This window comes from Nuphar pumila, chromosome 7 (assembly GCF_984573655.1).
Source record: "Nuphar pumila chromosome 7, dmNupPumi1.hap1.1, whole genome shotgun sequence".
NCBI lineage: Eukaryota > Viridiplantae > Streptophyta > Magnoliopsida > Nymphaeales > Nymphaeaceae > Nuphar > Nuphar pumila.
This window is the reverse complement of record NC_143255.1, coordinates 109,520,907-109,756,244: the sequence shown is the minus strand read 5'-3', so window position 1 is coordinate 109,756,244 and position 235,338 is coordinate 109,520,907. Positions and strand designations below refer to the sequence as shown.

The window sequence follows — 235,338 nt, the reverse complement described above, 5'->3', positions numbered from 1 at the left end:
CTCAAAAAGTGTCTGATTTTGCATGGGACACTTTACATGATATGCTCAATTTTATATAGTGTGAGGGTAAATATTGACTACTAATGAAGGTAAGAAACTAATCGGTAGAAATCACTCTTATATTCATTGGCAGCAAATATTTACCTTATATATATATATATATATATATATATATATATATATATTCAAATTCAATTCAATGTAATCTGAACTGGGAGTGTGATAAAATACATTCATAAATGAGTATTTTAGGAAAGTTTTGGATTCCAACCGGGGCTCCGCTTGTCTGGCAGGCACGTCACCTTTCGTTGGGACGTTGCAAGTTCGAATCCCATTGCTACGGTTGTATAACTGGTAGGGGCCTGCCTAACCCCAGCTCTCTGTCGAAAAAAGTATGAGTATTTTTGGAATATATAATTTTCTTGCTCTAAAATCCCTTTCGAGCGAGTGGGTTCCTTTGTTAATTATTGAAAAAGTACCAACAAGTGCTTTTTTAAGTTTTATTAAAAAAATGTGGTTTAAACAAAGTTTTGCCGACTATAAATTGGATAAATCAGGTTAGCGTAAATGTATCATTTGGATCATGTTTTCTACTCATGTGCTAATAATACTCACTAAAGATAGTTGGCTTGGTGCAAAAATAGTTTTCTGTACAAGGATGAGGTGGTTTGAGGTTAGTGGACTTAATAACTTTTAGGTACAGAATTTAATATTAAAGTGGTGGACTTGAATATTTAAATGTTGAGAATCGGCAATTTTAAAAAAGGCAGTCTTTCCGGAGGATGAGGTGGTTTAACGGCTTGAGGCTTGAGGCTTGAGAGTTATACCTTTTTTCATGTAAAATTAAATTAGTTTATTTTATTTTATTTTATTTTTACTTTTTAGAATTTTTAGAATTTATTTAATTTTTTAATGTTTTTTTCCCCGAGATTTTGCCAAAAAAACTTGAGAAATATTGAAAAAGTTGAAAATCTCCCTAGAAATTCACTGCCGAGAAATTGTCGTTTTAAACTTTTGTCACTATGGAGCATACGATAGGGCATTATTCTCTCTTACACCTCCATCTGGGATAAGGTTTTTTCTCATTTAAAAATGATGAAAATATTTAAATTTTCCTTTAGAGTTGCAGGGTTTGAAATTAGACCTGTGAAGAGTTCTTTATTCTTCGGATCATTAAATGCATATTTTGAAAAATGATTATACTGTCCTTGCAAAATGGTGTGTTTTTGAAATACCTCACAATTTGCAAAAGTTGTCTTAGTATCCAAAATGTTTGATTCATGGCCTTTTTAGAACATTTTTACCCTTATACAAATATGGTATGTTCGTCACACAATATTTTTATGAATATCACTCAAAATGTGTGAACCTTTTTAACTAAACACTCTCAACGTACATCCGCAAATATGGTATGACTATTGCAAATGATATTTGTGAATGTCACCCAAAATATGTAAACCTTCTTTAACTAAACACTCTTGATGTATGTTCATAAATATAGTATGAACTCCACACATGAAATTTGTGAATGTCACCCAAAATATGTAAACCTTCTTTAACTAAACACTCTTGATGTATGTTCATAAATATAGTATGAACTCCACACATGAAATTTGTGAATGTCACTCAAAATATGTGAACCTCCTTTAACTAAATATGTATGTCCACAAATATATATGACCTTTGCAAATAATTTATGCGAATATCCCCAAAATCTATGAACCTCTATACACTCATCAAAATGCAACACTTCATGTTTTTTAAAAAAAATGTTTCAAATTTTTAGGGATATTTCCGCATAAAATTAGGGTTTATTGTGGTCTCTAACGTGTTTCTCCATCAAATTTTTCTAGTGAGTTTTTTTTGTTGTCTATTTCGGTGAACCTTTGATGTAATTGTTTTATCTATGTTGTGGGGGCGATATATCATTAATGTTTTTTAGCGTACAACACATCATTGGCGATGAAATATTTCGATAAGCACATGTTTCACTCCCCGTAACAGTTAAATTTGTGACATGAAAAAGTTATTTTTTGAAACATTGGCATGAAACATTTTTTCTGTGAAACAATTACATGGTTCTCAAGTTATCTTTATATGTTCAATAGCATATTCTGTTTTTTTATTTAATTCATTTTTATATGAGCCTTATTTGCTTTTTTTTTTCATTCGGCATGTCTTTATCATCAAATTTGGTTATCTATTTGTTGTTTATCTTGTATTATAAGATAACTAAGGAATACTTTGCATGATTTTCAAGTTGTTTTTTGTGTTTTTAATAGCATATTCTATTTATTTTTTGTAATTCGATTTCATGTGAACTGACATATTTTGTTTCTCCTTTGCTCACCTATTTACTTAAGTTCTCGAAGAGTGAGGGTGTGGTCGGTGAGGAAGGTAGAGAAGAAATATAAAAAAAAATATGAGGTTGAAGTGGACAAGGAGAACGATTTTTAGAGGGGCTAAGGTAGGAGATTATCTCTTGGAGAAGAAAGTGCATGCTCCCATGAAGAGGTCACAATGATATAAGGTTCAGTGTTCGCAGATAGATACTTTCTTAATTTGTTAGTTTATGCAATATGTGTGCAATCAATCTCAATGTTATATTCGATTATTGATTAAATTGTCATATATGTATGTGTGTGAAGCATGTTTATAGGATAACCACTTTGTATATTGTAATTCAATTGTTAAATTATGATATGTGTGTATGTGTATGAAGCATATTTGTAAGATAACTATTTTGAATATTATAATTCGATAATTAAGTTATGATATGTGTGTTTTTGTGAAGCATATTTGTATGACAACCAGTTTGAATAATGTAATTCATGGTCATATATTCAATGCAATAGTAGATCAGTTATTATGTGTAATTATATATTGTCTACTAAAATTAACTAATTTGAGTATTATATTGAATGATTAAATTGTTATATATGTGTATGTGAAGCATGTTTGTAAGATAATTAGTTTGTAATTCGATCATTAAATTATGACATGTGTGTGTTTGAAGCATGTTTATAATATAATCAGTTTGAATATTATGAATGAATGACCGAATTAAATGCATTTTAGATAATTCTTTGATGTTACACAATGAAACATTGATCATAGTTTCATAGATTTCATGGTGCAGATTTGAAATTTGGCAACCAACATATTTTAGTTATTCAATTTTTAGATAATCATCACCTTTAAAGGCATGGCACACATCAAAGGATTGATGTGCCTTGGAGAGCCGGTGAATGCACCTTGGTTTGGAGATTTCAAGTACCAATGTCATGTTTTATTGAATGCACCATGATAATGCATTCGAAGGTGAAAGATTAAAGTTGTCATGGTTGAGAAAAACATATAACAACATCAATGTGAGGTGAATGATGTAATATTCTGTATTTTGACACTTCGTTAAATTTGATATTTTTGAAAATTTGGTTAAGTATAGAAGAAAAATCGTTTGATTCTCGATTTTAGGTTGATGCTTTGGAATTTGGGTTGGACCCAGGTCTCATTGTCAAGGCCTAAACGAGCCAAACGAAACATGAGAAAAGGATTTATTTTTTACCTTTAAATTCAAGCAAAATTCAAGTTATTTTCGAATGAATTTCAGAAATGAAATTCGAGTTATTCATCATTGGATGCGTCTTGAAATTCTGAGCATAACGATATTTTATTTTTCTTTATTCGGGCTACGGTTAGCCTGAAAATCATATTTTTTTCAAAAATTAAGCAGTTTGTCGGTTTTGATACGAATTTGAATCATACCAAATTTGATGGATTTGATGCAAATTAATATAGATTTGGACTCTATACAAGACTCATAATAATCTGAATTTGATCTACCCCAAGACCCATTTAGATTTTTGAGATGGATTTGGATCTTGGATCTAGATCAAGAACCAAATTCATGCCCAACCATTTTTTCAACTTTAAATTCGTTAAAAACCTTTAAATTAAAGTTAGTTAATGTTAAGAAGCCTCCCAAGTTAATTTGGTAATTTTTGGAAGCTTATGAGAATTTATTTATTAGTTAACATTAATTAATTAATTTAATTCCAAAATTTTATTTTGATATTTGTTTAGGACTCTTAAACACACTTAGAAGGTTTGAGAGACTTAGAGTCCATTTGAAATAAAATTTTGAAAAGTCAACTTAAGTGTCCAAAATTTTTGAAAAACCCAAGAGAGAAAGGAGTCCATAGAGGAGAGAGTTCTCTCTCTCCAACCCTTCTAGATGGGCTGGAGAAGGAGGGGATGTCCCCCCCTAGAGCCTACAAATAGTTCAAAAAACATAACGAAGAGAAAGTGAAGGGAAAAAAAGAAAAGAGAGGAAGAGAGAGAAAGAGAGAAATGAGAGAAAAAGAGAGGAAGAGGAAGGCTACCCTCTTCAATCACCCATCAAATCCATGTTTCTTTTCGATCTACATGTAAGGTGCGGGTTTCTCTCTTGCTTTGAATGAGAAAAAGAGCATAGATTTGTATTTCAATCAATGTTTTGGTAAAAATACATGGGAAATGAGTAAATCTAGATATTTACTCCAATAAGAGTTTGATTTCTCTCTTTTTCAAAGTTTATCTAGGGAAAATTTTTATATTTACATACTTAATATTGTGGATCCCTAAATTGGGACATATTAGCCATGCTTAGTGTATGTGCAAGTCTGGACCAAATTTAGTGTATGAAAGAATATTAAAAAACGAGATACAACAAGTGTTTGCATATATATTTTGTGATGTATTTTGATGATAAATGCATGCGTAACTTGAAACTTGTTATTGGCATGTTGGCGGCCATGCATAACTGAATGGGTACATGTATATTTATGCATAAATGATATATGGATCTGAACATGCATGCAAAGGCGAGTGAAATCATGCATCCATGTGCATACTTGGGTAATCGAATGTCCTATGCATGTAACCTAAGTTTTCACAAGAATATGCATGCACCATGGAACTTGAATGTGAGTACTTTCACATGTTAAAACAAATCTCTGCCTTTATTACTTATTTTTTTTCCTTGTGTTAAAAAAATTTATATTTATAGGTATCTATTTTTTTCTTACCTGGTGGGCTGACTGTCAGGCCAGCCGAATCTGGCCTAATGTGACAGGACCTGCCAGGCGTGGCTGGGGTCTGGTTGGGCTTAACCAGACCCAACATGGTGCTGGTCGGACATCTGGCAGCCCAGCCGAGTGGCTCGGCTGGGCATGCCAGGCTGGGTGAGACCCAGTTTAGCCTTCGGTCGGACTGGTGTAGGCATGGCAGCTTTCTGCCAAGCTGTGTTGGGTCTGTCCAGGTCAGACCCAACTGAGTTGGTTCAGCTGAAGCTGAGCTAAACCCCAGCCGACTGGGTCGGCTGGGTGCTGGAAAAAAAATTGTGGTGTATTTTAAACATCCAAAATTTTGTTAAGTGGGTATATTTCAATACACTTTAGGAATGAGTTTTTTTTTCACACGCTTTAAGTGGGTAACATGTGCTCAAGCAATATGTCATTTCAAGTTTTGTTTCAAGTGTATGCATAACGTGGACGTGTTCAGTTATGTAATGAAAATTCTAGATTTGTTATTTCAAATTGGGCTTGACTGTATGCATGTAAAAGCATACAAATTTTGCATGTTGTACACTTGTAAAACATGCTTAATTGAAGTGTTAATACACAATCATTCTTATGAGCACGTGCATTTTTTAAATTGATGTATTTTGCATGTAAGTAATCGCATAAATGTTCACATGCTCAAACTGGATATTCTATGATGAATTAAAGTGTTGATATAAGGTTGTTTTCTTATGTGTGAGCATACATGGAATTGATACATTGTTGCATGTAAATATCGCATGAGTGTTCACATGTTTTAATTAAAATAATTCATGACTGAAAGCATGCATTTGACATGAATATATGTATTAAATGAAATCATGCATTAGACATGAATATATGTATTGAATGGAAGCATGCATTTAACTTGGATATGTGAACTCATGCATATGAATATTATAGTTTCATGCAAATCTCTAAAATTTGCATACATGAATGTAAATTGAGAAACATTCAAAAGTAATGTATAGTTGCATGTTATTTATGATTTTTGCATAAAAATGCATCGATGATCAAAATATATCATCAAGGGTTGTGTAAGCCTTGAGCATGTGTTACTCTTTGTTTGAGTTGTTTTATGCATTATAAAAATCAAATGTGATATTATTGTTCTTGTTGCACTGTTCTATGTTGCCACGAGCTGTGATCCAGTGGAGGGCTTCGCTTGTTGATTTGCAAGTTTGTGTTATTAATTTTGCATGTTGAATTATAATTTTTTTTAAAAAGATAAATTAATAACATGATAAAAAAATTAAAGAACTGTGTATTCTACATTTTCTTGATGTCCCTTCGATAGTGTGAGAATCTTAGACATTGCGGTTTTGAGAAAACCGTGAGGATACTAAAACTTCGTATGCATTAAGGTTCTTCTCCTGGTCACGGTTTTAGAGAGAGTCTGACACTTTGTCTGACGGTAGTGTATAGACACATCTGTTGTTTTAGTATACAAGAAAGTGATATTATGATTATTGATTTTCATAGTGTCCCGACATTGGTTATTGATTTTCAACGTTCTGATAGATAGTGTTGATTCTTGATATCGGTCGAGGGCTAAGTTTGGAACTCATTAATAAAATATAACTTGTGTGCTAAGTTACTATGAAAACCCTACTTGACCTCGAGAATTCTTTCTTGTTTGGAGTATCCGCGGACAATAGTAACTAAAAAGAGGAACTTAAATTTTGTGTATTTCATAAGGATATGCATATAAAAAGAAAACTCTGATAAAATATAATAATTTATTTATGCATTGTACGGAAATCATGTATATTCCTGTTATGCATTAGATCATGTATATTTACTTATTCCTTAAATATTGATATATTGGTGAATGCATGATGTTTGTTCCCTGATGCATATAGCATGCCTTTAATGCTTAAATTGTGGTTCCTATTGATAGTAATTATTCCTTTTTGCTTTGCAATTGTTCTCTTGCACAAATAATTAATTAAGTTATGAATTTGTTATAATTGCATTCTTCTAATATATTACATGAATCTTATTTGTATTTTTTTACTTATTTGTTTCATTAGAGAGATTCATACATATAATTCTTTTGATTCTGCCACCCTTACTTTTGCATTTTTTTGCAGCCTCAGATGCTCAATGAGGTTACATGTTTTTGAGATGAGTCACGAGGGGACTACACGATTGCTTAGCAGATTCTTTTTTATAGCGTGACTCCTCTTTTTGCTTTATTTACATTTTATTTGCTTATGTCTCAGACTATATGCATTTGAATAGATAAAGATTGGTTTGGGTTGAAATATGAGTATAAGATCATTTGTGTTGGTTGTTGTATTTAACTATAAGATATATATTTTTTAAATTATCACTTTTTTATGGGTACGAGTTGAGGTCGTTACAAATGAAGTGGAAGATACCCTGTGTTGGAGAGAAAGCTAGTTATAGGGTAGATAAGGAGTTAAGGGTATTATTGCTTTACTTCTTTGACACGTGTGTATTCATTAATACATGCAAGAAGTCAATTTATGCATCATATGTCCAACTAGTGCAATACCTGGATCGTGTCGATGAATATGCATGGAGAGCAACTTTGCTTGCACACGTGTATGCAAGTTTGAGTCAAGTAAGGCGTGGAAGAAAAAACTATGTTGGCATATTGGTTTTGTTAGAGGTATACTTTTTGATTCGTTGATTTGATTTAATGCATATAAAAATATGAATTTGTTGCCTTTATGTATTAATTTATGCATTGATCCTTGCATGTTTAGACATGAGAGCACATATTTATTAGAAAACCCCTTAGATGTGACTAGGTTCCTAAGTTTTCACGTCTTGTTATATGGAGTAGGTAGTGTAACAAAGAAAACTTAGACAAAAATGATGAGAAAGAGGTGAATGAAAGAAGAGGGATGGGAAAGACCCTTTGCACTGGAAGGCTACGCATTGAAATCGAAGCACATATAAATATGCATAAAAAAGTTATATTTTTATAAATAATGCAATATAGTACTTTGACCATAAATGACACTTCATTTTGTATGTAACGTGGTGCCCCTATGAAGAAATGTAGATGATGTGGTCGTCGATGCCATAGAGCTCACAAATAATGATATTTGGTTCTATAACATGAATGAGTTAAATGTCAAATGACAAGTCGAGTGGTTCAGCAGTTTGGATATGCTCATCCACAACCCCGTGACCCTCCATGTGTTAGCAGAAGCATCTCATGTTGTTTAAAGGATCAATTGAACGATTATCCCACCACGTTCTTCATTGAACTTGAAAATTGATGTGACAACGATGATGATATCAAATTCTATTTCATGGTACATGTCCGTCAAGAGAATGTAGCTACTCATAACCAGCAATTGTCAAATAGTTTTAACACCAAGAGAGACAGTAAAATGGTAATGCACTTACAAATATATATATACTTTGATTTTCTTGTACACTTTGATATTTATAATTTAATTATACTTTGATTACAAATTATCTTTGTTTACAAATTTACCTTAATTACAAATTTTTTATCTAGCATAAATACACACATATATACATATACACACTTTGATTACAAATGCAAGAGAATTGAGCAAATTGGGGCTAGGAGTCCGAAACTTAGGTCTTCGAGTAGAGTGGATGTCATGGTAGAGTTAGATATTGCAAATGTTGAAATCCATAGACAAAATAAAGAAAACTTAAGCATGCAAGAAAACATATGAAAACTCACATTTCAACCTAAGTCACTAGAGTTGATCAAAATACATGAAAGTTAATAAAAAATATGTTGCAACCAGTGGCAGAGCCAAAAGTTTTTCGTTGGGTGGGCAGACTTCGGGTCTCAGGGACAATGCTATGGTCTTGAAGGACGATCCATTTATTCAAACCACTGGCAGAGCCAAATTTTTTTTCGCCCACCCATCGTCAGAAAAAATGTTGGTTGTGCGTGGTAGATCTGACATGCTCTTCTAGAAGCGGCCTCTCTGGTCGGAGAAAGCGATGGCCATCAAGTTGATGGTACCATCTTGTTTCATCATTCTGAGGGCCTTCATGGCATCGGCTTGCCCGTGGCTAGGCTATAACAACACACTTTCAATCCCTCTTTTCCTCCATTTATTGAATCAAGCATAGTGTTTTGCATGACACCCATAACCATATTTAGGTTTCAGTCATCCATATCGCCATTCCTGTCAATAGGACCTCACCGATGCAAGTTGTTTTCATCAAATTGGACCCTGTGTATGTGATCTACATCATCCATTTAGTGGAGATCGGCATTTGAATAGACAGAATCCGACTTATGTGGAGGACTTTTTCCTGATTCAAGAACCAATAACCATTAATAAAAACATGTTTTTTTTTTGTTAGAGAACACTGTCAAAAATAAATTGAAAACTATGTTTGTTTTTGTTAAAGAGCACTATCAAAAGATTGGTTTCTATTAAATCGATCGTGCTGAACCCATCGATAGGGCCAGATTGATCAAAACCACGTAGTACCAATGAGATCTCAGAGGGAGTTATGACCACAGAGGATGATATAGGGATGAGTGGAGCCGTGTTCCCCATAAAAGTAGGTTACACAGTTTCACAAAGAACAAATGATAAAAGAAGAAGTTGGGGAAACACACACAGATCTTCGTTGAATATTCACAAGAGAGAACTCCAACTCCTACGAACTAATAACCTGTATCTTTTGTGGTTTTTACACAATTCAATAAGGTGAAACAAATTAAGGGAAAACATTAGCACTACCATCCTCAGAAGAAAACACACATGGACACATATTCTTTTTTTAACATCGTCAGAAGAAAAAAAAATTGGTTTCTAATTTTGGGGTGGGCGACCACCCACCATGCGCACCCCTGGCTCCGCCAGTGGTTGCAACCTCGTCAGAATGTTTCAAGATGAATTTTATAGAAATCATCGCAAAGGTAAGAAGGAAAAGGGTTAGGGTTCCAATGATAAAAAACAAAAAAAATGCAATAACTTTATATATGAATAAAAAAGCAAGTGATGGTAATAACATCTCACAAAATGACATTAAAAATTATCTACGAAGTTCGTACTATATTTGAGGACGTATGTTGGGAGTTTTCAGTTGAAAGAGGTTCACACATTCTGAGTGACATTCACAATTATTATTTGCAAAGGTCGTACTATAGGAGTGTTTAGTTAAAGAAGGTCGGTACATTTTTAGTAATATTCACAAAAATGATTTGCAAATGTTGTACCATATTTGTGGATGTACGTCAAGAGTATTTAATTAAAGAAGGTTCACACATTTTGAGTGACATTTACAAATATTATTTGCGAAGGTAGTATCATATGTGCGAATGTACGTCAAAAGTATTTAGCTAAGGAAGATTCACATATTTTGGGGGTAATTTGCAAAAATGATTTGAAAAAGTTGTACCATATTTAGAAACGTGTTTGGTTAAAAGAGATTCACAATTTTTGAATAACATTCGTAAAAATTGATTTGCGATTGTCGTATGATATTTGTATAAGGGCAAAAATGTTCTAAAATGATAAAAAATAAGTAATTTTGGATACAGAGAGGATTTTGACAAATTGTGAGGCATTTCAAAGTACACACCATTTTGCAAGGGCAGTGCGGACATTTCTCATTGTTAGAATCAATTAACTAGTTCTACCTAAACATTTTGAAATTTTTGACAAAGAACCTTTTTTATTATTCTCGAATTGCACATTAACACATGTGAAGGTGTGATATTTGAACTTTGATACTTAAAAAGCAACTGCTAAGAACACTAAAATCAGACGTGTTCAATAAAGGAAAAAAGAACATTTATTATAAAGTTCTGGTGCAATATGATTATTTGATTTTGTCAAATTAAAAATACATAGGAACATGAAAAATAGTCGTCTAATCATGTTCCTTGCTAAATAATGAAAAATACACCTGCAAGTTCATATTAAGCAAATAGTTTTTTTTTTATGACGATAAACCCTTGGCCAAGTGAGGAAAACACAGGGTGGAGCCCTACGACCGCCCTGCCTTTAATACTTAAACTGTACCTTTTGGTACTAGCCTCAGAGTTTTATGCTGCCGCCATGACAACCTTAGGTATGGTAGGCTAAGCCAGCACGACCGGGTCTTAGTGGTGGGTGCGTTTTTTTTGAGTTATAAATAACAATGTTTATTTTTAAAGTTTTTGAAGCTTATATACGTGTAAATCAAGTGTATACTAGCATAAGTTATAGTGGCACAGTACCAATATAGAAGTGCACATGTGCACGCACTCGCGCACACACACATACATGTATTCATACACGAACACCAATTGGATTGAGCTTTGAATTTCAATATAAACTGAAACTGAATTAAATCAGTTTTACTGATTCTCTCTCTCTCTCTCTCTCTCTCTCTCTCTCTATATATATATATATATATATATATATATATATATATATATATATATATATATATATATATGAGAATGAAACCCTGTACGTTGACATCCATATGCCACAAGTAAACCTATAGAACCGTATTCAGGTGTAGAGACCAGACAGATGAATGGATTCAGATCAGGTGTGGGGTGTCTCAACCCGATTATAAAGTCCAGTCGAAATCCGGTAATTCTAGATCAAAGTAGTGGTGCAAATGGACGAGGTCTGGTTGGTCCTCTGATTCGAATTGGTTCGGATTTACAAATTCAGATCATTTTCGGATTCAGATATGATTCAATTCAGTGTTTTATATCGGATATATGTTCAGGTTTTGGAGATAATCCGGTTCCTTGGCATACTTTACAGGTAAAAACCTTGATTTCCATATTTTTTCATCAGATCCAGCATCATCATACATATTTATGGGATTCAATCTTGCACCATTAGATCTTATTGGGTTTGTGCTCAGATTCGGATCGGGTAAGATCTAACCTGTACAGATCCATTTGCAGCATTAGATCCAAGGTCGGACTTGGTTTGGGTATGTCCTGTACTGACAGAACCCGACCCATTCGGCGGTATGCCTTTTCTTCGGCGGTTTGCCTTCTCTTCCTGGTGTATTCAGTGCAGGCAGAGAGAGAGAGAGAGATGAATCGGGCTCTTCTGCTCCGTCGGCTCAAAGGGAGAGCCCTCCCAACATTGGGTGGCGCCCATCGAAGGGACGCCATCAATTCTCACGTCCAACCAGAGATCCACGTACGCACTCCTCTCTCTCTCTGCGTTTTTTTTAACGGATTTTCTCCTTTTTTCATTATATTGGTTATGATTCATACATAATCTTAACATGATATAAATACTTGGATTTATAGAAAAAGATTGGTTTGTCATGTCCTAGACGAACTGAAGAATTATGGAAATTGGAGGAGGAAGGCAAAAGTATCTTGTCCCAATATATGGGTTTCTTTTTTGGGCAGTTTTTTCGATTCACCCACTTATCCGGAAAGCAAGATAAAACGTGTGATATTGCATTTTGGAGCACTGGGCAGTGCACCAACTTCTTGGATAAATGGGTGCGTTCAGAAGAGAATTGAGCAATGTGGTAATATTGGGTGTTCCCCAAAACCCCTTGGTTTGTATTTGGATTGTTACATAGGGAAAGGTCTGAACGTCATTTTTGTGATATTGTATTCTAGAATGGACAGAATCCATGGTTTAAAGATCTTTGCGCCGTCTCATTCTTATCTTGATTTTACATCGACAGAGTTCACTTAGTTGGTTCTTCAAGGTTCTTTCTTTCTTTGTCACGGGAAAATGCTAATTGAGGGTTGTTTGGAAGGAAAAATCCCCTGATTAAGACTTCAGGCGTTTCACTCAACAGTCACTTCAAACGGTAACTTTCATCCGTATAAATTACCCCAAATGCTGATGACTGTGAGGAGCTAAGCTCGTAGTTTAGGTGGGTTAGTGGGTGTATAAGTTGGGAACACTAGCCAGTAAACTGGCAAGTCTGTAATGGAACTCTCGTACAACATTGAAAATCTGAAGCCGATTTACAGTTCAACATCTCCCTCTGTAAATCAATTTAAATGTTAAAATATATCTGTAAATAAACACAAAGTTGTTAGTTTAGATGCACACACAGACATACACAAACATATCTATATCTATGTCTGTCTGTGTGTGTGCTCGTGCGTTCATGCGTGTATGTGTTTCATTGTTGCCAATATCTATCACGGCAATATCTCAATGAGATTATTAAGCTATCAAAATGTGAAAAAGATAGTGAATGCAGGAGGAATCGTGCTTAAATTATACGATCAAAATGGAAAAAATGAAAAGGTGTGAAGAATATCATGATCTCATCCGAATACTATTGAGTTCTTTTATGGAAATATTATTGACATATTTTGGCTTATTATTGTTTTTTTTAATATATGGGGAGAATATTACAATATTTTTAATTTAGTCTATACCTGTATATATAGGTATGCATTTATATATGTGCATGTGTGTACATGCATTCAATCTATTTTGGTATCATGCAAGCAGGTAACTTCATCGATCTCTTCAAGCAAGAATTTTTCAACCGCATCTCGGCATAATGCATCTGCAAGCACTTCTCCACCAGAGAAACCTCCAGGGTCAAGAAATCAAACATTAATTCTTGGTAGTGCTGCTGTTGCCGCTGTCTTTCTAGCAGCCCATCAAGCAGGCTATATAAAATTGCCTGATGGTTATAAAGAACATGAATCACCTAGCTTAGCTATTTTTGACACTGCCAACAAAAAACCTAAAGATGCAAAGAATTTGGAAGAAAACCGAGTCTTTCCAGAACGTGGTGAGGACAGAAATTTGGTTTCTGTTGAAGAAGGAAACCATGTCTCAGTGCAGAATACTGATAAAAAGCCTGAAGTTACTGAGGACATCATAAATACAAATGATATACATACAAGCAGTTATCAAGGTGAAACTCAGCATGAAGAGGGAACAAGCACCCATTTTTCAGAAAGTGTGCTTCCTGCCGAAGATAAAGAGAAACTAACTTCTGCTGAGAATGGACTGACATTGAAAGACAAGGTTCCTGCACTCAAAACATCACAAGAAGACGGTTCTAACATTTTAAAGCATGAAAATGGGACCATGCTGCAAGATAAGAGTGTTGAGCAAGAAGCTAAACAGAATTCTGAGGAGCATGAAAGTATAGCTGCATCTGCTGAGCCGGTTTTGTCCAACATCCCTCAAGTATGTGTTTCTTTTCCCTTTATTCTGATGATAATTTTTAAGACATTTTCTTGTCTAAACTTACTGAGTCAGGTTATGCTTGTCATTGGGTGTATGCTTTTATTCTTGAGTTGAATGCAAACATTTAGTTTAGCCCCTTCTCTGGTGGCATATTTTTCTCTGTTTAGTCAGATACTCTACATTTTCTTGTTTCCTTTCATATTTGTAAACATTCAGCTATTCAAGAATCTCTGTTTATGTTATTCTATGATTGGCTGTGAAGCTTCAAAGACATCTACATGTTTTATGCAAGTATCTCAAGTTTTTGTAGTTATCCATAAGATTATTGTAATACCTTATTTAGCTTGTGGCAATTATAAAACTAATCTGTGATTATACTGAATTAAAAAAAGAACTTCAGTAAAGCAGAGGGAGGATTGTGAAATGGGTTTTGTCCCTAAAAAATGAATAAAAGCAAACAAAAGCAAACAAGGCATATGCCAACTAAAGGTATGTAAATGTTGACCGATGTATCCTATATGTGGAATGTCTGATGTACCAAATACTCAGCTTGCCTAGAAACTGTTTACATCCATTGTTATGCTGGAGAGAGTCTTTATATATTTTCACTTATTGCCTGGTGTTACTCTGACAATGTGGATTAAGTTGGTGTTTGTCATGCCAGCTATGTCGCATCGACACTTCACTTAGTTTGCATATCCGTGTTGACGTGACACGACACCTGGATATTTCGTGGACTCTCTAGGACGCTTCATGGATACAGTTAAACCAGTTTCACACACAGTCACCATTGTGTCATTAACTTTATTTATATCCTTTTATGATCATATTTACTTATTTTGTATTCACTTGAGCTATTTTTATTATAAAATTTGTCATTGATTACATTATATTTCAGTTTCTACTTAGTTTTATTATTTGATATTCTAAATTATAGTGATCTAGAATTGTTTTTCCACACACACACACATACACACAGACATACATTATGCGTGTCTGTAGCTGTGTCCCTATGTCCTAATTTTTGAGAATTATCGTGTCATACAAACTGTATCTGCACTATGTCCCGTTCTCTACATCCATATCCATGTGACATGGCATGCCAGACAAGATAAGTTATGACATGAAGAAATAAGTTTTATCATTCTTTGTCCACTCATTTGTCATATTTTTCTTTTCCATATTCCCGTCATTTTTTTCCATGAACTAGTGAGTTTTCATGTCCTATTCATACATTTATCTCTAATGGTAGTTTTATTTTTTTGCTTCGGAGAAAGTAAAAACTAGGATCATTTACTGGAAGCCGCCCAAGTTATCAGGATCCTTAACTTCTCGGTTATTACATTCAGCTACCTGTTTTTTTTTCTTCATTTATGTTTCAAAGGCACATTTGGTTCTGAGATCGTTCAGTTGAGACCTTTTTTTAGTAAAAGAAAATTACTAAATTGTGACAATTTTTGATTTGTTTAGTAGAAGATCACAAGATGAATTGTTTTATCAGAAATGGGACAAAAAATCATTTTACACCTCAAGCAGGTATTTGAAATGCATTCAAATAAAGCATCTGTTCAAATGTAATAATTCAGATATTGGGTAGCTTTTTGTGAATAGCTGATAAGTTAGACAATGTTTTGCAAATGACCCTAAAGCTTAATAATGCAACTGAAGTATAATGCGAGAGACTGTTAAATCTGTCTACTTAATCTATAGTATAAATAGATGACCTGGAAATAGGTGTTCTAGTAGATGAGGGAAACGACACATAAGGATTGATATCAGTAGTCTTATGTATCAGTTATGCTGGAGATCAACTGACAGTCCATCAGGATGATTCAGGCTAACTGATGTAACTTGCACCGATGAGGTAACTCTGAGGAAATAGGATTTCAATGATCTTCTGAGGTCTTTAGGCTTATCTACACATGTTTGGTCTCATAGGGTGGTTCTTTACAGATGGATTATATCCATCTGGATGGAGATGTTGAGCCATGGCTGACCACTTACAAGTTTCACCAGGTCAAGCACCATCTGCGCAAGACATGGATGACACTGGTGGGACGATGCTAGCTCCTCTTTGTGTGTTATCTTCCCTGAAAATTACATACTTATCTATCATAAACTGTTAATAATTATGATTAGAATCTACTGTTTGGATCATAGTCACCTATATCGTTAAAGGTAATTTCTCGGTGATGGTTTTCATGGAGATATTTTCAAGAAGTGATTTTTCTCGGGAAAATCTCGGAAGCTTTAAAATTTTAAAAAATATAATGAATAATAAAAAAGACAAGAATAGTAGGTTTTCTAATGTTTTTCTTACAAAAATATAAAGAAACAACTAGAAAAGCTTTTAAAATATAAAAGAAACAAAAAAAGATATGTAAAATATAAAAAATATTTTTGAATATCTCGGGAAAATCACATGATATTTTTAATTCTGGCGATATTTTGAAGATATTGGGAATATCTCGGGAAAAAATCGACTGACCTTGAAATATCGATAATATCGTGATATTTTCAAAATATTGTTGACACTGGTTTGGATCTATTCATTATCATGCATGGGTTATCTTAGCTTGACTATATTTGTGTATCTTTTCAATTGATGTTAGTGTAATCAAAAGAGCGGAAATACAATGGACAACCCAATAAGGGTAAACAATAAACAAAAGAGTGCACAAGCACTTGGTCGACAAGGGGCAATACAATCAAAAGGACACAACAAAAGCCACTATGGGCAAGCACAAGACTTAAAAAATATGTTTTTTCACTTAGAAATGCTTTAGAAAAAGCATTAACAACATACAAGGAAAGAGTGCCTTTAAATAGGCACTTGAGGACCCAAAGGGGCTGGTCCAACTAGACCAGCCCAACAACTATAACAAAAAAGAAAAAAATACAAAATAAAAATAAAATTACAAAAAGAAAAAACAGGTCAATCCCTAGAGGATTGACACCTATTACAAGATGTAATGATTGAAATACCCCTGACGAGCATTTCACTTTACATAAAACTGAAATATATGGACACACACTTATAATTTAACACTTCAAACTTACGGTGTGATCACCGAATGTTTGTCAAGAAGAGACAAAAAATGAGGTGAAGGCAAAGCCTTAGTGAAGAAATCCTTAGGGACATAGTGGCAATCCATCTCTATATGCTTGGTTCATTCGTGAAAGGTGTAGTTACTTGTAATACATTCAACACTCTTATTGTCACAACATATCTTCGTTGAACCAAAGATGACTAAGCCCATATATTTGAGAAGTCTCCTTAACTAGATAATCTCCATCGTTGTTGTTGCCATGACTCGATATGAAGCTTCAGTGGATGACAAAGAGACATTTTTTTGCTTCTTGCACCTCCAAGATATAAGTTGAAGGTTCATGAAAAGAATGGATAAACAATTAAATTTAAAGAAGCGGATGATAGAAATATCCCTTTGGTTATAGAATTCTTGATATATCGGACAATTCGCATAACAACACTCATATGCACCATAGATGGTGCATGTTGAAACTGACTAGCTGAGTGTATCACATGAGAAATGTCTCATCTTGTGATGGATAAGTAGGTCACATATCCAATCAGTTGCCGGTATGGAGTTGGATCTTCAAGAGGGGGTTTCATCCTTCAATTTTAGTTTTGCATTAACAACTTTCGGCGTATCAATATTCTTATCATCAGAAATTCCATATTTAACAACAATATCTGCAACCAACTTTATTTGAGATAAAATATATCCTCTAGGTGAATAAGCCACTTCAATACCTAAAAAATATCTTAGGAAACCAAAGTCAGACATATCAAAATGATTTTTAAGAACATTTTTAATTTCACCAACCCTCTTTTTGTCACTTCCCGTAATGATCATATTATCAACGTATAATAGAAGAACGACAATGTCAATACCTGTATCTTTGACGAAAAAGAGCAGTATCAATATAACAAGATTTGTAATCCAAGTTTAACATAACTTTGCTAAACCTATCATACCAAGTCTTGGGGCTTGCTTAAGCCCATACAAAGTTTTTCTTAACTAAATAATTTTTCCTCTATCGATCTCAAGACCGGGAGGAGGATCCTTGTACACTTCCTCATTTAGGTCACCATTAAAAAAAATCATTTTTGACATCAAGTTGATAGATAAACCACCTTTTAATGGATGCTAAGGCAATGAGTGTTATAACACTAGTCATACAAGCTACGGGAGCAAAGGTGATGTAGAGCAGGCTAGGGCCTATACAACGTGAACCAGACATGGCCATGGAACCCGGCACCAATGGGATGAACGATCGGACCCAGGTGATGGATCCGATCGCGAGTCTGGTACCACGATGCAGGGACGTGCCCCTGCGTACTTATGCCAGGCGAGCGAAGGTCTGAAGCATGCCGCACGTCGACATCATTCCAACACATGGGTGATCCAGCATGTCAACAACATTGATTTAACCTCGGATCCAGGGGCTGGACCCAAGATCGAGATCTATTATGCAGTCTATAAATACCCTGCCTTAAGGTTACATAGAGGGGGGATTGAAGATTGGTTTATTTCTTTTATTGTTTCTCTCTTTCTGCCAGCATTTGTTTTCACTGCAGTTGTTATTTTCCATTCCCAACATTTTCTTTATTCTTCATTGTAATTCGTTACCTTCAATAAACAAGTTAAGGTGCATCAGAACTCCGGTCTCCACAGCATCAAAGTGGTATCAGAGCACAACCCCTCCTCCTTGGTCGACGATATGGCGCAAGAAGCGAGGGACGATCCTACGAGCGGGAAGGAGCGTGAGGAATCAAGTACCGTCAACGAAGACCCCATGATGAGGATGATCGACATGATGATCAAGATCCAAGAAAATCTGCTATGTGTGAGCAAAGACGTAGCCGACATGTCAAAGCGTATGGATGAGATCAAAGATTGGATTGTCGTTCTTGAATCTTCCGGTGGAAGCACACACAACACAAGCGAACAAGTGGGGTATGGGAGTAGGCGAGGGTTCAGTCAATCTCGGAGATGCCGCAACGATCGACCCAACCCAAATGAGTTTTCAGCGTGCTGTGCGACGTGAGGGCGTTGAGATGGCCTTGCACAGAGATGCGGGTCGCGTCAACTCCTTGCAAATGGTACCTCCTTCGAACCCTGTCATGGTCATGGCTGCAGATGCAGGGATTGCAGTCGTCCAGCCAAAGCAAGTGGTCACTGGCGGACCCTCTGACCTTGGCTTGTGTGCGCAGGCCTGGCCTCGAGCCACAACAACAGGGCCGCAGGCCAGACAGGCTCAGCCGGGCCTGAGCGTGACGCTGGGCCAGGTTGCAGGCGCAACTGCGTCAACCCGTGCAGGGGCTGATCAAGCCCCCCTTCCTGAGCCTGCGCATGGGGGCTCTGTTGCAGCCCACCAACGAGCAGGGGGAGGTGGACCCCTGTTGAGCGGGCCGAACTCGAGAGGGTCCGGACCAAAATTTTTGATAGCGGGGCCCAGACCCGGATCTCGGGGACCATCCTTTGGATCCCAGGAAGCGGGTCCGAGCCTCGAGCCCCAATACCCGACCTACCCAGTTGGGTCTGGTTCGCGGGTCGCCCTGAACCAGATCCAACCAACTAGTTTTGAACCCCAATACAAATCCAATACCGACCCAAACCTATATCGGACCCGGACAGAGCTCCAGTTTGAATTTGAGCCTGGTCAAAACCAGACCCATCCTGTTATAGATCAAGGATCGAGTTCTAACCAGGCCTTTTCACACCACAACTCGATCCATGATCCTACCCACCCGATTCTGGGTCCGACGAATAGCTTAGGTCTTGACCTGATCCAGATCCAATCGGGTGAGTCGTTCCAGTACTACGCCAACCAGACCCAATACCCATGCCAGACCCAATCCGTTAATCCGTCCCAGACCCAGAACCCGGTACCATATCCGACACATTACCCCTATCCTACCTTGACCCATAACCCAAACCCACATCATCCATTTTCCACCAACCCAGAACCCATAAACCGAGCAACCTTTCCACCTTTAGTAGGACATCTTGCCATACCGGTGCCTCAACGCCGGCCGCAGATGGTTTCCACTCACGGGCGGGCCAGATCGAGGCAATTTCCAGCAGCCGCCATGCAGATTCAGCAGGGACCAGTGCGACCAGAGTGCCGACCACACGTCATGGGAGTTCGTCAGCACCAACCTCTAGGCGAGCAGTACCGTGAAGAGGGTGATGAAGCAGTGTTGGATGATGACGCTTTTTGGAACGAGTATCCTGCAGGAATGGTGGAGACTCTTCAGTAGAGAGCACTAGAGCACCCCTCCATCTACGGGGTGAAGCTAGACCTTCCGGAGTTCGCAGGACGATTCGACGCAGAACAGTTCTTCGATTGGGCCTATGTGTTAAAATGTATCATTCAACCTTTGTAATATTATATATAATTTATATATATAAAGGATAATACATATTCATATATTGTATATATGCATATGTATTATCCTAATTATATATATAAAATATATATTTTTCTATTTATAGGCATAGGGGTAGTTTAGACATTTTCAGTTTTACGCATATTCCATTCAGAATATGTTTGTAATTTAATTTTATTTTTTATTTTTTTATTTTTTCTATTTTTTTGGGTTTGCGCCACCTAGGGAGGCTCCCCAAAGAGTCGTTGGAGGAGCCCCCAACGGTCACAAATGTGACGGTTGGGGGCTCCCAACGACTCCTTTGGGAGCCCCCTTTATGGCTCCTCTCTTGTGTTATAAATAGGGGTCTCCCCCTTGTATTTCTTAGAGATTTGGAGGAGCTCTTGCTCCATTTGAAGGGGTTTTTCCCCTCTTCTTCCTTTCTTTCAATAATATTCAACTTATGACTTTAAGTCATATTTTTTGCCCCTTGTGTGGGTTTATGTGTTAGCACATTATGTGCTTATGTTGTTCCCTTAAATGGGTTTATTCGCACTTCATGTGCATGTATGAGTTCATTATTGAACCTAATGTATTCAAAGCCACTTTCTAACATGGTATCAGAGCCCGGTTACGATGGGATTGTCTCTTGGCGCAACGGAAAGCGTGGTGCTCAAGAAATGGTGAAGTATTCATTGTTCTTTTTTTATTAGAAATTTTTCGGTATGTATCTCTTTTCTTAACATATTATGCATTATGAAACTATCTTTCTTGCACATTTAGTGTTTTTAGTTGAATCATTTCCTTTCACTTTTTCGCTTGTTCGTATATCTACTTTTAAATTTGGTAAACTTGTTTATTGTTCAAAAATATAATTCTTGGTTATATAGTTATCGATTTCTCATCACATATAATAGTAATTTATGTTTTGCAAAATTATTTTTCAATTATGTGAGATTTATGGTTTTTCATAAGAATTTCGTGATTAACCTATAAGTTAACTTTTTAAATACGATTTCTTGCTAAATTAATGATCTTTGCTCAAAAACTCTTGTGTTTGGTTTTTTTGGTAAATCTTTTTGTAACTTATATAATTCTTGTATAAGTTAATGTTCTTTGCTATATTTTTTGATTTTCTCATCTAAATCTTTGTAGCTTACCTCTTTATGAATCCTAAGTAGTTCTTGTTAATGATAAGAACTCCTAAAGATGTTTCAATGATTTTGGTTTATTTAAAGGATTTTTTTGTGATAAATAGGTTGTTCGAACCATTGTAAAAGATTTTTTAAAAGAATTTCTCACACTATATAGAATGCATAGTATGTCTATTACATCTTTTTGGTATAAAAGATTTCGTTTATTTTATTGATACAACTTTACAAACTTGTTGGTTTGTATTTTTCACATAAGATTTCAAAACCTCTTGTTTATATCTCTAAAGATGTCTATGTTGACCATCATATGGTCCTCTTTGTCCTAAATTACATTTATCAAGCATATAATTGCATAATTAAAAGTTTGAGAAATCTCAAGGATTGCTCTTTTTATAAAGTGCATACTTGCTCCCTTTTGTGTGTTTTTGTATTTTGTATACATTTGTTTCTCAAATAGTTGCGCTTGTATGCATTTCCTCTTTTCTATGAAATACATGCCTTAGTGCATGTTTGTTTATACCTTGGTGTGTATTTGTTCAAATATTGTATGAGTGCCCTCGTGCACATCTTTTTGTGCTTGCATATGTATTGTCTCTTCGTAGACATTTCTTACATTATGAAGCTTTTATGCACATTTCTTTTTATGAAAAATATAATGAATTTAGATATTGACCCTTTTTTAAATCATTATAAAACATGATAAGTGCTTATAGCACTTTGTACGTTTCCGCATATCTCATCACAATCAAAGGATATTTAAAACTTGTTGTATGGGATTTTTATCCCAAATCTATATATTTTCAAGTACTATTGAATATTCTTTCTTTGAGTTTTGAGTTAAAACTCTCTTTGTGAACCATTACGGTTCTTGTGATTCCTTTGATTAAAAAGCTTGATTGTCTTGATTATCCCAAGATATATTCTTCATGTCATTATGTTTGTTGCCAAGGTATTCTTTTGATTTTTAATGGCACTTATTTTATCCATCACATGTTGTCATATGATGCATCAATTCTTTTATGGCCCTATTGTTATATTAGAGATTTTTGAGGTGAGTTATGGGCACCTCGTGTTATATCATTCTAGATTGTCCACTTGCCATATTATAGATGGTGATTGAGGTGAGTTATGGGCACCTTAGGACTCTAGAATGATTTGGTATATGATCTCTAATTATGAGTGTGGCACCCATTGTTATGTCATTTTAGTTTGTCCACTTACCATATTATAGATGGTGGTTGAGGTGAGTTATGGGCACCTTGGGACTCTAAAATGATTTGGTATATGAGTGTGTCACTAGTTTAATGTTGGCCATTGATCTTATGGATGCTCTTATTTATATATAAATGTGATGAATATATGTTGTTTTAAAACCTTAAATGTTTTAAGGTATATTGAAATCAAGGTTTTGGGGTTATTGCCCAACCTTTTATTGTTTATGAATCATATGAGTGCATTTGTACATTTATGTTTTGTGCTTTTGTGCACAAGTGTTCTTGGTGTGTGTATATTCACACATTTTATTTAAAAATGATATTGTTATGGGTATTCTCTTTTTTGAAGAATATTGTTTCAAGGTTTTATTTATATGTTTGTCATTACAAGTTTTATTGCCTCAGAAGTCTTCTCCTTTTATGTCCCTTATCTAAGTGTCATCATATGTAGACAAGAATTTTATTACACCTTCGTGTGTTGGTAGCCCTTTGTTGGCTTTTGCTCTCTTGGTCTAGTAGCTGAACACACTTGTCTTTGAGTGTTATTTTATGTAGACAAGGCACGTTGATTCACACCATGGTGTGTGATTTTAGTCCATGTTGGCGTTTGTGTCCTTGTTCTAGTCGCTGAGATGTATGCCCATGGTTCACTTATTTCACTCATTTCACTCATTTCAAGTGCCATCTTACGTAGACAAGAGATGTATTGTGTTTTAGCCCATGGTTGGCTTGTTACTCTTGTTCTAGTAGCTGAACACACTTAGTTTTGAGTGTATTTTTACGTAGACAAGAGATGCTTTTGGTCCATGTTGGCGTGTATTCTCTTGTTCTTGTCGTAGATGCACTCATTTCAAGTATTATTATATGTAGACAAGAGGTTCTTTTGCACACCTTTGTGTGTGTCTTTGGCCTTTAATGGCATTATATTTATATTCTTGATCTAGTAGCTTATACACTTGATTTATGTGTTTTGGAGGACTAATGAGGTAGTGGTTTGTAATGAATGAACTATTGTTGAAATTTGCAAAATTTCATTCATGACTTGTGTTTTAAGATATTCAAGTGAATCATATTTTTGATATGCATATTTTAAAAATCAAGTTGATTTTTTGACATATATTAAGTGCTTATGGTTCTTTGGCCACTTTTGTATGCAAAATGTGTTTTTGTCAATTGAGTGAGATTTTCCTAAATGGGTAAGATTCTCTACTCAAATAACACTCTTCGTTTTGCCTCGTAAATGGATTTAAAACCTTGTGAACTCTTGTGTTTATTTTGTCTAAAGTATGCTTGAAGACGTCGTTTCTCTTGTTTAGCACTTCATTACATGTTTGAAGCATGTTCATTAATGATTCCTTTAAGTATTAATTCATTTCATGATAATACATGCATAGGCTCTTTATGGCCTTTTAGGATCTCATTCAATAAAACATATGTAACTTATGCCTCTTCGTAGGTTTACTGTGGTGTCCCTTAGGGGACCATTGTGTTATTCCCCGTTATGGGGTTATGTTTGTCCAATGTTGGACCTTATGAATGAATTATGCATTCTTGCAATTCATTTCCGCATAATTTGCTTCCGCTTACCATTTAACATGATATATGATTTTGAAATCTTGTTTTTTCTAAATTTTCCTCATGCTAAAGTAATTATTTTATCATGTGATCTTGCATAAATATAATTTTGCACCTTGTTAGGAAAGTTCCATTTGAGTAAAGTGCAAAGATATTTTTTACTTGTTTTTTGTTGTTGTTTCACAGGATCTTGAAGATAAGTGGAAAAGGAAGTACCTTGGATAGATCATGGAAGGTGCTCATCGTTAAAGACGTTGGAGGAAGACATTTACATTTTCAATGGCATTCAGACTAAAGGCTCTTGAAGCTTTGAGATTCTTCCTCTTGCTTTCTTCAATCTTTTCGTTCCCCCACGCAAAGTTTGAGGGGGGGGGGTGTTAAAATGTATCATTCAACCTTTGTAATATTATATATATTTTATATATATAAAGGATAATACATATTCATATATTGTATATATGCATATGTATTATCCTAATTATATATATAAAATATATATTTTTCTATTTATAGGCATAGGGGTAGTTTAGACATTTCCAGTTTTACGCATATTCCATTCGGAATATGTTTGTAATTTAATTTTATTTATTTTATTTATTTTTTCTATTTTTTTGGGTTTGCGCCACCTAGGGAGGCTCCCCAAAGAGTCGTTGGGGAGCCCCCAACGGTCACAAATGTGACGGTTGGGGGCTCCCAACGACTCCTTTGGGAGCCCCCTTTATGGCTCCTCTCTTGTGTTATAAATAGGGGTCTCCCCCTTGTATTTCTTAGAGATTTGGAAGTGCTCTTGCTCCATTGTAAGGGGTTTTTCCCCTCTTCTTCCTTTCTTTCAATAATATTCAACTTATGACTTTAAGTCATATTTTTTGCCCCTTGTGTGGGTTTGTGTTAGCACATTATGTGCTTATGTTGTTCCCTTAAATGGGTTTATTCACACTTCATATGCATGTATGGGTTCATTATTGAACCTAATGTATTCAAAGCCACTTTCTAACACTATGCAGTACAGTTTTTCTTCGACTACCACACTGTAGCTGAGTACCGTCGTGTCTCTCTAGCGTCCACTCGGTTGAGGGGCCTAGCGCAAACATGGTGGGTTGAGCTGCAAAGCTCGAGGGAACAACAGGGGCAAGAGCTGTAATGAGATATTGCGGAAATATAAAGAGTGCATACAAGCACTTACAACAATGAATAAAAGAGACAATATCACAAGTCCACAAAGGGACAATACAAGCACAAGCCTTTAAGAAGGCAACAATATAAAAAGCCTCTTATTGAGAAGAGAGAAAGCTCTCAAGAATGAAAAATATACAAGGGGATCACCCCTATTTATACACAAGGGAGAGGAGAGAAAGAGATGCAAAAAGCCTCAAAAGGAGAGCCCAAAAGGGGGCTCCCATGGAGTCGTTGGGAGCCCCCAACGGTCACAAATGTGACCGTTGGGGGCTCCAACGACTCTATGGTTGGAGCCCCTTTTGGCCTTTAAAAATTACAAAAAAGAAATTAAAAAAATAAGAAAAGAAAAATACATTTAAACAAAAAACTGAAAATAGTTGTTTTCTAAATCAACTATGTGAAATTACAAAAATACCCCTATCGGGTATTGATGTAATAATATATATATATATATATATATATATATATATATATATATATATATATATATATATATATATATATATATATTAGATACATTTTAACACCCCCCTCAAACTTTACGGGGAGATGACGGAAAGTTTGCCAAGAAGAAACATGAAGCGAGGAGCCGAAAGAGCTTTAGTGAAGAAGTCCGCCAACTGATATTCTGAAGTGACATATGACAGAGCAATAGTTCCTCGTAAGAATTCGTCACGAACATAGTGACAATCCATTTCGATATGTTTTGTACGCTCATGAAAAGTATGATTGCTCGCAATATAGATGGCGCTCTTGTTGTCGCAACATAGCTTTGAGGCTTCGGTAATATCAACTCCCATGTCTTTAAGCAAACTGCGAAGCCATACAAGTTCCATTGTCGTAGTTGCCATAGCCCGATACTCAGCTTCAGTGGATGATAGTGAAACTTTCTGCTGCTTCTTGCATCGCCAGGCAATCAAAGAGTCCCCTAAAAAGACACAAAAACCAGTAGTTGAGACTCGATCATTGGGATTACCTCTCCAATCTGCATCAGTATAAGCAAGAAGATTCAAGGAAATAGAGGAGGATAGAAATAACCCTTTATTGATGGTATTCCGAATGTAGCGGATGATTCAGAGAACCGCACTCATATGCACAGTTGTAGGAGCATGCTGGAATTGGCTAACTGAGTGAACCGCATGAGTGATATCTGGTCTGGTGATGGTTAAATAGGTGAGAGACCCAATGAGTTGTCTGTAAGGTGTGAGATCTTCCAGAAGAACCCCATCCTCCAATCGCAATTTGGCATTAATAACCTCGGGAGTGTCTACTTTCTTATCATCAGAAATCCCAGACTTAGAACATATATCTGCAACAAGCTTCATCTGTGACAAAATATATCCTTTAGGAGAATATGCAACCTCAATTCCAAGAAAATATCTGAGAAAACCTAAGTCAGACATATCAAAATTATCTTTTAACATTAATAATACTACTTTGATCATTCCCAGTGATAATCATATCATCAACATAAAGCAACAAAATTACGATACTAGAACCTGCATTTTTAACAAAAAGAGCAGTGTCAGTATAACAAGAGTGAAATCCTAACTTTATCATGATATCACTGAAACGATCATACCAAGCCTTAGGGGCTTGTTTAAGACCATACAAAGCCTTTAAAAGCCGAAGTGTTTGACCTTGCTTAATATTTATTCCGGGTGGCGGATCCATATAAACTTCTTCACTTAAACTTCCATTTAAAAAAGCATTTTTTACGTCTAGTTGATAAATAGGCCATTTTTTGGTTGATGCAACAGCTATTAAGGTCCTGACACTAGTCATTCGAGCTACGGGAGCGAATGCTTCTTCGTAATCAATGCCATATTCTTGGGAGTATCTCTTAGCAACTAATCTAGCTTTATATCGTTCTAAGGAGCCATCGCTTTTAGTTTTAACTTTGAAGACCCAACGACAACCAATAGGTTTTTTGTGTGAGGGTAGATCAAGTATTTCCCAAGTATTGGCCTTTTTTAAAGCATTTAGTTCAACTTGCATTGCTTCAACCCAATGAGGTATAGATTTAGCTTGATTATAGTGGGCCGGTTCAAAATAAGAATGTAGGGTTATTAAACATGCCCGATAGTTGGGAGTTAAGGAATCATAGGATACAAACCTATTTGGGGGTATTGATATTCTAAAAGAATGCCTAACTTGTGGTTCCTCAGTGGATTCGGAAATTTGAGAGTATTTTTCGAGAGCACTAATAGGATTTTCTTGATTTCTTCTTGAATAAACATTTATATTGGTATCACTATCATGAACATTTATATTTGAATCACTATCATTTGAGAGTGTTATGTCAAGAGGGGATACCTCTCGAGTATCGTCTATGTTTTCAAGAAAATCTTCTTGTATGTCATCAATAAGATCATATAAGAATATATAATCAATTTCATTTGTTTCTTCTATTTTATCAAAACCGTTTTCTTCTTCTAGAAATGTTACATCTTTTGAAATATATAGTTTATCATTCTTAAAATCATAACATCTATACCCTTTTTATTTTCACCATATCCTAAAAAAACACATTCAATTGCTTTTGGAGATAACTTATCCCTTTTATGTAGTAGGACAAAACATTTGCAACCAAAAATACGAAGACGATTGAAATCGGGTGAAAATTTAAAGAGTTTTTCATATGGAGAAGCATTTTTTAACTTAGAAGAGGGCATTCTATTGATTAGATAGGTTGAGGTTAGAACGACTTCGGCCCAAAACTTCTTTGGAATATTCCTAGAAACAAGTAATGTTCTAGCGGTTTCTATAATGTGCCTATGTTTCCTTTCTGCTAGGCCATTTTGTTGAGGGGTCCTAGGACATGACTTTTGGTGGCGAATGCCATTTTGGGTTAAATAGTTTTGGAATTCGTGAGATAAGTATTCGCCACCGGAATCGGATCTTAAAATAAATATGTTACTTTGAAATTGATTTTGAACCTTTTTATAAAAATCTTTAAAGGAAGTAAATACTTCCGACTTATGACTAAGGAAATAAATCCAAACATACCGAGTAAAGTCATCAATAAACGTAACATAATATGAATAGCCCCCCTTAGACATAACCGGAGAAGGCCCCCAAACATCCGAATGCACCAATTCAAAAGGCCTTGATGAGAGAAAAGTTCTAGTTGGAAATGGAATAGACTTCATTTTTCCAAAAATGCAATCTTTGCAATTAATTTTTTTTTCCTTACAAAATTTGTTTCCAAAAGGAAAGAGGTACATTTTGGAATAACTTGGATGACCAAGTCTTTTATGCCAAGTTTCCATGTTTTTTTCTTGGACATAAGAACAAAAAAAGTTTGTGGGGAGAACAAGATGGTCCATATAATAGAGGTCTCCCTTTCTATGGCCTTGCCCAATCCGCTTCTCGGACCGGAGATCCTGCACAAAGCAACCATTAGATGAAAAAGATATTTCACATCCATGGTCGGCAATTTGAGAAACCGAAAATAGGTTTAAATTTAGTTTGGGAAAAACTCTTACTTTTGGAACACAAAATTTTTGTGAATCTTTAAAAGAGCCAATACTTGAAATTTTCAAAAAAGTTCCATCGGCCGTAGAGACACAAGAGTCCTTTGAATTGGTGCAAACATCACTAAGTGCATTTTCATGAGGGGTCATATGAAAAGAAGCTCCGGAGTCAAGGATCCAAGAATACGTACCGGGTGATGATGTAGAAGCAATAGCCGCACCCGATGTGGAGGAAGAAACTTTTAGCATTTGTTGGAGAGCCATAGATATTTGTCCAAGAGTTTCTTTAATGTCATTGTTCTTGCCTTCATCTTCTTTGGTTGTGGTTTCTTCAATAGAGGCCACTTTAGGCTTGAAGGTTCCAATAAGCTTTGGACAAGCGGGTCTAATGTGACCCGACTCATTGCAATAATGACAAACAATCATTTTTCTTCCTCCATTGTAGTTTCCTTGTTTCCCAAAATGAGGAGGCTTATAGGTTCTTACATTGTTACCCGGTTTTGATACGACAAGGACTTCATCAACATGCTTACTCATGCCAAGCCTTGTCTCCTCTTGAGTGATTTCGGCAATAGCATCCTCAATGGGAGGAAAAATAGATCTATGGAGAAGTGAAGATCTCACTTGCTCAAATTCGGGCCGTAGCCCAAAAAGAAATTGAAACAATCGCTCTTGTTCCATTTGTTTTTGCCTTAAATCAATATCTTCCATAGAAACCCATTTTGGCTCCAAGAGAGCCAATTCATGAGGCTCTACGAAATTTAGCTATATTAGCACATACCTTAAGCTCCACATTGTTCATAAACCACGCAAGGATTTTTGCGTGATTGCTTTCCCAATCTTCCACTTCCTTTTGATGACTTTCAATGACCTTGAGGCGAGCATCTCCCTCAAGAGCCTTTTCTTGACCTTCTTCCACCTTCGTGAGCATAAGCTTAGGTTCCGGAACGGTCCCCATGACAAAACCCCAAAGCTTCTTTCCTTTGAGATTATTTTCCATTGCCGATGCCCACATCATATAATTCTTTCCATTGAGCTTGAAAGATAGGTCAATCTTTGTTTCCATGATGTTGCCAAGAAGTGAGAAGATGTCCACTAAATATGAGATACACGAACCACACCTTTTCTTCAAGAATCGAGTGGCTCTGATACCATGTAATGAGATATTGCGGAAATATAAAGAGTGCATACAAGCACTTACAACAATGAATAAAAGAGACAATATCACAAGTCCACAAAGGGACAATACAAGCACAAGCCTTTAAGAAGGCAACAATATAAAAAGCCTCTTATTGAGAAGAGAGAAAGCTCTCAAGAATGAAAAATATACAAGGGGATCACCCCTATTTATACACAAGGGAGATGAGAGAAAGAGAGGCAAAAATCCTCAAAAGGAGAGCCCAAAAGGGGGCTCCAACGACTCTATGGTTGGAGCCCCTTTTGGCCTTTAAAAATTACAAAAAAGAAATTAAAAAAATAAGAAAAGAAAAATACATTTAAACAAAAAACCGAAAATAGTTGTTTTCTAAAACAACTATGTGAAATTACAAAAATACCCCTATCGGGTATTGATGTAATATATATATATATATATATATATATATATATATATATATATATTAGATACATTTTAACAAGAGCGTGTGCAGACATGTGAAGAGATGAAAAGGTTGATGCAGTCCAAGTTCGTGCCTTCAGACCATGCCGAGAGAGCCTACAAGGAGTACTTGACCCTGCATCAAGGCACTCGTACCGTGGCAGAGTACACTGTTGAATTCCATCGTCTATCCCTGCGAGTGCAGGTCGAGGAGACCGCCCGTTAGCAGGTCACGAGGTATATTTCTGGTCTCCGTCTTGCTATTTCTAATGATTTTAGTTGTGTCACAGTCGAGTTATTGGATCATGCCAATAGTTATGCCATGAATGTGAAGGAAAAGTTGAAAAGGAGACAGGAATATAGAGTCTCCCGGAGTGACCAGTCCAGTCGACCCAAGTCGAGTTTTCCAACCAGGAGAGCGAGCTCCCCTAGGAAGGAAGACTCAAAGCCCACCCCATGAGTCGACCCTAGCAAGCCTGACCAGTCCGGACCAGCACACCATACCAGATCCAAGGCCAAGCCTAGTGAGTCTACCATCCGTTGTTTTAGGAGTTAGGACACGTAGCGTCTAAGTGCCCCACCGTGAACAAGAATGCCCATTTCATCGAGGGTATTGTTGAGTCAGCATCCGATAGTGAGACTAAGGGTGAGTCGTCAGTTGAGGGAGAGAATGAGAGGGAAGTCGTAGAGTTTGACGGTAACGTCGAAAATTTGTTGTCCATCCGTTATGTTTTGACCGCACCCCGAGAGTCAGCCCCTGCAAAATGGTTGCAGAACAACATTTTTAGAACCTGGTGCAACTGTGAGGGGGCATGCGTGCGATGTTATCATTGACACTGGGGCTTGTGAGAACATGGTTTCCGAGAGTATCGTGTCCACCCTGAATCTAAAAACAGAAAAATTGTCCCAACCATACAAGATGGCGTGGTTCAAAAGAGGGAATGAGGTTCCCATTACCCAGCGTTGTCTAGTTCGGTTCTCTATGGGGAGCATTATCACAATGAGGTGTGGTGTGATGTAGCCCCTATGAGTGCGTGTCATATCCTTTTGAGACGTCCCTGACAGTTTGATTGCAAGATCATCCACGATGGCCGTAGGAACACGTACTCATTTATTTTTAAGGGGCATAAAATAATCCTCCTCCCTATCAAGGAGATCGGTTTTCCCACTGTGGATAAGCCCGAGCGAGTTCCCTGGCTCGCGAGCCTATCATACCGAACTTTCTTGAGCCATTGCACAGAGGACAATTATTGTTATGCCTTGGTGGCCAAACCGTCTATGAGTACGTCGTTGCTCGTTAAAAAAAGGCCTATTAAAAAAGGCCTCATTAGAAATAGATCACGATAAAAGATTATGTATGATCACATCATAATATATTAAAAATTTCAAAGATAGTCCATACATATGTTAAGAAATATAAACTTTAGTATTTTGCAAAACACATAATATTATAAGAAGCCACATATTCAACTTGAGTGGATACAGAATCACAATCCCACAAGAGGATACACAATAAGGCACGATATATATAAAAAAATATTTTTGTTAAAATGAAATGAGTGTATAAAAGCATATGCAAAATATAGTTTTTCACTACACATATCCATAATCTAAGACATATCAAAACACCACAATTTTCACATACTTCATAAAAATATTTATTTTTAACATAACTCCTTTTTTTAAAACTTTTCTTACATATAAAAAAACAAGAAGTTAACGATATATATCAGAATGCGAAATCTTTGAATGCATTTCATTTATTAATACGAATCCTTTTCAAGACCCCGATGTGTTGCTTTAATACCATGTCACGAAATGATGTGGATTCCAATGCATTCCATGATGATCTTCAAGACTCAAAACATTATACATTTAAACGACAAACTTAAGAATTAAAAGACACATATAAAAAATATAAATAAATAATTTTATTCATAATGGACATTAAAAGAAATACAAAATAAAATTACATTCAAGCCCTACTACAATGCAAACAAAGAAAAATAATACACAACCCTAATACTACCCATCACTCTCTCACATTTACAAAGGCACACACCAACCCATATTTATAGAGAAAGATAGAGAAGAGAAAGAAAGAAGTGAAAAAGAGGGGAAGACATCACATGTCGGAGAGAGCTCCCAATGGCTAGAATTCTAGCCGTTGGGAGTTAGTCAAACTAGTTTGACTAGCTCCCAACGTTTAGAACTCTAGCCGTTGGGAGCAAGTCAAGGCTAGTTTGACTTGACTCCTATATTATATATATTTATAATATATGTTATTATATTACATATTATTATAATATATATACTTATATTACATTAATCTTAATAGATGCGTGTCAACATGGGGATACGCATGTCAACACGGGTACAAAGGGCAAAATGGAGTGTTCAGGTACCATAAGAGGTGGCATTGGTCCTATGCAAAATGTTGGACCTAACTTGCTGAAACTATGGTCTTAATCTGAAAAGAAAGGTAAACAAATGTTCTTTATCAAGTTGCTTTTGCCTCGTTTTAATAAAGGATCCTTCCCACTTAGGCTCAAGCAATGATAACTCATCCCAAAGAGGTGAGAGAATACCATAGTAATCTCTCACACTCTTATCTCCTTAGTAATTCAAATATTCTCTTGAAGAAAATATTGTTGTGCCCAATCTTTTTGCACAAACATATTATTGAAAAAAACCCAATTCTCACGCCTTTTTGAATTTAACTATATTTGTGACAATTTTGAGTTCCATGCTATTTAGAAACCAAGAGAGAATTTAAGCATTTTTGGCTTCCCAATCTTCCACCTTAGTGTTGAAGTCTTTGAGTGCTTTCTCTCTTTCTTCATTACTAAAAGCTTTAATTTGATCACCATCCTTTTTGGTGAGTATGAGTTATGGTTCACATATGGTACCACTTACATGACCCCATAGCTTTTTGCTTTTGATATGATGCTCCATGGCGGCGGCCCACATTAAATAGTTGGAGTCGTTTAGCTTGAACACGATCACGGTTATGGATTCTTCTTTGCCCATCTTGATTGAGAGAAACAAGGCTTGTGAAGGATTCTTCAATTGCAACCACGATCTTTGGAGAAGCTTTACACAATCCCAAGAGCCTTAGGCTCTTATACCATGTAATCAAAAGAGCAGAAATACGATGGACAACCCAATAAGGGTAAACAATAAACAAAAGAGTGCACAGGCACTTAGTCCACCAAGGGACAATACAATCAAGTGAAACACAATCAAAAGCTACTATTGGCAAGCACAAGACTTAAAAAATATGTTCTTTCACTTAGAAATGCTTTAGAAAAACATTAACAAAATAAAAGAAAGAGTGCCTTTAAATAGGCACTTGAGGACCCAAAGGGGCTGGTCCAACTAGTCATTGGACCAGCCCAACAACTATAACAAAAAATAAAAAATACAAAATAAAAATAAAATTACAAAAAGAAAAGACAGGTCAGTCCCTAGAGAACTGACACCTATTACAAGTGGACACACTTATAATTAATTCTGCTCATATTTGCATATCTTTTCATTTTCTGTTTAGTTCTGTTCATGTACTTATCCAGGGTAAAGAAGATGAAGGGGAGTACAAAAACCTGGAATATTCTCTTTCTGATGCCTATCTTCTTCAGGACGAGGTTAAAAGCTCTAAACTTCCCTTGAGCAGTGACCACATAGAGAAGCAGTTAAATAATTCTGAAGAGCAAGAGGTTATTTTATGGCAAGAACATACACCATGATGATTTTTTTTCTTGCTTATTCTTTAGATGGGCTGACTGAATGGTTATTTCCAATGAAGGTTCCAGTACGCATTACTGATTCTGACACTTCTAGAAATGGAAAGTTAGTATTAGACTTCATAGAAGCCATTCATGCTGCTGAAAGAAAGCAAGCTGAATCAGATATTCAGAAATTTGCTGAAGAAAAGCGGTTGTTGGAGGTAAGTTTGGCTCTGAGACTTACCACATTTGACAGATTGTTTCATTATATTTCAGTCTTTTGATATTTTTTAGCGATGTTTAATGTGTGTAACATTTTATGTGGGCATCCAGGAGAAGTATAAGAAGGAACTGAAGGATGCTTGGGCAAGGGAACTTATGTTTGCTGAAGAGGCAGCAAGCTTGGATAAGGTTTAAAATGAATTTCAATTGAGAGTTCCCTTATTGTAATGCAAATTATGTGGTCTCGTTTATGCTAGTCTTGCTTTCCTGTTGGTCATTATGCTGATGTCAGATATATTAACACTTATTGTTTATCTTTCTCTAGAAGTCATTAGCTTTTCTTTCTTCTTTATTGTTAAGATTAGTCGTCTGAAGTCCTTTTTATTCTTAAGTAGTGTTTTGGTATTTTATATATAATGAGGGACCCATGTGTAATTTTATCCTTAGACTAATCTCCTCTATTTAAACTAGAGGAGATTAGCCCTAAAATGAATTATCGATTTTCCCTCTCTCTCTCTGCCTCGGTTCCTGTGTGCTCCATTCAGATTTGCACATGGTATCAGAGCAATAGGTCTTGGGGAGCGTGAGCACTTCTTCGGTCTGCACAAAAGCTCGAGTGAAAAAGAAAAAAAAAGGGTGTGCGTGAATATTCTTTTTACGAGTGTGCAGATCTGATGTCTGACATTTGTCATGACACAGATCTGTAATCAGATCTAAAGGCCTCATTTTTTTTTTCTCATCGGGATCAAGTAGCGGCAGATATGGGTGACGTGAAAAGGCCGTGATTTCTTTTTCATCGAATCTGAGTGGGTTGAATAAAATTTATTTTGTTCATTTGTGGATCTGGATTTTCATGATTCTGGATGTCAGAAGTAGTTTGTTTCTAATGATTTGGTGCTGCCGTGAAACCTGTATCATGAGGAGTATGTTGTCTGAGATGTGCTCAGAACAAAATCATCGATTAAAAGTTTTTTTTTTGTGACATAGGTGTCGTGGAGAATTAATTTTCTTTAAGTTCCTTTTGGATTCATAAAGGGTCGTTCAGATCTGATTTCAGATCAGGTGTCGTGGTTCATCACCGTCTCTGGTGCTGTTTCTGGTGGTGTCGTGGTTTCTGCAGTGTGTTTGAGCAAATTTTGTGGTCATGTAGTATCCAGATTTGGACTCTAAATAGGTTGGAGAGGAAATCTGATCGATTAATTTTTTTTGTGAACCTGTGATAAATTTTTTTTGGTCGTGTATTGCAACAGAGTAATCAACAATATCTCTTGAGTTGGCAATTCTTTTATTATGGGTGAAACTCAGAAATTCGATTCTAAGAATGAGGCTATTGGAGAATATAAAGCATTTGCAAATCCCTTCTCTTACGGCTCTTCCGTGAAATTAAATGAAGTAAATTATGCCAGGTGGTCAAGAACATTTATGATGTCGGTTTCTGGACATCGTAGAAAACATATTCTGTTGGAAACTGAACCGAATGATAAAGTGGGAAAATATATTACTTGGGATGAAGATAATGACATAGTTATGTCATGGATCATGAATAGTGTTGAACCTCACATTGACAACTAAACAGATGTGGAACAACCTTCGAGATACGTATTCTCAAGAGACTAATGTAAGTCGTATCTTACAAGTTGAACAAGAGATATATAATTTGCAGCAGGGAGATCAGACCTTGGCCCAATACTATGCATCCGTTGAAGCAACTTTTGAAAGACTTAATGCTTATAGACCTCTTTGTTGTTCAAAGCAAAATGATCATCAAGAACAAACTATGGTTGCTCGGTTCCTCACAGGCTTATCTTCAGAATTCTCTGTTGCTAAAGTCCAAATGTTGACTGGATCTGATGTGCCTACTCTTGCTGATGCATACAATCGCTTGAGTAGACTAGCCATTTCTTGTTGAGGGATCGATGAGATGCACCGAACCCTAGAGAGAGAGAGAGAGAGAGAGAGAGAGAGAGAGAGAGAGAGAGAGAGAGAGAGAGACGGCTGCACAATAAGAGAACTTGTTTATCATGATTAGGGCTAATCTCTATGTTAAATAGAGAGAGGCCAAAAAGAGAAATTACACATAAGTCCCTCATTAAAATAAAAATTCAAATAACCTCTAGTTTAGGAAAACTTAACCATAAAACCTCTTAATCTCAACACTCCCCCTCAAGCTGGAGCATAGATATCGATCATGCTAAGCTTGTCACAACAATGGGAGAAACTAGGCCTCGCAAGGGCCTTGGTAAAGACATCAGCAACTTGATCTTCGGAAGATACATGATCTGTGCAAATATAACCAGCCTGAATCAAGTCACGTATAGTGACAATCAACTTCAATATGTTTAGTCCTTTCATGAAAAACTGGGTTGTTGGCAATATATGTAGCAGCCCTATTGTCACACACTATCACCATAGGTAGGGATACTTTCACCTGAAGTTCGGTCAAAACTGATTTTACCCACATGATCTCAGCTGCGGTCTGAGCCATAGCTCTGTATTCTAATTCAGCACTCGACCTGGCTACAACAATTTGTTTCTTACTCCTCCAGGTAACAAGATTTCCTCCCACAAAAACACAAAATCCAGTTGTTGACTTTCTATCTTCGATAGACCCCGCATAATCTGCGTTAGTGTAAGCAACAACGTCCAAGGAAGGATTTTGTTTAAACAACAGTCCTTTACCAAGAGATGACTTTAAGTACCTGAGAACCATCATAGCTGCATCCCAGTGAGCTTTGGTAGGTTTATCCATGAATTGACTAATTTTACTCACGGTTAATGAAATGTCAGGTCTAGTAACGGTCACATATAACAACTTACCCACTAAGGATCTAAAACTGGTACTATCCACATATTCAGATTTCTCATCAAACATATGAGTTTTGGGATCCATAGAAATGTTAGCTGGCTTCGCTCCTAGCATTCCAGTCTCTTTTAATAGGTCCATCACATACTTTCTTTGTGACAAATCTAAGCCCTCTTTGTTTCTTGCAGCCTCAATACCCAAAAAATATCGAAGGGAACCAAGATCTTTAGTAACAAAGTATTTCTGAAAATGATCCTTTGTTGCGGAAATATCTTGGGCACTGCTTCCTGTTAATATGATGTCATCGACATATACCACCATAACCACAATTCCAGAACTAGTTTTCTTGATAAACAAGGAGTGGTCTGAGGCTGACCTGACAAATCCAAAATCCGACATTACCTCAAATAGTTTTTGAAACCATGCCCGAGGACTTTGCTTCAGGCCATAAATAGCCTTCTTCAACTTGCACACTTTCTGACACTCTCCCTGAACCTCAAAGCCTGGGGGTTGTTGCATATAGACTGTTTCATGTAAATCTCCATACAAAAAGCCATTCTTGACATCCAACTGAGACAAGGGCCATCCATAGTGCACTGCAACAGAGAGAACGAGACGAATAATGCCAAGATGAGCGACTGAGGAAAAAGTTTCAAAAAAGTCAACACCATAAGTTTGAGTATAGCCTTTGGCAACCAACCGAGCTTTGTACCGTTCAATTGACCCATCCGAGTTATATTTAATGGTATATACCCATTTGCAGCCAACAATATCTGCATCAGTTGGAGGATCAACCAAGTCCCAAGTGCCCCTAGAGCATAGGGCATCCATCTCATCCTGCATAGCCTGCATCTATTTGGGGTCGAATAGAGCCTGACTGCGATGAAGCGGAACAGAGGAGGCAGACAAAGCCGAGATAAAATTCTTCATAGATGCCCCAAGATTAACTTCAGAAACAAAATGAGAAATGGGATGAAGGGTGCACTGTCTTTTCCCTTTTTGCAGAGCAATAGCAAGATCCTCATCAAGAGCAGAAACTTCAGTATGCTCAGAGATACTTGCCTCAGGAGAAGGAGATAATGGGGGCATGGAGGTAGGTGGTAACCTGTGAGTATACACTATAGGAGGGTTTCTGTATCGAGACTCCCCAGAGGATGGAGCCACAGCCTGTGGAGTGAACGGCTCTAAAGGAAAAGGAGGAATTGGCAGAGGAAAGACATCACCCTGACTCTCCTGTAATCGTGGAGTAGTACTCGTGAAATATGGAGTAGACTCAAAGAAGGTAACATCCGCACTGACATACTCTTTATGGGATATAGGATCATAGCAACAATATCCTTTTTGATTCTTGGGATACCCAAGGAAAACACATTTAATAGACTGTGAAGCAAGTTTATCTCTTTCAGGACCCAGCTTATGCACAAAGCACACACATCCAAAAACTTTAGGGGGATAGGAAAAAAAGGAACCTCAGGATGTAGAATTTGGATTGGGATCTGTTCTTCTACAGAACTTGAAGGCATGCGGTTTATAAGAAAACCAACAGTCAAAACTGCATCTCCCCAGTATGACGCAAGCATATTGGATTGAATCATTAGGCACCGAGCGACATTGAGAATTTGTCTATGTTTCCTCTCAGCCACACCATTTTGTTGGGATGTATGAGGACATGTAAATTGAGGTTGAATCCCTTTATCAGAATAGAATTGAAGCAAGTTTTTGGATTTGAACTCAAGGGCATTATCAGTGCGAACAATTCTAACACACATGTCAAATTGAGTTTTTATTTCAACAATCAAAGATTTAAGAATGACAGGGCCTTGAGACCGATCTTTTAACAAGAATACCCACGATAACCTTGAGAAGTCATCAACAATGACCAAATAATAACGACACTGAGACCTACTAGGAATCCTACTCGGACCCCATACATCGACATGAAGAAGGTCAAACAATCTTTGACTCGATGGACTTTGACTAAAGGGAAAAGAGCTTCGACAATGTTTTCCCAATTGACATGTTTCACATTGAAAAGAAGCTGAGGGAGGTATATGAGGAATGACTCGACGAAGTTTCAGCACTGAAAGATGACCCAGACGATGATGCCATAACAAAGGACTCGAGGGAGACGTAACAGCAGAATAGACAGAACCCACTGGTTGATGTACATAATACACACCACCTTCCTCATAGCCGCCACCGGTCCTCTTCCCCGTAAGCAAGTCCTGAAAAGTGCAACCCATAGGATCAAAAATTACCCTACAATTCAGCTCTTTTGTCATTCTACTGACAGATAATAGATTCTGTGGAAAAGGAGCATGAAGAACATTTGACAGTTGAAGGGTTGGGGAAATAGACATGTTTCCCTGCCCTACAATTGGGGAAGAGCTACCATCAGCAAGGACTACCCCTTTTTGATCGGTTACAGGATTTAAACTTAAAAAGTTACTCGAATTTCCGCACAAGTGTCTGGATGCTTCAGAATCAATGATCCACTTACCACCTTGGCCAGATAGGCCATCACCTGCCAAGCACGCAACCTTAGCAACAGAAGACTTCGAAGAGGATGAGCATAGAGCAAGGCGCTTGTTATATTCAGCCCGACTAAGAGTTATATAATCATTGGAGCAATCCGCATCTGATTTAACCACTTGAGCCATAAGGAAAAGAATGGGTTAAAAACGAATAGGTACTCAGATTGATGACACTAATTTGACTCCACTACGACAAAAAAAAACTCCATACTATGCAGGTCCACACAAAAAAAACTGTTACTCTGCTTCACGACGTCTGCGCATCCATACCACTCACCAGATCAGGAACCCATGGATTCATCACGATTTGAAGATCCAATCTTCTACAGACGATCTGTCCAAAAAGAAATCCAGAAATCATCTTCACGCGATCAACCTTCATGAGTTCTGCCTTCACACGTTCCCAAGAATGTACAACAACAATAGCATTGTTCAAGTCTACTCCCACGATCCACTAAATAATCGGATCTGAACTCAGTCAGATCTGATTCTTCCTCTTTTTTTTCCGGCACCCACAAACGACACAGGAAATTACAATCAGACCTGATTTCCTGTTTGGGACTGCACCACAATATGTAGATCAACAACTGTGTTTGATCTTCACCACGACACACAGATCAACAACTGCCTTCCTTTTTTTTTCGGCACCCACAAACGACACATGCACTTAAGATCAGACCTGATTTCCTATTTGGGTCTGCACCACAATATGCAGATCAACAACCATTTTTTGGCACCCTTGAACAACGACTTAGCACCCTCGTTCTTCAAGATAATCGAGAAGCACTCCAAGGAGCTCTTGTATTTCATCAGTATCTGTGAAATGGGTCATACCAAGAACACCCATTAGCCACCACCACCAGATCCGTACCTCTTACCAAGGACGATCAGCTGCAGCTTGCCGTAACCAGCAAGCACACCAGCACCAGCTACTGCACGCAGGATGTTAGCACCAGCACCCTTGAACAACGTCTGGCGCAACACACCGAAATCAGGTTCCCAAGTTCGGTAGCTCTGATACCATGTTGAGGGATCGATGAGATGCACCGAACCCTAGGTAGAGAGAGAGAGAAAGAGAGAGAGAGAGAGACGACTGCACAATAAGAGAACTTGTTTATCATGATTAGGGCTAATCTCTATGTTAAATAGAGAGAGGCCAAAAAGAGAAATTACACATAAGTCCCTCATTAAAATAAAAATTCAAATAACCTCTAGTTTAGGAAAACTTAACCATAAAACCTCTTAATCTCAACATTTCTCTTTCACAATCTCATCCTATATCCCAAACATCTGCTCTAGCTGTTCCATCTGGTTATGGACGTGGAAATACTCTGAATATTAGAGGACGAGGTCGTAGAAGAGGCATGAGAGGTAGAGGTAAACTTCAATGTACTTTTTGCGGAAAATCCGGACATTTAGAAGATCGTTGCTGGGATAAACATGGACGGCCTGCTTTTCCGGCATCGAAGCCCAATGTTCCAAAAGCTAATGTCACAAAACTAGAAGCAGCAAATGCAAATGAGACTTCTTCTCCTAGTGATTGTATTACCCTGAGTCGTGCAGAATATGATGAACTGATAGCTCATCGCCCTTCAAGTTCCTCTTCTCCTGTAGCTGGTGTGGCCTACTCAATAAGGGATCATCTTCATCTCAATGATAGTAAGTGGATTGTTGATTCTAGTGCATCCAAACATCTATGTGGCATCTCTCATTTTTTTTTTCTGATCTAAAGGATATTACTGCACATCGGTGAGTCTCATTAGCAGATGGGAGTTCCTCTCCGGTTGTTGGTCAGGGGAATGTTTCTATATCTTCTTCGTTGCAATTGAAAAATGTCCTTCATGCTCCTTCATTTCCTCAAAGTTTACTCTCCGTGAGTTGTCTTATAAAAGAGCTAAATTGTAGAGTGATATTTGATCCTGTGGGTTGTCATTTTCAGGATTTGCTGACGGGGAAAAAGATTGGTGGAGGCTATGAAGAAAATGGAGTCTACTACCTACATCATCCAGTGGAAAACATTCATGCTGCAGTCGATTGTTCCTCGAGTGTTGTTCAGTGGCATCGTCGTCTTGGTCATCCTTCATTGTCAAAGCTCCGTCGTGTCATTCCTCAAATTCCGTCTACTACATCATTTCAGTGTGAAGCATGTCAGTTGAGAAAGCATCATCGGAGTTCGTTTCCTTCTAGTCAGAGTCAGTCCAGTCATAAGGTCTTTGAACTTCTTCATGCTGATGTATGGGGTCCTAGTAAAATTTCTACCAGGACTCAGTGTCGATATTATCTTGTTATTGTTGATAATTTTTATAAGTTGTCTTGGGTATTCTTAATAAAAGAAAGGTCTGAAGTTCCTAGTATTATTAAATCTCTAGTTATTGAAATAAAAACTCAGTTTGAATCTGCTGTCAAGATTATTCGCACTGATAATGCTCTTGAGTTTAAAACCAAAGCCTTTGTGCAATTTTATCAAGACCATGACATTCAGCCTCAAACCTCTTGTGCATATACTTCTCAGCAAAATGGGATAGCTGAGCGAAAACACAAGCACCTCCTTGATGTTGTTCGTACCCTTATGATTCAATCCAATGTTCCTGCGTCATGTTGGAGTGATGCAGTTATCACAACTTGTTATCTGATCAATCGCATGCCATCGTCATCCGTGGAAGATAAAATTCCTTTGCACATCTTATATCCTAATGCTCCGCTTTTTTCTCTCTCACCCAAGGTTTTTGGATGTGTTTGCTTTGTGCATAAACTTGGTCCTGACCGTGATAAATTAGCAGCTCAAGCAACTAAATGTATGTTTATCAGGTATCCCAAAAATAAAAAGAGGTATCGATGTTATGAACCGAATTCCCGTCGGGAGTATGTCAGTGCAGATGTATCTTTCTTGGAGTCCATTCCATATTATTCTAGTACTGGTGCTCAGATGCAAGTGGATCAAGATGACTCCTTTCCTCTTCCTGTCCCTCCTTTTCCTTTGGAATCTTTACCACAATTATCGAGCCCAACTCCACTTTCCTCATAGTTTCATAATCCTCCATCGGTATATGTGCGTAGAGCTCCACCTCCTCCCGTGCCTTCACCTTCTTTTTCTCCTGAGGTAAGTACTCCTGATAACTGTGACCTTCATGTTGATGATAATAGGCCAATCGCCTTACGGAAAGGGATACGACAATGTACCTTATATCCTATGTCTCAGTTTGTGTCCGATGCCAGAATTGGAAACCAGATGAAAGCTTTTATTTCAGCCTTATCTGCTGAAACTATTCCTCTAAGCTATCAACAGGCAGTGCTCGACAGCAGGTGGAAGCAAGCAATGCAAGATGAAATGGATGCCCTATTGTCTCAACAGACATGGGACCCGGTCGATCCTCCATTGGATGCAGACATTGTTGGATGTAAATGGGTATATACCATCAAGTACAACTCAAATGGTTCGATTGAGAGATACAAGGCTAGATTAGTATCAAAAGGTTATACTCAGACATATGGTGTTGATTTCTTTGAAACATTTTCTTCCGTTGCACGGATGGGTACCATCCGTCTTATTCTCTCCGTCGTTGTTCACCATGGATGGAGCTGTGTCAATTAGATGTGAAAAATGCTTTCCTATATGGGGATTTGTCTGAGATAGTTTACATGCAACAACCTGTTGGGTTCGAGGTTGAGGGAGAGTGTCAAAAGGTGTGCAGATTAAAAAAGGCGATATATGGTCTTAAGCAAAGTCCTCGTGCATGGTTTCAAAAGTTGTTTGAAGTAATGTCAAAATTTGGCTTTAAAAGGTCAGCATCAGACCACACATTATTTATTAAGAAAACTAGCTCAGGTCTAGTTGTTATGGTGGTATATGTGGATGACATCATTCTTACAGGAGATGATATGAAAGATATTGCAGCTACAAAGGCTCATCTTCAAAAACATTTTGTTATAAAAGATCTTGGTCCACTTAGATACTTTCTGAGCATAGAAGTTGCCAGGAACAATGAAGGTATGGTTTTGTCTCAACGAAAGTACGTTCTTGATTTATTAAAAGAGACAGGAATGTTGGGAGCTAAACCAGCAAATATTCCCATGGATCACAAAGTTCAGTTATCGGAAGAGAGGTCAAAACATGTTGATAGCAGAAGCTATCGCTCACTGGTAGGAAAACTACTATATGTGACAGTGACTAGACCTGATATTGCTTTAGCAGTAAGTAAGGTTAGCCAATTCATGGACAAACCGACTGAGGTACATTGAAATGCTGCAATAATGATACTCAGGTATTTAAAATCCTCTCTCGGAAAAGGACTATTTTTCAAGAAAGGGGGGACCCTGGAGATAGTTGCTTACTCTGATGCTGATTGTGCTGGATCGATAGAGGATAAAAAATCTACCACAGGATTCTGTGTGTTTGTGGGAGGTAACTTAGTTTCATGGAGAAGTAAGAAGCAAACAGTGGTTGCTAGGTCAAGTGTCGAATCAGAATATAGGGCTATGGCCCAAACAACAGCTGAATTGATGTGGGTTCGAACTGTACTAAATGATCTTCAAGTGAAGGTTTCATCGCCTATGGTAATGATGTGTGACAATAAGGCGGCTACATATATAGCGAATAATCCTGTATTTCATGAGAGAACAAAACACATTGAAGTTGATTGTCATTACATAAGAGATATGGTTCAAGCTGATCATATCTCTACCAAGCGTCTAAACTCGGAGGACCAAGTTGCAGATATCTTTACAAAGTCTCTGGTTAGGCCGAGTTTCTCAAAATGTTGCAGCAAGCTGAGCATGATTGATATCTATGCTCCAGCTTAAGGGGGAGTGTTAAGATTAGTCGTCTGAAGTCCTTTTTATTCTTAAGTAGTGTTTTGGTATTTTATATATAATGAGGGACCCATGTGTAATTTTATCCTTAGACTAATCTCCTCTATTTAAACTAGAGGAGATTAGCCCTAAAATGAATTATCGACTTTCCCTCTCTCTCTCTCTTTCTCTCTCTGCCTCGGTTCCTGTGTGCTCCATTCAGATTTGCACATTTATTTTTTATTAATATTTTTATGGCAATCTGGTTGCACATTGTTAATAAAACTCCAGCACCTGCAGGGTTTACATGTATATTTTCTCCATCACCGGAAACTATCTGCTCTGATCAGTATTTGCATATATGACCTGTGTTTAGTTGTATGTTTGAAGTATGATTTTTACTAGAAAGTTTAACTTTCAAATGCGATGCTGAAGAGTTGTGCCAGCTGGAATGTCAGTCCATATACGAAATACATTTGGATGTCTACATGGATGTTTTGCAATTTGAGGGTGTTGGACCACCTTTTGTCTCTGTATCTTCTGGTTCTGCTGATAATTCTTTGTGGCTACATTCATGGAAGCAACTGTTAAAATGTATCATTCAACATTTGTAATATTATATATTATATATATATATATAAAGTATAATACATATTCATATATGGTATATATGCATATGTATTATCCTAATTATATATATATAATATATATTTCTCTATTTATAGGCATAGGGGTAGTTTAGACATTTCCAGTTTTACGCATATTCCATTTGGAATATGTTTGTAATTTTATCTTTTATTTTATTTTTATTTTTTCCTTTTTTAGTGGTTTGCGCAACCTAGGGTGGCTCCCCAAAGAGTCGTTGGGGAGCCCCCAACGGTCACAAATGTGACCGTTGGGGGCTCCCAACGACTCCTTTGGGAGCCCCCTAAGTGGCTCCTTTCTTGTGTTATAAATAGGGGTCTCCCCCTTTGTATTTTCTCATTCTTTAGGGAGCTTATGCTCCATTGTAATGGGGTTTTCACCCCTTCTCCATTATTCTTCAATGATATGTAACTTATGACTTTAAGTCATATTTTTCCCTTTTTATGGGTTTTATGTATTGGCACATTATGTGCAGTGTGTTGTTTCCCTTTAATGGGTATATTTGCACTTTACGTGCACAAGTATGGGTTCAATATTGAACCCAAGGTATTCCAAGTCACTTTCTAACAGCAACTACTTCCTATAATATACTGTTGACTTTTTCCTATACGTTTTGGTTTGTTCTTCATGATTCCCGGAGACCTGAGCCACTCCTTTGTAGAGTTAGTCCATTCTATGATGCATTCTTGATTGTGCTGATTCTTGATGCAGCTCTGGGTAGGTTTTGCAATACCGCTTTTCTCTTGGCTTATGGCTTATGTTGGTGAGATTTTATGTCATGATCAGGATAAATTGTCTAGATTGTGGGGCAGGAGTCGTTGACTTTCTCTTCTTGTAATAGTGGCTATTAAAGCATCTATAGAATGATGGTTACGTTCATAGCTGCATTGAGGATTTTTGATAAAGGTCATTTCTAGATGTTCATTAGTCGAACAATGTATGGATGTTTCATGTAGCTGCTGTTTCTTTTTTTGAGAGTTTGTTACCCACTGCATTGAGTTTTTCTTGCTCAATTTTTAATTTACTTGCTCTTTTTTCTTCATATAATTGATGAGATTGGCTATTCTATTCTAAGATATGTGTTTATTGGTTCTGGTGGAAACAGAAGGCTATAGTTGTTGATAACAGTGACAATTTCTGTGGTTTCTTGCTTCCATGTTTTTTTTTATTCAAGTGACAGTTTCTGTAATGTCCCTTGCTTCCAGGTTTTCAATGTATATATAAGTTTTTCCTAGTCAGTCCATTTTAAAAATTTATGATTGACAGTATATAGTGAGGGTTTTGCCTTTGCATTTGGACAGTGTATCTTTACCCATTTTGAAAGTTAACACAACTAGATTCTTTTGTTCTGAACGGACCATTTTCTCAGGAGCTCAACAAAGAAAGAGCAAGGTCAGCCGCTTCCATCAAGTCGCTTCAAGAGAAAGCAGAGGAGAAGCTAAAGATTGAATTGCAGAATAAGGTATTAGATTTCTTTTATGTATGATCTGTAACGGGTTCACCTTCCAATTCTGCAACAGAAGTTCTTGTTGTAGTGGCAGAGGGTAAATGCCGGGGTTGCATGGAGAGAGACAAAGTAAAAAAATGTTTAACTGGAAGGCCTTTGCACTGCATAGGGAGCAAAAGAATTATCCTTTTCAGTCGGAACGTCTGTGTTAAGGTTTGACTGCAGTGTTCATTCCATTGCAGGAGGAAGAAGCAGAATTTCAGTTAAAAAAAACCAAAGAGCTAGCAAAAGCTGAAATAGCAGCAGCAATTGCAAGTGAGAAGTCGTCACAGTTGGAAAAACTCGCTGAGGCAAATCTTCATGTATGGCTTGTTCTTAGATTTATTCTTTATCTGACTTTTGCATTGAGGTCTTTAATTAATATATTTCGTCTTGAAGTATGTTACCAATTTCTTTCATATTGTTTATGACCTCTGATGCTTAAGGACTATCATTTAGCAGTGCAACTACATTCACTTCTTGGACAATTTTTGGCAGTTAAAAAATGCTTTTGATGTTTTACCAGTTGATTTTGGATATTCATGTCTGTCTATCATTTCAGATTAATGCTTTATGCATGGCATTTTATGCACGGTCAGAAGAGGCACGCCAAAGTCACTCTGTTCACAACCTTGTGCTGGTAAGTTTTTTGCCTTCATAAATTATAGTCAATTGTAGCCTCAAGGGGTTTGGCTCAGTGGGAGGGGGCCTTGGCTGCTAGACAGGTGGTCAGGGTTCCATTCTCATGGACGTCAGCTCCTTGCATATAAGAAGGGGCAATGACATTATGTCCCTTGCTCGTGCTGAAGCAAGGCATCTCCTTAGGGGCAAGAGGTACGCTATGGGTTTACACTGTCGGAAAAGTGACCGTAAGTACGACAGGCTTAGCCAGCGAGACTAGGTCTCTGATCCTGAGGGTGATTTCCTCGTTTCTCATGGAAAAAAATGATAGTCAATTGTGTGTGTGTTTTATATTTCATTAAAAGAAATATAGACTTGTGTAAGACCTGTAGTTTCTAGATTTGTTTCTGCCATTGGCTATGCAGGGAATTCTTGCTTTAGAAGATGCATTAGCTAAAGGGCTTCCAATTGAGAAAGAGATATCTTCTTTACAGTCTTCTGTTGATGGCATTGATAGAGACTCATTTCTAAATTTGGTGTTGTCATCTCTGCCAGATGAAACATTAAAGTCTGGTACATACACACACTTGAAACTAAATCAAAAGGTAACACAAGAATGGCTACTCTGGTCTATGTGTGGTCATGCTTTGCATGCTTTATCATTTTGTTGTCATAACTGTTATTGAACATGTTCCTTGGCATGCTGGACGTTGGATGTTCTTCCTAATTTATAGATCACCTGTTTATTGGAAGTATGCAGTTGTAACTGACTTCTCTTGTACTTAGTATAACCATGTTCCATTTATATTATTTAAATGGGAGAAAAACCTGTTTTCCTCCACAGTGATTTCTTGGTATTGAAATTACAATTGAGGACTAGTTTTTTGGTAGACATAGGCTTAAGACTTCCACAAAATATGTTATATTTATCATGCTAAGAAATGTTAATTAGGCAGCAATCTTTTATCTCTCTCCCTCTTTTTTTTTTCTTTTTCAAATGATTATTTGTTACTTGTCTCAAATAAATCACTTGTTGCTTAGTTAAATGATCAAGTATAGTGATGTTATCACTTGCTATCGTGCTTGTTAAGTGGATGTTTGGCTATGTTATTGAATCATCAGAACTGCCAAGCAGAAAATGGGAAGAATACTAAACTATGGTATTTTCTTTTTTTTATCCCTTAATCCTGCTGCCACTGGAGCTGGAATTGTTTTTTCACATGATTTTGTTTGACCTTTGAATATTCCAATTCTCAAACCTGAGTAGTAGACTGGGCCAATGGTTGGTTCCTCTTGCTATTCAAAATAGCACGACAAGGGGTGTTGCTCACATTTCTGCTGATCTGCTTATCTATCAATAGTAGTAGAGCTGTATACTTGGCTTGCTACAGCCATGGATCTGAATAATAGTTGGTTCAAAGTGAAATGATAGGTGCATCATCACTGGAAAATGGAGAAAAAAGGAAGAAATGAAAGTGATCACTTGATAAAAAGGAGGCTGCTTATTGAAAACTACAAAACTGAGGCGTACAACTTTCTAGATGCAGGTTGATAATTGGAAATGTTTATTACCTTTTTGGTGGTCTAGGTAGACAATGGTACAAAATTACAACTTATTCCTTTTTTCACATGAGAAAGCAGTGTATGAGAACTTCTCCCTCACACTAATCTTAGGGAAGTTAAGGGGAGATAAATGCAAACAGCTCATTTGATATACACTTGACATTATAAAGCTAATTTAATAAAATCATCACATAGAATGTCGTGTGGATAGCCTTGACTGAAAACTAGTAGAGGTTGAAAAGATAATAGCATGGAAAGTATGCCCATGCTTTGTGCAACAATGTGTTCTTAGGTGTGTATGGTGGATAATTGACTCGGATAACAGTAAGCTCCAACCCTTGATCTTGACATATTATCTGCAAAAGCTAAAAGCATTTATTTCTGCCAAAATTGAATCCCAGCAAGCTATATTAGTGAGAAAAACAACTCTTTCTTGTGGATCATAAGTACCCAGTACCTATGTATCAGATGATCATCAGCCAACACTACCAATATCCATTTTCATGAAGTTCTGTAAGCACAGTATCCTTGGTGGACACTAAGACTTGGATAACAGTAATGAAACTCCAAACCTGGACACTGATGTATTATCAACTGAAGCTGGAAAACATTTGTTTCAGCTGAAATTGAATCCCCAAAAATGATATCAAATGCACTCTTGTGGATCATGAAGCTGTCCAACTCACCCTTTTGGATCATGAATAAGTTCCTGTGTATATTTCAAATGATCATCAACAAGTATTAGAAATTTATGAGATCCATTTTCTTGAAGTAATGCTGCGCCCATGTATTAAATTGCATAAGATCAAACATGAAGTTCACCATGGGCTCACTTTTACTAAAGGATAATGCACGGCTGGTGCCAAATCAATAAATTTCAAAAGGTAGAACCTCATCAGATAGCTTTTAATATGCACAATTGCATTGATACACACCATACAGATTTTTTAAATGGTATGGGTGTTAAAAATGTAAATAATGTGTATATATATAGATAGATAGGTTAGTTTTAGGTTAGTCTTTTTGGTTAAAAGCCAACTAGTCAACAAAGTTGACTCGTCAACATTCAAACCAAAGAGACGTTGGGCGCTCTATTTAGAATTTTAGAGCCGTTGGGGCCTCTCCCAACGTCTCTATGGGGCTGCTGGCATTATTCTACCTTCAATAAATAGGGGATGACTCCCCTCTCTTATGTATGCTTCTTGCATTATTCTACCTTCAATAAAATATTATTTTTTATTTGTTGTGTTAACCACCTTGGGTGGATTTGGTGTGAGCCCATTTTTTGGCTTGTGTATGTTCTTTTGGTGCTTTGGTGGAATTCTTTGAGTGTCCACTTTGTTGATTTGGTGAACATCTTCGGGAAACCTTGTTTCCTTTCAATGGGAACCCGAAGAGGTAAAAAGGGAATGAAGGGCTGCATCCTTTTAAGCTAATTCTATCAATAAGATACATTTTGAATCATTGAGATTATTTTGGTGGCTCCTTAATATATGCATCAACTCATGATAATTTAGTTGGTGCCATGTTTTGAAAAATTTGTACTTTGCTAATTTTATATTTGAAATTGATTTGAAAATAATCTTGGTCTTAGATATGTTTTTTTTTTTCTGTTTTATTTTTTTTAAATATAAAAAATCTTCTTTTCTTATTTCTTTTTTTTTAACCAAATTTTATGATTTGAAATTGTAGTTTGAGGCCTTGAAAAGAACACTGCGGCATTTTACACTTATACCAGCTGGAGGTGGTGGTTTGCTGGCTCATTCCTTAGCTTTTGTGGCATCTTTTCTGAAGGTACCCCTTGATTTACCTTTGCAGATCCATGCGTACAATGTTGGTTATCAATTAGAACCAAATCTAAATTCGTGGCATGAACACAAAACTGGATAGCATAAAAGAGTTAAGCATGCTCACTTAAACAGCTACTTAGCCTGCTGATCTAGCATCTTGTATATGTTCAGGTGAAGGAAGATGCTGAATCCGGCAAAGGCATTGAGTCTGTAATTAGTCAAGTGGAGAGACTTTTAGCAGAAGGTAAACTTGCTGAAGCAGCAGATGCATTAGAGCTAGGCGTATCTGGTAGCCAGGCAGAGGGGCTTGCGTCTGAGTGGGTGAAGTTGGCAAGAAACAGGGCAATGACAGAGCAAGCACTTTCGTTGCTCCAGTCATACACTACTGCTGTCAGTTATACTTAATCTTGAAATGACCTAATGTGAGGAACACCGCCACACAGACTGACTTGTTCATCTGTAACCACACCATTCCTTGTCAATCAAAATTTTGCTATTTGGTTGAGAGAACATTGCCCTAGTATCGGTCCTGGGCGACTTTGCATATTTGGCCTTAAGCTGCTTTCATAAGATGGGAAAATGCAGCTACTTCTGTTGGTGGTTGGATCTACACTCAAATTCCATTTAGTCGCGCATGTTATATGCAACATAATGGAGCATGCAAATGATTTTTAACTTTGTTAGGAGAAACTTATAATGTATTTGCATGACAAGGTAGGCAATGGTCTCTTCAAGATACGAATTGAAGTCGCATGTTCTGTATTTTACGGTAAACTAGGAATTGTGGAGGAATAAGATTCTTGTTAAACTTCACATGCTTCTGAGCCACCGAGGTGTTTAGGTGCAGGAACAGTCGTTTATGCTTGCAGCAATGGCTTTTTAGACTCAACCTTCTTGTTACCCTTGAATTTCATCTTTTATCTCATTATGAATTGGCTTACTAGTGGAGCTAAGGGCATTTTTGCAATGCTCTGTGATTTTTGGTTCCTGTGATTGTAAATCATAATTACCATACTTTCTCGAGGTTAGTGGAACATGAAAAAGTAGTTATTGTGATTTCCAGCTGTGATTCCTTTTGCCTTGAAACCTGTGAAAGTAGATAACAAGGTTGACCTTGTGATCTACTTTCTCAGCTTCTACTTTCTCACCTGTGACCAAAATAAACATGCCCTAAACGTTGCACCATGGCTATAACCACCTTCCATGTTTATCTCTTTGAACATAACTGACAAAAATTCTCAGTCAGCATCATGAGCCACCGCTTTATTTTTGTTTTTTTTTTTAAATCCAACCTAAAAATCATTGATCGTCAGATGTATGTCAAAGGTGTTTCAGCCCTTTTTACAGAATTATTGTCGCTTTTGGAACCTTCTTGACAAAACCCCAAAAAAGAAGAAAAAATTGATGCCAACGATATCCATCTTGAAAGCTATGGAAGATCTCATAAGTGACATTAGGTTGCCCTTAGAATCTCTTACTTAGCATGTTTTTGTGTTTTACCAAGATTTGTTTCTTAACTAAAAGTTTGATGATGATAACAAACGCAAGTATGGTTACTCCTGTTCTTTTGACCAGTGTTTGGTGGATAAATACTTTCAGAAAACCTCATGATCATATCAGCCATCAACACTTGCCTCAAATTTCGTCATAAAAAAACACTTGCCTAAAACTTTTATGATAAGCTGCTTTTATTATAGCTTGAGAGAGAGAGAGAGATTAATTGATTAGCAAGGACGAGTGGGAACTGGTGGTTCTTCTGTTTTCATTCCAATAAAGTTCATAATTATTGGTCTATTTCCTTTTATACATTTTCGTAAACGACATATATGGGAAACCATCACCATTATCCATTTGTCATTTCTTTCTCCTACTGTCCATCAAATCATGTCCTTCAGTATGTGATCCTATTGGCTTATTGGAATAACCGTGTTGAATCTATTGATGCAGCAGGCACTGTGCAATTGGCTAAATTATCTCTCTATTTTGTGACCCCAAGGGCATGTTGGGAATGATGCGATACGTTTGCAAAGGTGTCAATTCCAATGGTACTACATGACCAAGTTCATGAAACGGAACAATTTCTAGAAACGACCTGAAATTTCTAAAAATAGAGATGTTGTTCATAAAGTTGGTCCCATTTTCACCACCTTAGAACCAAGACTGAGCACAAACCAAGATAACCCAGCCGATGCAGAGCTGCAAACATGGTGAACTCGAGTTTACATGGTGCTCAACAAAATGGTAACCACCATTTTAAATTTCTGAAAAAATGGAGATTCTCAAGAGAATTCTAATTGTGAACACAAGAATCAGGATTCCTGAGGAAATCAAGATTCTCATTTATGAGAATCTGAATTTTCATGCAAAAGGAATTAGGATTCTTATCTCATGAAAATCGAGATTGCTGAAAGAATCATGACTCCCATCACTATTTTTGTTATCTATGAAAAAATACGACACACCTGATCCTAGCAGCTATAATTTAAATATGCATGTTTGAGTTCTTAAGATCCCATACACATAGAAAGTGGGCAACCACTATAGCAAAACAAAAAGCACTGCCTTCCGAGATGGACGGCTCAGATGTGAGCAAGCAGGCTAGATCATGTAAAACAGGAGGTAAAGGATCACCCCAGTAGAAGGATGGTCCCACTTAAGGCCATAGATTTGGAGTCGTTTCTTGCTTGGCATGCAGTCCAGATGGACAATTCTTTATTCTTATCTGCTCATCAATATATACGACATAAAAAGCAACCCATTTTTTCCAAATTCCTACTAGATGCTGACTTGTAGATAGGGACAACCATATCCATAATCATCACCACCACATCTTTGTGCCTCGTTCTATGAATTCTTGTCTCCTTCCTCCATTTTTTTCTTTGTAAATGATCTTATTTCACCAACTTATTTCACCATCTGTAGCCCACTGCCACCGCTAGCTACGTTGCTCTAAAAAAGAAAGGGGGAAGGAAGAAAAATTCGTTCTTGGTTCATTGAGATCCTTCCTCTGTCAAAGACTCAAAAACACAAACATGGGATTCTTCTCTTTAGTGGGTCTCTTCCTTCTCTTCATTTGCTCTTCATCCATGGCTTGTGATCGTTGCGTGCATACTTCGTTTTCTGCTTACTATTCCTCCCTTTCTGCTCTATCAGGTTTTGATTCTCACTTTCATATTTCTCTTTCAATCTTTCATGGGTAGTTCTGTTTGGTTTCTTTTCTTCAACTCTAAAAAAAATGGTTTTTTGTTTTTACATTTTACCAGTTGGGGCTTGTGGGTATGGGCCTCTGGCCTTGGGTTTCAATGGAGGGTATGTTGGGGCAGCTAATACTACGTTGTTCAGGGAAGGCATCGGTTGTGGAGGATGCTTTCAGGTATTCACCACCCTTTTCTTATGGTTAAAGCAAATATATTTTGTTGCCCATAGCTAGGGAAGTACTTCCACAGAACACTGAACTAAATAAAGCTCTATAGTCTATGATGGTGCTATGGCTATGGTTCAGGGTATAAATAAAAACAAAGATTTGAAAATCTCAATTCTAACAGCTCTGAATCATAGAATCTATCCAAGACCAGAAACAGAAAACTGAGAAATTTCTGCTCCATGGTCTATGGTGGTTCCATAGCTGTGGTTAAGGGTGGTATTCTCTAAAAAAAAATAAAAAAATCTCAATTCAAACCGCTCTGAATCACAGAATCTAAGACAAAACAGAGAAGTGAGAAATTTCTTCCCATTCTTATAAAGCAAAAGAAACTCGTCAATTCAAAATATTTTCCAGTTAATTTTTTTTTTAATTGGTATGTTGTTAAATGGGCAGATAAGGTGCAAGAACCCGAGGTTATGTAGCAGTCATGGGGTAAAGGTGGTGCTGATAGACCACAATTCTAATAACAAGACAGGTTGGGTGCTAAGCGATATGGCATTCATGGCCATGAGTCGACCAGGGATGGGCTTAGTACTCAAGAAGTTGGGGATTGTTAAAATTGAGTACAAGAGGTAAGTTGATGCAGGAGTGGGTTTACATCATAAATGAACATCAAATTATAGAGTTTCTCCATTCTTTTTATTTTTCGTTTGGTTTTGTAAACAAGCTTTTCTCAAGTATCATGGCAAATTGAATTGGGGTTTTTGTCTACGTAGTTATTTTCTGTACTACTGCACTAAAATAGAGTTTAACAGTGAGAGGCATGTATGCAACACACAGGATACCCTGTGACTATGCAAACCAGAACCTGAGTGTGAGAGTGGAAGAGAGCAGTCAATATCCACATCATCTAGCCGTCAAATTCTTCTTTCAAGGGGGACAAACTGACATCGTCGCCGTTGATATTGCTCAGGCACTCTCCAATCTCTGTGTGTGTTTTGCTTGCAGATGCTTATGAATTGAGAGACATCAGTATGACTACTGTTGCTCCAGTTCTAAACACAAGTGAATGATTCCATTCAAAATGTTTTACTTACGATAGCAGATTTTGATTGCAGTTAGGATCTCCAAACTGGACTTTCATGACAAGGAGTCATGGGGCAGTATGGGAGACAAGCCGTGTTCCTCCGGGGCCTCTGCAATTCCGGTTTGCGGTGACGGCCGGATTCGACGGAAAATGGATTTGGGCAGACCAGAAAGTCCTTCCAGCTTACTGGAGACCTGGATCTGTCTATGATTCTGGCGTTCAGATTCATGACATTGCGCAGGAGGGATGTCCACACTGTGATGACAGCAACTGGAAATGAACGGAGGGTGTGCATACTCGTGACAATTACAGTTACAGAAGACAACCAAAAATTCAATATTAGTTTATTATTTTTGTATTTGTTATTGTCTTTGTTTTACTGTAGTAAGATTAAACACTTGGCAAAAATTCATTTTTTGTTTTTCTCTGGAACAGCTTTTGTGATATCATCTAACAGTTCTATCAACAATTTTCTGATCAATCCTCAACTACCAGCTCAACGGTTCAACTGTGAGGCCACAAATTCAATTTCCATCGATGGCAATACAACTAGGTCTCTCTAGGCATGTTGGTCTTCCATAAGGCTTTGCCAGGTTCTGATCCCCCAGGCCAAACCAATGCACACAAATTCACATCCACCCTCAGAGCCGCAAATATTCACCTCTGTAGGACAGTAGGAGCAATATTGTCCCCGGCCACTGGAAATTTTGGACACACCATTTGAGAAATTTATGACAGCATCAACGAAGTCCTAAACACTTGCCTGGTGGCGCCTGCACTATCGCCTGTTGTGGTTTTTGTTAAGGGTGCGAGGATCGTTTTTCAACAAAGTTAGAAACCTGGTCTGTCTCATGTATTCTGGTACGTTCCAATGCAAAATTGGTGCCTCTTACATTTTTTCTTGTTTTATTCTCTGTTTTGCTGGAAAGTCTTATTTTCAGATTTGGAAGCGAGAAAGATGCAGGCAAAGTGCTGCAAAATGGAAAATTTGTACCGGTTTTTCCATCCTTCCAAACAAGAGAAACTTTTTTGCTGAGAGTTTTTCTAAAAAGTACACTTTTTAATAAAAAAACATTCCTCAATGGGGGTGGGGGAATGTTTTATACCAAGAAAAATTTATTTTTACACTCCTCACCACCCATCTCACCACCACCCACCATCTCCACAGCCACCATCCATCTCACCACCCTCCTCCTCCTCCTCTCTCATCTTTTCACATTTTCCCACTCTGTTTTTCGCATGCTACGCAAACAAACGAAAAACGTTCTCTTGAAAAGCTTCTCATATCAAAAACTCTCATAGGCAAAACTTTTTTCTCCTATTTCCTATGAGAGTTTTTTTCTCTTCCAAACATGCCCTTTAAGTTGTGTTTGTGGGTACCTTGTTAAGAAAATCCTAACTGCATTCTAGCGCTAAGAACTCCATCTACACTGGGTATAAGCCCAATTGTGACTGTATTACCTATGGTTTTTGGTTTTTCATTTTGTTTGCCTTGCAAGTGTTTGAACAAATGCTTATGAATGTAAATTGAGTTTAAATCTGTTCTTTTTGTTCAACAGTTCTTTCCCTCATTTTTCTCTTTTATTTGTAATTTTATGGGTTTTCACAATATTATTTGTGTTCTCCCTGTATCGTTGTGCCTTCAAATTATATCTCCTCTGTCAAAATCCATATTCTCAAATACTGTGATGAAAACTTTAGTTTGGGAACCAACATCTAAGGAAGTAATTGCAAAATCCATATTTCAACCGAAACAGTTGATAGTAGATATTTTAAATCCGTGACCAGAATTTTTAGAGGTTCTCCCAAACAGGTAACAAAGAAATGTCAAATCCACAGCATTTGTAAATTTCTTAGTTGCCTTCTTAGCCACCTCCAACTGTGAGCTCCCAAACAGAGCCTATGTAAACGCAGTCACACTTCCTCCCTTCCCCAGGAAAGAGTTTTCTCATAAAAACCTTGGAGTTTCATATGTTTCATAGGGGACTCATTTCCTGCCCACTTGCATGAAACGAAGACTCACTGATGCCCTGCGATCATCAATCCCTTGCTTAAACTTTTCAACGAGTTTTGGGTAACCAATCCATTTGAATGGTGGCCCCCATGAAAGAGGACACAGTGTGCAGAACGCAGATCACTGCACCGACAACTGATATGACATTGGATCACAATTAATGATTTCATAATCAGAATATTTCTTTCAAGCTTACAACTAACAAGCAAAGTCTCATAATATGAGTATACAACCATTTCTTTAAAAGGATACGAAAGAACCTAAGAACCCCCAAAGTGGGAAAGTAATGACTCCTCCATTTACACCTAAACTACTAGCTGTGCGAGGCATCTAAGATGCTGCATCTATTGAAGGACCAGAGATACAAGGTTGCCCTACTTGGTGGCATGAGCTGAGATTTTTTTGTAGTGACATTGAAATAATAAGATCTTTGGCCATTTCAAGGGCATTACTTTCTCATTAGGAGAACTACAGTGTGAGCAGCAATGCTTCGATTCTCCCCAAGGCTGTCAACTTTCTCATGAGTTTTTGCCTTAAGGTTGACCACAGACGGATCTGCTCCAAGCAACTCACATAAGTTGGATCGTATAGCCTCCTTGTGGGGGCTCAGTTTTGGTCTCTGCAGGATCAAGGTGGCATCTAAGTTTCCAAGCTCATAACCTGTCTCATGCATGAGCCTGACCTGAAAAAACATGAATAATACAACAGATAAATATAAGGGGGAAAACGGAGGGGGGCCAGAAAAGGAAGAAGAGCCATATGAATCCTGGCAAAAGATCAGAGAAACCATCCTTTTATTCCACAATAAAAAGAGATGTTCATTAGCAATAGTGACAGAATACGATTTCAAAAATGATAATGACATTCAAATCATTCATATAAAATTATCCAGCCAGTGCCATGGCACCACAAGTTCCAATCACAAGTGATGCTGCAGTTCTCAGCTAATATGATACACTTTTAAAGCAGTTAGTATATCTTCTTAAAGCCAGGCTTATCTGGTGTATCTAGAGCAGATATATTTGAGTCGTCAAAATTCAGGGGAGGTGATGTCAAAGCTTTTCTGGAAGTGCAAAAGCAAATCTCCAGAGCTATTATAATGCCAAATTATTCATTATGGAACAGGTAAATGACGATTTAAATCACATTTTGAGAAAAAGGTTCATTCAGAGACAACACAACCAATATAAGGTCTGAGAAATCATCACAACCATTCAACATCAGAAACAGCACTAGGACTATAAGATATCAGTACAATACGCAAGAAATTATGCCAGCTGATGCAAATATCTTTCTAGAAAACTCCAAGAAAAATGAAAGAAAAATATCAATCAACTTGGATCTGAGACTACCGCTTCCTTCTGTAGAAGTGAAGAGATTAAGTTAAACTGCTAGGCAGATAGGCTAGTTTACTACAATGTGCTTTGCACACTAATACCTTAAAAATAGAACCCGTGATATAACATAAACATGAAACCAGAGAGGGTGCATTCATAGAACACAAAAAGATGAACCATCAACTGCATGACATCCTGACTTTGAATCAGCTATCTTTTATCATTTAAGATGATGATGAACCCTGAGACTCAATATGAAGGGCTAACAAAAGATTCTCTCCCAACTCATTCTCCCCACACACCCAACTAGACATGGCCTGCCTTCACAAAACTCAGGATTCACAACCAAATAACTGATAATAAGCTGAAGCAATGACAAGAATATGTATACATACCATATATGCACATACCATATATACACATAAGCAAGCAAAATTGTAGGATATACAAAGTTTACATGCATATGCATGTATCTTGATAGAGGAAACAAACTCGTGGTTAAAGGTGAATAAGAACCACACAAGCTAATTCAGCAAGCATTATTTTACAGAAATTCTCATGAATCTAGACATTTACAAGTGAAAATTAAATGTCGGAGCACATCTTCAGCTCTATCATGGGCAATTAGTTCCTCTGAAACCATAGCCTTTTACCATTCATATTAAGTAAAATAGCTCCTTCTTTGTTCAGAGAAAAATTGTAACAACAACAGCATAAGAAATACAGAGTACACAGAAGAATAGCAACTGCCATGCTTACAAATTATGGAAGAAATACTCAAATAAACATCATTGTTGAAACAACCACTGCCTAACTAGCACACCTCATGGCAAAGTATTTAACACCAAACTTGGATATTCAACAAAGTGCCTATCCTGAAGTGGAAAAGATGGTTGTAATGGCAAATCCTTTTGCATATACATGTGCAACATGGAAATCCCATCAAGCTAAACTGATGGAAGGGCCCTTTTGAAAACATCACTTTACCAAACAAGAGAAGTAAAAAAGGCCACAAAATATGAACTCCTTGTTCATAACAACTCAATAAAAAAAACAAAAGATTTGCATCGCGAAAGCTGATATGAGATGCAATGATATGGATAGAGAAGCATACAGCTTCTTTCACGAAGACAGATGACGCTGCACCCCGCCATTTAGGATCGCTATCAGGGAAGATCTGACCAATGTCTGGAAGTCCCAACGCTCCCAAAATTGCATCAACAACACAGTGTAGCAGCACATCCCCTGCAATTTGTTGTTCAATTCAATAGTCGGACGGAAATGCAAGTACACTCATTTAATGTGAAAAGAGAAGCAAGCACAATAAAAACATAGGCAGAAACATGATATTCATGGTTAATGTAATTCATTGGAAAGAATTTCATATATCAGAACCATAACTTGCTATAGACAACATACCAATTGTCTTACTCCTCCAATTAGACCCTTAGTCACCTATGCGTTTAAAGACCCTTAGTCACCTATGCGTTTAAAGACCCTTAATCAACCAAAGCGTGTAAAACCTAAGAGGTTAAGTATGTAACCGATACATAAAACAACCACAATGGGCCTTATGAATGTAAGTTTTTCTCCCACAGCACCAAAAATAAAGAAGTCAGAAATTCCAATCAAAAATAAAAAAAGAGTGGAAAGCCATAAAATGTTTTCCCACAGTCATATAGTCAATTTCATTTGCTATTCAGTGTAAAATTTTGAACTCTTTTCCAACATAACATCAAAATGCAACAAGTCACGATTATAAACTCGATCAACAATTATCTAAAAAAAAACTAGAACTTGATTTATTCGCAGTACCATTTTCTCTATGCTTCCAATTTTTTCGATGAATTCAATGCATGTTTCTCAGCAAGCTATGGGGCAAATTTTAGGACTGAACTGATCAAAAGAATTTCCTGATTCTGCAGTTCAATCCCATCGAAACTATGCACTAAACATGAAATTATACTGAATATCATTAAAAAATGAATTTATTATAAGAAAAAAGAAAAAAACAACCCAAGACAGAACCCTGGAGAAACAACGGCAAAGGATCAAAACCCTAGAAATTTACCGTCCGAATGAGCTTCGCATCCTCTGTCATGAGGGATATCGATCCCTCCGATAATCAACGGCAGCCCCGGCTCCAACCTGTGCAGATCGAACCCGTGGCCGACTCGGAACGGAAGCGAAACGCCGGGGTGATCACTCCCTCCTACCTTAGTCTCGGCCTCGTCTCTGCCCTCGGCAGAAGTCTCCGTTCGGAGGGTAGTCGCCGCTGCAACCCATCTCCTTCTCGTGGAAGATATCGATAGACCGACCGCGGAAGCATCGAAACAGCTGAAAGCACGACGATACAGACTCCCCATCAAACCAGACTCAAACAACACGAAGAAGACGAAGAAATTAACAAGAGAAATTCAAAATAGGGTGTATTTACTCTTTCTGAGAAGGGAAGAGGATGACGGAGGGATGGCCGGAGAGGGATTTTCCGGCGCTCTTCGCCGGAAAGGCAGAGAAGGAGAGGGCCGTTGCAGAAGAGACCGTCGCCATGCGAGCGAGAGAGAGATGGGAATCTTCTCTTTCCTCTATTCGGATCTCTTCTCCACCGCTCCTTACTTATGGGATTTGATGCTTTCGTAGACGGGTCGGATTCGGGTTGGATTCAATAGAGATCCTAACCACAAGACCGGTCCACAAGGAACTTTGCCTGAACTAGAATTCCAGTCTTGGAGGAGTTCATGATTTGGACCAGGCGGGATCCGGGTCTAAGATGGGCTGCATTGCTTGAAATGTGTTAGCAGTGAACTCCGTTAATATGGGTCTGGTTTAGATATGGGACCAGACCAGACTAGACCAGACCCAAGTCTGTTTTGCTGGATTTGTTTGGTGGCAATCGAACATGTTATACATGTGCCGTTGGAATATTATAATTTTTATGCACATTCAAACAATGTTTTAAATGCAAACATATGGAAAACAAAACTAATGTGAAATATATGTTGCTCTCATGGTCAGCAGGGTGTATGTGAAGTCGTTGAAATGAAGGCGCGAGATCAAACCCGCTGACGGACGGGTGTGTCTGTAGCTTTGGAAGGTGGGCCCAGCAGGGTGATTGTGGGCCCTATCCAGGGTTTGTTTAGCTGGAGTGCAGGTCCATTAGGTTGTCCCGGTTCTCGATGAGGGTTCCTAAAAGTATAAGTGGACATTGGACAAGGGCCAAGGCTTGGGATGAGTTTTTCGAGTCTGGTCGAACCTGGTCTAGACACAAGCTGAGCTCATAGCGACAGTTTAGAACCTCAAAGCAAACACCATTCTTGTGATAAACTAAAAATGTCTATTTTCTCTCATTCAGAAAAAAATTAATTAAAAATAAAAATCAACTTTTACATATAAAAAATTTAAAAGACTTACAGTTTCCTGGCAATGTTTGCTGTTATTTATGTTTTTATTTAAGATAAAAATTTCTCACATTTTTTTTTTCCAAAAACAATGCTGATATTTGTTACTATGGCTGCACCTTGTCTGCTCAACCCACTCAGCTTGCCGTTAAATTACAATGAGTAGAAATTGTCACTTTTCATTGATTTTGGCAGACCAAACACTACAAATGAGAGTGAGAGATCCAAAAATGTGATGATCTCTCAAATCACAGCGAGAAGATGATCAAACATCCCCACCGTCCATTGTGGTGATCAACGGCCATCATTATAGCTGCCAATGATGACATCATCAAAAACATGTTTGGTGGGACCCACAACTTGCGCAGGGGATGTGTAATTGAATCAATGGACGGTCGGGATGTTAGATCATTTCCCACAGTGATTTGTCAGATCACTTAATCTCTCTCTCTCTCTCTCTCTCTCTCTCTCTCTCTCTCTCTCTCTTCCCCACCCACCCCCTAGTTACGGGATATTATTGCTTGGGGGAGCTGATCCGGACTGGGTTGGATCCGATAAAGAACCTGGCCACAAGTCCGGTCCACTGGGAGCTAAAGCTAAACCGGAGTTTGGGTCTTGGAGGAGTTCATGATTTGGTCCAGGTAAGATCCGGGTCTAAGACGGTCTGCACTCATATGGGTCTGGTTTATGTATGGGACCAGACCAAACCCGAGTACGTTCGGATTTCGAACATACCCTTGACTCTTGTTAGTTGTTTATATTAATTTTCTTATGCACATTCAAACCATATTTTAAATGCAGAAGGACTGAAAAACAAAGCTAATGTGAAGACATATTGATAACAGTTTTGTTTCCTCGAAACTGCGCATCAAAGAAAAGTAAAAGCCAAAATATTGATGGACAGTGGACACCGGGCAAAGTTTGGGCAGACCGAACCAGGCCCAGACCCGAACCAGATTTTGACGGGTCAGACATCATGCCAAACGCTTTAAAACGCAAAAACACGCGCCATCGTTTTTCTAGTGATAAACTTATTTTTTATTTTTTTCGGAAGATAAAAAGTTCTTTTGGTTGCCAACGGGTCGGGTTTGGTTAGGACCCAGGCAGAACCAGACCTGGCCCCAATTTTCGGTTATGGTGTCCAGTCTGCACCGGGTTCTAATCGGACCCAGCATAAGAGAAATCATATCCGGACCCGATAAGAACTACATGAACCACACCCGGGCAATATCCGGTAAAATAATATATTTTTATCATTTTTACACTGAAAAATTATGGGTCTTAATCGGAACTTGGGTTGGGCCCGGGTCTGGTATAAAATTTTACAAACTATACTTAGATCTATGTATTAATCGGACCTTCGGGTCTGGGCCCATGTCTTAATCAGGTCTTCTTATTTATCACCATACCCAGACCCTATAGGGTTTGGTACGGGTCAGATCTAAATAAACCCGACCCATCAACACCCTAATTGTTGGTATCGAAAGAGGAAGTTGTCAAAATCTCATCCTAGAGGTTTCCTTTCATTTGTTCCATTGTTCATGCCCTTTGCCAAAGTCCCTATGAAAAAAAAGGTCCCACTCAAACAGGAGGGATTAGGAGTCCATGCAGATGGGCGAGTTAGGTGCGAACTGCATAAAGATAAAGTATTTTTGGTGTGTGTTTTCAACAATCTAACATTGCCGATATGTTCAGTGTGGTCCATTTTCTAGGAATATAAACCTGAATTGCATTTTCTGAACAAAAGAAAAACTAAGTTAGAAAATTTTGAGCTGTTGATTTTCAAGCCTATAAAAATCTACTCACATATCACAACAAGATAATTCAAGAGCTGATTCTTATAAAATCATATGTGCAGTCAGACTAAAATAAAAAGAAAATAATTAACCTCAGAGAATCTGGTCACTCGTAGTTTATACATATACCCTACTAAAAAATTGGTAATTCCTTTCCAATATTATATTTTGATGCGCAGGAAAGCTTTAAGAAGCCTCAATCTTATCCACGTTTTATATGTGGTGCATGGCCTCATGCAATTTTGTTAATGATCAAATTTAACTTTGTTTACTGAAATACTATATTGCATGTCTAGACTTATTTTACAGCTTAAACTATCATAGTTATAATTAAAACATTATTATAGTTGATTGCTATTAGAGGAAAAGATATGAAAAGAATCAATTTGTACACTTACATGAAAATAAAAAAGAATGTGGGAAATGAAACTCATTTGGGTATGACGATGTGATTATTTTTTGTTATTTTTCATGAAACTGACCTTACAAATGTGATTTACATGTTTTGCTTAGTGAGAATTGGCTCTTTGGGTTGTCCAATTATATATGACATGTAGGCATGGTCTTATAAGGCTTCAAAAATCCACAGCCTATAATATGAGATAATTTCTTGGGTCATAACACTGTTTTACTGGGGCACCTTGACGGTAGCACCATTGTAAAACGCATTTTACTGGCACAAAAAAAGATTGCGCCAGTAAAACTTGTTTATCTGGCGCATCCATTATACGATCACTAGACAATCGAGTTTTCTCTGGCACAGCTTTGAGTTGCGCCAAAGAATATAAGGTTTCACGCAAGAGAGTTTTACTGGCGTAATTTCGAGTTGCGCCAAATAATGTATTTCACTGGCGCAATATTGATTTGCGCCAGTGAAAAGTTAAAACTAAGTAAACACCCAAAACTTTGCATTTTGAAGCCATTTTGGACAGTTTAAGAAATAAGACTCATTAATACATGCATATATTTGTTACAGTATATATATATATACATACATACAAATGACTTAGCAAAACTTTTTTTTTAATCTGACCAGATTTGTGATTTACATGCTATGCTTAGTAGGAACTGACCATCTAAAGTTCTAAATATGCATGAAAATGAGATAACCATTACTCAAATGCTTATTGTTCCCAATGAGCACATCTTTGGAAGCACACAAATATCTAGACAAACGAGAATGACTAATCTCTTTCATCAGTACAGATTTGGATGCAAAAGGTTAAGGATTCCCTATATACAAGGATCACATTGTTGAATATTTTTCTTGTTTGCAGCTGATATTTGGTCTAACTGCTAAGAAGCTGATAAGTTATGACCCATCAGAGGTTTCAAAGGACCTCAGGAAGAACTTTACTGCTTTTATTGATGGCTTGATTTCTTTCCCACTTGATATTCCTGGCAATGCTTACTATAAATGCTTACAGGTATCTCGCTATTTTTTTAGTTTTGATTTGAATGTTCTTGTTTGGTATTTATATTGTGAAATATGGGCAATGACAGATTTATATATATATATATATATATTTCTGGGTATTATTTTTCTTGTTTTTTTTTTGTCTTTTAGGGAAGGAAGAGTGAATAAATCAACCATGTTTCTTTGATGAGCAGGTTATGAACTTTGAACATGTTTCTCTCTCTCTGTCTACTTTTGTTCTTTACTTTTGCTATATTAGTTTGAACTTTGAACATGTTTATACTCTTGTTTTTCTATGAAATCTATATTGTTATTTGTATCAGCTGTTTCTCTGCATTGTAGCAGATAGTATTAAATAAGTCTCATTCTATTTGTTTAAGCATTGGTCTTGTTCTTTGTCTGCTATTTACAACCGAATTCTGGACAAGCCTTTTTTGTTATATTTGTCAAACACTTAAAGGATGTGTGTACCTGGGATGAAATAACACGATGATTAGCATTCAATCACAAGTGCCCACAGCAAATGCTGGTCGCGCAAGCACTTTGGTCACTGATAGAATACTGTCCCTTGGACCTTTGTTTCAACGATTTCTTATCAGTTAACTGACTTAGCCTAAACTTACCTGCCTTTCATGCAAGTTGATCTGGTGGCAAGACATGCAGCCAACACCAACCTTCAAGGCTTTTGTGTTCTCATGCTTGCTTTTTTCACATTCTGAGAATCTCAACCAAGTCTTTTCCTGTTTTTATCTACCCGGGAATGTAAAAGCTGGTAACTGAACATGGCCTTTTTTCCCAGTGATAACTTTAAGTTGTTTCAAAGTGGGAATTTCTCGAGTGTAAAATCATGTTTTTAGTAAAAAAGAACATGATTCAAGAGCCAATTCATGGCATTTAGAATATGTTGAACACATCTATGCGGTTCTGCTAGATCAAAACAAGCTGCATCTATAACTTTTTAAGATGACATGATGTCAAGGCGGGATCACCAAATGTAATCCCAGAATGTGATATTGAAAAAGTTGAGTACTAAATTGAAGCATAACATAATCAATGCTAAGAAGTGTGTTTCAAATATCAGTGAACAGGTGAGATGATTGTACTTTGAAATTGCAGTGAACACATCATGATTAGTATCCTTGTCCCAGTCCTTGCTTTTCCTCATCATATCACCCTGCAATTCAACTTCACATGAGGCCTGCAGTGCATCATTGACTACTCCAACATCTTCAATCATGGCCTTCACACGCCGAAAGCCCGCAATTAATTACACCGATCGGAATCCATCCTGTCATCCATTATTCGGTGCATATACCAAACTTTACTCAAATTTGTTGCACTGAAATAGTATTATATCTGCTTAACGATTCGACCTTTCAGATCTTGCGTATGACTTGATTGGTTATTGCCTCTAACAAGATGCAACATTGGCAAATACTGAGGAGGTTGTGAGCCAGTGGCAGCTTGAGCAGTGAAAGGTCGTCTAGAAGGTGCTGCTGCAAAACCTTGAGAAGGCCCACAGGGTGGAGGAAATTGAGCAGTGAAAGGTCGCTCAGTACCATTACGATTCATGCCAAGATCACCATTAGGAGCAAAGGGCCTTTGCTGCCTGTATGGGCCAAAATATCCCTTTAATGTTCTTCGATTACTTCCAACGATTCCCATATATGAGTTGTGGATTCCCGTGTTTGGCACATGTTGGTTTCTGTATGTACGCTGATTCAAAGGCCTCATGGTGATGTTGCTAAAGCCATAGCATTGAAGTGGTGCATGTTGGGCTTGCATGGGAATGTTCTGTTGATGACCAACAAATTGCTGGCAAGGCAGAAGAGGTGGATAATGGAGGGAAGGGGTGAAGGTGTTCATGGAAAACCAATGTTGTGTTGGGAATAAAACGGACATACCGGGTCTCCCCACAAGTGTGAATCGATGGAAACAATGAAGCAATGACAATGGAAGAAATAAAACAAAAAACAAACAAACCAACAACGAAAACGAAAACAAAAACAAAAACACAAAAAGATTTATGTGGTTCCCTCAAGATGAAGTACATCCACGGTGACCGATAGGTCAGCAACTTCCACTATCTTCTTTAAAAGATTACAAAGTGGCCAAAAGGCATAAGCCTTACAAACACACAAGGTGTAACAAGATGAACAAGGTGATATACCTCACCGAAGAACAAAGAACGAATGATCTAAAGACTGTCCTGAAAGAAGTGTAACAACACTTCTTGCTTTTGTTCTCTCCGCACCCTTTCGGTGCTCTAAAAGTGTTTATCACACAATCTCTCTCTAATGTTCTGCCTTTTTCGTTCTTTGGTATGCTCTTCCGATCTCTCTCTCTTATTCATCCTTTAAATAAAGGACGAGACCCACATTTAATACGGAAGACTAAACGTCTTGCACAACATACAATGCGCCTGAAGCGCATTAGCACAAATCGCTATCGACTGACTACTACAAATCGCTATGCAGCGATACCACAAATTACTATGCAGCGATACCAAAAATCGCTATCCAGCGACTAGTACAAATCGCTATGCAGCGATACCACAAATCACTATACAGTGATACCACAAATCGCTATCCAATGATACTGCAAATCGCTATTCAGGTTAAAGCACTCTTCTCCAAATCGTTATCGACAAATCATTGATCCTCAAACTCTGAACAACTGAATCATCATTCAGCTGAGAGGACTTACACAAATTGCTATCCAGCGAATACGAAAATCGTCCTCAAGAAGATCAGGCGTCGTGCTTGGAATTCTGTAGCGATATTGAATGTGCATCGAACCAATGAATCCCATAAAGGAGGGAAACCCAACATGTTGCAAGCCTGATTTGTACTGTAAAGCATGTGAATGCCTTTGAGGATGGTTCCTACCATTGAAGCCGTTTCACCTTGGTGGCTGCCTAGCTGGTTCCTGCATAACTCTATGTGGTAGAGGAGGTGGTGAAGGATGTGGAAGAAACTCACTTCCGTGGCAGTCTATGAACAAAGTGGAAGTGTTTGGGATTTGGTTTCACCTTTAACTGAGGCTAAGATCTCCTTTTGGTTCTCTTCTGTGCAATGACAACTGTCTAAGGGCAAGAAGCAACAATATAGGAAGAACTGATCACCAAGTATTTGTAAACATCGGAAAGAGGAGTCTTGAAAAACAAATTACAAAAAGTCCAGTTCAACGAAAATTCTAATTTCATAGCATCTGTTTTATTCCCTCCCTTCATTTAGGTCTGCAAGTGGGTCAGTTACACCGGATCTTTATCCAGATTTGACAGTAACACAAACCTAAACCTACACGAATCATTCCCCCATATAGTTTTTAAATTGGATATTATATCCATTTCCAACTGATTCAGCTGGATCTGGAACTCTAGCATAGAATTCCAAGTTTGGTCTAGATCAAGATCCAGGCATCCGTTTTAAAATTTGGATTGTAGTGTTGGGTCAAGTGTGACCCAACCGATTTGCATCCATTAGGCATCAATCATCTTATTGTAGTCCATATAATTTCTATAATATAGATGTGGTGCAATACTTCTTTGGATCCATCTCTACCTTATGCTCAAGTTGACTAATCTTTAAAAAATGGCATTTGGCACATGGATATATAACAAATTGGGTTTGGATTTGCCACAAAATTTGCAGATCCTAACACTTCTGCATCCTCTCCTCCCATCTGCCTCAATACAAAGCAAATGATACTAGATCACGTTAGTGCAAATTTTTTTGTGATCAAGGACTGAAACCAATGAATACATGGATCTTGATCCTTCCTAAATCTTATCCAAGTTCAACCTCTTTGCAGCTGCCTTTGATGCCTTTCTACATGGAATGAAACTAGTGCCGCTGCCCAGTCTTAAGCCCGGCTAAGAGAGAGAACCTATAGAATTTTTATCAAGAAATTAAAAATGCCAAATACATCAATATCAAAAAATTTTGAAAAAAAATGTGGTGGCATGTTAAGGCACACAATCTAGATTTAAAGGCTAGCTAAGCTCTATCCAATGTATCAGAAGCTCTATTATATGTTTTAGGAAACACAAAAGGTTAAGTACCTGTCCACAATTTCATGGTTGCTTTTAAATTAATAATTTTACATTGGCATTCTCCATTTGCCTATATTAGGTTTTGGACATTAAATTAATTCCAACATGGAAATATGCACTCTTGCCAAATTTGTTTTTCGAACAGGCTCTAAAGATATGCTCATATCCGACCTTACTGATTGGTTGGGTTTGGACTGGGATATAACATTTAACTGATATCCGCATTGATCATCGGTGCATATAAGTTTAGGTTGGCATTGGTTCTTGCGTGTTAGTTGGATGCTGTAATGTTAAAATGAAATTTGGTACCCGTGGTCTTGGGTTAGAAACCCATTGGTTGGAACTCATAGTGGGAGGTTGTTTTGACCAAATCTAAACCCCTGAATTTAATTATTCATCACGAAGAAAATAATAAGAATCAACTCTTAGATCATATTCCTTCGATATAAAACTACTATTTTATTAGGGTTAAAAGATCAGTACATTGTAGGCCATTGATTTTTCGACCCTTGCAAAATCTTACACGTTGAAAAAACATGATCCAAGTACTGATTTCTACTAACCAAAACATATAGTTCACACCTGAAGGGTCAAATATGCATAAAACTTCAAACGACTAAAAACATTACAGTTTTCTAATATGGGGTTCTTTAAGCACGAAGGTGGCAAATATTTATAGGGTTAATCTAAGCTAATCTAGCCTTTTACTAAACTGGCCCTTCTAGGCTCAGTTTGGGCCAGGCTGTGGTAAAAAAATCCCAGCCCAAGCCCATGGGCAGCCAGACCCCTTGCCCACTTCTAATATTGACTAGGTGAATTCACAAATATACAAAAAAAAAAAAACCCATGTTGGATAATCATATGCAGAAGGTCTGGTCTAGGTAACTAAAAGTAAGTCTATGTATATGGCATTTTTAAAGGGGTTTGAAGTACAAAGAAGTTGCAAAATTTTCATTTAGGGTCCAACCTTTTACCCTTAATTCCAAATATAGGTCACACGCTTTTGAAATTCTAAATATTGGCCAAACTTTTCCTCATTTTTATTATTGTCTTTTAACTTTAGTTAAATCATATGCAAAATTACAACAGTGCCCTTCATCAAAAGTTCACACTGCTTACTTCTTATTTTCTTTTTTATGAGTAATTACTTTTCAGTTTTAAAGGGATAATACAAGAAACCCAAAAGGACTCACCTTTTCCAATATGATGGTTGTTGACCGCTTATTCGACAGTTTGTAGGTAAAGTTTGGCCCATATTTGGAATTTCAGAAAAGTGTGGCCCATGTTTGAAATTAGGGAAAAAAAGGCTGGCTCCTAAATGAAATTTTTCCAAAGAGGTTTTGGGTATGAAAACCTGTTAGTATCTGGCCAGCTCATGGACAAATTATAGTAAACCGATCAAGTATATATAAATGCATATCATGTAGGCATAAACCACCAAATATTCTTCATATTAATCATAAGTAGATGCGTGATTTACACTTTAGGTATTTTTTTGAAGTTCAAACAGGGTTAATCTTTGTACCTTTTTAACATTTTTTTTAAAGATAAGAAAACATTTTATTAATTATATTGAAGTTTAATTCGAAGAGACTTCAGCCTAAAGAAGGGAGAACATATCACTAGGATGCATAATGCATGTTCGACTCTGAAGGGGTGTTTGATTGCATGAACAGCAGCTTCCACAGGTCACTGCTGTCCGCACGTCGAGGTACCTGGCAGACGTGCAGGACACCTGAAATATGGCAATCCGGGCATCCAGCGTTACACCTTTTAGGTGTCTTGCAGTATGTCACAAAGACACAGAGGATGCATGATCCGTTTTTGACTTGTAATTTTTTATTAATTAAAAAAATGTGTCCACGTGTTTCATTCTTTTAGAAAATTGGTTTTTTGAACTTGGAGGCGTCTAGTTGTAGAAACAAGATTGTGCAGAATACTCCTATCTGGATACTGCTAGCCGGGTGTAAGTGTCCTATACTAGTGGAGTTTTTGTCTGAGGTGTTGTGCTCTTTTTTTTTTTGTCCCAGGTGTCCCAGACACCACTGATCTAAGGGGAGGGTGGAAGCTTTGTCACATATACCCGTCATTTTGGTGGTGTCCTTGTGACACAAGCGCTGACATTACAAACAATAATTTAATATTATTTTAATATTTTTTAATGTTTTAAGGGTTTATTTCAATCAAAATGCTTTTTGACATTAAAATATCAAAAATAGTTTCTTATTGATTACAAATTTTAAAAATTCGTGTCATACTTTTATATTAAAAGTGGTTTTATCAAACTATTATTAAAAAAGTAACAAAGTTCATTAAAAATATTAAAATGATAGTTGTATGAATCAGTGCCCGAATCAGATATCCGCTTGAGTCACCAGGGACATGCAGCCAAAATGGTAGGGCAAATGACATAAAAGTTGTTTTTTTCAATTGAATGTGGAGCCCTGTACCAAATGTTTATGCACACCGATGAAGGCACTCAGGTTCGAATCACAGAGGGGTTATTCCTTAACTTATCAGAAAACAAAAGTTACCACAGAACATATATCCAGAATTCAGATACAACTAAAAAGTAAAATCAATCCTCAAAGACAAGGATTCAGGAGTTTGCAAATTCAAGCAGTCCAAAATGTGCAAACTCACATGACCTCTCATATTGTTTTTTTTAAAAGCAAGCTGAGGTTAGGCAGCCCCCCTGGATCTGCAACGTCCCACCACAGGGAGAAGTGCACTGACAGCTCCTACCACATGACCTCTTGTATTGTTATGGACAAAGAAGTGGGCACTTGGATAATCTGATCAAACTATTATTAAAAAGTAACAAAGTTTATTAGATATATTAAAATAATAGCTGTAAGAATCAGTGCCCGAATCAGTGTATCCGCTCGTGTCACCAGGGACATGCAGCCAAAATGGTGGGGTAATTAAATGACAAAAAAGTGGTTCATGTCAATTGAACGTGGAGCCCTGTACCAAATGTTTATGCACACAGGATCGTATGAGACAGCCGCACCGGAACAGACGGCTCTCAGGTTCAAATCACAGAGGGGTTATTCCCTATCTTATAAGAAAAAATAAAAAGTTTCCACAGAACATATATCCAGAATTCAGATACAGCTAAAAAGGACAATCAATCCTGAAAGACAACGGATGCAGTAGTTTGCAAATTCAAGCTGCCCATAATGTGCAAACTCACATGACCTCCCATACTGTTTTTTTGTTTTAAAGGCAAGTCGGGATTAGGCAGACCCCCACCAGGTATTATTCAACGTATCACTGGGGTTTTGAACCTGCAACGTCCCACACTAACAGCTCGTACCACATGACCTCCGATATTGTTATGGACAAAGAAGTGGACACTGGGATAATCAGAGCATCGACAAAGTAAAAAAGAACTACCTTGAGGAAGCCACACAGTGGGGGTTTAAAGGCCAGATGTTGTTAAGTTGTACATTTAAGTACATATGTTTAGCTATATATATAATAATTGTAATAGGTAATACCTATTAAGGGTATTTTTGTTTTTTTTATATTTATGTAATAGGTTATGACTAGGAGCACACCAATCTTTTTGTATTTTTTATATTTTTTTGTTCTTTTGTAATTCTCTTTTTATGTAAGGGCCTTATAGTCAAATGACCATAAAGTCGTTGGGATGTATATAAAAAGGGACATCTTTTTCCTATTTTGGATAATGCTTTCTTAAGCATTCTATCGCAATAAAAAATATTATTTTTTATGTTTTTTGTGTTCTTTGGTGTATGATCTTTTGGTGCCTCTTATGATCTCATGTATTTGTTAGCGATTGGCTTGTCTTTTGTCCTTTCTTGGACTTGCACTTGTATAAGTTTAGGAACTTTGTAGCCGTTGTATGCACTTTGCTTTTGTATTGCCTTTGGCATTTGTATTGTTCTTGTAGGACTTATTCATGTGCTTTATGGACATTATGATTTTGCTTTCCGCCTGATTTCATTACAAATGCATCCTCGAGAATTACATCCCACACCAACATGATCCTTGAACAGAAAAGATGAAACTTCATGATCATGTGTGCCTGTGTGCAACTCAAGGGGGTTATCTTTCAACTATGAAACTTTCAAGGCAATGAAGTGGGATAACCAAATGCAATGCAATCCAACTATCCATGATGCAAATTGTGCAGCCCAATTTGATTAACACATGATGGCAATCTATCAAGTGTCCTTACCCGAAAAACGTATGAATTGACAGTTCTAAAGCATATAGATATGGTAACTACCGATACCAGATCAGCACTCTACCTTCTATGTTCTGAAAATACAGATGAATTGCCAAGCCAGAAGAGGGGTGTGTTGAAAATTTTTTGTTGGCATCCTGAATCCAGCAAACAAAAGAAGTGCACTACATGGTTATGTTAAGCATCACCTGGAATATTCAGTTGTCATCAAGATGAACCGGTCTACACATACAGTGTACCATCTCATGTAGGTAAATGATTAATTGGACAACAATCTTTATACAGATAGGAAAAGCAAAAAATTCAAACTTGTTTCAGAGGTTCATACTATTTCACACTTCATACGACTAAGAATTACTCTGTCAGAACAGTTGGCAAAGAAACTCAGGAATTCTTGTTGGTACGATGTCAAAGCAGGTCAGAAATTCTTGTTAAAGTGAAACTATAAGATTAAATAATATGGATAATGAAGAAGAAATGACATATCAACCTTTTTTTGGATGCAGATCCAAATAAAACTATTGAATTGAGGCCATTTAAGATCTACCCAGCCACCTGGAGATTTTGCTACTTTCACTTCAGTTAAAATATATATATATATATATATATATATATATATATGTCTTTTGTAATGCCCACTAGGGGCAATTTAGTCTTTTTGTGTTCATGTAAATAGACATATCCACTAGGGATATTTTTGTATTTCTTTATTTTTATTTTTCCTTTTTCTTTTTTCCATTTGTTTAAGGGGTACTCTTTTGGGAGCCCCCCTTGGTCCCCAAAGTGTATAAATAGGGGTCTTTGCCCCCTTCTCTCTTTAATGCTTCCTTAAGCATTTCAATACATTGTTGGTTATAATTTTAGTTCTCTCTCACACATTGTATGTTTGGCACCTAGCCCTTTGTGGCTCATTGTATTTTGCCCATTAGTAGCTTCTTGGTTAGGTATTTGTGCATTCTTTGTAGTCACTTTGTGGCATTGTTCTTTGCACTAGTGTTTCATTACATGGTATCATAGCACTCTTGGGACTCAATCTTGTATTGTTTTTTGTGTGCTTGTGTGTTGCACACTTGTTCTTGTCTTCTCTTCTTCATTTCTTCCATAATGGCCAATAAAGATGCAAAGATTGATCTCTCATTCAAATTGAATGAGACCAATTATAGAATCTGGGTGGCCGCACTATGGAAAACAACCTCAAAGGTAAGAAACTTTTGAGATATGTGTACGGCATGGCTCTAAAACCTCAACTAAAACTCACCAAGAATGAAGGAAATAAAGAAAAACCTTTGAACGATGAAGAAAAAGCAAGGGCCATTCAAGAATACCAATCTAAAGTTAAAGATTTGGAAAGTGAGCATGCCAAAATATTAGCATGACTCATGAATAATGTGGATCTCAAAATTTGTGCTAATCTAGAAAAAATTAAGAAGGCAAATGAAACATGACTTTTTATGAAAGACATGTATACTCAAAGAGACCTTGCTATGCATTTCTTTTTGCAAGAAAAGTGAGAGAAACCAAGAAAGAAAATATGAGTATTAGATATTATCATAGTAGTTTATCCCCTCTATGGGATGAACTTGCTCTCCTTGAACCTCAAGAAGAAGGAAGTGTTATTGCCACGAGGCAAGAGCAAATAGAGAAAAAGAGATAGGCTTTGACCAGAATTTGAGCAACTAAGAGAAACCTTACTTTATAAGGCCTCAACACTTCTTAGAGAAGTTTTTGCCAATCTATGCCAAGAAGAAACTCGCTTGGATCTAAGAAAAAATGTTGATGAAGTTCATGCGGTATCCAAACCGGAGAATAATATGGGAACATACAAACCTCTTTACGTTTGAAAAAATAACTATAATCGTGGAGGAAGAAAATTTGTCTTTTTTTGTAATGAACGGGATCACCTTTGACCTATGTCACATGGGTGCGGGTGCGGCGCAATTTCAAAAATTTTAGACACAGGGACACAACTATATATATGTATATATATTTTAAAAAAAATATGCTAAAGACACACTGTGCAGCTGCACAGTCTGCTAAAGACTGTGTTGTTGCACACTAATGAGACTGCTACTAAAGACTGTGTTGTTGCACAGTTTGCTAAAGATCGTGCATCTGCTAAAGACTGCGTAGTTGCACAATATATATATATTTTAAAAATATATATATAAAAAAATTAATTTTTTTAAATTTTTATACATTTTTTGCCCTAAAAATGGACAAAAATAGACTCAATCAAAGTTGACCGAGTCCAAAATGTAGACAGACTCGGCCCCGATGCGTTGACTGAGTCTGACACTTGGTTGACCGTGTCTGAAGCCGCACCCGTGTCCGCAGCCGTGTCGGCGCATGTCGATGCGGGTGCATCGACCTTATAGCCGAGTCCGTGTGACTTAGCCTTAGACCCGATTTCCTCAAACTTTAAAAAAAAAGTGGCTTCCATTGGAGATAACTCAAGCAATTCAAATGAAGAACCAAAAAGTGATGGAGACATCAAAGACTCTATTGCTCAACTTATAGAAACACTTCAACAATTCATGAGAAACAACTCTTTGCACATATTCTACTTTCGGTGTCGCGATTTCATCAACAACCAATATTTATTGGATTCTTGACTCGGGTGCATCCTTTCATATGATACCAAATAGATCTCTTTTATCTGAATCAAGCACTAACTCTTTTAAATCTTTTATTTCTACAGTCGATGGTACATCCGTAGATATTAAAGGAATAAAAAATCTTGAAAAGACTTTGAGCAATGACAAAGATTTTTATGCTCCAAAAATTAGAATTATTTCAAGACTTCAACTTTTTTTGGTTTCTTAAATATCGGATTTTAGTTGTGGTGTCTCTTTTTCATCTTCAAATTGCTATGTGTAGAATCTCCAGCTCGAAAAGCGGATTGGGCAAGGGGATATAGAAGATGAGATTTATATTATATGGATTTTTTGCCAATACCATATAAATCTTTTTGTAATTATGTTCAAACTAAGGATATTGGATATTGCCACTTGACATAAAAGGCATGGTCATTCTAGTCGCTCTAAGTTATATTTCTTTTCTTTTAGAGAAATTTTGTAATGAAAAGGAATTTACATGCAATGATTGTATTCTTAGAAAAATGCATTCTCTTCCTTTTCAACATAGCAACTCCATTTCAAAAATATCTTTTGAGTTAGTGCATTCGGATGTACGGGGACCGCCCGTCATGTCTAAAGAAGAATATTCATATTATGTTGTTTTTATTGATGATCTCACCAGATACACTTGGTTTACTTTTTTAAATACAATTCCGATGTTTTTTCTATTTTTAAAGAATTTCATATCCTTAATCAAAATTAATTTCAAAATAATATAGCTATCTTTAGATCTGATTCTGGAGAAGAATACATGTCAAACGAATTCTAAAATTACCTTAAACAAAATAACATTATTCATCAAAGATCTTGTCTTAGAACTCTCCAACAAAATGGCCTTGCCGGAAGCATAGGCAACTTATTGAAACCACAAGAACTCTTCCTATTTCTAAAAATGTTCCAAAGAATTTTTAAGCTAAAGCCGCTCTTTCCGCAATATATCTTATAAATAGAATGTCATCCTCATCTTTAAAAAATGTTTCTCCTTTTAAAAAATTATTTAAAATATCACCGGATTTCAAAAGATTAAGTCTTTTTAGTTGCAAATGCTTTGTTCTTTTTCAAGGACAAGACAAACTTTCACCAAAAGCTCTTGAATGTGTTTTTATTGGCTACGGTAAAAATCAAAAGAGTCATAGGTGTTATGATATTAAAAAAAACAAACTTTATATTTCAAGAAATATAACTTTTCATGAAGATCAAAATCGATTTGAATATCAAAAACCCAAGATGTTGATTATTCTTTTCTATTTGACTTATTACATAGAAATCAGTCTAAAAATTATAATGATACTATTTGTGATAACAATTCTCATCAAAATGATGTTCTCCTAATGAGAATCCTAATGATATCTATGTGTATAATCTGCGTGAGGGAAATGAGCATCAAAATGCTTTTGACATATATTCACAAAAGCTTTCTTTAGACGACCAAGTAGAGGAATCACTACCTAGACGTTCCTCTAGAAGTAGTAGACCTCCTTAAAAAATTTTGTCATATGATGTCTTTTCCCCAAATTATAGAACTTGTCTAGTGATGATCCATTATCATATGAGCCTTCCAACTTTAAAAAAGCTAAGTAACATCTGCATTGGGTAGATGTCATGAAAGTAGAATTAGAAGCACTCAACAAAGCTAACACTTGAAAAATTGTAAGTCGCCCTTTGTGAAAAAAGGCTATTAGGTGTACATCGGTTTATAAAGTAAAAACTAAAAGTAATGGGTCATTAGAAAGACATAAAACTACGTTAGTTGCTAAGGGGGCATGCGCAAGAATATGGAATTGATTATGAAGAAACTTTTGTTCTGGTTGCAAAGATGACTAGTGCAAGAACTTTAATAGCCTTAGCATCTATTAAACAATGACCAATCTACTACTTAGAAGTCAAAAATGCTATTTTAAATGGGGATCTTTGTGAAGAAGTCTATATGAATCCTCCGCCAGCTCTTGAGATAGAGAAAGGAAAAACCCTTAAGCTTAATAAAGCTCTTTATGGCCTTAAACAAGCTTGGTATGACCGCTTTAGCAAAGTTGTTCTTGATAGTGGATTTACTTCTTGTTATACTAATATTGCACTTTTTGTTAAGCATGTAAGGAAACACATAACAATCTTGTTGTTGCATGTTGATGATATGATCATCATTGAGAATGATAAAAGGAGCGAGCATTCAACAACAACAACAACAACAACAACAACGCCTTCATCCCAAACAATTGGGGTCGGTGAAAAGGAGCAAACATTGAATCTATTAAAAATGTTCTTAAAAATAATTTTGATATATTTGACCTTCGATTTCTAAGGTATTTTTTAGGAATTAAAGTTGCATATTCTCCTAGAGGATATGTTCTTTATCAAATGAAGCTTGCATATGATATCATTAACAAGTTTGGATTAACTGACAAAAAGAAGGTAGAGACTCCAGAAGTTATAAAAGATAAGATGAGAGCCAATGATGAAACTTCTTTAGAAGATCCCACTCCTTATCATCAATTAATTGGATCACTAACACATTTATCTATTACCAGGTCAGACATTTCTTATGTCGTTCACAGTGCAAGTCAGGTTCAAAATGCTCTTAGTCCTACTATTATTTGCATGGTTGTTGTCATGAGAATTATCAGATATCTAAAGGAAATAATAACAAAATGACTATTTTTATCTTCTTCATCTCAAAATTTAATTGCTTATATTGACTCTGATTGGGATGGTAACACCAATAATCGTATTTCTACCATAAGTTATTGTGTTTTTTTTTAGAACCATTAATTTCTTGGAGATGTAAGAAACAACAAAAGGTGTCGCTTTCACGAAAGCCGAGTATAGGGCGATGGCCTACAACTGAACTTGTCTCGTTAAGAAGTCTGCTCAAAGATATGAGAGTCATAATCTCTATTCCTTCGAAGCTATGTTGCGACAACAAAAGTGCAATCTACATTGACAGCAATCATACCTTTCATGAATGAACAAAGCACATCAAGATTGATTGTCATTATGTTCAAGATAAATTTTTGGGGGGCACTATTCAATTACCATATTTCACTTCAGAGTATCAACTTGCAATTTTTTTACCAAAGTTTTGTCATCCCCTCGGTTCTCCCTTCTTCTAAACAAACTTTTGTTGCTGTCAGTTTGAGGGAGGGTGTTAAAAACTTTATATATATATATATTGTCTTTTGTAATGCCCACTAAGGGCAATTTAGTCTTTTTTTCTCATGTAAATAGACATGTCCACTAGGGACATTTTTGTATTTATTTATTTTTCTTTTTTCCTTTTTTTTCAAATTGTTTAAGGGGTAAAAGGGTCCTCTCTTAAGAGTTGTTGAGACCCTCCCCAATGGTCATATTTATGACTGTTGGGGAGCTACCAATAACTCTTTTGGGAGCCCCCCCTTGGTCCCCATAAAGTATATAAATAAGGGTCTTTGCCCCCTTCTCTCTTTAATGCTTCCTTAAGCATTTCAATACATTGTTGGTTATATTTTTAGTTCTCTCTCACATTGTGTGTTTGGTGCTTAGCCCTTTGTGACTTATTGTATTTTGCCCATTAGTGGCTTCTTGTTTATGTGCTTGTGCATTCTTTGTTGCACTAGTGTTTCATTACAACTTCAAGCAACCAGTGACATTCTTCAGTTTCATACATAGTTTGTAAAGAAAAATACACTTTCTACTTTGCAGATATTTTCTCTCCATTTGAAAGTAAAAAATATCATCAGCTTTTTGCATGGATGCATTCTAATGCTAAATTTGACAGCATGTGTATGAACATTATCCAATTTACGACATTTGAATTATTCAATGTAACTCCAGAAAGAGTAATCTTTATACTTTAGATCTTTATCAGGTTAACAACTTAAGATTTAATCACTAAAATATGATCTCATTGCAACTTTAATAATAACAAAACAAATCAGCAGCAGATACAATGGATTTCAAATAATAGTCCTGAAAATAAAAACAAACCAGAGAAAACAAGAAATGTTACAATCCATGAAAAATGAAAAACTCAACAATGCATCTGTTAATATAAGTGCATAATTGTCATCACCAGAGAATTAGCACAAAAACAAAAGCATAAAAAAAAAATTTAAATCTGCTCTTGGATCTCTGGGATAATCAACCACTATCTCGCATAAGGTTCATCAAACAAGCATAATTTCCGAGAAGGTTGGTGTTAAGGGACTTTTCTGAACTAAATTCCTCTCATGATGTTTCGCTATGTTGGCATTATTAGTAGTAGCTGTGAGTTGAGTCATTAGATTCTAGACTTCCATCATTAAACAAGGTTCCTGGAGTGAACGGAAACTTCTACATGCTAGTTTGCAAAGAAAATCCTATAAAAAAAAATAAGAAACTTAAGGCTCTTTTGTTTCATTCCCATGTAAAGGAAAGTCTTTACATGGGAATGGGCACAGTTCTTTAAAAAATCCTGTCAGCTTAGCCTTCCCATGTGAAAGCTTTCATGGGGGGAGGTATGAAAGGATTTACATATAAAAAGTGGTAAGTGGTGGGAAAAATTGGGACCCACTTGTGCCAGCATGACACTTTTCCGCCATGATAATTTGATGTTTGTTTCATTCATGGTGGGAAAAGATTACATCAGGATTGCCAGCTCAGCACTTTCCCATATAAGTTGCATGAAACAAACGAGGCCTTAATTTTCTCAGGAGAAAAAGGACAAAAACCTGTAAAATCTGAACACTGAAACACCCTTGTATATGTACAAACAGTACGAATTAGAGCTTGACATTCTTAACATTTAACATTTGTGAGTTCTGTTATTGTTGAGGCATTCTTGACTTTGTTTAGTTTTCCTAGTCCAAGACAATGTGAGGTATGCAAAGAGAAAAAAAGGTCCAAAGACAGAACTATATAATAAAACATACAAAATAGGCAAAAAGTTCAGTAGATACACAAATTACATATATACAAACTCTATGTGTGTGTTTGCATGCACACGTATATGCCACACACTCTTCAAAAAGGGGAATTGTGGTGTAATCAATCATGACTCCAAGAACTTTGATTGGAGAAACCATGAACATACATAGTGGAGCAACCCATCATTGCCCATCCTTCAAACATTAATTTCATGTCTAATTCCTTCATTTTCTATTTTTTTTAAGGCAATAAATCTTGTTTCAGTCTCTGGTTAGAATTGCTTAGTCCATTTACAGTTTAGCATATATTTATTATGGTAGTTCCGTCTCACAAAAAGACTGAACTTGATAACACTTGGGCTTAATAACCATGATAACAACTAAACCATCCAAAGAGTTGCATTATAAACCACAAAGGTTTTCTACAATACTAATGGATAGCTTTCCAACAAATTGGTTTGAAAGAAAAAACCTCCATGGTTAGAGCAGCCATTAACAAAAACAAATGTCTCTGTATTAGCTAAAGTTACCACTTCGCCAGTAATAAACATGAAACATTATCACCACCCCATCCCTACTTGGTACACCATAAGACAAAAGATGATTAAACTTAAAAATTTCCATATCATGTACACATGAGCACAATAAATCCAAATTGTTCGTTCAAGTTTAGACAAAGAGCTCCATGGTATGTAAAAGCTCAGAATTTCGAATTAACCAAACCTTATGCAAACACACAGAAACAACATCATCTTGAATGTGAAAGCCGCATGCTACTTCCCCACATCTAATCTTAGCCATACAATTCTTAAAGTGGTCGTTTAGCTACATAAAAATCAAGCAATTCCACTCAATGGAGGACAACAAGAACAAGAAGGTAACACTATTACCTGAATACACGACGAAGAACACGGAAAACCCAAGTAATGCTTTCAACACCATATCTTCACCATCAAAGGAAATAAAAAAACCCATAATTGTCCATACGACCAACAACAGTTCCATCGAAATTCAAGGTCTCACACACTCTCTCTCTCCAGCCATCAACCAAAACATTGGACAGATATTCTCGATTTCCCCTCCCACCCACAACCCTACTCTCTATTATGTCGCATGGACGATTACTTCTTCCCACGTTTCCCCTTCATTTTCCCCTTACCTCTGTCGTCATCGCTTTTATCGTCGTCGTCATCGTCGTCGTCGTCGTCACCACCACCACCTTCTTCTTCTTCTTCATCACTACGAGAGGGATCGAGACGAGCGGCATCCTTCGCCCACTCCATCAACTTCTGCACCTCGCTCTCGAAGTCCCCATCTTCACCAGAATCGCCACCACCACCAACGTGATCGATGCGTCTCTTCAACGCGTTCTCTTCTTCCCCTCGGATCGAACCCTTGAGAGCCAAGAATCTGGCAGAGAGCTCCGCACCCAAGACGTCCTCCGACTCTCCGCCCCCAACCTCATCACCCGATTTCTCCGATGGTGCAGAGGGATTCGGTTGCTGCTTCGACGGCATTCGAAGCGCGGCCAACCTTTGATCTAATTCGGCATCGAGACCACAAGAAGATGAAGAACGGAGACGATGGGAGTTGACGTTTAGGTTGAGGAAGACGTCGTCCTGAGCAACGCGGAGGAGCTCTTCGACCTCGTCGCCGTGGCTGCTACTTGTCTGGTCTACCCACTCGCACTCGGGAATCGGCGCAGAATCAATGGGGGTGGTGGTGATGCTGCTCTTCACCTTTCCCCTTCTCCTCATTCCTCCGCCCCTGTAGTGTCACCCCCTATCAAGCAAGAGTCCTCGTCCTTCCTGGACTAACGCTATGAAGCATGAGGGGTGTCGAAGGGTCGGTCCGGGTATCAAACCCATAGTTACCAGGAATAGGGGTGTAACCGGGTCGGAGTCTTATCAGACCCCATTTTGAATCGAGTCTAAAAGTAAGATCCAAACCCGACCCAATCTAATTCGGGTTCGGTTTCGGTTTCTAGTTAGGGTACAGCTGAAAATTATAGACCCATATAGGTTAATGGGTTCAAGCATGTACCGTCGGGTATAAATGGGTTGGGTTTTTAATCGATCCGTTTAGATTGAGGTCAAGTTTGAGTTTGGGTATGACTGGAAAAAAGTACTCATACGGGTTAATGGGTTCAGGTATGATTTGTTCAGGTATTAATGGGTTTGGGTTTCAGCTCAGTCTTTACATGTATGGCATTCTAGACCTAATTACCCACTAATAAAAAAATTAAGTAAATTAATGGAATCAACTATCTATCAAAAACATTGTATACTAACAAATGAGAAGTTTATTAACTATTCTAAATAAGAGTACGTGATAATTGGCTACCATTTTTCTTGCTTACGGAGGTGTGTTTTCATGTTTTCCTTAAACCTGACTGTACAGATGTGTTCTACATGTTTGATTATATAAGAATCGAAGATTTAAAAAACAATGGTATAAACTTTTTATAAATATTCAAGGCTTAAAAATCATATTTTTTTTATCGAAAAAGTATAATCCAAGTGTCATTTCCTAACAAATTGACCATGCTTAATACATCTGCAGACTTAGATCTGCAAAAAACATCTCTAAAGTTTTCATTCACTTGTGGTAGGCCAAAAAAGTGGTAGACAACTACTACTTTTTCTTCTATATAATGCCAAATTCTAAATACAAAAAAAAATCGTACCAACCAATCATTTCAAGTTGAAATAAAGAGATATTAATGATATGTCATATTGAAAATGTATCAAATTCAATGAGTTATTGAGTATTATTCTTTAGAATTGGACTTTACTCAAACCCTACAATTTCCATAACTAAAAGACAATAGCAAGTATATAAAAATAAATAAATTAAAGTTTTGATTATTAGAAGAAAATGCATATTAATTCTAAGTTTATCAACATCTTTAAATATTTAATTGATTATATAACATAATATTTACCAATTATTCTAGTTATTTCCTTGTACTACCAAATATAAAATGGAAAGCGAGATATAGTTGTGAAGAGATTATAGTACATGAGAAACGAAGAAAAAACACATAAAAAGCAATATGGACTAAGAGAAAAAGCAAATAAAAAATTTACATGAAAACAAGTGGAAAGCAAAATAGAAATGACATGTAAGCATGTTATAGAAAAAATTAGTTTTAATATGAAAAACATTAGAAGTGAGGGAAAGAAAAGAGTGAGAAGAGGGACAACAAAACACTGGAGAAGCGAGCGAGAATAGATTTAGAAAGCGGACTTCCTATTAAAGAAAAGTGAGTTTCCTATATTTCAAAAGCGGGTATTTCAAAGATTCTCCTTATTTTGAGACAGGAGTTTCCCACTTCTGAAGAAGTGAGCTTCCCAATCTAGTAAGAAACTTCTGGTAATTATGCTTCAAACCCATCAAAGCATAACCAAACTCTCCCAAATAACTAATTATCAGATTTGGGTTTAGGTTCGGGTTTTGCCATAGTCAAAATCTCAATTTTAGATCCACAAAATTTAAGAAGTTTATTTTTACTAAAAATGATAAAATACATATAAACCATGGTAACAATATGGCCTATTTATAGATGATTTATTGTGAAAAATAGGCAATTAGTGTTGAGTTTGTATATTTCCCAAAATATTGCCTTAAAATAGGTATCGCGTTTTGAGCTAATACCATGATATTTTGTGTTTTTATTCCGTTTTTTTTAAGATTTCAATGTTCAAATGATGCAGATTAAGTAAGAGACCTATTTTTGAGGGATTCAGTTGGGGAAGTCCACCAATCCTCAAACTGCTTGATATTTTTTACCTCATATATAGAATATTTTTTTCAAAGTTTCCTTTGTTTTATTGTTTTTTTTTTCAAGTTTTACCTTTCAATTAGGCTGGTCGTGGTTGACTACTTGGAGAAGCTCATGTGTTAAAGATCCCAATCTCCCTAGCACCTGCCAAGCAATTTGACAATCCAGATTCGTGGAAGGATTTGGAGCAACACATGCAATTTTTTTTTCTTTAGTAGTTTTTTTCTTAAAAAAAGAATTCCTCAATAGGTTTGATGTAGTAACTGGTAGGGGTGATATTCATCTGTGTATCTTGTTTGTATGTAGATTATCTAAATTTTTTATATTGATTTTTTCAAGATTTAATTGGTATTTTTATGCCAATAGAAATGATTTAATTACTCAAATTTATTGATTTATGGTTATACTTTTTTTTATAGTCAAGCTGGGGTTAGGCTGATCCCTACCAGTGTATTAATCAATAAATCTGTAAGTAACTACAAAATCACCCGCTAGAAAACGGGTGCTAATCTGGTGGTTTGCCTTTCCAAAACTGAGACCCCCCCCCCCCTGCAAAATTGGCTAACTGCCTACTCAACAACTTGGAGTCAGTAGCAGTAACTGATCTGAATTCTGTCCATCCTGTACAGTGTATCTAAAAGAATAGTAGGAATATTGGATACCTCCCTTATAGAGCGAGGTTTAGACGATATATAGTTCTATTTTAATAAGAGTAGGTTTCCAATAAATTAAACGATATAAAGGCTATAAATAGCCAATACACAATATTAACTTGTGACCATGATATAAACTAGGTCAAGCTAGCTCACCTCGAATATATCCAACAAATCATAACCCAAACCTGGTCCACACATTATTGGGGTAAGTTCAGCTGAACTTGCATATTATTCACGTCGGCATCTTGTATGCCCATGCCTGAAAATTGGGGTTTAGAACTCGGGACAGGTCGAATACATTGATACAAACCAGACTCATTGGCAGCCCTAAAATTCCAGAAGTCAAGCACAACCCAACTTGTCTATTTCCCTTTTGAGTGACGAGTCTTACTTCAGCAGGAATACATTGAACCTCGCAAAGATTTACCTGTCTATATATCATCCAATTCAATCCTTTAGATCCCTACCGCAACCATTATGGCATGCTCTTCCTTAAAACATACATTCCGAGGATAGACCCTTGTAACCATGCCATCGTAGGTTAGGAACTTCAAGCAGTTGGGAAGGTCTAAGCAAACTCAACTGTCCTTAAACACGTTTCTTCCTAGATGTACCCATTAACGAATACCTGTTTAGGACTCGCACCCAGCTCCAGATGAGGAATGGAACATGAGCAATTGCTTGGGAACTAATAATCTAAAGAGCAAAAACATAGATAATTGAGTTGAATCATGTATTCCTTCACAAAACAGAGACTAGAAGTTGTTACAATTTGGTTATACAACTGCGCTCTTTTCATTGTATTTGCATATGTACCATTGGCAGGGACGGACCCAAAAACTTTTATTAGGGGGGGGCGCTGATCATTGGTACTTCGTGTGGGAGAAAGTGATAGGGTTGCACGACACCAAGAGCATGTGCCTGAGGGAAGATGGCCTCACTTGAAACTGGTAGTCTGAGGCAGTTTATGCACTTGAAAAGGTAGCAGCTGCCAAATCCATTCATTAGTACAAATACAAAGGGAAGATGGCCTCACTTCCTAACTCAAATACATAAAGTCCCGTCCCAGCTACTAGTTACCAAACATCCACCACTAAGGTAGTTTGACCAAGTTTTTACCAAATGGATTATCTCCCATCCCAGCTACCAGTTTCCAAGCACAGCCTTAGGCTTTATTTGGGAGCCTGGATTTCAGATTGTGTTGCGAAAATAGTTTTGTCAAGATGTCATGCTGCTAAAAACGGTCTGGTCGAAATACAGCATTGGGGAGGGAGTTGCCAAAAACATCCTCACATGAACGGTGTTAAAATGTGGCATCAAAGATAACTGACGCCTTCTTCAACACAGTATTTTGGCAACATTGCCGTCAAACAACAGGTGTTGGAGAAACTGCAATACGCTGCACCCAAACAACAAAGGGTGTTGGAAAAACTGCAACCCGTAGGGGTGTCAACGGGTTAGGTTTTTACCAGGTATGACCTGAGTTCCGATTACGACCTGAAATTTTTAAATGTAAAAATGATAAAAAAAAAATAGTTTAAGCGGGTATGACCCGGGTCTGGTTCATGTAGTTATTATCGAGTCCGGGTATGGTTTCTCTTATAGTGGGTCCAATTAGACTAGGGCCTAGATCCGATACATACCCAAAAATCGGGGCCAGGTCTGCTTCCACCTGGGTCCAAACCAAACCTGACCCGTTGACAGCCCTAGCAACCGGCTGCTATCTCAAGGCTCCCAAACAGAACCTCAGTTAAAACACAAGCATCCCTGTCATGACAAGCAACAAAGGTGGAACCTATTTCTTATAACTGCTGGGATTATTTATGGTTACATGCACATGCTTTACACATGATTATCCAAGTAATCGACAAACAGAAGCTGCCTACTTTGGTCACACCATTGCAGATTGTCATTGCAACCTACGTGTTTCCAATCCTGGTTGATTGATGAACTTCGTGCCACCGATCCTACTTTGAAACTCTAAACAAAGGATGAAATCCCTGCCCCTTTAGTTGCTTTTATAAATATACAGCAACATAACATTTTCCGGAAAATAGGTAATAAATTCCTTGCTTTACTACGACTCAGTGTCTTAATATGGAGCCTTCTTAACTGTTTGGTGCCAAAGATCAAAAAAACATATTTTAGGTAATGATAATCGAAATTTGTTCCAAACTTGCTATAGTGATACTGACCTGCCCGCCTTTATAAGCTTTTCTTCCAGATGTGAAGGTGCTGCTTTCAGCATCAAACTCCACTAGCCATTTTCACCAAATTCCACAAAGTCCTGCGCTTGACATCGAAACTAATCATCCATCAGTGGACCACATGCAATTGGCAAAAGTTGGAGGCTGCCAAGAGCCTATAGGAAGCTAACCCGAGCTCTGGGCAACGAGTCCAAGAAAACAGTCAAATAAGCTTCAATAATATCATCAATCCAAGAGTTGTCTTGCATTATGGCCAAAACAAACTACTGAAAGCCAATCAATTAAAAAGACATACTGACCAGTTCACTAAAATCAAGAATTTTCTTCGAACTTTCAACGTCATCCAGCTTTCTTATGACTTCTTGCCACCACATACCATCCCTCTTGCTGCTGTCAGTGTTTGGAACAGATGAAAGAGGCTTTTCATCTGTTTCATCGAGTCGCAAATTGAAATCAACATTCGCAGTTTCCTTCTCTACATCACTTTGAATTGTGTCAAAGCTTCTGAGGCTACAGATCACATCACGAGGCAATAGACGCATAGGAGACCTATAACCTGATGATAATTCACTTTCAGGTCAAACAATAATAAGAGAGGGCAACACAACTGTGAAAATCTCTATAAAAAGAGATTCTGTGTAACACCACAATACAAGAAATACAAAGAGTGCACAAAGGCACAAAGGCACAAAGGAGAACACTCACAAGTGCACGAAGGCACGGATACACATGCACAAAAGCATGAAACAAAATGAACTTCAATTCATAAGTTCCCAAGAGGGGCTTTACAAAAGCATTGTTATTGCATATGCACTCACAAAAAAGGATGTGTTTACAAGGGCCACTAAGGCCTATTTATAATGCAAAAAGAAGCCACAGGGTGCAGCTCAATATGACTCTTGGAGCTGCACCCAACGGTCACATTTGTGACTGTTGGGGCAGCTCCAACAGCTATATGGAGCTGTCCCTTTCACAACAGTCAAAAAGAAAAAAAGTGTAAAAAGAAAAAGGTGTAAAAGGCAAAAGTAAATAAAAAAAGAAAAAGTAAAAATGTTAGCCCATTAGGGTGGCTGACGCCTATTGAGTAAAAGGACTGAAATACCCCTGATGGGTATTTCAGTTTACAGTTAAAAGAGACATAATATTTTAACAACAACTACATGATCTAACAAAGATAGAAGGCAAACATGCCTCAAGTTCTCACCTCGACACTCAGGATCATAGCACTTCTGATAATAGCTTGACGTTTTGAAATCCACAACATACATCACTGAGAGAGAACATGCAAGCCAGCAGTCAGAAGACAAAAAATTTGCCAAACACATTTCTCAGCTCAAGTGCTCAATGAAGAACTTCAAAACAATCAAATAACTCCTGATAAAAAAAATTCATTCTTGGAGAATTGGCTCACAATGTGAATAGATTTTTCAAACAATTGGTAAATCAGACAATCAGAATCGGCTCAAACTGATACATTTTTTTAATGCTTTTATAAATCAAATAAGTAGAGAATGGTAAAAACTTTAAAAAAACAAGAAAAAATGTATACATTATTAAGATTAGGAGAAAACACCTCACAAGTGAAGACCAGGAAGATCTGCCAAGGAAAACATAATTTTTCCCTTATAAGTTCATCACAAACATAGAAAAAATAAGAAAGAAATGGTTAAAAATGGTCCCCACTAAGGAAGACCAGGTTGAATTGTGAAAGAAAACATGTTTTTTCATGAGTTCTTATCAAAATACAAAAACAATGGAGAAAGGAATCCTTTTGAAGGTTTTGGGGCTTTAAGGAGTTTCTGGCAATTTTGGTGTGGAAAATAATCAATATGAAATTTTCTTTTATTTGGATTGTATTGATCAAATCAAAAATTTCATCTAAAAAGAAAGAAAACACCCTAAAACCAAGATGTTAAAAGCATAGTTAACAGAAGCTTCTTAAAAGCTTGAAAACTTGGTTACTACGATGCTCACTTTGGAAGCACAAAACAACACTCTTCTTTCATGCTTCTGAATCTTCATGAGAAACTCGCTTCCCAGAACGAACAAGTTGCTTCTTCCAATATAAAAATGAACTTCTTTGACATTGTGTCTTTTTCATGTTGAAAAAATTCTAAATTCTTTTTAGAAATTCACGTTACCATAATAAAATTTATATATAACAAAATTTTGATAAAAATCTTAAATATATTATAAAGTAAAAGAACTCAAATTTTATCTATATTTCATTATTTTCTAGTCGTCCTTATTGTTGTTTCTTTCCCATATGCTTCCTAAACACTTCACACATCCAACCATTTCTTAACCACTAGCTTCTTGCTTCATGCTGCATGGCACTTCACGCCCACTTCTTACTCAAGTAACTATGGCTTAAATCGTATGAAATTGACTGACAATTTTTCCCGTGAACGATGGTTTCCTAGTCACCATTCTTGGCATAAAAACAAGGAAACAACGTTTTTAAAATATGGTAAGCAGATTGTCTTTTCAACAAAAAAGGAAGATAAGACCCGTAAAAAATGGGTTTAAACCAACAAGCGATTTTGATTGATGTAAGGAGAAAACATCCATATTCAAGCTGTTTCTACTGCATTGACTTCAAGCCTCCTAAAAGTTGTCACATGGATGTGGATGCAGGTACGGGACACGATGTGGATACGCTTGGTATGACACAACAATTTTCAAAAATTAGGATTCTGGGGCACAGTCGTACATATATTATATATTTATATAATTACATATTTTATATATTTATAGGCATATTTTCACCATGTCGAACGTGTCAAACACGGTGTCGGGCATGTTGGCCGTGTCCCATGCAAACTGTAATGTGTCTGAATCCGTCTCATGTTGTATCAACACATGATTCGCCCCTAAGTGTTGTGCTCCTGTGACATAGCCTAGAAATAGGAGTGGGAACAAACCACACTGGTCAAACCGATGATGGGACAAACCCAAGGGCCAGGCAGGGGCTCACAAGTTCGGGCCAACATAGGACTAAACAGGCCAGGCGATGGACAACCTGCCCTATTGTAAGGGCTAAACCATTGGTCATGCATGACTGACTGAAACAAGTCTATTTTTAGCTATGCCGTCCGGGCCATTGACCGGCTATAAGCTGGGCAGAACACAAAATTTGGCCCAGGTAGAGCCCAAATGAGCCAACCCACAAGCAACCTGGCCAGGTGCCAACGCTACCCAAAAGTGATACCATGATGAATGAATAGTGGATGTGACATTAGGTTAATTGGAATACAAGAAGTCTACAGAAAGTAGAGTAGAGAAATGGTGACAATTCCAACAATTTCTAGGATGTGCCTAGCCAAAAGCTTGACAGGAGCATATTGGACGCCCCTATAAACTCATGCATGATCATGCCTTACCTTTTTTATAAATGTACCAAGAACAGCTTTAAAATGGAAACTATTGTAAAATTTCATTAAAATAAAAAAGGTCACTGAAAAGGGAAGTAGACTCTGAAAACGGAATAGGAAGTAAAGCATTTTATATGCCCATGTGAAGTGAGAAGTGGGGAGCAAAAGAAAAGCGTAGTAGAAACTTTTAAGAAGTGAAGATGGATCTTTTGATGTTCTAGATGTTAAAAAATCCAAATTTATGATAATGCATGACCCTAGAATGATTTTTCTTAAGTTATCCTATTCCTACTATACTAGAATTATGCATTTTCTCATATATAAAATCAATACTTATATCAATTTTAAGACAATTTTATTTTATTACAAACAAGTAACAGATTCTTATTTTGTTACAAATATGTAACATGCACACTCTAGTATGCAAGCATTTTTTTTGAGAAGTCTAGTATGCAAGCACATTTATTTGGGAAAATTTTACAACCACTAAGAAAATCCTTACACTAGTCACCACCCATATATCACAAGTAACAGATTCTTTTGTTCGGTTTGATATCCATAGACAGAACAAGCTCATCAAGAGCACAATATGTTGAATGAGAACCATCCCACTTGGTTAAGGGAAAATGTGAACATAACACTTGTTAAAATGGTATATATATTATATATATTATAAATGATGTCTGTAATTTACTTTTTGAGTTAGGGGTATTTTGGTTGTTTTCTCTTGTAACAAAATATCCACTAGGGACTGCATGTAGCCTCTTTTATTTTTATTTTCTTCTTTTTGTCCTTGAACAAATGACCAAGGGCGCTTTGGTCATTGACCAAAGAGCTGTTGGGAGGCTGGACAACGGTCATATTTGTGACCATTGGGAGCTCCCAACAGCTTTTTGGAGCTCCCAATGGTCTCCCCTTTAAAGGGGGTTTTGTGTACAAATAGGGGAGAACCCTTTTTGTTTCTTTAATGCTTGCGTTAAGTATTTGATCAATAAAAGGATTGTATTTTTTTATATTTTGTTCTTATTGTTGTTGCCTTGTTAGGCTTTTGTATTGTGCATGTGCACTTGTATGCTTGAGATCTTGTAATCTTTTAGTGGCTTGTGTTTTGTGCTTCTGCATATTTCATTACATGGTATCATAGAAATGGTGCTCTTGGACTTGTAGAATGTTGCCATCAAGTAATCGTGTTTGTGACAAAGTCTCATAAGGGATCATGCTCTCCTCTTCTAATTTTCAATCTCTTCATCTTTCTTTTTTGCTCACATATTGAAGACCAACATTGACCTCTCCTTTAAGCTCAATGGAAAAAACTACATGATGTGGGCTTCCGCCATGAAAAACAATCTCAAAGAAAAAAAGTTGAGGGGGTATTGATAGGCACTATATCCCCAATCCCCAACTCAAGCTCACAAAACTAAAAGGGGGTCAAGAGAAGGCCTTAGAGAGAAATGCACGTGTCAAGGCTATTGAGGATCATCAAACAAGTGAAAGATTGGTATAGCAACCCTGCGAAAATTCTTGCATGGTTTATGAACAATGTTGAGCTTAAGGTATGTGTAAACATTGCTAAATTTTGAAAAGCCAATGAAGCTTGGTTTTTCATAAAGGGTATGTATACCCAAAAACACTTTGCAAAAGCATATTTTTCGCAAAAAAAAAGTTAGAACCACCAAGCAAGGGGACTTAAGTGTCCAAGATTTTTTATAGTACTTTGAATCCCCCTATAGGATGAACTAGCACTTTTGGAGCATAAGTGGGTTATCATTGAAAATGTAGAACTTAGGCAAAAACAAATGGAACAAGAGAGATTTTTTCAATTCTTGTATGGGCTTCATCCCGAATTTGAGCAAGTTAAATCTTCTCTCTTACATAGTTCTACTCCTCTTCCTCTTGAAGATGCTATTGCCGAAATTGTTCAAGAAGAAACTCGTTTTTGTATGAGTAAAAGTTGTAATGAAGTATTGGTGATATCTAAACCCGACAACCATATTAAGACCTATAAGTCTCCACACTTTGGGAAGCAAAATAGCTATAGTAATAATAATAACTATAGTGGTAGAAGAAAAGTGATTATTTGTCGTCATTGTAATGAGTCGGGTCACACTAAACCCGCTTGCCCTAAGTTGAATGAAACCTTCAAGTATAAGGTTGTTTCTGTTGAAGAATCTACTCATAAGCAGGAAGAAGAAGGCAAAACTAGAGAGGATCTTAAAGACACACTTAGCCAAATATCCATGACACTTCAACAAATTCTTAAAGTAACTTTATCTACATCGGGTGCCGTCATCGCCTCCTCATCTTCACCCGGTATGTATTCTTGGATTCTAGATTCAAGAGCATCTTTCCATATGACCCCTCATGAGAATGCTTTATCTAATATATGCACAAACTCAAACTTGTCTTGTGTTTCAACAGCCAATGGGACCATTTTGAAAATTAAGAGTATAGGAACATTAGATTCTAAAGATTTAAAAAAAAAAATTGTCCCAAAAGTTAGAGTTGTTCTTAAACTAAATTTAAATCTTTTTTCGGTTTCTCAAATTGCTGACTATGGATGTGAAATATCTTTTTCATCTAAGGGTTGCTTTGTGCACGATTTTTAATCCAGAAAGCGGATAGGGCAAGGCAATAGGAAGGGAGATCTTTACTTTATGGACTCATTGTCTCTTCTTTTAAAATCCCTATGTAACTATGTCCAAGATAAGAGTATTGAAACTTGGCATAGAAGATTTGGACATCCAAGCTATTCTAAAATGTATCTTTTAACTTTGGGAGAAAAAATTTGTATTAAAAAAGATATGACTTGCAAAAATTGTATTCTTAGAAAAATGAAATCTATCCCATTTTCAAAGAGAACCTTTGTTTCAACAAGACCTTTTGAATTAGTGTGCTCGGATGTGTGGGGTTCTTTTCCGGACATATCTAAAGGTGGTTACTCATATTATGTGACTTTTATTGATGACTTTAATAGATATGTGTGGGTTTATTTTTTAAATTTTTAATCAAAACAAATTTCCTATTTTAAAAATTTTACATCAAAGTTAAAAATCAATTTCAAAGCAATATATCTATTATTAGATCAAATTCGGGTAGGAAATATCTATCCAATGAATTTCAAAATTATGTAAAACAAAATGGGATTTGCTATCAAAGATCTTGCCCTAAGACGCCTCAACAAAATGGACTAACGAAAAGAAAACATGGGCATATAATAGAAACCGATAGAACTCTACCTATTTCGAAAAATATTACCAAAAGTTTTTGGGCCAAAGCAACTTTAACTTCCACTTATTTGATAAATAGAATGTCATTTGAGCAACAGAGAGGAGATTTAGATTAAGTTGAGGTACCACTCTCACGTTTCGCACAAAGAAATCTTTAGAAAAATTTAAGGTTCCAAAACTTTTTACTTGTAAAGATGTACCATCGGCGGTTGAAACATAGGAGTTTTTAGAGTTATTACACAAATCGGAAAGCTCCTTTTCAAGAGGAGTCATATGAAAGGAAGCTCCAGAATCAAGGATCCAAGAAGACATACCTGGAGGAGAGGAAGAAGCTATGGTGGCACCCGAGGTTGATGGAATCTTGAGTAGAGTTTGTAGTGCTTCCGATAGTTGGGCAAGAGAAAAAGACTCCTTCCCTTTGATAGTTTCCTCCTTCTTTTGAGTAGCTTCTTCAACGGAGGCAACCTTGTTTTTAGGTGCTTCATTCAACTTAGGGCAATTAGGTCTTATGTGACCCGGTTCTTGGCAATGATGGCAAATGACTTTTCTATAGTTGCCATTATAATTATTTTGCCTTCCAAAGTGTAGAGGCTTATAGGTTTTTACATGATTGTCGGGTTTAGATACGGCCAAAACATCATCTCCTCCTTTAATCATGCCAAGACGAGTTTCTTCTTGACATATTTCGGCTATGGCATCTTCCTAGGGAAGAGGCTTAGATCTATGAAGAAGGGAAGATCTAACTTGTTCATATTTGGGCCTAAGCCCGTGTAGAAATTGGAAAAAAGTGTTCTTTCTCCATTTGTTCTCTTCTTAGTTCCACATCCACACTAGAAACCCACTTTGGTTCTAGTAAGGATAACTCATCTCATAAGGGTCCAAGAGTGCTATAGTAGTCTCTTACACTCATTTCTCCTTGCTTGATAGTCCAAATTTTTTCTTGAAGAAAGAATTGACGAGCAAGGTCTTTTTGAGAAAACATACCTTTCATAAAGAACCATGCTTCATTAGCCATCCGAAACTTAGCAATGTTGGCGCAAATCATGAGCTCCACATTGTTCACGAACCAAGCAAGAATCTTCGCATGCTTACTTTCCCAATCTTCCACTTTAGATTGGTGATCTTCAATGGCCTTCATGCGAGCATTTCCTTCAAGAGCTTTCTCTTGATCACCATCCATCTTAGTGAGTTGGAGTTGTGGTTCCGGAATGGTGCCCATAACATATCCCCAAAGTTTTTTACCTTTGAGGTTGTTCTCCATGGCGGCGGCCCACATCATGTAGTTGGAGCCATTGAGCTTGAAGGAGAGATCAATCTTTTGTTCCCCTTCCATTTAATCACTCACAAGAGAACAAACGAAGAGAGATACAAAAAACAATAATATAACTATTCAACTAGCTATATTAAGAGGAAGAGCATACACAAGGCTCTGATACCATGTAATGAAATATGCGGAAAAACAAAGAGTGCATTAAGCACTTACAACATTCACTAATGAACAAACAAAAGGGCTAACACCCAAACCCACAAGAGACAACGCAACATAAAAATATAAAAGTCTCTTATTGAAAAAGAGAGAGAGCTCTCAAGAGTGAAGAATACAAGAGGGGTTCACCCCTATATATACACAAATGAAGGAGAGGGGGGATGGCCATAAGGCCTTAAAAGGAGAGCCACCTAGGGGCTCCCCATGTAGTCGTTGGGAGCCCCCAACGGTCACAAATGTGACCGTTGGGGGCCCCATCGACTTCATGGTGGGGCCCCTTTTGTGTGAGCAAAAAACATAAAAATAAAAAATATAAATTACAAAAATTAAAGGGGAAAATAAATGAAGAATAACAAGTACCCATATCGGGTACTTGTGAAATGACTAAAATACCCCTATCGGGTATTTTAGACAATTACATATATATATATATAAACATATATATATATATATATATATATATATATATATATATATATATATATATATATATATATATATATATATATATATATATATGAATTGCATGTATTTTAACATTGGCCCCCTGTCGCTTTTGTTTGCCGGCAGGGGGCGGAGCCCCCTGTAGATTGTTCGGCTTGTCGGCAGGGGGCTTCGCCCCCTGTCACTGTTTTGTTTGCCGACAGGGGGCGAAGCCCCTTGTCGTTGTTTGGCGTGTCGGCAAGGGGCATCGCCCCCTATCACTGCTCTGTTTGCCGGCAGGGGGCGGGGCCCCCTGTCGTCTTTTCTGTTTGCCGGCAGGGGGCCCCGCCCCTCTGTCATCCTTTGTTGCTTTTGTGTGCCAGCAGGGGGCTCCGCCCCCTGTCGCCCCTGTTTTTCGGCAGGGGGCTCCGCCCCTTGTCGCCGTTGGTGGCCGCCTGCCGCTTGGGTTGTTCGTCATGGGGCCCTGCCTGCCTATCTCTGCTTGGCGGCCATGCCCTTGTTTCGCTTTTGACTTGTGCTAACCTCTTTAGCATGTGCAAGTTGCACGACGGAGCGCCCGCGTGTGTCGTGGCCTGAGACCCTTCGAACTTACGTCTGCAGGCGTGCAGGAACCCGCGACTCCCCAAGGTAGGGGAAAGTTGCGTGAAAGGACTTTGAATGAACTAAACCGAACTAAAGAAAAGATAATTAAACAATATGCTTATATACGTATATGTACGTTCTTTAACTCAAGGACGCGGTTTCGCGATCCTTGTCCTGTTTACTTTCCTGTACTTTATTTTTTGTTGCCGCCGCGCTAAATGTGCCCAAGCTTTCTTTTCTGTCTTTTAAACTCAAGGACGCGGTTTAGCGATCCTTGTCCTGTTTACTTTTCAGCACTTTATTTTCTGTTGCCGCCGCGCTATATGTGCCCAGGCTTTCTTTTCAGTCTTTTAAACTCAAGGACGCGGTTTCGCGATTCTTGTCCTATTTACTTTCCAGTACCTTACTTTGTGTCTTTTAAACTCAAGGAAGCGGTTTCGCGATCATTGTCCTGTTTACTTTACAACACTTTACTTTCTGTTGCCCTGCGCTTTATGCGCCTTGGCTATTTATGTTTCAGCGCTTTACTTTCTGTTGCCCCGCGCTTTATGCGCCTTGGCTATTTATGTTTCAGCACCTTACTTATTGCCCAGCTTGCTTATGCTGACTCATTTGTTGCTTGTGCCATATAGACTTCGATTACAGTATTGTTCTGCCTTGCAGGTACCCCTAGAAATTGCTGTCAGCACTTGAACTCCTTTGAGTATTTCTGGTGGTTTATGGCTATAAACTTAGCCGCATCTCTTGGCAGTGCTACGCGATGCTATGATGCATAGCACAAAGTGAATGGGCCTTATATTCTGCATTTGGATATCTCATTAAATGTAATCATGCGCCTTCACAGGCAAGATGCTCGAGTGGGTCGAATAGACCAGGGCATATAGAGCAAGGCGATGATGACGAACAACCCATCATCGTGGTTGTTCGGGCTGGTTCATCAAGAGAGAGGATGGATGGTATAAAACCTTTGATGGACAGGCCATTCATGGCCACTTCGGGCAAAGATCCGGCTTCCCCAGTCATCGGAGGTAGGGGAATGGCGTTACCATAAGTATCCTAGGTGGTAGTCGCTTGGCACTTCTGCAGAAGTTGGATGCATCCGTGGGCCCTTTTTAGCCTTTGGGGACTTACACTCTCGACCACTGGTCGTTCCCTTAGGAGCGGACTCAGTCAGTCCTTCGGGGTATAATAAAATACATAGCATAATGAACCCCCGAACGGATCTCGGCTGTTTCTACGTTTACACATTGTGCGTACCCACAATGTTCAGATAATAATCAGATCACAGTATGGCATGCTCACAGTTGTTATTTGTTCTTCGCTCAGACTGAATGCTTTTACCTTACTATCAGTTTGTTGTTTGCGATAGTTGGAAGGTATGCATGATAAGCTTGGTTGTGATTGCTTACAGTTAGATTATTATCATTGTAACACTAGTTTGCTTGAGTTCATAATATATTGATTAGCCTTGTTGTTCACTTGCATAGGTTGTATCAGTTTCTACTTGCTACTATTTAAGCATGCTTTAGATTAGTTCGTCTTATTCCTTTTGCGTACCTACCAGTTTTCAGGACTGACCCCATTCTTTATGGGTGTAGGTGACAGGTAGCTCTTCTTACAGGCGGCGGTGCAGATGCTAATGGTCAAAGCCTCGCCTCTCTCGTCGACACGCTGGCTATTCGGTTTTGTACCTTTTTGTTGTTTTGCGGTGGATACCCTTTTGCCTTGTATAAACTAAACCCTTTATATGAATGTACTTTTTTCTATCTTCTGCTCACTATTTTGGCTTAGAAAATGAGTTTGTGTTTGGGCTGAGTCTTTTTGCTAACGTGCTCAGAAGAATTGACTTGTGCTTTTAAATCCTTTGGTGTCTCAAAGAAAAATCTTTGCTGCAAACTCTGATTTTCGAAGGTATTTCTATGCAAACCTTTTTCTCTCAAGTCGAACTTCTGGGGCGTTAAAGTTATGTCATGGATCATGAATAGTGTTGAACCCCATATTGCAGATGGATTAATTTACTATAATACAACCAAGCTGATGTGGGACAATCTTCGAGATACGTACTCACAAGAGACTAATGTGAGTCGTATTCTGCAAGTCGAACAGGAGATATATAATTTGCAGCAGGGAGATCAGACCCAGGCCCAGTACTATTCCTCTGTCAAAGCTGTGTTTGAAACACTTAATGCTCACAGGCCTCTTTGTTGCTCGAAGCAAAAGGATCATCAAGAACAAACTATGGTTGCTCGCTTTCTTACAGGTCTCTCTTCAGAATTTTCTGTTGCAAAAGTCCAAATGTTGACTGGATCAGATGTACCTACTCTTGCTTATGCATACAATCTTCTGAGTAGACTTGCGATCTCTCTTCCACAATCTCAGCTTGTGACTCAGTCATCTGCTCTTGTTGTCTCATCTGGTTATGGGCGTGGAAATATTCAGAATATCAGAGGACGAGGTCGTGGACGAGGTAAGGAAGGCAAAAAAAAGTTTCAATGTACATTCTGTGAAAAATCTGGACATTTAGAAGATCGTTGCTGGGATAAGCATGGTCGGCCAACCTCTTCTTCATCAAAGTCATATGCTCCCAAAGCAAATGTTACTACTTTCGAGGCAACAAATGTACAAGATAATATCTCTGCAAGTGACCGTAGTATCACCCTCAGTCGTGCTGAATATGAGGAGTTGATAGCTCTTCGTCCTTTGAGTTCCACTCCTCCTGTAGCTGGTGTTGCCTACTCAACAGGAAATCATCTTCATCCGACTGACAGTAAGTGGATTATTGACTCTGGTGCATCCAGACACTTGTGTGAAAATTCACTTGTTTTTTCAGATCTAAAGGATATTACTGTTCATCGAGGAGTCTCATTAGCCGATGGGAGTTCCTCCCCGGTTGTTGGTCAGGGAAATATTTCTATATCCTCCTCCTTACAGTTGAAAAATGCTCTTCATGGTCCAAACTTTCCTCAAAGCTTACTCTCTGTCAGTTGCCTTACAAAAGAACAAAATTATAGAGTAATATTTGATCCGATGAGTTGTCATTTTCAGGATTTGCTGACGGGGAAGAAGATTGGTGGAGGCTATGAAGAAAATGGAGTCTACTACCTACATCATCCAGTGGGTAATGTTCATGCTGCAGTGGAACACTCATTTAGTCTTGTTCAGTGGCATCGTCGTCTTGGTCATCCTTCATTGTCAAAGCTTCGTTCGGTCTTTCCTCAAATTCCTTCCACTACATCATTTCAGTGTGAAGCATGTCAGTTGGGCAAGCATCATCGAAGTTCGTTCCCTTCGAGTCAGAGTCAGACTAGTAATAAAGTTTTTGAACTTCTTCATGCAGATGTATGGGGTCCTAATAAGATTCCTACTAGGACTCAGTGTCGATATTATCTTGTTATTGTTGATTATTTCTCTAAGTTGTCATGGGTGTTTTTAATAAAAGAACGATATGAAGTTCCAAGTATTATCAAATCCTTAATTCTTGAAATAAAAACTCAGTTTGAATCTATTGTCAAGATTGTTCGCACTGACAATGTTCTTGAGTTTAAATCAAAATTTCTGTTAATTTTACCAAGATCATGGCATTCAACCCCAAACTTCCTGTGCCTATTCATCTCAACAAAATGGGGGTGGCTGAGCGAAAACATCGGCACTTGCTTGATGTTGCCCGGACCATTATGATTCAATCTAATGTTCCTGCGTTATACTGGGGGGATGCGATTACCACTGCTTGTTATCTGATCAACCGCATGCCTTCATCTTCTATGGGTGATCAAATTCCATTACATATCCTAAAACCTAATGCCCCACTCTTCTCTTTCTCGCCAAAAATATTTGGATGTGTTTGTTTTGTACACAAACTTGGCCCTGACCGTGATAAATTAGTTGTTCAAGCTACAAAATGCATATTTATAGGTTATCCCAAAAATCAAAAGGGATATCGATGTTATTGTTAAAATATGTGTACTCGTACATATGTATGTTGAAATATAATCCTTAAATGTACGAGTATATATTTATATATATATATATATATAAAGATACGTATACATATATATATGTATACGTATCTCTATTTATATATATATAAATATATATATTTTCTCTTCCTAAAATACCCTCAAGGGTATTCTTGTAATTTGTCATTTTACGCATATTCCAATTGGAATATGCATGTAATTTTTCTTTTATTTTTTTAGTTTCTTTTTATTTATTTATTGTGGTTTGCGCCACCTAGGGAGGCTCCCCAAAGAGTCGTTGGGGAGCCCCCAACGGTCACAAATGTGACCGTTGGGGGCTCCCAACGACTCCTTTGGGAGCCCCCTATGTGGCTCCTCTCTTGTGTTATATATAGGGGTCTCCCCCTTTGTATTCGACACTCCTTGGAGGAGCTTATGCTCCATTGTATAGGGTTTTTACCCTCTTCTTCATATTTCTTCAATAATATTCAACTTATGACTTTAAGTCATATTTATCCCTTTTATAGGTTTATGTATTAGCACTTGATGTGCTTGTGTTGTTCCCTTAAGTGGGTATATTCGCACTTAATGTGCATGTGTATGGGTTCATTATCGAACCTAAAATATTCAAAGTCACTTTCTAACATGGTATCAGAGCCAGGTTACGATGGGGTTGTCTCTTGGCGCAACGGAAAGCGTGGTGCTCAAGAAATGGTGAAGTATTCATTGTTCCTTCTCTTTTTTTGAAGTTTTCGGTATGTATCTCTTTTCTTAACATATTATGCATTATGAAACTATTTTTCTTGCACATTTAGTGTTTTTTGATAGTTGAATCATTTCCTTTCACATTTCGTGTGTTCGTATATTTTAAAATATCTATTTTTAAATTTGGTGAACTTGTTTATTGTTCAAATATATAATTCTTGGCTATCGATTCCTCATCCCATATAATAGTAATTTATGTTGTTAAAATTGTCTTCAATTATGTGGGATTTATGATGTTTACATAAGTATTTCATGATTGACCTATAAATTAGTTTTTAAAATTATATATGATGTCTTGATTAATGATCGTTGTTTAAAACTCTTTTCTCTCATATAAAATCTATTTTGTTTTGAGTTCCTCTCTTGTTTATGGATTTTAGTGCGTGTTTTTTTGAAAAATCTTGATATAATTCTTATATAAGAATCTCTCACATCTTTATCTTTGTTATGAATCATAAGTAGTTCTTGTTAATGATAACTATTTATGAGAACTCCTAAAGATGTTTCAATGTTTTTGGTTTATTTAAAGGATTTTTGAAAAATTGTTTGTGATAAATAGGTTGTTCGAACCATTGTAAAAGATCTTTTAAAAGGAATTTCCCACACTATATAGAATGCATAGTGTATAAATAGGTTGTTCGAACCATTTTTATTTTCTTCTAATGATCCAAACGTATTTGTTTGTATTTTTCACATAAGGTTTCAAAAACCTCTTGATTGTATCTCTAAGGATGCCTACATTGGCCATAATACGGTCTTCTTTGTCTTAAATTGCATTAAAGCTTGAGAGTCTCAAGCATTTGCATCTTTTATGAAATGCATGCATTATTGCATGTTTGATATTATTACGTTTTTCGTATTTTGTTCAAGTATTGTGAGAGTGTCTTCGTACACTTCTTTTATAAAATATTTATGCTTGTATGTGTATTGTCTATTCATAGACATTTTCACATAGTACTCTCTTTTCAATAAAGAGATGTTCTTATAACCTTCTTTAGGGCTTGTGTTTGTTTTTATCCCTTAATGGACTTGTAAGATTGTTTCTTTTAAAATGCTTCTGTAATAATCTTAGTACATGTTGTCCTAAATTTGCACGTTTAAGATTATTGTCATTTTGCATCTTGGTATACATATAATTGCAAATTATAAAGGCTTGATTTGTTCTTGGATTATTCCAAATCCTTTCTCACACATGACATAGCTTAAATATTTCATGTTGTGTTTATTAAAGTTTTTTTGTATAATGATCATGATTGAACATAATTTCGTATATATGCATCATTATTGTTATATGGCATATTGTTGTGATTAATTATGTTGGACCTTTAAATCGGCCCTCTTTGTAAAAATCACATATTTGGAAAATGTTTTCCCTAAGAATTCATTGCCTTTTTATGGCATTTTATCTTCTATCCATCACATGTTATATGATGCATCAATTTCTTTTTTTTAAGGCCTTATTTTTATATTAGAGATGGTTGTTAAGGTGAGTTATGGGCACCTTGTGTTATGACATTCTAGATTGTTCACTTGCCATATTATAGATGGTGGTTGAGGTGAGTTATGGGCACCTTGGGACTCTAGAATGATTTGGTATATGATCTCTAATTATGAGTGTGTCACTCTTTGTTATGTCATTTTAGATTGTCCACTTGCCATATTATAGATGGTGGTTGAGGTGAGTTATGGGCACCTTGGGACTCTAGAATGATTTGGTATATCAGTGTGTCACTAGTTTGTTTTTTGCCATTGTTTTTATGGATGCTCTTATTTATATATAAATGTGATGGATATATGATGTTTAAAACCTTAAATGTTTTAAGGTATATATTAAAATCAAGGTTTTGGGGATTATTGCCCAACCTTTTATTGTCTATGAATCATGTGAGTGCATTTGCACATTTATGTTTTGTGCACACGTGTTCTTTGTGTGTGTATTTATTCCAAAATGATATTGTTATGGGTATTCTTTTTGAAGAATATTATTTCAAGGTTTTATTTATATGTTTTTCATTACAAGTTTTATTGCATCAAAAGTCTTCTCCTTTTATACCCCTTATCTAAGTGTCATCATATGTAGACAAGAATTTTATTACACCTTCGTGTGTTGGTAGCCCTTTGTTGGCTTTTGCTTTCTTGGTCTAGTAGCTGAACACACTTGTCTTGAGTGTTATTATATGTAGACAATGCACGTTGATTCACACCATGTGTGTGATTTTAGCCTATGTTGGCATTTGTGTCCTTGTTCTAGTCGCTGAGATGTATGCCCATGGTTGGCTTATTTCACTCATTTCAAGTGTCATCTTATGTAGACAAGAGATATATTGTGTTTTAGCCCATGGTTGGCTTGTTACTCTTGTTCTAGTAGCTGAACATACTTGGTTTTGAGTGTATTTTTACGTAGACAATAGATGCTTTTGGTCCATGTTGGCGTGTATTCTCTTGTTCTTGTCGTAGATGCACTAATTTCAAGTATTATTATATGTAGGCAAGAGGTTCTTTGGCACACCTTTGTGTGTGTTTTTGGCCTTTAATGACAATATATTTATTCTTGATCTAGTAGCTTATACACTTGATTTATGGGCTTTTGGAGGACTAATGAGGTAATTGCTTGTAATGAATGAACTATTGTTGAAATTTATGAAATTTCATTCATATGTCACTTTCTTTTAGATACAAGTGAATCATATATTTGATATGCATATTTTAAAATCAAATTGATATTTTTTGCCACTTTTGTATTTGATATGAAAAATGAGTTTTTTGTCATTTGAGTGAGATTTTTCTAAATGTATAAGGTTCTTTACTCAAATAACACTAATTATTTTACCTCCTAAATGGATTTAAAAGACTTAGTTTCTCTTGTTTGGCACTTCATTACATGTTTAGAGCATGTTCATTAATGATTCATTTAAGTATTAATTCATTTCATGACAGTATACGCATATGCTCTTTATGGCCTTTTAGACTCTCATTCAATAAAGCATATGTAACTTATGCATCTTGGTAGGCTTATTGTGGTGTCCCTTAGGGGACCATTGTGTTTTTCCCCATTATGGGGTTATGTTTGTCCAATGTTGGACCTTATGAATGCATTATGCATTCTTGCAATTCATTTACGCATAATTTGCTTCCGCTCACTCTTTAACATGATGTATGATTTTAAAACTTTGGTTTTCTAAATTTACTTTTCATGCTAAAATAATTATCCTATCATGTGCTTCAAATTTCTATGCATAAGTTATATTTTTGAACCATTGTTTTGCGGATGTGGCATCCGATATGGTTTTAATTAATCTTGTTAGAAATGTTTCATTTGAGTAAAGTGCAAAGATATGTTTTACTTGTTTCTTTGTTGTTATTCTACAGGATCTTGGAGATAGGATAAAAGGAAGTACCCCGGATGGATCGGGACATATGTTCACCATTAGAAGGCATTGGAAGAAGGCATTTACAAGTTTAAATAGCATACTTACGGAAGCATCTTGGAGTCTTGCGCCTTTTTTCAATCTTTTCGTTTCCCCGCAAAGATTGAGGGGGGTGTTAAAATATGTGTACTCGTACATATATATGTTGAAATATAATCCTTAAATGTACGAGTATATATTTATATATATATATATAAAGATACGTATACATATATATATGTATACGTATCTCTATTTATATATATATATATTTTCTCTTCCTAAAATACCCTCAAGGGTATTCTTGTAATTTGTCATTTTACGCATATTCCAATTGGAATATGCATGTAATTTTTCTTTTATTTTTTTAGTTTCTTTTTATTTATTTTTTGTGGTTTGCGCCACCTAGGGAGGCTCCCCAAAGAGTCGTTGGGGAGCCCCCAACGGTCACAAATGTGACCGTTGGGGGCTCCCAACGACTCCTTTGGGAGCCCCCTATGTGGCTCCTCTCTTGTGTTATAAATAGGGGTCTCCCCCTTTGTATTCGACACTCCTTGGAGGAGCTAATGCTCCATTGTATAGGGTTTTTACCCTCTTCTTCCTATTTCTTCAATAATATTCAACTTATGACTTTAAGTCATATTTATCCCTTTTATAGGTTTATGTATTAACACTTGATGTGCTTGTGTTGTTCCCTTAAGTGGGTATATTCGCACTTAATGTGCATGTGTATGGGTTCATTATCGAACCTAAAATATTCAAAGTCACTTTCTAACAGTTATGATCCTAATTCTCGCCGAGAGTATATTAGTGCGGATGTATCTTTCTTGGAATCCACTCCATATTACTCTAGTACCGGTTCCCCGCTGCAGGTTGATCCAGCTGAGTCTTTTCCATTACCTATACCTCCTTTTCCTTTGGAATTTGTGCCCTCATTACCGAACCAAACTTCATCCTCTTCAAGATTTAATAATCCTCCATTGGTATATGTGCGTAGAGCTCCACCTCCGCAAGTGCCTTCATCTTCTTCTTCCCTTGAGGAAAGTTCTACTAACAATAGTGATCTTCATGATGATGATAACAGGCCTATTGCTCTACGCAAGGGGACACGACAATGTACCTTATATCCCATATCTCATTTTGTCTCTGATGCCAGAATTGGAAATCAGATGAAAACTTTTATTTCAGCCTTATCTGCTAAAACTATTCCTCTAAACTATCAACAGGCAGAGTTTGATAACCGTTGGAAGCTGGCCATGCACGAAAAATGGATGCTTTAGTATCTCAGCATACATGGGATCTAGTTGATTCCCTATTTGTTGGATGTAAATGGGTATATACATAAAAGTACAAATCTGATGGTTCTATTGAAAGGTACAAAGTCAGATTAGTAGCAAAAAGGTATACTCAGACATATGGTATTGATTTCTTTGAAACCTTTTCTCCTGTTGCACGGATGGGTACCATTCATCTTGTTCTCTCAATAGTTGTTCAGCATGGTTGGAGCTTGTGCCAATTAGATGTGAAAAATGCATTTTTATATGGGGATCTATCTGAGACCGTTTACATGCAACAACCTCCAGGATTCGAGGTTGAGGGGGAGTGTCAGAAGGTGTGTAGATTGAGAAAGGCGATTTATGGCTTGAAACAAAGTCCTCGTGTATGGTTTCAAAAGTTGTTTGAAGTGATGTCACGCTTTGGCTTTAATAGGTCAGCAGCCGATCATACATTATTTATCAAGAAAACTAGCTCTGGCATAGTTGTTATGGTGGTATATGTGGATGACATCATTCTTACAGGAGATGATGTGAAAGCTATTGAAGCCACAAAGGCTCATCTTCAAAAACACTTTGTTACAAAAGACCTTGGTTCACTCAGGTATTTTCTGGGTATAGAAGTTGCTAGGAGCCGTGAAGGGATGGTTTTGTATCAACGGAAGTATGTTCTTGACTTATTAAAGGAAACGAGAATGTTGGGAGCTAAACCAACAAATATTCCCATGGACCATAAAGTTCAGTTGTTTGAGGAAGGGTCAAAACCGGTTGATAGCAAAAGCTATCGCTCCCTAGTAGGAAAGCTATTGTATGTAACTGTGATCAGGCCGGATATTGCTTTAGCAGTAAGCAAAGTTAGTCAGTTTATGGACAAACCAACTGAGGTACACTGGAATGCAACTATAATGATTCTCAGATATTTAAAATCTTCTCCTGGAAAGGGGTTATTGTTCAGAAAAGGTGGAACTCTGGAGATAGTGGCCTATTCTGATGCTGACTATGCAGGATCTGTAGTGGATAGAAAATCTACCACAAGATTCTGTGTGTTTCTGGGAGACAACTTGATTTCTTGGAGAAGTAAGAAACAAAATGTGGTTTCTAGGTCGAGTGCAGAATCAGAATATCGAGCTATGGCCCAAACAGTTGTTGAATTGATGTGGGTTCGTACTGTTCTTCATGATCTTCAGGTGAAGGTTTCCTCTCCTATGACCATGATGTGTGATAACAAGTATGCAACATATATAGCGAACAATCCTGTCTTTTATGAGAGAACAAAGCACATTGAGGTTGATTGCCACTATGTAAGAGATATGGTTCAAGCTGGTCATATCACTACCAAATATCTAAAGTCGAAAGACCAAGTTGCATATATGCTTACAAAGCCTCTTGCTAGACCAAATTTCTCAAAATGTTGTGACAAGCTGAGCATGATTGATATCTATGCTCCAGCTTGAGGGGGAGTGTTGAGATTAGGTGGTTTTAAGTTTAAGTCTTCTTAGATTAGAGGTTATTTGAAATTTTAATTTAATGATGGACTTAGATGTAATTTATTCTTTTTGGCCTCTCTCTATTTAACATAGAGAGTAGCCCTAATAACACAATTAACGAGTTTCTTATTGTGCAGCCGACTCTCTCTCTCTCTCTCTCTCTCTCTCTCTACCCAGGTGTTTGCACATCACATCTACCTTCTACATTAAGCATTTGATCAATAAAAGGATTATATTTTGTTCTTATTGTTGTTGTCATGTTGGGCTTTTGTATTGTCCCATAGTGGACTTGTGCATGTGCACTTGTATGATTGTGATCTTGCAAGTTCTTAGTGGCTTGTGTTTTGTGCTTCCACATATTTCGTTACAACCCTTGCCCCCAAACATTATAGAATTATCTTTCTAGGTTCCTAAGAAACAGTATGAAACATAAATCCATTTGAAACTCGTAACATATCTAGGTCATTGATGTGGGCGTATTAGAGCAACATCCAAAAGCAATATCTTAGGTAACATAAGTGATGCATCAGAAAAAAAACATGCATCAGCCCACCAGAATCTTCAGGTGTGTGTGTGTGTGTGTGTGTGAGAGAGAGAGAGAGAGAGAGAGAGAGCAGGCATAATGTCAATTATAAGAGTTTTACAACAGCAAACATTACAGCAATGAGAAAAGATAATATAAACTCAAAAAGTATGGAAGTAGAAGCTGTGTCTGAGGACCAAGAAGTACCATGGTTACTTTTATGCTGTCTACCAATTCTTTCACAATATCTATTTCCTGCTATGTTGTAGACCATCAAATCGTAATCTGAAAACCAATACCAGCTCCGTACCCATCCTGCTAGAGGAATATTAGACTGAAAACAGGAAATTCTTTAATTTGTCATAGAAATCAATATCTGAAAGCAATAAATTATTAGTTATGCCAAGACACCATAGCACACCCTGTACATTTCAAAAGGACTCAATACCATGCTGAAAGTGGCAGGGTCAAATAGAAAATTTAATTCAAAAAATTCAATAATATAAAAGAACCAAAAAGTTTCAAATGTAATAACAGTTCCATATGGGACTCAAGGAAATACTGCATACAGTATTAACTGAGTTATTAATCATCTTGATAGAAGGAAAAAAAAACCCGTCTTTTTGCAGGTTCTACATAAAAAGATGGAGAAAAGATAGCATTGTATACAGGGTTTAGAAAAAGAGGGTCCACCGTGTTCCCGACCGCCAAGTTTTTCACCTTTTTGCTCTGATGTATATATCTCTCTTTGGCACTCTCGAGTGCCCTAAAAGGCCTTATAGCTTAAGAACTCCGTGTATTCGGACCCTCTCTCCCCCTCTTGATGTACTTTTCTTTCAAGTATTTATAAAGAAGCTTTTCACATCCTTGCCTCTTTGCTCTCTTTGTGATCGTGCATGCGCATACTCTTGCTTTCGCTCGTGCGCGTGTGTTGTGTGTTGCTTGTGCGCTTAAAAGGCCTGCCTTCAGTGTTTGCGATTACCCGAAGTTACGTCGCGGGGGCCTTCGCTTCTAAGTGGTACCAAAGCCTTGTCGACATTGGGAGTGACAATGGCACTAAAGAAGAATGTCATGACTCCTTCAGGCAGTATGGTTCCTGCTGAAGAAGATTTCATGGCCGATGATCGAGTGTCAGCCATCTTGCGCAATGTTGTCGAGCTGACTGGGACAGTGACCACCATGGAGAAGTTGGTTAATGGGACTTGTATTGCTTTTAAGGATCTCAATGCTGAGATCAAAACAACAGTAGAGAGAGTAGAAGATTCAGTAGAAAGTTTTGTCACTAAACTTAACTATTCGGTGGAGGACTTTTCCACCAGATTTGATGATTTTTTGGGTCGGTTCAATATCATGGTTGCTGAATTGGATGTTGTTCGATGAAAGAATGAACAGTTAGAGCGACAATTGAGGATAACCCCAGCTGACGGTGTTGCGACATACGTGGATAGACCACATTACAGGCTACCTAAGCTCGCAAAGTATAAACGCACGCGAGATTCAAAGGATCTCGAGAATTTTATCTACGAGATTGAACAATTTTTGGAAGTTGCAGGAATAAAGGGCGACACAGATAGGTTGCGGACCGCAACAATGTACTTTGCGGATGAAGCGACTTTCTGGTGGAGGCGTCGCTTGGGTGATGTTCGACGGGGGTTGGTTGCTATAGTCTCGTGGGAGGACCTCCAAAAGGAATTGCGAGACTACTTTCTACCTAAAAATCAAGAGAAAATGGCCCGCAAACGGTTGCTGGTATTGAAGAATCAGTATGGCCAATATAAACAAGCTATATAGAGAGATAGCTCAATTTAAATTATAAGTCTATTATGATACAACAATGGTATACAACATAAAAAGGGGGCCAAAACTTACAAAGATTCTTAACAAACCATACTCAAGACCAAGAGCATACCCAAGCACAATCAATCATGGGTACTCGCAAAAAGATTAAAAGTTCATGCATATCGAATAATCTAATAACTTTAAGGCCACATAAAATCCACTATAATATATAATATTTTATAAATGACAAGAACCATTAATCAAGAAAATTAGTGTCTATTAGGAGCACACCAACAAAGCCCACAAAAGGGCATCCATAAAAGGCTCCAGATAAAATTTTCATTTGTTCAAAAAGGAAGAGGCATAGAAAAGATATCATCATAGTAATTAGAGTCCTTAAGAAACCACATACTTAGAACCAGAGTTGCCAGTCGAGGAAGCGGGAGCGGGAAGTGAGGCACTTTCAAAAATTTAGGAAGCGGGGAAGCGTGGGACCACTTAGAAGAAAATTCCGAACCGTCTCGAAAACGACCTAGGAAGCGAACCGGAAGCGAGGGGGAAGCGAAAAAAATGAAAAATGGGGAAAGCGTGGGGGAAGCGTGCGGGAAATGTGGGGGAAGCGTGGGGGAAGCGCTTCCCATAAAAGGAAAGCGCGCTTCCCCAAAAAGGGGGACGCTTCCCCTCACGCTTCGGAAGCGCGACGTTTCGCGCTTCGGGGAAGCGCGCTTCCCCTTTTGCCTAGGCGCTTCCGGTAACTCTGCTTAGAACATAATTTTTAATATATTATAGGAATATGCACAAATAATCATAAAGACATTAACATACCCAAAATATTCTTTGAATTAATATGCAAGGGAATGAAAGTCCCCAAAGATGTTCACCAATGAAAGGAAACAAGGTCTTCTAAATGATAGTTACCAAAACAACAAAGTGGACACTCAAAAAATTCCACCAAAGTACCAAAAGAACAGTCACAAGCCACAAAATGGGCTCACATATGTTTACCCACTAAAGGGGCAAACACGAAATAAAAATAATATTTTATTTTATCAAGACTATGCAAGAAGTGTAATACACAAGCACAAGTGTCAACAAGGACACAATCACAAATGCTACAAAGAGCACAATCACAAGTGCTAGGAAGAGCACAACCACAAGTGTCACTAAGGGCATACACAATAAAATCTTTTATTGAAGAAACAAGTATGCAAGAAGCATTTAACTCATTTTAAAAAAAAAAACTCTACATAGAAGGATTTATCATAAAAGTGTTCAAAATTTTTCAAATAAATATCTATACTTTGAATGAACATGTATACAAAATTACTAATAGATATACACGAGAGCATAGAAAATATATATTTTCATAAAAGTAAAAAATGGAGGATTTATCATAAAGAGCTTGACAATATGCTACTTATGAGTTAATATCAAAACACAAACTCTAGTTCCAATTTAATATATATATATATATATATATATATATATATATATATATATATATATATATATATATTAAAGAAAACACATTTTACATGATTAGGAATAAGCATAATATTTCAAACAAATTATAAATACCTTTTTAAAGATAGAGAACTAAAAAAGTCATATATATATATAAGGATTTTTAGAATACATACAAAAGCCCACATCATGTAGCTCTATTTAACTTGAAAGATTATAAGAGAGAGAGAAAGATATAGACAACACAACCTCTTGGGCACCACAATCACCATGATCACATGAGTACCACTATCATGAGATGATCACACTTCAAAGGTCCAAAAACGCCATCGCTCTAATACCATGTAATGAAATAAGGAGTCTTCACACACCTCACTCAAGAGGCACAAATCATACCCACAAATGGTCAAAAGCACAAAAACCACTAAGGGATTATGAAGAACATAATCACAAAGTGCACATGCACAAGTCCATGTAAACACACCAAATTTTTACCTTCATCCAGTGTTTGTCCATTTCATAAATCATCACAGATCAATGCATGTCATTGCACGCATTCTGCATAGCATTGTATGACATTGCATCTCATTTTCGAGATCCAGCACTCCTATTTCAAAACATTCAATCCAGATTTGAATTTTAAAGCTTTATTTCAAAATCAATTTCAAAACCTGGGTTTTTATTCAATACTCTGTCATTTTCCAACCCCAGGACTTTGTATTTCGAAATATTTTCTCAGAAAACAATCTGGATTCCTTTCAAATTCAAACTTTAATCGATTTCAATTCACAGATGAGACCCATTTAGATGGTGTCGCTTCTGAATGCCTCTATTCATCAAATTTCTCAAATTTTTGAAAGTTTCAGTCCGATCAGGACTCTGTCTCAGAGTCCTAATCCGGTCAGAAGTTTGGTTTTTAAGTTTGTTTTACTTCCATTCTCAATCTTTTTCGTTTGTTTTCGAAATTTAGGTCATTTCACAGAGTCCAGTTAGTTCAGGACTCTATTTTAGAGTTCGGTCGAGTTGGGAGTCTAATCCTGACTGTGTTTTCTGACTTATTTCATCATTTCTTGATAAAATCTTTTGAAAATTCTTTCATTTGGCTTTTAAAATCTAAAATCTCAGAGTCCTAAGAGTTCAGGACTCTAACCCGGAGTTCCAGTTCGCTTGAGACCCTATTTTCAAAGATCTTGAATTTCAAATACTGATTTTAACCCCTTTTCAAAGCCATTTTCAGTGTTTATTTCAAAAATGTTCAAGATTCGATGTGGGCCCACTCAGTTGGCACCATATCCAGAGGAATTCTAACTCAGTTAGGACCTTATGCCATTTCAAAAATCCTAATTTTAAGTTTACTTTTGAAAATCTTTTGAAAACTCCTTCAATTTCAAGTTTTAAAATCGCTTTTTGAAAAACTCAAGTAGGGCCCACTCGGGGTGGCGCCATATTCGAGTAAGTCAGGGCTAGACTAGGGTTAGTTGATGTCTGGGTTAGTGTTAGAGGTTTAGAAGAGTCAAAACCATTTTGAAAAACTCATTTTTGAAAGTTAGTTTTTAAAACTAGTGTTTTTAAAGGTTTTTAAAAGTGTTTTAAAAACCCAATGTGAGAGAATGCCAAGTGGCACCACATTTGGGGGATTTTTAGGATTAGCTAGGGATTAATTAGGCACTATTTAGGATAATTTAGACTAGGGGTAGTTAGGTAACTCCACCCCAAAATCGCCCCCCCCTTTAGAGTCCAAAATTTTCAAAATTGTCAATTTTTAAACCTAATTTTTTTATTATAAATAGAGGCATAAGGGGGGTCGATTTTCCCATCTCTCTCTTATTGGATTCTTGGAGCTTCTCTCTCCTCTCCAGCCCTTTCTCCATTGCTGCAACTCCAAGGTATGAACTTCTTCACTTTTCTTATTTTATTTAATGCTTTTTTTAATGCTTTAAACCTAGATTTAGGCTTGGACATCCCTCCTTATGGAAGATCAACCATGGTTTCACCTCAAGAACCATCAAGAACCAGCAAGAACAATCCAAGAAGGTGATCTAACCTTGTTTTGGATAATTTACAGAGATTTTAATCCATTAGAATTGATTTTAACATGATTCTTTGCATTATTAACCAATAAAATATATGATTTACCCTTTTTAATGGGTTAAATCTATGTTTTAAAGGTGATATCAAATTCCAGCCATTGATTCCCTGTTTTTAATTTATTTTCATGGTTTATTCATGTTTGTTTTACGTTCTATAGCATAGAAATCAGTTTTATTTACTGTTTTATGGTTTATTTTATTTATTTACATTAGTTAATGCATGGTTTTTCAAGTTTCTTAAATTTCTGTGTGTTCTAGGTTTAGAACAGTAAAGATGATGTTATTTCGGATTGAAGCACTCATTGTTTATTTCTGATTTTTTTATATGTGATGCATGCATGAGTTATTGAGTTACTGTAGAAAAATCAGAGGTTTTGGATCTCGGGAACCCTGTCAAAAAAATCAGACATCAAATCGGGTTTTTAAAGCTTTAAAATCGTGGTTAAAATCAAGAAGGTAACTTGCTGTTATGATATTTCTCTCATCTTATATCCGATTTTAGATCTGTAAAGTGCTATGGATTCACATTGAGTAGATCTGTCTGCTGTGAAATTTTCGGATTTTTTGATCACTGTTTAGTATTTTTCCCTTTTCAGAGAATCTGTTTTTAAATTTAAAACTCGTTAGGGTTTACCAAAACCCTAATCAGACTTGTGTTAGTCATAAATCCCAAACCACAGATCCGATTTTAGATCTGTAAAAAGTGAGTATTGTTATTTTTCTGTCTACTGTTCACCACTAAAATTTCAGAGATTTTTGTTTAGGTTTGCTATTTATGTTTGTATTTTCAATCTGGAATAGCTGTTTTAATCCCTGTTAAGAGTGATATATTTTAGCTCAGATTGCCGGAAGGGTTTCTCCCTAACCGGAGATGATTTTTCCGATCTGTAAATTGGGAAATCTCTGTTTTTCTTCTTAGTTAGTCTCTTTAAAATTTCATAAATTTCTATGGAGATTTGACCCCTGGTTCAGGTCTTGGACTGAGACTGGTTGGTGAATTAAGTCAAAAATAGCATATTTTTAGGGTTTAATGCAATTTTCGGATTAATTTAATGTCAAAAAATTATTTTTATAATTCCAATTCGATATTAGGGTTATAACAAGTGCAGGTACCAATTTTTATAGATTTTGGAATCCATTTGATGGTTGAATTGAGCAAATTGCAAAACCGGGTTCCTGAAAGATCCAAAAACACTGCTAAAATCACAGTTTTTGTGATATTGTTGGATTTTCGTGCATAGGCATATATTTTTAGGGTTTAATCATGTTCATAATCATATTAGGATGCTTTAGGTTTAATTTTGTGCTCATTTGATTTCATTTAGTGCCTAAGTTTTTACCAAAATCTATTTCAGAAAACCCTGATTTCAAGGCCATAGTCTTGCTATCGGGGGCAATTTGGTCATTTGACCTAAATTTCGAAATCCCTAACCCTAATTTCATATTTTTAATCATGTCATAGCATATTTGGTTTTAGTTTATTCCATTCAAATTTCAAAACTTGCATTTTATCAAAATATCTTTTTAAAAACCCTAATTTCAAGGCCATAGTCTTGTTTTTAGGGGTATTTTGGTCATTTGGACCCCAATTTCGAAATTTCATATTTTACCTTTATTATTTCTTCATGTTTTATCATTTTGATTTAAGGGAATCATGGCAAAAAGGCTTATATCTAGCAAAATCCAATAATTTCCTGATATTGTTGGATAAATCTAGAAAAGCCAACATATTTTCATTAACAAGTTTTCTAGTTTTGCAGGTACATTGAAGACTTTATTTTTCATGTATTTAAATTTCAATAGTGATGTAATTTGTAATTAAACTTTGGAATAAGAATTTACATTTCCTGCTTAGCTTAGGTTGCATTGCATATAGTTTATTTTTTTTAATAATGTCAATGTGTGATGAATGATGATTCATGCATATTCTTACAAATTCACCATGGTCTACACGAATGGCACATGCACTAGCTTTTATGAAGTTTGTAAACTTGGTGGAATTCATATTTATGGCCATAGTCAGAATATGAATGATACTTAGATTTATGATCTTCACATTAGCCACATTCAGCCTACACTCTTAGGCTAACTTCAAAATGCACTGCATTTCTCAAAAATACAAAAAGTATTTCTCAATTCCTCAAAATCCATATTCATTCATTTCATGCATTTGCCAATTCCAATTCAAATTCTAAGTCAAGGAAATGGAATTCCTCAAAATCTCCTAAGTCTTATAGCAAAATCGATTTTCCCAAAAGCATTGAATTTCAAAGAATATTTCAAGTATTTCCCAAGTTCCAAATTCAAATTTTCTAAGTTAGAATTTCAATTTCAAAGTTTGAATTCAAAGAAACCAAGTCTCTTAGAATCGATTTTTACTTCTCTCAGAAGTACATTTCAAATCCCATTTCACGATTTCTCATGTGATATCATTTTCAAGATTTACATTTTCTGAATATTTCAATCATTCAAAGCAAACATCATGTTTTCAAATGTGCATTTTCTGAAAATTCATAGCACATGCCTGATTCTATGTGCATTTAGAAATTAGAATATGATTTAGACAATTTGAATAGAGTAGAGCATAAGATTGATCCTTGGTTCAATTACCCCTGTTAAAGGTGGCAGGAACGGTTGAACCTCGTACCGACAGGCGAGTCCCATTCTACGGAATTTTCCCGCATGTTAAAACGGAGGCGAGTTATTTTCAAAAACTTTTCAAAGGTCAGTTTGATTTGCAAAAGTTAAAAATTTTGCGATGATAACAGTCCACTATGGGACAATCCAAAAAGCACTAAGGCTTACACAAGTACAAGAGTGCATACAATATCAAAAGAGAGAACACTTAAAAATAATGAATTTATTCATCAACGAGCTTCAAAGAAGCTTACTAATACAAGGGGCCTTAAGCCCTCAATTATAGACAAGAAGAAGCCAAGAGGGAGCCTCCAAACAGACGTTGTGAGGCTCCCAACGGTCATATTTGTGACCAATGGGAGTACTCCCAACGACTATATTGAGGCATTTTACAAGAATGCCCTTACATAAAGAGATAAAATACAAAAAAATAAAAAGAAGAAAATAAAGAAAAACCTATTTTCTAACATGTACAAAATGACCAACATGCCCTTGGTGGGCAACCTAAATTACATTATTAATTATAATTATGTATACATATATCTTGAATATATATATAACTATATATGGAATTATACATATAACTTAACACTAACAAGTACTTGCATTGCCCAACTACTCACCATATTCAAACTGTTTCAAGGGTTCTAAGCTATGTCACACGGACTCGACTCCAAGGTCGCCGCACCCGCGTCGACACGCACCGACACGGGTGCGGACACGGGTGCGGCTCGGACTCGGTCAACCCGACCCTAGGTGTGGTCAATGCACCCAGGGTCATTTTGGTCCATTTTTTGGAATTTTTTTTTTTTGAAATTTTTTTTTTTAATTTTCTGGGCTACAGCTGTAAGGAAAAAAACCCATCACAACTAAAAAACCTGTACACTTTCAAGTTTTAAGTACAGAATGGGCACAACTCAAGTTTTTGTGGTTTTTTCCTGTATGAAGAAAGTGAATTATTACAGTGTATGAAGAAAGTGCCCAAAAGTGAATTATTCCTGTATGAAGAAAGTGTACAGAATGCCTTCACAACTCATCACCAGTCCCCTAATGGGCACAACTTTGACCGAGTCTTATTTATATATATATATATATATATATATATATATAGCCGAGTCCCCGTGTCCAAAATTTTTGAAATTGCGCCGCACCCGTGTCGCACCCGCACCCGCACCCGCACCCATGTGACATAGGTTCTAAGGCATCATAAGAAGAATCTACACAATCGCTTATGAAATGCCAGTCATGGTCATTTTGATGTACAAATCTAGAAAGATGCAGATTGGACAAGTTTTCTTGATGATAAAAAGTCAACACTAGTTTTTGTATTTTTGTAAGGGAAAATCTTATTTTATGAAGTAAAAGGCAAGATGTGGTATGCAGATCAAGTGCTGAGACTAATTATAGAGTGATTCCACTTAAAGCCTGTGAAACTCTTTGGCTTATGGACATTCTTCATGAATTAGGACCTGAAATAACACTTCCAATGACCCTCTTATAAAGCAGTAAGTTGGCAATCTATATTGCACGTGATCCTGTTCTTCATGAACACGCTAAGCTTATTGATATTGATTGTCATTTGAGAAAAGGTTGACGAGAATTTTTAAGGTGGTCTATATGCATACTCAACAATCAACATCAACTAGCAAATGTACTTACCAATGGCTTAAACAAAGCAAATCATGCTAACCTTGCAAGCAAGTTGTGAATGACAGATGTCTTTCATCCCAACTTGAGGGTCAGTGTTGTAAAATAGAGGTTTCCTTTTTCTGCATATCTTTTGGGTTTACTGATCATACTTGTATATAGATCCTAAAATAAATAAGCATTAATGTGATAAGGGTAGTTTGAAGACTAGTCCTTTTCTCTTATTTCTTTCCCTCTCATCAATTTTTTCACCTTCAACTAACTCTTTGCCTAATACTCCATCTCTCCCACCCTCCACATTTTCTATTTCATTGTTTGATATTGCAGGATATTGAAGCATGATGTTGACACCAATGTGCAAACATGAACTAAGAGATAAAATATTAAAAAACAGTAGACAGCATTATCAGTGATTAACCAACCATGAATACTTCCAGCAGATATCATAGACTCCACAAACTTGTCCAATGATGGAAAAGGTGACTTCCCTGATAAGTATCGATTTGGCATGTCAATTGTGCAATTACGAACCCCTACTTCTCGCGAAATATAACAAACTGGTTCGCGATTTCTCTTTGCCTAGGAGCATATTCAAAAAATTAAAAAACATGAAGAAGAAAGAAACCAAGCAAAGCATCAAAGCTAAGAATTACATGAGAAAAACAGACATATTGTTAACACAACAATCCAAAAATATAAAAACAAAACAAAATTCATTCCTGATTTGTGAAACAAATAAGATAGAGAAACTTCATAGGAATCATGTGTCCCCCCTTTCAATTAGTTTTCAGGAGGTTATGGACATAAAAAAAGAACAACTTTTAACAAGGCATATAACCAAATGTTGCCAACTTTGAAAAGAATTTGATGGATGGTTATGTCACATCGATATTCCGTTTTGACTCCCATTCCGTATCCCCTTATATGCTAGTCATATTGAAAATTTCATAAAAACGATTGTATCCCTGTATCTGCAGTCACATCCGTGTGACATAGATGAAAGGGAACACAATATTTTTTGTAAATTTTTCATAACCATAATTTCAAATAGTAGCTTTGTCTGTTCAGATAGTAGCCTATAACATTTTTCATATCTTTTGCAAAAATATGCTATGAATAATTTCAAAGGCAAATGACTTTTGTGGCTGGCAAACATTGGCCAATCCACAAGATGGCCGCCAACATTTTGTAATCTCTTCGATGGACACAAAAAAAAGGGACTTTTTCCTGACCATTTTGCCCTTTTAGCATGGGAAAGACGTGAAAGGATATCGAAATCACGCCGCACTTGTCTTTATATTTGGCCAATGTTGTTTAATCATGGCTGATGGTGTAATGAAACAAGAAATAGATGTGCACACACACAAGTCCAATAAGGGACATACACAAAAGCCACTAAGGGCAAGAGAGCAACACTCGAGAGCACACAGAAGCCACTAAAGGGCTAAACTCACAATGTAAAAAATAATATTTTATTAGTTTACTAAATGCTCAAGAGAAGCATAACAAAGGGGGAAATGGGTAGGACCTGTTACACATACAAAATTACAAAATACCCCAAAAGGGTTTACTTATTACAAGAGAAAACACACACACACACACACACACAAATATATGTGTGTATGTGTGTGTGTGAACATATACACATATTTAACAACCCTCCTCAAACAAACAGTGAGATTACTGAAAGTTTGTAAATGAGGCACCGGCAAGGCCTTGGTAAAGAAGTTCGTTATTTGATATTCGGATTTGACATAAAGGAGTTCGATAGTGCCCCGTAGAAACTCCTCCCGAATACAGTGACAATTCATCTCTATGTGCTTTGTTCGCTCGTAGAAGGTGTGGTTGCTAGCAATATAGATATTGCTTTTGTTGTCGTAACCAGAGTTACCAGTCGAGGAAGCGGGAGCGGGAAGCGAGGCACTTTCAAAATTTTAGGAAGCAGGAAGCGTGGGATGACTTAGAAGAAAATTATGAACCGTCTCGGAAGCGACCTAGGAAGCGAACCGGAAGCGAGGGGGAAGCGAAAAAAAAATTTAAAATTACAAAAAAAAAATGAAAAAATGGGGAAGCGAGGGGGAAGCATGTTTCCCATTTATGGGAAGCGCGCTTCCCTGCACATTTCGAAAGTGCAACGTTTCGCGGTTCTGAAACGCGCTTCGGGGAAGCCTGTTTCCCCATGCGCCTAGGCGCTTCCGGTAACTCTGGTCATAACACATCTTTGACTGAGTAGAGATGATAACACCTATATCTTTTAATAGACTTTTTAGCTAAACACTGGCAATTCCAAAAAATGTGGGTATGGAAACACGCCTAAATATATACTGAAAACTATATATTATATATCTAAAATATACTATAAATATATATTATATATCAAAAATATATACTATATATTGAAAATATAATACATATAATATAATATAGGACACGACAAATGTTGTGTCCAGGTAGCAGTACCCGTGTCGACACGGGTACAACACCTAAGGTGCCGTGTCGCGGTAACATAGATTTCAGTAGTGGTAGTTGTTATTGCTTGATACTAGGCTTCAATGGAGGAGAGTGCGACACCTTTTGTTGATTCTTACACTTCTAGGATATAAGTGAATCGCCAAGAAACATGCAATAACCTGTAGTGAAAATACAATAATTAGGATTGCCTCTATTAAAATATATACATATATTTATTGTTTATGTATATACATACATTTATATGTATATATATTATGTTCTTATGATTGTAAATTAGTAATGCCCATTAGGGGCAGCATTGTCATCTTTTTTTTGTTTGGTGTCCCTTTTAGTAATGTGAAAGGGCATTTTTGTAAACAACCAATAGAGTTGTTAGGGCTCCCCAACGGCTATAATTATAAATGTTGGGAGATCCCCAACAACTCTATTAAGCAACCTTGTGGCCTATTTAAAGAGGGTTTCAGCCCCTCTCTTGTTAATGTTTTTCTTAAGCATTTTGAATACAAATTCTATTTATTTTTAATGTGCTCTCTTGCTCCTTTTGTGAGTGTGATGTATTAGCCCTTTGTGGCTTATTGTATTTTGCCCATTAGAGGCTTTTGTGTGTGTGTGCACATTGTAGCCCTTAGTGGCATTCTTCTTGTGCACTTGTGTTTTTATTAGAGGGTATCTGAGCCCCTATGTGTCCTCGCCCTTGGGCTCTATTGTTTGTTTGTGAAGGGTGTGATCTTCAAAACACATTTTTTTCTTCTTTAGTAATGGAACAAAGATGCTAAGATAGATCTCTCCTTTAAGTTACATGGAATCAACTACATAATATGGGCAGCCGCTATGGAGAATAACCTCAAGGGAAAGAAACTTTGGGGATACATTAGTGGTTTGATTCCCGAACCACAATTAAAGCTCACTAAGAAGGAAGGAGGACTAGAAATGGCTCTAAATGAAAAGGAGAAAGTAAAAGTTATACAAGATTATCAATCCAAAATGAAGGATTGATTTTAGGATAAAAGGACTGATAAGATACAAATCTACTAGGGACTTTGGATATATGATCGAACCTCCTAAGGTGAGTCTTTTTTAAAGATTGATTTTGCATATACTTATGAAGTGCACATGGGTTGTAACGCTCCAAAATCCCGAACTTGTAAACCTTTTAGGAAAAATTAGAAGCTTTGCAATTAATTCTTTTTCAGAGTTTAAAATGATAGTTTAACGAAAAACGGTGTTTGAAAGAACAAGTCAACGGACGTTAGGCGCATTGCAGGCGAACTTTCCATTACACAATGGATTTGTATCTCCATACAATCATTGAAATCACATAGATTCAAAACACGATTTTTGATAATTAAAGTTTACACAAAAAGAGGAATTTCAAAAGAAACCCTTATACAAAATTACAAAACGTGCTCAGGAGCGAAACAACAAAGAAATAGTGGGATCTTGATATCATCACGTCATTGCCTGCCGCATTAACCTAATCATCACCTGTATCCCATAAAACGGTCCAGACTTATGAAAGACAGGTAGATGTATAGATATCAAAAATCAGAACATGACTAACATATGCATTGTTCCTTTCGCGATGTGCAATTTCAGAATAAGTAAAATGAGCATGGTAATCTTGTTTCAATAATTAGCTGACCTGAGGGTACACACAGGATAAACATAGAAATAACTGAGACTGTCAGGGGGTTTGTTATTCTATGTATTTTGATACCCCAGACAACTAGCTAAGTCCGCTCCTAAGGGGAGCGCCTATGACCGAGAGAGAATTTTACAGAGGCATAATTGGCAAGGGATGCATCCGAACTTCGGCAGAAGCCAATAGGATCTACCACCTAGGATAATATTTGGTAGCCCAATCCCCTAACTCCGATGACCAGAGACACTGAGTCATTGTTACTCGAGAAGCGTAGTTGTTAACAACTTGTCCATCAGAGTTTTTATACCATCTCATCCTCTCTCTTGATGGAACCAAAGAAACGAATGGGCATGTCAGGTTTTATTTTAGCTGGCGACACATTCTACATGCTCTGATCTTTTAAACCAAATCGAGCGTCTTGCCTGTGAAGGCGATCATTTTTATTTATGTGATTTTATTTTAATCATGGTGCATTGTTGCACTATGAGGTTACCATAAACCTCCAGTCCAATCATTGTAGTATTAACATGTCGTGCATATCTGATAGTACCACTACTATAAGAAAGATATTGGTTTCTCAAAAAGAAACCCAATCATCATTTGAAAATTTCAATATCTCGTGCCTTAGGCTGGAAAATATCCGAGTCATTTCGGATATAGAAAAGAATGACCTGACGTACATACCACCGAAGGCTACGTAGTCAAGGCATTTTTATTATATTGGTTTGAAGAGAAAATTTAGTTATGAATATATACACGCAAAACACTTTTTTTGCTTTCGAGACATTGGAGAATGCGTGTAAAAACCAGTTAAAAAAATTTTAAGAGATCGGACCCGGGTCGGGTCCAGACCCGACCCGGATCCAACCCGTGCCAGCCCCTCGAAAACCCTTTTCGAGGGGACTGGCAGCCCACGGCAGGGGGCTTCTCCGGCGACACAGGGGGCGGCCCTGTGTGCGCCCCCTCCCTATTAAAAGACGAGAGGGGAGAGGGGAGGGCCTACGAGCCTCCCCTGACCCCCGACTCTCTCTCTCATCTCTCGTCTCTCTCTCTTTGCCGACACCGGCCAACCCCCCTTCACGGTGCCACCCTCCCCGGCGAACTCCCCCCCCCCCCCTTCACGGCAGCCCCGGTAACCCCCTCCTCCCTCTCTGTGTCAATCTCTCGATAGCGGCAGGCAGGGTCCAAAGGCCCCTGCGACTCCCCCTCCCCCCCTCTGCTTACCTTTTCGGCAAGGGGGCTTCGGCCCCTGCCCCCCTTCCTTCTGTTCACCTTCCGGCAGGGGCCATCGGCCCCTGACCCTCTTTTTAGTCCCGTAGGGGCCAATGGAGCTCGTTCGCGCCCCGCGAACTAAACCGACAATCACCTACGTTCGTAGACGACTCCATTCTCGCAATACCCCAAGGACTTAAATAATTAAATCAAGCTTAAATAATTGATGATCGAAAGGACTTAATGATATATTTATATACATATACGTATATAAGTAGACTTTTAAATCAAGGACGTGGTTTCGCGATCCTTGTCCTTTGTTTTCGCATTGCCTATTCCAGTTTGCCGTCGCGCTTTGCGCCCAGGCTTTTATTTTCGTATTTACTGCTTACTGTCTTCTAATTCAAGGACGTGGTTTCGCGGCCCTTGTCCTTTGCTTACGCATTTCCTGTTTCTGTTGCCGTCGCGCTTTGCGCCGAGGCTTTTGCTTTCGTATTTACTACTTACTGTCTTTTAATTCAAGGACGCGGTTTCGCGATCCTTGTCCCTTGCTTTCGCAGTTCCTGTTTGCCGTCGCGCTTAGCGCCCAGGCACTTCTTTTTTTTGCAGTATTGTCTTTCGTTTTTTTCCTTGCCTTTGACACGGCGTATTCGGAAGGAATACCTTTTCCTCTTTTTTTCCCAATATGTTTTGGGAGAACTCTTGATCTGGGGCAAGATCAAGTTGTTAGGTGATGGGTTCATTTGTGAAGCCCATTTACCAAAACCAGTGTCGTGACTTACATAGCGCCCAGACACTGCGTCATCGGATGTCAGATTCGAGAAAATCACATGCCATATGTTGGCAAGTTGTGTGTCATTTCGAAAGATTTGAAATGTTAAAATAGCTTTTTAAAAACATTATATCTTTGCGAAACACACTCCCGAGGCTCCTATTAAGGACCTGTATCTCTTTCCTCGTAAGTGTACTTCTTAAACATGCGAGACATGTTAGTACTACGACGATTGGATGAGAGAGTCTTATGACCTCGATTAATGCTTAGTGCAGGTTGTTGAAAACACATATAAGAGTGGGATCGCCTTCATAGGCAAGATGCTTGTTTCGGTCTAATGGACCAGAGCATGAAGAATGAGGCAACGGCTAAGAAACCCCGTCGCACTCAATTCAACCTTGCTTCGTCAAGAGAGAGGACGAAGGGTACCAACTCCGATAGACAATCCATTTATGGCTTTCAAAAAGGGCAAAAGACCCGTTTTTCCCCAGTCATCGGAGGTTAGGGGGAGGGATAGGGGCTACATAAGTTAGCCTAACACTTCTGCAGAAGTTGGATGCATCCCTATCAGGCCTTGGGGACTTACTCTCTCGACCATCGGTCGTCTCCATAGGAATAGGATTCAGTCAGACAACCGAGGTATATTTAAATACTTAACATAATGAACACTCGGCTTGGACTCGACTGTTTCGACTCACGTGCCATGTATGTACCCGCATGGCCGGTTATCAAGTAATAACTAAATTGAGGATGCACACCCTTTTCAGTTTATTGTACTTAGCTTATTCCTCCAGTCTATCTGCTTAGTTTGCTCGTTACTAACTGCTGCATAAATTATCTATGCCTAATTTAGTTCTTTCTGTCTTTGTACTCTCCTGCTAGTTTTTCGCAAAACTAACCCATTTCATGGGTACAGGTGACGATTAGGTGCATCAGGCGATGACGCGACTGCGAGATGATTTAAGGATCCACTGTTTCTGCTCGTAGTTCTTCTCCTGGACATTTTGGTTTTTGATACGGTTTTCCCTTGAGGAAACCCAAATTTTGTACAAACTTGATACTCTCTTTAAATAGAAGAAATGGTTTCCTAAGTATTATTGCAGATCGTCCATGGTAAATCTTTGTTTTCTCGCTAACGTGCCCAAGGTTGTCAAACCTGTCATCTTTCTTTTAAAAGAAATCATTTCCGCTGATTTTAGAAATAAACTCTGTAAAGAAAAGGAATTTTCCAACTACTTCAAGGAAATTATAAGGTTCGAAATTTTGGGGCGTTACAATGCGAGCTTGAAATCGCGTAGGTGAAATCTATCAAAAATCGAGTTTTGGCAAGGATGTGCAAATCTGCATCTTTAAATACATACTAGTGTAATCTTAAAATAGGTAGGAATACGCCAAACTGCATACGTTATAATATTATATATGTATATAGAATACATATATATTAAAGCATAAGCCTTTGCACATTACAGCGTGACAGCAAAATAAATGACATAAACCAAGGTCTGATGTGTGAAACCACACATCGAGCTAAATAAATTACGTAAGTGAAGCCCGGTGTATGAAACTATACATCGAGCTAAGTAAATTGCGCAAGTAGGAACCTGTGCATATTATAGTGCGGCTGCAAAGTAAATAACATAAAGCAGGACTCGATGTGTGAAACCACACATCGAGCTAAATAAATTACAGAAAGTTGATGCTTGTGCATATTACACCATGACGACAAAGTAAATGGCGTAATTTAAAATGGACAAGAATACGCAAAATTTTATTCTTGAGTTAAAAGTATATATATAACATAAATATATTACGTATAAGTTAGAAGTATTCTGACATTGTTCTTATATGCAACTTTCACCTACCTTAGAGATTGTCCGAATCTCTGACGATTCCGAGCTTAGGTTCTTAAAAGCTTGTGCCTCGATAAGCATGTCTCATTCGTTGTGCGATTGTGGTACGCTGCAAATGGTTTTTATTGCACGGTGTTAAATTCTTAGATCCTGACGAAAGTGACGACGATTTCATCGCAGCGGTCGAACTTGAACCCAGTTCGAACTGACCAGATCCAGTCGGGCTTGGTAGAGGTCGAGCCGATCTCAACGGCTAGCCAAGTTAAGCCAAGGAGAACTGAAGGAGCAGGACAAGACCCGACTGAGCTGGCTGGGTGGGACCGAATCAAACTCGACGCACCCAAGCCAGCTAGGGGGACCTAGACCGAATCAGGTTGAGCTTGGCTCAATAATAGGGGAGAAAAGGGTGAGAGGGCCGACTGCCAGGCCACTGTCGAAGGCAGTGGCTGTCGCGGCCCTTCTGACAAGGCAGGGGAAAGCGGGAGGCCGACGGCCAGGATACTACTGGAGGCAGTGGCCGCCCCGGCCAGCCTAGTGTCTTAAGGTGGTTGGGCCACTGCTGAAGGCAATAGCCAACCCTTGACCAAGCCTGGCTCGGTTGGACTCGATCCCAAAAAAAAGGAAAAAATTGAGCTAGGCTCAATTTTGATGGAGCTTAGCTCGGTTGGGCCTACCCTGCGTGGCTGGGCCATTGCCTAGCCCATAGTCGAGCCAAGCTCGGTTCCTGCGCAAGAGAGGAAGAAGGGTAGAAGGGAAAAAAATGGGAAGAGGGTTGTCGTAGGGCCGAAGGCCCCTGCCCGCCACTGGTGGTGGGGCAGAGAGGCGAAAAAAGGGGGATAGGTGACGGTAAGAGGGGAGGGAGTGGCGTGAGCCACTCCTTCCAGTCGCCCCACCAGAAAAAGGGCAGCAATAGCTTCTGGTTATTGTTAATTTTATAAGAAGAGCACAGGAGAGGGTGCTAGGCACCCTCTCACCTGGCGTGGTGGCTATGGGTTGCCAGCGAGAAAAGAAAATAGGAAGAAGGAGGCCAGCACCGGAGGGGTTTTGCAGCTCCTCATCCTCATGGTGGAGCAAGAGAGAGATTACGAGAGAACTTATAGGGGAGGGAGCTTCCGGCGAGATGGTCCCGGCAAGAAAGGCTCCGATGAGAGGGGAGTAAGCAGCGAGAGGGACACAGATTCGGGGAGAGAGATTCGTAGAGGGAGAGAGTGAGATGGGAGGGAAGAGGGCATCGATGTGGAGATTTCGGTGAGGGAGTCGGGGAAAAGAGAGAGAGAGGTGGGGGTGAATCGGAGGGAGAGAGTTGAGGTCGGGGGCTCGGGCTTTGTTAAAAAAATAAACCCCCTTGTTGGGGGTTTATATAGACTAACGGGGGGGGGGGGGGGGGGTGACATTCCACCCGAATTCGGATTGGATCCGATCGAATCCAACCTGGATCCAAATCTTTTTTTTTAACCCCTTAAAAAGTTATGGAGTTTACATGGGTGTCCCTCATTGTTTTATCAGGAATAGACTTTAATCTCACGAACATCATTGGTTTCATTAATATCTTTATCACTACCAACAATGTTCGGAGAAACAAAAACATCATTATGATCAATGTCATTAGAACTAGGTTCATTAGTGATGCAATCAATCACTCTCAAATACTTCATCAAATGTCATTTACTTGGGAAATGAATCAAATAAGAAAGAGAAATCATTATCTTTCTTAATTATTTCTTTTTCAAAACAATTCTCATTTTCAAGGAAAGTCACATTTCTCGAAATATATAGTTTATCATTTTTTAAATCAGTTTCCCATAACCAAGAAATACATATTCAATGGCCTTCGAAGATAACTTGTCTATTCTTTCACAAAGCAAAAGACATTTACAACCAAACACCCTTAGTCTTTTAAAATCTGGTTCAATTTCAAGATGTTTTTCAAAGCGGAAGACAACATTCTATTTATAAAATAGATCGCTGTGAGAGCGGCTTCAGCCCAAAAGTTTTAGGAACATTTTTTGAAATGAGCAAGGTTCTCTATGATGTGCCTATGTTTTCTTTCGGCAAGCTCATTTTGTTGAGGAGTTCTTGGACAAGATTTTTTATGTGAAATTCTATTTTCTTTCAAATAATATTTGAACTCATTTGATAAAAATTCACCTCCTGAATCTGAATGTTTGTTTGAAATTGATTTTTAACTAAGTTATGAAATTCCTTGAAGAAAGAGAAGGTTTTAGATTTTTGCCTAAGAAAGTAAATCCAAGTATACCTAATAAAATCATTAACAAAAATAACATAATAGGAGAATCCTTCTCTAGACATGTCTAGAGTGGGTCCCTATAAATCCGAGTGCATTAATTCAAAAGGTCTTTTGGTCTCATGAGATCTAGAAGAAAAATGAAGAGCATTCATTTTTCCAAGTATGCAATCCATATGCACAAAATCTCTCGTTACAAAATTTTTCCAAAAAAGGAAAGAGATAAAGTTTAAATACACTTGGATGACCAAGTTTTCTATGGCAAATTTTAATATTTTTTCTTGGACATAGTTACAAAAGGAATTTCTTGGTATACATAAAAATCCATGTAATATAAATCTCTGTTTCTATGGCCTTCCCCAATAAGCTCCCCTAACTAGTGATCTTTCACCAAGCAACCTTTGGATGAAAAGGAGATTTCATGACTATGATTGGATATTTGGGAAACGGAAAACAAATTTAAATTTAGTTTGGGAATAACTCTTATTTTTTAGAACAAAAAAAAATCGAAATAGTTTTTCAATCCCCAATACTAGTTAATTCAAGAGAAGTGCCATCTGCAGTAGAAACACTAGAAAAAATTTTGTTGATGCGACAATCGGATAATAGGGATGCATTAGGTGTCGTGTGAAAAGAAGCTCCTGAGTCAACTATCAATGGTGACATACTTGGAGGAGACGTAGATGAAACCACGACACCCGATGTAGGAGTAGGAGTAGGAGTAGAAGTCTTCAAATATTGTTGCAAAGTCACAGCTAGTTGTGCAATAGAAGGATCATTAAGCTCTCCGTCTTTGTTGGCATCACTGCTTGTTTTGGAGGTGTCTTCAACGGAAGCAACTTTCTTTAACATGGGGCAAGCGGCTTTATGTGTCCCGGCTCGTTGTAAAAGTGGCAAATTATTTTTCTACCTCCTCCATAGTTGTTTTGTTTTCCAAAATGAGGGGGCCTATAGGTTTTAGTGGTTGCCCTATGTTTTGAAGCGGCAAGGACGGTGTCACTAATCTTTTCTTCCTTTTCCTCTTTTAGTCTTCCCTCTTTCATAACTCTGTAAGAGTCTCGTGAACAGAAGGTATATACAGATTTGTGAAGCAACATCATCCTTACTCCAAATTCGGGCCTTAGACCATTGAGAAACATAAAGAATTGTTCTCTTTTTAATTGTTTTAGTCTAAGACGTAAATGTAATGAAATATGCAGGAAAAACAAATACAAAGTGCACACACACTATTACAAGCCCAATAAAAAACAAAACAAAAGCACCAAGGCATTATACAAGCACAAAGTCCATATACAAGACTTCAAAGAGTCAAAACAATAACACAACATAAAAAAATATCATCTTTATTGAGTAGAATGCTTAGGAAAAGCATTAGAAACAAATGAGAGTTTTTACCCCTATTTATACACAAGAGGTAGTCTCAATAGAGCTGTTGGATCAGTCCAACAGCTAGAAATAAAGTTGTTGGACTGTTTCAACAGCTCTATTGACTAGTCAACTAGTTCAAAAAGAACCACATACTCAAGTATGTATACATATAGATACATGTATATAAATTGTATATATACATATTATATGTATATACATTTTAACAATTATGTATAAAATAACCAAAATGCCCCTACATGGGCAAAACCTATTACACTAATAAAACAGTTAACTTGTTTTTCTCAAAATTATCTCAAAAAAATCTTGGCATATTACGAAATATATAGAAATGTTTGAAAGTACTCAATATATAGGTTGAGTGGGTAAAATGTTAGTGAGAATAATTTGGTTTAAAAAAAATAAAGAAAGAATAGTCCTATATCGATTAGGAAGAGAGAGGAACTATATTCACGTTTACCTAAGGAAACCTCCCTCCCCTCCAACTTTTGCATTGAAAATGTGTAACGTTGGCTAGTCCTCTTTACTTTTGCTTTGGAAACAGCAAGGAGTGCAGGGCCACGTAGGCAACTCCTTAAACATAGCAATGTTGGATGTGGCAAAGGTACAAAACTGCCCTTTACAAAATTTTGTTTGATGTTGTTTGACATGCGAAAAATTCACAATAATATCACAATATATTAAAAATTTATCGCGATTTTGAATATCTCACGATATTCTCAGGATTAATACTTTTTGTGAATTTATCATGATTATATCGCAAGATTTTGAAAATCCTGGCAATATTTGTGACTGATATTTTCGAAGAGTGATCACTTAAAATATAAGCGACAACATGTAGGTGGAACAGCAAAGCTATCCACGCTAGCCCCTTTTGCACACCAGCTAAGGTTTTTCTCAAGCATTTTCTCAACAATCATTACCAAACTAGATACTTGTACAACATAATTGGATTCAGAAAAAAACTTTTCTGTATATGAATATTGTTCAATTCTCAGTTGCTCCAGGAAATGGGTACGACCTCTTCTATCTTCATGTTCCTCATTCACCTTGTGCACCACAACGCCAACAAACCGATAATGATGATATTCTCGTGTTCACATATCTTTTGTAGAATATAAACACATCATCCCCATTGGTCGTCTCCGATACGGCCCTCTGTCAAAAAAAAAAACCCTGCTTCCAAGATATGGCCATCATGATCATGAATCGAGTATCCAAAATGCCATTTTCTTGAAAAATCCATTCATTTTTTTATCTAAATCCACCCATCTCTCCTGGATCCCAACACCCCAATCGCCTCCACAAACCAACTAGCTCATGCTCCAAGTAATGTCGTTGTTGCCCATGCACTAACGGCAGCCATCTCCGGTTGTCGGAAATTAAAAACCAGGTGCCCGCCGCTTCACAAGTCACATTCGTGGGGAGAGGACCTAGGAACCAGCAGCTAAGATTAAGCAGCATTGGGCAAATATAAAGACAAGTGTGTTGCTCTTTTGACAACCGTTCACGTTTTTCCCATGCTAAAAGGGCAAAATGGTTAGGGAAAAGTCCCTTTTTTTGGTCCATCGAAGGGATTACAAAATGTTGGCGGCCATCTTGTGGATTGACCAACATTTTTCGGCCACAAGTCATTTATAAATGTGTGCACAATGATAAATATTAGAGACAAATTCAAAATATTGCAAAAAAAGCATGGTATCCCACTTTTAAATTGTAAAATACTGTAATATTGCAAAATATAGGAATAATAATTTAGTCATGATATTTACGCTTTAAACAAGAAATTTTCAAAATTATAGATAGTTAACTACATGAGAGTATTTAAGATGCATTATATATTATCATGTAATTTGTAAACTCTCTCTCTCTCTCTCTCTCTCTCTCTCTCTCTCTCTCTCTCTCTCTCTCTCTCTCTCTCTTTCTCTCTCTCTCTCTCTCTCTTGAGATCCAATAAAGTTTCATTTCATCCACCAAGTACCAAAACCAAGAATAGAAAACCTTTTTAAAGGAATCCATCATTGGGCTTTAGCATGTAATTTTTGCAGCATGTATAATATTTTAGCAGGTTTTTTTATCAAGGATTTTTTGCAGCAAGACTCAGCCGAGTATAGTTCAAATTTTCAAAACAAGTTTAGCACTTTTTTTACTCGGTTAGGACCTGATCCGAGACAACTCGGGTGAGTCACAAGTTGACTTGTCGAGTTTGCCAACTGTGGTAAAAATGCATATTCTCTATCTCAAATTGTAAAGTTTCCTTTTATGCAAAAGGAAAGGACCCTAAAGTACTAATTTCAGGCATGCCAAACATAATTTCTCAGCGAAAAAAATTAAAACAGAATATCAGAAATCACCTCTAAATTAAATGTGAGTAACTCCATACAGTTGATGTCCATTCGGCATATCAAGGACTCCATAAATATATGCCGCTTGCCCTTGAATTTTGAGGCCATATTTAAATCAAATATGTAAGCTGTATTGGACATAATAACAATTCCACTAACCAGGTAAACCATAAATAAATTTCATCAACATGAACAAATAAACATTACCATATGTAAAACAGTAAAAGACATGGTTTTTATCCAACAAGCATGAAAGGCAAGCACTTTATGTTAGTCAAATACATGCATCAGGATACTCCGATAAATGGATCATCATGACAACTAAGGGAGGCAAGCATTTTTTATTTTTCTTCTTCAACGAGGGTGTAGAAGGAGTCTCTCAAGGGATAGAAATACACCTAAGACAAGACATGTAAAAACATGACAAAATAAACAATAAAAACATGCATGCAGAGAACAATGTTAATATATATATATATATATATAAAAAAAATCTTTTGTAATGCTCATTAGGGGGAATTTGGTCTTTTCATCATTTTGTAAATATTCATGTCCATTAGGGACATTTTTGTATTTTTATATTTTTTTATTTTTCTTTTCTTTTTTGGTTTGTTAAAGGGGTAAAAAAAGAATCCCTTAAGAATCGTTGGGACCCTCCCCAACTGTCACAAATGTGACCATTGGGGAGCTCCCCTTGGCACCCACTTGTGGTGTATATAAAGGGGACTTCTCCTCCATTATTCTTAAGGCTTGTTGTAAAATCCAGTGCAAAAAAAAAAGTTAGTTGGACCTGGGTCAGATCCGAACCCGACCCGACCTGGATCACCCTCCCTCTCTCGCGCCTATTTAAAGCAGTGAGGAGGGGAGGGGTTTCACATTCAAAACCCCTTCCCCTCTCGCTCTCTCATTCCTCTCTCAGTCCCCCGACCCTCTCTTTTATGCTCGCCGGAGGCCACCCCGATGACCCTCGCCACCGCCTCCCTCCCGTTTCCTCCCTACATCTCTCTCGGCTCTCTCCTGCTGTTGGGATCGGCGCAGGCGACCCCCGCCAGGTACGCACCACCTCCTCTTCACCTTCCTCTTCTTCTTTTCTTCCCTTTCTTTCTCGTTGAGTCGGCAGGGGAGGGGTCGAGCCCCTCCCTGCTCCCTCAAATTTCTGGGGAGGGGTTGAGCCCCCTCCCTGCACCCTCCAGCGACAAGGAAGGGGCTGAGCCCCCTCCCTGTACCTTGTATGCAAGGGTGGGGTCGAGCCCCTTCCCTGCATACCCTTTGGAAGGGATGGGGCCAAGCCCCTCCCTGTGCCCTCGTTTGGCAGGGGAGGGGCCAAGCCCCCTCCCTGCACCTTCTTCTTCTAGTAGGCAGGGGCATCGCCCCTGCCTCCACTAATTTCGGCAGGCAGGGGGTGAAGCCCCTTGCCTCCCCCATTGTGACCAACGGGCAAGGGCCTCGCCCCTGCCTCTTTGCTCCTCCGACAGGCAGGGGCGAAGCCCCCTTGCCTCCCTCGTTGTTTTTGTTAGGCAAGGGCTTTACCCCTGGCTCTCTTCCACCTTGTTAGGCAGGGGCACAACCCCTGCCTACTCTCGCTTTCGGAAGGCAGGGGTGCAGCTCCTGCCTCTGTCCGATCTCTTGGAAGGCAGGGGCACAACCCCTGCCTCTGTATGAACCATCGTCAGGCAGGGATGCAATCCCCTGCCTCCCTGTCCTTGCCCCGGCTTCTTGCACTTACAGCATGTTCGCGGGAGAACGTTGCCCCTGCCTCTGCTTCTTTCACGACAGAACAGCGACAGTGCCACTGTCCTCTCTACTTATTTGATTGAGATAGCTTGTTGACGCCTCACTTTTGCAACTCGTACGACGGATCCAGTTCGCGCCCCGCAACCCGAGCCGTTGATCACATACACTCGTCGACGACTGCAAGCTCGCAACTCCCCAAGGTAGGAGAAGATTGCACAAAGGACTTGGACAATTGAATTAAGTTCAATTAATTAACAAGATAATTAGATATATATATATATATATATGAGTACGCATTTAGCTCAAGGACGTGGTTTCGCGATCCTTGTCCTTTACTTTCTCTCATGTCTTTCCTTTGTCGCGGCGCTTTGCGCCTAGGCTTTGCTTACGCACTCCTGCTTTCAGTCTTTCCTTTGTCGGCACACTTTGCGCTTACGCTTTGCTTACGCACTCCTACTTTCAGTTTTTCCTTTGCCATCGCGCTTTGCGCCTAGGCTTTGCTTACACATTCCTGATTTCAGTCTTTACTTTGTCGTCGCGCTTTGCGCACAGGCTTTGCGTTTGCACTCTTGCTTTCAGTCTTTACTTTGTCGTCACGCTTTGCGCACAGGCTTTGCGTTTGCACTCCTGCTTTCAGTCTTTACTTTGTCGTCACGCTTTAAGCACAGGCTTTGCGTTTGCACTCCTGCTTTCAGTCTTTCCTTTGCAGTCGCGCTTTGCGCTCAGGCTCCTGCTTTTGCAAATGTGTAGTTACCGCCTTGCCATTGCACATGACGCTCATGATTTCGCTCATCGCATGCACTATTAGATGCATCCTCGTAGAGGATGAACAAGCATTTACCACTCTCCCTCTTACGATAAGAGATGAGTTGGGGGCTTAAACGATACATCCTCGACTAAGGAGAGGGATCCCTAGCAAGGATCCTGGCTTTTCAAGAGAGCAGTCCTGCAAAGTAGACCTGAGGATTTTTGAGAGTTGCGCTAAAACATCAAAGATTACCTAAATCTACGTATTTAGAAAGGGGATGCTTGTCTATTTCAGTTCGTGCATCCGACACATCTCGGGTAACCCTAAATTGGGGCTCGAAAGAACTTCTTGGCAGGGGTTCTGTTGAGAAACCCGTATCTCGTTCATCAAGGCCAGTATCGAACCATGCAAGGCATGCAGATACTTCGATAACGGATGAGAGATTCTAGAAAATCACATGCCATATATTGGCACGAGTTGTTGATTGTTTTGAAAGATAATGTCAAAAGTAAATTTTAATAAACATTACATCTTTGCGAAACACTTCTGTTGAGGCTCCTGTTAAGGAACTATATCTCTTTCATCATAGAGTACTTGTAGACGTGCACTGCTCGTTAGTACTACGATGATCGGATGAGATGATCATGTAACCTCGAACATGCGCTAATTGCACAATACTGTAATCACATAAAATGGTGAGGGATCGCCTTCACAGGCAAGATGCTCGAGTGATTAAAAGACCAGAGCATGTAGAATGGGTCGTCAATTAAGCAACACTTAACGCACTCATTCGCCTTTTATTTCTATCAAGGGAGAGGATAGATCGGTACAAAAACTCCAATGGACAGGTTGTTAACAACCACCCCACAGGCAAAGATCCGACCTCCCCAGTCATTGGAGTTAGGGGAAAGGGGACTACCAGACATTATCCTAGGTGATAGATCTCATGGACTTCTGCAGAAGTTGGATGTATCCGTTGGCAATAACTGTCTTTGGGGAATCATCCCTCGGTCAAAAGTCGTCCCCTTAAGAGCGGACTCAACTAGCTATTCGGGTTATTGAAAATATATAAAATAACAGACGTCTGAACTAGTCTCAGTTGTTTCTACGATTCGCGTCTGCACATACCTGCATGCCAGTTAATATCGAATCATAAGTCTGTTCACACTAGTTGACGGGTCATAAGACTTGCTAGTTGCTTGGTAGATCATAGCTTACGATTGAATGAATTGTTATGTTGTTTTTTACAGTTACCTTGCTTATCTGCTTTAACTACTTATCTGCTTTAAACTGCTTAGCATGTTAAATTAGATGTACTTAATTCAGTTTCCTGTTGTCTCACTTGTGCACCTACCACTTTTTCGCGAAATTGACACATTTTATGGGCACAGGTGATGAATAGGTTGCGAGACAGGCGATGACGCGATTGCAAAATGATCTCAGGATCCCACTGTTTCTGTTAGCAGCTCACGTTCTGGACTTTTGAGTTTTTGGCAAGGGTTTCCTCAGGAAATCCTAAATTTGTACTACTTAAAGTTATTTCTAATACAAATGGCTTATTAAAATGTTTGCACGTTATATGGGTTGGAAATGTAGATTTTTACGCTAACGCACCCAAGGTTGTCAACTTGTCTTTCTTATTCAAAGAAAAAACGTTTCTGTTGATTTGTTAAAAACTCTGAAAAGAAAAGAGAACTTTTTAGTCTTTTGACCCTTTTAAAAAGGTTTATAAGTTTGAAATTTTGGGGCGTTACACTTGTTCAAGCATTTCAATAAAGGCTCCTATATTATTTCAAGTTTTCTTCTCCCTTGTGTATGTTTCTTGTTTGTCCTTTGTGGCATATTATATCTTGTCCATTAGAGACAATGTGTTTATGTGATTATAACTTCTTGTAGTCACTTTGTGACATTGTTTTTGAAACTTGGATTTCCTTACATGGTATCAGAGTCACTAGATGTTGGAAGCGCTCTCGGGACCTCTCTCTCTCTCATGTTTGAGTGTTATTAAGCTTCATACTTTTGTTCTTCTTCAACTTTTCCACAATAACCGACAAAGATGCAAAGATCGACCTTTCATTCAAATTAAATGGGACCAACTATAGAATGTGAGTGACCGCTATGGAAATCAACCTCAAAGATAAGAAACTTTGGGGATATGTATGTAGAACCGTTCCAGAACCACAATTGAAGCTCACCAAGAAGGAAGGGAATGAAGAAAAAGCTTTGGGTGATGAAGAAAAGGCCAAAGTTATTCAAGAATACCAATCTAAAGTTGAAAATTGGGAAAGTGAGCATGCCAAAATATTGGTATGGTTTATAAATAATGTATGGTTCTTCATGAAAGGTATGTACATTGAAAAGGACTTTATTAGACATTTATTTTTACAAGAAAAAATAAGACAAACCAGGCAAGGGGATTTAGAGACTATTATAGTGTTATATCCCCTCTATGAGATGAACTTACCCTCCTTGAACCACAATGAAAAGGAAGCACTATTGCCATGAGGCAAGAGCAAATGGAGAGAGAACGATTTTTTCAATTTACTCATGAGCTTCATCCCGAATTTGAACAATTAAGAGGATCCCTTCTTCATAGGGTTTCTACTCCTCTTAGTAAAATCCTTGCCAAATTATGCCAAGAAGAAACTCGTTTGGCTCTTAAAAAAGGCTTTGATGAGGTCCATGCGGTATCTAGACCGGGAAATGACATGAGGACATATAAACCTCCTCATTTTGAAAAAATAACAATGGTGGAGGAAGAAAATTTGTTTGTAACCGTTGTAATGAACTGAGCCATCTTAGATTCGATTGTCCTAAGCTTAAAAAGAAGGTGGCTTCCGTTGGAGATAGTCCAAGCAATTCAAGTGAAGAATCAAAGAGAGACGGAGACATAAAGGACTCCATTGCTCAACTTACAGAAACTCTCCAACAATTCATGAGAATCAACTCTTCTACACCTTCCACCTCCGGTGCAACGGTCTTATCAACTCCCGGTATGTCCTCTTGGATCCTTGATTCGGGTGCCTCCTTTCATATGACTCCAAATGCATCTCTTTTATCCAAACTAAATCTTAATTCTTTTAAATCATTTGTTTTCACGGTCGATGGAACATCATTAGATGTTTAAGGGTTGAGACACCTTGAAAAAAAATTTAGTCAAGGCAAAGAATTTTATGTTCCAAAAATTAGGATTATTCCAAAACTTAACTTAAATCTTTTTTTCGTTTCTCAAATAACCAATTTTGGATGTAGTGTCTCTTTTTCACCAACAACCAATTGTTATGTGCAAGATCTCCAGACCGAAAAGCGGATTGGGCAAGGCGATAGAGAGGAAACCTTTATTACGTGAATTTTTTGTTTTTGCCATCCAAATCATTTTGTAATCATGTCCAATCTAAAGATATTGTTACTTGGCACAAGAGGCTTGGTCACCCTATAATTTCTATGGAAAGATTAACCAAACCCTAGGTAGAGAGAGAGATAGGAGAGAGAGAGAGAGAGACGGCTGCACATGTAGAGAAACTCGTTAATTAACATTAGGGCTCTCTATGTTAAATAGAGAGAGGCCAAAATAATAAATTACATTTAAGTCCCTTATTTAAAAAAACTTTCAAATAACCTTCAAACTAAGAAGGTTTAAACTTAAACCACCTACTCTCAACACTCCCCCTCAAGCTGGAGCAAAGATATCAATCATGTTCAGCTTGTCACAACATTTTGAGAAATTTGGTCTAGCAAGGGGTTTTGTAAACATATCTGCAACTTGATCTTCTGACTTTAGATATTTGGTAGTGATATGACCAGCTTGAACCATATCTCTTACATAGTGGCAATCAACCTCAATGTGCTTTCTTCTCTCATGAAAGACAAGATTGTTTGCTATATATGTTACGGCCTTGTTATCACACATCATGGTCATAGGAGAGGAAACCTTCACCTGAAGATCATGAAGAACAGTACGAACCCACATAAATTCAGCAGTTGTTTGGGTCATAGCCCGATATTCTGATTCTGCACTCGACCTAGAAACCACATTTTGTTTCTTACTTCTCCAAGAAATCAAGTTGTCTCCCAGAAACACACAGAATCATGTGGTAGATTTTCTATCCACTATAGATCTTGCATAGTCAGCATCAGAATAGGCCACTATCTGACAAGTTCCCCTTTCCTGAACAATAACCCCTTTCCAGGAGAAGATTTTAGATATCTGAGAATCATAATAGTTGCATTCCAATGTACCTCAGTTGGTTTGTCCATAAACTGGCTAACTTTGGTCACAGTTACATACAGTAGCTTCCCTACTAGAGAACGATAGCTTTTGCTATCAACCGGTTTTGACCCTTCTTCAAACAACTGAACTTTATGGTCCATGGGAATATTTGTTGGTTTCGCTCCAAACATTCTCGTTTCCTTTAGTAAGTCAAGAACATACTTCCGTTGATACAAAACCATCCCTTCACAGCTCCTAACAACTTCTATACCCAGAAAATACCTGAGTAAACCAAGGTCTTTTGTAACAAAGTGTTTTTGAAGATGAGCCTTTGTGGCTTCAATAGCTTTCACATCATCTCCTGTAAGAATGATGTCATCCACATATACCACCATAACAACTATGTCAGAGCTAGTTTTCTTGATAAATAATGTATGATCGGCTGCTGACCTATTAAAGCCAAAGTGTGACATCACTTCAAACAACTTTTGAAACCATGCACGAGGACTTTGTATCAAGCCATAAATCGCCTTTCTCAATCTACATACCTTCTGACACTCCCCCTCAAACCCGAATCCTGGAGGTTATTGCATGTAAACGGTCTCAGATAGATCCCCATATAGAAACGCATTTTTCACATCTAATTGGTACAAGCTCCAACCATGTTGAACAGCTAATGAGAGAACAAGGTGAATGGTACTCATCCGTGCAACAGGAGAAAAGGTTTCAAAGAAATCAATACCATATGTCTGAGTATACCCTTTTGCTACTAATCTGGCCTTGTACCTTTCAATAGAGTCATCAGATTTGTACTTTATTGTATATACCCATTTAAATCCAACAATGTCAGCATCTGCTGGGGAATCAACTAGATCCCATGTGAGATACTAAAGCATCAATTTCTTGTTGCATAGCCAGCTTCCAGCGATTATCAAGTTCTGTCAGCTGATAGTTCAGAGGAATAGTTTCAGCAGATAAGGCTGAAATAAAAGGCTTCATCTGATTTCCAATTCTGACATCGGAGACAAAATGAGATATGGGATATAAGGTACATTGTCGTGTCCCCTTGCGTAGAGCGATAGGCCTGTTATCATGATCATGAAGATCACCAATCTTCTTCCGCGTCAGCAAATCCTGAAAATGACAACCCATCAGATCAAATATTACTTTACAATTTTGTTCTTTTGTAAGGCAACTGACAGAGAGTAAACTTTGAGGAAAGTTTGGAGCATGAAGAGCATTTTTCAACTGTAAGGAGGAGGATATAGAAATATTTCCCTGACCAACAACCGGGGAGGAACTCCCATCGGCTAATGAGACTCCTCGATGAACAGTAATATCCTTTAGATCTGAAAAAACAAGTGAATTTCCACACAAGTGTCTGGATGCACCAGAGTCAATAATCCACTTACTGTCAGTCGGATGAAGATGATTTCCTGTTGAGTAGGCAACACCAGCTATAGGAGGAGTGGAACTCAAAGGACGAAGAGCTATCAACTCCTCATATTCAGCACGACTGAGGGTGATACTACGGTCACTTGCAGAGATATTATCCTGTACATTTGTTGCCTCGAGAGTAGTAACATGTGCTTTAGGAGCATATGACTTTGATGAAGAAGAGGTTGGCCGACCATGCTTATCCCAGCAACGATCTTCTAAATGTCCAGATTTTTCACAGAATGTACATTGAAACTTTTTTTTGCCTCCCTTACCTCGCCCACGACCTCGCCCACGACCTCGTCCTCTGATATTCTGAATATTTCCACGCCCATAACCAGATGAGACAACAAGAGCAGATGACTGAGTCACAAGCTGAGATTGTGGAAGAGAGATCGCAAGTCTACTCAGAAGATTGTATGCATCAGCAATAGTAGGTACATCTGATCCAGTCAACATTTGGACTTTTGCAACAGAAAATTCTGAAGAGAGACTTCTAAGAAAGCGAGCAACCATAGTTTGTTCTTGATGATCCTTTTGCTTCGAGCAACAAAGAGGCCTGTGAGCATTAAGTCTTTCAAACGCAGCTTTTACTCATGCATAATACTGGGCCAAGGTCTGATCTCCCTGTTGTAAATTATATATCTCTTGTTCGACTTGCAGGATATGACTCACATTAGTCTCTTGTGAATACGTATCTCTAAGATTGTCCCACATTTGTTTGGTTGTATTATAATAAATTAAACCATCTGCAATATGGGTTTCGACACTATTCATGATCCATGACATAACTATGTCATTATCTTCGTCCCAAGTAACATATTTTCCCACTTTTTCAGTGGGTTCTTCTTCCAACAAGATATGTTTTCTACGATGTCCAGATACCGACATCATGAACGTTCTGGACCACCTGGCATAGTTAGTTTCATTCAACCTTACAGAAGATCCGTACGAAAAGGGATTGGCAAATGCCTTAAACTCTCCAATATTTTCCAATTTGGAATCACATTTCGAAGTTTCAGCCATACTGAAGATATACTTCTGTTTCAGCAGAGATAAAAAATCTGGACAGACTTCAATCACAGGGAATAGCGTGTGTTGCACTCACACGACAACCAGCAGCTGTTCACACACACAAAACCACGACAGTAAGAAACAGCAGCCCACAACAAGCGTAATTTCCCCAACACAGCAGGGAATCAAGCCTGCAGTTTCCACGACAATAGTAAACAGCAACCCACACACATGAATAATAGTTCCAATTTTTTTTCAGCACAACAGGGAGTCACGACCAACATAACTCTGCATATGCATAAACTGAATCATAACAGAGGCTGCTCCCAGACATATAGAGCTCGACAGTTATATCTCAGTCACAAGCACAGCACAACAAGTGTGATTGATGTTTCTCCCAAATAACAGGAAGTCACGACAGAAAAAAAAACTCGACAAGAAGATTGCTGCCAAAGCCCAAACATCAGGATATTACGGCCATAAAACTTGGCAATCAAAACCTCACGGCAGGAAATCACGGCAACAGGGATCACGACAGGGATATCATGGCAACAGGGAATGACGGCAGGGATATCACGGCAACAGGAATTACGGCAGGGATATCACGGCAACAGAAAAAAAAACAGGAAACGAGGAGCTCGCATCCTGTTCCCTTAAATATGATGACAGATCTGGGCCATGACCTTGGTCAAAACCCAGATTTGTTATCAGCTCTTACACAGAAACATAAACAGCTGACCTGGAATTTTTCGATTAAGCTCCCACGAACCTGGCTCTGATACCATGTGGAAAGATGAACCAAACCCTAGGTAGAGAGAGAGAGAGGAGAGAGAGACGGCTGCACATGTAGAGAAACTCGTTAATTAACATTAGGGCTCTCTCTATGTTAAATAGAGAGAGGCCAAAATAATAAATTACATCTAAGTCCCTTATTTAATAAAACTTTCAAATAACCTCTAAACTAAGAAGGTTTAAACTTAAACCACCTACTCTCAACAATTTCTAAGTTGTATCTTTTTTCTTTTTTGAAAAAAAAATTGTAATGAAAAAAAAATTGTATGTAATGAGTGTATCCTTAGAAAAATGCATTCTCATCCTTATCCACATAGCAACTTTATTTCCAAGAGACCATTTGAATTGGTGTATTCGAATGTATGGGGATTGACACCCGTTATGTCTAGAGGAGGATATTCATATTATATTGTCTTTATTGATGATTTTACTAGATACACTTGGGTTTATTTTATTAAAAACAAATCCAATGTTTTTTCTGTTTTTATAGAATTTCATATCCTTATTTAAAATCAATTTCAAAATAACATAGTCATTTTTAGATCTGATTCCGGAGGTGAATACATGTCAAATGAATTTCAAAACTATCTTAAACAAAATGACATTATTCATCAAAGATCTTGTCTTAAAACTCCTCAACAAAATGGTCTTGCCGAAAGAAAACATAGGCATCTTATTGAAATAACGAGAACTTTTCTTGTCTCTAAAAATGTTCCAAAGAACTTTTGAGCCAAAACCACTCTTTCCACAATTTATCTTATAAATTGGATGCCTTACTCATCATTAAAAAATGTTTTTCCTTTTGAAAAATTGTTCAAAATGTCTCAATTTTAAAAGATTAAGAATTTGTTTAAATGTGTTGTTCTTTTTCAAAGACAAAATAAGCTTTCACTAAAAGCTCTTGAATGCACTTTTATTGGCTATGGTGAAAATCAAAAGGGGTATAGGTGTTATGATATTAAAAAATAACAAACTTTATACATCAAGAAATGTGACTTTTCTTGAAGAACAAAATTGATTTGAATTTCAAAAATCTAAGGAAAAGGTTGATTATGTTTTTCTCTTTGACTGATTGACTAGAAATAAGTATAAAGATTTTAATGACACTATTTGTGATAATATTTGTGACGACAATTCTCATCAAAATGATGCTTTGTTGTATCAAAAAGATGATTCTCACAATGAGAATCCTAATGATATCCATGTGTATACTTGGCGAGAGGGAAATGAACATCAAAATGCTTTCGATATATATTCTCAAGACATTTCTTTAGAAGATCAAATTGAAGAATCTCTGCCTAGGCGATCTTCTAGGAATAGTAGACCTCTTCAAAAATTTGTGTCATATGATTCATTTTCCCCAAATTATAGAATTTGTCTAATGATGAACCATTCCTATTATGAGCCTTCCAACTTTAAAGAAGTTAAACAACATCCACATTGGATTGATGCTATGAGACTTGAGTTAGAAGCACTCAACAAAACTAACACTTGGACAATTGTAGGTCTCCTTTTAGGAAAAAAGGCTATTGGATGTAGATGAGTTTATAAAATTAAAACTAAGAGTGATGGGACATTAAAAAGATACAAAGCTAAGTTAGTAGCTAAAGGGTATGCATAAGAATATGGAATTGATTATGAGGAAACCTTTGCTCTGGTTGGTAGGATGACTAGTGTAAGAACCTTAATAGCCTTAGTGTCTATTAAACAATGCCTATCTATCAATTAGACGTCAAAAATACATTTTTAAATAAGAACCTTTGTGAAGAAGTCTATATGGATCCTCCGGCGGGTCTTGAGATTGAGAAAGGAAAAATTCTTAAACTCAATAAAGCTCTTTATGGTCTTCAACATACTCCAAAAGCTTGGTATGATCACTTTAATAAAGTTGTTCTTGATAATGGTTTTACCTCTTGTTATATTGATACTACTCTCTTTTTTTAAGTATGCAGGTGATCACATAACTATTTTATTGTTATATGTTGATGACATGATCATCACTGTGAATGATAAAAAGGGCATTGGCTCTATTAAAAATATTATTAAAAGCAATTTTGATATGTCTGACCTTCGATTTTTAAGGTATTTTTTAGGGATCGAAGTTGCGTATTCTCCTCGGAGATATGTTTTGTCTCCGATGAAGCTTGCATCTGATATTATTGTTAAGTTTGGCTTAACTGACAGAAAGAAAGTGGAGACTCCAGAAGTAATTAACACTAAGATGAGAGTTGATGATGAAACTCCTTTAGAAGATCTCACTCCTTATCGTCAATTGATTGGATCACTAACATATGTGTCTATTATCAGGCCAGATATTGCTCACGTTGTTCACAATGCAAGTCAATTTTACAATGCTCCTACTATTATTCACATGGTTGTCGTCATGAGAATTATTAGATATTTGAAGAAAACCATAACCAAAGGACTATTTTTATCTTCTGCCACAACTATCACTGAACTTGTCTAGTTGAGAAGTCTGCTCAAAGATATGGGGATCATTATCTCTACTCCTTCGAAGTTGTGTTGTGACAACAAGAGCGTCATTTATATTGCTAGCAATCACATCTTCCATAAACGAACAAAGCACATTAAGATGGACTGCCATTATGTTCAAGATAAATTTTTATGGAGCATCATTCAACTACCATATGTCACTTCAGAGTATCGGCTAGCAGATTTCTTCACCAAAGCCTTGCCATCACCCCATTTCTACTTTCTCTTAAGCAAACTCTCGGTGATTTCACCGTCAGTTTGAGGGAGGGTGTTAAAATATATGGATGTTTATATATATATATATATATATATATATATATATATATATATATATATATATATATATATATATATTGTAATGCCCATTAGGGGCAATTTGGTCTTTTCATCATTTTTTAAATATTCATGTCCATTGAGGACATTTTTGTATTTTTATATTTTTATATTTTTATATTTTTTTCTTTTTCTTTTCTTTTTTTGGTTTGTTAAAGGGGTAAAAAGGGGATCCCTTAAGAATCGTTGGGACTCCCCTTGGCCCCCTCTTGTGGTGTATATAAAGGGGACTTCTTCCCCATTATTCTTAAGGCTTGTTCAAGCATTTCAATAAAGGCTCCTTTATTATTTCAAGTTTTCTTATCCCTTGTGTATGTTTCTTGTTTGCCCTTTGTGGCATATTGTATCTTGTCCGTTAGAGACATTGTGTTTATGTGATTGTGCCTTCTTGAGTCACTTTGTGACATTGTTTTTGGCACTTGTATTTCCTTACAAACAAGACCTACATACATCCTATACACAAAAAAGATAGTTTCACACTCCCAATGCATTGGGTTATATCCTAGGAATGTCGTATAAAGCAGTGTTGTAAGTACCTTAGTGTATTGTACAATACACTACAATACGTATCGTATATATAGGGGTTTTTGATACAATACACACCCGTATCTCGATACAGGTGTGTATCTTACAATACACCTTTGTATCTTACAATACACTATGATACAGGGTGTATCTTAAGATACACTATAAATGCAGTTTAAGTGCACTCATTTTAATTTTTTTTTTCAAAAACATATAAGACCCCTAGGGCCTTGTTCATATTCATCACATAAAGAGCTGATTTAGGAAGATTTTTTGCAGAAAAAGGAAGAGAATGATGATGATGATGATACTCATGATCGATGTTATCTATTTCATTTTTGTTTAATTTTTGAATAAATTTGGCTACGTAAAAGTTTTAAGTATTGAAAAAAAATTATGATTTTTTTTGTTTATGTAAACACACATTATTATGAATGTTGTGACTTATTAGCTTGGATTCATTATTTAATATGCATATTATTTCATAGTTTGCATTTTTCTTGTGAGATATGCATGTCATTTATAGCATATTATCTTGATTATTGAATCTTCGATGTCTTATGCATGTCATTCATTGCACATAAATGCTTTGATATGTGATATTATAGTTTTATCTTATGCTATTCATCATTGTTTTTGGTGTTATGAATTTTTTTAGATTTTTCCTTATTTTTGGATTTTTTTAATTTTTATTTAAAACATACGATTTCTTACAATACATATCTTATTTTGGGCCCATCTGATATGGGTTATGCTATGCTTTTTACAACCATGGTTTTATAAAGTTCATAGAGACATAAATGCTTCATATGTAATTTTATGGTTTTATTTTGTGCAATTCATCATTGTTTCATGTGTTGTGGTTTTTTTAGATTTTTTGCTATTTTTCTGATTTACTTGATTTTTTAGAATTTTTGGGAAATTTTTATTAAAAATTTATGATTTTTTATGATACGCTACAATGCACTACGATACATATCTAACTTTGGGCCCGACCGATACTAGTAACGATACGCTACTTATAACCTTGGTATAAAGACAAGATTTTAATCAACGATGTGGTACCATCCAGGGTGCATCATAAGCCAAACTCTCCATATTACACATATTGTTGCATTTGTGGCCACATTCTTAGAAACTGCTGATTTTACCCTCCTAATAATATTTCCAACAACACCACCAACAGTTCTCAAACTGTAATAGGTTTCGGTTCAAAGGTTAATGCAACTGAAAGTGCTGGCAGCAGTGAAGTTTCTGATCACACGGCCCTAATGCACTCCTTTGCTAATCTTAACATGCAGACTGCTGGAGATGATTCTTGGCAGGTTGTTTATGGGGCTGCTAATCATGTCACTAATAGTGCACGTAAAATTTCCCACTTAATTAAAAGTAAAATTGTTACAAGAGAAGGGAATAGGTGTTTTATTTCTCATGTCGGTCTTACACGTCAATATTCCTTCTTCTGGTCATTTGAGTCTACCTAATTCCTTTTCAGTTCCTCAAATAAAAAAGAATTTAATTTCTGTATCTAAACAAGAAGACTGGTCTCACGTCTCTTATTTGCTCTCAATAACAGCCATCTCTCTCCTTCCTCATAAGCACCAGAAATTCATAGTCAACATAATAAAACGAAAGAACATAGAATGCTGATCAACAGTCTTTACCACCAAGTCAATATGAGGGCATTAGTTAGGCATTCAGAAGACCCTTTAGTTGTTAGTCTGCTACCATAGCTTTAAAACCCAATGACTCATCACTCAATCCGGCATGAATTGACTCATGACTAATTCATATGAAATATATAAACTTATGTATACATGTTAGTAATATATTATATCACATGACTCAATGGAGCCTTATCAGATTTCAAGCCTAGCCGACCCAGCAAATTTTCAAACACTGTCCGCTACAAGCCTCCTACCTTTCACCCACAGCAGACTAACAAATCCAAGGTTTAACATTTATAGTTGGCTGCATCAACACGATAAAACTTCTTTCAGAATGATAGCAAGATTTAGCACCCGTACCAAGTTCTTACATTTGAAGCGGCCAGTAGGCAACAGCACAGAGCTCTTCCCTGCCTTTGAAGAGAATGGTAAGCGAAAACATCGATTACGGGAGTAAACGAGCCTATCCAAGAAAAGGTGAGCTGAAGATTCAACCGAATTTGCGTCTTTTGAAATATACAGTTGATTAAGTCTCGGATCTTTCTGTCTTGCATTGCTAATTTGTGAGCAAACCTGAAGACATAATTATATGATCTGGGTCATAATATTCTTATGATTCACAAAATAGAATGCACATCAAAAAATTATTAGTGATAACAAAAAAATCTGAATCTAAATTATGTTCAGAACCTAGGCTATAAAATGTATTTATAGACAGGCAAATGCAAGGTTGTCAAACTAGTAAGTGGAAGCGAGAAATGGTACAGGAAGCGGAAGCGAGAAGTGAGGAACCAATTTGAAAATGAAATGTGAATAAAAAAGAAAGTGACATGGGAATCAAAATGAGAAACAAATGGGGAGCGAATAAAAATTGACGATTCTTGAGTTTAATGATTTCAGTGTAAGAATTAATTTTTTGTCAAAATCTAAGGATGATGGTTACCAATTTAGAGAAAGCGCGTGGGAAGTGAGTGGGAAGCATGAGAAAAAGCACATGAAAAACTTGAAAAGCGATAGAGAATAGACGAAGTGTGTGGGAAGCATAGAAGAAGCATGGGAGAATTGAGATTCCCTTCATGTTTTGGAAGCGAGAAGTATCACACTTTCGAATCAAGCTTCTGGGAAGCGCGCTTCTTGCTATCTAACAAGCTGCTGGTAACTCTGGGCAAATGGGTGCTATCAAGAACAAGCATCTGACTCAACAAACAGAGAGAGAGAGATTTGCAATAAAAAATATTGATGAAGTTAAAATCGAAAAGATATCTTACACATGAAAATAAACTTTTAAGTGATGACTATGCAATTGTAAATGAAAATCAGGAACAAGAAAATGGAAGTAATTACTAAACACAAGAACAAGAACAAAATGAAATAGCAATTACATAAAAACCATAAGAAAAGGCTACAAAAGCATGCCAATCATGGGGAGCGTGCTGGAGGGGTTTGAGTGTAGAGAGCGCCACTAAATCATTCCTACAAAGTTTGTTTCTATCATGCCATAAATTATTATGACAATACAATGATTAAAAATGCATTTCAACATTTAAAATTTCGTAATTGCACTGTGTAGACATGCTTTTAAATAGTTAGAGATACAAGCATAAGGTTGACCTATAACAAAAAGAAAATATCAACAAGAAGACCATCCAACTAATGAAACTTGTCGCTTTTCCTTGCATAGAAGTTTCAAAACATGTCAATCCTAGTGTACAATTATCCATTAACGAGTAGTTAGCACAGTCATTTATATGTTCTACTTGATGACAGTATTGCATCAAACACTTTTTTTCTTACAAAAGAAATATGTGCATATCTGGGAACAAGGTTATCCACTTTGAGTCATGAGTGACAGGCTGAAACCTTCACACCAGATAGTCACGGACAAACACCAATGACATGGTATCTTGTTGGCTATATGCAGATGCTAGGAAATAGAACATTTTCAAAATGCAAGAGTATTTATGAGACATTAGTTTAGTAATGCAGCCATTTCTTGCCTTTTAGTTTTATAAATATCAGACAAATTCAGCTTATTGAGCAAAGTGATTCAAACAGAACTTGATATGTGATAGATAGCCATGCAAGAACAAGGACACTTTACTGATATTACCCTAATGACAGACATTAACATGATTTATATCGAAAAATGCATGCTTAAAATTATTCATAAATCAAATGCTTATACAGTATGTTTCACCATGTTAAATTAAACCCAAACCTCGAAACTTTCAACAACTAATGACCTAACATTTTCTTGATAGGTGAAAGGCGAAAGTCCAAAACCTTCTTTTACTTATTTCACTTGTAACTTATGGCAATGCCTCTTCACCAAGGGAGTATCTACCATTGGTTGCACTTTTCGAGTTCAGCAGGGTGTTTGATTAGTTCCATAGCCTACATAGACTAGACAAGGCTAGTTTAGTGACACACGGAGATGGACCAAAGAAAAGCTGATAAGGGCAGGAAAGTCATTAGTGAAGAAAGTCAGGTTTGAGTGCCTAAGCAGAGAGAGATGCAGCGCCATAGATAAGGAAAAGCTTTGAAAGAGCCTGCCTATTTTTTTATTGACCGACATTATAGTAATGGCTCTCCCAAAAAGCTTATGAATGTTCCTTTCTGCACAACATGAAGGAACAAAACTTTATTCATCATTAGCATATCCAAAACTCACCTCAGCCACAAATGCTCCAACATGAGAGTTGTCTTTAAAGGCAACATCAGGTATACGAATAATTAAATGGCGTGAAAATTTTTCTGAAAGAAGATCAAGCAAAACAATTTTAGGACATGCAATAGATCCTCATAATAATTACACAAAAAAATAAAAAATAAACGCTCAAATCCTATAACCATTCCAAAAAACACATAAGAAACTATGTCGAAGCTACAACAAACAAATATTCGGAAAACGATTAAAAGTATCATAAGTAATAACATCTGCAGAAAAAAAAGGTTCTAGGATTTTTTGCAATGCAGTTGCAAAGCAATTAGCACACCTAAAGACTGGATAGTATGGAGTTATTCCCATGGTCTAGCTTTGTAAGGTCTTTAATACAAGAAATGTTGTAAATGTATATATACATACATACATATAGTAATTGGAACATGCAACATGAAATACGCAAAATGGGTCTAAATGGCTTTTCCAGTGTTCCTTAATTATGACCCTATAGATGCACTCGGCATGGCCAATTTGCTAGGAATTGACACGTGAATCATGTTTTTTTATGAAAAAATTAATTTTCTAGGCCTAAAAAATTTATGAAGATTTTAGCCATTGATTTTCAATTCCTATAAAAGCCTTCCCACCTGTCGGAATCATGATCCAAGAGCCAACCCCTATGAAATCAAGCACGTAGATCACATCTGATGGTCAAGAGTTAAAAACACACACAAACCCCATTTTGCATTTTTTTTGCATTTTTCATTTTTAAGTTACCATCACTATATATATATATATATATACAATGATTGGTGGTTTGTGCAGCACATAAGAAATAATTCTCAAGCGACATTACTAATAAATTTTCCTTATTCTGGATCGAGTGATGTAAGAGAAGCAAGATGATGAGAAGGATTACATGGCCTTTGAAAGATAAGCTCCAAAACTCTGATCATAGGGATGTCCTTTCATAATATTATTAAATATGTTTCAGTTTGGAAATCACTATTTTATCCTTATTACAAATGTATATAAATAAGTGTATACAACATATATGAATAATGTGAAACAATTACAGAAATACCACCATGGCATATTGGATGGCGTAGAGTTTATATATATATATATATATATATATGGAAGTGTTACAATGGACAACCGTTTGTGCATATGTGCATTTTAATAACACACACATTTGATTCTTGAACACTATATGTCCCTCAAAAGAGCTTGTTCGTAATTTCTTTGTTGGGCTTTTTGTTATTTGCTTAAAGAATTACTTTTTAACATAAACAGCTAATGACTGATCTACCCCTTCTATAACCTTTCCCTAACCTCTTCTCTCCTACATTCGATGGTTACCCACCCATGTCCAGTGTAATGAAACAAGGAGTCTTCACACACCTCACTCAAGAGGCACAAATCACACCCACAAATCGTCAAAAGCACAAAAACCACTAAGGGCTTATGAAGAACTCAATCACAAAGTGCACATGCACAAGTCCACTATGAGATAATCCAAAAAGCACTAAGGCTTACACAAGCACAAGAGTGCATACAATATCAAAACAGAGACAACACTTAAAAATAATGAATTTATTCATCAAGGAGCTTCCAAGAAGCTTACAAATACAAGGGGCCTTAAGCACTTATTTATAGAAAAGAAGAGGCCAAGAGGAAGCCTCCAAATAGACGTTGGGAGGCTCCCAATGGTCATATTTGTTACCATTGGGAGTACTCCCAACGACTATAAGAAGAGATTTTACAAGAATGCCCTAACATAATGAGATAAAATACAAAAAATTAAAAAAAGAATAAAGAAAACCTATTTTCTAAAATGTAAAAAATAACCAAAATGCCCCTAGTGGGCAACCTAAATTACATTATTAATTATAGTTATATATACATATATCTTAAATATATATATATATATGAAATTATACATATAACTTAACAGTCCAGAAACCCATCCAAAAGTCACCAGAATACTGACCAGCGTGTTATCTTTCAGTGTCCAACCTCATTCAACATCTCCAATAGTATTACTCTCTCTCTCTCTCTCTCTCTCTCTCTCTCTCTCTCTCTCTCTCTCTCTCTCTCTCTCTCTCAGGAAAGAACATGGATTTTGATGCTCCAAATCAAGGCTTTGCAATTGATTTTGGGGTTCATTTCCTAGTAATTTCTCTTTCTTTTTTCTCACAATTTGGGTTCTTGTTTTGCTTCACTTTTCTCTAGGTTCAATGGTGGAGCATTGAGATGTTATGATTAGGGTTGACATGTTGCTGATACAATGAGATGAAGCTTTAGTGACTGATTTTATCCCTCATTCAGAGTCACACATCTCACATGGAGCATGATTGTCAGTATCACTCTTTTTCATATGCATTCGGCATTTTAGGATTGCTGATTCACTTTAAATTTCAGATGATGGTTAGTAGATAGCAAGGAACAACATTGGTCAATAGCTATTCTTTTAGAAACTTTCAGCTGACAATGTAGTTTTTGAGGGATTTTTTTTCTGGTTTTACTTTGTATTATTGTGATGATTTTTGGTATGTTGGGGAACTCTGTAAACATTTTGCTATTGTCCTTGTAAACTGGTTGGGGTCTGCCTAACCCCAGCTTGCCAATCAATAAATAAAAAAACATTTTGCTATTGTTATGATTTGTTCTTGGAGGCAACTGCTATTTGTGGCTGTTGTGAATTAATGAATGCTTTATTTTTTCTTTTTCCTATCAAATAAAAAGAATAATATATAAGCACCCACCCACTATTAGCACTAAATAAAATCCCTCAATATCGGCATCTACATTTAGATCTTCTGATGCTGCAACCAACAATCTTTCAAGTCAGAACTTTAGACCTAGGTTTATTTCCAGCTATGTCACATGGGTGCGGGTGCGGGTGCGGGTGCGACACGGGTGCGGCACAATTTTAAAATTTTTGGACACGGGGACTCGGCAAAATATATATATATATATATATATATATATATATATATATATATATATATATAATTTATTTTATTTTTAAAATGCCACAGCTGACAGCACAGTCTGTGTGTCTGTGCACAGTCACAGACTGTGACTGTGACTGTGCACAGTCACAGGCACAGCACTGTGCACAGTCACAGTTACGCAGCACAGTCACAGTCTGCACTGTGCCTTTTTTAATATATATTTTTTTAAATAAAAAGTATAAAAAATTAGTTTTTTAGGGACATTTTTGGACTCGGTCAAAGTTGACCGAGTCCAAAATGTGGACGGACTCGGCCTGGACTCGTTGACCGAGTCCGACTCGGCGTTGACCAAGTCCGGGCCGAGTTCGAAGCCGCACCCGAGTCCGCACCAGTGTCGGGGCGTGTCGACTCGGGTGCGGCACCTCCTTAGCCGAGTCCGTGTGACATAGAATTCCAGTTGTTTTCAAGGAGAGAGAGTATTTGAGATGCTGAATGAAGCAACACACTGGCAGGTACCACAGCAGATAATATTCTGGCTTTCCGATAGGTTTCCAGACATGGGTGGGCAACCATCGAATGAAAGGGAAGAGAGGTTAGTGAAACAGTAGGGTTTTAAAGAAAGGACAGATCGAATGAAAGGGGAGAAGAGGTTAGGGAAAGGGTATAGAAAGGGTAGTTCAGTCATTATCTGTTTATGTTAAAAAGTAATTCTTTAAGCAAATGACAAAAAAGCCCAACAAAGAAATTACAAACAAGCCATTTTGAGGGACATATAGCATCCAAGAATCAAATGTGCATGTTATTAAAATGCACAAACGGTTGTGCATTGTAACACTTCCCATATATATATCACTTCGCATTCTTGATGTCCTTGAGTCCACCACCACAGCTTAGTGACATCAACATGGTACTGGCTCATGCTGATGGTATATCTATAACTTTACAACATCCAATATGCCATGGTCATATTTCTGTAATTGTTTCACATTAATCATATATGCTGCATACACTTGTTTATATAAATTTGTAATAAGGGAAAATAGTTAAAGGTCATGTAATCCTTTAATAATATTATGAAAGGACATTCCTGTGGTCAGAGATTTAGGGCCTAAGTCACAGGGACTCGGCAAAACAGGTGCCGCAACCGCGTCGACGCGACGCGGGTGCGCGTGCGGCACTGGGTGCGGTCAACGCACCCAAGGTCATTTTCGTCCACTTTTCGGCGTTAAAAAAAAAATCCACGATGAAAAGGAGGATTAGGGCAAATTTTTTTTTGCCCTAATCTCTCCTCTCCTCTCCCGCTCAGCTCGAGCTCTCTCCTACCGATGCCACCTCCTCTCCTTTCGCAGGTACGTACCCTCTCTCGCTCTCTTCTTGTGTCGGCAAGGAAGGGGCCGAGCCCCCCCTGCGCCCTCTCGCTCTCTTGTTGGGTCGGCAGGGGAGCAGTCGAGCCCCCCCTCTCACTCTCTTGTTGGGTCGGCAAGGGAGGGGCCGAGCCCCCCCTCTCACTCTCTTGTTGGGTCGGTAGGGGAGGGGGTGAGCCCCCCTGCTCCTTCTGTTTTCGTCAGGGGAGGGGCTGAGCCCCTCCTTGTTTTTTGGCAGGGGAGGGGTCGAGCCCCTCCCCCCTCTCGCTCTCTTATTGGGTCGGCAGGGGAGGGGTTGAGCCCCCCCTGCTCCCTCTGTTTTTGGCAGGGGAGGGGGTTGAGCCCCCGTCCCTGCTCCCTCTTATTTCAGGGGAGGGGCTGAGTCCCTCCTTGTTTTTGACAGGGGAGGGGCAGATCCCCCCTGCTTGCTCCTGATTTTATACTTCATCAGGATGTACTTTGGTATGTAATTTAGTTCTTTTCTGCTTTACTTATTTGATTGATATTTAGGTTGATTTATGTAATTGCTTTACTTATTTGATTGATATTTAGGTTGATATATTGCATGAATGATGATTGATGAATGATATTATGACAATGTTAATTGTTAAATGCTAACTGTTAAAACTTCAAAATTATATATATATATATATATATATATAATTTTTTTACATTTTTGCCCCTACCGCACCCCCGCACCCGCACCCATGTGACATAGTTTGGGGCCTATCTTCCAAATAGCATGTAATGTAATCCTTCTCTCCTCATCTCTCCCTGCTCCCCCGTCACTCTACCCAGAATAGGGAAAATCCATTTGCAATGATGCTCGAGAATTATTTCTTAGAGTGCTGCACAAAAGAACAAATAATCACTGTATTACAATAGGCTGTGACAAACAAGTAGCAAAAAAGTGGTTCATCAAAGAAAAAATTCCATAACAGTACTGATTTATCAGGCACCCAAAATTTTGAAATTTTCAATGTTTTTTTTAATATTCTGTGTGGAAAAATGCTCAAAGTTTTGATGATTGAAACTCATGCCTAGCACATTTATGTGACATGTACATGGCAACTATATTGAAAAAATGGCCTTCATGCCAAGTAAAAGCAGCTGAGATTTCCCCTTCCATGTAGACAAAATGGGAACCACCATAAAAAAATGGCCTTCATGCCAAGTAGAAGATGTTGAGAGTTCCACTTCATTATCCCATTGTTCCATGACTATATATTCTCTGCATTCTAGCAAGTTGAATAGGTAGCATCTACTAAAGGACCCAATCCTCCTTGGAGATAATAAATCATGGCGTGTAATATCCCTTATTTTCACACTTAGTTAAATTTGATTTTTTATCGAAAATTTGGCTAAGTCTGGGAGAAAAATCATTTGAGGCTCAATTTTTAGACTGATGTCTTTGAGTCCGGGCTTGGCCCAGATTCCATCGACAAGGTCGTAACGAGCCAATTGAAGCGAGATAAAGAGTTTTATTTTCGACCTTTAAATTCAAGCAAAATTTGAGTGAAATTCAGAATTCAATATTTGTGTAATATGTCATTGGATGCGTCTCAAAATTTTGAGCGCAACGATATTTTACTTTTCTAAATTCGAGTTCCGGTTGGCCCGAAAATCGCAGTTTTTCAAAAATTGAGCAGTTTGTCAAAACGGATCCGAAGTTGGATAGGGTTGGATCCAATGCGTATGATCCGAATTATTATGGATTTGGATCTTATTTAAGACCTACTTTAATCTAGATTTAATCCAGATCTTGATCCATTTTTGTTTTGGGTATGGGTTTCGATTTTGGATCTAGATCCAAATCCAAATCCAATGCCCAACGTTTTTACAAGCTTTAAATTCAGTTAGGGGATTTAAATTGGAGTTAATTAAGTATAAAAAGTCTTCCTAGTCAATTTGACTATTTTTGGAAGCTTTTAAACAATTAATAAATATAAAACATTTAATTATTTAATTTTTATTAATTCCGAGTTTGTAATTAGGGCTCATTAGGGCTTCCTAAGATGGGTCCTCATACTTACCTAAAAAGAGCTAAGAGGGTTTAAGAAGGACTTTCAAAAAAAAATTGGAAAGTTTTAGAAAAGTCAAAAAAAATTAAGTTTGGAAATTTTGAAAAAAGAAGGAAGGTGGGAGAGGGTCCCAAGGGGGAAACCCTCCCTCTCCAGCCTATCTAACGAGGGCTGGAGAATGGGTGGCGTCACCCCCTATCCCTCACTTTATAAAAAAAAATAAAGAAAAGGGGAAAGGAGAAAGAGAAAGAAAGAAAGAGGGAGAAAGAGAGAGAGAAAAGAGAGGGAGGAAGGAGAAGAAAGAAAAGAGAATGAGAAAAGAAGAAGAAGGGTTCACCTTCTTCTCCGATCGTCCGACGCATTTTCACCTCAACTTTTACAACAACAACTACACCTTCATCCGGAAACAATTGGGGTCAGCGATATCAACCAACAAAGAAAATCATTCTGGGTCTTCCACATGAAAAATTCTCCTCCAATCATTTTTATCCAATGCCATATCCTTGGTGAGGTTCAAAGCATTCATATCCTTACCTATCATTTCCATCCAAGTCTTCCTAGGCCTACCCCGACCTTTTTTAACTAATATATTTTCCCATTTCTCCATCCTTCTAACTGGAGCATCATTAGGCCTTCGCCGAATATGTCCAAACCACCGTAAACGATTCTCTCTCATCTTATTTTCAATGGGTGCAACGCCTACCTTCTTACGTATCTCCTCGTTCCGAATCTTATCTTTTAATGTATTTCCACACATCCATCTAAGCATACGCATCTCAGCTACACTCATTTTTTGAATATGATGTCTCTTGGCAGCCCAACATTCTGTACCATATAGTAAAACGGGCCTAATAGTCGTCCTATAAAACTTTTCCTTCAACCGCAATGGCATTCTACGATCGCACAACACTCCAGTTGCACTTTTCCATTTCATCCACCCAACCTTTATCCCATGATTTACATCTCCATCAATTTCTCCATACATTTGAATGATAGATCCAAAATATTTGAAACAATCATCCACCGGTATTTCTTGCTCAACAAGCTTCACTACACTCCCATCACTACTTTGTTGCTTACTAAACCGACATTCCATGTATTCTGTCTTACTCTTACTCAACTTAAAACCTCTTGCTTCCAATGTTTGTCTCCATAATTCTAACTTAGCATTAACCTCAGTTCTAGACTCATCGATCAAAACAATATCATCAGCAAACAACATACACCACGGCACATTTTCTTGAATTGATCTCGTAAGCTTATCCATCACAATAGCAAATAGGAAAGGGCTTAGAGCATATCCTTGATGTAACCCAACCGTTATAGGAAAATTGGTTGTCACCCCTCCACAAGTGCAGATATTGGTTATTACTCCTTCATACATATCCTTAATTATACTAATGTACTTGAGAGAAACACCTTTCTTCATTATTGTCCACCAGAGAACGTCCCTAGGTACTCTATCGTATGCTTTCTCCAAATCAATAAAAACCATACGCAAATCTTTGTTCCTCTCTCTATTTCTCTCAAAAAGTTGTCTAAGAAGATTGTATAGCTTCCATAGTTGATCTTCCAAGCATAAAACCAAATTGATTCTCCGATATCATGACAACCTTCCTCAACCTAGACTCAATCACCCTCTCCCAAAGTTTCATAGTATGACTCATGAGTTTTATACCACGATAGTTTGTGCAATCTTGTATATCATCCTTATTCTTATATAGAGGCACCAAAGTACTCTTCCTCCACTCATTAGGCATCTTATTTGTCCGCCAAATCTTGTTAAAAAGATTTGTCAACCATTCTAAACCTTTCTCTCTGAAGCATTTCCAAGCCTCGATAGGTATACCATATGGGCCAACTGCCCTTCTTGATTTCATTTTCTTCAAAGTCTCTGAAATTTCTTTCTTTTGAATCTTGCGCATGAAGTCACGATTCATCTCATGAAAATGAATGGACAAGTCTCCAAGATCTTGAGCATGACTTTAATTAAATAGCTTATCAAAATAATATTTTCATCTCTCTTTAATCTCCTCATCTTTGACTAAAACCCTTTGCATTTCATCTTTGATACATCTAACCATACCCATATTCATCGATTTCCTATCTCTTATCTTTGCAAGCCTATAAATATCCTTATCGCCTTCTTTGGTATCCACCTTGTCATAAACCTCCTTATATACCTTATCCCTCACGTTCCGAACTACTTTTTTAGCTTCCTTCTTTGCTATCATATACTTCTCCAAATTCTCATTATCACGACTCTTAGATTTCTATAACACTCTCTTTTAACCTTAATAGCTAATTTGACATCCTCGTTCCACCACGATGTATCCTTACCTAGCGGTGCACCGCCTTTAGACTCACCCAATACCTCCTTAGCCACCTTTCTCATGCCACCCGCTATCTTATTCCACATTGATTCTGAATCCTCCTCAATACACCAATCAGCTTCCTTAACTACCTACTCTACAAACATTCCTTGTTTAGCTCCTTTCAGTGCCCACCACTTAATTCTAGGATTTATTATATATTTATCCATTTTGCGGCATTGTCTAATTCTGAGATCTAAAATTAAGATTCTATGTTGTGTAGCTACACTTTCTCCCGGTATAACCTTACAATCGATGCAACAACCCCTATCTCTCCTTTTAAGTAGGAAAAAATCTATCTGACTCGTATTAACCCCACTTTTAAATGTTACTAGGTGAGAGTCCCTCTTCCTAAACCAAGTCTTTGCTAAGATCATATCATAGGACAAACCAAAATCTAAAATCATTTCTCCACTTTCGTTTCTTTCTCCTATACCATAGCCTCCATGGATACTATCAAATACATCCCTACTAATGCCTACATGCCCATTAAGGTCACCGCCGATGAAAAGCCTTTCTCCATAAGATATCCCTTGCACTACTTCATCTAAATCTTCCCAAAATTGACGCTTAATGGAATCATCTAAACCTATTTGAGGTGCATAAACACTAATAATATTAATAATATCTGAACCTAATACTAATTTAATGAGTAAAATCCTATCACCCTTCCTACGTACCTCAACTACATTATCTATAAACTCACGACTCATAACAATCCCTACTCCATTCCTATTCCTATTTATTCCTGTATACCAAATTTTATATCCCCAAGGTTCTATCACTTTTCTTTCTCACCTACCCATTTGGTCTCCTGTAGACATAAAATATCAATATTTCTCCTACACATAACATCTACTAACTCTACCAACTTACCAGTTAAAGATCCTATGTTCCAAGTGGCTAACCTAATTTTATGGTCTTGGACTAACTTCTTTACCCCCACCCGTCCAACAAAGTGAGGGAACCCTTGCCTATTTGACACCACACCCGGGCGACGACCTAGCAACCCTTGCCCATTTATCACTGCCTTCGGGCCTATAAAGTACAACGCGTCGCTCAGTAGGGAATGCCCCAACGAAATTCTCATATTGGTTCATATTCATAAGGTATGACTAAGTTTTTATGTTGGCTATCACATGCCTACCGCAACCCTCCTTTATCCGGGCTTGGGACCGGCAGTGTATAACTAAACAGTTATACACAGGCGGAGTTTTTCACCTCAACTTTTGCGTTTCAAAAAAAGAGAGAAACACAAGGTACGGGTTCCTCTCTTGATTTCGAATGAGAAAAAGAGTACGGATTCGCTTTCCATGGAATATTTTAATGAAATCCAGTGAGAAAAGTGTGAATGTTGATATCCATCTTAAGACCCATAGTCGACGCTAAAGTTTTTTTTTATTCTATAAGAAAAAAATTATTTAAAAACTGTATATGTGTGTATTCTGTTAAATTATGTATATATAAATATATATATACATATACTTATATATATATATATATATATATATATACATTAGTATATATATATAAGTATATATACGTATATATGTATATATACATAATTATTTTTTCTTTTTCTGTTTTGTATAAACCAAAAACCCGATAGGGGTATTTTGGTAAATCCCAAATGTACTTTTTTATTTTTCACTTTTTTCTCTTTTTCCCTTTTTTCCTTTTTCTTTTTTATTTCTTCTTTTTACTTTTTGGGATCATAAAGGGGCCCCACCCATCTAGTCATATTTATGACCGTTGGGGCTCCCAACGACTAGAAGGGAGCCCCCTTTATGGATCCTCTTTAGTGCTTCCCTCCTCTATTTAAAGAGGAGGTTCCCCCTTGTAAATGTATGGGTTTTTACACCCTTCTCTTCCTTTCTTCAATAAATCCAACTTATGACTTTAAGTCATTTCCTATATTTGTGAGTTTTGTGTGTGCACATTTGGTATTTGTGTTCTTGGCTCTTGTAGTCACTCTTAAGGAGTGACTTTTGCTCTATTGGTGCTTCCGCCTCTTTTCATTACATGGTATCAAAGCTCGGTTGGTGATTGGGCTTCTCTTTTTTTGACATCTTGGAAAGCGTGCCTCTCAAAGTTTTGAAGAAAGGAAGTATATTTAGTGCCGATGGAACGTGACTCTAAAGTGGAGCTCTCTTTCAAGCTAAATGGGTCCAACTATCTCATGTGGGCCTCCGCTATGGAAAATCATCTAAGAGGTAAGAAACTTTGGGGTTTTGTTATGGGGACTACTCCCGAACCCTCTCTTATTCTTACCAAAATTGAAAATGAAGTTGAAAAGGCTTTAGATGGCGATGAGCGCATCAAAGCCATTAATGAACATCAATCCAAAATCGAGGATTGGGAAAGCAACCATGCCAAAATCTTGGCATGGTTTATGAACAACGTAGATCTTAAAAATTGTGCCAATATTGCCAAGTTTAGAAGAGCCAATGAGGCTTGGTTTTTTCTTAAGGGTATGTATACCCAAAAGGATCTTGCTCGGCAATTCTTTTGCCAAGAAAAAATTCGTTCCACCAAACAAATGGATATGAGTGTCCGGGACTATTTTAGCTCTTTAACTCCTCTTTGGGATGAGCTTGTCCTTCTTGAGCCCAAATGGGTTGCTCCACAAGACATTGAACTTAGAAGGGAACAAATTGAAAAGGAGCATTTTTTTCAATTCCTTCATGGGCTTCGCCCGGAATTCGAACAAGTGAGGGCATCTCTTCTCCATAGAAGCAAAGCCCTACCTATTGAAGATGCTCTTGCCGAGGTATGTCAAGAAGAAACTCGACTTGGCTTGAGCATTAGGAATGATGAAGTTTTGGCCGTTAATAGGCCCGGTTCTAATGTTAAAGCATATAGGCCTCCCCACTTTAACAAAAATATCAATGGGCCTAGAAAAGGGATCATATGCCACTATTGTAATGAACCGGGACACATTAGACCGGTTTGTCCTAAGCTTAAAGGAAAGGTTGCCGCGGTTGGAGAAAATTCTCCAAAGAAGGAAGAAAGTACCAAAGAAGGAGATATCAAAGAAACTCTTAATCATATCTCCGAAGTTCTCCAACACCTTCTCAAGTCTTCTCCTTCAACATCCGGAGCCGCCATCGCCTACTCTTCATCACCTCTAGGTATGTGGATACTAGACTCTGGTGCTTCTTTCCATATGACATCTCATAAAAACTCCCTTTCCAATGTTTTTTCCGAACCTATGTCCTCCTATGTCTCAACGGCCGATGGAACATCCTTAAAAATTGAAAGTATTGGAACACTTGACTTCAAAAATTCTCAAAATTTCTTTGTTCCTAAAGTAAGAGTTGTTCCAAAAATTAATTTAAATCTTTTTTCCGTTTCCCAAATCACCGACCATGGATGTCAAGTCTCTTTCTCACCTAAAGATTGCATCGTGCAGGATCTCCAGTCAGGGAAGCTGATTGGGCAAGGCCATAGAAGGGGTGATCTCTATTTTATGGACTTTTTGACGCTTCCATCTAAGTCATCTTGCAATCTTGTTAAAGATAAAAGTATTGGAATTTGGCATGAGAGACTTGGTCATCCAAATTTTGTAAAAATGTTTCTTTTCCCTTTTTTGAACAATACTTGTAAAGACAATCACATGACTTGTAAAGATTGCATTTTTTGGGAAATCTAAAGCTATTCCGTTTCCTCAAAGAAGTTATTTTGCCACTCGGCCATTTGAACTTGTTCATTCCGATGTGTGGGGACCTTCCCCTATTTTATCTAAAGGAGGCTTTTCGTATTATGTGGTATTTATTGATGACTTCACTAGATTTACATGGATATACTTCTTAAGTCGCAAATCTGATGTCTTCTCGTTCTTTAAAGAATTTCATGCTATGGTTAAAAATCAATTTTTGGGAAATCTATCTATTCTTAGGTCCGATTCGGGAGGTGAATATATGTCTAATGATTTTCAAACTTACTTAAAAGAAAATGGAATTTGTCATCAACGTTCTTGTCCCAACACTCCGCAACAAAATGGTCTTGCGGAAAGAAAGCATAGGCACATAATAGAAACTACAAGAACATTATTGATTTCAAAAAATATCCCAAAATCCTTTTGGGCCGAAGCGGTTCTAACTTCAACATATCTCATCAATAGAATCCCTTCATCCTCTTTGAAAAATCTTTCTCCATTTGAAAAACTTTACAATATGTCTCCCGATTATAAAAGATTAAGAATTTTTGGATGTAAATGCTTTGTTTTAACTCGCAAAAATGATAAACTTTCTCCTAGAGCTATTGAATGTATTTTTTTGGGATATGGCGAAAAACAAAAAGGATATCGATGTTTTGACATCCTTAATAATAAACTTTATATCTCAAAAGATGTCACATTCCTCGAAGAAGAAAGTGGTTTTTCGCATCAACCAAATGAAAATATTGACTATTCCTTTTTATTTGACTTGTTACCTCAAGAAAACATCATAGATGATCATATTGATCTTAATGAACCTCTTGAAGATCTTGTTGAAAATCCAAATAATGATCAAAACTTAGAAGAGAATGCTTCAAGACAAATACAAGTCTACTCTAGAAGGAATGAAAGAAATCCTCCATGTGCCCTTGAAAGATTTTCTCAAAATGAGTCGATAGAAGAAACCTCTCAAAGAAGATCAAATCGCATTCCTAAGATTCCAAATAGATTTGTTTCTTATGACTCTTTTCCCCTAATTATCGAGCATGTCTTCTTGCTCTTCACTCATTTTATGAACCATCACATTACAATGATGCTAAACAATATGATCATTGGAATGAAGCTATGGAGCTTGAACTTAATGCCCTTAAAAAGGCACAAACTTGGGAAGTCATTGATCCTCCCAATGGCAAGAAACCCATTGGATGTAGATGGGTGTTTAAAGTAAAAACTAAGAGTGATGGTTCATTAGAAAGATATAAGGCTAGGTTGGTAGCCAAAGGTTATGCCCAAGAGTATGTGGTAGACTATGATGAAACTTTTGCCCCGGTTGCTCGAATGACTAGTGTTCGAGCCCTTATTGCTATAGCTTCTGTCAAAAAATGGCTCATCTTTCAACTTGATGTTAAAAATGCTTTCTTGAATGGTAATTTAAATGAAGAAGTTTATATGGAACCACCTCCAGGTATGAATTTAAATGGAAAAGTTTTAAAATTAAAAAAGTCTTTATATGGACTTAAGCAAGCTCTTAAAGCTTGGTATGACAGGTTTAGTACTGTATTAATCAATTTAGGTTTTTCCTCTTGTTATACTGACACTGCTCTTTTTGTCAAAAGAACAGGTGACTCCATTATTATGCTTCTACTGTATGATGTTAAGTCTATATTAAAAGATACTTTTGATATGTCTGACCTTGGTTATTTGAGATATTTTTTAGGAATTGAAGTGGCCTATTCAGCACGAGGGTACATCTTATCTCAAATGAAGTTAGCTGCGGAAATTTGTACCAAGTCAGGAATATCTGATGAAAAGAAAGTGGAGACCCCTGAAGTTATCAATGCGAAACTAAGACTTGAAGATGGTGTTCCTCTTGAAGATCCAACTCCTTACCGCCAATTGATTGGATCCCTCACCTATCTATCCATCACACGTCCAGATATAGCTCATGCGGTTCATGCAGCGAGCCAATTTTCGCACGCCCCTACTACGGTCCATATGGCGGCCATAATGAGAATTGTGCGATATATCAAAAATACCATCTCCAAGGGACTCTTCTTATCCTCTTCTTCATCTCTTGAATTAACTGCTTTTACTGATGCTGACTGGGGAGGAAATCCCAATGATCGGATCTCAATTACGGGTCTTTGCATTTTTTTAGGTGAATTTCTCATCTCGTGGAGATGCAAGAAGCAGCAGAAGGTCTCCTTATCATCTACTGAAGCTGAATATCGAGCTATGGCAATGACAACTATGGAGATTGTGTGGCTCAGAAGTCTTCTTCGTGACATGGGCGTCAACATTTTCACTCCCACCAAGCTCTGTTGTGATAACAAGAGTGCGATATACATTGCCAGCAATCACACTTTTCATGAGCGGACCAAGCATATCGAAATGGATTGTCATTATGTTCGAGACGAATATCTCAAAGGAACCATCACATTGCCATATGTCACTTCAGAGTATCAACTAGCTGACTTCTTCACCAAGGCGCTCCCAACTCCACGATTCATGTTTCTTCTTGGCAAACTTTCGGTCTTCTCCCCGTAAAGTTTGAGGGGGCGTGTTAAATTATGTATATATAAATATATATATACATATACTTATATATATATATATATACATTAGTATATATATATAAGTATATATACGTATATATGTATATATACATAATTATTTTTTCTTTTTCTGTTTTGTATAAACCAAAAACCCGATAGGGGTATTTTGGTAAATCCCAAATGTACTTTTTTATTTTTCACTTTTTTCTCTTTTTCCCTTTTTTTCCTTTTTCTTTTTTATTTCTTCTTTTTACTTTTTGGGATCATAAAGGGGCCCCACCCATCTAGTCGTTGGGCCCCAACAGTCATATTTATGACCGTTGGGGCTCCCAACGACTAGAAGGGAGCCCCCTTTATGGATCCTCTTTAGTGCTTCCCTCCTCTATTTAAAGAGGAGGTTCCCCCTTGTAAATGTATGGGTTTTTACACCCTTCTCTTCCTTTCTTCAATAAATCCAACTTATGACTTTAAGTCATTTCCTATATTTGTGAGTTTTGTGTGTGCACATTTGGTATTTGTGTTCTTGGCTCTTGTAGTCACTCTTAAGGAGTGACTTTTGCTCTATTGGTGCTTCCGCCTCTTTTCATTACATATTCATATATGCATTTTCACATATATGTACACATATACATGTCTAAACACCTTAGTGTGCTATTGATCCATGGAACTGGACAGATCTGCCATGTGTTTAACGTGAGCAGATCTGGTCCAGATCTTGGGTGTGTGGTCTTGAAAAGAAACGAAAAAAAAAATTCTCTAGTGACATCATAGTGTCCAGCTTCGATCAGCAGAATCTGACAATTTAGGGTCCAGATTCGATCAACAAAATCTGACATTATAGTGTCCAGATCCGATCAGCAGAATCTGACATTATAGTGTCCAGATTCAATCAGCAGAATATGCCGTCATACTGTCCAGATTCTTTATCATCTTCATGAACCATTATTTTCTTCCTGCAAGCAAACCACACTGAGCATGTGGTCAGTCCAAGTTAAAAGGTCTTTATGTTTTTTTTTATTTGGACCAATTTCATGTTTGACCCATCCCTTTACTGATCAGAGTAACAGATGTCTCTCTTGTGAGGACACGGAAGTTGAGGTGTCAACCTTTTCCTCTCATAGAATATGATCCTTTGATAGTTGAGTTGAAGGAACCAGTATTTTATTTTGATTTGAATTTTTTTAGCTTGACTCCTTCACGATATTAAAAAATCATATTAGCTTGAATACTATCCAAATTTTAGGTAAATTATTCATTTCTTAGATTTCTACTGTCACCAAACCAACAATTAACTGATTTTATCATATTTGATTGATATTAACAACTACTTACAGAATTTAAACCAATTGTGACGTAGCTTGAGGGTGAGCTCTCCAATGATCAGAAATTGGCTACAAAAGAATTAATTTGAACTAGTAGCTCACAGACTGGATAGCATTTTATGATTTAGAACTGCTATTGCAAGTTTTATGTGTATTTTGAATGTTAGTATCACATAAATATCAGGTTACCGTTTTACTTTTGACAATCACACTTAGACAAACATTTTCTACACTTGAAAGATTTTTGTTTCTACGAAATTCTCACTCTGAGGATCAATGGTTTAGAGATTCAGACAATGGTAAGCCAGAATTAGAACTATGTGGATTTTGAAGTATTCTTTTGGTGTGCATGTGCTATCACAGAAATGGAAGCCAAGAACTCATTGATGCGCTGTAAAGTGCAAGGCTCTACAAGCTGGCTGGCATCCAGCCGAGCTCTACTCGGCTGACTGCCAGGCCTTGGCAGCAGTCAACACAGGCCCCGACAGGGCCTGTGCACGGGCTGTCAGGCCTGCATTCGCCTGACAGTCCCGTAGACCGCCCGAGAGGGGTCCTGCTAGGCCTGCACAGGACCAATCTGTGTGCAGGGTGCCCTGACCACTCCCAGCCAAGTAGGCTCGGCTGGGGCTGCACTCAGTCCAATATATATATATATATATATATATATATATATATATATATATATATATATATATATATATATATATATATATATATATATATATATATATATATATTCCTCAGTTATGCATTTCCACATTTGTAATTAAATTAAATTTGGCTTTGTACATGAGAAAAAAAAGTATTTTCACATGTATTCAAAAAGAAGAAAATATGAATTGGCATGGATACGTGTATGAAATGAAAGAATGCACTTGACATAGTTGCATATGAATTAAGTAAATACATATGTGCACTTAGAACATGTGATTTATAGTTTTTGCATATGGTGCATCGATGATACAAGGGGATCATCGCAGGCCTGGAGAGCCATGACCACTAGATGCTCCATATTTACTGTTAGATGCATCGTAAAAAATCACATTTATTTGTATTGCATTGTATTACATTGTTCTATGTGTTTTCACGGGCAAGAGACCCGTGATGGCTCTCGCAAGGGTAGATGCGAGTTGTTGTCTTTGTTTGCATACTGAATTTGCAAATCAAAGAAATGGGATAATAATAATCTAATAAAAATAAAAGAACAGTGTAATGTACTTTCTAAGATGTCTCGACAAGAGTACGGGACACTTGGAGTTTCGGTTTTGGGAGACCACGAAGATAAAAAACTCTGTATGCATTATTTAATTACCCCTGAACCCGATATTGAGGTTCTTTCTCCTGACCACAGTTTTAGGGAGAGTCCGTCACTTTTCCTGGGGTGGTGTGTAAACACAGTTGTGGTTTTAGTATACCAAAAAAAGTGGCACTTTAGATGGGTAGTCTCTGGTGTCCCCGACATTAGATTTGTGGTCTAATATTCAAAAGGTTGTTTCGGTCGAGAGCTAAGTTTGAAATCTAGTAATAAAATACAAATTGTGTTAAAACTAACCTAGGAACCTAACTTGACCTCGAAAAAAATTTACCCGTTTGGTGTATCTACGGCCAACGGAAATTAAAAAGAGAAACTTAAATTGTATGCATTTAATAAGGACATGCATATGAAAAAAAAGTTTTAATAAGAGATAATAATTTACTCATGCATTGCACTGAAACCATGCATATTCCTGTTATGCATTAGTGAAAAGATAACATTAGTTCTGTATTAGTGTCTTGAATCTGGCGGATCCAGTCACTTGTATGTCTAATTTCCATACGTCACCTATAAGGTGGATATGTTGTAATTTTTATTATTGTTCAAGGGTAACTTTGTACCCTAATAAGTCTTGTAAGCTCTTTTTATATTCAATGAGAATGGACGCCCAGGGTGAAAGGGTTCCCTCTCTATTTCGTGCAGCCTCTTATCATCACTTTCTTTATTCCCTCTTCTACATATAAAAGATTGGAGATCTGCAAATCTAACATGGTATCAGAGCACGTTAGATCTGGGCGTGGACATGATTTCCAGAAGGCATGATTGAAGTCTCCCTATTTTCCAAATCGAAGATTGTACTTTCGCAGCCTGGTATGATCTACACGAACTTCCTTTCAAATCGTGTAGCCATTCTTTCTACCTCGTTCTTCTACCCCTTTCAAATCGTGTAGCCATTCTTTCTACCTCGTTCTTCTACCCCTTTCAGATCGTTACCTAAATTCACCTATTTTTCTTTCTCCCTCGTTCTTCTACCCCTTTCAGATCGTCTCCTAAATTTTTGTTTTCAGACTGTCGTAGATTTCAGGCTACCGCAGATCTGAAACTGTAAATTCAGACCTGTCTATTTTTTATCTACTTTCTACCTTTGCATCAAATCTTCAAATATGAACCTGTCATTCCCTAAACTTGTTATTTCTGTTTTTTCCCTTTTATTTTTCTCACTGAATATTGTCTTTATTCTCATGGACTTCCCAACTGCGCAATCCAATCTCTCTGCGAGCTTCCTTAACCAACTTGTGTCTGAAAAACTGCATACTTCGAATTTTTTGATTTGGAAAAGACAAATAATCCCTTTTATAAGGAGTCAGGGTCTCCTCAGTCATCTCGATAGATCCATGCCAGCCCCTCCAGAATTTGTATCTCGTGAAGATACAGATGACAAAGGGGCAACATCTACCATTCTTATCAAGAATCCAGAATATCTCAATTGGGAAAAACGAGACCAGCTGCTTGTGGCCTATATCACTTCGACTCTATCGCAGGAGGTTCTCCTTGCCATTCCTGATGATTGCACAGCCACACAGCTATGGGACAGATTGGTTCGCACATATTCTCAGATTTCAGAAGCTCGAGTTGTATTCCTCAAGCATGAGTTTCAGATGATGAGGAAGGAATCTTCGACCGTCATGGAATTTTTGAATAAAATGAAAAGCATTGCTGATCAGTTAGATGTCATTGGATGCCCCGTTAGCGATAAGGACATGGTTCAACAGATTTTGAGTGGATTGGGGGCTGATTACCATATTCTCACGACTTCATTGCTGTGTTTACCTGAATTACCAAAGTTGGAAGACTTGCGCGCTAAGTTGTTACAGTATAAGATGTCATTAAAAGGTTTGCCAGAGGTGTTAAAATGTAAAACTGTACATATATGTATATATAATAATATTATATTATTATATATATATAAATACATTTTTAATTTCTTTCTTTTCTGTATTTTTTTTCCTTTATTTTTATTTTGACTTTATGTCATCTAGTTCAGTTTGAACTAGAATGATTGTTGCTAGTCAAGTCCTGTCCAGACTTGACTAGCAATAGAGCTGTTGGACTGACACAGTCCAACAGCTCTTAATAGAGCTGTTGGACTGACATGGACTGACACATTCCAACAGCTCTATTGAGTCCTCTTTCAGCTGTGTATATAAAGGGGTGCAGCCCCTCTTGTATTTTACTCCAATGCTTCTTAAGCAATTGGTTTTTCATATCAATAAAGAATACATTTTTATTTTTATTTTGTTTCCAGTTATACCCTTTTTAAGGGTTATGCTTTAGTGTCATTCTTGACACTTGCTCTTGTTAATCAAAGCTCGTGTTTCGAAGATCCCCATTTCATTTTATGGTATCAGAGCCGCGGAAGTACTAAATCTTGAGGAAAAGCTGCCTCGGTTTCCGTGCCCGTTTGCAAAAGTGTTCGCCACTTGAAGAGAAGTGTTTTATCACTTCATTGGAGAAGATTTCACATCTTGTTGTATTGTTTTTTTTTTTTTCTTTCTCATTTTCCTTCTTGTTTCTCTTCTATCCCTATTCTTTCTCTCCTTGTAATCGATGGATGACAATGATAAAGTCACCATCATGCCTATGAAACTAAGCGATACGAACTATGTAACATGGGCTTCAATCATGAAGCACCATATATGGGGAAAAGGCTTATGGGGGATTGTGGATGGTTCCGATTCGGAACCTAAGCTATCTCTTACTAAAAAGGAGGGAGATAAAGACGTTCCTCTATCGGAAGAAGAGAAAATCAAGGCTATTGCCTCATACGAGAAGAAATGGAAAGAATGGAGAATATCTCATGCGAAGATAATGTCATGGCTTATCAATAGCGTTGACATTAAAAAATGCTCAAGTCTTGCCAAATTTGATCATGCCGATAAGGCATGGGAATACCTTAAGAATATGTATTCCCTTAAAGATATTGCACACGTGTGCAACCTCCAAGAAAAAGTTCGAATGATGACACAAGGAGACAAAACTATTCGTGAATATTACAATGGGTTGTCCGAACTTTGGGAAGAACTTTCCCTTTTAGAACCAAAGTGGCATTGTGCCGAAGACATCGAGCTTCGTCAGAAACAACTCGATGTTCAACATTTTTACCAGTTTATCACTGGATTAAGGCCGGAATTTGAAACCACTAAATCGGCCCTACTTCACCGGGGAAAAATTCCTTCTATTGTTGAAATTATTGAAGAGTTAACAATGGAAGAAAATCGTCTCCGGAAAGGTTCTTTAAAAATTGAAGATGATTCCGTTTTAGCCGTGTCTAGACCAGGGAATCATGTTCGATCATATAGGCCTCCTCACTTTAACCGACAAAATGGTGACTATGATAAGAAGAAAGTTATTTGTCATCACTGTCATGAACCGGGACACTACAGGCCACAATGTCCCAAACTTAAGGAGCTGAGAGAAAAAAGAGCTGCAATTGCTAGATCGGAGCCTAAAGATCAGGATGCACCAGTTTCCCTGGCCCAACTAATGGAGATCCTTCAGCCTCTCATCAAAGGTGCCTCTTCCTCATCTGAAGCTTCAACAGGCGCAGCAGCCTCATCTTTTTCTGATTTAGGTAAAATTTCTTGGCTTCTTGACTCTGGTGCATCTTTTCATATGACCCCAAATAATCAAAGTCTATCCAAATGTGTTAAAAATAAAACAAGTGTGTCAAAGGTCTTTACTGCTGATGGGACTTCTCTTGAAATAGAAGGAATAGGAGATTTTGAAAAAATTTATAAAACAAAAAAAATTTTTATTCCAGAAATTAGACATGTTCCCAAATTAAATTTAAATCTTTTATCTGTATCTCAAATTTCTGATTATGGGTGTAATATTTCTTTTTCTTCTCATGGTTGTTGGGTACAGGATCGCCAGTCAGGCAAGCTGATTGGGGAAGGCCATAGAGAAGGAGGACTCTATTACATGGATTTTTTGGAAATGCCGAAGAAAGCTTTTTGTTATAATATTCAAAAAATAGAGTTGGAACTGTGGCATAAGAGACTTGGTCACCCACATATAGCCAAAATCCAACATTTTCCAAATCTAGGGAAATTTTGTAACTCTGAATCATTTGATTGTAAAGATTGTATTCTCGGCAAAATGAAAAGATTACCATTTCAGAACAGAACCTTTTTCTCTTCAAGACCACTTGAATTAATACACTCGGATGTTTGGGGTCCTGCACCAGTAATTTCTAAAGGAGGATTTGTTTACTATGTTATTTTTGTCGATGATTTCTCCCGACATACGTGGATGTACTTTCTCAAACATAAGTCTGAAGTATTTTCATACTTTCAAACTTTTCATAATATGGTTAAAAACAAATTTCAAAATGATATTACTATTTTTCGCACAGATTCGGGGGAAGAGTTTTTATCCACAGATTTTCAAAATTATCTTAAATTGCATGGCATCACACATCAAAGATCTTGTCCTTATACACCTCAACAAAATGGACTGGCAGAACGAAAACATCGCCATATTATAGAAACCACTAGAACTTTATTAATAGCAAATCAAGTCCCTAAAGACTTTTGGGCAGAAGCTGCCTTAACTGTCACCTATCTCATTAATAGGATGCCATCTTCTTCGTTACAAAATATCACTCCCATTGAAAAACTTATGAACATTTCTCCAGACTACTCTAGATTAAGAATATTTGGGTGCAAATGTTTCATATTTACTGACAAAAATGATAAACTTTCCCCTCGTGCGATTCCCTGTGCCTTTTTAGGATATGCTGAAAACCAGAAAGGTTATAGATGTTTTGACTTCAAAAATAATAAACTATATGTGTCTAGAAATGTTTCCTTTCTTGAAAAGGAGAGCTTCTTTGATTTTAGAAAATTAAAAGACGTCACTGAGTACTCCCTTTTGCTAGATCTAACATCAACATCTGATGAATATGACCTTGATTGTAACTTTGATGATGATCCAAGAATTATTGATCTTAATGTTGAAAATGAAGAAGTTCATAGAGATACTAGTATTCAATATTCCAGGCGACAAGAGTTTAATACTCCATGTGCACTTGAGAAATATTCTAACATTCCAACTAGACAATCATCCCGAATCTCGAGGCCTCCAGAAAAGTTTGTATCATACGAGTCTTTCTCACCCACATATAGGGCAGTTATTGCATTAATTCACTCATATGAAGAACCATCCACATATTTTCAAGCAAAAAATGATATCAAATGGATAGAAGCCATGAAAGCTGAATTAGATGCACTTGAAAAGGCTTCTACATGGAATATTCAAGATCTTCCTCCAGGGAAGAAAACTATAGGATGTCGATGGGTTTATAAAATTAAAACCAAGAGTGATGGTACTCTTGAAAGATATAAAGCCCGTTTAGTAGCTAAAGGTTATGCCCAAGAATATGGGATTGATTATGAAGAAACCTTTGCTCCGGTGGCTCGTATGACTACTGTCCGAACCTTAATTGCCTTAGCTTCTATCAAAAAATGGTCTATTTTTCAAATGGATGTCAAAAATGCTTTTTTAAATGGAAAGCTAGTTGAAGAAGTATATATGGAACCCCCTCCTGGTCTAAGTATTCCTAAGGGTAAAGTCCTTCGCTTAGAAAAAGCTCTTTATGGACTTAAACAAGCACCAAAAGCTTGGTATGATAGGTTTAGTCGTGTTAAGATTGATATTGATTTTCAATTCTGTTTAACTGACACTGCTTTGTTTATTAAGAATTCTGATGCAGGGATCATTGTGCTTCTTCTCTATGTGGATGATATGATCATCACCGGAAGCGATAAACAGGGAGTTGAAACAATCAAAACACTTCTTAAATCTCATTTTGAAATGACTGATTTGGGCTTGTTGAGATATTTTTTAGGCATTGAAGTTGCTTATTCTCCTAGAGGATATTTATTATCTCAGACTAAATTTGCTTTTGATATTGTTTTCAGGTCTGGTATTACTGATGATAAGAAAGTTGACACTCCAGAAGTTGTTAATGTTAAAATGAAGATTGATGATGGAGAACTTCTTGCAGACCCTACTCCTTACAGACAGCTTGTCGGGGCACTTTCCTATCTATCCATTACCAGACCAGATATAGCACATGTTGTTCATACAGCAAGTCAATTTCAACATGCTCCTACTTCTGTTCATATGGGAGCAGTCATGCGTATTATCAGATACATCAAGTCCTCTCTTTCACGAGGACTTTTCTTATCTTCCTCCTCTTCTCTTGATTTAATTGCATATACTGATGCTGATTGGGGAGGTGATCCCAATAACAGACACTCAACCACTGGCTTTTGTGTCTTTTTAGGGGAATCATTAATCTCGTGGAGGTGTAAAAAGCAACAGAAGGTATCTCTCTCATCCACCGAAGCTGAATACAGAGCCATGGCAACCACGACCATGGAAGTAGTTTGGCTCCGACGACTGCTTGCTGACATGGGAGTTGAAGCAACAAAGGCTTCACAAATGTGTTGTGACAACAAAAGTGCGATCTACATTGCCAGTAACAGAACATTCCACGAACGCACCAAACACATCGAAATGGATTGTCACTACGTCAGAGAGGAATATTTACACGGGATAATTGATCTGCCATATGTCACTTCAGAATATCAGTTAGCAGACTTCTTTACAAAGCCTCTCGCTGCTCCCCGATTTCACTTTCTCTTAGACAAACTTTTGCTCATTGTACCGTAAGTTTGAGAGGGAGTGTTAAAATGTAAAACTGTACATATATGTATATATAATAATATTATATTATTATATATATATATAAATACATTTTTAATTTCTTTCTTTTCTGTATTTTTTTTCCTTTATTTTTATTGTCTTTATGTCATCTAGTTCAGTTTGAACTAGAATGACTGTTGCTAGTCAAGTCCTGTCCAGACTTGACTAGCAATAGAGTTGTTGGACTGACACATTCCAACAGCTCTAAATAGAGTTGTTGGACTGTGCCCAACAGCTCTATTGAGTCCTCTTTCAGCTGTGTATATAAAGGGGTGCAGCCCCTCTTGTATTTTACTCCAATGCTTCTTAAGCAATTGGTTTTTCATATCAATAAAGAATACATTTTTATTTTTATTTTGTTTCCAGTTATACCCTTTTTAAGGGTTATGCTTTAGTGTCATTCTTGACACTTGCTCTTGTTAATCAAAGCTCGTGTTTCGAAGATCCCCATTTCATTTTAAACCTCACAAGCAAGGACACACTCATGATGTTCTTGCTACAGGAATCGGCTATGGACGAGGGAGAGGTGGATTCAGTTTTCGAGGACGCGGAGGACAGGGCAGAAATACATCAGGAGGACGTCGGCTTTTACCCACTCCTAATGTTCTTCCGAGTTCTCAAGGACAGAGAAACATGCCTACATGCTACATATGTAACAAAAGGGGTCATGTTAGGGCTAACTGTTGGTTTAACCCACAGAATAAAGACAAAAACCAGCAAGGAGAACATAAGAAAGGAACTGAATCAAATGGAGAATTAAAAGAATTACTTATGTCAGCCCTAGCAGTATTGAATTTGAAACAGAATGAGGAGGGGACATGATATGTTGATTCTGGGGCAGCAACCCATGTTACTGGAGATGCAGGTAAGCTTCTAAATCCTATTTCTTATTTTGGCAAAAACTATATAGTCACTGGAGATGGATCCCGCCATTCTATTTCTCATGTTGGAAATTCGGTTATCCCTATGTCCAAGTCCACTCTCAAACTTTCCAATGTTCTTCATGCCCCAAATATCAAAAAGAACTAGTTGATGATAATCATGTTTCTGTTGAATTCACTCCTTCTTCTGTTCATGTGAAGGATCTACACTCGAAGAAAACATTCGATGAAGGGAAACGACAGGGCAACATGTACATCTTTCAAGAGGATCCTTCTACATGTCGTCAGTCAGTCTGTAATACCTTGAAGCCTTCGTCTGTGTCTTCCTTTGCCCCCTCTGATTTTGTCTTCAGTGTCTCAGATTGTAATAAGCCAGATCTATGGCATGGTCGGTTGGGTCACTGTGGTGATCATTTTATTAAAAAACTTGTCACTAATAATCTCATTCCTAAGGAGAGTTTGAGTCTTGAAAAGAATAAACAAAAATGTTCTAGTTGTCAGCTATGTAAGAGCCATGTGCTCCCCTTTCATAGTGTTAATAAAAGAGCTTCAAAGCCTTTTGAAATTATTTGTTCGGATGTTTGGGGACCTGCTCCAGTCAATTCTTGTTCTGGTACTAGGTATTATCTTATTTTTGTTGATAGTCATTCTCGTTATACATGGATATTTTTCATGAAACATAAATCAGAAACTTTCCTTTTGTTTCAAAGATTCTACTCTTTTGTCAAGAACCACTTCTCCGAAAATATTCAATATTTACAGTCCGATGGGGGAGGTGAATTTTCTTCTAGTGACTTTATTAGTTTTCTCCAGAATAACGGAATAGGAAGGAAAGTGTCCTGCCCACACACCCCTCAGCAAAATGGAATTGCTGAGAGAAAGCACCGACACATTGTGGAAACTGCAATGAGCATGATGCACGACAACAATCTACCCATAAATTTATGGACGGAAGCATTCCATACTGCAGTCCATATTATAAATAAATTGCCAATGAATATTTTGGAAAACAAATCTCTATATTTTACTTTACATGGAGTTCACCCCAATTATCATGATCTGCATGTGTTTGGATGTGTTTGTTATGTCCATGTTGACAACTCATTAAGGCACAAATTTCAAGATAATGCTGTAAAGTGCAGATTTGTCGGGTATGCAGATGACTACAAGGGCTACAGGTGTTATGATCCAAGAACAAAGCGCATCAAAGTCTCCAGACACGTCATTTTTTATGAGATGAACTTTGACTCTCATCCAGAATTCACAAATTCCTCGTCGAATGATGTTGAGTTCTATTATCCATGGCTGAGCTCAGAATTATTTACTGAAACCGATATCAGCTGTCCTGCAGAATTTAGACAGGTAACAGAGAGGTTTGAACAACATGACAATATGAGTCATCAAGAAGATGCAGAAACCTCATCACAACCAGGCAGGTACAAGGACATTGTATATACTCGACGAGAGCAGCACAGACAAACGGGCAATATGCCTGGTCATGCATCCTCACAAAATCCCGATCTTAGAAGGTCGAATCGAATTCGACATCCTGTCGAAAGGTGGGTTAGTTATGAGAATTTCTCCATGGATTTTCAACTGTTTTTAACCTCTTTGAACAAAGAGGATGAACCCATTACCTTTCACCAAGCAACACATTTTAGAAGGTGGGTTGAGGCCATGAACGATGAGATGGAGGCACTGCATGAATGTGGAACCTGGGAGATTGTTCCAAGACCATCAAATAGAAATGTTGTTGGATCAAAGTGGGTATATAAAATAAAATACAAGCCAGATGGCACTATTGAACGCTACAAGGCGAGGCTTGTGGCCAAAGGCTTCACCCAAGAACAGGGGCTAGATTATGATGAAACTTTTAGTCCTGTTATAAAGATGGAGACAATTCGACTTATTCTCTCCTTAGTCGTTGAACATGGATGGGTACTAAGTCAACTTGATGTTAAAAATGTCTTTTCTTCACGGTGATCTTAAGGAGGAAGTTTACATGGAGCAACCCACAGGATATGCTGAAGGAGACTCTCAAAGGTATGTATGTAAGTTAAGAAGGGCAATTTATGGATTGAAACAAGCATCACGTTCGTGGTTTGACAGTTTCTCTGTGGAAATACAGAGGCACGGTTTTTCACGGTCACTCTTAGATCATTCTCTGTTTATTTTTAGACAGGGAGATCTGGTCACTTTGTTGCTCATATATGTTGATGATATTGTTATTACTGGGAACTCTAGAAATCATATTGAAAAGGTCAAACAACTTCTAAGTCAAAGATTTAAGATGAAAGACTTAGGGAAGTTGCGGTATTTTCTTGGAATTGAGGTTGACAGAAAATCAGATGTCCTAATGCTCACTCAACAGAAATACACCATGGATATCTTAACTAAGGCAGGTATGAAGGAATGTAAACCTCTGAGCACTCCATGTGTGCTTCACCAGAAGTTGAGTTCAAAGGATGGTGATTTATATGAAGATCCTACACGATATCGAAGCCTGGTTGGCATGCTCCAGTATCTAACTTTTACTCGACCTGACATAGTTTACTCTGTCAATCAGGTCTCACAGTTCATGCACGAACCAAGGGTAGGGCATATGGAAGCTATTAAAAGGATTCTTCGATATTTAAAAGGGACGATTGGAGATGGTCTCCTGTATAAATCGAGCTTGTCACGGACAACAAAACATGAGATTATTGTCTACAGTGATGCTGATTGGGGAGGAGATCCAGATGAACGAAGGTCAGTTTCAGGTTACTGTGTTTATATTGGGTTAAACTTAATATCCTGGAGCAGTAGAAAACAAAAGGCTGTTGCAAGATCAAGTACAGAAGCAGAATATAGATCAATGGCGGCGGCCACAGCTGAGGCCACTTGGATAAGGCATATGTTGACTGAAGTGGGACAACATATCTCTCGAACACTCTTATTGTGTGACAATCAGAGTGCGATTAATATGTCTTTCAACCCCATTCATCACAGTCGAGCTAAACATATTGAGATAGACCAACATTTCATGAGGCAAAAGGTTGAAGACAAGGAGATTGAACCTCAATTTGTGAGAACTGAAGATCAAGTAGCAGACTTATTCACCAAAGGGTTAACGAAGGACAAATTTTGGATACAAAAAGGCAAGTTGTCCATGGTACAAGGCCATGTACATCTTGAGGGAGGGTGAAAAGATAACATTAGTTCTGTATTAGTGTCTTGAATCTGGATCGGATCCTTAAGATCCGGATCCATTCACTTGTATATCTAATTTCCATACGTCACCTATAAGGTGGATATGTTGTAATTTTTATTGTTGTTCAAGGGTAACTTTGTACCCTAATAAGTCTTGTAAGCTCTTTTTATATTCAATGAGAATGGACGCCCAGGGTGAAAGGGTTCCCTCTCTATTTCGTGCAGTCTCTTATCATCACTTTCTTTATTCCCACTTCTACAGATAAAAGATTGGAGATCTGCAAATCTAACAATTAGATCATGCATGTTTACATGTTCCCTTAACTGTTAAATGTTGGTTAATGCTTAATATTGTCCTCTAATACATGTTAAATGATTGCATTGCTTAAATTGTGATCTATATTACTTATTAAATGTTCCTTCAAGCTTAATAATTGTCTCTAATGCATGAATGCTTAATCGAATTACGAATTTGTCATAATTGCATACCTCTAAAATATTACATGAATTCATATTTGTATTATTTATGCTCATTTATTTCATTAGAGGGATTCGTATGCAAAATTCCTCGAATTTTTGACACCCTACTTTTGTTGTTTTTCACAGCCACAGGAGATCAGTGAAGCGACTCGCTTCTGAAAGAGCTACGAGTGCTTTATGTTTGCTAGATTGCTTCACAAATGGACAACGTGGTTCTGCATTTCTTTACTTCTCATTTACATTTAATCGTCTATGCACTCTGAATTTCCTTATGCAATTGTCTCAAGACTATCATTAATTATTCAATAAAAGTTTAGTTTAGTTTGGTATGAATGATAAATGTAAGATCGCTTGTGGTTGGTTGGGTTACCTAGTGGTGAGTGGAACTGTAAAGGCCCCGGGTCTCTGGGAATGTTTCCGCAATGTTTTTAAAAAAAAATCTGCATTTTTAAGGGCTATGAGTTGGGGTCGTTACATGGCTTGAGGCCATCTTTCCTTCAATGAAGCATTGGCTCCACGAATGATCCAAACTTTGAGTTATTTCCCAACACTCTCTCTTTCTACTAAGCTCAAGGTGTGTCACGAATAGGTAACTTGCATGGCCAAAGCGTGGTAGCAATATTTTCTGCAGACCCGATCCAAATAGTTCAAACAATGGTGCACCAATCAACATATGAGCAGTGGCGAATCAGTCAAGCTTTCCCCTATCTATTTTATTGTATGCTCTTTCTTTATGTACATACACAAATACATTATACATGTACCAAATGCATGTCATGAATATATATAGATAGATAGATACAATCACCCCTAATAGATTACTTGAAAATTGTGGCAAGCATTTTTTATGCAAACTCAAAAGTAACAGTTGTTACTATCCACATGTTTACCATGTGTTACTGAGTTGTCTCAAAATACTTATTGCCTTTCATCGTTTGGAACAGAATAGAGAGCAAGAGGCACTGAAATAAAATTCCTGATAAACTTGATGCAGCAGAAAAGAGTATCTATAAATTGTAAAGTCGGCACTCAGCCATGAGAATTACTATATGTAGAAATCGCAACTATGTTTGACAAAACAGAGACTTATAGTAATCCACAAAAACTGAAAACGTTTTGCATAACTTTTAGATGAAGACTGAATAAGGAGGCTAGCCTTTGTGGATAAGCATGCATTGGTCTTTACGCATTCTCCAAAGTGATTCAAAAATTGTCCTTAGTATTGTTTATTTCAAGCTCCACTCAAGATTTTAAATGTATCCCCATTTCTAAATTGAGAGGATCACCCAAGACAACTTTAGAATCGAACTGTATCATTAATAAATTGAGAATATCAAGCGAACTTGTGCCAATAATATTTTTCAAGTTAACAAAAAAGAATATAAATGACAGAATTTATAAAAAAAAAGCTAACCTTCAGTGGAAGAATCAAGCTCCACAATCCAATCATGTTTGCAGTGGATACTGTATGTGTCAAGGATGACTTCAAAAATAAAAGATATTAGTAGATCAACCATCTGAACACCATTATGTTCTTTATTCACCTTTGTGTTAAACTCCAAGTCAAAGTACAGGTGGCAAGGTGAACCCTGCAAAATAACATGCAGGAAAAAATTCTATAGAATATGCATTCATGTATAAGCACTAACTATACATCAACCGTATCGGTGCAGTTGTCAATCAGAAAGAATCAAATCAAAAGTTATTTACCTCTTCAATTACTTCATAATGATGACGAAATTTTGACTCAATGCTTGAGTATCTATACCAACAGAAAGCATAAAGGAGATTTTATTTAGTGAAAACAAGTGAAAAAAGCTCCAACCATCAAATTCTGACTTTTACAAGTTAACAGCATGTAGTTATCATGTGCAAATCACAACTTTAGGAAACAACACAAAGAATACTAATTACCTTTTCCAAAATTCCTCATATGTTGACACAAGAAACCTCCTTTTCCCAGTAAAATGATCTTGATAACTAAAAATAGAAACATTCTCGTGGCTTTCAGCAAATTTTATTGCATCGTCCTGCCTTGGAAAGGTAATCCAAACATTCTTCCTACAAAATAAGAAATCCTCATAAGAAGCACATGTGAAAAAGGAACCATATATAAGCTACATGAGAAACTATGCTTGATGCTCCAATAAAGTGAACAGACTGTCAAAAATAATATGAATTTGACTCACCTCGTCGTCAACTCAGCCTTTTTAGTAAGGCCATCATCAATATCATTTAGTAGATGCAATAAATGATGTGGATTTTTAGCAGGCACGCCAAGTGGGGACCCATAGAAGACGCCAGGAGAAATTTGTTCAAAACCCCTACTAAATTTCCTTGACCGACTTGTTGATCTGTAAACCTAGAATAAAGATGTAATATTCATTAAAAAAAATCCTCCAAACTACATTTGTAGAAAGGAAGAAACAATGTAACCATCATATATCAAGGTCTTTGTTAGGGATATTACATAAAGTTCAATTGCATATTCAAAATGCCTACTTTATCTACAGCCATCTTGAAGGATCATTAGGCCACTGTTCATGAAAAATAAAGACCTTAAGGGTGAGTTTGAATGCCTCGGATCTCAGATCCGAGGATCTGAGCTGGCATGAGGCTGGTTGATGTGGCATGGACCCCATGCCAGAGATCTGATCTCCTCATTTCAGAGATTTGAGATCCCTGAAATAAAGGGAGGGAGAGAGATCCGACTCCTGGTGGTCGGACTAGAGATCCGAGGTTCTCTAATCCAGTCTGACCCCAGATCTTGAGATCCGGAGGATTCAAACACATCCTAAATGACAGTTATTAAAACCAAGTACATCAACACACGTAAACAGATCATTATCGGCAAAAAGCTTAATTCACCAACCATCATATATGATAAAAAGAAAGTTTTTAAACCAGACATGAAAAGGCCGAGGCTATATGGCCCCACCATTCAGCAAAAGTTAATCTAAATTGGTGTCACATCTTAAAGAACATTCCATACTTAGCTCCAAAGAACAAGTAGTTAAATTCTTATTAAAGAATCACGCCATGGTAGCATTCTCATATCTGAGGTCACAAAGGGGAGAAAAATGGTTCCAACTACTCTCAAAACCATGACTAGTGACATGACAAGAATCAACCATCTTGACGTGACTCCCCATTTTCCACGACCAAGATTTGCATATTTGACTAGGAAAGGGAAAAAGTTCATATATTTCAAAACCTGTTAATGGTTTCTCCAAGATTATTTTCCACCCATATATGAAGCACTTATTACATGTGCAATATGTCACAAAATGGCATGGATTCCGATGCACTCCCCGTATATGAAGCACTTATTAGATGTGCAACGTCACGAAATGGCATGGATCCCGATGCACTCCGAAATGAATACCAAGAACCGAAATATAATGTATTTGAATACAAGTTCACCATAAAAAATAAAAAGGAACAATGAAATTCAAAAATACAAAGAAGAAATTCAAAATACAAAGAACCTCACTACAAAACACTTAAAACACAAAGAAAACCTAAATCTACTAATCACTCTCTCACCCACAATAAGCACACACGCCCCATATTTATAGAGAGAAAAGAGAGGAAGAAATGGAGTAAAGAGTGGAGAAAGAAGTCCTTTCTAGCCTTTGGACCTAGTCCAATGGCTAGTTTGACTAGCCTTTGGACTAGCCCCCAATGGCTAGTCAAGTCAACCTAGGTTGACTTAGATATACTTATCTATAATATATATATAATATATATACATGTATACATATATATAATATATACATGTATATGTATATATACATATATATGTATAAACATAATATATCATTATATATATAACAAGAATATTATATATATATATATACATATACACACATACGTATATATATAATATAATATATATAAGAATATGTACATGTTAAATTATGTAATCAATCATGTAATGTAATATACATATATATATAGATATTTTATATATATAAGGTAATACATATACATATATTAATATATATGTATATGTATCTACTTATTATATATATAAAATATATATTTCTAATTGTTTAGTCGTAGGGGTAGTTTAGTCTTTTTACACATATTCTTTTTGGAATATGTTTTGTAATTCTTTTTCTTTTTATTTTTTATTGTTTATTTTTGTCTCTTTTTGTAAAAAGTGGAAAGTACCTTGGAGGGGCCCACCATCTAGTCATTGGGCCCCTTCCAACGGTCACATTTGTGACCGTTGGAGGGGCTCTAACGGCTAGAGGTGGAGCCTCTCCAAGGACTCCACCTCCTCTATTTAAAGGGGCTCTCCCCTTGTGTATTCTCATGGCTTTGGGATTATAGCCCAAGCTCGTTCTAGTGAAGCTTATGACTTTTGGGTTCGCATTTGCGCATTTGTGAGTTTGTATTGTGCTCTTTGTGCACAAGTGTTCTTGTTGTGCGTGTGTGCTCACATTTATTTTCAAGAATATTGTTCTTGGTATCTTGTTGGAAATACTTTTACATGGTACCAGAGCCACGTTGGTGATAAAGGATCGTGGATTTATTTGTTGTTTGAGTGCCTCGAAAAGTGTGTCTTTGGATATTTGAAGATTGAAGTAGTGGAGCTTGCTTCTCAAATATTTTGGAAGAATCTTGTGCAAGTAAAAGCTTAAAATCTTGTGTTGGTGCGTATTTCTCCCTCTTTTTTTACTCCTTAATGGGTGAAAAAGAGTCGTTTTGCTCTCGGCTTTAAGCTAAATGGATCCAACTATCATGTTTGGGCTGGGAACATGGAGGCGCACATAAAGGGGAAGGGTCTATGCGGTTACGTGCAAGGCACAATCCCTGAACCGGAACCAAAAATTATCATTGTTAAGGGGGGTGAAATCAAAATTCTCGATGGAGAAGAAAGAACCAAAGCTCTTGAAGAGTATTCAAAAAAGCTTGAGGAATGGGAAATGAGGAATTTTAAAATCCTCTCTTGGATTTTTGTCTCCGTAGAAACAAGAATCAATGCAAATATCATCAAGTTCAAGAAGGCTTCTCAAGCTTGGGAATATCTTGAGAAGATGTACATGTCAAGGGATTTATCCCATAAATATTATCTTCAAAAGAGGGCGATAACGCTTCAACAAGGAGAAATGTCTATAAGAGAGTACTTTGCCGAGCTCTCTTCTATTTGGGACCAGCTTGCTATGTTCGAACCAAAATAGAGTGGAGAAGCAATAGAGCTTCGCCACAAACAATTGGAAGAAGATAGGTTCTTCAATTTTTTAGGCCCGAATTTAAACAAATCTGGTCTTCCCTTTTATCCGCTTTCACTTCCCCTTCTCTTGAAAATGTAATTACTAAACTTAGTGGGGAAGAGACTCGCATGAGAATTAGTAAGTACCATCCAAGTGTTCTTGCTACTCCTCACATTGAAGAACATGAAGGTGTTAATGTTGAATCAAGACCGGGGAGTAATTTAAAGACCGACAAGCCTCCTCACTTCAAGAATCAAAACTCAAGTGGTCAAGTGACGAGCATATAAGAGTCTTAAAAAATATAAGATTGAAAAATATTCAAGAAGCATAAACATAACAATTCACTAAGGAAAAAAATATAACACAAAATAGAGAAACATGTTTAATATTATTATTCGAGTACATGATGACAAGCCATGCTTATGTCATTCAATCATAAAGGCTACTTGTGGCATATACTTAAGAATTCCTTAATCCAACATTATACACTAGTCATTAACTTGAAAATAATCTTAATAAGGTATTTTTAAAATAGAGTAATATCACTCAAACATACGTGGAATAACACATTCACATGACGATAGAAGGACCTTATGAGAGCATAGAAAACATCTATGTTATAACCAATCACCATACAAAAAAATTCTAAAATCCACAATCTGAATCATGGAGTTCACACAATATATCTTTAAAATTTTTGTTTGGTTACATAATTAAAATCACCAAGAAACATCACGATTAAAAATCCCAAAGATAATTCATGTATACATATACGTCAAAAGATGCTCAAGAAAGAAATACAACATGAAATTTAGTATTTTGCAAAACATGAAACACATATATGACTTTAATAAAACCACATATTTTTGTAAAATATAAGTTTTCAATATACATATCCATAATCTAAAACATATATTTCATATCTCAAAAGACAACAATTTTTACATATTCCAAAAAACATTTATTTTTAATATAACCCTTTTTAAAAACATCTAGCATACATATGAAAATAGAAAAGCCAAAGATACAAATCAGAATGTGAAATCCTTGAATCCATATCATTCATTAATGTGAATCATTTTCAAGACCATGATGTCTCGCTCTAATACCATGTCACAAAATGGCACGGATCCTAATGCACTCCAAAATGAATACCAAGAACCGAAATATAGTGTATTTGAATACAAGCTCACCATAAGAAATAAAAAAGAACACAAGTATTATGAATGAATAATTTCATTAAGAATACAACAACAACAACAACAACTACGCCTTCATCCCAAAACAATTGGGGTCGGCGATATGAACCAACAAAGAAAATCATTTTGGGTCTTCCACATGAATCCTTCTCCTCCAATCATTTCTATCCAATGCCATGTCCTCGGTGAGGTTCAAAGCATTCATATCCTTTCCTATCATCTCCATCCAAGTCTTCCTAGGCCTACCCCGACCTCTTTTAACTAATATATTTTCCCATTAAGAATGAAATTCAAAAATACAAAGAATCACACTAAAAACACTCAAAACACTCACAAAGGAAACCTAAATCTACCCATCACTCTCTCACCCACAATAGGCACACACACCACATATTTACAGAGAGGAAGAGATAGAGTAAAGAGAGGAGAGAGAAGTCCTTTCTAGCCTAGTCCAACGGCTAGATTGACTAGCTGTTGGACTAGCCCCAACGGCTAGTCAAGTCAACCTTGGTTGACTTAGATATACTTAGATATATAATATATATAAGAATATGTAATCTTAACACAACACATATGTTGCTGCCTAGAACAATTCCATTGTGCCAAACTACACTATCAACTCTAAATTTAGATATGATATCAAAGAATCAGCAAGATACAAGCAAAAAAGATAATCAACTATATTAAAAAGCAAAACTTTAATATGAAGATTTCATGTTTTACTTGTTTCAAGCAAAGCTTCTACTTGGTTGGCTTGCTTCTCTTCTCTCGTGCATGTTTGGGCAAAAGCAAAGAATCTTTTTGTTTTCGTTGGGTCGCTTCAGTCAAAGCGAAAGATCTGATCGAACAGAAATCCTGGCTATGGTTAGGTGATCATACCATATCATGACACCCTGATGATGTTGGCCTTGCAGAGACAAAAAGGAACTTGTGCCTTCCACTTTCAAAGGCTTTTGTCTAAACATGTAAGAGTCATTCCTCAGGCAAAAGTCCAGAGTCATGATGGTGCAGGAAAGGGGAAAGAATTTCAAGATTCTCTTCATTTGAGCAAGAGAACAAAGTGGTGGGTTGTGGTGATGTCGAAATTTGCACCTATTCATATCTATTTAGTGATTTGTCTGCTAGTTTCTTTGATCCCACTCGGTTTTCCTTTTCCATTTGCTTCCTTCCTGGACCCATTAGCTGAATGTACATGTGGTCAACACATCTCATTCTCAATTGACATTTTTTTTTCATTGACATCATTTTGGATTGTTGGTAGTTCTCTGAACCGGTTCAACACAAGACAATGGTGCTACGCATTTATTCCAAACAACTAGCCCTTGCGCTGGGTCTAGCCTCAAAAGTTTACTGGACCTCACGCTAAAACCATGTCGGACTCATTGGTACCGACACAACAACATCACATCCACCCACTCCCCCACCCAGGGTGGTTGCCTACCAAGCTCGCCAACGTACTCATCGGCATACAAATCTGCTATGCTGGAGTTGTCTTCTCCAGGTTCCACACTCCACAAAACTTCTTAACTCATTCTTAAGAGACATGGCGAGTGTCATCTCTGATATCAACCCACCAGTGAATTGCCATTACAAGTATAAAAGCAGTGGCAGTTTAGAAACAAGAAAAGAATGTAGGATGATTTGGAAAAAGTGTGGTTTACTGTTTACTCCTTTCACCTGGCACATGCCGAGTGTCTTTATTTTTAAGATGCAACTATGTCTAACAAAATTATTTTCCTTACAACGACAGTATGCTAAGGATTATTAAGACAATCATTCAGGCGATTCATCTCAAACAAGTTTATTCAACCAATCAGCAGAAGGACAGAAAAGTAAACGAAAAAGATGAAAGGTCACAGCTATGACCAGCATTGTCATACAAGGAATTATGCACCAGATTCCAGTGCATAATGAGTGTTAGGCAGGCTTATTAAGCAGCAATAGCACGAAAGATTTCCACTTCTCCCAAGTTCATGTTTAGATTTTTATTTTCCAAGTAGTCATTTATTTTATATTACAACTCTAGAATAATCATTCAACATTCCTGGTAACAAGAACTTCAACATGTTGAGTGATTTAACCTGATTTCCAAGCAATGTACATTTTTCCCATAGTGCAGCATCCGCAAGTTCAGATTTTCAAATTAGATTAGCACCTTGGAAGCAAAACTACATATTTGAGTATTACGCAGAATCTTTTTCTCTTTCCACCAAATCTCACATGGTTTTTAACAAGGACAATTTTACACTCATGATCTATGAGTTTTGACCAGAAGCCCGGAAGTAATGTACACATCCCCTCTATTAACTAAAAGGAGAGGAAGATAAACTCCACTAAGAACTTTGTGGATGGTATAATATACAAAATGCACAGACCTTGTCGAAATTTTGTACTATCTTAAAAATAAAAACGTCAAATATCACTATATAGATGTAGACAAATAGGTGCATGAACCTCCATTTTTGTTGACACAATGAGAAAGCAAATACCTCTCAAAATTGGAATTGAATTCAATTAGATACCCACATGTTCCTTGGGTGGACACTTGTCAGCTATATCATCATGCCACTGTTGTGTTGGAATAGGCGAAGAAAATTGCCCACATGGAGAAGCTTCTGCACATGAAGCACTGAAACTAGCATGACTTGTCTCATGTTCAAACAAAGATCCTAACATGCAGCAAATAGTTTGAAACAAACACATTAGTAAATTTCACACAAACATGCATCCATGCATGCGTGTGCACACACATGCATACACATATCAATATATAAGGCAGAAAATATACATACAAAAGTAGCACACTTTCCATTCAAAAAGAAATTATACAACTAAAATATGCATGTGTGCATGCATGTACATTTTATATTAGAGTTTTTTAGCAGAAAGAGTAAGGAAATAACATCTTCGACTGACTAAAAGGAGAGGAAAGTACCAACAAAAAATCAAAGTAAACTTAAAAGTTATGGTAAAAAGAGAAAGCATACAGTGTTTTGCCTCTTTTGTTGGATGAGTTAGTGACTAAGAATTGCAAAAACTAATGGATCAATCAATACCTTATCAAGCTTGAATAGATGTTAAAGACTTACTACAGCCTTCAGAGATGCAGCACATAACAATCATAAATTCATAATAGATGAACGAGAACAGCAGCCATGTGAACGGCTTTAGATGGATAAATTTGATTTCATAAAGTTTCAAACATCAAGGCTGACATATCCTATAGCATGGCAACTAAGAACACAACTAAACAATTTATTATTAGGTTGTATAATCCAAAAGAACTAACTGCAGCTTATCAGAAAGTAGGTCAGGTGCACTGACAACCTTTTTTATTGTTATCTCCATGATTATTTTTATATTGATTTGAAATTATTAAAAATGCAACGGTTACTTCTGAAAGTAAACAAACACGAGTATTTTTCTTGCATATAAACAGCTAGTTGAGAAACTTTTAGTTTTATTGAGTCCATCAATAAATTCAGAATTCATTTTGAGTAACCAGGTTTTCGTTCAAGTGTATGAGAGTCTTCACAGAAGCACTGCACAACATTATTATTCACTAAAACATTTCTCCTACAAGGGGGTGATACGGATGAGCACAGTGCAGAATAAACAGGGTTATTGCTTGCAGCTTCAGAATGCAACATTCCATTTCATCCCACTTTTAGGGATAAGCACACATAAAGGTTTCGACAATCTCTCCACATACCCATACCCAATTACATCAAGCCATTGCTGAGCGAAAATCCTGTTACTTCCAAAATTTCCCAATCAAGATTTCTCTTTAAACACGATATTCAAAAGAATCGGCTTCACCTCATATTCAAGGGAAACACATTTTCCTTTTATCGAAATGCACAAAACCCACAGGATTACCTGGGCCTTGATCCATGCCCCATACTCTATCTCATCAAAAGGATCAAGTGGTTTTCAATCATGAGTTAAGGCAGTGAATCAACAGAAAGGGATACGTCTCACTTTGGATCCATTGCAGCCGAAGCACGCTCATGCAACACCCGGCGAAAGGATACAATCACAGCACTAATTAGCCAAAAAATCGAACGACAACTAATGAGAACCAAATCAAATCATGCAACTGGACGAGAGACAAAAAGTCATGACCAAATTATCGACTACACCCAACCCAAAAAATCTTAACCCTTATTTCTACGGGGATTCCCACAGCCGAAAACCCAACCTTAATTAGGTTTCAAGTTTCAAAAAAACAAAATCCGCATCAAAATTGATATCACGACGATAATGCTGCCAATTACTCTAAATTGCAGACTAAAACGAACAAGAAAGAGTGCGAATCACAAGTCAAATTACAGATTGAATCCGGATTGTCGACGATTTGTTCCATAGTTGAAAGAGGGAAACAGCAATCACGCGTAGCCATAACTACCGATCTAAGCATATGATCGAAGGCAACCAAGACCGGTAAAAGAGAAAGGATTGGGAAGAACGAGAGGTTACCCGATTCGGAAATCCCCGGCCTCGACGAGGAGTCATCGATCGGTTCATCTTGGCCGTCCATGGAGTCGGATCGGACGGCAGAGAGGGTCGAGAGAAGCGTACCTTCCTCCAGGCGACCGCGGAAAAGTTTTCTGACGCAAAATTGATGAAATGGGCGGGAAAGAGCGATGCCCCCCTCTTTAAGACGGTCTCACTCAACTGGATACGGGTCCTGGACCTGACTTGGCTCCAGATATGGGCCCGGCTCTGGCTTTCTCTTGGGCAGAGGTGGGCACTAGGCCGGCAGCCCGTGGGCCTGACCGGCCTGGGCCATTAATTTGGACCTTTCCGGCCTCTGGCCTGACCCGGCCCAAAGTGGGCCGAAACAGCAACACACTGGCCCAGGTAAGGATGGATTTGGTAGACACTCAGTCTTGATGGGTTCCAAGTAGACTTCTTCAAGAGCTTGTTTGGAAACTCGGCGCTGGGATGGGCATTTATGCATTTGGTGTTCCCGAGGCAAAATCTTGGTCAAATGCTACGGTGGTCCCGTTTGGAATCTCGGCGTTACTCCAGGCATTTATGCATTTAGGGTGGTGAGTAGGGATGGCAGTGGACCGGGGGAAAGCGGGGCCCCGCCTCGCCCCGTTTGGACTTGGGATGAAGGGTATGAAACGGGGATGGAGGCGGGGACGAAGGTTAAAACCCATCCCCGTTTGGGGATGAACGTACCCTTTTCCCTGCCCCGCCCCGCCCCGCCTCATCCCCGTTTGAACCGGGGATGGAGGACATGAAGGCAGGGGTGGAGGTTAAAATCCATCCCCGCCGGGGATGGAGGCAGGGATGGAGGTTCTAATCTTGAGGCGGGGCGGGGGACAAGCTTGTCCCCCGCCCCGCCCCACTGCCATCCCTATATGTGAGGCCCTTTCTCATTTGTATTTACACTTAAGGATGGATTTGGCAGCTACCACCTCCTAGAGAGCCGCTGCCACTTTCTCAAATGCATAAACGCCCATCCCAGCTACCGATCCCAAACAGGCCCTAAGAAATTTTGGGAGGTCGCCAAACACGACCTCTACTGCTTATCTCAAGAGTTTTTCAGGAATGACAAACTCCCATCTTCTTTTAATAAATCAATCTCCATTCTTCTACCGAAGAAACACGGAGCAATTGATGTTAATGACTTCAGACCAGTGTCCCTTATGTGTTATTTACAGCATTCTTGCCAACGTCTTAACATCTAGATTGAAATCCGTCATCCCTAAAATCATTTGATTTTATTTCTCACCAAATTTTACTTCAAAATGTTCATCACATGGGATTCGAGAGGAGGTGGATATGTAGGATTAAGAAGTTGATTTTTTTTTTTATTAATAATCCGAAGAAACCATGCCGAACATGAAGACCTGGATTAAGAAGTTGATTACAAATGGATGGGCAGTGGTGCAACTTAGATAACCAAGTCGACTCTTTCTTGATGAGTAGGGACCTGGGGTGTCCCTTATCCCCTTTCTTATTCAACATGGTAGCCGAAGGTCTTGCTATAAAAATCTTTAAAAGATAACTATTCTTGAATTAAAATTTTGAACTACGCAGGAAGTATATTTTTTCAACATCTAATTACATGCAATATATAGAGAGAAAGAAAAAGTTGGTTATGCAAATCAACATTCCTTTTCAGTGAAAACAAAAGTTACAAAGCTACTTTAACAACTAGCTCATTTTATCGACTTGTTCAATTATCAACAACTCTGAATAAGATGATTTGTGAATCAAAATAATCTAAAAGAATCCAGATAAAACAACTTGTAGTGGCCAATATCTTAACTCATTTTTCTTGATAGATTAGCACTAAACTTTGTCACTAATATTTATACAATGAAAAATACTCTTCTTAAGTTAAATATATTGTTGATAATGATTAATATTATAAGCATGCAATCACCAAAACTTATACATATATGCAACATAAGCATATCAAATGCATCCAAAATAGCTTTGGAATCAAAGTAACATATATCGTGAAATTATATAAGTTGATTAGCGCGATTTTTTGTTGAGATTTTTTGGTGATAAAGTCCCTGCTAATTATACATTTTTTTTATTCATGTTCATTTGTATTCTTCTTTCATAGCAAAAATTATGTATATATTGTTTTGTCTTTGTTTGACGTTGATATGAATTTTTTAATTTAGCAGTTGGGTGTTAATCATAACAGTCATTGTGAAGGTCTTCGAGGAGCGGTCCGGACATGTGAGAGGGATGGGTGTGTTTGACATTCCATTCAAAGGTAAAACCTGAGTTTCAAAGTTATCTTCTCAATTACAATGATGCAATCGGAGGTCCAATGACTTGAACAACAAATGGAGTGAGATAGAAGAACAAAAGGCAAACCAGTTGTGACTCGAACATCATATAGAGCGAGAAAGAGAACAAATGATGAATTAGTTGTGACTCTAACAACAATTGGAGCAAGAGAGAGAAGAACAAAGGACAAGCAAGTTGCGACTCGAACAATAATTTGAGCGAGAGAGAGAGAAAAGAAAATAGGGAGTTCAGAGAGGAAATGTTGAACATGACGGCATTGCTCAGACAGAACCCCCACACCGTAGATCTTTCCATGGTTTTGGTATGCCTCTCTCTCTCTCTCTCTCTCTCTCTCTCTATATATATATATATATATATATATATATATATATATATATATATATATATATATATATTCTTAATAGTTGTCATATGTACTACCATGTTTTATTTTATTATGGTAGGAAAACAGATAAACCAATCTACAAGTCATGATGAAGTTTTGTGTTGTTTATCTATTAAGTTAAAATTTTGTTGGTTTTATATTTAGATTACTTTTGTTTTAGAGTATATACTATTGGGAATGATGAATGCAACTTTGTGACAAATTGGATCTTGTATATTTCTTTATCCACTTTAAAGTATTTACAAAATCTCTTGGCTGAGTGGACTTAATGTGCTTAATACCCTAGCTAGGATTAGTGAGAGAATTTAGTTTCCAAAATAACCTAGGCATCTTGTGAATTTCATATACTAATCATGTATTTTTGTCACGCTTGCTTCATATGAACTCTTATTGTTTTATATGGATAATATGAATTCGAAACTTTTAATTGTTTTCTTTATTCAGTGGATCTGGTGCAGTCAATCATTGAAAGAAGCTGAAATTTTTTGGGGACTCTTGATGATCACATCGTTTTTCTTTCAAGTTGATGATACAATTTTGAAGGTTATTGAAACTTTTAATAACTAAGTTAACTGGCAAAAAATAATTTTCATGGATGTTGCCCACCAGCTGAAGGTATATATGCTGAAAGAAACCATTTAAATATGGATTTCTTGTCAACTTGTATGCCTACTTGTTTTCTTAATTTAGATATGTATGAGATTGGATTAGGCTTCAAACTTGTGTGTGTTCTTTGTCACACTAACAGTTGAACATAACCTATTCTAAGAAATGACCCCAATAGTATGATTTGATCTTCAATATTTTTGCATTATAAGCTTATAGTGAATACCAATAAGAGATGGGACTAATGCTTCATCCTTTATACAAAACATGATAGAATTTGAAAACCTTTGTTTTTTAGAAAACTTAAAAAGCAATAAAGGGGACCATAGTATAGCAAAAGAGTTGCAAAACAATGCACATTTTCAATTCAAAACTTATGCACAAGAAAATTTGTGTGCTTTGTAGAGCCCTATACTAACATGATTTTGTTATAATTATCAAGATGTGAAGGTGCACCAGTTTTTCCATTACTGTTTATTTCAGTCAACATGGCCTTCAACATATTGCTCCTTCATCTTATCAAGATCTCCTCTGCACTAACGTCATCTCTTGTTGCAACTTTCTCTGGTTATGACCACACACAAACACACAAATTCAAACAACTATAGTTAGAGCAAAAACAAGTTTCAATTTCCTTACCTTTCAATTCTCATTGTTTTTGTTATACGATGCAGTTCTCATATATATATATATATATATATATATATATATATATATATATATATATATATATATATATATATATATATATGTTTTCATCTTTCCATTATCTTACCTGGGATTGCCTTCAACTCTACCAACTAACTTCATAGCAAGGCCGGACATCCTCTTGATTGGTTTATTTTTTGTATGCATGGCAACCATCAGTTGGATCTTCATCTGAACAAATATAAAAATATCACTAACTTACCTTGTTTTTTTATGCATGACAACTGCCTTTCTCTCTCATATCCAATGTTGTGCGGCCAGTTTGCAAATTGATATGTAAGAGTAAGCTAGCCTAATGCCTAATGCCTAATGACGACATAGGTATAAGTTTGGTGCACTCTAAGTAGCTAAAAAATTGCTTTATTACCATGCATGTTTCTTTGATGGAAGCAAAAGTACCACCCTTCAAGGGTTCTCATTCCTGCATTATTTCTCTCTCTCTCTCTCTTTAGTTTTATATGTTGTGGAATATTCATATTTTATTCTAATATAACTTTTTTTTTGCGTGTTTAAGGATTGTAATAGCAACATTCCCGTGTCACCATTATAGGTCTTAAACCCGTCATAGCCTATAACAATGACTACGAGGTCACTATTATAACATATAAAGGTGACTCCATGCTTGCCGTTATAGGCTCTAACATAATTTATTTTTTGTCGTTATCTCATATAACAACAACTGTGAAGTCATTGTTAAAGTCGAGTCGTCGTTATAGGGTCATCGTTGTTATAGGCTAAGTAGCCGCTATTGGGATGCAATCATTAACAACGACCTATAATTGTCACTGTTATTTATCAGCAAATGCCCAAGAGACGAATGACATCAACACCACAATTGACCCCCATTCTTGTAGTGTTGGAGGTAGCAAGTATAACATTTATTGACAAAAGAAAAAAGGGAAAGGGTCAAATGCGCTTGAGAGAGAGAGGTTTTGTAAAAAGGGGGAGAAATAAAAAAGGGTATGCTTTTTTCTTTTTTCAAATTATCAATATATATATATATATATATATATATAGAGAGAGAGAGAGAGAGAGAGAGAGATGGGAAAGTAGGAAATCAATGATACATGTAGGGGTGTCAACAGGTCGGGTTTACCCAAACACAACCTGTACCAAACCCTATAGGGTTCGGGTATGGCTATAAATAAGAAGACCTGATCAAGATCCGAGTTCGAACCCAAATATTTGATTAATATTAATTTGTGAAAATTTATACCAGACCCGAGCCTGACCCGAGTTCCGATTAAGACCCGCAAATTTTCAATGTAAAAATGATAAAAAAAAATATTATTTTAACGGGTATGGCCCGGGTCTAGTTCATGTTGTTCTTATCGGGTCTGGGTATGATTTCTCTTATGGTGAGTCCGATTACCCATACCATACCTGAAATTCGGGGCCAAGAGTGATTCCACCTGGGCTCAAACTAAACCTGACCCATTGACACCCTTAGGCAAGGGCGGATCCAGGGGGCGAGGAGGTGCTCGAGCCCTCCCAAAGTTTTGAAAATTTCCCTAGGGGGGCGAGTTAGGAATAAAAGCCTCAAAATCGTATAATCTTTATCTGAAAAGTATGATATCAATATTTGGTTCTAAAACATTCAATGAAATTATCTAGTTTGTGAAGTCCTCAAAGACCTCAAAACTTTCTTTCAATGTTAAAATAGTCAATCTGGACCTTGTTCAAGAATTTCAAGTACCTTTTCAGTAAAAAAATCCAACAATGGGAAATAATGAAGCAAGAAATACCGATGGTGTAGATTTCCTTGCAACATAAAGTTTGTAACTTATCTTGTCTCTAGTTCCAGGACATTGATCAATTTCATCATGATGAGTTGTTTCCTAGCATTCTTTTCAGTTTCATGAACTCCAAATCACAGCAGTGAACAATCAAATGTGCCTCCATCAACAGGAATAAACTTAACATCAGCAACATACAAAAATAGGAAATCAATTAGCAAGGCTAAAACATTACTGATCTTTAAAAATAACAGTTGTAGCATCAAATAGAAATTCCCTAGCAAGTTCAGGACTGTAATAACCTCAAATTTTGTAATTTATTTATTTAAATTTATTTAAAAATAACGAGTACTTTTCTAAATTTGGGCCTCGGATCCGTTACCGGATCCAGAAAAGAATGAGTAAATAACCAACCATGGGGTATTAAAACTATACTTATAATATTTAAATAAATAATTAATAGTATAAAAAGAAAAAAAAAACAAGTATTTAAGGTTGGATCCGTGTTTGGATCCAAATGGATCCAACATGTGGATCTAAGATCCATAAAATGGTCTTTATATCCATATCTATAATAAAACTAATAATAATAAGAAGAAGAAGAATATATAAATAAAATTTAAATTTTTATTTATTTATCTGAGGATCCACAGTTGGATCCATTCGGATCCAACTTGTGGATCCATATAGTTTGGGGCTCGGGTTACGGGCCTCGGGTCCGGACCCGAGCCACGCCCCTGTGTAAATCCTTTTTAAGAAAGGGGCAACCCGATAAGGGTTGTCTGATAGGTTTGTAAGAGAACAAGAAAGGGGCGTAACCGAAACTCCCATCTCGGCGATAAAAGGGGAGGCAGAAGAGGGGGTCTCACCCTCTTCCCTCATCTCCCTCGTTTCTCTCTCTCTCGTGTGGGCGTGCGTCGGAGTGGTGGAGATCGCCGGAAAGACCACCGGGGAAATCTTCAACAAGGTACGGGTTTTCCTCTTGATTTCGAGTGAGAAAGAGGGTGCAATTTTGTTTTCCATGGAATAGTTTAGGGAAATCATTAGAGAGAGAGGCAGATTTGGGGGTTTGAGGCGCCGGAAACCCCAAATCGACAGATTTGTGAGATTGAATGTTGTAATAGCCATGTGTATGCTTGGTTTTAATGTTGACATGAAAGGCAAATCTTAAGTTGTATTTATCCATCCAAAAAAAAAAAAGATCTCTCTGGACCGCATTTCTTGCATTTTCCTACCATGTTCATTTTAGTTCTGACGATCACATCACTTGGGAGAGTCCTTTTTATTCTAACGTTGTGTGTTAATGAATCTGCCACCTGTTTGTCTTATAAAAATTCAGTATTAGTGGACATCAAAGTATAGTCATATTTGACTTTCGTGGATGGTGTCATATTTCATAAATTTGAGTTTGTCCACTGCTGTAGATATTTGGAAGTTTTTACTATTTCATTGGCAACTGATGGTTGAAAATTAAAATGCATACTCTCAGTGGTTACAAAGGTGTAAGGGCAATTGTCAATCCATGCCTGTATTTTATTTGATCAGTTGACAGTGGTTCGTGAGACATTGAATGACATAGAGGGCTCTTTATGAATAATTTAGAAAGATAAGAACCTTTGTTCATTTAATATGCATGAAATCTCCTTTCCCCCATTTATTGAATTTCATCTATTGTTACAAATTGGGGCAACATTGGAGATAAAACAACTCGTTCAAGAAAACTACACGCATGAGATCTGGCATGTTCACAAAGATTCTTTCTGAAAGCCATTTGAATTGGGTGTTGTTGGCTTCATGGTTCGGTTTTGTTTGTTGTGGAGAATACCTATTGTACAGGCTCAACCTCGGGAGTTTCTTCTCGTCTACTGAGATGGTTAATTGAACAGGAAAATAGATAGATAATCTGAGTGGTGGGTTTTAGTTATTAACATGTAAAGTCGTGGTATAAATTTTTAACTCCTGCCAATGAATATAAAACATATGTTCTGAAGCTTTGATATCCAGACCCTTGCAGGAGCTGATTAACAACCCAGATAGAAATCACATATGTTCTGAATTCTTTTACATCCTCAGATTATTACATGCTCATGGTGTGGGAATAGTACCTATCTAGTGTGGCTTATTAGAACAGGTATAAATATATAGTTGATTAATGAAATCCTAATCACTATGGCTTTGTTGTGTTCATTGTTCCAAGGTTGTTATGGTGTGTATCAATTATAAACCGCAGGTCAATACCAAAAATTTTCTATTATGTCAAACTTTGGGTTAAAACATGGTTGTCAAACAACTCGAGGGTTTTATCTGCATTATGTTTAGAAAGCCTATTATGGTCGAGATAGGTTGTTGTTTAGCATAGGCAATATATATTGGAACTGTGAAATATATATATATATATATATATATATATATATATATATATATATATATATATCAAGTGTATACTTTAACACTTAGTGTTATTTTGATTCTAGAGCTAGATCTTTAAATTTGCAAGTTAAATTTCCAGATTTAGTTATATGCATGTATGGTAATTTTAATACATGTTATGAATGAGATTGTTCATATGCATTGATTTGATCTGACATGCCTAAGTATTATGCTATCGAAAAATTTGTTTAAGTGCATATACATACATGAAAACGATGTGTGTGTAACATGTACAATACTGCTTGAATGTCCACATGTACTTATGAATCATAAATGAATGCATGTGTATGAAATGATTTCATAAAAGCACATGCACACGAATAGTGAACTCATGCACATACATAAATATATTATTGTTTCATGCACATCTTTAAAATTTGTCATACATATGCATCGAAAAGCATGTGAAAAATAATGCATGGAGGCATGCGATTGATGATTTTTGCTTATGGATGCATTGATGGTCATTTGGATCATCAGGGGCTGGGTGAGCCTCGAGAACCAGTCGTTCTCTGATTTAGTTATTTTGATGCATTGCAACAAATCAAACGTGATATTAATGTTTTACCGCACTGTTCTATGTGATCACGGGCTGTGGTCCCGTGAAAAAGCTTAGCATGCTGATGTGCAAGCTTATGTTATTATTTTTGCATGTAAATTTGCAAATGTAAAGGAAATGAATTAATAACCAGATAAAAGAAAGTAAAGAACAATGTAATTCACTTTCTCCTTGATGTCCCTGCTTTAGCGTGGGAATCTTGGATATTGCGGTTTAGGGGAAACCGTGAGGATACAAAAACTCCGTGTGCGTTTTGTTGCCCCTGAACCCGATATTGAGGTTCTTCTTCTGGTCACAGTTTTAGGGAGAGTCCGCCACTTTACCCGGGAGTGGTGTGTTAGTCACAGCTGTGAGTTTGTTTAGTATACCAAGAAAGTGGTGCCAGTGGATGTTGTTTTCCATGGTGTCCCCGACTTTGGATGCTGTTTTCCAAGGTTCCGATAGATGGTGTTGTTTCCTGATATCGATCGAGGGCTAAGTGTGGAACCCGATAATAAAATACAAATTATGTGTTAAGCTACCCCGGGAACCCTACTTGACCTCGGGGACTATACCCGTTTGGTGTATCCGCGGGCAATGATAAATTAAAAAGATGAACTTAAAGATTGTGTGCATTTAATAGGACATGCATATGGAAAGAGGGGAGTTTAAATGAAAGATAATATGGGTTCATGCATTATACATAAATCATGCATATTCTTGCTTTGCATTAGTTCATGCATGTTTACCTGTTCACTTGGTTATTATATGTTGATCATTGGAGGATGTTGATCTCTGTTGCATTTAATTTCCTTATTGATTAAGTTGTGATCAATGTTAATTACTTCGTGTTTCCTTATGTTCAATTCTGCATGAATGATTAATTGTCTTATGAATTGATTATAACCATATTCCTCAAAATATTACATGGATCTTATTTATGTTTTTTTTCTTATTTGATTCATTAGGGAAACCTGTACGCAGAATTCTTCGGATTTCTGACCCACTTCTTTTATTGGTTTTTCCCAGACGCAGGTGATCAGTGAAATGGACTCGCTTCTGAGGGGATACGAGGGTCACATTTGTTTCAGACGACTTCACTTACGGACAGAGTGGCTCTACTGTTATTTTCTTTTAGTTCTTCTTATTTCCTGCAATTTGTTATTTCACTTTTGGCATTGAATATGACTCTTATTGATTCATTAATAAAAGAGTTCAGTTGGTTGGTTATGAATGATAAATGTAAGTTGGTTTGTGGTGTGTGGTTATCCAACTGAAATTGGAACTGTAGGGACCCCAGGTCTCTGGGAAGTTTTCCGCAACTTTTATAAAAAAAAAAAATTCCACATTTTTCAAAGGTATGAGTTGGGGTCGTTACAAGGACTCTGCATGTTTTTGAGGTAGAGAACCATCACCATCCACATCATTGCCATCCTTGTCAACAAAATCATCATCCTGAAACTTAGACAGTTGAATAAATGTAAACAAAGAGTACAATCAGCAGACCAGGTGCTTCGTAATCACAACTTTGACACAATTTTTTTTAGCGTGCTCAAAAAATCCTCTAATGTTATCTCCTTTGTTAATAGTGACAAAACCATCTTCCACCATAAGTCTGCGATGAACACATGGCCTACCCTTCAATGCATGTGCTTTTCATGGCATAGAACAGTCACATACTGGTGCAAAATTCATGTGTTACATGTCCTGAATAGTAACATTCACCTAGAAATGGGGAACGCAACCAACTCAATCTAGGTTCATAAAGGTTGTACCCAAACCATGTCTTCTGGTACTCTCTCTCTCTCTCTCTATTGGGTAGTCGGAAAACCAGATACATGGGGTTCCTAGGTTCCTGAAAACCTGTTTTTTGGGTTCTCTAGTACCAGAAGAAGTAAGTTTCTCTGGTGGCATGAAGCTCTTATCCGAAAAACGGGTTGGGGGATCCTTATTAGTTTAGAAAACTCATTTTTCTGGCATGTTCTCTGTCAGCAATAACCCCAAAGTCTAGTGCTTTCTTTGAAGCCATATTCGATTGGAGTGTTTGGCTATTGCTGATCGGCGGAAAGCCTACTGAAACCTACATGAAATCTTCTACAGTACACAACTACAGTGATCAAACTCTTGGTTTTACGGCATATGGGTGTTTGTCACAACATTCGTTGAAACGTCGGATGCAAATAACACTGAATTTTCAACTTTTCGTCCATCGGAAGACCTTTGGTGGATGCTGGAAATCTTGATTGGATCGATTTTCTTTGCCTTAGATATTTCTTTTCTAGTACTTTTTCGATTGCTGAATTTGTTTTTTTTTTTACACTATATAAAACGATTCCTTTTGATAATCTATCTGACAAAAACCACAGCAGTAACATACCCCCAAGTATGCTGGTCTTTCTAGTCAAAATAATTTGTTTTTGTCAAAAGTGACAAATAAATGTGACAAAACTGTAACTTGAAAAAGGAAAATGTAGAAAAAGCAAAACAACCTTTAGTAAAACAGCAAAAGCAAAAGATATTTTCTAGGGTAAAAAGTGAAGAACTAAGGACACAGTTCTCAAGTTTTATGCCCTTATGTTTGGGTTCTCTTCCTCTCCCTCCCTCCAATCGTCTGCAAGCTGCCCTATTTTCTTTCTTGGGCTTTTCTCTTGAATCGTTGATTGTCTCGGTATCCCTTTGTGCACATCTATCTCTCTCTGACGAGCACAAATAGGATTAGAAACAAAATACTAGCTTGATTGTTTGGTTTATCAGTTTATGTATTTGAAATTTGAGTTTTTTTTAAATTATGTGCTTACCCACACCTATTCTTTTAATATTTTCTTGATTTGGTCATTTTTTATCTTTATTTCTGAATATCTTATTGTTGGGTGTTCCAATTTGATGTATTTCTATGAGATGAGGCCTATAAATAACCTCATTTTGGAGTTTATTTTATTTTATTATAAAAAATTTTTGCCCCCTTTTAAGCAAAATCCTGTGTAGTATCTGCTCTTAAAATGCTAAAAAGAATATATTTAAAAAAGAAACTACAATTGGCTTCTTGAAAATAGCTCACTGTCCGAAGCCTTTGCTATTATGACATCTTATATAAAAGAGATTTGCTTACCTAATTCTGGACCCTGATCCAACAAGAAGTGAGCACGTGTCTTCCAAATCCTGCCCTATGAGCCAGATCCATTTCAAATCCACGAGTAAACTCCAACCCATTTGCATCCCTTGCTATATGAACAAGGACTCCAACGCAAGGGTCCAAGGTCCAAACACATATAAAACCAGGTTCTAACCTTTTTTCTCTTGGTAGATACACATTCGTTATCACAAATACAAATCGAATCCGACCTCAATTAATTGAGCTCGATCAAATCACTTTAATAACCAGAGTCCAACGCAGTGCAGCATTTCATGTCCCGAATCTGAATTCAATGAATACCCAAATTGGGATTTGCCTGTAAAATTCAGTCGAGCAATGCCATGTCCGATTGGATAGATTTAGTAATACCCACATCCAAACTGAATCCAACCCGTTTACATCATGTTCTTGTGGCACAACCGAACCCTATGAAGGTGGGGAGACACACACACCAACCACTTCACATCATCGTTTCCCTAATTATAGGCTCTGCCCATCCCATCAACCTACACTCTTGGTTAAGGTTTGCAAGCATTCCCACAATAGGCTGCCAATTGAAAAACTACCATGAAACATGCCCAACCTCTCACATGACAACCCCCCCTTAAACTAGCATGCCCTTTGTGATGCAAAGGGGATCATCTTCCTTGTTTCCTTTTCCATTGTCCTCTTTGTCGCTGCCGTTGCCGTCGTCGTCATGGAAATGAATTCTATGTTGAAGGCGAGTAGGAAAATGGAAGAATGCGACAAAGTTGATAGCTTAATGATGGTCTTCAGTCAGGCAGTGATCATTCTTGTCTCGTTCCAGGCAGTTCATTTCTTCATGAGGAGAGTTGGGCAGCCCCGTGTGGTCTCAGAGATTTTGGTAAGAACAGATCTTCGCTGCCACTTTAAATCCATAATTTTCTGGCAATATCGGGGTCAGTTTTTTTTTTTTATGCTTAACATGCAGCTTCTGACCATTCATCTCAAAATTTCTCGAGATGAACACCACACCCATTTGTTGAAATGCCAAGATGGATGACTGTCAAGCAGATCGTTGCATACCCACCATTCAACGACCCTGCATGTATGTGATATATATCCCCTCCTTCCATGGGGAAGTAACTTTTCCCTTCCAAGAGTCCTTTTCCAAGGAAATTGGCTTTTCTTCATAGGGGTACAATGAACACCCTTATGAATGTATCTCAACACACGATATTGTTACCCTTAACGAAATGACTAGCAAGTAGCACGATAAGCTTCAAGCCTTGTGGCTCTAGAATTGCTGATGTTCCGAACGATTGATTGATTTTTTTTGGTTCTGTGTTGGTTGCAGACGGGTGTGCTGGTGGGTTCGGTGCTAAGCAAGGTATGGCCTCTGAAAGACGAATTCGTGGGCACTACTCAACGGCGTGCGCTCCAGTCCGTCGCAATAATGGGCCGCGTGTTCTACATGTTCCTGCTGGGCCTAGAGTTAGACCCGCTCTACCTGTGGCAGACCAGCAATAAGTCGTCGTTGATCACGGTGGGAACCCTCGGGGTGCCCATGCTGCTCGGGGCAGCCTTCGCTTCCCTGGCGGTGAAGATCATCGACAGCACCGCTACATTCAACCGATTCCTCTTCCTGTTCGTCTTCGTCGTAGGGAGCACGAGCGCACCCGCCGTGGCGAGGACCGCCGCTGAGCTGAAGCTCGCGACGCTCGACCTCGGCCGGCTGGCCATCGCCTCCGCCATAATCAACGACATGATCGTGCTCCTCGTCATGGGCTTGAAGCCGAAACATCTGAGCAACATTTTTGACATCATCGCCAACGCCGGAACCGTGGTAGTGGCCGCCTTCTTCGTCCGGCCGGCGACGAGGTGGCTGGACCGGCACAACGGCAGCGTCGAGCCCACCAACCTCCAGATCGCGGCCATCGTCCTGACGCTGTACCTGGTGTCCTTCACGGGCGCGATGCTGGCCTTCAATGACATGTTCATGGGCTTCGCCTTCGGGCTGGCGTTCCCCAAGTCGGGCAACATGGGGAGGGCCATCTTGAACAAGCTGCACGGCCCCGTGAACGAGATATTCCTGCCCTTGGTCTTCGCCTACGGAGGACTCGGGTTTGACATCAAGGAGATGCATGGCAGCAGGGACGTCGTAATTATGTTGCTCATCGTCGCCATCTCCCTCACGGGTAAGATCGTGGGCTCCGCCGTGGCGTGCAACGTGCTTGGCATACCTTGGGCGCAGGCTATGGTCTTGGGGCTCCTGCTCAACGTCAAAGGCCAGGTGGACGTCGTCATCCTAAGCCAGAACGCAGACAAGGATGTGAGTAGTGCCTTCTCCTTTCTCTCTTTGATCCCATGAGAGTACCCGTCTTCTATGAAGGCCCAGTTTCACGAGTTTGGTGGTGGGGGTTGTTTTGCAGGTGTGGAACGGCGAGATCGTCATGGTCTCGTTGGTGAGCTCCATCCTCAACACCATGATCGCGTCCCCGCTCATCATGGCCATCGTGCGGTACCAGCGGCGCCACGTGGCTGATTACAGCCCCGTGGGCCTGGAGCTGCTCTCCACCGAGACCGAGATGCGGATGCTTGTGTGCACCCACACCACCCGCACCCTCTCGGGCCTCCTCAGCCTGGTCGAGGGCTCCCGGGGCCCCATCGGCGTCCCCACCTCCGTCTACCTCATGCAGCTCATCGAGCTCACCGACAAGACCACCTCCACCCTCATGCACGCCGGCTCGTCCATCCACGGCGGCGCAGCCAGCGACGCCGTCGTTGCCGCCGCCGACGACGACAACGAGGCGCACGGCTCGGCCCTGAGCAGGGATACCAACCAGATCGGCATCACGCTGCACACCTTCCGGCAGTCCACGGGTATCCCGGTGCGGCACGTCAAGGCCATCTCTGGGTTCCACAACATGCACGACGATATCTGCAACGGCGCCGACGACCTGCGCTCATCCGTCATCATCCTGCCCTTCCACAAGCTCCAGACGGTCGACGGCGGCATGGAGACCGTCAAGAACGCCTACCGCGACGTCAACAGCAAGGTCCTCAGCCACGCCCGCTGCACCGTCGGCCTGCTGATAGACCGAGGGCTCGGAACGACCAACCAGAACGCGGCCGCGTCCGAGTTTCTGTACCAAGTCAGCGTCCTCTTCTTCGGCGGCCGCGACGATCGCGAGGCCCTGGCCTACGCCGGAAGGATGATCGAGCACCCGGGTGTAAGCCTCACGGTCTTAAGATTCCTTCCCACGAACCCGCAGGAGTACGAGCGGGCCATCGAGATACAGTCCGCGAAGGCGCACCAGGTGCTCAGCAAGATCAATCAGCACGACAGGGAGAAGGCGGCCGACGAAGCCTACCTGTCGAACTTCTACACGCGGTACGTAGCGACGGGGTCGGTGTCGTTCGTGGAGAAGTACGTGAGCAACGGCGCGGAGACGGTGAACACTCTAAGGGAGCTGCGCGGCATGTACGCGCTGGTGCTGGTGGGGAAGGGCAGCAAGGAGGCGACGCCGCTCACGGCCGGCATGTCGGACTGGGAGGAGTGCCCCGAGCTAGGCCACATAGGCGACCTGCTGGCGTCGTCTGACTTCGGGCACCCGGGCTCGGTGTTGATCATACAGCAGAGCAGGGCCAACGACGACGAAGCCGGCGACGACGACGACGAGTTCGCTTAATTAGTACTGAAGAGAAAAAAAAATGGGTCTTGTTTTGGATGGTGCCGTGCCTGATTCCTCTGGAAGCTAGCAGATGAAAAAGTGGTTTATGGGCCCGCATCTTGATAGTTGAGACTCTCGCCCTAGTTGGTGGCACTTGGAAATGGAAGGCGGCAAAGTCCATTAGAAGGAGGGGATCATATATATCACATATGTTCTGCTGCAGTGAGGCCGCCGTCGATATTGAAGGTTAGGGGTTGGGGGGGTACTCGTTGTTGCCAACAACAGCCAAGTTTACGATAGATGCACCACTCCCACGCGTGCCCCTGAATCATCGTGAGCAATTGGCCTTTTCGTTCTCCTGTTAATTATAATGTGTGGAGGAATGGGTTCTTGTGGTGGTTGGCACTAGCTTCGTTCACAGAAAATTCTTGGTGGCACTAAATTTGTAACCAACACATTGATGCATGTATGTTCTCCCTCAATAAAGAAGAAGAAAAACCACATTCATGCATGTGTGTGAGGAACCAACAGTTGAAAAGAACACATTCCTGCATTCACGCCCATTACCACTACTATCAAATTAAAGATGAGCGCGTCACTACATCTACACCAAATCGGTTTCACTCTGAACACGGATCCCATCAATTGAAATAGGATGGGTTTCTATCATACATTCAATCCTAGCCATGCAGCAGAACCATCTAACCGTTGATTGGATGGCTATGATTGAATGTATGATGGAACCCATCCTATTTCAAATGATGGGATCCGTGTTCTTTCACTCATCCCCTGTGTCATCCATGTCTTCATCCCCTCCTTGAATTGGGATTTCATTGATGCAAGTTCTGAAAAAATCGGACTCCATAGATGTGAGTGAACATCGATATTTAAAATGATTTAAAAAATCACTTTTTTTGTTGTTGAAAAATTACTATTCAAAGGTTAATTCTTATTAAATGGATCATACTGAATCCACCTATAAGCTCAGATTGGATCAAAATAACTCGCATCATAAGATTTAAGAGGGGTATGAAGATGGGGGATGAGTGGAACCCAACTCTGACACAGACACTCCATTTTGGTGTCTGTGTCCAGAATGACACAAATAAGCATGCTCGAACAGGTTGACATGGACACTCGCATGTCGAACCCGTGTCACGTGTCCGCATCAAGTATCTTTGTGACATAGCGCATAGGCATCCCTATAATACGAGGGCAAATCGTCATATAATCCCACCGAAGGTCACTTGATCCAAATGTGCATGAGGCCCACTCTTACCGGTTATCAAGTCAGATGTGCGGTGGGAATATTCGAAATGGCTTGATCCGTGCTCCTAAGTTTTGAGATACATTTCTAGAGAAAACATTAAACGTGTCAGTTTTTTTTTTTTAAGTGTTTGGTAGATCATACTCAGCAGATGTAATCTACAGGATTTGTTTACTGGAGAATGGATTTTGGACAGTGTAAATTGCAATGCATAAGCAGGTTTTTCATTGGCTTCAGAAATCAACGCTCACAATTTGTGAAAATTTCACGATTCAAAAAAGTTATATTTTTAAGTTGGGACAAAGAAATAAGGTACGATTCCTAACAAACACGAACACATCCATGAGATTGAATTCAGTAGCTAGATACAGCTTGCACCCATAATTTCCAGTCGGGAAAAAGTTAATGTATGTAAAATACTATCCCCAAAAGCCGAGCTTGTGGCTTTGTTGATGAAAAGGTAGATAATTCACATTGCTTGCATAAAACACTATCACTTGCATTTGCATAAACATAAAATCATTCTTTTGACACTAACTAAATTTAGCTTCATGAAGGTGGTGCTTTGTATGTAAAATAAATGGAATACTGTAAGATTACTGAACAAAACCTATAAACGCACATGCAGTACCTTCCCCAAAATATTCAAATAGCTGTAACAATTATTTAATAATAGCTTGTTTATGTTTACATCAGTATATATATAAACTTCATCAGCAGTATACTCCAAGAAAAGTGGTATATTATAATATCAAACACATTGTATAAAGCTTCAACATAAAACTTTCAATTCGTTATTTTCGAAACTTCTGTGCTCCAAACCACGCAGCAAGTGCATTTATCTGGCAATTTCGGACGAATGTGATCATATCGGAAGTATCAAACCCCAAGAGAAGTGATCATATAAAAAACCGTCTGTCTAAAACTTCAAAATAAAGCTTTGAGTTCATTATTTCCGAAACTTCAGTGCTTCAAAACGTGCAGTGAGTGATTCATAATCTGGTAACTTTGGATGAATGCGAGGTAATGATTTCCGTCTACCATCCTCTGGATTTTCAGATGCTGGTTGGTTTCCTTCCATTGGCTCAGTAGACAAACGAGGCAACGACGGTGCTAGTCTGTTGGGTGGCCCTGTTGAGGGGCTGATCTGATGACCAGTATACGATTGATTATCATTGAAAGATTTCAAGCGGCCAGATATGCTTTCAAATTCATTCTCTTCCTCAGTTTCTGTTTCATCAGAATCATCAAAGATTGGATCAGAGGATCTGTTACAACCTGACTGAGGCAAGTTGCAGCTGTGCCTTCTAAGCAATTTCTTATTACCCACACCAGTAGACTTCTCTTCATCGCTTGAATAATGTGTGCTGCCGATTTTTTGTGAGTCACTTGCTCGGTTGAGAAGGGTGTTTTGATCAGCTCTGTGGTTCTTGTTATTTTCAGTAGTGTTATCAAGTTCTGAAACATCTGATGTGAAAGAGTCAGGGACTTCCTTTCGCTGAATGCTTGACATGGGTTTATTGCAGCCAGACATACCATCATTACTCTTCCTGGGCTCAGACACTAATCGAGAAATTCTTTGGTTGAACTGACCTGGCTTCTCACCGGCCAGGTGAGCGGCAGCTTGTGCAGCAGCAACTGCTTTGTCAGCATACAGAGCAGCAGCATGAACAGCTGAGGCTGTGTTTTCAAAATTTTCATCATTGGCGTTCCTGCTAACACAATAGCATGACTTACAACAAAAAAAGATGGAAAATAAATATATAATGTCAATCTCACAAAAATTACCTGTTTACATGATGATGGGAAATATTAGGATCTGATGGCACAATCTTCACTGGCATACTAGTTGCACGGAGAAAGCTAGTTGGTCCTTCCTGAGATATGTATCACAATTAGAAACCAGAAAGTATTCAAAATTACAAATTGTACATGCACAAACCCACAATTAGTTGTAAAAATAATGGGCATTATATCTTGTAGGTAGCATGGATGACATGTTACAGAGTTTAAAAAAATTGTAATGGTTCCTAATGGGAATAGATAAGACAAGAAAATGATGACAGTATTCTTTTCATACCAGAACATCTTCGGGAGGCTTAAGTAAATCTCGTTCTGATTCAGATGAATCCCACTGAATCTGATACTCTTTTGCTATTTCCTTCAAAACCTTCAGCTTAATCTCTCCAGAAGGTGCTTTAACAGTCAGCTTCTCAATCAACTAGGGGAATGCATAAGATCAGTATCACTTTGACAGAATACCACCAAAATCAAGAACTAATTAGAATGTGTGGATGCAGTTGGCTTGGGAAACGCAAACTGCGTGTGAAGCTACGAATAGGGATGGCAGTGGACAGGGGGAAAGCGGGCCCCCACCCCGCCTCGCCCCGTTTGGACCGGGGATGAAGGGTATGAAACAGGGATGGAGATGGAGGCCCCAGGGGCGTAGCTAGGGGGGGGGGGGCAGGACTGGGCTGTAGCCCAGTCCTGCCTCCCCAAACAGTTAATTTTTTTTTTTTTTTTTAAAAGCCCAGTCCTAGCCCTGCCCTGATTTCATATGAAATAGATTTTTATCCATTTTTTAGCCCAGCCCTGACTGCAGCTAATAGTTTGATTTGTCCATATGAAATAGATTTTTATTAATAATTGTAGCCATTTTTATTTTATCTCAAAAAAAAAAATTTGGGGGGGCGCTGCCCCCAACCCCCCACTATCACACAAATACATTTTTCTTTCTACACCCCTGTTTGCCCCCCCCCCCCCTCACATGAATCCTAGCTATGCCCCTGGGAGGCCCCCATGGACGTACACTTTTCCCCGCCCCGTCCCCGCCTCATCCTGATCCCCGTCCCTGTCCCCACCACTTTTCCACCCAACCGGGGATGGCGGACATGAAACAGGGATGAAGGCGGGGGTGGAGGTTAAAATCCATCCCCGTGCGGGGATGGAGGTTCTAATCTTGAGGCGGGGCGGGGGGTGGAGACCTTGTCCCCCGCCCCGCCCCACCCCACCGCCATCCCTAGCTACGAAGATTGGACTGTTTCCCATATATTCCCCTACTAGTCATGAACTTTTGGTCATCGATTTTCAAATGACTGTCCTGATTTTATAAGATATCGCAGCACTGTTTCCCTACAAGAAAACTAGTGCCTAATAATAACTTGTGCATCTTACAAAAATTCTTACAGTTCGGTTCACACCACAGTCTGGACGTAACTGAGCAGCACCAACAACAAACTCTGTCCCATACTTCTTTTCGCAAAGCTTACTTATCTTCTGGAGTTCAGGAATGTCAGCGCATCGTGGTGCTGCAAATATTAAACTAGAGATTCCTTCCTTAAGATCAATAGGACATCCTCTGGCGTCATTCAAGAAAACGTTAGTACGATCCTGCTCCATTAACATTTAAGTTTAAAGTGGAGAAGTCTGTGAAACAAACCTTTGTGATTCAATTACAGGCAACCGGGCTGTAACAAGCTCACAGAAGAGTTCAATGATCTCATTTGCTGCCACAATATTTTGTTCTCTTATTACATGTTCAACCTATAACACCACAAATGCAATAAAGTAATCAATCGTGCCACCATTATTTAGCTTTATTGGATAAAGAAAAATTACACAATCACTGCTCTGATTTACCTCCACAACAGGCGTAGCCAAGGACATAAAGAAGGCCAAGGAATATCTGAGAAATTTTAGGCATCATATATGTTTCTAAATAAAATACACATCCAAATTTGTTTGCATACTTTTTTACGTGTTTCAATTACAGAATGAAAGCTCCTCCTTTTTCTACATGTCTACAATGGCAAACCCCAATTCTTTGTCCAATGCACTATGGGAGGTTCTGTTGATTTGAGGTGTGAGCTCGGCGTGGATTCACCGCTGCGGAAACGACTCTGTTTCTGCACAATGGAAATGCTCCTTAAGGAGATTCCCAAACCAGGGAACCAATTTGTACCATGATTTTTAATTACAAAATATTCCAGTCGATCTCGTTTCAATTTTCTCTCTGTTTTTCAGATGAGAAAAAAAAGATGACCGGAATATTGATCCTTATCGGCCGACTTTTTCCAGACAGATTGGAGGTCAAGGAGAGTTTACCTTAGGATCCCTTGGTTAAAAAGTAGAGGCTACCTTGTCTATAATCAATTTGCTTCATGGTTCTCTGTCAATAATCTACAGGAATCCCCAAACCCCATTCCTTTCAAACGTCTGGATTTTCATTTCAGAATGGAAATTCCCCACATGTCTTCTAACTTCCGAGAAGCTTGAGCAGATATTAGGAAATCTTCTAATTAGGAATATCATCAATGGGGGCGACTTCGTTTCACAATTTTCAATCTCTGCATCATCACTTGACCCATCTTCCCTTCCTCCCCCTTCCTCATGTTATGTTACAGACACCAGTTCTCTACTGAAACACGACCGTTTATTCGACGTCGATCGCGCATTTTGAGGGAAACAACCAACAAAAATCAGAGCTCTTCTAATCTTCAACAGAGTAAAAAGGAAGAGAGAATTTGGGGGTTGCGGAAGAGTACCCGAATCCTGGCGCTCGTTTCCTGCCCGGATTGGAGGAGCATGGCGACGTCGCGCTTCAACTGCTTGATCTGCGCGTCCCTCTTGTTCCTCAGCAGCTTTATCCTTGAGATCGCTAGCTTGATCACCGTTTTCCTGGTAGCAAAAAATCGTTGGGGAAGAAGAAGCAGAATGACGACGACCACCACCACCACCAAAGAATCTCAGAACGAAAGAGAAGAGAGGGAAAATCTCTCACCATTTGGACGCGTTGAATCGCTTGAAGAACATGGCTTCTCAAGAACCCTCCTCGTCTGCGAAAAACTCTGCAGTAGCAGATAAGGGAGATGAAGGAGAACGATGGGGTTTTTACAAGGGAGCGAGGAAGAAGAAGAAGACAAGCGGTTCCTTAACTAAGCTAGGCTCCCGTTTCTTTTCCACCTCCTTTTCTAACGGTCACTAAAAAAAACTCAAACGGGCAAAAAGCCTTTGAGTGGGACCCACGCGAGTTTGTCAAAAAAAAAAAAGGGCGCCCCAATTAAGTGGGTCCACTCCCAGGCGACAAAACGTTTTTTTTTGGAGTAGATATCGGCAGCCAAATTCTCGTGATATTTTCAGGGTTTTCTGTTTTTTCCTCGCATGTTTTCTGAAAAATAGCGGTAAAAAAATAAATTAAAGAATAAAAAACTTTTTTATAAAACAAGGAAATAAAAAAATTAATTTAAAATAATGAATTTCCAGCAATATTTATGTTTTTATCAGCTGGATTTGGAGGATGGAAAAACCCTTTAGGGTATGTTTGATGGCTTGTCCAGGATGAAATGAACAAAAAAAGACAAATAAATACACCAGTTTTGTTCGTACCATACTTGGATGTTGTGTTTCAAACATGATAATGATGTGTGGACAACTTGGACAATCATGGATAATAGGTCGGATTACTTCATTTTGGATCATATGACTTGATCCACCCACCATTTTACATAAAAAATATTTAAAATCTAAAATCTTGGACCGGATCTAAAAAATAAAAAATATTTAAAATATGTAAAAATGTTCAATAAATGTATATTCAAAATCACATTTTATGTCCAAAAACATAAAATGATTTATGATAAGATTTTTAACTTTTTTATTTTTCTTAGGTTCTTATCAGCAAAATTTTGGAAAAATAAAAAATAATAATTTATCAACAAAATCTTGAAAATTTTAAAAAACAAAAAATAAAATTGCGAGGAAATAGATATCAGATTGGATCTTTTAACATGTTTATTATAGATTTTAACTTTGAATATAAATATCCATTTAAATCTAAAACATTGGTTACGAGTATACAACTGTAAAAAACAGCCACTGTAAAAACCAAATGCTATTATACAATTTCTTGAGGGGATGCAACAAATTTCTAAAAGAAATCAAGTTGATAACAGAGAAATAATTTTCATGGCATGAACCTCCACTCAAAGAAAAATTCAATCTTTTGAAATCTTTCAACAAGAGAAAATCCATGAATGTTAAGAATTCATCAAAACTGAGCAAAAAAGATCAAGCCAAAAACCAACTCTATTTCATACATACTATGCTCAACATAAAACCAGCAAGTCCTCATATTTACCCTCAATTCCCCCTTATTAGCAAATCATTCACTTTCATTTTTGTGTTGATACATAAGCATGTCCCCACTAGATAGCAAATCACAACATACTGTGAACTCGGGCCTGCCATGGGGACTCAGCCTTAGTTGTTCCTTTCAATCGTTATGTAAAACCTGTAAATGTTTTAATATTATAAATACATAAGAAATCATCTTCATCTTTGAGTTAAAAATGTGTTTCTGACTTTTTTTTTTTTTAGTAATTTTTGTGTGCATTTACTCATTTTTGGCTAAAAAGGGTAAAATTGATATTTTTGAAATTATTTCAAACAAATTACTATTTAAAATATTTAATTTATCATTAAAACTATTTATTTTGATGAGTCATAACTCATCTAAGTGTTTTCAAAGTGTTTTGAGTCTGACTAGATGTATTTTAGTGGTTTTCATAAATTTTTTTATCAAAGGGTATTTTGGTTATAAATAATTTATTGAGAATATTTTAATCAAATAAATTATTAATTTAGAAAGTACCAAAAAACATGAACTATATAGAATTAGCATAACTATTTTGATTTTGTACGATGAAAGAATTTATTTTGGAAGAATATATGGATTTTAAAATAGACTCGAAGTCCATATGGATTTGGACCCAAATGGGCTGACCCAATTTAGAATTTTTTATGATTTTTAAGATAAGTAAAGTGGTTTTTAACTATTTCTAATTATTTTCTCTCTCTCTATATATATATATATATTGTACACTAATGTGTATTTGTTTTATATATTTTAGAATCTAATTAATGTTTTAGCCTATATGGATCCAAGTCAAATCCAAATTCCGGTTTGAACTATGCGCCTAAGAGGGGGTTAGGTGGGGCCCACTAGGGCACCCCAACCCTTAATCCTTTTGATAATTCTCTCCCAAAGAGGTTGACACCCTCCTTCTTCATTTCTTTTTATTTTGGGTTTTCAAGAAAACCCCATCTCTTCTCCCTCTTTTTCTCCATAGTCGACCACCTATGGATTCATGCCTCTAGATTTTTGGGGATTTGTGCCAGCCACACCTACTTTAGCATGAAGGTGAGTACCCTTTCCTTCATCTCATTCTTCCTCTATATTCCCTTTTCTTTTTTAGGATTTATCTAGTCGATTTTCCCTAAAATGGCAGTTTCTAGATTTTTGCTCCATTGCAGCATTGAAAACCATGTCCCAGCCATTTCGTGCCCTTCTAAATTTTCTTGGGTGATTTTAGGTGAGTTCCCTCATACCCAATTGCTTCTTCTTTGAATTTGTTTTGAATTTTGAGTGTTTTTGGCTGATTTACCTTATTTAGGGTTTTCTTGTTTTATGTGCCCAATTTTCAACCTTGAAAATTGTGCCCTACTGTGACACCACCTCTGTCAGTAGCAGCAACGTTGATTTCACCCGCCTTACCTTCTTCTTCTTTGTTTTCCCTTGTTCCAGATCAATTTTCTAAGGAAAATTGAATTTTTTTTTTAAATCAGGTTCCTCAAGATTCGGGCCGCCACTGTGAAGGCATCTTAGAGTACATGTAGAACAGAAGAGACACCCAACATGGTATTTAAGTTGTAACGCACCGCATTTCCAAAACAATACTTGGTTAAAAATTCATGGATTTTTTTTTCTTTCGATGAACATTTAGAAAAGAATTTTAGCAACTGAAATAGATGATAATGAGTTGTTGATTTTAGAAGATGTTGGGCAAGTCACTGGTATGTGGCCAAGAACTTATGGATCACAAAAATATTTTATTTAGCAAAACAAGTTATTTATTACAAACATCACTGCTTGAAAAAGCAGTATTCTATGAAACTAGTTTTATAAATGAAAGGTTTAATACTATCTGGAGAAACTCTAGAACTTGATGTCGTCCTGCTCCGCATCTCACATCGTAGGTTCAATACCTATATCCCTCATAAACAGGGTCAGAACCATCGTTGGTCTGGTTGGAAAGCATTCCAAATCAAAAGCAAGTATAAACCATGAAAATACAAGGAGCCTCTTAGGGCCGCAGTTTGAAACAACATCGCTAAAGTTTCCATGACTTAGCGTATAACACAAAAACCTCTTTAGGGCCACAGTTGGAACATCATAGCTCAAGTCTCTATGACTTGGCATATCGATATCCCATGAATTCAAGCTTAACCGTGCAGATACAACATAAGTCTTTCGCCCGATCAGTCCAACTGTGTACATGCTTCATATGGTGCTATCCCAATGCTAATGTGATGACAATTTTTGTAGGAAAATTCTGCCATTGCTAGGTGCAAATCCCAAACCCCTTTGCATTCCAATATACAGATTCATAGCATATCTTTGAGACTTTGTATGATGCGCTCAGATTGCTCATCAGTTTGAAGATGGAATGTCATACTGAACTTTAGTTTTATCCTCAGAGCTCTTTGCAATTGCTCTCAAAAGTAAGAGGTGAACTTTGGGTTGCGGTAAGAGATAATTAACACCGATGATGATCTCTTGAACGTAAAGCTTTGCCAATTTTTCTGTGAAGTACTTTGTGTTAATTGGCAGAAAGTGAGCAGACATGGTGAGTTTGTCCACGATCACCCATATTGAGTAATGTTGTCTCCTAGATCAAGGTAATCTTATGATAAAATCTATCGTAATGTCTTTCCATTTTCATTATGGAATTTTGATCAATTGTATCATACCGCCAGGTCGCTGATGTTCTATCTTGACTTGCTGGCAAGTCAAAAATTTTTAGACAAACATAGCCGCATCCTTATTCATACCCTTCCACCAGTATTTCCTCTGCAAATCTTTGTACATTTTCGTACCCTTAGGTAGATAGTGTATTTGTTACTGTGCGCTTTTTGGAGTATCTCTTCTCGTTGCTTAGGGTTATTTGGGACCCATAGTCTTTCTTCCATCTATATATCCCCATCTTCTTTTAAGTGAAAGAAAGTGTCGTGTTTCGTACCCCTCACTTTCAACTCTATATATTGGTGGTCTTTAAACTTTCGGCTACAATGCGAGTAAGCATCTCAGTCTGCATTGTCAAACTTCATAATTGAATCTTGCTTGGATCAACTAGAAATGGCTTTCAGTTGATGAAGTCTTTCATCAACTTTCATTATCCTACAAGGTTGACAAGAGTGCTGATAGTCTTGCGGATAAGGGCATTGACTACGATATTCACCTTTATAGGGTAATAAGAAAGCATGAATTCATAGTTTATAAGGAATTCCAGCTATCGCCTTTGTCGCATATTTAATTTGTTTTAAGAGAAAAGATATTTTAAGTTCTTATGGTTTGACATGACCTCGACCTTCTCTCCATATAAGTAGTGTCGCCATATTTTAAGTGCGAACACTACCACAACCAACTACAGGTCATGGGTCGGGTAAAATTTCTTATGAATTTTCAATTGTCGTAACACGTATGCGATAACCTTTCCGTGTTGCAATCATCTTAAAAAAAAGGTGACGCCGGGGTGGAAAACCATTGACAATCTTCGATTGCCGACAATGCCACCACATTTGCAATGGAAGGCAGAAGAAGGATGTGCCCTGCATCAGACACTGACAATCATGAGGTTGCTGAAGACAAATTATAGCAGAGAAGAGGGGGATATAGAGAGTTTTGACTCTCTGTCTTGACCCCGAGTGGACGGAGCAGACTTGGTCTGCACCGAGTGGCAGACTAAGTTGTACCGAGACTGAGCTGGGCCAGTAGCAACCTAGATTGACTCGGTATGGGCATGCCCAGATCGAGTCGAAATAAATAGACTAGCTGACTCGGTCTGGCAATGATTCAGACTGAGTCAGACAAAGAAAAAAATGGCATACTGACTCGATCTCGACATACTGAGCCAGTTTTTTTTACGACAGATCGAGTCAGGTCTGTTTTTTGCAGACTGACTCTGTCCAGACGAGTCGAGTCTACTGTTGTTAGACTAAGTTGGGCCAGCATTTGGACAAACCGACTCGATCTAGACCAAGTTGACCATGTTTTAGAAAACAATTTAAAAATATAAAATAAAAATAATAAAGCATTATATATATACATGTGCATAAGTGGATATGGACATATATATAGAGTGGGGCAGAAATCAAGATGGTGAAGACGTCAATTTTCCAAATACAAGTCAGATCTGAGTTTAGATCCGAATTGGATCCAAGCTCAGATTGAATCTCATGTACGTACAGAAGATTACGAATAAGGTTTGGATCGGTTTTACCAGATCCAAGATCCAGTCAGGTTTATATTTGAAAAACTTGAATTATCCGGATTAGAATAAAAGTGGATCTAGATCAGAAACTCAATCAACAGATCCAGTTAAGCTAAATCTGAACTATAGTGAATGCAAATTAGGTATGATGTAAAGACAAAATAAATTTGAAAAAATTTACATGAACTTAGGGAAGATCAAAGAGTAAAAAGACTATTTTGCCCTTGATATGCCGGATTAGTAAATGAGGTATAACTTTTCACCCCGATATCAGATTCAAGTGATTTTTAGATCCTTGGATTCTTCTTTTCAAGTAGAATCCATTAACAGAGGGATATTATGACAAACTCTAAGAAAAATAGAGTTTGTGTTTAGCATGAAAGCCTTAGAGTATTTTTATATTTTTTCATAAAAAGAGACTCTAAATGATGATACATGATTTTTGACTATTTTATATCAAAATATGCATGAAGACTAATGTTACTCCTTAGAATTTAGAATTTAAGCATTTCAAGTAAGTAAACATTTGCAAATTTCTCCCCATTTAAATAAAATACATGTTGGTTAGTTTAGGCATCTTGCATTGTGATTCCATGTGTTATAAGTATGCTAGTTTTATCTTATTTTGAATAGAACAATTGTTTAGTATGCTTAGGAATCCATATCCTTGATATTCAATATGATGATACATGTTACATGTTTCTTGATTTATGACTTGATCTAAATTATGAATGTATCTTGTGTGGAATAGCTGATTAGAGTAGAATGCAAATATCTACTTTGAGAATGATGATAGAAGAATAGTAAATGAGATAAAATCTATAGACATCTGTGCTTACTTAGCAAACTAAACTAAGATTATGAGCTTAAAGCTCACTATAGTTGTAACAATCATGTTTAATTTGTAAATGAGAACTTATTGAGTTTTAGATTCACCCCCTCTCTTGGTTACAATTGTAGGTTCAAGGACTGCTGCCAACCGAAGGAATTGACCGTGGACTTAGACTCATCTACCACCAGACTTTTTAGCAATCGAAATATTTTTTGTCCTGCATTTTCTTTTATCCTGAATATGTAATTTTGTCACTTTTATTTGGATAGTAATAGTTATTGTTGATGGATGTATGGACCTTTAATCTTTATATATAAAAAATTTGGCATAATTTTTTGAGGTTATTTTGGTACTTTCTCTTTAAGAACTAACAACCATGAACTCGAGTTTGAGAGGCCCCAATTTGGGTCGTTACACTGATTGCGTCATAAAAATGCATTTGAGTGCACGTGAATATGTGTAGTTAGCCATGTTAACATGCACATCGCAAGTGTGGTTTTCAGACGTGCACATACATAGTTTGTATTCACAAATGGAAAGTGTTTAGAAGCACTTATCCATTCAATTCTAATAGTATGAATGCTTAGAAATATATATTGCAACATGTGTATTATCATGCAAGTACATAATAAATGATACTTAAATGCTAAGTATCACTTGCGGCTAGAAAGACTATGTGCATAAAATGCAAAGTATTGTGCAAATCGGGTAAATACCTGTGGTAAGTGTTTGTGAAGCAAATACATCACGATAAAAGATATATGGTTGTATGAAACACGATATACACATATACACCACTTAGTTGTAGATATTAGGATTGTTATGATTATAGTTCAGAGATCATGCTTAGCATGATTTGAATGTATGAGAATAAAAGTGTTCTTTTATTGTAGGTCAGAAGATCATGCTTGGCATGATTTTAGATAGCAGAATATGAAGTAATTTTTGTAGGTACATGTGTGCATATGCATGATTGAATTCAATATTACGTGATTTATATGACTGTATGGCTAAAATTAAATATGTGTGCGAATGTTGCATGTGATGTATGCCATGTATGTAATGAATGTATCATGCATATGAATTTTGAATAGAATAATTTAGGCATAGTAGCATGAATGAATCATGGCATGTACCGTGCATCAAAGCATATTTGTTTGAGTCATGCATATAACATGAACTATTTAATCTTGCATGAGGGCATGAGAGGGTTATCCTGTGAGATAATGATACTGGAATGCGACCTAGGACTTAATAATAAAGATAACCTTGAGACCATGGGTCCAATTAAGGTGTCGATGAAGACAAACTCTCAGAGATGACTAGGTTTGTTCTGATCTCAACGAGATGGCTAGTCCATCCCGATCTCTTGTCTTCCTTAGAGAGGGAAAGACCGTACAAACCCCATACGATAATTTGAGAGTTGAAGGATTGTGTGTCTCATCCCCCGCCCCACGGAGGCATAGGGAATAGACCTACCCAGGGGATCGATAGGGTAGGGCCAAAAGCTCTACAAAGTAAGGAAATAGTCCCTTTTGTTTTTAACTCGGATGGCATACGTGGGCGTAGGCTGATATGAACCGTATAAGATAGACCCAATTAAGCTATAGGAGGAAGAATAAAATATATAGAATAATAAATACTCCTATAGTTGTTTTTGGATGACTATACCCTCTTTTGTACTAGATGAGTCTGAATAATCAAGAGAAACAATCCATTAGAATTTTAGAATCACTACAATCATGCACATAAACATATAAAATATAGACATATAGGGTTGATAATGTTTACATATGCCATTGCATATGAATCTATACATGTGAATGAAAAAGACATATACTGAGTCATGAGATTGACTAGTTAAGTCAAGTCGTAGACTTAATTGTGGTGCACATGAGGTGTACGCGTGCTTGGGACATACTAAAAAGGATGAGAGTAAGGATCTGTTCCTATTTGAAAAATATCAACAGGGCATATCATGGTCACGAGAGTGGACCTATAACTTACATGAATGTAAGAATGCATATCATAGATCATGAGTTGAACATGTTTATGCTCTATGTGAATTATATGTGAATGCTTTCATTGACTTAGACTGACATGTCTTAGTTATTTGAAAAACATATGCGTGTGTTTCACGTTGAAAATGATCAATGAGAATTGACATATTTACTTTATGCAATTATATTTAAATTCCTTGAATGCTTGTTCCTAAGGCGAATGAATGGATTTATGAATACCATGGTTAATGATGGATGAATGTCATTAAGGAATGTTGCAATGTGAATGCGTGTTATAGTTGTGGATTTTCTTGAACTTTATTTTATAAATGATGAGAATCACACTATGGTTGTACAATTGCAAACTTGATTTATATTCTTTAAGTTTCTTTTTTGGTTTTCTATAGGCATGTTGTTAATGTCCTACAATATTATATATACTATCTTGGAGGACTGAGCGGAGGACGGGTTGTTGCGCACTTAAAGGCAACACTCGTATCTACTACGATACCTAGGAGATCTAGATATTTTGATTTTGACAAACTTGTAGAAATTAAACTTTATGATTTTAGATCTTTGCTTTTAAGAACTTGTAAATATTTTGGAATGAGAATCCTTATGAATGTTGTCTTTTCTTTTACACAATAATTGCTCGTATGATTGAAAATCTATTTTTTTTACGTAAATCTTCAATTATCTTAAACCTTAAATAAATGTTGTCTTTCACATTTTCATATGTAATATCTCCTAGAGTAATAATCTCAATTAGGTTGTGTCTAAGGTTGGTTTCGTACTGTATTTGATACTAGAAGGCTAATATATGTTCACGCTTTTGCTGAGGTGAACCGTCCAGTATTTAGAACAGTTGAAACATAGTCGTAGATGAACTCGTTGACTCATTACTCATGGAAGGCATGTAAAAATTTATAATAAATGCAATTTTTTAAATTTTCTCAAAATTTTGGATTTGAAAAAAGTTTTAAAAATATGATTTTTTTAAAAATGTTACACGTTAGATACATTTTTATTAGAAGGTTATTCAATACTCCACATCAAGCTGAAAAAGCTCATTACCAATATTTGACATCCTAAGCATCTTTGTATACCACATGCATAGGTTTCCCTGCGACCTACTTTGTACAATTGTGTCTAGAGTCTGTTTTACTTTGGTTGAGTCTTGATGTAAAGTGTCGAGTCACTTGTAACTTTCTCCGAGATACCCATGTACTGTGGTTTAGGTTAAAAAAAATACCTTGAAGGGTTTGCCCGTAGATCTGAACTGTAACGAGCCTAAAAAATATGAATGAATATAAATACGAAGTGCTTTCTTTTGTACACCCTCATTGTGATTGCTTCTTAGTGATTGTGATTTCTCTCCCTTTTTATTCTCTCGCTTTCTCGCACTTTCAGATATCAAAGCTTTCACAACTGCATGCGATAGACCTGAAGGCTTGCGGTGGTAAGGAAGGACCGTCACGCAACACTGGCATATTGAAGAAGTAGGCACATGACGGGTGGTACCAAAGCCCATTCTCGAGCTGAAGAAGTGACTCAGAAGTCGATGTTGAGAGACGCACCAATAAGCCATAATTTATGAGCAAGACATCGTGCCACATCGTTACAACTTGCAGAGCACCAAAAGAAATGTAGTTGCTGAGGTCGAGGAGATGGGTTCACCTCGGGGCCATGAGCAGATGGACGCAACCATCAACAGACTGGTGGCTGATGTGAGTTCACATGAGAAATAGATTTCAAGTGCAGTTGAGTCATTCAGAGGATTGAACGATGAGGTGACGAGCTTGCGAGAACAGGTAAACATGCTGATGGGACATGTTACTTCACTGACTACGACAATGAGCACTCTACAAACTAAAGTTGAAGAATCATACTTTACAACTGACAGTTACCCTCAATGGAAAAAATATCTATAGGCCAGCAAAGATAGATGTGCCGAGGCCAACTAAATTCAATGGTTCCAGGGATAGCAAGGCCATAAAAAACTTTATGTTTTAGGTGGAAGACTACTTAAACATTCAGAATCTATTGGCCGAAGACCTCAGGGTGAATGCGGCACCAACTCTACTTGATGGAGATGCTATAGCCTGGTGGAGACGGAAGTGTAACGACATGGAAAGGGGTGACTGCGTGATTGATACCTTTGAAGCCTTTAAAAGTAAGCTATGAAACTACTTTATGCCATGGAATGCATAACGCCAAGCTTATCAGATGGTGGCAGAACTCAAGTACACTGGAGCCTTGCAAGACTACATCAGGATGTTTCAGAAGCTCATGCTAGACGTACCCAATATACCGAATGAAGACAAACTCAACTGGTTTATTGTGGGACTACAACCTTGGGCACAGTCCGAAGTGAAAAGGAGTAATCCTCAGACTTTGAAAGATGCGTATGTGATGACCAAGCGATTAGTGGATACACAATGCAAGTCCTTCACTCCATTGACTAAGGTTGGGAAGAAGTCGAACCACGAAGGCAAGAAGGAGGATCAACGCGATAATAAAGGTGAGTCATCAACCCAACACCATTATGACAAGAAGTAGAATTATAGAAAGTACAATAATAACAGCAACAAAGGACTGGTTGTGACTTATTGGTTTTGTGGCGAGAAACGTATTGCCAGACAATGTCCAAAGCGCCTCATAAAGGATAACAGTCTGGCCAATTCAGTGCGGGCAAAGAGTAGTGGCGCTGAGGTTGTGCAACCAAGGATGAGAGCCATATAGACGATCAACGTAGTTAGAAGTTACGTAGCCGAGAGCATGCCGGTTAGCAAAGAGCTCATGTATCTGGAAGTCATTGCGAATGAGAAGTCTACTACAACAATGGTAGACTCCAGGGCCATGCATAACTTCGTCTTGCTGGAAGAGGCAGAACGATTGAGCTTGAATCCTGGGCCAAAGTAGAGGACCATCAAGACGATGAATTCTGAGGCCAAGCCAATCCTTAGTAAATCAAGGGATGTGGCTATCCAAATTGAAAGTTGGGCATACAAAGCTAACTTCTCAGTGGTGTTCCTGGATGACTTTAGAATAATTTTGGGCATAGAGTTTCTTTGCAGCTAGAATGTGATGCTACTGCCGAAGTTTAACTCGTTGACAATCATGGGGCCAAACTTTTCACACACGGTATAGTGCCTTACTCTTGGAGGTAAATCTTTAATGTTATATGCTATGCAATTGAAGAAAGATGTCAAGCATAGAGATCAGACATTCCTAGTCGCTGTGCGCACCGAAGAAAGGAAGGTGGAAGCAACAATGTTGTCGACCCTTGCCCCACTATTGGCTAAGTTTCGGAGAGTGTTGTCCCTGAAACTGCCGCAACGTCTGCCGTCGAGATGCGAGATCGGCCACAAGTTAGAGTTAGCTCCTGGAGCAAAGCCCCTTGCCATGGTCCCTTATCGTATGGGGCCGGTTGAATTGAAAGAACTGCACAGGCAACTAGATTAGATATTGGAGGCAGACATTATTCGTCCTTCTAAAGCACCCTTTGGCACCCTAGTACTATTCTAAGAGGGTCATCCAATTGCCTATGAGAGCCGAGAGTTAAAGGATGCAGAGAGATGCTACACAGTGCACCATGTGAAATGACGACCATCGTGCACTGCCTTAGGACCTGACAACACTGTCTTTTGGCTGCCCAGTTCATCGTCAAGACGGACATCGTCATGAGCTATTTTCAGATGCAGACGAAGCTGACACCTAAGCAAGCTCGATGGAAAATGTTTCTAGCTGAGTTCGACTTTACTTTGGAGTATAAGGTAGGAAAGACCAACGTTGTTGTTGACACCCTAAGTCGCAAGGCAAAACTAGCGGTTGTACGAGCAGAACCTTTCGAAGGTCACTTGGAGGGCGTATTACTAGACTACATTCGCAAAGGAATGCAACAAGACACAACAACGCAACACCTTGTCTCTCTAGTGCAGGCGAGAAAGGCTCATCGATTTTGGCTATGGGACAACCTCCTCGTGACTAAAGGGGAACACGTCTTCATGCAGCGGTGGGAAAGCCTTCACCGTGAACTGTTTAAGGAGTACCATGATACTTTATGGGTATGTCATCTAGGTCAAGAACAAACCTTAGCACTCCTCAAGCATGATTACTATTGGTCGTAAATGAGAGACAATGTGGAGGGGTATGTGCGAACATGCCCTATTTGCCAGGAAGATAAGGGGATTAACCAGAAAACTGTTGGCCTCCTTAAGCCTCTTCCTAACCTAGAACATCTTTGGAAAAACATTTCTATGGACTTCATTGTTAACTTACCAAAGGTAGTTGGCTTCAACTCCATCCTGGTGGTGGTGAACCGTTTATCTAAATATAATACTTTTATCTCAGCTTTCAAAGAGTGTCCTGCAGAGAAGACAATGGAGTTGTTCATCAAGCATGTGGTGAATCACTGGGGTGTACCAAGAAGCATTGTGAGAGATCGTGATACTCGCTTCACAGGCAAATTTTAGCGTAAAGTATTTTGGCTACACGACTCTGATATGCTATTTTTAATAAGTTTTCACCCACAAACCGATGGACAGACAGAGCACATCAACAGACTATTGGAACAATACCTCATGCACTTTGTTAGCGTCAATCAGAAGGACTGAGTAAAGCTCCTGGACGTGGCCCAATCCTGCTAAAATCTTTAGAAGAGCGATGCTTCAGGCTATAACCCGTTCGAGATAGTCACTAGAAAGCAACCGCTGACCCCGCATACTCTAACCACACAGAAGAAGGAAAGGCCATCATTTGTCTATTAGTTTGTTCGAGATTGGCATGAGTAGACCAAGCTGGCGAAGGCGTTTTTGCACAAAGCGGCTAAGAGGATGAAGAAATGGGCGGACAAACACCGTTGTCCTGCTCGGTTCCGTGTTGGGGACCTGGTGTTGGTGAAACTCTACCCAGATCGCACATGCATCTTCCGTGGATGGCACCGCAGACTGATAAGAAAGTACGAAGGATCATTCACCATCACCAAGAAAGCGAGCAACCTAGCGTACAAGTTGAACCTGCCCCCAAACTTCAAGGTGCACCCGGTGTTCCACATGTGCAACCTGAAACCGTTCTATGCGGACGAAGAAGATCCAGAACGTAGTGTGTCACAACATACTCATATCCTGTAGAGGACCCCAACAACACAACGAGCTAAGAAACATTTTAGCAAGATCATTTGCCACAAGGTCAATTACTCAGGCGAAACGAAGAAGTATCTGGTGCAATGGGAGGAGACAACGAAGCTGACATGAGAGCCAACATTCTGGATGAAGAGCCGCTATCCAACCGAAGTCAGGTCCTACTACGAAACATATGATGTCGAGGGCAGTGCATGACTTGAAGGGGAGGGACTGTTCTCCTACGATCTACTTTGTACAATTGTGTCTAGAGTCTGTTTTGCTTTTGTTGAGTCTTATTGTAAAGTGTCGAGTTACTTATAACTTTTTATTGGCTACCCATGTACTTTGATTCAGGTTGAAAAAAATACCTTGAAGGGTTAGCTCGTAGATCTAAACTGTAACGAGCCTTAGGGCCAAAAATGTCAATGAATGTAAATACGTAGAGCTTTTTTTTGTTCACCTTCGTTGTGATTGCTTTCGAGTGATTGCGATTTCTCTCCCTCTTTATTCTCTCTTTTTCTTGCATTTTCAGTTATCAAAGCTTTCTCAACGGCAAACGAGCGACCAGAAGGCTTGCAGCGGTAAGAAAGGATCGCCGTGCCCACGCTGGCCTATTGAATAAGTAGGCCCGTGACAACATTATCTATTTGGCAAATACAACAAATTTAGTCTCTTAAAAGGATCCTTTGGAGAATGCTTCTTATTTGTTGGCAATGATGCTGAATGGCATAACCATCTTTATAAATAAAAGTACTTTCATTCAGATAATATATAAATCCTTATAGACTCTAGGTGCAACTAACACACAATTATACAAACAATAAAGCCAACCTAATATAATCATCACAGAATTCTCTCCTTTTGGCTTCATTTGGACCTTGTCAATCAGAGTTTAAAACATAAAAGATAACACATGATGCAGAAGATGGTGCGAGAACATCCAAATGTTTTAGAACAAAGAGATAACTTTGTATTATTCTAACGTTGCATCCAATTCCAAATGAGTCATCTCGAAACAAAAAATTGTGATAAAACAGATGAAATTCCTCACAGAAGCATTTGATCGAACAAATGGCGTGCATAGGTAAGTGACAAAGGTGAAAAGAATTGAAACAGTTGAAAAACAAAAACCACCGGGACTTTGCCTTCTGGGTTGGCTTCGACGAACCTGAGCACCCAATTCCAAAACATTAATCGAATCCATTCCTTTCCCCAAAAACAATAGATAAAGGACTAAAAAATGAGCAAATATCTCATTCAATTTGGAATCAGAAATGCACCAATAGGACTTATTGCTGAAATCTATCAGCGTCATGTCGTAGGGGAGCTTCTTCTATTCAAGCGTCTGCAAGACTCTCTGACTGAAAGGGCCTGAAATCAACGAACCTTTCTAAGTTCTATCAACTCTCTCTCTCTCTCTCTTTTTCTTTGATTGAGTGGTAGAGGTGGGAGAAGAAGCGTACAGTCACCACGTTTGGGGGAGGAGGAGGACTGTAGGGAAGCAGAGAAGGAGAGGGAGGCCCTGCGCGCCACCAACATTCGCTCTGCGTCCTTCGTGACGGGGAATCCACGTGGGTGCCACTTCCCACGAGAGAGAGAGAGAGAGGGGTGCCCCCGTCGAGGCAACTTAGTTCCCCTGTCCTTGTTCTTTTTGTAACAGGGGTGGGGGTTGAAACGAAAATAACATAGGCATGGCGTTCCTGCATCCAATGTTTGTTAAAAATACATTCTCAGCGTCTTTTTCATCGCGTGCGATGCACAGGACGAGCCATCAGACGTACCCTTAGAGGGTGTTTGATTGTGGGTCCTGCAAGTGCCCAAACTGAGGAGTGAGGACGCAAGGGACACTGAAACACAATGTCTCATAAGGTACCTGTTGGTGTCCCGCAACCTTCCGACACCTACTCTCCTCAGAACAGATGGGACAGGAACAGGGGCGATGAATTGATGCTGGTGGTAGGGGTGGCAATTTCTGACCCGACCCGCCAACCCGCCAACCCGCCTCTTAGGCGGGTTCGGGTTGGGCTTAAGCCAACCCGTTTAATAAACGGGTTGACCCGCGTAACCCGTTTATTAAACAGGTCGGGTTCGGGTTGGGGGTATGCCAACCCGCCAACCCGGCTGACCCATTTAATAAACGGGTTAGGCGGGTGGGTCAACCTGACCCGCTAACCAGTCTGCCCGACCCGTCAAACCGACCCGTCAACCCGACCCGCCAACCCGACCCGCCAATCTGACCCGCGAACCTAAAAACCCGTTTACCCGACCCAACCCATTTATTAAATGGGTTGGCGGGTCGTGTCGGGTTACCCGTTTATTAAACGGGTCGGGTTCGTGTTTGCCACAGCTGACCCGTTTAATAAACGGGTCGGGTTCGGGTTGAGGTATGTTGACATGCCAACCCGCCAACCCGACCCGCCAACCCGCCAACCCGACCCGATTGCCACCCCTAGTTGGTGGTCGTTTTTTTCTTTGCTTTTCCATAGCGTCATTGTGTTTCTCTTGAACTTGATTTGTGCTTTGCTGAAGCTGATCGAAACTTGAGATGCATGTATTTCTTTTAGGATTTGTCTCAATTTGGAAATGATTAGCTTGAATTTGATATTTTTTTGGTGTTTTGCTTTTGGATTTGATCGTGATTGTTTTTCTCGATTTTGGGACATAACGAAATTTTGTTTTGAATTTGATGGTGGTTTGTCTTTTGGATTTGGGACATTACAAATTGTATATTTTGGGACATATTTTGTGAATTGGATTAAATATAATACCTAAAGTCCACATTTTTTGGACATATTTTGTGAATTGGATTCAATATAATACCTACTTTATATGTGCATATCCAATGGATATGAATTTCAATTTTTTGGGGGGCAAAACATACAATTTTTTTTTAATTTTGTAGTAGAGAGGTATGAAACCATTTTGATAAGAAAACTGTTTTTTTCTTATCATGTGTCACTCCATATATTTCTCATGTACATGTTTGTTTGACCCTTAGAAAGAGGCTCTATTTTCCATGAAAATCACATCTTTTATAGGAAAGGGCATGAAACAAACATTATTTTAAAGATTTGAGATGGAACAAGCTTGAATTTCTATTTTGTAAATTTATATATCAGTCTCGGACTTGGATGCAACAATCTACATCGAATCTGAACTCCATTATTATTTTGGTTGTTGTGTATTGAACAAAAAAAAAATCAAAATAAATGGATTTTGATTTGGTCGAATATCCAACCCAAATTCGAATCTTGCCACCCCACCAATTACTTGCCCTGAAAAGCTATTTAATGGGTCCGGAACCTAACCTGACCCTCCATACTTGGTTCCGTTTGGACAATTCAACCACACTCTATAGCCACCCGGATCTGACTTGGTAGCACGTCTGCAATGGAAAAAATGTGAAAATTATGGACGAAATGAGCGATTCGAGGGAAATTTTCATGTAAAAAAGTTCATGTTTAGGTATGATTTTTAGTTTTTTCTTTTTGAAGAAATATTTAGCAGTTGTGCATACAAAAAGTTTGCCCACTTGAGGTAGTTGAGAAATCATGGTGAAAGTTTTCACATCCATATACACCCAATGCTTTTATTGCGATCTAAATATTCAAATTTTATAAGAAAGATTTTACCACTTCCAAACATGTCCTTAACATGGTAGAAGCAGGGTGCTTAAAATCGGTTACCAACGAAGGGCTCCTCTTGTTTGGTAGGAGCAGCTTGTGCACGTCACCTTGTATTGGGACGTTGCAGGTTCAAAACCCAATGGTATAGTTTAAACAAAAGGTGCTTAAAATCGGGACGATGTTTGCAAATTGCCCGTTGAAAAACTCTTTTTTTCTTTTTTGGCACATCTGAACCTCTATTCGGTTAGTTGAAACCGGCCCATCATGATGATTTTCTGACGTGTATGTTGAATTTTCAGGATTTAGACATTTGTACTGAAATTTTAATCTTTAAAAAACAATATTTTTACTTTGAAAATTACCATCCAGGGGTCAATTCTTACTGGCTTGACCATGCTGAACACAACTACGGGGTAAGATTTGGTTAAAACAACCTAGTAAAAAAATGTAAAAAAAAAAATTCCAGCTAGGTTGCATGTACAAAGAACTATAGCAAATTTATATTCATTATATAATTCCTACTTACCATCTTTAAATAGATGATATTTTAAGGATATGACAAAATCGTGGTGAGTGTCAACTATACAAATTTTACAGTACTAGCAATCACATGCTTTCTCTGCGAAATAAGTAACTTTACTGATGTAACGCCAGCGCCAATAAAGATCTTTACAGGCGTTTCCTTGTTTTTAGTGGCGCTAGTAAAGGTAGTTTTTTTTTAGTGTTTGTTGCACCTACCTTTGCCTCGCGGTGTCAATGTGTCGGATCTGGTTCAGACCGAGGTGAGTCCGAACCCGGATCTCATTTTGAAATACTGGTACTGGGTCCTATCGGATCCGCTATAAGAAAACCCATACCTGATTCATACCTGGTAAAATAAGATTTTTATCTTTTTTATATTGAAAAATCACGGGTCATAATGGAACTCGGGTTGGATCTGGGTGGTATGAAATTTTACAAACCATACGTGTCTCCATTTACTAATTGGACCCATTGAATTCGACTGGGTTACTAATTGAGCCTCTTTTTTTTTGTCACCAAACCCTGACCCTATAGAGCTTGAGACGGGTCAGTCCGGGTCAAACCCAAACACCCTCTGCCAGGTCTTTTAGCATTTAGAACAAACAAAATCAACAAATTTGTGCTAATTAATGTTTGGGTCTGGTATGCTTTAAGTGGATTGAATCTTAATCCCGAAACTGTTCCACCGGACCACATATTACTTTTATGTTTTTCTTTTTCTTTTCGAGAATCATATTTCATGAAGTTATTCCCAATGTGCTGTTAGATGGCTTTAAAAATCAAAGAAATATCTTATGGATTTACAAATTTGCTAGTGTGCTATCAGGAGCATAGTGACAAACGTTAAAAATGGTAAAATCTCATTTTTAAAAAACTCGCGAGAAATTGAAAAATGTTCATAAATCTTCTGTTTTTTCGGCAAAATCTCTGCAATAAAAAAATTAATTAAAAAATATATATAATATTTTTTTAAGAAAATATTAAGAAAAATGATTTAAAAATAAATATACACATTTTTTTCACGATAAATAGCCGTTTAAAACGTAAATATCATGTTTAAATCACGGTATTTATGTTATTTCATAAATCTCGCGATAAATTACATTTTTAAACTTTCAGGCAATTTCTCGCGATATTATCGCAAGATTTTTCATAAATCTCACCATATTTGTCACTATGATCAGGAGGTGGCAGAAAGGTTAGATTTTGAATTGTGCCACAAAAAGTATAGGGGCACGACCCCATGTGTGACACTGACTCGAGATGCAAGTTCATAAATTTTTGGAAAATAGAAGATGCATGAGGGCACAGTTTTTCATAATTTTTAAATAACAAAAAACTATTTTTTCGTATTTATGTGTCCGATTCATGTTACCAGGGACACGCTGCCAAAATGGTGTCCCGGTGACAGGTTTTCAAGCCACCCAAGATTTTGATTTTCACGGAGAGTATCACATTACATGTACTTATATGACTGAAAAGATCTTGAAATATCTGAATTTTCAGCAGCACCCAAACATACCATACGAGTATCAATTTACAAATCAGTAGGACAGTTCACCTCCAAGTCCCAAAATGGCATTCAGACTAGCAGATAGAATAGGTTGCATGTTTCAATATATATAAACAATTGAACTATACTATGCAACAGTATACCCACCCACCTGAGTGGCCCGAATGGCAGCGGGCCAGGGGAGAAGGTGCTAACTCCGGATCCTCAATTCTAAGTTCGACTCTCACCGGGTGTGTGAGTGGTTTTAACTGATGGGCTCCGTAAGTGATTGGGTGTCGGTGACCCCACCAGGGGTTTACCTCGCAGGAGGGGGGCTCATTAAGTGACCTGGTTTTCAGCGATGCTTCCTGGTTAAAAAAAAATATATAACAAACTTTGAGAGAAGAAAAAATATATACTAGCCAATTTAGAGTTGGAATGACTCCAAGCTCAGCGAAAAGAAAAAGAAAAAAAAATTAGAACTAAGCTTAAAGGAAAAATAAGGATTTTAGGGTACATTTGGAAGTGAGAAAATAGTAGGAAAAGTGAAAGTAGGAAAGAAAAAGTACATCTTTTCTCTCTCAAACACGCACATTTTTCTCTGTTATTCTCATGAAACACAAACAAGCGAAAAAAAATTCATTTGAAAAAGTTATATCAAAACTTATCATAGGCAAACTTTTCTTTTCCTATGAGAGTTTTTCTTTCTTCCAAACGTGCCCTTAGAGTTTTGCTTGCCCTGGTTGAATAGGATTGAGGGGAAGATTCCGCTATGCTAATTAAAGAACCAAACTGAATCAAGGTAATGTCTTGGTGCCATATTGAACTTGATTACTGGCAAAAATGCTGGAGTTATTGAACTTGGTCACATTCTTATGTGATACCAAACACAATAGAAATATTATACAGAGAGGTGAAGCAATTTTTTGTTCCACATAAGTAGGGAATTACTTACAAGTCAGCTTTCAATGGAATCAAGGAGAAACCAAACAAGCAAAACTAGTGGTATCAGTAACCTGTTGCACATAAGTAGGGAATTACTTACAAGTCAGCTTTCAATGGAATCAAGGAGAAACCAAACAAGCAAAACTAGTGGTATCAGTAACCTGTTGCACATAAGTAGGGAATTACTTACAAGTCAGCTTTCAATGGAATCAAGGAGAAACCAAACAAGCAAAACTAGTGGTATCAGTAACCTGTTGATCATCACACTGTGCTCGCTCACTCGCAGGGATATGAAAGAGAAAGGTTGGAGAAGAACATGTGAAGAAAAGCAGTGCTTTCTCGACTTGCTCCGAAGGGTTTTTCCGAAGCAAAGGTACAAAGTAGTCCATCAACTCCCCCTGACAAGGCAGTATAGTGGTGCATGGAATGATTATATATATATATATATATATATATATATATATATATATATATATATATATATATATATATATATATATATATATATATATATATATATATATATAGGGGTACTGCAGCAGTGCAAAATGGTTGGTTAGTAGAAATGAGAGAGTGGTAAAGAGTAGGTTTGTAGGGCTTGCTGTCAACCTATTGCCAGGAGCCCTACGATTGGCTTCAGAGGATGAGGGCTATGCAAATCGGACTACATGAACAACGTAACCAGGATTCATCCAGTTGTTCCAGGGAGCTTTCATGTGATACCCTTAAATGGACTTTCCAGTTTTGTTATGCTTTTCTTTATTCGGTTACATGAACTTGTACCAACCTTTTGAAAAGAAAGATTTTTTTTTTGTTGATTGTTGAGTGGAAGGCTAGAATCTCTCTCTCTCTCTCTCTAGATGCTAATGAAAGAATCCTATCCCCTGACATGTTATCAGAGTATCTATGTTGATCCTAACCCTCCAACTAATGAATCTGGATCGTAGTCGTCCAACTGATGCATTTGAACTGCTAAGATTAGTCCAAATCCAAGTGAAGATGTGGATAATCGTAGCCATAATTGGTTGGTCCGCTAGGATTGAATGTAGGATGGATCCCTTGCATCATATATCATATGATTGGCTCTGTTCTCGCCAATGATGTTAAAAGAGTCCGCCAAAGATTAAACTTGGAAGAAATTAGTATAAATATGTTCGACTACTAAATATATAAGTCATTGAAGCCACCATTTAAAATCAATTTATGGTGGTAAAATGTTTAATTATTTAATGCTTAATTAGGTCCTTTGTTACAAGTGAGTTGATTAAGAAGGTTGTGCCCATAAATTTGTATTCACCATGATATTAGCCTCTTGCTAATCAATATACAACAGGCTAGTCTTTTTGTAGTAAACCAGCTGGGAATAGTAAAATATCTTAATAAATCCCCTACTAATATAAGTTTGTAGTTTAAGCCTGTGATATTTCTAAACTTTGCTGATCCGTACGCCTATGTGGAAGATAGTTTTTCTTAAAAATGCAGTACCTTAAATTCATCCTTTTCGTTTTATAATATATATGAAACACATGCACTTTGAGGCCTACCATCAACTTCCCATCCTTATACAATGTTTTAGAAGATCTGGATGTGACTAAAGTGCTCATGGTTGTTCAACTAAAAGGGCTATACCTTGGTCATCTAAGATACTGCACCAACATTTTAAAATTTATATAAAGCAAGAAATTAGGTATAGATTTGAAAGTAAAATGTGAGTCGAAAAGGAAACAATATGAGAATCGAATGAGAAGTTAAAAGAAAATTAAAATGAGAAGCAAATAAAAAACTAAAATAAAAAGACTATCCTTAAATTTCATGTTTTTTAGTATAAGAATTATTTTTTTGTCAAAATCTAAAAATATTGGTTACCTATTTAGACAAAGCAAAAGAAAAGCAAGTAAGAAGCGTGAGATGAATTAAGCACATAAAAAACACAAAAAGAAGCAGGAGAAAAAATATAAGAAGCATGAATTAAACAAATAAGAAATGTGGGAGAGAATCAATATTCTCATCAAGTTTGAAAACAGAAAAGTATCACGCTTTCAAAATGAGTTTTCAAAAAGCATGCTTCTCTCCTATTTAAGAAGCTTTCGGTAACTCTAGGTTAGGAAGCATGAATGAAACACAGGAGAAGTGTGAAAGAATAGATATTCCCATCAAATTTCAGAAGAGTATCATACTTTAGAAGTGAGTATTTGAAAAAATGAGCTTTCCATTTGCAGTAACTCCAGGTTTTTCCTTTCAATTTAATGATGATTGTGACAGACAATCCTTGATTACATGCTTAGCTGAGTGGTGTAAATGAGCTTAGCCTGCAAGACCATATGAGCTTTGTACTAGCCGACCAAACCGAGTCGCAAGCAATTCAGTTAATTTCTGAGCCCAACTCGTGAACATGAGATTTTATAAGATTGGATCCACATTTGCTTTTTTATGAAAAGTATTTTTTCTGGATATAATTTTTTCATATTAAATAATTCTCACAAATGAACAACTTTTTAATTTGTAGTTTTTTTTTTGGAAAAAGATGGAGTTTCATTTTTTTCTTGCAAAAATTTATTGGAGAAGGCGTGTTCTAAATGGAGTAATGCTATGGGAGAAACAAGATCGACCAATCCCTTCAAAGAGTGTTCAGTCTGAATAAAGTTTTTTCAAGGGCACGTTTGGAAGCGAGAAAGATGCAGGAAAAATGATGCAAAATAGAAAATCCGTACAGATTTTTCTAACCCTTCCAAAAGAGAGAGACTTCTTTGAAAGAGTTTTTTTAAAAAAAATACACTTTTTGATAGGAAATATTCCTCCATGAGAAGGGTGGAAGAATGTTTCCTACCAAAAGAAAATTTATTTTTACTCCCCACCACTCATCTCCCCACCACCCACCATTTCACCATCAGCACCACCATCGATCCCACCACCACCCACCACTATCACTACCAACCCTTCTCCTCCTCTCTCATTTTTTCACATCATATTACTATGTTTTTCTCATGCTACACAAACAAGCGAAAACCTTTCCTTTAAAGAATTTCTCATATAAAAAGTTCTCATAAGCAAAACTTTCTTTTCCTAAAAAAGTTTTTCTCGCTTCCAAACGTGCCCCAAATAAACCATTATAATTAAAGCCATGCTTGGACAAAGCTATGAGTAAAATTGTCCTTTCATCCTCTTGATGTCAATTTTGCTGAAAAAAACAAAATTATATGGCAAACATTTTTTTAGAAAAGAAACTGATTAATTTGTCAAAAAATGATAATTTAAGGCCAAATTAATATTAGTTTTGAAATTCCGAATTGGAAAAACGAATCTAAGATTTTGATTTGAATTGTCTCCAAATCAATTGATAGTTTAAGGCCATGTCACAGGGACACACCATCTTGGTGGTGCTTCCCCATGACACAGACACGTGGGCACGACAAGTCATGTACGACCATTTTTTTCATATTATTTTAATGTTTTAAGTATTGCTTAAAAAATTAGTTTTTAATATTAAAATATCAAAAAATAGTTTTTAATATTAAAATATCAAAAGATAGTTTTGTATTGATTAAAAATAAAAAAACTTGTGACCTCTGTTCTATTTTTCAAAAAATGTTCGAACCTGCACGTCGAATCTGCATCACGTATCCTTGGGTGCACGTCTTTGTGCCATAGGATTAAGGTTGAGCATATGACTTTGGATCCAAATCAGGTCCAAATCACTATTCAATTGCTACTTCAATGTTGAAGTTAAGTTCTCATGACCATATTGGGTTCAAATTACTGTTCGTAGCTTAAAATTTTGGATCCAAATTAATAGAACAAAAGATGACCATTCAAGCATCGATTTAAGATTGAACTTAGGATTTCGGGTCCAAGTCAAGTCCAAACTTTTCAACCCTTAGTTCAAGGCAAATTTACCCAAGGTAGTGATACAGATTTTACATATCATATTTTGAACCGAGGCCAACTAGCTAGGGTTTAGTGTGTCAATTTCGTTTTGGATAAAACATAGAATGGGTTCTCAAAGAACTTCACGCCATTTAGAAATTGCAAGTGCACTTAATTTATTTTACATCAACAAAAGAAATTTTGTTTAAGGCTTGTTAGATTAAATTCTGATCCTTTTCCATCTCCTAACAGTTTATCAGATGATTTATAACATACAGCAAATTTATGTTTAGCTGCCTTAGGTTTTCATTTTTTTTTATATAACAAGGGACTCTCGGCGAGGGACACTTGATGGGCCCTCCCCCTGTAAGGAAAACCCTTGGTGGGGTCATTGAGACCTAGTGTGTCAACGGGTCAGGTTTGGTTCGGACACAGGTAGAACCAGACTTGGAGCAGATTTTGGGGTATATGGCATCGGTTTCAGACCTGGGTTTAACCGGATCCACTATAAGAAAAACCATACCCGGACCCGATAAGAACTACATGAACCAAACCCCGTAAAACCATATTTTTTTTTTATTTTTCTTACATTAAAATTTGTGGGTCTTAATTGGGA

At 37.7% G+C, this 235,338-nt stretch overlaps 7 protein-coding genes and 1 non-coding gene across 9 annotated transcripts; 3 read left to right on the top strand and 5 right to left on the bottom strand.

The window, feature by feature from the left end:
* The first annotated feature begins 12,105 nt into the window (after positions 1-12,105).
* On the top strand, positions 12,106-51,882 carry LOC149832887 (MICOS complex subunit MIC60, mitochondrial-like). Of its 2 annotated transcripts, XM_090012622.1 has the most exons (11): positions 12,106-12,241; positions 13,535-14,227; positions 34,455-34,532; positions 34,622-34,762; positions 34,875-34,952; positions 46,903-46,995; positions 47,223-47,342; positions 47,582-47,659; positions 48,066-48,245; positions 50,896-50,997; positions 51,165-51,882. In XM_090012622.1, the coding sequence occupies exons 1-11, from the start codon at positions 12,134-12,136 to the stop codon at positions 51,396-51,398; spliced, it is 1,905 nt and encodes a 634-aa protein (XP_089868748.1). In that variant the 5' UTR covers positions 12,106-12,133; the 3' UTR covers positions 51,399-51,882. The 2 variants fall into 2 exon arrangements, with proteins under 2 accessions (XP_089868748.1, XP_089868749.1); XM_090012623.1 differs by lacking the exon at positions 34,455-34,532 and having other exon boundaries at positions 12,109-12,241.
* A 1,952-nt stretch (positions 51,883-53,834) lies between these two features.
* On the top strand, positions 53,835-55,925 carry LOC149832886 (expansin-like A2). Its single transcript, XM_090014763.1, has 5 exons — positions 53,835-54,146; positions 54,257-54,366; positions 54,811-54,989; positions 55,198-55,330; positions 55,476-55,925. Exons 1-5 carry the CDS (start codon positions 54,026-54,028, stop codon positions 55,722-55,724), a joined length of 792 nt encoding a protein of 263 aa, XP_089870889.1. The 5' UTR covers positions 53,835-54,025; the 3' UTR covers positions 55,725-55,925.
* Positions 55,926-57,602: 1,677 nt separating this feature from the next.
* On the bottom strand, positions 57,603-61,380 carry LOC149832885 (2-C-methyl-D-erythritol 2,4-cyclodiphosphate synthase, chloroplastic-like). Its single transcript, XM_090014764.1, has 4 exons — positions 61,233-61,380; positions 60,867-61,132; positions 59,910-60,040; positions 57,603-58,140 (listed from the first exon to the last, which is right to left on the bottom strand). The coding sequence occupies exons 1-4, from the start codon at positions 61,343-61,345 to the stop codon at positions 57,907-57,909; spliced, it is 744 nt and encodes a 247-aa protein (XP_089870890.1). The 5' UTR covers positions 61,346-61,380; the 3' UTR covers positions 57,603-57,906.
* A 20,477-nt stretch (positions 61,381-81,857) lies between these two features.
* On the bottom strand, positions 81,858-82,974 carry LOC149832884 (uncharacterized). The gene has a single exon (XM_090012621.1). The coding sequence runs from the start codon at positions 82,944-82,946 to the stop codon at positions 82,311-82,313; it is 636 nt and encodes a 211-aa protein (XP_089868747.1). The 5' UTR covers positions 82,947-82,974; the 3' UTR covers positions 81,858-82,310.
* Positions 82,975-88,117: 5,143 nt separating this feature from the next.
* On the bottom strand, positions 88,118-188,661 carry LOC149832882 (DNA primase). The gene is made up of 13 exons (XM_090013328.1): positions 188,646-188,661; positions 187,293-187,435; positions 180,535-180,707; positions 180,260-180,406; positions 180,056-180,107; positions 179,760-179,934; positions 149,527-149,609; positions 147,216-147,428; positions 131,912-131,992; positions 118,401-118,557; positions 108,569-108,676; positions 89,041-89,106; positions 88,118-88,392 (listed from the first exon to the last, which is right to left on the bottom strand). Exons 1-13 carry the CDS (start codon positions 188,659-188,661, stop codon positions 88,118-88,120), a joined length of 1,689 nt encoding a protein of 562 aa, XP_089869454.1.
* Positions 168,632-168,716, bottom strand: LOC149832883 (small nucleolar RNA SNORD36). The gene has a single exon (XR_016433430.1). It is a non-coding gene; the product is annotated as a small nucleolar RNA SNORD36 (small nucleolar RNA).
* Positions 188,662-201,821: 13,160 nt separating the features above from the next.
* Positions 201,822-204,741, top strand: LOC149832881 (cation/H(+) antiporter 15-like). The gene is made up of 4 exons (XM_090013327.1): positions 201,822-201,953; positions 202,407-203,381; positions 203,482-204,332; positions 204,399-204,741. The coding sequence occupies exons 1-4, from the start codon at positions 201,822-201,824 to the stop codon at positions 204,739-204,741; spliced, it is 2,301 nt and encodes a 766-aa protein (XP_089869453.1).
* A 2,198-nt stretch (positions 204,742-206,939) lies between these two features.
* LOC149832880 (uncharacterized) lies at positions 206,940-220,766 on the bottom strand. The gene is made up of 7 exons (XM_090013326.1): positions 220,594-220,766; positions 210,535-210,667; positions 209,430-209,533; positions 209,177-209,348; positions 208,071-208,211; positions 207,779-207,867; positions 206,940-207,702 (listed from the first exon to the last, which is right to left on the bottom strand). Exons 1-7 carry the CDS (start codon positions 220,764-220,766, stop codon positions 206,940-206,942), a joined length of 1,575 nt encoding a protein of 524 aa, XP_089869452.1.
* Between the last annotated feature and the right edge of the window lie 14,572 nt (positions 220,767-235,338).

Bases quoted from the DNA above. Each gene is read 5' to 3' on its own strand.
- LOC149832880 (XM_090013326.1), bottom strand. From the start codon at position 220,766: ATGTGGCACGATGTCTTGCTCATAAATTATGGCTTATTGGTGCGTCTC. The intron at 209,534-210,534 runs GTACTCTTCCGC...GTGGTGTTATAG, and splicing joins AAACGAGCGCCAGGATTCGG to GTTGAACATGTAATAAGAGA. The intron at 207,868-208,070 runs GTATGAAAAGAA...TACATATCTCAG, and splicing joins AGCCTCCCGAAGATGTTCTG to GAAGGACCAACTAGCTTTCT.
- LOC149832885 (XM_090014764.1), bottom strand. From the start codon at position 61,345: ATGGCGACGGTCTCTTCTGCAACGGCCCTCTCCTTCTCTGCCTTTCCG. The intron at 61,133-61,232 runs GTAAATACACCC...TCGTGCTTTCAG, and splicing joins CTCTTCCCTTCTCAGAAAGA to CTGTTTCGATGCTTCCGCGG. The intron at 60,041-60,866 runs GTAAATTTCTAG...AACAAATTGCAG, and splicing joins ATGCGAAGCTCATTCGGACG to GGGATGTGCTGCTACACTGT.
- LOC149832887 (XM_090012622.1), top strand. From the start codon at position 12,134: ATGAATCGGGCTCTTCTGCTCCGTCGGCTCAAAGGGAGAGCCCTCCCA. The intron at 34,533-34,621 runs GTTATTTTATGG...TTTCCAATGAAG, and splicing joins ATAATTCTGAAGAGCAAGAG to GTTCCAGTACGCATTACTGA. The intron at 34,763-34,874 runs GTAAGTTTGGCT...GTGGGCATCCAG, and splicing joins AAGAAAAGCGGTTGTTGGAG to GAGAAGTATAAGAAGGAACT.
- LOC149832884 (XM_090012621.1), bottom strand. From the start codon at position 82,946: ATGAGGAGAAGGGGAAAGGTGAAGAGCAGCATCACCACCACCCCCATT.
- LOC149832881 (XM_090013327.1), top strand. From the start codon at position 201,822: ATGGAAGAATGCGACAAAGTTGATAGCTTAATGATGGTCTTCAGTCAG. The intron at 203,382-203,481 runs GTGAGTAGTGCC...GTTGTTTTGCAG, and splicing joins GCCAGAACGCAGACAAGGAT to GTGTGGAACGGCGAGATCGT. The intron at 204,333-204,398 runs GCGGGCCATCGA...TCAGCACGACAG, and splicing joins ACGAACCCGCAGGAGTACGA to GGAGAAGGCGGCCGACGAAG.
- LOC149832882 (XM_090013328.1), bottom strand. The intron at 180,407-180,534 runs GTGAGTCAAATT...CTTATTTTGTAG, and splicing joins AAGGCTGAGTTGACGACGAG to GAAGAATGTTTGGATTACCT. The intron at 179,935-180,055 runs GTAAATAACTTT...GTTATTTTGCAG, and splicing joins ATTATGAAGTAATTGAAGAG to GGTTCACCTTGCCACCTGTA.
- LOC149832886 (XM_090014763.1), top strand. From the start codon at position 54,026: ATGGGATTCTTCTCTTTAGTGGGTCTCTTCCTTCTCTTCATTTGCTCT. The intron at 54,990-55,197 runs GTAAGTTGATGC...TGCAACACACAG, and splicing joins GTTAAAATTGAGTACAAGAG to GATACCCTGTGACTATGCAA. The intron at 55,331-55,475 runs GCACTCTCCAAT...TTTTGATTGCAG, and splicing joins TCGCCGTTGATATTGCTCAG to TTAGGATCTCCAAACTGGAC.